This window comes from Leuresthes tenuis, unplaced genomic scaffold (genome assembly GCF_036924035.1).
Source record: "Leuresthes tenuis unplaced genomic scaffold, fLeuTen1.0.hap1 SCAF_12, whole genome shotgun sequence".
Lineage (NCBI taxonomy): Eukaryota > Metazoa > Chordata > Actinopteri > Atheriniformes > Atherinopsidae > Leuresthes > Leuresthes tenuis.
This window is the reverse complement of record NW_027325366.1, coordinates 3,921,346-4,132,276: the sequence shown is the minus strand read 5'-3', so window position 1 is coordinate 4,132,276 and position 210,931 is coordinate 3,921,346. Positions and strand designations below refer to the sequence as shown.

Genomic DNA, 210,931 nt, shown 5'->3' with positions numbered 1-210,931 from the left:
ATACAGCATATTGATAAGCACGTAAAGCACAGCATAACAAACATTGCATTGATCTACACTAAAATGAAACATAAACTCTTTATTCCATGCTTTTGTACTGCTTATAAGTGCTAAATTAAGACAGAGCGTCACTCGTGAGCTCCTGCACGTATCGCTGAAACTGTCACCAATGAATAAGCCCATTTAATGCACAAGGGGCCATATTATGGTGATTCACCAGCAGGCATAACGAGAGACAATATTTCCTTTCGCACCCTCAGTGTGGTTTCTGCAGGGACCAGTAAATCATTAGAGATTTACATCACAGAGCTAACGTCACAGCAGCAATCACAAAAACACACAGACTGCCAACACGAAGAGATGAAAGACTACCTGGAGTAAAATATAGCAAGACTGGGTGCGCAGAAATAAGAATTTATGTCATTTTTCTCCCACAACAGCTCAGACTCTGGTCTTTTGTTTGGCTTGTGTTAACACAGGTCCGACTAGGAGCCTGCGAGCGATGGAGGCGAGTAAGAGAAGAGAGAACGATGATGATGAAGAGAGGCTTGAGGAAGAAAACAATGAGGTGGTTTTTGTTGTGAGCCCTGAAACGCAAGTGGAGAGCTATGAAGAACTAGAGGACCTCGACTCTGAAGATGAAGAGGATGGGGGGGGTGCTGCTCTTATCCTTGCCTGTCATTACAACATGACTGAGGTAAGCTGGGTATGTGTGTGTGCTGTGGGGGATCATTTTGGCATGAGGTTGTGAAGACTAGCTATTATCACACAATGATCACTGAAAAAAGGCACTGGTGAGACAAAACAGTCCTGGCACATGGCATGCAATATTTTCCCCTTCAGTAACAGTAAGATGTGTTTACCTGCATGAGAGAGCCGTGTGTACTAAAGAAGGATCTTTAGCACCTCCTCCACAATCACCTTGGGGAGCCATGTTCAAAATAAACCTACAACTTTGTGAAAACACAGGAGTAAAAACTCTTGTGAATGGAAAGTTATTTAAGTTATTAGATTTAGCAAAGCTTTCATTTCAGTGTGTTGAAAAACAGCACGAAAATTGAAGTGTCCCTTTAAAATCAATCTATCATTTTTCTGTTTGTTCAACAGGTCGTGCAGGGGCTGCTGAGGACTGAGGCTGATCTGACGTTGTGTAACCGCTGCCAGCAGACAGCGCTCCATGTAAGCCCGCCTGAGCTCCAGGAAAAATTGGTGAGGTGGATGTCAAGGCCTCATCTGCCCCCCCAGCCACAGTTTCTGCAGGCTGCCTGGCAGGGAGATCTGCACTCCTTACAGCACCTGCTGGTAAGTCTGTCACACACAAACACCCGTAAACAGTCCCTCTCGAGAGTTCAAGGATTTCCCCGATGAGTAACAGCAACATATCAGGGGTAAAAACAACACTTTCCCATCACTGTTGTTTATGACAAGGATTTATCAATGATAATAAGGAACATGGTTTCTCCAATTCCTCCAAGTGTCAGTGAATATAATTTACATGTATCTCAAACAAACAAACAGCCCTGCTAATTGTATTGTGTCCCTGTGTGGCTTTGCATAACTGGAAATATGATACTTCATCCTCAGGTGCCATTGAAAAACAAGTCACCAACAGCCACAACTGTTTCAGTCATTTGTGAATGAGCTTTTTTCTCTGACAACTGAATGTATTGCTGTAGCACGGGATTTGTTTTAGGAAATAAGATATATGTTCCTCAATGTTTAGGGGTCTCTCCCCGTGATCTCTGTCACGTTCTAAATACTCATAATGAAGACCCTACATGTACAAAGTTTGGAGTGTTTCAAATGTAATATTTCTATTGTCACATCCAGTCACGTCATTCAAATGCATAGCTCTGATCTTATATGATAGTTGTTAGACTGTGCTTAACCTTATCATCAGAATCTCATCTTCCAATTTTTAGTTTTGCTGCGCATGCTAATTTTGAGATGTGTTTCTGACTGGTATTAATCATGTTTGTGAAATGTATGTTTGTTTCTGTTTCCATGTGTTTTACTCAGACGGAGAGCGTGGATGTGAATATTCCAAATAGTGATGGTGTGACCGCTCTGATGCTTGCTATCAGGGATATTGACCTGTTTGAGGGCATGGCAGCGTGGTTACCGTGGGAGCACAGACCTGTGGAGGTGATCAAGGAGCTACTGGGACTCTCTGTGTAAGAAAGCGCAAGTTCATACACCAATAGGAGATATTATGTGCATGCAAAGCAACACAGTATTCTAAATGTGAAGTTGTCACAGATACAAAAGCTGTTTCCTCAACACTTATATCATCTGTCTTTTAATTTTTCAATCAGTGATCTGCAGGCTCGAGACCAAAATGGCTGTTCTGCTCTCCACTATGCCGCTAATATCAATAGCTCTCTGATGGAGAAGATCTTTCAGATTCTGATCAAGGCTCTGAGTCACACAGGTACACACACCCAAACATACTCTGTTTTTCAATCTTCATGGGGTCCCGTCATTAAAAAAATGCATTCCCTAACCTCACCACCTTAACGTTAACTGTCAATAATGAATGTCTAACCCTAACCCTAAACCAAATCATAATTTGATTCTAACCACTAACCCTAAAACCAAGTCTTAACCCAAAATAAAAATCACTTTTCACTCACAGGAACCGCAATTTGGTCCCCACATTTACAGGAGGACTCCATCAGTTTTGGTGCTGTCCGGTTTTGGTCCTGTGACTGTAATATTCCATGCCTTAGCCTCTTACCCTAACTATCACAACTGAATGTTTGACTACAAGACCAACTCAATTCTAGACCTAACCATAAAAGCAAGTTTTGACCCTCAAAAAAATCCTTTAACCATTTTGGTTCATTCAAAAAGCCGTGAGACTCCACAAGTATAGAGAGTGGACTTATGGTTTTTGGAACCTAAAAACACATAAAAACAGGACCACACACATGCTTCAATCCCTTCTGAATGGACAGATTAAGAGTCCATAAATTAGCTTGGTTTGATGATGAAGTTGCAATGCTAAGTACTATTATAACAACAAGCATGCTTCTATGTGAAGAACATGGGTCTCATGCTTTTTGTTGGCTGTACTCAGAGGCACAGGCATCAGCAAAGCTATATCCCACAGTGCAAGTGTTCTCATCATAGCTTGCAGCACCATTGCGTGCTTTTTTTAAATACTTGACAGAAGAAATTAAAGAAAGAGGGGGAGTGAAGAGAGAGGCAAGAAGGTAGCTTGAAAAGATAGACACCAACAGCCAAAAAACAGGTAACCAACTGCTGCATCTGTGGAGAGCAAAGAAAGCACACTGCAGCCGTACACAGGATCGTCAGGAGTACCTGCAGAAACATGAATGAAGAGAAACACACAACAAACAAAGAGCAACAACATCACCAGCAGCAGGTATATGAGGAGGAAAGGCATTGTAGTTACAGGTTATCATTAAAGCCACAAAGTTATGTTGTAACAGTGGCGTGAGCATGTGAGTGAATGAATGCTTGTGCATATGTGTGTCAATTTACATGGCTTTACATGGACTGTCTATAGTAATGGGGGAAGGGGGCCACAACCATACCCCACTCCAGAGATCCGGAGCAGACAAGAAAGGCCCCCGGACTGGGGCAACCAACAACCCCCATGAGGCAATGAAGAGAGAAAACAGGCAGTCTATCACAGAAAAACTATGCTCCAGCCCAGCGGACAGCAGAGGGAGGCCCCAGGTAGGGCCCACAGCCATGGACCAAAGGAGTCAGGGAACTAGGGGTGACGGGCCAGACGTGCCCGAGGACCACCACTTCAACCAACAGAATGGACAAGGAAATACTTATTATTGCTGTCTTCTGGCTGTGAGAAAACTACCAATGTCAAAAGGTCATCCGATCTGCTTTGGAAAAGTGGAGAATATTGTGTTTGGCTTCTTTCGCAATAACAATCATTTGATTTCATTACTCAGACAACAAAGGCTTTTTGTGAGATCGAAGGGGCCCTTTCACCAAATTCTGCTCAATAAATACTGTTTTCCAACACTATTGTGTTCTATCCATCCATTTTATATACCAGTTTAACCTAACACCAGGTCACGGGGGTGCTGGAGCCTGTCCCAGCTGTCATTGGGAAAGAGGCTGGATACACCCTGGACAGGTCGCCAGTTCATCGTAGAGCTCCGTGTTTTTGCTATTTTTTACAGACACATAAGACATGAGATCTGGAAATAAAGCTGTCTAGTGTACAGTAATGGCTAGGTGCTTATCTACTGATGAATTTCTGTATCATTTGTTTTAAGTTTCAAAAAATGGTCAAACAAGTAATCACGCTCACTTTTGACTGTTCTTGGCTTTATGGTTACTGATTAACTGACCAGTTACTTATTACACTTCATGTTTAATGCATAGTTCACACATAGCATATAGGCATTTAAACTAAATCTAAATATTGGCTCTTATTCATGATTTAGTTTTTTTAATAGAAAAACCTCTGCACTTGCAGCAAAGTATAAGAAGAACTATTTAGTGACTGTGACTACTCTGTTAACAATATTCATAAGTTTGTGGGTCAGAGTTTGTGTCAAGAGTGGCATTACAGAAACACAATGACACAGAGAGAAGGGACAACTTACTTCCTATAACCCCCCACACACACACACACACACACACACACAGGGTGCTGGGATTTAGTCCCAAGTCCTAACATGACAAAATGCCAGAAAGACTTCATTTGATTCCTTTAATTCTTAAAAAAAAAAAATTTCTTGCTTCAATTTTCTGTAGATGCTGACACCGTGCCATCCTTGGCTCTTGAGAAACACCAGGATTTGGACTTCAAATTGGGAGAAATAGACATAAAGCAGTATGTTAAGAGTCTTTATCCCACTCAGCTAAGAGTTTTCCCCACAAAGACATCAACTCATCAACAAAGCAATCCACTGCACAGCCACACTGGGGTGAGTGTTGAAAAGCAAAGCACTGCAAAGCAAAGTGCCAAAAATTGCCACTTCTATGTAAAATGTCAAAGCTCCTGTTATTTGTTTGATCTTTGAAAGAAATGCTACCTGTAATCAGAAAAGGCTTATAATTAATAATAGAAATGCTCCTGTGATGCCATCAGCAAATGCTCTGTTTAATAAAGTTTAATTTCTAAACAAGTTTCAGGTCCAAACTTAAATCCACTGTGTGACGAGTATGGTGTGTATGACAGGGTCGTGTAACTTGTGTAAGTGTGTGAGAGCGTGGGGGAGGTGTGTGATGTTCATGGATGACTTCGATGTGGCTGTTACTCTCAGGCAGCCATAATTAACAAACACACAAAGCAGAGTGGCAGTGAGTGGTCATCCAGAAAACAAATATGTGAACCACCCATTGGTTCTGTTATGTGTGTGCGTGTGTGTGTGTGCGAGAGAAGAGGTGAGGTGATGTATGTATATGACACTGGCTGATATACCACCATATTGTGGGTTTCCTTATAGAGGGAGAAGGCAAGCCAGCAGCTGGCTAGCAGAGGGAAAGATCAGGTGGATAACAGGGAAATGCTTCAGTATATGTACATAATACAACCTCCCTGTCACACTCACCCATAATGTGTGAGTGTTTGTTTTCTTGTGACACCAACAAAATCAAACTCAAAAAGTACCACACCAAAGGAGCCTCTCTCCCTTGTTACTGTTGGCATCAATAATGAAATGTCATTATTATTGTACTTGATAGTGTGCATTTGAGTTTTCTTGTAATTTCTGCTTTTTCTGCATTAAGCTCTACAAAATGAGAGCACAAATTGATTCCAATATACAAGACAAAATAAAGAATAATTAACTTGCATAATTTATTACCACACCTCTATTCTTTCCAGGAAGTTCTACAGGCTCCAGGGTGCCGTCCTCAATCTGACTATCCAAGGGACTTCAGCCAAGGTAAGAGCTCTTTCATGGACCACACAAGAGGCCACCTTGAATGCCAACAATTCACAGACAAGCTTAAAATAAGCTGGCATTTTGTGTACATATCCCAAAAATATTTAGATTATCATTTAAATTTTACATTTAAGTGAATATAGCTGGTCATCTCTTTCAGCCAATGAGTTGAAGTGGGGGAAGGATTCAACACTATGTGAAAGATCGTGTGGACATATAGTTTAACAATTAAAAAATCATAAAAATCATCTTTCTTAATCAAATTGTAAGAATTTAGGGATTTTAAAATCTACAATACATTCTATTCAAAGATTTCAACAATTTAAAGAAACCTCTGTGTGCAAAGAGCAATGCTGCTAACCAACACTGAATGGCTAAGGCAGTACTACATTTGGTCACAAACAGATCTAAACTGAAAATGAATAATTTACCTCATAAAACAAACAAAAAAAAGACCCAACAACTCGCCTCTACATATTCTACATGAAAGCTCAAACCCAGGTTCTAAGTTGGCTTACGTGCAGTCAGGACCTACACCCAGTGGATTTGGTATATTATGAAACAAAGAGGGCAAAAGACAAAAGAGGCCCTGAACTGTTGAGCAGCTGAAATGATCAAGCAAGAATTGGAAAATGTTTGGAAGAATGATTCTGAATTTGATCATTTCAGTCACTGAGGCCTTTTGCTGTAGAAACATAATGGTTAACATCCCAAAAAGGCCATGAGATCTCACATCACCTTCTAAAGGGAGGGAGCTGGGGGAGGCGTGACTGGGTGGGAGGGGTTTTCCACATAATACAAACCTCTCAGCTGAGAAACCTGCCTGAACATCTTTCACCTCAGATACAACAGCATTGTCTTTAGGGGAGACTTTCACAGAGGCATTTCTGTGACAGTGAAGTAGAAGAATAAAGAGTCAAAAAGCGGAATAAAAATGCAACTATTAGGTCTTAGTCTTGAGTGGAAAGAATAAGAGTCTCAAGGTGTGAGCAGAGTGGATCAACAACCTTACAAACAGGTAATGCAAATTGGTTCCTCAAATGTTGATTATTACTGTTTTGCTGTTGTATAGAATATGTTGCATATTCTACAGAAAAATGACAGATGCAGTCTCACAACTGGAAGTTTGACTGAGCAAAAAAGTTGATGCTTACATGACTGTTAACTTTCTAGTTTAAGGTGATATATTTGAAATACTTTTTGTTTTCACTGGGATATGTGGACAGCATTATTAGGGCTCCTATCAAATCAGAAATATTGTCTCAGTAACTTAAGTTAAGCTGTCGTCCTGTGAAGAATATAACTGGATTAAGACTATTCAGTGTGTGTTTGTGTGCTTGGAGCAGATAAGAGGATCCCCACCTGTTTCCGAAACGCCATGGAAATACTGAGAGACAGACCATCCAGTCAGGACACAAGGAGGGGCAGCAGGTGGGCATGGAGAAATCTCTATCTTTTTCACAAACTCACACTTTTATATTGAGGCTTTTGTAATGTGTATTAGCGATAAAGAAAAGAAAATGATCACAAGGTGATTGTATTGACAGTGCATCTGTTAGCACATCTGTTCATATGTAACCACAAACATTTTATGTGTGTATAGTTAACACTCCACCCCTATCAACACACTAACACACAGTCTCTTGTATATGCTGTCCACTTCCCCTGAGCTGCTTAGCATATGCCTCTGACTTTTACACTCGCACTAGAAAAGTGGCCTATCCAGTTACACTCACAGACCTGCACGCAGGTGGCTGTCACCGTGTCCAGAGGACAATCTGTTCTACCCAAACAGGTTGGCAACACACAGACAGGAACAGAGAGGGCTTTGGTGAATCAGCCCATTGTCTGTTATGAGCAGCTCTCACGACTGAATCAAGTTCAAGCTCTCGGAGGAAAATAAGTCTTTGAGCTTGTCTCCAATTTCATAGAATCGGCTTCCAGGAATAGGTAGAGATGTTTCTGAATGAGTCTCAATATTGAGTTCAGCACAAGGAAACAAAAGTGACTAAAATTTGTGAATATTTTGGGTTAATATTGTAGCCAAAATGATCATTTTTCAGCTAAGCTCCAACAAACACCACTAACAATCACATTTTTTTTCTATGGCGACTGCATGACTGTGTGTTTTTATCTGTTTAGCAGAGGTTTGTTTCTGCCCAGTTTGTGCAACAACAGAAGACATTTGGGCCTTGCAGATCCTGCTTTATCATCTGGCTTTCTGAGTACCAGGACCCCCTGTCAGCCAGTACCCCCCAGACAAAGGTGCACACGCTGACATCACTTGTTAACAAAGTATTTTTTATGACTTGAGATAATAGACTGAAAGAATTATCAGACCTTTGTTTCACAGTGTGTTTAATATAATAAACTGACAAGAAAGAAGTCTGATTGACTTCTATCCAGATTTCTGAATTACAAGCACCTGAGATGTGCTCAAATAATCTGTTATCAACTATGTCAAAAACAGCTTTATTATATGCATTTAGTTTTCAAATTAATAACATCTGTGACACTTAATAAATGATCAAATACCTGACTGCTCACCACCAAAAAAAGTTTTTTGTTCATACAGGCAATAACATAATGCTAGTACGTTCAAAGAATATGCAACCTCTAGTGTCATGAATGCAACTGCATGTGAAGTGTAAACTTGGAGTCCATCAAGGTGACAGTGGTGTCTGATAAAAAATAATGTGCTTTAGCCCTAACCATGTTTTTTTTTCCTTTTCTTATTTGTCATTCGAAACAAGTAGTTGTTATCATCTTCAATACAACAAAAAGTGCTCAAGTGTCATGTTATTGATAGTGACCCAGAAGTGAATGGTTGTAACTCTGCAATGCATCCCTCTCCATTCCTCTTAAGAGGACTTTGTGACTTTGTTAAATCAAACACATGAGAATTACGTTTTCTCCTTTATGGAAACTGCCCACTCCTGCTGACTGTAGGGGTGGTCAATTGGACACCATTATGAGTTGTATTTAAGGACAGGAACAAACCAACTGTTTCTTTGTTTGGTGGATTTGTTGGTAAATAAATAAAAATTTAAATATTAGCTTTGACTTGGATGTGCCTCCAAAAGACAGAGAACAAGAAGTGAGGTCAACGCCTCCCCACCTTCCAACGATAGGCTGTCTGTGGCAGAGTCCAGCCAGCTCAGCCAATCAGCCCCGAGCATGATGGAACCCCTACTGTGTTCCAACACTGTGATGCAGGCCAGAGCACATATTCAGACACGTATGTATATTTATAGTTTTTTTGTGTGTAGAACTTTGTAATATGTTTTGTTGATGATACTCGTGGATAATTCATTGTTTGCGATATCTTCCTGCTGTCAGGACTGGGCTCTCACAACACTGTGAATCAACAAAAGGTGCGTTTTAACCAAAAATATCCTACATATATATACATAATATCAGCTTCACTGATTCACCTTGTCATACTTTTATTGCTTTTTCTTTTCCTTCATGTGTACATTCTTTTAATGTGTGCAGAAAAACACTTTTCGAGAACAAATGTCATAAATTGCTTCACAAAGACAAAAAAGTGAGAGAGATAAAAACAAAATCATTTATAAAGATCAAATTTGAAAATCAAATAGTATCTGGATTAAAAGAAATAGCAAAAATCTGAACAAACCTTACATTTGAGAAATTTAAAAAAAAATATCCATCCATCCATTAACTTCCACTTCTCTGGGGGTCGGGTTGTGGGGGCAGCAGCTTGAGCAGAGAAGCCCAGACTCCCCTGTCCCCTGGGTCTTACCCAGGGTCTCCTCCCCGAAACACCTCACCAGGGAGGCGTCCAGGGGGCATCCTAACCAGATGCCCGAGCCACCTCATCTGGCTCCTCTCAATGCGGAGGAGCAGCGGTTCTACTCCAAGCCCCTCCTGGATGACTGAGCTTCTCACCCTATCTCTAAGGGAGAGCCCAGACACCGTGCGGAGGAAACCCATTTTGCCCGCTTGTATTCGCGATCTTGTTCTTTCGGTCACTACCCACAACTCGTGACCATAGGTGAGGGTAGGAACGTAGATTGACCAGTAAATAGAGAGCTTCACCTTCTGGCTCAGCTCCTTCTTCACAACGAAGGGTCGGTTGTGAAGAAGAGCCCGCACCGATCCGCCCGTCAATCTCCCGTTCCATTCGTCCCTCACTCGTGAACAAGACCCAGATATACTTGAACTCCTCCACTTGGGGAAGGATCTCATTCCCGAAGGGCATTCCACCCTTTTCCGGTTAAGGACCGTTGTCTCGGATTTGGAGGTGCTGATTCTTATCCCAGCCACTTCACACTCAGTTGCAAATCGCTCCAGTCAGAGCTGAAGGATATGGCCCGGCGACGCTAACAGAACCACATCATCTGCAAAAAGCAGAGACCTGATTCTGAGGTCGCCAAATCGGACACCCTCAAAGCCCTGGCTGTGCCTAGAAATTCTGTCCATAAAAATTATGAACAGAATCTGAAAAAAATTATATTATCATAAAAGGTCAATTTGAGTGTAGTGGAAAGAAATTAACTGAATTATTTAAGACGTATATGTATAATGATCTTCATGTTTAGCTAATTAATAACGCTTGAGATTATATTCCTGAAGAGTAGCAAGTTTCTCTTTACATATGAGACAGTCGTATTTCCACTTAACCCAACAAAGAAATATTGCGATGTACATCGTTCCTGAAACTGTCTATGCTCGTCATCCACTCTTCTCTTAGATTTTGAAAGTGACATACTTTCCCTCCTCCACCTCCTCTTCTTTTTCTTCTTTGTCTCCTGTTTTTAATTTATGTCATCTTCTCTGGAGCTCCACACCGTGCGACTTCTGTGCTCTTCTGGGGCTAGAACTAGGCCAGAAGTAGCCCATGGGCTGGGAGTTTTAGAACCCTGAGTTAGACCAAAAACTGCTGAATAATTGGTTATCTGCCTTTTCACAGGGTCTCTTGCCAGCTTTCCATCCCCAAACACCCAAGCTCTTGGCACCCTTGGATAGCCGGACCAGAGACAGCACAGCTCTTCCGGTGCTCAAGCACGGCGTTCCCCTAAAACCCATTAGTAGGAGCCCCCTTTGCACCAGGACCCAGCTGACCAAAGGCAGGCTGTCGTGGGGCAGCCAGTGCGATGGTCCTTCGGCCACTGTGACTGGCAATGAGGAAAGTGGGTCCAGAAGCAGCAGCCAGAGTTCCACTGACCTGGAGCTTGAGAATGATGACAGGGATATACATGACATTGATTGTGAAGACAGAAATCTGAAGTTCTCTGGGGATGGACCTTTACAGCATTCAAAGGATGTGAAGGCAGATTTGGCTGGGGACTCAAGACTGAATTTTCAAGTTCAGCCAAGGATCAGTCATGTTCCATCAGGCCCGAGATCAAAATATGACAGGGAGGAAGATGCTATCAATCATACACAACAATTTCTCAGCATCGAAAAAGCTAAGACATCCCACTGTGAAGCAATCAATGTGAATTATGCACAAAAAGGAGCCACTGGGACTCCTAAAGATTCTGTCAAAAATAAAACACCCATTACATCAGTGTTTAGTGAAGACAAGAACAATGTGAACTTCACCACAGAATCTGAGACTGATATAAGGCTCAGATTTATATTTGATGCAAACAATGTTCAAGATAATGTTATTTCAAGCTGTGAGGGAGATCACATAAATATGCAGCAACATGTAAAACAGGCGAAGACAACAAACAAATCCTCCTTTAATATTGACACTAAGGTAGACCAGCCAACTGTGTGCACTGCAGTGGATGCAAAGGTAAATGGCAGGACAGTTTTGGGGAAAACTGCAGTCTTTACTGAGGCTCTTAAGAGAGATGAGACAATGTTTAAAGCTTTGAAACCTGAACAAAACAAAGAGAGTAGAACCACCACAAACTGTGAGTTGAGAGCAAATAATCAAACTAACCAGTCTCTCAAAACACTTGCATATAAAAGTCAGAATAACTTAAATGGGAATAAATCCAAAAATAATCTGAAGTGCTCTGCATTTTCTACTCAAGTCAAAGATAAAATCAGGAAAAGCCCTGACCTAAAAATGAGTAGACAAGTAACTGTAGCTAGACTCAAGTTAAAGATTAAATCTGTCAGTGCTGCTCATTTTAACATCACCACCCCTACACCATGTAAGATGATTTGTGATCTCCCAAAGAGCAGCAGAGCACATCCTGACAAGTTGAGCAGCAACAGAGCTCAACAAGACTCAGCACCAAGGGAGCTGAAAAGTGCCCAGCAGATGAAGAAACCATGTTTGAGCGGGAAACCCCCAAGATCTAAATCTGCTGTGGACCTCATCACATACAAAGATATGTTTCAGCAGATACAGAGTGGTGATGAAGGGCCAGCCATCTATGAGATGTTTGCTGGTCCTATGTTTGAAAACCACCGGGTTTCCAGCCCCTGTGAGAAACCTAAAGACAGAGAGTTGCTGTGTGCTCCACCGAGAAAGCCACAACAGGGCCATAAAGTTAAGCACAGGCCATCAAAACCAGCACAGAATAAGTTAAAGAGAAGCCCTGGGGAGAGTTTAGTCGTCTCAGCTAAAAGCAAAGCAAAACCTGTGCCATCTAGAATTAAACCACACCCAATCGCAGTACCAAGAAAGCCCATCTACAGAGTAGACAGTGGTCCTAAATTGGGGACTAAGTTTGTTCTTGCTAACAATGTTGGCATGGGTTCTGGAAGTGCTCAAGATAAAAGTAAAGATCACACATTACTGACCACAGATGAGGCTCTTTCAAGGTATGAGTCTAAAACATTAAAGCCAGGTGACAAAACCCTGACATCACCAACTAATGGAGAGCCTCGTCATGCAAACAACCATGGAATGACTGTAAATACTTCAATAGGAAACTCAACCCAACAAGCTCCCATGTCATTATTACCAACTCCTCAGCAGCCAAAGACCAACATATGGATATCTCCTGCCAGGAGCTGCCACACCATTCTGTCACCAGTTTACCAGAAGTTTCTGGATGAGGCGGGGGATGGGCCGCTTACAGATGACCTGCTGCAATGTCTAGCAGAAGAGCTGATCTCATTGGATGAGAGAGATGTATCAATAGGTCCTGAAGACCCTGAGCACTACAACAAGGAGTTTACCAGAGAAGAGGAACCTTCAGCGGGACAAAAAGTCTTTCCTGAGGTAAACTTTGAAAAGGAAGAGTTTGATATTTCATAACTTCTTTTAAAGACCCATTTTTTTCAAAATGTTCAGAGGAGAGAAAGGTTAAAGGATAGTTTGAAGGGTGGGTAGTTTGTGGATTTGGATATTTTTTTCATATCCTACATATCCAATGTATTTTAATTTTGTCCCCTTAGTAAATGTAGTTAATAGTTGAAGGCCGTATGCACACGATCACCTGTGTCAATATCCTGGTCATTTTACACATCAGTCTTATTAATATTATAGTAAAATACTTATTATAATCTTATTAGAGGTCTTGTTGTATGTGTTGTTGAGGACTACGCATTTGAAACTTTGACTTTTTTTTCTTTACAAAAGTCCAATTTAACTGAGCTTCAAAGACCCAAAATTTTAACAAATTCACTGATTTCCAGTTGATCACTCCATGGTTACTCCCATTGGTCTAGCTTTAACAACTCTCTATGTTTGTTCTATTTTCAATTCAGTGTATTTTATTGCAGGTGGTTCCTAAAGATGGTGGAGCTTCTCTAGATCCTCAGTTGGTTGAAGATCCCGCCATCAAATGGACAAAGGGTGAAGTGCTCGGCAGGGGTGCCTACGGCACAGTACGTGCACACATTTTTCATAGATATTAAAATGAAAGTAAGATAAAATAAATAAGATACTGAAGCAAAAAACTTTTCCATTAATATCTAGAAAGATCTGCTTCTACCAGTTTTACTCCATAGATCTTTTGATGGAACTGCTTTTTGTCACACTGAGTGAAACTGCCCTCTTACCAGGTGTACTGTGGCCTGACTGGCCAGGGCCAGCTAATAGCTGTGAAGCAGGTGTGCCTGGACTCCTCAGAACCTGGTGCTGCAAAGAAAGAGTACAATCGTCTTCAGGAGGAGGTGGAGTTGCTGAAAACCCTTCGACACATCAACATTGTTGGCTTCCTGGGGACTTCACTTTATCACCATGTTGTTTCCATCTTCATGGAGTTCATCCCAGGAGGATCTATCACTAGCATCCTTCACAGGTTGATATAGACCGTATTGACATGAAGTTTCTCTTGAAAAAAGAACTCCCATTTGTGACTAAACTGATAAATGCTCCTTATTGGTGCCTTTAATATACAGTTCTCTACTGTCCTTAGGTTTGGCCCACTGCCAGAGCAAGTCCTTGCTCTGTACACTCATCAGATACTTAAAGGGGTCGCCTACCTTCACTTGAACAGGGTGATTCATCGGGATTTAAAGGGAAACAACATCATGCTCATGCCAACTGGTGTCATCAAGCTCATAGACTTTGGCTGTGCACGACGTCTAAGCTGCCTAAATCACACAGCTTGTAACAGTGGGGAGCTGCTCAAGTCCGTCCACGGAACCCCTTACTGGATGGCACCAGAGGTAACTCAATTATTTTCACTTGGCTTTTATTTGCATTTTTTTCCACTTCTCCACTGACTTTCAAGTTCCCCTTTAATTCTTATTTTTCTCCCGACTTATTCACTGCTTAGGTTATCAACAAGTCAGGATATGGCAGGAAGTCAGATATATGGAGTGTTGGTTGCACAGTCTTTGAAATGGCCACAGGGAAACCGCCACTTGGACACATGGACAAAATGGCTGCCTTGTTCTACATTGGGGCTCAGAAAGGGTTGATGCCATCGATGCCAGATGGGTTCTCAGAGAATGCCAAGGACTTTGTAAAAATCTGCTTGACAAGGTACGCAGTTTATGTTGAAATATTTACTCATTAAAAAACATCTGCTTTCCTACAGTTTTAATTGTAACTTAGAGTCTTCAGTTATTTATTTTCTTATTTATAGACTTAAGTTCCTGAATTTTCATTCATTTTCTCTCAACTCCAGAGACCAGAAACAACGGCCATCAGCTGACCAGTTGCTGAAGCATTCATTCATCCCTAAAAATTAAACAAACACGAACTAGGGAAACACAATGAAAGAAGTTTTGTGGTCAGCAGAAAGGACTTTGTACACTTTGAGCCAATATATGTTTATAAATGAAAGAGGACATTTAATTATTTCAGTCATATTGCCAGTTCTAAACTTGCTCTGTTGTGACCCAACAAGGGCAGCAGTATGATCAGGACAGACAGGTGTACCTGAACTACATCAAAGGTGAGGAAACTGTGTTCACACCATTAAACTGAAATTCTAATAGAAATACTTCAGAAGCACTTTTCACTCATTTCAAATGGTACAATAAAACCTATAAAATGTGAATAGTTAGAATGACTGATACGTACTTTTGGCTTAAATGGTTATGTTCAATCATATACATTTCTAAATGTGCCATTTTAACAGACCTAAATCATAGGTCAGTCCAGTGTAACATGTTCATAAGCTATGTGGTCCATTTTGAATCAGGCAATATTGTTGCAACCTTCTTTTTCATGGAAGTCGCTCAGCAATCAGCACTAAGAAATCATTCATTTGTCATCAAATGTTTTTTTTTTTTTTTACTAAATATTTCTTGGTATGGCTATCATTTATATTTAAAAATCAGTCCAGTCCTACCGTTCCATGGAAAGACATTACAGTATATGTAATAAAATGACAACCAGATATTATACAGTGTCAGGGTAGTGGCAATTCTTAAGTTTATTCATAATATTTAAATGAAAATGGGGAAAAGGAGGTAAAAAGTGGCTTATGATCATTCGTCTACAATTCTGGTTGTTCTGTGCCTAACTGTGAATCCCTAATTGGGTACAAACAATCCAGCATGAGCCTTATTAGGCATTTTGCACACTAAAACAAGTAACCATGTACAGAACAGAGAAAACTGGGTCATGTGTGGATTTTTCAAACAATGTATACTGAAAGTGATAGTAAAGTCATGTCCTGAAGGGTACAAGGGGATGGGGGCTTGCAAATGCCTGATTAGTTTCTGCTTTGAAAACCATGAATAGTACCCTGTTAATGGTTGAATGAATAACACTTAAATGTGTCCTTTGTGGGCTGATGGGCTACAGCCTGATTTAGCATGTTTGATGCACCTCAAAGTAAAGAGGAATACGTAAACTTTTTTTAGCCCACCGCTGCCATCCTATTTTTTTTCTTTTCATTGAGGCACAACCTTTGGCATCCAGCTTAAGGTCTACTTACGAGGTCAAAAAAATATTTTTGGTACAAATTGCATCAATCTGATAACTGTGATAAGTAGGTATTGGATGTGTCAGTTGCAGGGGGAATCGACTGTTATTTCCTGCGCTGGAAATCGACGATCCATCACCATCTACAGCAAAGCTGTAAGAAGCACAAACCACTGGAATGCTGCAATTGTTCACCTGATGATGCCTTACCTACCCATGAACAAAAAAAATCTTATAGGTATCATAGTTATCTTGTTATAGATACAAGCAGCTCCAAACCTGAGTAGTCATGGTATAGTTTTTTCTTTAAACATACAAAAATGTATGTACATTTCTCTCCATTTTCTGTAAACAGCAAGTAAGCGCTCTCCTTTTAAATCCCTTTGATGATTGAAACATGCAAATCAAATGCACAGTATTTAAGTATAAAAAGAAACCCAAGACAAGAAAGTAATTGGGGAGATGAAACTTTACACTTAAAAAAAACCCCGCATCCATCAACAGTTTTAAATGGAATGCCAGCAAACATAAACTTAACTCATCTCCGGGTCGCCACTAACTTCCTCCACAACCACAGAAAAGTGATTCAATTAAATTACTTGTTTAAAAAAAATGTGAAAATGAACAAAGTGCACCTTTCATGCTTTTATGAACTTGTAATACTCAATATCCCATGTGTAGATCTGACATAAGGAAGGGACCTTTCACCTTGATTGAGAAACATCCTCCACCTTCACACTTTCCTAAGCTCAAATGAGGAGAAAAGATAACCAAGCAGCAATTCAACATTAACAAAGACAGGACTGAGTATCATAGCCCCGAAATGTGACAGTCAGGAAGCATAATTATTCATCTTTCTTGTCTCTGAAATCGAGAAGTTCAACAATACTGTTTTTCTTTTTTGCAGATAAGTGTTTCTGCCTTTCAGTAAAGGGTTTATCATCACATAAAGAGTTATTTTCCTAGGGCACTTGACAAGGAGGTGAGCATAGTCTTCAAAGTCTGAGCTGTGGGTAGTTTGTTGCCATTTCCATGTGCTGGCCACGGCTGCAGAACGGTGGACTCAATGTCTCTGCTCTCCCACTTCATGTGGCGATTCACTAGGAGGGAACTGCTGAGAGGTCCGCAGCCCACCTGGGTGTGACAGGAGGGGAGGAGGAGAAACAAGAATAAGGAAGAGGAGGAGAAGGAGGAGGGTGGGGGGATGTTAGCCATAGAGCTGCAAGCCAGATGAGATACACTGCAGTACAGGAGAGGAGCAAGGGGGAAAAGAGGGGGGAGAAAAAGGAGAAGTACCTGCAGCACCAGTGCCACCCTTGGAGATTTTGCTCACTTTGGAGCAAGAGCTGGAGGATGAGGACGAAGGGTGGTGGTTGTGGCTGGTCTCGGGGTACACCCTCTTGCGCGATGAGGATGAAGTCAAAGGGGTGGATGCAGGAAGACCAAGTGTTGTTCCATCCATGCTTACCAGTCCTGGAGGACCACGCAGCAGGCCTAGGCCCACCCCGCCCACTGGGGCCTCTGTGCCTCCCCTCCCGTTGCCACTGTGTGTTTGGGGGTGACTGTGCTTGTGAGGGCGATGGAAGTTGTGCTCCGCTCCACGGTGTTGTTTCTCCTTGCTCACCAGCGGGCTGGAATGTTTGCTCTTGTTGTTGTTGGCAGCCACGCCTTCATCTGATGAGCTGTGGCGATCAGAAGATGAAACTTTTATCTTCATCTTAAGTTCGTCTTTGCTTGGTTGTCCACTTTTCTCCAGCTGTGAACTGGACCCAGGAACTGCCAGACGAAGCTTAAGCGAGCCTTTGTCACGTTTGTCACCATGATGACGTCTATCTTGCCCTGAAGCAGAGGAAGAAGGGCCTTTCAGTTTCATTGGGGAGGCTGTGGTGCTTCCACCGCTGCTGTGGGAGGTTTGGTGGGGCTGTACATGTTTTCTATGATCTACTTGGCTAACAGTGGATGGTGCATAGGTAGAAGAGGATGTCAAATCCCCTCTCATATCGCAGTCCATTGCCCCTGTGTGATGCTCCTGCCTACGCCTCTGCACAGGAACATATGACTCTGCAGAGTGTTTCTCTCTGTATTTATCTAGAGAAAGCTTCTGAGCGGGAGAAGGTTGTGGTGGTGGAGGGTAAACAAGCTGAGGTGGTGGCTGATGCTTCACCATTCCACTTCCACCAACTCCTTTATGTTCTTGTTTGACAAGGTTGATGTCTACCATTTTTTCAGTCCTGTAAGCTGGTGGATGTTGAAGCAAAGAGGAAGTGGAGTTTGGCAAAGAAAGTTTAGATTCTTGGAGAGGGACACCAACAAGTTCTTGTTTAACGCAGGTCGAAGCGTACCCTGCTTGGCTCTGGTTGCCCTGGGGCCATTGACTGTGGCTAGCTGGATTGAATGTGACAGCAATGGTGTCCAGCGACAGAGGTACTCCTCTGGACTGGCCAGGCATGGGCACAGAGAAGGCAGCGCCTGCTTTGGAAAAACTTGGGTTGGATGAGGGGATCCCAGAAATTGAAGCATCACCATGATCCTGAAGCATGGAAGGCCCGGCAAATGAGTTGTCCGTCATTTGGGCGTTTTCACTCTTGGGCTTTTTGGCAGCTTGTGTTGCCTAGAAAGTTAAAAATAAATAAATAAAAATGACACAGTTAATAAAGAATGCCAATGCAAAAGCATTGAGAACACTTATTACAACTATAATTGGAGAAACAAAATGTATACTTGTATATCATTACTCCATACAGCACAATGGGATGACAGCAATGTTGAGAGCCTTATGGCTGAGGCATACTTTATAGAAGTACCGTAATATCACTCAAAGTTTAAACAGGTCATGGAAAGTTGGACTTTTGCACATTGAATTTGTATTTTCATATCTTTTCCGTGCTTTCACTAATACAACGTTATATATCACATATACATCAAAAGGAAAGCACTGTAGTCCACTTTCACTCAAAATGACAAATTTTGTACTTTTTAATTTCTTGCCATAAACAGCTTATTTCTCTGAAGTATTACCGTATTTTCCGCACTATAAGGCGCACCTGATTATAAGGCGCATGCTAAAACATGGTCCGACAGTCGAGGACAATATCGTCGGTCGTTTTTACACTTATAAACTTATAAACTGCACATCGGTCTGCATCACCCAACTCAGACTGAAGAACAGGCACTCACTGGGACATGGGCAAAAGCATTAATGATGACACGATTCAATCGCTAAGTACGATCTGGGATGGCTGGGATCCACCTGACCTTGGATTCACATCGAATGCAAAGCGAGTGACGGAAGTGGCCAGTTGCCATTCATTTCCAATGTACGAGAGCGAAGAGGCGCGTTGTTGGATATTGTTGTGGATTTTTAAAATCCACAAACTGCAAAGGTATCTCAGCCTCCAGTGATTGCATTGGCAGCATTCAAAATATCTTCAAAGGTTTTCTAGTTGTTTGTATACTACGAGGGTTCAAAGTATTTCCACAATGAAAACATTAGAAAAGCAGCTGTATTGAAACAGTGGAGCATGTAAATTACCCTCCAGTTGCGTATCCTTTTTAATCGACTAGGAGTCTTCTCCAGAATCTGCAGAAACTCGTGGGTCAACTCTGAAAGTGCAAGGTATAAATCCTGTCAAACAATTCTGCTCCTGAAGTCTCACAGCTACATTTCGTCTCATTCACATTTAACAAACTTCCCCATTTAGAAAACCTTTAAAAACCTTGCATCAAAGCATAGTGAAACGTGTGATCTCACCGTCGAGCAGCTCCAGAGTGACCGAGCTGTCCACGTATTCCCACCAATGTTTCCCATCAGTAGAAACTGGAATCTCCCAGTTTGACCACTTACAGGCCAAGTGTATGCAGACACAGGCAATCACCGTGGGCTTGTGCTGGAGGCAGAAGGTAGTGAGGTGTAGACTGCAGAGTGTGTGAGGGTATGTGACAGCAATTCAGGCCGAGGGAGGTCAAGATCCAGCCAACATGTGTAGAAAAGAGAAAAAAACAAACAAGAGGGAGCAGACAGATTAAGTATGCTGTTGGCATGAACTGTAAGAATGCAGCATAATTATTTAAATATATTTTATCATGTTGACACAGTGAAGTGGTTTAAAATGTAGCAGCTTTTCATTCAAAACAAAATTAAGTCTATCGTTAAAAACAAACAATGTGTATTCACTGTGACATTAAATGCTGAGATATGAAAAGAGAAGGAAGCAGGAAAGGGGCCGTTTGTAATAGCTAGGTAAATTCTGCCCATTGTAAAACACACCGACCATGAGGCCATCCATGTGACTGTTACATCATTGTACAGTTATCTAACAAAGGGCTGCTCCAACAACAATATCTGTGCAGTTCTCTTTCTGTGTACACTGTTCAAACGGATCTAGAATGATCTTCAAATCAGACAGACAACATAGCAGGGATGGTGTTAGGTGCTGAATTAGGGACATTTTAAAAGTGTGAATTTAACGCTATACAATAGCTAAATAACCGAGGAATAAAAATTTGAGTCAATGTGCAACGTTATTTAGTAAAAAGAGGAACGGCAATAGTAAAGTCAACAATGTCGTTCATAAACAGCACAACAAAGCATTTCATCAACAGAAAGAGCAATGGAACAATCCACGCGTCGATGGCCGAGATACGGACATTTTTACTGTAACACTTAAATATCTCCAAGAACTGGATCCCCATTAGTAAGGAGAACAAAGTTCACCTTTGGTAAAACAGATATCAACTGATGCATTAACCTCAGATGAGCACCAAGATTTTAGTTTTAAGACTCCAGGTTTGTTTTCCCAAGGTCACCAAGACAACAAGTGGAATCTTGAGCTGTGTTACCACTCGTACTACCCAAAAGTTTAAGTCCAAAGAACCTCTTTTTTTTTTATTAAACAAAGAGCCGCTTGTTGACTGTGCTTCCACCAACTAATGACCAACTGTGATATCGCACTTGGGTTTTCTGACACGTAAAGAAGTTGTAAAAGATGTCATGCAATACAACTCCGTTCCAGCAGGTGGCAATACTGATCATTCAGAGGTGTATGGGGGTAAAGGTTTCTCTTGTCCACATTGGAGCCATATTGAATAAAAAATTAATTAATAATTGTTTCAGCGAGTAGCTGTACAATATATAAAGTCAACGTAATGCAACAGTGCTAAGAAAAAAATACAAAAAAGCGGTGAGGTTGGATGGTAATCTTGGACTGAGATAAGCACAACATCTGGAATCTGTTGGTCTGGTTATGGTGCGTTTATACAAAGTTCAGTATTGGGCTGTGTTTGAATTGTCCCCCTGCTCACTCACTATACAATGTTTACTACATATGGGGTAGCCAGTTGCAAATGCATTTTGGACACTACTTGAATGAAGCAGTGTTTCACAATTATATGCCATACATTTACAGTTACAAATCACATGAAACAACACTGTTAGGATACGTACGCACCAAATCTTAAGGACTGACCACAGAAGATTGAGAGAAGGTCTCTCCACAACTCAACATTTTTACACTGTCATATTTATACATTAGCATTTGTATAGCATCTACCTATAGGCAGCAGCTGGAACAAAAGCCTATAGCAGCTAGCATTAGCACACTGTCAGCTCCTTGTTCCAGAGTACAATGCAAGATTAAGTCTGTACTACACTATGTAGTAAATTAAAAGTTTCAGTTTCACTGTTTATCATTAAGAAGAAATGTATCAAAAGAAATGTGGATGTTTGATAAGACATCTGGAGAAATTTAACCTATGTTCCACACAATGCAACCAAATGCTTACTCAGTCCATAGCACACTTTAAAGTGAACAAGTAGACCATTCAAACACAGCCTTGGTCTGTCTAAGATATTTTTAACTATATCTTAGGAGAGTTTGTAAAATACCACCTCCCGAAAAAAAGCGATCAAATGAAGGGTTTGTCTGTTTGTGACAACATTAAGACGCACATCTTATCAGCTACATGACACATTTACAGGCTACAGCCTCGTTATTTATGAATGCCTAACACCATTACCAGCCAGCATGCAGACAATATTAAATTGATTAAATTGCTGAATACTGTAAAATAAATCACTACCACTGCCTTTCACATGTAGTCTATTATAAACAAACCCTTTGAGGACCCAGCTACTAAAAACATTATGGAAATTTTATCCTTGCTTTAGAACTCTAAAAACACTAAACACATGTTAGCCAGTACAGATGACGCTCAGTTGTAAACATACAATTTGGGATTACCCAAAGCAGCGGGTACAGTTGTGCCATGCCATGTCATTACCATTACAAGTGCCTTCGCATTTTTAAGACGAAAATCAAGAAATGTTGATATAGGTGACATTTTAAAAGATTTTGGTCCTGTTCTGAAAGGCTCGAGGTCGGTCGAACAAACACGTTAACGTACTTTTTACGTTAAAAAAAGTGTCGCACAGTGGTATGTACACTCGTTATTTGTCTCCTCTGTCATTGCTTTATGTAATTTGAGAAAAATGGCTCAAAACTCTGCAAGTACTTATATAAAGCTTACATTTTCTCAAAACACATCATTTTCCCTTAAAACTTTCAATTTTACAAGCACGCATTTGTGTTAACGAAAATAGTAGTCGATGGCAAGAGTTGAAATTACTGGTACACAATGAAACAAAATACAACTCAAATGCTTCTTGTTTTTTTTAATTACTTGGCTCAGATGCTCTGAATATTTTTACTGAATACAACTATTGTAGGGAAGAAAACACTGAGTACTTATGTCATGTGACAACTTAAAGAGCCACTGCTATCGTCCATGTCTAATTGTGACCACTTAAAGTAATAAATACGCTCTGTTGAAAGTGATGCACAAATGTTTCTACGTTGGATTGAATAAGTTTGCGGTTGCAGGGTTCCATAAAAGTACCGGTGTACTCATTCAGATATAACAATGTGTAAACTTGCAGTCAGATGAATGGAAGTAATCATGTGTGAAAACGGTTTATGGCTGATAGGTGAAAATAATAAAGGACAAAACAGGAGTGAAACCAAAATCAATTTTACACAGAATAACTACAGAAGTTCAGAGAACTGAACACAACCTGTAAAACCTAAACTTTCCAATTAATCACTTGCTCTGAGGCTGTAATGGAAATGCATGTCATGGCAAGACTACCAACCCTGCGAAAGGTAAAACTAATATTCTGCAGGTCCTTAATGGGTCATAGTTGGGTAGTTCTTGAGCTTTAAAGAGCTAAATGTATGCAAGAATGTTCCAGAGCAAAAAATAAATAAATTCTGCATTAAATCATGAGCAAATATAAGAAAAGCTGAAATATATTTGAGAGAAAAATGAAAACAGAACAATATTAAAAAGAAAACTTTAAAAATTAATCTGCAGTACTTACCGGAGGGACCTCTATGAGAAATGTTTACATCTGTGAAATCTTTAGCTGCTATTCAGGCTACCAGTGTCTTTCTTTTAGAATTATGCACTTTTTCGCAACCGAACAAACATGTGGGTTTTCAAGCGCACCACTACACTTCACATCTTGCATTCAACCCATCTGTGCCAACACATGGTCCCTCGTACAATACACCGCACTGCGACTGGGGCCGGTAACGCTACAAGCCACCATGTCCCGCTACCTCAGAGAAAGGAAGGGGAGCTTAGGGGAGGAGGCAAGCGTCCCAACAACCACCAGCGCAAGTAGGGCCCGTTGGACACTGAAAGGGTACCCTGCATTACAGGAAGCTATGGTGTGCAGTCAAAGTGCAACAAAGGAGGGGCAGGATAACAACCTGTTGGTAGCCATGAAATAGGAAGTCTGTGCCAGATCCTTGCTTGCTGTAAAACAGAGAAAAAAAAGCAGAAAGGATAGAAAATAATTACAAAATTCTTGCAATATAAAATTAAGCTCAACATTTACCATTCTTAAGCTGATTCCCAATGCAACGATCAGGCCAAGACCAAGACTGGGGGAGTAAAATAAAACTTGATAACTAAATCAAATCAGCAAGCAAAGCTGAGGGGCAATTCAAAACTATTGACCCATGGCTTTTAATGTTATCATATAATGAATGTTAATTCACAAACATGCAGTTTGGGAAATAAAAAAATATGACCACTGAAAGCTGCACTGCAGTTCAATCAGATTCTTTGTGTGCATCTGCGACGTGGTCGCATGCTTAATCTGCAGCCAGAACATTAGAAACTATAACAAAACAAAATACTGTTTCTATGATAAATAACAATTAGTTTATAATAAATATCTGATAACCTGCTAAAACGAGTACAATTTGGAAGCTTATTCTATTTGTAATCGTTTTCAAAAACAGTTCTGAGTGCTGATTTAAGAGTACACGGAACACTTTTTAAAAAGAGGACAATGATTTGTAAATTATCTAAATAACATGTCTCATTGCAAATTGTTCAAATACAACTTTATCAAATGTTCAATGCAAACAAATATCTTAAAAAGTAAAGTTGGGGCAGTCCAAATACTGGGAAGGATGAGAGGTACTAAAATTTTAAGAATAAGGTTTTTCCAATGTAAACTAGCTATGAATTGGGGGACATAATTTAGCATGACGTATACAGGCAACATATACTGCTATCCAAAAACCCCCTTTTCAGGGAGGTCTTGTTAATTTTAGAAATACAGCGCTAAATGACACGTTGCATGCATTACAACAATATGGCTCAGAAGCAAAAGATTGCAGAGCCAAATTAAACTGCCCATAGTAAAGATCCACCCCCCACTAAAAACATTTGATCCATTATGAAATGAAAAGAGGCCTTTAACCGATGTGTTGATGGAATCCTACATATGGTAATAATGGCGAAACCTTTACTTTCACAAGTATAGTAATTGCTCTCCTCAGCTCTCAAATACTAACAGAATGTTGTTAAGGTCTCGCTCAGCAGTTATTAGTCCCCATAAAACTAATTTGTTCCTCCAAATTAAACATTTTGAAGTTTTGTCATGATAAAAAAAAAAAAAAAAAAAAAAAAAAAACTTCACTTCTCATACCCTTAAAATGACTTGGCCATAAGACTTTTTTTCTTCATTCAGTGATTGAGGATCTATGTACATGCTAAGATGGGACACTACACGAGCAAAAAAACAGTACCTCCATCACTTAGTTTGTGCCAACTTCTCATAACTCTGACTAATTTCTCGTTTTATTTGTTCTGGCTCTTAAGGCCTAACACCCCAGAGTAGTCAACATTGGTTCTTCAAGTCTTAAAAGGACAAAATAATAAGCAATCAAATTTCCCAGATTCAACATTTGATACGTTGTCTTTGTGCTAATGTTAATTAACTAAAGGCTTCTTTTCTGACACACTAAGCAATAATGGTAGAATCTTCATAAACAATTCAGTCTCAGTCTTGGCCCAATCAGCGGAGGCAAATGTTGTAATTTAAGTTATGTCATACAACAAAGTCAGCAGGAGATCAAAAGGTCAAAGTGTTGTGGTCAGGTAACCATTAAATCAGCAAGGTTTTCACCCCCTCCCCACCCACATCTGAGGTGGGACAAACAAGAGCAGAGGGCACAAAGAGCAAAGAAGGAAGCCTCTACCTCGCACTAGCTGGGAACATTTCACCACATCAGTGTGTGGGTGATCAATAGTAATTTCAAAGCCTGGAACAAAATACATAACAGGTGAGTTCAACACAGACACACTTGGGAGGTGACATGTCATTTTGTAATTAAACGCGGAGACGCAGCCCATTTTAAGCCTCCAAGTCATATTGATTATGAGTAATGGAACTTGGTCAATATAAGAATGTATGGCACAGATTAGGTGCAATCGACTCAACCACTTTCACACTGGGCAGAAATATTTATCAAATTTAGCCAATAGATGTGTCCAAACCACTCTGGCCTTGTAAAACAATGTTGCAACTGTTAAGTGAAAGCAGCATTTACAAGATTCTAGTGAGAAATTCTCTATAGTCAAATCAATACTGTACTGCATGACTAATGTCATGCTTCAAAAGAATGACATGTCACCTTTACATGGCTCATTTCAAATATGACAAAATAGCCATAGCGTAGCTGATAAAACATTTCACATAATAGGCTGTGATAAATAGATTCAACAGTAACCAATGACAAGCCCTTATGTATAACCATTAACCAAGTATTACTTTTACCATTATTATGAACAAAGCTCTCTCTCAAGTCACCACTACTTACCCAGGGTCTGCAGCACTATGGATTCAAGTATCACCAGCTCTTGAGCTTGCTGGAGGTATGCCTGAAGTTTGATAGACAGTCATTACAACACAAATGTAATGAGTCTATTAATCTATACCCTTAGCAACCGATTTAAATTGGCTAAAACTCCAAACAGGCTCACGTCACTATTTATGCCAGCCTTGGTAAAGCCCAGGTGTTTTGTACACACAAACTGCAACCCAAGGCAGTGAATTATAGCCCCTTGAACAGGGCAGCAGAATGCAACTCAGCCAGTTATAGACAGGGAAACCATGGCCACTGAGACAACTGGAAAGAGAAGAGAACATGTGTAACATTACAATATGCATGTGTACCCATACTTACATTACTTTTTGTGTCTAGAGGAGGCTCTTGTGGATTTAGGCAAGCATGTGCAACTTTGATCACATGCTCCAGTTTCCGGGGTTGCTCTTCCACTTTTGCAGCCAAGAACAAGGTGGTTGGAGATATTATCTGTAATATAGAATCAATATTTGAACAGTTACCCAACCAACCTAAAGAGGTGTGTACAACTGGTAATAAATAGGATGAAAGTATATTGCTTTTTTTAAAATCTTAGGATACTTACATTCCTATGGAATTTGGTGAAAGAATGGTGCATATAAAATCTATGCATGTAAACAATTGCAGTATTTATTGTTAATTGAGAGCTAGAAGGATGGTCAAGGGAAATTCTTATTTAGTCTGACGCTAGAAAATTATCCAGAGTGAAGAGTACATTAGGGGTAAATGGTAAGCTATTACATAATACCAAGACACGTGCCACTGAGCGCTGAACAACGTTTCACAGTGGCGAGGGGTCAGCGTGAAGAAAGGTTGACAGCTAAGCCGAAGGTACCAAAATACGTGACTTACGCTCTCTACACGTACATTAAAATATCATATTTGACACTGTATCTAAGCAAGGTCAAATAACCAATATTTGTCTAGTTATCTATTGCAAAACTAAGCAACTCGTTGTTTTACAACGGAATCCAGCAAAACCTGCAAACCCGCCTAATGGCCTTACAGAAGCTAACACTACGCTTAGCTAGCAGGCTTTACCAAAGAACACCCCCAAACATAAAATCATGTCACAGAGATTCCTGCTCCAGATTTTACAATTAAAACAGCATGTTGGCTATCATGAAATACAAGTATTTAAAAAAAAAACCTGAGTGTAGCGTCCTAACCTCAGTGATAGGTTCAGAATTAGCTAACGGGCCCACACTGACGGTTAGCTAGCGCCATATCTCACCAAGCTTGATCAAGAATAAGTTTGTTTACAAAGGATACACGTTTAGCCTCTGACCCATATCTTGGACCAGATTTGCCGCTTGCTGTCGGTAGGACAGTTCCCGGTCTGGTTCTACTCCACATCGGCGGGACGGCGTGTTTTCCAGTTGCTCCCGGGTAAAAAACCATTTCGACGAAGACCCCCGGCACGCCGCCATTACTCTGTAACGTTCACCTCGGCATCGGGAAAGCGGATGTGACGTAGATGTCTCACAGGATAATATGACTTCTTCGACGGTAAATAAAATTTGTAATTGGCAAGTTTTTTAATGTTCTATATCATTATTTAGTTATATTTATATAATTGCATTTCGACAGCATTCATGTACTTAAAAACGAATTTGCAAGAATAAACGTACTGAATAAATGTATACGTATTTCCTCTATAAATCATTAACTTGAGAAGTGACAACCTACAAAAATTATTAACTTATGAACTCAGAAAGAGGCACGTAGCTTTTGCAGTATTTCTCTGCACAAAGTGACTAGCTAGATTTATAACTACGTTAGTCAGAAAAGAGCGTTGAACAGGTCATTTTAAATAGAGCACTTGATTATCTCAGCAGCTCTACTCTTTTTATTATAAAGAAATGTGGATGTTTGATAAGACATCTGGGTAACTCCAACATATGTCATTCAAAAGTGGGACTGTCTGAAAATAAGTACCTATAACACAGAGTCAGTAGTTATTTGTTACAATATTAAGTCAGAGATAATTTCTTTTGGAGGAAGAAAAATTTATTGATAGTTGCAATTCCAATGTTTCGTGAGATGTGCAAGAATAAATTGTTGGTACAAGTTATTTTATTGTCTGAAAAAATAACTCTGGATATTCACAAGTGATATTTAACCACGTTGGGGTGCCAATGAATGTCATCATATTTACATTTTCATTTAAAATGAAAAAACAGAATATAGGGTAAATTACTGGTGTCTGGGGCCTAACAGAGTTGAGGAAACATGGTATTCAATTTACAATATAACAACTGCAACATAACATCTTAGCCAGTATGATTAGAGTATCAGAACAAATGCCTTTCCTGCACACAATATCAGCCTAAAATTTCCCATCTTCAGGCTCCTTCATTGAGCAAATAAGGTTATGCCAATTACAGTGGGAAAAATAATTACTTTTGAACACCAACATAAATAACCTTTGTTGGGTCTATTCTAAAGGGTAATCCAAAGTCATTTGGAATAGCCACTAAAAATAAACATGTTAATACAGCATATGCACTAAATCAGTGGCTGTTACAGCAGTCATTTTCAACTACGATGTCACACAAACTGCTCTTCTTTCAGTCCCAAAAATTCCAGCGCATTTCCAGCAAGCAGTCTTTCCTGCAAGACAAAAGAGAGCACAATTTAAAGAATACAGAAATGGTCATTTGTTGCTTGAAAACAAGCAGAATTAAAGATACATCTTTCCTAATTTTTCCTAGATTGAAATGTAAGGAATAGCTCTGCACTTCCTTTTAAAAAGATATTCCATACTTTAATCTATCCAACTAAGAATGTCATTTCCAACTGTTCATCTGTGGTAGATTTTATTCATGACATCAAAACGATGCCACTGGAACATTTAAGAGCAGTAAAATGTTAATACCTTCAGTGTATCGTCAAACTCATCCATTGACTCAATTTGTAATCCAGGCTGCAGCTCACCTAGTGGGAATGGGTAATCTGTTCCCAGCATCACTTTATCCTAGAAAAGAAATACATACATGTGAGCGGGACAGAGCACACATAAGCAGTACTTTCATAGCGGTGAAAGTGAAAGAGTTCCTGACATCAGTTTAACCATTCTGAAGTGTAATTTTTTTCCAAATGGGAAAATGCCACTTGAATTAACCAAAATACACAGATCTTGTATCAGACTCAAAGTGGTTTTACAGGTGGTTTGGAGGTGTTATTTTCAATTTAACACATTCCAATCTCAAAAATGCCAATGCCCCTCAATGACATCTGACTGTATGAACCTTCTCTAACAGTTTCAAACCCTGATGTGTATGTTGGTGAAATGATTAGTATAAGCTCACTTTTCCAATAACATCAATGAGCAGCTTCAGTGAGATGGGATCATGAACTAATGAGTCGGTGTAGAAAGAACCAAGGTACTTCCGTGGACTGATCTTATTGTCAACTGCACACAGGTCAGGGCGAACTTTATGGCCATGATCAATTCTGCCAACAGTGAATGGGAAAGAGCCACCTGCAACCAGAAGAACAAAGGCAGAACAAGAACATGCAGTAAGAATATTTAGAATTTTGTCTAACTAATAGAGGAGCCTAATAGAGGAGGTTGGTGCTGAGCTCAGGAGACTTCAGTCAGGGAGGGCTGCAGGCCCAAATGGAGTCTGTCCAAGGCTTCTGAGAGACTGTGCTGGTCAACTAGCAGTCCCTCTTCAGAGGCTCTTCAGCATGAGCCTTCAGATGGAAAAAGTCCCGGTGCTGTGTAAAACTTCTGGTCTCATACCGGTGCCCAAATTAGGGCAACCGGTGGAGCTGACTGACAAACCAGACCAGTGGCTTTGACATTTCACATCATGAAGACCTTGGAGAGACTCCTTGTTCGCCGCATGAGATTGCAGGTTGCTGAGGATCTTGACCCCCTCCAGTTTTCCTACCAGAAACACATAGGAGTGGAAGACACGATTCTGTACATGCTGCATCAGGCACATACTTATTTGCATGTGCCTGGTTCATATGTGAGAATCATGTTCTTTGACTTCTCCAGTGCCTTCAGCACCATACGGCCTCCCATACTGAAAGATAAGCTTCTAGATGTGGGTGTGGCCCCCTCCCTGACATCATGGATTATAAACTATCTGACTGCCAGACCACAGTATGTCAGGACAGGGAGATGTGTTTCTGGGACACTAGAGTGCAGTACTGGGGCTTTGCAGGCTACTGATTTGGCTCCTTTTCTTTTCACCCTGTACACATCAGACTTCAGGTACAACTCAGAGTTCTGCCACATACAGAAGTATTCTGATGATACAGCTGTTGTGGCATGTGTGCGCGGTGGACAGGAGAAGGAGTACAGGGACCTTGTGGAGTCCCTCTATGGCTGGACCAAAAAGAACTGTTTGCTCCTGAACACTACCAAGACCAAAGAGCTGGTGGTGGACTTCAGGAGATCTAAAACCCCATAACAGTCAGTCTGCATTGATGGAGGGGAGTTAGAGACTGTTCAGACCTGCAAATACCTGGGGGTGGTGCTGGATGATAAACTGGAGTGGTCTGCCAACATTGAAGCAGTGTACAGGAGGGGCCAGAGCCGTCTCTTCTTCCTGAGACGGCCCAGGTCCTTCAATGTCTGCAGTGATATGATATGCATGTTTTATCACACTATCATTGGGAGTGCACTGTTCTATGCTGTTGTCTGCTGGGGGAGTTGCACTACAGACAAAAACTGTAGGCGCCTGGACAAACTGGTGAAAAAGGCCAATTCTGTTGTAGGCAGAAGGCTAGACCCTCTCAGTGCTGTGGTGGAGCAACGGATGAGGAGGAAATTGTATTCTGTTTTGGATAATAATAGATCCTCTCCACAGCATCCTGGCAGGTCAGAGGAGCAGCTGCAGTGAGAGGCTCATCTCACTGCAGCTGTAGGACTGAGAGGTTCAGGAGGTCCTTTGTCCCCACAGCCATAAGGCTTTTTAATACTGACTACTGACATGTTCTTCTCAAATTTATTTATTTATTTCATAATTTATTATTATTATTATTATTATTATTATTATTATTATTATTATTATTATTATTATTATTATTATTATTATTATTATTATTATTGTGTGTTCTACTTTGCTGTGACTCTACTATAGAGATGAGATTTACAGGTAAAGTATCATCTCTTCTTCACCTCCATGTGCAAAGCAGACTTTCAGCTCAGGAAATCTCTCGAAGATACCTCCAAATATCATTGAGCAAATTGCGATGGTTGTCTCTGATGGCATGCCTTTAGGATGGAAAAGACAGAAGAAAAGTAATATTTCTCTTCACTTTGCAACAAATGTGATGCTTTTGTGATGCTGTGTAAAATGCAAAAATAAAACACAATCCTATGATTTGTAGATCTCATAAACTAATACTCTATTCAGAACTGCCTTTTTTTGAGATGTGTTGTCCTCATCAAAATCAAGATAAGCTAGTATTTTTCATCAAATAGTCAGGTGTCTCACTTTCAACATTTGGTATGTTCTGTTTTGAGTAAAATATTGGTTTATTAGTCTTGCAAATCATTTCATTAGTTTTTATCTATATTTTACACAGCATCCCAACTTTTTAAAAAAATTAGGGTTGGACTAAGTGACAGTAACAATGGAACCTTTAGGCCATAATCAGACATAACATGAAGCTAAAATACCACAGAAATCAACAGAAATGCAGTGATTTGGTTAGAATAACTTAATCAATAATTATAAGTACTGCTGCAATGTTGCTGTCAGTTTGGCTTGTTTTGCATAGCTAATTAATGTCTTCTGTTCTTGCTCCAGCTCTCTCACCCACCAGCCAGGGGAGCCAATACTTAGCCATTCTTCCATCTGTCTGCATGTCCCATGGGTGGACAAATATGGAACATCCTAGCTCCTCTGCTTCCTACATGGAAAACACACAATATTACTATCACTATTTTTCCTTTAATAAAATGAATGATGCCAGATACAAAGGGATGTCATGATAAATGAATACATAAAAATGATTAACTATACAGATAATGTAATTGCTAATACAATTACCAGGATCATAGCATTTTTATTACAGTGTATACTGACATTGTGTTATGTCTCACAGAATAAAAAGGATAGAGTTCGGGGGCGTTGAGGTCCCAGTTGTTGATGTGTGACCCAATCTGCACCCCAGGGAAACCCAGCTCCTTCACACAGCGCCTCATCTCCAGCACAGCCAAGTCAGGGGCCTGCATGGGCAGCGTACCCAGGCCTACAAACCTCTTGGGTTGGCTGCGCACTGTATGTGCCAAATTGTCATTTAAAAAGACACAGAGATCCAGAGTGTCATGAGGTTTGGCCTGTAATTGCAAAATTACATGAAAGTGTGAAAGTGAACTTAAACAGTTGGCACTTCTGTTAAATAAAACTGATAAGCAGCTTTGCATGTAAGTACAGTGAGAAAGAAAGTACACCATCTTTCAATTTCTAAGGTTTTACGTATCTGGATATAATAACAAATCACCTGATCTTTGAAATGTGGAAAATAGAATATCAGATAAATGACAACATACAAAATATTACGCAGTGCAGTTATTTATTTGACAATTAGCAAGACTAAAAGCAGAAGCGTTTTGCATAAAACTAAGTACACTCTTACTGCTTCCATAGGAGTTAAAAGGGTAAGTGCTTGATTAAATGATCATCAGTAAGTGTGAGCACCTCTATAAAAGCAGAAGTTTTGTCAGTGTGTGTTAACACAATGCCAAGGAGGAAAGACATCAGCAATGATCTTAGAGAAGCAGTTGTTGCTGCCCATCAATCTGGGAAGAGTTACAAGGCCAAATGTAAACTATTTAGAGTCCATCATTCTACGGAGAGAGCGATTATTCATCAGTAGAAAACATTCAAGGCAGCTGTCAGTTTTCCCAGGAGTGTACGCCCCAGCAAGTTCACCGCAAGGTCAGACCGTGCAATGCTCAGAGAAGCTGTAAAAACCCCAAGAGCAACATTTCAGACTTTACAGACAAGTTTCATGACAGCACAATTAGAAAAAGACTGAATAAGCTTGTTTGGAAGGGCTGCCAACAGAAAGCCTATTTTCTCTAGAAAGAACATCACAGCACAGCTTAGTTTTGTAAAGTTACATTTGGACAAACCACAAGACTTCTGGAACAATGTCCTTTGGACAAACCAGACCAAAGTGGAGATGTTTGGTCATAATACACAGCAGTGTGGTAAGTACAAACCAAACAGCATATCAGCACAAAAACCTTATACCAACTGTCAAGTACGGTGGTGGAGGGCTGATGATCTGGGCTTGTTCTGCAGCCACAGGACCTGGGCACCTTGCAGTCATTGAATCCACCATGAACTCCTCTGGATACCAAAGTATTCTAGAGTCAAATGTGAGGACATCTGTCCCACAGCTAAAGCTGGGCTGAAACTGGCTCATCAACAGGACAAAGATCCCAAACACAGCAGCAAATCTACAACAGAATTTCTGAAAATCAAAAAATCAAGGTGTTGCAATGGTCCAGTCAGAGTCCATTTCCTGACTGAAATGCTGTTGTGGGACCTAAGGGGAGCTGTGTAAAAACAAATACTCACAAATCTTGATGAACTGAAGTAACATTGTAAAGAAGCGTGGCCAGAATTCCTCCACAATGAAGTAAGAGACTGATAACGTTATACAGAAAACCGTTACTTCACTTTATTGCTGCTACAGGTGGTTCTACAAGCTGTTTAATCATTAGGTGTAGTTTGTCGCACACTGCTTCTATATTTTGGCTTAGATTTTGTTAAATATATATGATAAATAAATAACAATGGAATATAACGTGTCATGTGTTGCTGTTCATCTGAGATTGTATTTACCTAATTTTAAGAGCTGGTAAGGATCAGATTTTTTTACATTTTCTTTTATGATACAGTGAGCACTAACCCAATAACTGAACATCACTGGGACAGTTGAGAGCGCCTGGACTGTGACTCCTGCAAATAATAGATGGAAACATAATGTTTAGGCATCAGTACCACTAAGAGCTGTTTGTGTCAATAATGTCTTTACACACACCGTGTTTATCCATGTCCTGTATGCGTGCATTTGCATCCCAGCAGTTTTCTTGTATCACCCGGAACAACTTCCCGTCCTTCTTCATTGTGGCTTCTCCCTGCAACACAAACATCCGCAACACTCACAGCCCTGACTGAAAAATGAACAGGTTTTGCTGTGTCTTCATGAAAGACCCTGTTTTTTGTGCAGATTTGTTAGCTTTGGTGTGGGACAGACATATCATATCATCTGACTTTTGGGATTTGATCACATTTTAAATTACAACCACATGATGGCAGCAGACAGTTGATTCTTAATAAAAAAAAAACTCACTGTGGCAAATCTGTACTGCTGTTACAAAGACCCCAAGAGATCTTCTTAGTTTTGATAACAACATCAAGACTTAAACAAATATTCATCACCAGTCTCTACATATTTAATTGTATGCAACACTATTATGCATTTAGCTTCATCGTCTCAAACTAAACAGACGGCTGATGCTAAAGGCTTTACTGGGTATATGTCAGCCAGGCTGCACTGTGTTCAGCTGTGCTACGACTGTGTTTAAAGTGAATCACTCGCTGATGCAGGGGCACCCTGCTGAGTTCTGCAGCTGCTCACATGAAGGACCAGCCTGAAAGGTCCACAGGGTCAGGTTCTGCCAGAACAAACCTGCTGTGTGCTGTGAATGTATGCCGCACAAAATTGTTCCTGTAACAGTGTATTAGTCAAAAAAGGAAATCTAATTTGTGGCTTACTTGGCAGTGATGGTGAAGCTGTACAAACCCACCATATCCATATCTCTGAAAGACATGCAATATACAAATTTCATGACACACAGAGTTTCAAAATATGGCATACTTTTAAGCATATACAGTATATTTGTTGTATTTAATTTTGATGCAGGGTCTTTCTGTAAACAAGACAAACAAGGAGTTTGTTTATACATCTTCCAAGAAAAGCTTTGGATTGACTATGAATGTTTGGCTGTCATCCCACATCTGCTCCAACTCCCCAGATCACCACAAGTGAATGCCGTTCGGAGCTGTTGACGCTTTTGCATACAAAATGTAAATTATTTGTGTGAGGAATACAGTTTATAAAGCCCCATCAGCTCTACTGTGTACTTAGCTGATATATCGAGACACTTAAGCTTTCCAAAATTCTAGATGGTTTTTTCAGTCTTCTGTTAGTATGACTGGTGAATCTATATGTCTTCAAAGCCATTTCCAATGTTCATTTAGCTGTTTTTGTGTTCAAATCCTGGTCTGTGACCCTTCGCTACATGTCAAATCTCATTGCACTGCTTATTATGCTGCCCAGCGAATGTTGAATAAAGACCACCAATACTAGGAGAAAAATAATGACTGATTTGACACAAAAGTATTTTAATTACCTACTGAACATTCTGACTTTGTAAAGCATACCTTAAAAGATTACATCAAATTGTTATAAGATATTGGTTGTTCTCAGTTGGCTATGTAAACTATTGCAAACAATATCAAATAGAAAATGCACAGTATAAATGATAAAATGGGGTTTAAATGAAGATGAGCCAAACATAAACCATTATTAAAACCACAAAACAAGGTGAGCTAAAGAGAAGCAATCGTGTACTTTTGATGATTGGATGACAGTGATATTCAGTCAGCTCGGTTACATGCACAGTCGTGTCAAGCTACATTTACAGCAGGGTCATTGAAATGGGACCCCTGGTAATATAAATGCAATGGAGTGGATGTATACTAAGTGCATGTCCAAATAAATATATAAAGATGACTGCTTGAAGAAAACTAGCACATTTTCACAGTCAGTAATGATATGGGGTTGATGTCAGGTAAAGGACTAGGAAAGATGGCATTGGAATTTAAGCTGGCATAAAAGTTAAGAGGAGCTGCTATGCGTAGTGTACTAACAGGGATTTTATTTATTTCTTTTCTTTTAGCTTATGATTCCATAACCTTTTCCTGTACTTGATCTAAAAAAACCCAAAAGAAATTGTTTAGCGTTATTGTCATAATTGTTTAGCTGTTAAATTAAATAGTTTTATTTCATGTTATTTTCCTTCAATTTGAACCAGCTGAATATGTATATGTATTCCATAGTTTTTACCAAAGGCCATAATAAACTTTCCTTTTTGTGTCTGCACTGATGTTTTTAATATTAAACTTGAATTTCTGTTCTAACAAACAGCTTTAATTTTTTGCCAATAAAGCTTAGATATCCTACTCATTTGTAAAAAAGTGGTGAAATATAAAACAAAATTTGGATTTATGTTGGCTGAAAGAAAGTTAGAAAGAAAGTTAGAAAGAGAAAGAAAGAAAGAAAGAAAGAAAGAAAGAAAGAAAGAAAGAAAGAAAGAAAGAAAGAAAGAAAGAAAGAAAGAAAGAAAGAAAGAAAGAAAGAAAGAAAGAAAGAAAGAAAGAAAGAAAGAAAGAAAGAAAGAAAGAAAGAAAGAAAGAAAGAAAGAAAGAAAGAAAGAAAGAAAGAAAGAAAGAAAATTAAGTTCAAAGGATGAGACTGCCGACCAAGTCCACTGTCCAGCACCTAATGTAGGAAATCATTAGCTCAGGCCGACCAACACAGTGATGAAGAGATAAGAGCAGGAACAGATAAACCAAGGCCAGAGCCTATTGATTAAAGTTTAACCATCCATAGACAGCACAGATTTATGGAGTGAGCTGTTAATCTCCTTGCTGACTTCCTGGTGTAAAAGTAGATACATTTTATGATTCCGCCACTTAATTTAAGCTACAGATGTGATACAGATACAAATGTGTTTAGAAAAGAAAAATCTGAGAACTCCAAATGAGATTTTGTCTATAGATCGTGGCAGTCACGCTGGTTGTAAAAACCTTTGTGGTCCTTTATGAGCCTGTTTCTTGCAGTGCTTACCTGTTTCAAGTCGGGCCATTCCTTTGGTAAAATATGACTGTGAATATCAACCTTCATCCTTTATGTTTACTCTCAGGGAGACGTGAAGGTCTGCAGCTCAAGGCAACTCGCAACAACTGTGGGCAAACTCACTCCCGCCCTCAACCAGAAACCAATGACCGATAGGTGAATGGTTGCTGCTGAGACACCCTTGTCATTTATTACCTACTCTAGCTATAAAGCAAGCAAGAAAGCAACACATTAGCATGACTGCACTGTATGTTGGTAAAAACATTTTTTAACAAAGGGATAAATTGGATTTAAATTTCATTTCATGACATCAATTTTAGGCCTATACACAAACGACCATTGTTCTGTGTAAGCCACCTGATGCCAATAGGGTTAAACCCAATATATTTAGCTCTTACAGTGCAAGTTTACAAGTTATTGAGCTCTTTTATGATACATTTTTTTCACTGAGTATGACTAGCCTACGCAAAACCCAACAAAAATTAGGCTCTCTCGCTGATAAATATGTAATCTCATGGTCCAACATCCTTTCACACTACCGCTTACTAAGAAGTTGGTGGTAGTTGGAAATCCTACATTATTAATTCAGCAACTCACATGCTGTTCATCTAGTTGTTGTCAAGTTTGATGACATCATTTCACCAAATTAGTAGATTGATGATGAAAACAATTCAATTCAATTATTCATAGTGTGATGAAAAGGACGTTAATCCTACTGTGTCACAGAGGAACTCATGAGATTGAACTCGCTGATGAACAGTAAAGTTGTGGCTATGAGGTTACTTACAATGGCTTTGTAAAAAAACACCACTGTTAATTAACCAGACTGCGGCTAACACCAGTCCAAAATTATCATTTTAAAATATTCAATTAAATTGTGTTAGCACAGGTCTCGCTACCTGTAACCTGCACCAATCCAATGCCCCAATCTTCAGTTTAAAAAAAAAGAAGAAAAGAAGCAAAAGTGATTTTGACCTACACCAACATTTAATGGATTAATCCTTTGCTCATGTGTCACCTCCCGACCAAGGGTGATAACATGTGGCTTGGTGTTTTTGCTGATCTTGCTGAAAATATGACCACATTCCTCAAACTTGGCTTTCACATTGATGAAGGAATGAATGAATCAATATAGTCCCTGAAAATTCTTCAACAACTTAGGTTCTGTGATGTCAGTGTCATGGGTTATTGACAAAAATGGAAACATACTTGGCTCTTCTACTGGATGCTAAAAGTTTTAGTGTCAAAACTGGAGCACAAGGGGCCTCTTGATTGGCTCTCTGTTCTCCACTTAGCCAGACAGGGGCCAGTATCTTAGTAAATGCAATGTTAAAGTAACTATGCTATAAACTAACTTTTGTGTGTGGTCATTTGAGAGGCCAGCCTCAGTTTCATGATCATCACATCCTGATTACATCAGATTACTGTAGACTTTAGGAAGCTCTGCATCATTCCTCCTCTCCTCTTTGGATGTCAGGTGGATTTCTTGGGGCACCGCTCTCTCATAACCTCAACTAGTACCAATAAAGCTTACACAATAGAAATGGCCCAGAATGGCGTCTCCTTATGTAATGGGCTGGCTTTTGCATTTACTGCTTCGCCATGTTGTACCATGGCAGTTCTGCTGCAGACAGATACTGCAACTGGTGGGCAAGCCTGCACAGGGATATTTGGCAGCACTTGTGCAGCACAGTGACATTTACAACAGCAAGTGCGGGAAAAAGTCCTGCATGCTAATCAACTGTTTGCCTCCTTTCCTGAAAATACAGATTATTCCACAGTGCTGTGAGGCTGACAAATGCTATATCTTAAGTTTTACATTGGACAAAAAAAAAAGAGAAAGAAAGAATAATGAAAACACAGACTTTTACCTTTCATCTGCATTGGGGAAGGAAACAATTAACATTCAGTCCCACATCAAATGATTTTGCACAAGTCGCAGGTGCTTGTCACCTCCAGTTCTGGCCATCAGTAGAGTATATGGATATCTTGATGGACCTGCTTGTTATGCTGAGTGTCTTCAGCCTTAAAACAGTTTACTGATCTCTGCTGAGATGTGTCTAACAGATCCATTTTACAGGTCTACCTTGTGGATGGCTGCTCATCCTCAATCCAGCTATGTAAGACTGACTACTGCAATCCTGGTAATTTAATGAAAAATAACAGATGTAGTCCTGGGAGGACTATATCAGTTATCCAGTTAAGGAGAAGACATTTTCTTGCACAGAAAGTTAACATTCTATAGAGCTTTCTTTTATATTTATCAGTAATAGTTGAGTTAGTTATTCCTAGTAATAGAAATAAAGGACTATTGTTTAATTTAATAGCCAGAATTTTGTTCATTTCCCCACCAATGATCTGTCAGAATTGCTTAACTTTAATACAAGACCAGAAGCAATGTGTAAGAGTACCTGTCTCAGTTTTACATTTTCAGCACTGTGAAGATAAGGTAGGTTTGAATTTTTGCCTTTGGTGAGGCAAGATGTGAGCTCTGTGAAGAATAATAAGCTGAGTCGTTTTGACTCTGTTGCTGTTGCTGTTGCTGTTACATTTCTCCAGGCATCAGTCCAATCACCATCTGTTATTTTACAGTCAAGTTCCCTTTCCTTCAAATGAGTAGATTTCCCTGCACAGTGATATTCAAGAGCTTTGTAGAATATGGTAATAAAAGTCGCTGACATGGTCAAAAAAAGTTGTCTTTCTGTATCTGATACATCTTGCATGGCAGACCAGTAGTGAGGTGTTTCTCCTGATGAAGACCCTAACCTGTGGGTACCAGAAAAAATCCTTCTTTGAAACATTATATTTTTCAATTGTTTGATTAATTGACATAATTTTCAATTAAGTCCTGTAATTTGAGTATTCTTTTGTCAGTCCAGTTTTTAAAGTTGTTATCCATTATTCCCAGCAAGAAACATCTGGGTTATTACAAATTGGAGTAAAAACCGAGGTTATTTGCGACCTGCCTTCTAATTTTCTGATTGTACGCCACCCTGTAGCCATGGCTGTAGTAATTGGATCGTTACAAACAGATTTAAGGGCAGCAGCAGTCTCATTTTTATTCTCACACTCACTTCACCTACACTCAAATATCTTTTATTTACTTTATATTCATTGATTAGTAAGATTGCATTTTTTTAATTTCTTTTTGATTCTATTAATGCTGTTACCAGAATGTTCTGAAGCTTTGAACTGAACTTTTTTTCTAATTGAATGGCACTGGGCCTGTTAGTCATGCAATTCAATGAGAAACGGATTGGTATTTTTCATTTTCATTTTATTCTTTTTAACAGTTAAAATGTAGTTAGAGCCTTACATATTCCAACAAGAAGGGGAGACAATTTATATCCTAATCATAACCAAAGTTAACATGTCTTTCTGATGGATCCTGGCAATCAAGCCATCATAAGCATAAGCTCAACCTATAGCTTCCCCTTCTCTTCTAGATATAGTCTCTTCTTTCTCCAAAATCTTCCATATTGCAACATTCAACTGCAAAACAGTAGTAAAAAACCAAACACACAAAAAAGCAATAAGCAACTACATATATCTGACACTTCACCTCATCAAAGCAAACAAAAAAGAAAGTTTCATTTGGAAATTCAAAAAGTTTATCAGCTGTATTTGTGAACATTACAACTGTTCCTTTACAATGTGATCTCACGACAGATCGTAAAATATATATAATGGATCATAGGAAATTCTGGAGCAATTTCATAAGAAAGACACAAGAAATTGTACAACAGCTACATTTTCCTTGCTAAATTCTCTACTGTGCTATCTCCAGTTGGGCTACCCAAGACATTTTTATTCCAGTGTTCCAGTTTTTTGTGGGTGGTATTAAACCGGTGGTTCAAATCCTGTCCTTCACAGTCTTTTCCACAATCTTTTCTCTTTTCTGGACTACTGATTTAATATTCATTGTGGTTCCCATTAGAGTTGAAACATTTCCTCCTGTAACTCAAAAACTCTATTACAAAAAGTCCCAGATGCTTATAATTTGCTTTGATGCGTTGTGTAATTTACAAAAATATGTTTGAGACCCTTTCAAACAAAGAAAGGGAAAATAGTGTTCCGTGTGTCCATTGTAAAACCAAATTAGCTTACCACAATAGCACACCATTAACGCAACAGCATCTCAGCCAGTTCACATATCAAATCCACTGAGCGGCACAAACACAAGGGAACATTTCATGTTAGCATTTTAACAGAAATCAGTAGGCTTGTTAGCTGAGAAGGACGCCAGCAGAGAACAAAAGGAAGCTGAGGCTTGTGCTCGGTGGTAAATTAAAAAAATGTTTAATCTAAAAATAAAAACAACAACTTGTATTTATCGGAATGAACAGTCATCATCTTAATTTTCTTAATCTCCCTCTGCCCATAAGAGCAGCTTTAGCCTGTAAACTGTTCATGTAAACTAATATTCTCAGTCACATCAAAGTACAACCCATATAAAAACACACACATTGCCAAGGGTAATTTTATCAGACCATTGTAAAATCAAAGACTGCTGGTTAAAGTGTAGTGTTAACTGGTGTTATTTCAGTCTTTATTTTTGATTCCCAGTTTTGTCTGAAAGACAAAAAAAGTAAATAATGGTAGCATATGAATATACAATATATAGTGTATGAAAGCAGAGACAGTATGAGAAAAGCAAACAGATGCCAAGTGCTGACACATCTTAACATTAGGAAGAAAGCAAATTCCTAGTGCCCAACAGTACTGTACTGTTAGTTTTTTTTAAGAAAAATATTGTTTTGGGGGGCTGCATGGTGGTGTGGTGGTTAGCATTGTTGCCTCACAGCAAGAGGGTTCCAGGTTCAACTCCCAGCTGGGGCCTTTCTGTGTGGAGTTTGCATGTTCTCCCCATGTATGCATGGGTTCTCTCCAGCTTCCTCCCACCATCCAAAAACATGCTTCTTAGGTTAATTGGTGCCTCTAAAATTGTCCTTAGGAGTGTGTGGTTGTGTGGCCCTGTGACTGGTGACCTGCCAAGGGCTGACCCCACCTCTCGCCCAATGACAGCTGGGATAGGCTCCAGCCCCCCCAACTGACAGATATGACGGGTATAGAAAATGGATGCTTTTTGGTAATATTGCCCATGCAGGCTTAATTGTGGCTATATGTAAAAGCTTGTTCCTGATGTCAACATGATCATTTGCTGCAGCCCTACTTCCAAATATGTGTGCAACACTATTACACACAGAACAGCCCACAAAAACAACAATTATGTGTGGAAAGACCATCCATCAGCTCCTCATAGATACAAAAAAACAAATGCCCAAACTGAAATTACTGTGAAATAAAAAAAAATGAGGAACTGGAGCCTGTGAACTTGAATCAGTAGTCATTGTTTTTAAATCAAATTATATGCACCCACCATAATATCAGACCTAGGAAACAAACATCTTTTCATGTGTCGTTCCACGATGGTGGAATTATCTACCAAGTGCTACCAGAACAGGAGCGTCCCTGTCTATCTTCAAGAAACTCTTGAAGACCCAGCTCTTCAGAGAGCATCTCTTGTCCTAGCACTTACTCTGTACTTCCCTACCCCCTCTACTGCATTTTATCTTTCTGTACTTTCCTCTATTCTTGCACTCTATCTCTACAATGTCCCCCCTGTCACCTCTGACAGAGTCTGACTAGTGGTTTCCTTCTATGTAGCTTATTGTTAGCTTTGATGTTGGCTGTAATGTTATATCCTCATTTGTAAGTCGCTTTGGATAAAAGCGTCTGCTAAATGCATAAACATAATCAAACACCAAACTATCTCCCAAAACATTTAACAGAAAAAGTTCTTCTTGCCATCTTGTCATTTCCACCAACCACTCCCCAGTGTGTTTTCAGCAACAGATGCACAGCATGACTCATCCATGATGCTACAGGTGTATGTTGTCATCGGCCAGCAGGTTTTAATCCCAGCCATCACTGGCTTCCCACTGCACAGATTCAAAAAATAAATAAGAATTTTTTAAAAAAAAACCTCAAACTATGTCAACTCTTACCACTAGCACACGGTTTTCTGCATAAACTTAAAGAGTTTGGTGTTTAGCTTTCAGCCTCAAGCTTGCCGATTCTGCAGCCCCTCTTCATGCCGGTGACAAGCAATGAGCCACTTTGCAGGGTTTTAATCCCGTCTGTGTGAGCAGCTGGGGGACAGTCATGGAGAGGACAGTGTTAATATACAGCAGTTATACAGATCAGCCCCAACATTGTGACTGACTAATTGACTTATATGGTGTAGGTGAGACAGTAGAAGCGTGGAATTGGCACTTCTCAGCTTACACAAAGACATTGTTCTTAAGTAGTCTTTTCAACACAGCCTGCACAGGTTTCACGTAATCTGTCTCAGATTTGGGGAATATAAGAATGTCATCAGGATAGATGAACACAAACTTATTCAACATGTCTTCAAACACATCATTGACCAGATTCTGAAACTCAGCAGGAACGTTGATGAGACCAAAAAGCATGACCAAATACTTGAAGTGCCTGACCGGTGTGTTGGAGGCAGTCTTCCATTCATCCCCCTCCCGAATACGCATCAGATGATAAGCATCCCTAAGGTCCAATTTGAAGATGGTGGCACCTTGCAGCAGTTCGAAAGCTGATGAGATGAGGGGAAGAGGATGCCAGCTCTTGATTGTGATCTTATTTAAACATTGAAAATTCAATTAAATTTTATTGATATAGCGCCAAATTACAACAAATGTTGTCTGAAGACACTTCAATGACACAATCCAATTAAATTAGAATCAATTTGATTGTAATACAATCATAATCAATTCAAATTAATTAAATTCCAAATTAGTCAAATTCACACATAAAAAGGCAATTAAAAAAATAGCTAAAGACACCAACAGATTGCACTTTAACTTCTCTTTAATCAAATCTCCCGTCCTGAGCCTGATCAGGTGACTGTAGAAAGAAAAAACAGAAAAAAACAGACTCGAGAAGTTTAGCCATCCGCCTCGACCAGCTAGAGTCTGAGAGGACTGGAAAGAGGGGACAACAAACACCATAACACCAGACCAGGGATACCTGCTGAAAAAGAGAAACATAAGTTAATGACAACAATAATGTCATATGTACATGGAGAAAAAAAGAGAACAAAGTGAGGAAAGGTGTATCACGTGAGGTCCCCTAGCAGTCTAGGCCTATATAGCAGCATAACTCCATGGCCACAGGTGTATAAATTCAAGCACCTAGGCATGCAGACTGCTTCTACAAACATCTGTGAAAGAATGGCTCACTCTGAGGAGCTCAGTGAATTCCAGCGTGGTACCATGATAAGATGCTACCTGTGAAACAAGTCCAGTGGTGACATTTCCCCACTACTAAATATTCCACAGTCAGCTGTCAATGGTATTATAATAAAGTGGAAGTGATTGGGAACGACAGCAACTCAGTCATGAAGTGGTAGGCCACATAAAATGATAGACGGGGTCAGCGGCTGCTGAGGCATATAGTGCACAGAGGTCACCAACTTTCTGCAGAGAATTGCTACAGACCTCCAAAGCTCATGTGGCCTTCAGATTAGCTCAAGATCAGTGCATAGAGAGCTTCATGGAATGGGTTTCCATGGCCAAGCAGCTGTATCCAAGCCATACATCACCAAGTGCAATGCAAAGTGTCGGATGCAGTGGCGTAAAGCAAGCCGCCACTGGACTCTAGAGCAGTGGAGATCTTTGGAGTGACAAATCACAATTCTCCATCTGGCAATCTGATGGACAAGTCTAGGTGTGGCGGTTGCCAGGGGAACAGTGTCTGACTGTATTGTGCCAAGTGCAAAGTTTGGTGGAGGGGGGATTATGGTGTGGAGTTATGGTGTATTGTTTTCAGGAGCTGGGCTTGGCCCCTTAGTTCCAGTGAAAGGAACTCTGAATGCTTCGGCATACCAAGAGGTTTAGGACCGTTTCATGCTCCCAACTTTGTGGAAACAGTTTGGGGATGGCCCCTTCCTGTTCTAACATGACTGTTCACCAGTGCACAAAGAGTCCATAAAGACATGGATGAGCCAGTTTGGTGTGGAAGAACCTGACTGGCCAGCACAGAATCCTGACCTCAACCCGATAGAACACCTTTGGGATGAATTAGAGCGGAGACTGTGAGCCAGGCCTTCTGACCTCACAAATGTGCTTCTGGAAGTCAAAAATTCCCATAAACACACTCCTAAACCTTGTGGAAAGCTTGCCCAGAAGAGTTTAAGCTGCTATAGCTGCAAAGGGTGGGCTGACGTCATATTAACCCCTGTGGATTAAGAATGGGATGTCACTTAAGTCCATATGCATGTAAAGGCAGCTGAGCGAATACTTTGGCAATATAGTGTAAGTACAGCTGAGTATCATCAGCATAGCAATAAAAATTTATGCCATGCTGTCTAATGTTACCTCATGGTAACATCCAAGCACAGAACCCTGAGGAACTCCATGACTTACTCTGGTGTGGGAGAAAGATTCTTCATTGACAAGAACAAACTGGAATATAGCAGATGAATATGACTTAAACCAGCCTAATGCAGTTCCTTTAATCACAAAAACATGTTCAAGTCTCTGTAACAGAATGCTGTGATCGATTGTATCAAATTCAGCACTGAGATCCAACAGGACAAGCACAGAAACAAGTCCGCTATCAGAGGCTAAGAGGAGATCATTGGTAACTTTCACCAGTGCTGTTTCTGTGCTATGATGCATTCTGAATCCTGACTGAAACTCTTCAAACAGATTATTTCTATGTAAATGATCACTAAGTTGAGCTGCAACTATTTTTTTTTAAGAACTGTAGACAAAAAAGGGAGATTGGATATAGGTCGATAATTAGCCAACACTTCTGAATCAAGAGTAGGTTTTTTAAGTATAGGTTTAATTACAGCAACCTTAAAAGTCTGAGGTACATATCCTGTCAACAAAGACAGATTGATAATTTTCCAATATGGAAGTATTGATTAAGGGGGAAACATCCTTGAACAGTCTGGTTGGGACTGGATCTGAAATACAAATTGATGGTTTAGAAGAGACCATTGCCGTTGTTAGCTCAGAGAGATCAACTCGGCAGAAGCTGTCTAAATACAAATCAGGTTCTAGAGATACTTCCATGTACTTGATGATATATCAGTGATAATAGTGGGAAGGATTCCATTCATTTTCTCTCTGATAGAAACAATTTTCACTACTGAGAGTTAAAGGAATACATGGCTCAACAGAGCTCGAACTCTTTGTCAGCCTGGCTACAGTGCTTTAAAGAAACCCGAGATTATTCTTATTCTCTTCTATAAATGATGAATAAGCAGTTCTATCTTTACAAAGGACTTTTATATGTTAGAGTATTTTTCTAGACTAATTGAGACTCTTCTAAATTAGAGGAATGCCATTTTCTTTCGAACTTTCTTACAGTCTGCTTTAAAGCATGCAGCTGTGAATTACACCAAGGAGCCAACCTCTGACTGATTACCTTCTGCCAACATTTTTCAATGTTGTATACATTGAAATTGTAGCGCTGTCAACAAGAGTGTCACGTTTTACAGGAGTAAAGTTTAGGTAGTTGCCCTCTATTATTGCACATTTCAGTGAAGAAAATGAAAATGGAGTAAATAAATTTGGTTACAGCATTCTCTGATAGACACTACTATAAATAAATTTCTTCTTAGATGCTTTGTAGTTAAGTCATGTAAACTTGAAAGTTATCAAAAAAATAGTCAGATAAGAGAGGTTTATGTCAGCACAGATTAGCTGTGCTGTGGCTTGGTGTGAAGGGAGGACCTGGATGCAGATATTGGTAAAGAAAAACTTGATTTATTTAAACACAAAAGGTGCGGCTGAGCCGGAATTCCAAAACAACTTAACTTTGAACATGAACCAACTCACAGAACAAAATATAGCTTGAACTATGATAAGAAGACAATGAATTAGAACAATTAAAGACCAACCTGACAAACATGAATGATAGTGGGGATCTGGCAAAGTGCCAGTACTAAATACTGAAGGGAGGTGATGGGTGATGGAGTGCAGCTGAGGGGGAAAGCAAAAGTGATTTGAGAGAACTGATGAGCAAGAGTGACTGAGGGGAAAACATGGAAAAAAACTATTGACTAAACAGAAACCTAAAACATGGAAAAACCTAAAGTCCAAACAAAAATCAAAAACACCAAAACCCACAGACGTGACAGGTTATGAGAGCTGTTCACTCTCAATGCCATAAATCAGCACAAGATCAAGGGTGAAGAGTGAGTAGGTCTGTAAACACTTTGAGAAAAATCTAATATAGAATTAAAGTTAATATATTTAGGCTATCATTTTCAAAAAATCTGCATGAATATTAAAGTCACCCACTACAATGACTTTATCTGTACTCAGCACTAACTGGGATAAAAACTCTGAGAATTCAGACAGTAACTCAGACTAAGGGCCAGGTGGACGATACACAACAACAAGTAGAAGAGGTTTTTGTGATTTCAGAGATTCAAATGAACTCAAACTAATCATGGGTCTAGGACTGATTAGTAACCCTGATCTGAAGATAGCTGCCACTCCTCCTCTGCCTGTGGTTCAAGAAATGTGAAAATTGGAATAGCTAGACAGAGTTGATTCATTAATGGTAACATGGTCCTTCTGCTGCCGCCAGGTTTTTGTAAGACAAAATATATCAATATGACGATTCAAGTCATTCACTAACAAAAACTTTGAAGGAGAGATCTAATATTCAGTAAAATGCATTTAATAGTTTTTTTGTTTTTGTTCAGTAATTTTTTTGTAAATCAAAACAAGGTCTCAATCCACCATCCTTCTTCCCACAAAGAAAAACCCTGCCTCAGTAGGGGAAGAGGAGGCACAGATGTAGACCTGCAGCCAGAGCTTCTTTCAAGTATTTTTGCATTGCTTCTTGTGAGAGAGAATACAAACGTCCACAAGGGAAGTGGTTCCAAGTAGCAGGTCAATTGCACCGTTATGGAGGAAGGTGTGGAGGAAGAGATGTGGCTTTGGTCTTGTTGAAGACTTTGAGATCCAGATAGACTTCAGCTACCTGAGAAAGGTCTGGAAACTTAGTCATAACTGAAGTTAGTGGAGCCGAGACAGAAAAAGTAGCATGAAGACAAGAACTGACACAAGAGAGGCCCCGACTGCATATTTTGCCAGAAGGCCAATCAATGTGAGGGTTGTGTTTCCATAACCAAGTGGCGCCCAGAACCAGCAGAAGATGAGGAGACTTCATGAGGTGTAACATTATTTTTTCCTTTTGATCACCTATGGAGAGATGAACAGGTTTAGAATAGAGTGAACAGGAATGAATGATGTGATTATCCAGCACCTTTACCTGAACTGAATGAAGAAGTGGTTGAAACTGGAGATTGAGACGTTTAGCAAAATCTCCATCTATGAAGTGTGAATCTGACCAGGATAATGATGGATATTTGGATATGAGAAAGTTTGGTACTCATTGGAGTGTAGATGAGGGATTCTGCAGGTGAGTAAATTAATTAGGGAATGCTGGGTAAATTATTTTCAGGGGGAGATGTGGCCAAACTTTGGAGAGACTTGGACATTAGGTAGTTTAATGCAGAGGAAGGACGGGGGAGGAGGAAGATCCAAACAATCCAAATGCGAAATCCTTAATAACAAGTTCAATAAAACAAGCTGGGTCACATACAGGTCCAAGTAGAACTGGGACCCAGAACAGATCAGAAAATCCAGAGATCCAACAGATTGAAAGACAGATCTGAAATCCACAATCCAAAAATCCAATATGCTGGTAAGGAGGAGAACAGGTGAGTGCAGTTGAGGTGGGTGCAGGCTCAGAGTGAGGGGAAAGAAATGGCAGGTGAATGAACCAAGTCAGGCACAGACCAGAGAGCAGAGCCAGAGACCATGGCAGTAGGTCCTCATGCACGTAGGTCCTTGCACCCCAGTCAGGACTTCTGGGGCTATTTTGGAGTGTCTGGTACCAGGACATTAACAGTAGATTCTTTGGACCCCGTGGGTTGTGAGGTGGGATCTTTGTGGACTGGGCAGACTGGTACCTTAGGAGTTTGGAACCCTGCTAAACATCAGATTTTTGCAGTGTTCTTGAAACCTTTTCTAAACATTTTTTCTTTGGGGCCCAGAGCTTTCCAACATGGGGAGGCTGCTACTGTATGAACTTTCCTTATCCCTTCTTAATCAATTTTGGAGATATCAAAAATTACAATTTATGCTGTTACTGATTGAGCAGGTGTCCCATGCACCCGGGGCCCTTTGCTGCGTGTCCTCCCGACTGTCTACCTGCTGTTGAATAAAGTACACTAGCCCTGTAAAGCCTGAATCATGAAATAATTGCCGGAATTTTTTTGAAACTGGAGTGTTGTTGCATGCATTTTTCTCGTGAGTGGCTGGCATGAACCTGTTATAGTACATACGGCCCGGTTGATGTGTTCAGAATAATGAGAAAATGTAAGTACGTGTGCGCTGTCGAGCTCTTTTGTCTCGTGAGTGGCTGGCATGAAGCTGTTATAACACATAAGGCCCGGTTGAGGTGTTCAGAATAATGGGAAAATGTGTAATTATGTAAATTAGTTTACATAAATAAGAAAACAAGACTGTATGTGGCTTTATTGACTGCATAATTCATAAAATGCAATAAAATGACAATTGACAGATAAATTATCTGTTATACCTGATGTATCAAATTTGATACACACATTTTCAGCACGGTTTACTGTAAATTAAGTTATGAAATAATAAGTAGCTTTATATTACATCAATTCATTCATTGTTCCTATTGAAGTTTCAGTAACAATTTGAAAGTTTTTCTCACCTTAACAATTTCGAAATTGGCAAAAATATTCTTGAAAATCACATGTGATCACTGAGCGATGGCGGCCATTATCGAATTCTCTGTTGACGACCCACTGGTGCATGAATTACTGATCCCTAGTGGATTATCTGTGTACTGCATGTGTATGACTATATACATCAGGTTTTTCAGGGAAAAAAAGTCACACTGATGATGCAGAGGTCTCAAAAAATCATGTATCAAATATGATACACACGGCTTTCCAGGGCTAGAGTCCCAATAACTTTTTAAAAACATTTTTTGAAGACATTTTATTTACTGAACCTTGTGGATCTCAAGATTTCAAAAATGTCCCCTCTTCAAATGTGTTTACACAACCCAGTGAACTGAAAAAAGTTCAAATAGTTACATGGCAGAAAATGAAGTATTTGTGCTGACAAGGTGAAATCTGTATTTATTTATTTATTGCCGCCACTGAATGTCCGACCATAGTTGGTAAAAAGCGGGTAAGAAAAGGTGAAAATACCCGACTGTACACAATCAAAAGAGGGAGCGGACTTGTTCTGCAACAAAGTGTGAAAGTCCGACCATGGTTTGTAAAAAGCGGGTAAGAAAAGGTTTGTGTGGCCGAATATACAACATCAAAAGCGGAAGCGGAGGTGTTCGGCTGCAAGAAGGTGACCTCTACATTCTTGCCACTGCAACTTTAACAGTAATGTAGAGCATCTTCAAAATTCAACACAAATCTTTTCTTTGAATGTCTTCTTAGTTAAAAGTTGGAATTATTTCAATGTTATACCCTCCAAATGAGGGGTCAAATACTGACTCCTCAAAATGTGCATGGAACATGTACCCTGTGTCAACCCCTGTAAATTACGCCCGTTTATGGCTGGCGCTCCCAGAACAGCATCTTTGTTGGTCGGCCGCCCAGTGCTGAGTCAGTGTTTGGTACTCATACTCTGGTTAAGGCTCACATAGGCTATATGCTGACAGATGATACAGTCCCACCTGGCTTTCATTTGACCGTTAATGTAACTAGGATACACAGCTGAAAGTCGCTGACCGAGTGCCAGCAGAAACAAGTATCCCAATGATATTCTACTTATCTAATTCTTTTTAGGCTTTTGGTTCGGTGGTTAATTAATATACTGTGACCTCATGTGTCCAATTATACCTTTTACGTGTGTCACCAAAAAACTTTGCTGTTGTAAAAATATAACATATATGCATTGTGCTGCTAATGGCACGGATAATGTTTTGTGTATAAATCGTTGAAAACTTCAAGGGAAACAGGCGTTGGGTAACTCAGGAGTATAAATCCTGCATGATGAGTTTATGTATGGGAATTAGATGCTGAGTTATGAGAGGAGGAGAAAAGAAGAAAGGGGAGGGGGGTAAAAAAAAAAACAACTTGCTGGCACCGCCCGCCACAGTCACAGCAGATCAGATTTATCGCATCGTCGGATCTAATCCAAAATGATCTCTATCTAGTTCTGTTGGACATCGTATCTAAAGTGCACTTGTAGTTTTGACGTCTCACGGAGGGAGGGGCGTCATTATCGATGCTGCGAAGATAAATCCTTTGTCTCCTATCTGCTGTTATCGCCAGCTATCTTTCCTGCCGCCCCCCACCTTCTTCCCCCCCGCCTTCTGCGCAACTGAGTCGACACCGGTGGCTTATAGGACGCGCTTGATGGCTGCTGCACTTAACAAACCGGTGTGAATCCCCCTACTCCCCACCCCATCTTCTTCTCATTCCTCTGAAGCTGAAAACAAAACAAGAGAAGCAACAATGACAGACCAGGTAACCCAAGAGTCCTACCCTGTCCCGGTCCCGACTGTTGTGGATCCCTGCCCCGCCACAGTGCGGAACGGCCAATGCGCCGCGGATGGCTTCACCAACCACCACCAGCAGCAAGCCAAGAGCCCCACCGAGCCCGACTCATTCACCCTGAACCAGGAGATGAAGATTACAGACAATGTGGATGGAGAAGGTAACTTCATATTTGGATAAGAAATTTATTTTAAAAGTTATGAATGTTCATGTGCGTTAGGGTGGAATGCGTGCGTGCGTGTGAGAGAGACGGGTGAGGGGAGATTGGATGGTTATTTTTAACCTGGACGGATATTTTTGGCCTGCTCCTTTGAATAATGCATGATAGTCATACATCAGCAGGATACATATTTAAAGCTGTTCAAAAGTTTAGTTCAAGGCTTAAAAATCAACTTCAGAACCTCAAACTCATTCATTAGTCATTTCTTCCAAATGCACGTATGTAAATTCAGTGGGAATTTATAGTCTTAAATCGTGCAACCAGAGGCCCACAAACTCAGTCTGCATTAAGACTGGATTCTGGTACCAGTCACATGCATGTTTAACAAACCCTTAGGTGTTCATTATCTGTGAAACATTCCACCGTGGACACAAATATAGTCTCAACTGGGCAATAATTCATGAACCTGATGCTTATTTTTTAAATATTTTGTTAAAGTTTGTTAAGAATTTTTCATATTTAGTACATCTGGATTTAAAGGTCAATTGCTAAATCAATTGAATAATGCCTCCTCACTTCACTTACTCTTTCAGAGATACTGAACATGCCTTGTGTAACAGAAATAAACAGGAACTGATTATTGTATTCAGTGTTATGACCGTTAATTTAGTTTGTTTTGGAATATTTTTAGAGTTGGTCTTAAGCCATTTTGTAAAATGTAAAAAAAAATTGTCATTTCTTTGAAAGAAGAGTAGCCTCATCCATCCATCCATCCATCCATCCATCCATCCATCCATCCATCCATCCATTTCCTTTACCCATTTCATCCAGTTCAGTGTTGCACGGAATTGCAGCTTTTTCAACCTGACAATAAACGAGTTAGAGTGCACCTCAGACAGGCTGCCAAAACAACAGTCGCGTGTAGTGTATGCTGAAACCAATCTACCCTGATTTCAGTAGCGTGTAACAGGTGCATTAGTCCACATGCCTAAAAAGTTTCTCAATCAGTGGTTGTTTATGATGATATGGCATTACATCCCTAAGCTGTTACTTTCTGTTGGGCAGCATTCACGGAAGATGAGGGGAACATTGACTTCTGATTATATTTTTAAACATTTTGACCTAACCATGTGTACCATGTAGTTTCACTTTTAACTCTAAGTGTGAATGGTTTGTGTTAGAATTTGTTGCATAAAGGTCTGTAGATTTGCGCCTGCCACCATCCCCTGCTTCCACCTTTTAGGACTCTGCTGTGGTGACGTAAACATTAGCAAGACTTTGAAAGTGGACGTCATCACATATGAACACATAATGAGAAACAGCACATTGATGTGCTAACTAAGCTGCAGCTGTGCAGGGAACAGAGTTTGGAGTTTGTAGAATGGGATTTCTATTCCAATAACTAAGGATTATGCTTGCTGAACAGACCTGATTAAAATAAATATTGGCATTTTGCTTAACATGGTAAATAAACAGCATTGTAATAGTTTGTCAGCCCATCCATCCATTCCAACCTCTCTCCTGATGCAGAATTTTTGCCCTTGAATAAAAATCCCCTTTATTTCTTACTTTCACTATGACTGCCATAATTACTGCAGCCACTAGAGGGTACTGTCACAAGATGCCAATCGATGGGAGGATATTGTACTTTGAGTGTCCGAAGTACACAAGAGTTAGTAATGGTCCCCAGATGGTGTACACAAGGCTTTGTGTGGACTTGAACATACCCTCCAATTTGTGGCCTCGTGGACTTGATTTAACTTTGTTGTAGTGGGTTTGTCTGGAACACCTCATTCTGTGGGCCCCAGTTTATTAAGCATTCATGGAATGCGTCGTCCAAGCAGATTATAATACAACAACAAAACCTATGCTTCAGTGATGCCCAGTTTTGGGTGTGCACTTTTGCAAGGAATAATAACCTTGCCCAACATGTCTGTACAAAAATATATTTCACAAATGAATTCAATAAATTTTTCTCCTTGAAATATATGTTATACCTGTTATATTACTGTGGTGCAAATAACTGGTAGAAAAGTATTGGCCAAGAAACTGAAACAACTGTACATTGAAAGCAGTATTTAAACAAACACAAACCTAAAGATACATACATTTCCACATGGTATGTTTATGATATCCACAAAATGTTAATATTTCATCCTAGTTTCCCCACTGTCTTCATCTCTTTTCAATTTGCACTAAAAACAATTTAGTGGCATCTAACCATTCATTTTGAATAGGTGTACATATCCAAACTTTTTATTAGTCGTGTACATAATCCCCGTCATGATAATGTTAGGAAAAATACCCACAAAACATTGTCTTATCTCTCTTGCTCAGGCATAATATGTGGTAAAGTGAAACTGTTTGTAAAGTCTTTCTTTTTTTTTTTTATCAGGGCTTCAGATTATTCAGGAATAGAAATAATCTCACACTACTCCCAGAGTTATTAGCATTCACTCATAAATGTCTTCTTATGCTTGTATGGGTATTGTGTTATAAAGAATTTGAGCTACATGCCGGATATTCATTAAAAGAAAGCTGTGACAAAGACAAGTGTCAAGACACACGCACACACACAAACCTGTGCTTGAGTCACAGAGAGATGTAGGCAGCAAGGAGATGTTGAACACATGCCTCCTGTCTGTGCTCTGAGACAGGGATCATGTGAGCAGAGTGATTTACCACACTGTCTCACTTCCCCCCTCTGTCACACACAGACACACACTCACACACATACTTGCTGATAAGCTAGTTTAGTATTTAACAAAGTTTATGTCCTCTCAAAGACCACACACTTCTCTGTGGGGGTATCACAATATTATTTGTTCTTTAATGTTTTTGGAGTAGCCTTTATTAAATACCATATGTACAATTTTGATCATTGAGGTTCTGTGTTATGACAGATACAGCTAAAATCATTGATAATATGATCAATGTTCAATTTGTATTCAACTGTTTAACAGAATTATATAATGGCAAATAAAGGGTGTGGTGTTTTAATTTCTTGGTCAGAAAATAATTGAAAATGGAAAAAAAAACTCAGGCTACTTGCATCTTGTTTGTCAGGTTGTTCAGAAAGTTAGATGAAGCGTATGTAATACCAGTGACATAACATATTGTAAAGTTAAAATAATGTACTTTTTTAAAAACTTGGACATTCTAGCTTCATATCCAGCAAATTTGTAGTTGACTTTTGTTTTTCACAAAAAACTGCTTAAATTTTAACAACAAAGTTGGGCCAAGCAGCACATCATTGAAGCTAGTGACGGATCCGAGTGGGTAGTGCAACTTCCCCTGGATGCTCTGTCTGGACTGTCTCTCACTGATTACATCTAAAACATACTAACAGCAGAACATTGCAACAGCAACACATACGCACAAGGTGTCCTTTTGCATCGGGGTCATGACTGACTGGCTGCAGTAATACTTGGCACTGGGAGCTAAGTCTGCCTCAGCAACAAAGTCCTCACTATAAGGTAGGAGGGGTAGGAAAGGGCAACATGATCTCGTGACAGATCATGAAATAGCTACATTGAAGCATGGTAGAAAAGACTGCTGTTTAATATTAAAGACTCATAGCTCTTCCCTACTCAGATACAAATTAAATATCTATTCATCATGTCAACGTCCTTCTTCTCTATTTGTTCCTACACTGTTGCCGTGATGTGTGTTGATAGCATTCTATTGGGAAAAAACTCTTCAACTGTAAGGTGGTCAGAGGGAAGGGATAATGGACAGCACTAATTTGCAGACCTTTTTGAACCATCAGCCCATTTGTGGAAGAGAAGACTTGTTCTATCCATTGTTTTCAACAGTCATTGTACTTTTGTACATCCTTCTCACTCACGATTCCTTACTTTTCTGGAGTGCTCACCCCCATAAATACTTAGAATTAGGCATCAAAAATACATGGTTCCAATTAGAATTAATGTGCATGGTTAGGTCTACATGTTAAAAAATGGTTAGGCAATTACAACATCCTATGTGGCAAAGATCTTCTCATTTTTCTGTTCATAACTCGCTGTTCCTTTCATGTCACATGAATGCTGTCCTACAGAAAACAACAGATTAGAGATATGTCATTTTGCAATTTACAGTGGATTGTGATACTATTACATTTTGGATAAGTGGACAAATGTACATGATTTCTGATGAGGCTGGCCTGCAGTGGAATAAATGATTTTACTTTTGCCTTGGTTAAATTTTGAGACCTAAACAGAGACTGTTCTCCTGTCTAATCTGTGACCATATGGTGTTTGTTCATGCTGGCAGATACAACCAAGATTTACATTCAAATGATGTACGACCTTATATGGTAGTGAGAGAAATTACAAATATGTCTTTTTTGAACTGTCACCTTGACAGTTTTCTAACCTTACCCAAGTAGTTTTGATTTCTAACCCAGACCAAGTGATGGTACTGTCTAAAAGTGACCTGTTAATTACAAAAAATTGTCAAAAGATGCTGTTTAAATGCAACTAAGGCATCCAGTAAAATGGTGTCGATGACGGTGATGTTTCCTTTGTAAAAAGAACGTATTTTTGCCCTGACCATGATTTCTATTTCCCTGTCAAAGTAATGTAATTGCCTAAACTAAAGTAAATGATAAAAGTGTTTTGTAAAGTGTTGTTGTGCCACTGGTGCAAAGAGAGACTGGCCCATTTTAAGTATTACAAGTCTGTATATCTCAGACTTTGCTACTTTAATTCCTCTAAATTCAGTTTTAATCTTTAGCCCTAATACAAACACATTGTCACGTTTTAAGTTTTCTTTTGTCTTGTTTTCAGGTTTTTGTCATGTTTCCAGGTTAATTTCTCGTCATGTTTTTTCCCCTGTCACTTAGTTTCACTCAAGTCACCTGTTTCTGTTCCACAGCTGCACCTCATCACCTGTCACCTTCCCCAGTATTTAGTTTCCAGGTTCACTCATGTCCATTGCAAAATCCTCACTTTACCTTTCATGTTCATTGTCAAGTCACAGTTTTGTCAGGTCAGGTTTTGCCTCTTGGTTTCTCATAGTCTCGGCTTGTCTTTGTTTCATATTCATAGTCTTGTTTATTTATTCGTAGTCTAGTCTTGTTTTGTCTTGTTATTTTTCAAAGTTAAGATTTTTGATACCCGGCTCAGCCGCGTCTTTTGTTCTTTCCCTTCTCGCACTACATACCGTGACACACATTGTAGTTGTACTTTAACTCTGGTTAAAGTGTATGCTGTAATTCTACTAAAATGGTTCATTCATCAGTTGTGTTCTCTCTGTGATAGAATAAAAGCCTTTTACTTATAAATTTGAATCGTCAGCTCTCTGATGCACAGTTGAGTTGGTAAATTATGTCATCTTGTTTTGAAAAAGGAAAGTGCAGTGAACTCATGTTGAATGTTCAACAATGTCTGACTTAGTGCTACTGTAACTCAGGCTAACAATACAGGGTTCAAGTTTGAAGATTCAAGGTTCAAGACTAACTGATGTCAGTTTGAGTAGATTCACAGTCAGAAATTCAAGAAATCCTGCAGGTCAACTAATGTATGACCTTGAGGAAGAGCACAGTATTAGTATTGATTATTTATTCATTCCATTCTGGGGATTTTCAATACAAAATATAGGTATTTTGTATTGAAAATTTGAGAGGGCATAGGAAATAAGTTTTATTAAACCAGACCTGTCTAGAGTAAACTCCATTTATAACCCAATGTCAGCTGGGAGGGTTCCAGCCCCTTTAACCCTGCAAACGGTAAAGTGGGCATATCAAGTCAAACGTATGGAGGAACACTTTTAGCCAAACGTTATATTAATTAGGGTTCAGATTTTCATTTTAAATGTCCCATTTAATGGATGAAGACCCTTTCAGCTGCTATTTTTGAATTGCACATAAACTTCCACTGAATGATACTGGGGTAACTTTCAAATGATGAGCACAGTATTCAAAACACTTAAAAATAGAGGTTCAGAGGTTAAAAGAGTCTTGTTCTCCCCTTCATTATGGCTCCCGTAATCCACTTGTTTTTTGTGGCCACTACAACAGTCACCATGACAAATTACTGGATACAGTGACAGCCAACAGTGCTAAACTCTCTATTGGATGTAAGAGTTCAGGTTCATAAATAATTCATGAATCTGCAGAGCCATCCTCACATTTCACAAGAATGAAAGAGCTGCAGGCAGCTTGAAATCTGGGCTGTGTAGTCTGTGACTTTAAGCAAGGACTTCTCACACACATCAGAAGGGCTGAAAGCCATTTAGAAAAGTGTCTTGTCTGAATTGTTAGACTTAGAGTTATTCTGCTTCAGCACCATAGAGGGTTTTTGCATCTCAACAGTGACTCTGACATGAAGCATTTTTTGAAATATGTAATTTTTTTTAATGGGAATGCTTGACTCATTTATATTTCCTTTTTTTAAGCTTAAACTTTTTTTAATCTATTGGTTTCATTGAAATGGACTACATAATTGTGTGCATTTAGTATTTGTGAGTGTTCATGGTCTGGTGATATAGGTGTACTGTGGCTGCTCATGAAGCTCCATTTGGGTCTATCAAAGTCAGTAAGAAAGAGACTTGAGAAGCTGTTCTTTGATTCTACTTCACCCATGATCTGTAAGCCTCTAGTGGATTTAACAAGGGTTTCCAGGCATTACACAATGTTTTGTCCTCAGTGTAAATGACCTACTCTGTCTGTGTTCTCTTGGTAGCCAATAACAAGAAGAATATATAGAGGATAGTACATCTTAAGGCTTGTTTATGCTCACTTTATGTAAGTTAATGGATATTTAAAATGTTGTCAAGCTTCACTGCACACCTACTCACATGCATGCTTTATGTTGGCATGGTTGTTCAGGCAATACATTCACCAGAGGGCACTGCAGAGTTCAGAGTACACTTTTGAGTTCCGATATCAGTTTATGACAATAGCAAACCTGGCGATGGTGGAAGAGATCATCATAATGCACCGTCACAGAAAAAGAGGCAGCACAGTAGATGGTGGTGGTCAGCCTCTCTTCAAAGAGTTCAGCCATTTCTGTTTTTGTCTTCTTCTTGTTTGTTCATTTTGCAGTTAGTTGCAGTTAGTTGAACTATACTTCTCAACACTGCACCCACGATTTCCTGTGGTACTGCGCCGTTTACTGCGTTTGGGTATGCATCCGCAAGATCTCTGAAAATGTACCATAATATGCACAAAATGAACGTAGAGGACAAATAGAAGGCTCCATCTGTATGCATATTTAATGCTGAGCATAAATGAGCCCTTAAGCAAATTTCAAAACAGTAATACTTGCACATTGATAAATGTCTACTGAGCATCTTGCATCAGATTTATATCTGGTGATTCAAGCACCTCAGCATGCAGACTGCTTCTACAAACATTTGTGAAAGAATGGTTCGCTCACAGGAGCTCAGAATTCCAGCGTGGTACAGTACCACGTGGTACCATCTGTGCAGTACTAAATATTCCACAGTCAACTGTCACTGGTATTATAACAAAGTGGAGGCGACTGGGAATGACAGCAACTCAGCCACGAAGTGGTAGGCCACGTAAAATGACTGAGTGGGGTCAGTGGATGCTGAGGCGCATAGTGCGCAGAGGTCGCAGAGGTCGCCAACTTTCTGCTGAGTTAATCGCTACAGACTTCCAAACTTCATGTGGCCTTCAGATTAGCTCAAGAACAGTGCGTAGAGAGCTTCATGGAATGGGTTTCCATGGTAACTGCATCCAAGCCATACATCACCAAGTGCAATGCAAAGCGTTGGATGCAGTGGTGTAAAGCACGCCGCCACTGGACTCTACAGCAGTGGAGACGCGTTCTCTGGAATGACGAATCACGCTTCTCCATCTGGCAATCTGATGGACAAGTCTGGGTTTGGCGGTTGCCAGGATAACAGTACTTGTCTGACTGCATTGTGCCAAGTGTAAAGTTTGGTGGAGGGGGTTGTGGTGTGGGGTTGTTCTTCAGGAACTGGGCCTGGCCCCTTAGTTCCAGTGAAAGGAACTCTGAATGCTTCAGCATACCAACAGATTTTGGATAATTTCATGCTCCCAACTTTGTGTAAACAGTTTTGGGGATGGTCCCTTCCTGTTCCAACATGACTGTTCACCAGTGCACAAAGCAAGGTCCATAACGACATGGATGATCGAGTTTGGTGTGGAAGAACTTAGCTGGCCTACACAGAGTCCTGACCTCAATCCGATAGAACACCTTTGGGATGAATTAGAGCGGAGACTGCGAGCCAGGCCTTCTGTCCAACATCAGCGTCTGACCTCACAAATGTGCTTCTGAAAGAATGGTCAAATATTCCCATAAACACACTCCTAAACCTTGTGGAAAGCTTGCCCAGAAGAGTTTAAGCTGCTATAACTGTAAAGGGTGGGCTGACGTCATATTAAACCCTATTAATTTCATATGCCTGTAAAGGCAGATGAGCGAATACTTTTGGCAATATAGTATAGCACATACTTACTTTAAGCATTACTTATCACTAGGTGAAAACATCAGTATTAGGGTTGGTGACATCCCCGTTACCTATCAGAAATGAACTGACATGATTGACTGGATGAAGGTAGAAGTGGGTACAGCTCTATCTGGTACTGAAAACTCAAGATTCTTGTTACTTTGCTGTCAGGAACAATTCCTTGATATGATAGGAAGGGTCTTCCCTCTTCAGATCAAGGCACTGTGACGCTGAGCACAAGTTTTTCATCGCAGATACAGCTGAATGCGCAGAACAAGCCCGCTTTAATCTGGTGGTGTCTGTTTTCCAACTGTGAACCTCACAGATTGTTTCACTCATAGTACATAAAGCTAAGCGGTCAAGATAGCTCTGGTAGGCTTAACTTTCCCAAATTTATTACAGGGTAGAGTATATCAAGTAAAAAAAAACTGTACCAACCGGTAGAGCAGGACATGAAAGAGTTAAGCAAATATTACTTATAAAAGTGATATTAGGGTCCTAGATGTAGAGCTTCACAGACCAAAAAAAAAGTATAGAATTGTTTATGTGACAGAGTTTACTTTTGTGTTTCACTGCAGGTCTCCTTGAGAGCAGCATGCGCCTGAAGCCCCATGAGGCACAGAGCTACAGGAAGAAGGCTCTCTGGGTCTCCTGGATCTCCATTGTGGTCACGTTGATATTGGCTGTGGCAGCTTTCAGTAAGCATTTGAAATGCATATTTATAAGATTACAACATGTGTTTTTGGTGCCATAAAGTGACTTTGGTGGATAATTGTGTACAAGAGGATATATCATCTTCCAGTTTACAAAAAGGAAATAATATCATCTATAGCGATGGGAATTGTTAAGAATTTAGCAGTTCCAGTTCCATTATCTATATCGCTTGTCGATTCGGTTCCTTATCGGTTCTCTTATCAATTCTCATCTCGTTTTATATAGTAGTAATGGCTTTGGTTGCAGTAACACTTTGATTTCAAGTATGCACCAACATTTTGGTCCTCTGTCTTTTTACTAGGGCTGTAATCAACCAAAGAAATTCTTGGTCGACTGAAACCCTGAAATTCCGACTAAACATCAACTAATTGGCAGACTCGAGTCTGACGGCTCTGACAGCGTTTTGCTTTACGTACATCTGCGCAATATAATAGCCCGTGATTACCGAAAATATACTGATATCAGAAAGGCAATTCAGGGAAAATAATCTTTTTTAAACATCCCAGATCAAGACAAGTGCAAACGTAACAAAGCTGTGCAGTACTGCATTATGTTTGGATTATAGAGGAGGCTTAATATCCAGCGTGGTCTGTTTGTATCTGAGGGATGCTGCCATTGTTGTGGGCGGGTGCGCCTGCGGTCATAAAACGAATAAATGATTATTAGACTAAAATATTGAAATAGGTTTAACATGATATTAATAGCCTATAAAATTGAAATATTACAGTTTTTAGACGATACACCATGTTTGTAGTCGAGCTGTGATATGCAAACTGTTGTTTGCAAATTTTTCATTCAACTTTCTTCCCACCATCTATTTTGGTAAAATTCTGCCACACTGCTGATGTCTTTGACATGGATGGTAGAGGAGGACTCACTGTAAATGAAACGCTCAAAATAAAAATAAATATTCGGCAAACCACCGGAGGTTAGGGACCAACCAATGTGGACGTTGTTTAATCTACCTGTCTCTAGTGGGTTCGGCTAATCCAAAATAGTGAAAACAGGGGGGTGGGTTCTTTGAAGATAGGCTGTTACCTGTGAAACAGGGGTGCTCTGAAAACACCCCCATTAGCACTTGGTACTTTCCTCCTGATGAAATTAACCATAGACTGTATGAAATTAACACAGAAAAAAATCGACCAATCAGAATTTTGAACCAATCAGAGCGTATCGACCAATAAGTTGACCAGTCGACCAGGACTTTACAACCCTACATTTAAATGTTCCCTGCCTCCATGAAAGGGGTAGCTACAGGTATGCGGGAGCCTGCCTCTGATCCTGCCTCACTCTTACAGTCCTCATCAACTAAATGTTAATATCAGATGGAAATTATTCATACAGTATGTCGCTAACATTATTACAATCAACAGGATCTGGAAGTTTTATCATACAGGGCCTTCAAGTTTTGAATGCAGGCAAGAGTGACATCTCTCCTGCTAAAATTAAAACAGCTCTGCTCAGACTTATGGGAGACGTGCTTGTTTCCTGTCGTTTCCATAGCGATAGGGACATGTCAGAGAAATTTATATTTTACGTTATTTTCAGCGTGAGAAATACAATGTGAGACGAGAGTGCATAACAAAAGACCGAAAAGCGTAACTGTCACGGTCAATGCGTGAGACTTGAGAGCCCTGCTATACCTGGGACTTTTGAGACGGAAGACGCTGTGCTGCAAGCTCCCCCGTGAGAGTTGCCGCCATCGCTTAGCAGCATGTCAAAGACTTTACATTCATGCAAAGTAATTGCATACGGTGTGGTCAAATATTTCAGCATGTTGGAGGTATTTCCCACCTTTGATGTGATCACAGCTCTGCACGTGTTGCAACTGGCCCTAGTATTGTCCTTTTTGGTGAAATATAACCAAACCAAAAATATAGCCAAAATATGAAGCGTGCACATGACGCCATTGTGGAAATGTGTCAGACGTTAGCAGAACCTATAAACGGGATCGTTAGGCAGGCGGATTAACGATTCCACGGAATCGAACTATTGGGAGCCGGTTCTCGATTCCCATCCCTAGTCATCTAAGATTCTGTTGTGGTAATGGGGCAACCATTCAAGAAGTTTTTTCAAGCCTGTCTCATATGATATGAATTATTGAGCTCACAGTTACTACTATGGATCTGACCAACCAACTAACTTAAACATTCAAATAAAACTGTCAAGTTATATATCAGCAGGTTTAAAAATGGTGTTAGAGTGAAGGTGTTTGGGCCAGAAATGCTCTTGAAAAATCCTTGACATTTTTGTAATTGTTTTTTGCATAAAATATTGTTTAGACAGATTGTGCTTGTAGTGTACAAGTATACGTGTTGAAAAAGAGAAATGCTATTGCTTTTATTGGGTTGCATCTCCTGTTCTGTAAACAAGAATCTGGAAGTGTTTGGAAAGTGACAAAACCAGTTACTATAGTTTTGAAAGCATAACATTTTGTAGCTATTGCTTAATAGACTATTTAACAGGTTTAACAGTTCAGGACCTCCTTTGTCGTATTTTTCATTTCATGATGAACTATCTGTTTTTGGTGGGTCACAGGTGTGAACTGCAAGCACATCAGTCTTTTCCCACTTAGTCATGCTTTTGGAATATGTGCTTTTTGTTTTGCTGAAAATAAGGAAAAAAAAATTAAAAAGACGTCTGGATGGCAGCACGTGGTTCCAAAACTTGTGTATATTATTTTGTGCTGTCAATGCCTTCACAGATGTGCAGTTTACCTATACCTTGTGTGCAAACACTAGCACATGTAATCAAAGCTGGTGGCTTTTGAGCTGTGATGATAACAAGACATGTGCTTCCTCAGAGAATGATTTTCAAATAGAATTTCAAGTTATAATTTGTCACACCTCAGTAAAGTTTTCTAAATTTCCTGTTTGCACAACTGTTCCTGTCCTTTGTTTCTCAGCTTCTCTGAAATGTGTTTGTACCATCAACTGAAAATAATGTATATTTATTGAAAACCTAGAATACCATTTCTCTGTAAAATCTTTATTTAAATAGTAGGTTTCAGTGGTTTGCAAATGACTCAATTATTTCTAGATATAGCTTTTTCACTTTTTTGGAAAAGTGGTTCTGTTCACGAGGGTGTGACGAGAGAGCATGTGCTTTGTTTCAACATTGACAAGATGAAGGTCAGCTGCTGGGAAAACTGAATGAATGAATCACGGTAATTCATCTGGTAGGCTGAGCTGTGCTGGAGGCCACTTATGCAGTGCGTCTGCAGTTTAATTAATTTGTTCAGAAGCCATGGTTTGGCTTCTGACATGTAGTAAAACAAAAACATTGTTTATTTATCCAATAATCAGTGTCCTGTCAGCTGTGTGTTAGAATGACTGAAAACTAGTTGAGCAATATGTTGAACTTCATCAGAAAATAAAAAATTTGAAAGAATTGCTCAGACTTCTTGTCCAGAATGTGTCAGAAATCAGCAAGAAACCGCGTGTTTTCCCTTTCCTGTTGAGGCTTTAATCACATGTGACTCATGTGCAAAGACAAACTCTCACAGTAAACTTCCCATGTGCTGGCTGAGACTATTCCTGTCAGTTGTGGTGCAGTAGTTTCAGCTAATTCACAAACCTCCAGACTATCTCATATTTCAGCATGCAATTATATGTGCAATTATTTCCAGTTTGACACAGTCTGATTTGTATACTTTATTACTTGAAAATAAAGTGTGTTATTAGCTTTAAAATAATAAATGATCTATTTCTCTTTTTCAATACCATTTTTAGAGCTTTTGTCAGAGATATCGTCTGATCAGAGAAATGTCTACGACTGCTTAATAATTTCAGTGTAACTCAGTGACCATATGGCTATTGTAACAGAACAGTTACTACACATTTAGTTGTCGTATGATACAGGATGTTGGACATGCATAGTGCAGAAAAGGATGTTGCTTTGTCATCCTGGGTAAGCTTAATGCAGCAAAATCTTTAAAAAGCTTTTGTTTTAGCTGTGATGTGCTGATGTAACACAAGCCTGTTTTTTTAACAGTGCAGTTTTACTTGTCGTGCTTAAACAAAGAGCTTTCCTGTAGACTTTATAAACTACCCCCCGAGCAGCAGGAAATTAAACTGATGAATGTCACACATAAACCAATTAATCATTCAAGATAATTTAGTAGAAATCTATAATAAGTTATGTAATATATATATATATATATATTTCTTAATTTGCATACATTTCCTGGAAAGGAAAAAGATTCAATTAATATTTTTTGTAACATTTTGTTGACACATAAAAGAGCATATTCAGGATGACTTTTCTTAGCTTCCTATGTCAGCAGCCTGACAGAGATTATTTTGACATGTTTTCAGGGCTATGAATGATATATGACGGACCACACAGTGAAACCTGTCAGAGTGTAGACAGGAAAAAGGTGAAGTTTCATGTTTGTAAGTACAACAGAAATGGAAATATCTGTATGAGAAATCCTTCTCTTGATGGAAACTACTATTGATGTGCTGTAATAATTTTAAAAAACGTGAAAAAAGAGGTATCACAGCCTCCAGGTTGATTACTTTCATTAAGATTATTTCTTAAGTTTGATATGAATGTTAGTATGAATTATTACAACTCTCAGTAAATAGCTTTTAGTTTTCTTACTGAAATTCAACTGTTGACTTTGCTTTTTAGTCTTGCGATATGAAACCAGGGAATTGTGTTTTCTTGTGTGTTTGTGAATACTGTTGACAGAATAATACAGTGACCCCTCCCCCCAAAAAAGAAATAATTCATACTGAGGCAGACATATTGAGCCTACTATGACACATAAACTCAAGAAGAAGAGAATGGGGATGGGATGCTGGGAAGTGTAGATGAGCCCAACTCAACTGTCGTCACTGCAGCTCCAAGAGGATGAAACAGGGCACTGGGTTAGGAAATTAAAATATGAATGCAGCGCTTCATCTTGTTTTGCTGCTCAGCTAGAAGAGCTGTGCATTTGAAGCATGAGGAGAGAGAGAGGGATATGAAGGAGAGAATCTTTAAAAGGTACCATTGCACCAGGGGACGAACCAGGACAGGGCAGGATGAGTCCTGGCAGGCAGTCGCAGGGCTTTAGTGGCTGTGATGGCTCAACAGTAAAGAAAAAAAAAACAGCATTCTGTTTCCTCCTGCTTGTGCCCTTGTTTCTCTCTGCCTTTGAGTCTTTCCATCCTTTATGTTTTATCTTTTACATCTTGTCTGCTTATTTCCCTATTCTCTACTGTCTTTACATATTTAATTTATTGTTATTTATTGTCTCTCCTTCTTTACCTCCTTTACTTATTACTCTGCTCTAAGTGTAGTTTGCAAAGTCAAAAGATGATTTTATGGAGCCATTTTGGGGTCATAATGTTTGTTAATTTGAAAACAAATGTTTGAAATTGAGAAAAATGTGTTTTGAAACTTCAAAACATGATGAAGATAATCTTTTGTTCTATATCTGAAAACCCTTTTTGGGTTTAACTGGGTTTTCTTTTCCTATTTCATCTCCTCTATATTCCTTTTTTCTGTCTCTAAGGAAATCTGCAAAGATCCTCAGCTGTTCTATGACTTTTAGCAGTATTTTAACATCATCGTGGGAATGAGGGCTTAAACCAATCCTCCTCCTCTGCTCCACTTTCACTTGTATTGACTCTTAAATGCTTTAGTCATAGATGGCTGCACTATGTTTGCTTGCAACCTTTCTCAAGGAGCGGCTTCTTGTCTTTTGCGGCTTCTATTTCACCTGTGAAAGTGGTAAAAAGGCTTATCAGTGAGGCTTAGAAAGTAAGCAGAGACGAGACAAAAATATACTGTAAGAACAGACATCAATAGATTGGTAATTTGTGCATGTGCTGTGTTGGTGCTACACACTGCTTTGTAGACTCACATCAGTTTTGTTTTTTTTGCTGTTGACAGGCGGGGGGATGACATTCGAATACATTAGAAGAATTTAAAGTTTATTTCAAATTCTTTCCACCTTGACTTAAAGGAAAAGTTACAGCCCTAAAGCACTGAAGCAGTGTTTATAATATAACAAAGCATACAGACACTAGTTATTTAATCCCTACTTCAGAAACTGAACATTGTGAAACCATTGGCAAGAAACAAGGTCCTCCAGGACTGAAATACTTGGGCCAACAGATGTGAAGTATCTGTGGTGTTGTCTGATTAACTAACTTTTCACATTGATTCATAACAATTGTTTAATTGTTGACCAAAATCACATTCACTCTATGATCTTATTTTATCTTATCTTATCTTCACTTTGTTACCATTCATATTGGTCGATCCCACCACAAAAAAACCACAGTTCAAAGTACAGCTGCACATGCTTCAAGGATGTGTTGAGATCAAATGGACCAGGGTGCAACTACGCATTTGATATTTGATCAAACAGAAATAGTGCTCATATTTATTTGCATTTAAGATGGGAAAGTAACATTCAAAAATATGAGGTTAGTCAAAATGCATTTGTGGATTGACTAATGTATAAAGTACTTGGAACTCTGCACACCCAATCTGATCCTCCAAGATACATGTTCATACAAGATGTGAACAAGAGCTACTGTATAACAGTACGCAGATAATGAACAGTTGATTCTAATTTAAACACAAATGTGTCAGATGATTGATTTAATTTATTCTTTTTGAACCACAATTTTGACTTTTTCAGTGAAAAGCAGATACGGTGAGCAGATACCACTCATTTTATATTTTAGTTTTGCTTTTTTGCATTTGTGTATGTACACTGTGGGTCTGCAATTATCTATATAAAGAAGTCCTCATATTAAAATAAAATATTAAAAATTTAAAAATTTAAATTAAAAATATCTTTTTAGTGTTTATTTTTGTAGAAGTCATAATTTAAGGTTTGTGAGACATTTCTTTACTTCATGTAAATGATATCTGCATTGGGTTTATATGATGTATTCATGTTTTGCTTGGCTAAGCAACCACACGAATAACTGTTCCATATTCAAAGATGGGAACAAACTGCACACCAGCAGCGATGATTTTCAGATTACTTTACAGGACTTCCTGGAGCAGGCTGTAGGCCTGCTCTCTAATATGCTGCCACATGATCCATCAGTGTCATTGCCAGAAACGATTGCTGTTTGTGCAAGTAGAAGATTGTGTGAGGAGGGAGAGGAGATGTAGGAATATTTAGATTAATAGAGCTGAGACCAAGATAGACAAGAAGGTAAAAGATAGAAGTGATAGAAAATTGGGAGTAGTGTCTAACAGATCACAAACTGAGTAAAAAGAAGTACAGGATTGAAGCTAAGGGAATACAAAAGAAGAAGAAAAAGTGAAAACTAATGAATGTGTAAAACATAAAGCTTGAGAAAGTAAGTGAGACAACAGAGAGACAGAAATTTGGCTTTTTAGCTTCTCCCTCAGTTTTATATTTATCCTCTCCTCCTCTGTGTCTCCATCGTGTTTATGCCTTTGCTCTTTCCACCATTGCAGTAGAGCTGTAAATACTAATTTAACCCAGATACATAAAATAAAATCCCAACCACAGTTAAAAATAAACTATGATATATTTTTGTAGATATCTAAGTATGCCACAGTTTTTTAGCTGTAGACAGGAGAAGCTGACAAGCAGTTTGTATAACAAGTAGCTGTGTGACTGTGCTTTCACACAAAAATTCTATTTTTGACACGCAGTGAGACGGGTACAATCAAAGGCTTGTTTGACTCTTGGTCCCTCCCGTTACAGGTTAGACTCTAGTTGTCATTCAGACCCTGTTTAGTGATTGAAACTCCATGTTTCACGCTAAATCAAGAGAAGCACTAGATTTTGATTGATATTTGAATATTTAAGATTTGTTTAAAAGAATACTTTGTTTTACTGTCTTTGCCCAGCTGATTTCTTTTTTCATTTGGGTTCCTGCTTTGTTTGCTCTCATCAAAGATCCCGACCCACATGATTGATGGTTTTGTACATTTATATGCATCTCCTTGTCATAATATTTACATCAAGAGGTGCAGCAATTCACCAAGACAGGCAATGGAGGTCCCTGTTAACATGTAAACAGTGCTAGCTTCAAAGATTTTTAGATGATAAGCTCTGCAGGCATGTCATGCATTTCACATGTATGTTATACCTCACACACACTCCAGCTTGACCAATAAATCTGAATATAAACAGCAACTTTGTTTACTTGGAAACTCCACCGGGAATCTTTAAGCTGGTTGAACTTGTGGTGTGAAGGAAGAATTTAGCTCCAGTAATGCTAATAGCATAATTTGGTCGTTGCTTAAGTTTAATTGCTGTTTTAATAATTGCTTTATATCTGGTCTTTAATATTTAGTAACTTATTTGCATGAAAGAGAAATTGATGCTGAACTCAAGGAAAATCATCAGAATTGTATGTGAATAATAAATGCATTTAAGGCACATTTTTTCCGTTGCCTTTAACCCTCTGAGGTCTATGATCAGGCTGACGTGATCAGATCGCATGACGTCATTACGGCTCAGACCCCAGAGGGTTAATGGGATTTTGTTATTAATTAAGTGGGGCTGCGTGCAGTGCTGAGTAGTCATGTCTAACTTTCAATAGGTAGCCGAGCTAAAGCTGATTTTTCCAGTCTAAAAAAATTTCAAACCTAAAATATTTTCAGCGCATTTTGAGCGAATGCTGTTGTGACCACATTTCTAGGTCGAAGTATAGTCCATAGTGCTAAAGGGTGTTGCAACCCAGTTTGATGCAGAGGTTACGGGGTGTACATATCCAGCTATTTTTTAAGGTTTGAGTTGTTTTAGATGGTGAAACATTTTCTCTCCTCTAGCTTATTGGTCTGGAAAGCTTCTGATTTTCCAAACTGACACTGCCACTACAGGTAACAAACTGACAGCTCGTAAGTACTTCATACAACTCCACGTCGAAAAAAAACACAAAAAATGAAGAGGTGATAAAAAAAAAAAGCAAACGAAATATCCCTGTAAGGAACACTTATCAGCAGTTTCTATCACAAGACCAGCACCACCACTGAAGCTTGAATGAGTTCCAGTGTTATCCGAAAAGTATTAAAAACACATCAGTCTTCAGCACTTTTGATTTCATCCAACACATACTGGTGACATGTGCTTGCTATATTTGTTATAAATGTGTTGCTGAAAATTGTTTCTAACAATAGCCTTAAAATATTTACACAATATTTATTGCAAATACTGCATGTTTAAAAAAAAAGACATATATATATGTTTGACCAATTTTGAAGCTCATATATTTTCAGGAGACTCAAGTGAGATTTGAAGTCATATGATACACTGAGAGACACATAGATCCAAGGTTTAGTCTTTTGATGGGATTTATTGAGCCAGGTTATAATGAAGAATGAACATATTTTCCTTTGTCAGATGTCTGTAACTGACAGATGACAGAACAATCATTCCTTGTGTTACAACTTTTAAGGCTGTAGTTAGATGCTGCAGCATTTTCCGTCATTAGCATTTAGTTGCGGTCATTATAGTTGCCTTTCTTCTCATTTGCAGCTTTCATGATCTCTTTCACTAGATCTAATAGTTACATAGCAGTTGAAAAACAAGTGGTGACTCACAGAAGGCAGAGTGTACATAACATAGATGTTTGCATTCAATTGTGCAGTTACTTTCTGTTTTTTTTTTTCTTTTTATATCTGCAGGTCATTAATCATATCTGGACAGTCACTGCAGAAACACAGTCGTACCGATACATCTTCAATCTCCTCCTTCTCTTGCTCCAGTTCTGTTTCTCTCCGTGTTTACTCCCCAAATCCCTCATGCCCACCTACTTTCCCTCCTTGCTTCCTTTTCACCCAGATCTCCTCTGTCTTCCGTGCGGCATGTTCTACCTCCTGTCCTTTCTCCCTCCATCCCTCAAACTCAACCCTACCATCTGTCTGTCAAATTATTGTGTTTTCTGAGTAGAAAACACAATAATTTAATCATTATACCTTTGTTTTCACTTTATTCAATTTTGCTGGCTGCTATTCATGATAAATACCATGTGCTATGCTACAGCTCCAAATAATTTACTGCATCTTGTTGCTTCAAGATATTTTCAACTTTTCCATTGTAGGGCAGGTTTTTCCATTATTGTAAATAATGTAAAATAATTGTAAATAATAATAATTGTATTTATTTAGCCTATCAGTGCCTCTGAAGTACGCAAGAATCAATACATTTATTTATGAATGAATGAATGACAGGGATCTTGTAAGTAATGAAGGTCTCTATGATTACAGCAGTCATCTGAACTAAAAAAGAACAGTCATGGAGAAAAGTGAGTGGAGCTGTCGTACTACCATATAAGTTAAGTTGTCTGTTGTTTGGATTGTTTCCTAAGTTGATGTGGCCACTGTCTATGTATGAGATTCCATTATCGGTTGCAGAAAAAAAGGAAAGATTAGTTAGCTTTTACATAAGGAAGTGGCTAGGTGTTCCTAGATGTTTACGTACTGTAGCACTGTATGGAAAAAGCATACTCCAGCTCCCAGTATCTAGTCTAGTAGAGGACTTTAAATGTACTGATGTTAGGACAGAGCTCGTGTTACCAGGGAGTAAAAATGTGGTAGTTAGTAAGGTGGTTCCAAACCCAATCAAGGGTAGGAAATGGAATCCAAGAATGGCAGCTCAGGAGGCAGAAGCAACTCCTAGGCATACATAGATTGTGGGTAATGTTCAAATAGGCTGGGGCCTAATAAATGAAGGCTCTGCCTACTATTCTACTTTTAGAAACTCTAGGAACAACAAGTAAACTTGCAGTTTGGGAGTGAAGTGCTCTGTTAGGAAAATATCTTACAATGAGGTCTTTAAGATATGATGGAGCTCGGTCATTAAGAGCTTTATATGTGAGGAGAAGAATATTAGATTCTATTCTGAATTTAACAGGGAGCCAATGAAGAGAAGCTAAAACTGGAGAAACATGATCTCTCCTGTTAGTTCTCATCAGAACTCTGGCTGCAGCATTTTGGATCAGCTGGAGGCTTTTCAGAGAATATGTGGGACAGCCCAATAATAAAGAATTACAGAAGTTCAATCTAGAAATAACAAATGCATGGACTAGTTTCTCTGCATCACCCTGAGACAGAATGTTCCTGATTTTGGCAATATTATGAAGGTGAAAGAAGGTAGTCCTAGAAACCAGTTTTATATGTGCGTCAGAAGATAAATTCTGGTCAAAAATAACTCCAAGGTTCCTCACTGTAGAGCTAGAAGTAGGGCTGCAACGGATCAAAAAACTCGTTCGGATCGTTTTGCGGATCAGTCACGGAAAAAAAAAAAGAAAGAGAAGACAAATAAACATAAGTTTAGTCTTTATGTATATTAACACTTTTAAATGATCAAATTAAAATATATAAAATCATCTGAAGGTGCACAAGGCATAATATCTTCTTTTTAACATGATTAATGAAAAACAACTTAAAGTGCAACATAAAAAGGCATATTTCCTTCCTTTAACCGAATTTGGCCTCATGTCTGCACCTATAAACACACCCAAGCGTTTGTGATGGCTTTAACCAAGTCGAATTGTACATCAAGGGGCTGCATAATTGCCGCGGTGATACGCGTGTCAGTGAAACCGGGGTGATGTTGCTTCAAATACGTGGCCATGCTTGATGTGTTTCCACTGTCGTTTGACTTTATTGTGCCACAGTGCCTACACACCGTCATGGTTTTATCCACTAACCTGACTAACTAACTGACTTCAATGACGCAGGGTGTTCAAGCTCCTCCGTTTCTCCGCTCGCCATGACCACGCTGTGAGTGGACTGAACATACGCACTTTTTCTTTTCATAAATCAATCACGTGCGTGCCGAACCGAAGATATTGATCCGAACGGATCACGGATCAATGATGATCCGTTGCACCACAAACTTAGAAGCCAAGGAAATACAGAGTAATTATATAACTAGACAATTTTTCCCTGAAGCGCTCAGGTCCAAAGAGAACAACTTCAGTTTTGTCTGAATTTAAAAGCAGACAGTTCTGAGTCATCCAGGTCTTTATGTCTTTAAGACAGGCTTGTAGTCTAAACAACCTGTTTGTTTAATCTGGTTTCATAGATAAGTACAGCTGAGTATCATCAGCATAGCAATGGAAATTTATGCCATGCTGTCTAATAATGTTATCTAATGGAAGCATGTATAAAGTGAAAAGAATCGGTCCAAGCACAGAACCCTGAGGAACTCCATGACTCACTCTGGTGTGTGAGGAAGATTCTTCATTTACAAGAACAAACTGGAATCTATCAGATAAATATGACTTAAACCAGTCTAATGCAGTTCCTTTAATCCCAATAACATCTTCAAGTCTCTGTAACAGAATGCTGTGATCGATCATATCAAATGCAGCTCTGAGATCCAACAGGCTAAGAGGAGATCATTAGTATCTTTCACCAGTGCTGTTTTTGTGCTATGATGCACTCTGAATCCTGACTGAAACTCTTCAAACAGATTATTTCTATGTAAATGATCACAAAGTTGAGCTGCAACAATTTTTTCAAGAACTTTAGACAAAAAAGGGAGATTGGATATAAATTGATAATTAGCAAACACTTCTGGATCAAGAGTAGTTTTTTTAAGTAAAGGTTTAATTACAGCAACCTTAAAAGTCCGAGGTACATATCCTGTCAACAAAGACAGATTGATGAAATCCAATATGGAAGTGTCAATTAAGGGGAAAACCTCCTTGAACAGTCTGGTTGGGATTTGGTCTAAAATACAAGTTGATGATTTAGAAGAGGCTATTGCTATTGTTAGCTCAGAGATCAACTGGGCAGAAGCCGTCTAAATACAAATCAGGTTCTACAGATACTTCTAAAGCTGCTGCACTTGATGATACATCAGTGATAATAGTGGGAAGGTTTCCATCAATGTTCTCCCTGATAAAAACAATTTTATTGATAAAGAATCTCATGAAATCATCACTGCTGAGAGTTATAGGAATACATGGCTCAACAGAGCTCAGACTCTTTGTCAGCCTGGCAACAGTGCTGAAAAGAAACCTGGGATTATTCTTATCCACTTCTATCAATGATGAATAATAAGCAGTTCTAGCTTTGCGAAGGGCTTTCTTATACGTTAATAAACTATCTTTCCAGACTAATTTAGACTCTTCTAAATTAGAGGAACGCCAGCCAGTGGGTTTACATGATGAGATGAACTCGATTATAGCTATAGTTGAAGCTATAGCTGCTGAATCTGTTAATGTGTCTTGTCCTGCCTCCACCTCTGGCACCCTCTTTACTTTAATTACTCCTACCTGAACCAGGGTTTGAATCCCATTCCTACTTCTCTTTACCTCTTCTATTTCTACCCCCTACCCGAACCAGGGTTTGTATCTCCGCCCCGCTATGACTGGTGTGCAGTTGGTGAGAGTATCTTGTGTTTGTGGAAGAAAAGATGGTTGTTGTGGTGTGAGAAGCAGTGATGGCTGGCATTAGTGGAGTGACTCTGGGATGGATGTGATCGCTGTCTTGCCTCCTGGAGGTGTCATGAGCCCAACTAGACGAGACAGTGATGAAAAGAGGGTCCTACCTGATGACCCCAATGACATGTTGGTCAGCTCTGCTCACTGGTCTATATAGGGATTATAGGGATCAGGAGGTTCTTCATTAGGTACTGAGCAAGTATTAGAAGGTTAATTGTTGAATGTAGGGAATTATTCACTGAGTCTGGCCCATTTTTTGTAGCACAAGTTTCTTGTGTTTACTTTGAATGTAAATGTGTATCTGTTTCTGGATTTCAGCTATTCGTTGTATTTTAAATTTAGTACTAATTTTGCATCAGTCAGTTTGCTGGCTCTCAAACCCCAGCTGGTTGATCAAGAAGGCCATCCTTCATGAGTTTGGTTCTGCCAGAGGTTTTTCCTGTTAAAAGGGAGTTTTTTATGTTTATGGCTATGCATTTGCTTTATCCAAAGCAACTTACAAATGAGAATATAGCAATGCAGCTAACATCAAAGCTGACAATAAACTACATAGAAGGAAAACCACTAGTCAGGCTCTGTCAGAGATGACGGAGGTGACTGTGTAGAAATAGAGTGCAGGCATAGAGGGAGTAAGTGCTGGGGTAGAAGATGCTCTCTGAAGAGCTGGGTCTTCAAGAGTTTCTTGAGGATAGATAGGGACGCTCCTGTTCTGGTAGCGCTCGGTAGGACATTCCACCATCGTGGAACGACACAAGAAAATAACACACGTTCCATTCAGCACTTTGCAGGCTAACACAAAGTATCTTTGAAATGCCTTGAGATGACATTTGTTGTAATTTGGCACTATGTAAATAAAATTTAATTGAATCAAATTGGTATTGGTTTAGTTACGGGAAGGACAAATGTAACCATGTTAAATGTCCATTTACATGGCTATTCTATGATATGCATGTCTAATGTATAATGTATTGCATAATGTATTTTTTTCTTTTGCGTTTGCTCATTTGCATTTATTTTGGTTTGGCTAATTTAGCATACATATTAGTTTTGATGCCAAAGTCTATATAGTATAGAATTAACACAAACAAATGATTTATTCAGCACCACTGAGACAACAATCTAATAAAACCTTAAAGTGAAATGATAATATGCAGTAAGTAATTTAACTTATCATGCACTCATCATTTTGCTCGGGAACAAAAGATTTGCTACCTACTTTATCTGTGACATATATGAAAATGCTTTTTATCTCATAATTAACCACTATAAGCACAAAACAACTAGCAGGAAATTTTAAGACAAGATGCAGAGCTAAGGTTGACCTCAGTTGGGTACCTTATTGCTGACAGTCACTCACTATGATACCTGTCAAGGAAGTTAGCTGTATTAACAGAAGTGGAAATTAATGTGGCATAGATGCATGGCATCTGTGGAGGTAACCATCGACACGGAGGAATCTTCACATTACGAAATACTGAGAAAACAAAGTAGCTAAATTTGTGCAAGTAAGGTGAATTTTTGCTTCACGTTCTAAATGCACCATAACATCCTCCTTTGTTGTCAGCTAAACTGCCAAAGCATGACCTATCAGTGATCTTTGTTCTATGGGAAATTCTTCTTCATATTTTTCTTGTAGAGGGTACATTGCAGGAATTTTCAAACAAATATCGAACAATATATGCATGGAATACAGAAAAAGAAAATCAAAGTGTGAAACTGGCTGCAATCTTTAGACTTGTAAGGATCATAATTACTTGTGTAGAGCAGAGGCAGAGCAAAGAACATGCTTACACTGGACACCTGCACACAAGCAAGCAAGGTCTGTGTTAATGTCTTGATGTATGTAAAGCTTGAGTCGAGAATATGATTACTTAAAAAAAAAAATTGGTATGTTTATGAAGGCTGTCTCACTTATCCTGTTTTTGTTGGTTGTGCACATCCTTGGAAAATAACACTAAATACATGCAAGATACAATATGGAGGTGAGCGCAAGGGGAAGCATGAAAGCAAATCTTCCGGATATGCAATATCCTTGCAAAATCTACAATGCTGCAGCTTCCGTGATCTTAACTTCAATAGAATGTTAAACTCCTTGATTGACATCATGTTCAGCCTTTACATCCTGTGAATCCAGAAGCCCCGTAGTGTAATCCTCAAGTAACATGTTTAGTACATCATCATGTATGTGACACAGAGAGTGGTACCAGACATGAGCGTAAGGTTAAAATAACAAGTATATTTTCTGCCACCTAAGAAAAGACAAAAAAATGTATCCCTTGACTTAGCAACATCTTTCCTAAAATGATGTTTTTGTTTACATCAGTGCTCTTGGTTAATTTCTGCTATTTATGGCTCTTCTCATGACTCCTTTTGTGCAATCCATATATTCAGTTTCTGCAGTAGCTGCTTTTTTATGTACTATGATGATTTCTCAAGGATTTCTCAAGGATCTTCATGTTGAACAAAATGCAGCATTTGCCGCTGTCCATCTTTGTTAGTTGTGGAGATGTAAACATAAATGAGATGGAAATAGATAGAGTAAATTGATATAAGCAGATAATATGTTTTGTATAAAACTTTGTGATTTTTTTAGCACAGTGCATATTTGAACTATTATCACACAGATTGTATTCTGACCTCTTGATTTAATTTTGCACTGAACTTTTTATACTCTCAGTATAATTTCAAGACAGCAGTTCAATTACTGCTATTAAGCTGAGAAGTTCCTCTGGTCCACTTTCAGCTACCAGCTGCTCAAAGTGAAGCCCGTCATTATGTTAAAAGATGTCTACTCAGACTTAATTGCTGTTATCAGATGACCTAGGTTCTTGTAGTGTGTAATTTACCATGAATATATTCTTTCTAAACGTGAATTGAACGCATACAAATTGTAAGATGGGCTGGTCAAACCATAAATAGGCTCGTCATTTCTGCACACAACTGCTGTTATTCCTTCATACCCGTTCAGTGTTTAGTTATTACTCTTTTCATTCTTTGGTTGGTCCTTATTCTTCAAGAATTTGAACTCACACAATGGCAAGCAATGAAGATGCAAATTATAAGCCAGTGGAGCAGGTTGTGGGAACAGACTGGCTGTTTTAGCCTAATACTAATCTTGTTAGGTATAAATCAACTAATTCCTTGTCCATATATTGTGTAGTGAGTTGGATAATGCTCTTTTACAGCCCTTGATTTGACGGCATGTGCTGAAAATGCATTTACCATTCAGCTGCTATTATACAATGAATGGTAAGGGGTCTGTGTGAGCCTCAATGGCATCGCTGTGCAGCACTTTGTAGTATCTTCCTACTGACAGAATGGGGACAAGGGTACTTTGACTTCTCAGGAACAGAGCGGGGTTACGGACATGTCAGCAGCTGCATAGCCTCAACTCTTAGGCTTATTTCTGTTGTTTTACTTCTTGCTCACGTAAGCAACCGTCTGTGTTCTCAGTGTAACTGCTCACATACTTGCATGTATAGTACGCTTGTGACCGGAAGCTGCTGCCGGATAGAAGTACTAAAATGTTAATGGTAAACACTGGGTGAATAGGTTTACATTTTGTTGTATGACGAGAAAATGACAATACAAAACATTAAAATACACTGATCTGAGATGCTGCACTATGGTAAATGGATTTGTACTTGTATAGCGCTTTTCTTGTCCAACTGACCACTCAAAGCGCTTCTAACACTACATGCCACATTCACCCACTCACACAGCACATCTTAGGATGCACATAACTACGTGCTTTCTAATCATTCATACCCTGATGGATACATCAGGAGGCAACATGGGGTTCAGTGTCTTGCCCAAGGACGCTTCGACATGTAGCCCGGGGAAGCCAGAGTCGAACCACTGACCTTCCGATTGGTGGGCAACTGCTCATCCTCCTGAGCAAAGCCGCTCTGGGACACTATGTCCATGGGTGCAGAGCCCAGGGGAATAGGGGGAACAATTTCTGAAAAACATGACTTGTCCCCCAAAAAATACCCTAAATTATTCAAAATTGAAGAAATGTATTTTCAGACTTCACATCCTTTTTTTTCACATTTTTTTCACATTTTTAGATTCACATCTAAGAAGAAATTATTGAAATGGTGGAACAAATAATGTTTGACAAATATATTTCTGACTCTACATTTCATCTCTGGTCTCCTCCACTACAATGCAAATGAATGGGTAGTTTCTTACACAGACGCTGATGACATCAGCAGGCTTTAAAAAAAACAACCCCCCCAATTGTTCTCTCAGCTCTGGAAAGGGGAGGCTAGGGGCCAGGGTTGCCAACGGTCCCTTGAAAAACGGAATCGTCCTGTACTTAACAAAAGCACCCATCCCGTATTGAGCTTTGTCAAATTAAATTCAGTTAAGTTTAATTTATGTGGCGCCAAATCACAACAAATGCTTAAAAGATACAGATCCAATTCAAGCAAATTAGAGTCCAATTCATTGTAATACAATTAGTTCCATACATCGATTTTCTTTACCTGCTTAATCCAATTTAGGGTCCCAGCTGTCATTGGTCAAGAGACAAGGTAAAGACAGGTCACCAGTCCATCACAGGGCCACACAGAGACAAATAACCATCACAATTTAGTATCACTGATTAAGCTAATATTCATGTATTTTGGATGGTGGGAGGAAGCCAGAGTACCTGGAGAGAACCCATGCATACACGGGGAGAACATGCAAACTCCACATAGAAAGGTCCCAGCTGGAATTTGAACCTGGAAGCCTCTTGCTGTGAGGCGACAGTGCTGGCCATCACACCACCGTGCAGACCCACAGTTAAATTCCAATCAAATTAAATTAATTAAATAAAATGATTAAATATAAATTCCAAATCAGTCAAATTCATGCAAAGCTATTTTTTGAAAACTTGTCTAGCTAAGGAAATCAACAGATTTAATCTAAATTTCTGTGGACTGTGGAAAGAAAGGACAGGAAAGAGTGGACAACAAGCACAGTCAGTGGGTTTACATGATGAGATTAACTCGATTATAGCTATAGTTGGGTTATGCTCCTTATCTGAGCAAGGGTAATTATCCTTTGTTACATGGCGGTGAATGAATCGAATCACTGGCACAAAGCATGCAATACCACAGTAGATAAGTGCCGCTGTACCCATTTCAACTATCGCTTAAAGAGACACTTCCAGTTGACGTCTTCACCACCAACAACAAAACTAAGGCATTCGAGAAAGATGGCGAACAAAGAGCAAGATGAAGCTACGTCCCTCTACATTTGTGATGAGCTGGTTATGGCACAAACGCAATGCACAACGGCGAATTCTCCATCGCGTTGTCTGTTTCTTTCTGATGGCGGCGACAACAACAGTAATATCGTCTCCTTCGACTTCCAGGTGACGATCGCGGGAAAAAATCTTGAGCATGCGCAGAACGCTCGATTCGATCCGGTGTTGTCTCCAGGCACGTTAAGTTGGCAATTGGATCAAGTTATCCCAGGGTCTTAATTCGATCGCAAGTAACCTGATCCGATTCGATTTCTTGTCAGATTAAGCTTGTTACATGAGCTGAATAACTCAATCTAATTGTAATTTAGCCATTAAGTAAGACCAGGCCAGGGATACCTGCTGAGAAAGAGAAACACATGTTAATGACAAAAATAATGTTATATGTTCATGGAGAGTAGAGAGAGCAGAGGGATGAGAGGTGCATCATGGGAGGTCCCCCAGCAGTCCAGGCCTATTCAATTCAATTCAATTCAATTTTATTTATATAGCGCCAGATTACAACAATTGTCATCTCAAGGCGCTTAAGTAATATGGTCCAATTCAAGCCAATTGAAATTCAATTAATTGTAATCATAATCCAATTGCAGCATAACTAACATCTGGGATGTGTCAGAGTCACCTGAGCCATCCTTTACTATGAACCTTAAGCCTAATCTTAAAGTTAGAGAGGATGTCTGCCTCCTGGACATATACTGGCAACTGGTTCCACAAGAGAGGGGTCTGATAACTGAAGGCTCTGCCTCCCATCCTACTTTTAGAAACTCTGGGAACAACAAGTAAACCTGCAGTTTGAGAGCAAAGTCCTCTGTTGGGATAATATTGCACAATGAGATCTTTAAGATATGATGGAGCTCGGTCATTAAGAGCTTTTTATGTGAGGAGAAGAATCCTAAATTCTATTCTGAATCTAACAGGGAGCCAATTAAAATATAAAAAGGGAGGAAGCCAGAGTACCCGGAGAGAACCCAGGCATACACAGGGAAAACATGCAAACTCCACACAGAAAGGCCCCAGGCGGGGATCTAACCTGGAACCCTCTCACTGTGAGGCGAGTGGTTCAGTGTTTCTACTTGAGTATAGAGCAAGAGTGCATATCAAAAAGTACCTTACTGATACTTCTCCATGTTGTTGATGTGTTAGTAGGAATCTGGATAGACATTTTTATCAAAAGTTATCAAGTGTTTTATCTGTATTATCTGTATTTGCTTGGCTGTCAAAAACCCTCCATCTGCAGCATAATTATTTTTGTCAGTCCGCACCATTTGACTATTTTTACTCCTCACTGATAAGCCAATGAAGAGAGATGGTACAATGTGATCTGATGAATGCTTTGAAAAAATATGTCTATGTCTGACTGTGACACACTGAGTTCAGGATGTTTTGCGTCATCACACAGTCTGACTGTATACCTATGCTATGTCAAGGTTTAGCGTTTTACAGATGGTGTAAGCAGGTCAGTTCTTACCAAATTACCCCAGAAACAGATTTAGTAAACAGATGTATCCTAGGGGAAACCTAATATTTTGACTTTTTAGACCTATGAACTATACTATGTTGTGTTGTATGAAGATTCTATATTCTCCCCCTGGATCAATGATCTACTTCAAGCAGAGAAGTTAAGGTGTCCCAGGATGTTGTTAGCAAGTGATGGTAAGATGAAGCGATAGATGGACACTTGGATTGCGGCTTTGTCACCAGGATTGAGTGCACTGCACCAGTCTGTTGTGGTGAAGCTGGAGCTGAGCCAAAAGGTGAGGCTTTCCATTCACTGGTCCATCTTCACTCTTACCATCAGCTGTGGTCACAAGATTAGGGAAGAGACTGAAATTGATTTCTTTGGGTGTCTGGATTCAGCCTTAGAAATAGTTTGATGAGCTGGCACATTGGAGGACATCAAAAGTTGATGGGTTAGGGTTAGAGTTGGCTTGGGCGTCTAATTAGGACACCTCAGAGGTTTTTTAGCATGTCCAACATTACTTGGTTAGGGTTAGAGAAAGATTATGGTTGGGTCTAAAATCTGTTGTTTTTGTAATGTGATTGTTATGAATGCAAACAAAACTGGTTATGACAAAACTTTACTTTCTGGTTAGATTTAGGATATTAAATCACTTGGGTAGAGTCACGAAACTACTTGCAAAGAGTTAAAAAACAATCGTGGTTAGGGCTTAAAAATATTCTTTTTCACAATGTGACCGTATTGTCAAGGATGCCATTTTTACCTTCACATGCTGTTCTCACAACCACCAGATGTGACATATTCTTTGAATCTAATTATTTTCTGTATTTGCCTGCATAAACAAATGCCGCATGAGTACATTTTGGGGAGGAGGAGTGTCTATATTCACATAATGTGGATGCTTTCGCAATTTCTAATGTTACAGTGATCATGCTCAGTCAGTGCAACATTTGAGACAACACTACCTTGTCAAAAGGTGAGCTATTAAGAAATGGCACACACGGTGTAAGTGTAGTATCAGAGGTATTTGAATCAAGAAACATGGCAAGAGACAACAGCCTTGTTGTATGGTGATAATTGAGATGGTACGCATCTTAACTTTGTGGATTGCATAAGTAAGTGAGTATGTCCAGACTGTTTAAAATAACATTAGTTTTGCAAGCATTGATCATAAACCAAAACATTTAACACGTCAGTGAGCAGTATGGAGTATGTTGCTGATGGAGAGATTCTTGTGATCACATATGGAACACATTTAAGGTTTTACTTGATGATACAAAATGAAAAAAGCAAAAAAAAGAAGATATGCCTCTTTATATTGCATTTTAAGTCGTTTTTCATTAATTATGTTAAAAAGAAGATATTATGCCTTGTGCACTTTAAGTTGATTTTATATATTTTAATTTAATAATTTAAAAGTGTTAATAAACGAAAAGACAAAACTTATGTTTATTTGTCGTCTTTTTACATTTTTTTTTTGCTGATCCGAGAAACGATCCAAATCATTTTTTTTATCCGTTGCACCCCTAATCACTGGTGTGTAAGTAATCACCTGAATTAGAAAAGGCAAACAAAAGTCAAACCATTTATTTTCTGTTCTGTTTTTTCAATAGCAAACAAAGAGAATTATCATCAATGAAATATCATTTTCAGACGTAGAGGAATTTAGGGGATCAACTGGTTTTCTGAGAAAAATCTTTGCTTCTATTAAAATGTGTGGCAATACATTGATGTAAATGTTGAAATATCTTACTGAGTAAACCAAAACTTTAACCTACTGATCGTGTTTAATAAAAAGAAAGTTATTATAAGTTATAAAAAATGTTATTCGTATCCATCCTCTGGGCACACTGGACATTCATACCAATTTTTATGGTGTAGTAATTGTTGTGGAAACAGTTCAAAGCAACAACTGAAAAAAAATGTTCAGCCTGTGGTGAATTAATAGCTGGGATTATCAAATAGGCATTGATATAGCTAAAATTTTATGTTAATAAATCTAGTGGTCTCCAACATAATGGTGGGGAAACCAAATACCACCATCGGTCTGAACGTCATGCCTCTAGCGTGGTTATAAATATGTCTCCAAGCTGAAACTTATGTCATCATGATCAGAGGAAGTTATTTGCTCAGACTTAACTATAGAAGTTAATGAAAATGAAACTACTTGTTATATCTGCTGTCAACCTTTTCTGCCTTTCTCTTTCCTGCCTCTCACCTTGCAACAGCATTTGTTTTTAAGTAACACTTCACAGCTATTCTTCTCTTCTCTTGTTGCATTTCTGTATGAAAACATATTTAAAAAGGTTCAGGGATGAAATCTTTATCGTAGAACCCTGTTGTTGAGGTAGTAGCTGCTTTTTTGATTCATGAAATAGGAGATCACAACAGAACAGTCAGGAAAACTCCATAAGCCCCCCGCAGCTAGTTTTACTGTGATCAACGGTTAAGTGATGCTTGCAATGGATCATTACCCAGCGGCCTGGGTTTCCTTTTACTGCAATTTATTACCTGTGAACACACTTCTGTATGTGCTGGCCAGGGTAGCCTCAGGGAAAGAACTTGCAGAGCCTAATTCTCCCCTTAGTTCATGAATGTTTTATTGAGCCCTATACTGCTGAGATGATGGAACTTGTAAATAGCATCAGGGAAGCCTACAAGAGGGTGGGGAAGTGAATGCAAGATAGAAAGGGAATGTCAATTATCTTTGTTCCAGGGGATCATTTCCATCACCTCAAATAATTTTTTTAAATGATTTATGATATCATAAGAGGTATGACGGAGAAACCATTGTCGGTATCTCAGTCTTTATCTCTTTGTGTGGGTCTAGTTACAAACAGGGATAGACCTATTAATTATTAGAGTTAGTAACTGGGGAGGGGAAACAACCAGGAGGGTGGGGAAAGAAAGACCATAGTCATAGTCATGGAAAGTATTTAGCCCTTTTTGTATATTCACAGGAGACCTGAAATGTTCTAGAAATGTTCCAGAGCGATGGCATGTGTGCATGCAAATGTCTGCATCATTTGCTTCAGACTTCTTGCAGTGATTTTCCACCCAGTCCCCGAGTTAGATCTCCATAACATCGCCCGTGGGGGGGGTGGGGGGGGGGGGTGGGGGGGGGGGGGTATATAGGTATATACATGCAAATGAAGCAGCTATATTTCAGAACATTTACTACCTCTCTGCTGACCTGTATGCTGCATTCAACTGGCTCCTTATTATTGTAGACACGTGCAAATATGTGTAATTTTGATATCAACACAGCAAGGAGCCTCATCTGCTATTCTCAATGTGCACACTCCTCTGCACTATAGACAGAGGTTCCCCAACACCCCCTCCGTGGCATTTCCAGCCATTAGAGCGCATGTCCAGAAGACAGCCTCATGCTCTTAAACATGTGTATGAACAGAAAATACGGAAAATATCTGATGTTCATTTGAAAATGGCTATAGAGAACAAGAAGATAAAACAGTAATGGACACAGAGAGGGAATGAGATGAGGAAGTGCTGTAGTTCAGTGTTAAAACAATTTACTATAAACTAATTGGTATTAAAACCTGTTTTATCATCAAAAATGTTATTACATTGGTACAGAGAATCCTAAATTAAAATAAAATACACAATAAACATTATTTCAATCTTATTTTGACCAAGCAAGTCAATCAGAGCAAATTATTATTTGCAAAAGGTAAAGTCGAGAGGAAACTGGGTAAGGGGTAAAATAAATATCTGAAGTCAATTTTGGCAGCACACATTCAACTTTAGATCAATTAAAAACAGTTTTGAATGCATGCTGGGCTAAACAAGGCTGTGTAGTGTCCTCAGCAGGTGGAGATGAGGTGTAGTGGGTAGTCTCTAAGAAGTAATTACTAACCAGAAACAAAGCTGGGAGAAGAAGACAAAGAAAACCAGTGTTCTGTTCCAAATATGAGAGAAAAACTGAGAGGTCTTTAGGAGTTCTCTTAAACTTTACCTTGTGTTTCTTTGTTTGCGCATGTGATCAATCATGTGAGTAGCATTTATGTTTTATGTGTCAGAACTGATTTAGCTGCACTTGCAACCCCCACCCCCCACCCCCCAACCCTCAACCTTTGCACTGAAACTGCTCATGTTCAAACGTTTATTAAAAAAGAGAACATATACATTTTTGAGGAATTTGAAGACTTTTTGTTTTTTTTGCCAGTTCCTGTTCCTTTTGAAAAAAAGATTACCACAAAAAAAACATTCTCTTTTCTAAATGTGCATAAGAAACATTGATAGAAACCCAACTAGTTACTCACCACTTACTCAGTCTAGCTCTCCCGAGTGCTCCGAACAGTCAAAACAATGTCTAGTGTCATTGCTGTCAGCAGAAAGAAGAAACACAGTCAGACAGATCGAGGTACGCAAATGACAGGGTGTGGGTGGTTTTCAGAAAAGTAAGCAGCATTTATCTGCAAAGTAGATTTAGTGACGAATCTTCGCATGAGATGAGTGATGCTGCACTTGCTCTAAATGTAAAACCACAGTCCTTTTTAAGACTGTTTTTTTCTCCATCTATCTGGGTCCCCCATGCTGCAGGTTATGTTCATAGCCACACAAGATGAACACAAACACACACTTGCACTTGAAACAAGACACTAATTTGCACTCAATCTTTAGCCACCTCTTGGCGAGACAGCCAAACCTACTTAGATTATGCCTGTGTGTGTGCATTTCTGAGTGTGTGTCTAAAACACATGATCCTGGCTGGTAAATCAGAGGTAGAATGTTCTCTTCCACAATCTCAGTGGTGTTTTATAACAGTGACTCAGGATGTTTTACTGAATAGAAACCCTGAGAACTCATTGTCAGTCTGCACTACAGCAATGTCTGAAATCTTTAATCAATTAGTAAAAAAAGAAAAAAAAGCTACCAATATCTTTACTGTAAATAGCAAACAATATTCACCAGATTTCAGCCTTCTAAGTGTTTACCATCCACCTCAACAAGAAGCAACAATTTGAATCACTGTTCATTAAGCTGTCTATTTGAGCTTACGTGTTTGTGCCTTGCTGACATTGCTTCTGGTGAATAAGGCACGTGGTATTTGTGGTGCATATCAAAGTTTTCATTTTATTAGATATCAATGAGAACTGACAGATTTTTGTTCTAATAATCCTAGGGATCTGTCTCTGTTGGTTTTCTTTGCTTTCTTTACTTTAGACTCAGTTGGTATGTTGCTGCAGATCTGACTATGTGCACTGTTGAGTTTAAGGACCTTCGGGCGAGGAGTTTCTCAAAAAGGCAATAATGCTAAGCCCAACGCTGTCAAACAAATGCACAAACATAAATTAGACTGAAACCGCTCTGTTAATTTTTTATTTCTAAGCGCCAGTATTGATGGACAACCATCAAAATTCCTTTGGATACAGATGGATACATCCATCCAAAGATAAGTGTGGCATAGCACTGAATGTCTCTTTGATCAAAGGAAGGGCCAAATCCATTCAGCCAGAGCAAATAAAATATGAACGCTTACAACTGTCTTTTCCCCAGGCTTAACACAGAAAAATACTAGTTATTTTATACACCCATATGTGGGGTTGGGCCTGCTGAATAATTTTTCTGGGTCACTACCATGTAGTTAGGGTAATTTTTTGTGCAACCCAGCTGCTGGGTTAGTAATAATAGATGTCACAATCCACCTAAGACTCCCAGTACTCAAAATCCATATATTCATACATCTACCTTTATTTCTACTTTCTCGGTTTTGGGCTCCCAAATTTTTCAGGAAGAAGCTCATCATTTGAGGGCTCAAAGGTTTGATGACTGAGTGCTAATTTAATAGAATATGCACGCATAAAGCAACCTACACAGGGGGTAACTTTTGAGGTTGAGGTTAAGGTGATTTGTGTTAGTAATTACTTTTTTGTGCTGATTTATAGCTTTTTAATGATTACTTAAATCACTGTTACAGTTCTTCAGACATGCTGTATCTTGATTATTTTAAGGATGTTTCCTCTGTTAGCTGCAGCAGCACATTGACCAGATCGAGATGATAATGGTCAAGTCTTTCCCAGAATTAAACCATCAGTAATTTTAATGGTGGTTAGTGGTAAGTGGATGCATTTCATGCCATGATCCTGGGACACATTAAATTCTATGGAAGCAAACCATATAGCTTCGATATATCCAATTTGTTTTAAAAGTAAGTTACAATTGTAGTTGATATAAAGTATCATTTGGCTTAAAATTCATTCAAATCTTTCAGTGTAAGGTTAGTCCAGTGTATTATTGGTCCAATTGTTATAGTACTGAGTGGTTCAGTTAAAAACTACCCTGATTGGGTTGTTTTCAAGTCTGAATATGTGGAAGAATAGCTTGATAAAATCCACCTTAAATCAACTTGTGAACAAAACATATATGGTTTTATTGATCGAAAGCAACTCTACTTGTCTCTTTTACATTGATGTGTGATAGCAGTGAATGAATGATGACAATATGAACAAAAAACTCAAAACAGTATCCATGCACTGCTGAGTTCATTTCTGAAATTTTTGCTAAAAGTTTAAATAGTATAGTCTGTAATGGTTAAAAGTGCCACAATTCATTTGTTTTTTTTTCTTCACAGTGCTATTAGAAGTGCAGTTTACAGTTAAACCCTTTAAACACTTATCTATTAATGAAGGCTAGGGGCAAGTTACAGCACAGAATCAGACTGCTGAAAATAGTTGTTTCTGACACACAACTTATTCATTTTTAAGCAAGATCAAACAGTGTATTCAGTGCAGAATGGGTAAAACTCGGCTGTGGCAGCTGAATGCGGGTCAGCTCAAAGTGAAAACACTTCTTGAGATGACAATTGTTGTAATTTGGCGCTATATAAATAGAATTTAATTGAATTCTTTACACAGTTCAGTGATACTGAAATCCTCAAAGGAAGAGTGTTTTCATATAAGGTAACGGAGAGCATGTTTTAAAATCTTTGAGATACAAAAGGAGATGCTTAGTCAGGAAGTTTATGGAGTATTAATTTATTAATTTTTTTTGTCTTTTTGTTTGAACCACACTTGGAAATTGAGAAGTATCCTATTGTAGAGGAATTTTGTTTTTCAAAATCTCCAATCAAAGCATCGAGTAATACAGTCTATTTCTTGGTGCATTGTTACATATCCAGTCCTTTTTTGTTTTTCACCGAAGTTCTAGCTGTAGCTGCTTCAGTGGCTTTTCTCAGCTGCCAAACACCTCAGAATCCAATCCACAACTCAGTGTTTTCATCTGAGAAGCCTATCAGTGCCTTCTGTGCCAGTGTTACAGTGAATTACGATGAAACAAGATGCCTGTTGCCATGGCAGGGCTACACGTCACATTCTGCCTCTAGAAACAAATGATTCCCTACTTTTATGAATCATATAACCAAAATAATTTATTTAAAGACGCAAAAAAAAACTTATATTATCAACGTGTTATAATTACCGTTACATTCAATCTACTATTTATTTTATCATGGGTTTGAGTTTCCTGATCAAATATATGAATATTTACAATCAACATTGAAAATAATGATAATAATCCTCACAGTTACAACTTGTTTCTTATTATAATGATAATATACCTGAGATTTAAGAATTTCCCATTAAAAGCCTGTGCTTTTGAGGTGTTTTCTTGGCACTTCAACATTTTGAGTGACATAATGATTGTTGTTTTGAAGGCTAGAAAAATACGTTTAAGTGACAAAAAAGATAATTTCTGGCATATATGAGTAAATGTTACTCTTCAATCTTGCAAGTCATGAGTTTGGCTTTCGGGTTTTTATGCAACATGACATTGGAAATAGAGAGGCATTGCAGTGGGGAGAAGTTGAAAATGACACTGGTTTTAATGTGGATGAAATGATAAAATACTGACTGTAACGAAGTCATAAGTGTAAATGAATATTTACAGGAGAATCATGTTTTTGACTGAATTAAAACTCTCAGTAGTGTTGCTTATGACTGTGAGACAAAACAAGATAAGAGTTTGCTGCTCTGAACATAATTGATTTAAATGTCTAATATTTACTTCAGCTCTAACATTTTTCACAATGTCTTTTATGAAAACATCACGGAAAGGGGTGATTGATTGGTAAGATGATACATCTGGCCCACAGCTGCCAACATTGTATGTGTGTAAGCGGTGTGTGTAAAATTGTGTGCCTGCAGGTATGAGTTCTCTTTCTGTCTTAGTGTTCCAATTTGATTATGCAGAACAGTCTCAAAAGATTTCATTATTAAACTGCAGGGGAAATGCATTGCAGTCAAAGCTGCACCAGAGACCAACACTGTAAATTTGATTTGGACTGACTTCCTTAAACAAAACTTTCAAATGAACTTCCTCTCTTAACCATCCACACATATACAGAAGGTCACAGTCACGCACATTTGATTGTCCATGAGCAGAGGAATTTTGTTGTAATCAGTTCAATATATGTTGCTTTTCCTTTCACTTTTATTTCTTCATTTCTCAAAAAAAAAAAAAAAGTTCCTCCCTTGAGCTGAGTGTCTTAATCAGCATCATTACAATTATTCTACATATACAACGACTCACAGGGGAATGAATAGAGTTTATTTTTGCTTTTGGAATCCAAACTGTGAACACTTGACAAAAATAACTGCTTATAATAAAGCCAAACCACTGATGTCTTAACTTGAATTGCAGATTTTTTTCGAATAACTTTCACTGTAACCCCCCAAAAATTCACTTTTCTTTTTAATGAAAGACAATATTCTAGTTTTCTTCTAAAAGTGTAGAGTTTGTAATAGATCAAAGACAAAGATTGCAGAGCAAAGACTCTAGAATTATGTCTTAGGTGAGAGCCAAAATTATACCATGCTGTCAAAAGCAAAAAACAAACAAAACCAGTAATCATTAATCAATCATTGATTATAACATTTTCATAGAACAATTAAAACTTTTTAACAAAAGCCATGTTTCTAAGAGGCTGTCATAAATCCAAGATAAAGATAAAAGCCGATATTCAAGAATATCTTTATTGATCGAATTGACCATTTGAGAATGGTTTCATCAATAAAAGCCAAAGCCAGGTTTCTAAAGGGGTTTCACTTATGAGAGACAAAATTCTTTATTTTTGTCAGACATAAAAGCCAATGTTCTATGGTGTTGTTATAGAACAATTTTGTCATAGAGATGCTAGAGTTGTCATAGAACATAGACAAAAATCACAGTTTGTTCAAATAACACAGCCAAGATTTTAGATAACTGTTATAGAACACAGACAAGAGTCAAGAGAGAAAAAAGTCTATACTACAATAGCCAAAAGAATTTTGCAATATAGCAAAGTGAATTTTCAAGAATACTGCTATCGATGAAAACTTGAGACAAGTTTAAAAAAGAAAGTCTTAAATCAAAGAGGAGATTCCAGGGTCATTATTGTCCCTGTCAATACATTGAATGTTTTCATAGAACAAAGTCAGTGTTCTGGAATTTCGTCATAGATCAACACCAAGGTTCTAGAGTGTTCTCAGATTACACAGACAAGGTTAGGAAATGAGAACTAATTTGATGTCTGCCTGTAATACTTACCAAGAAGGGCACTTGGTATCTTTCTTGTTTCATTGGAAGCAGTCTTGTAGTTCAGATTTAGTCATTTTACAAAAAGATGTTTATGTAACTCATTGTAGTTGGTTTTGCTGCTGCAGCACTGAAAAAATGTTCTCGAGGACAAGTGTCAGGGGAAATTTACTGTTGTGATACAGAGAGGAAGACCTTGTACAATTATTGGAAAGAGGGAGAGCGGACATGTAGATAGAATGGTTCAGATTTTGTGTGGAACTCCCTTTGCAGCACTAAAACAGAGAACAATCAAACTTGTGAGCCTAATCTTACACACAAAATAGAGAGAAGAGCTTTGCTGCATGCAAAAAGGTTGCGCAATAATAATAATAATAATATGGCTATCATTGGAGAATAACACCCAGGACTGTTAAGCAGCTAGAATCCCATATCAGGCAATGATAGAACAACATTTAACACAACATCCACACTTTTCTTTGAAACAGTGTTTAGTTTATAAGGAGTTTCTGTATGTCTATGTGTGTGTGGTCTCTTAGTTTGTGGGCTGGTCTTGTCTTACTTCGGACATACTGTGGTCTTGACCCTTTATCTTGTGCCACAGCTGTGTGTCTGCCCTTGTCTGAAAAGGTCAGGTTTACCAATTACATCAGTAGTTGTTACTTCTATACACTGCACAGTGAAACTTTCTCTGTCAAACTTAACCACAGCAGCCTTACGATTTTTGCTAATTAATGCTCACTGTATTCCTGCCCCTGAACACTGGAAGTTTTTAAACATTTCAGAGAGAGTCAATTAGTTAGGTAAACAATAAATAGAGGTGAGAATATTTTATTCTTCTGCCTACAGTGCTGATAGACCCAGTGGAATTACTTCTAACAATATAATTAAGTCAGTTGTTTTTGTAAAAATTAGAAAGGAAAGTATAATGGCTCGTGGCTGCAACGATTCACATAAAACACAAATAACTGATCCATCTAACTTTAAAAGTTCAGTTCTTATTGTTAAGGAATCTTAGAAGAAAATTAACATTAAATCAAATCATTGTAACTAATGATGCAACCAGCACGAATGAGTTGTGAAATAAACACACAACAATCCTTAAAAACTTCTCAACATGTTCCAGAGGGGCTGCGTGTGACAAGGAGGAAGTCTGCAACATCTGCTTCGGACTTCTTGCAGAAAAAATCTGTAAGCACCACAGTAAGAACTGACAAAACTGAGTGAGGTCATTTCATACAAGCGACTGTGTGCACTGATAAGACTTGCTGTCACATACTCTTTCCTCCTGGCCAGTAAGTAGCTGTCCACTGATATTTCAGTGATATTACAGATGTGTCTGTCTACTGTAATTACATGCAGTTCTGGTGTTAACACAAAAACAGTAATTATGGAGAAGTAGGAAGCCCTATCCGCACCCTGTGATAAACACTACAATTTCCCCAGCCTACTTTTTGACTTGAGAGGATATTTTGTCTGCTGCTAATTTCCTCATAGTAAAGATAAATTGTCCTTTTTTTAACAGCATCACAGTAATTATCCCTGCTGGGAGGACACCAAGTAAAAATAAATAATATAAATGTCTTTTACTGAAATATGACCCACTTATGACTTTTTTAGGTTTTGCAGAATTATAATTCCTGATTAATTGCTTTGTATTATCGATTAATTGAGCAATTGTGTCTACCAGAATCACTTGTCTGCTGATATTGACAAAAGACTTCATAAAGCAGAAGACTGCATGAAAGAGAAAGTTTCTTAAACCTCGAAAACATGTCCAAGATGAAGCTCTTTTGTATAGGAAAAATGGTGCGTAGGAAGCATTAGCCTAATCAGCCATAGCTTAATTTGCACACAGACCCTGGTGATTCCCCCATGCCAAGCTGCACACAGATGGTTCCTCCCTCGCTGTGCCCAACGACTTCAGCTCTGCCCTGCTACAAATCAATACTGCTGGGCCGCTGATTGGATGGTTGCTGATGGTTAAGCAAAAGAGTAGGGCAGCCCAGATGGGACAAAGCAATGCAATCTTAGAACTGATATATTAATGTAGAAGGAAGGAGTGAAGGGAGGAGACAGAGGAGAAAAATTAAGAGGTGCAGAGGAAGAGTAGAAGTGTGGAGCGATGACAAATGGTAAAATGACAATGAATTTATTGAGTGGGTGGGAGATGCAAAGATGAGGACCACTGCAGCAAATAGGACAAGCCTGTCAAAGAGCACAAGAAGGTAAAAACCAAAACCAAAACAATGATTTCAGTGGAAAGTCAGGGACTGAAGAGGAGCAGATGTGCCACCCCTTGTGGTCAAAGAGTAAATGCAGGACAGGAAAGAGGGCAGGTTACAAAAATGGAGGAATGCGGGGCAGTGCCAAAGGAACAAGAAGAATCCCAGCTGGATTTTCTGCAGGGTGAACTTAGCCAGTGCGGGCCACAGTGCAGAGTTGAACTGTACGTCCTGAATTATTAAACATAATATTTTGCAGCTGAGCTGGCAGCTTCAGCCTTGTCAGAGTGTATTGACGAAGCAAGGATTGTGTTGGTGTGGTCTGATTGCAATATATCATTATTTCAGGTAATTAATGTTTAGGTTTTTGTTTCTATCACATCATGTGTGTGAGTAAAAATTATTGAGTGTTTCTATTTAAAGTCACCTATTTAGAATGAAAGCAATGTCCTGAGGGCTTTTGTTTCAACTCCCTGCAACCTGCAATTTAAAAGATGCAAACACCTACTCAGGAATTTTTTGTTTGTATGCACAAATACTAACAAGTAAATTGGTGAATAAAATGCCAATAGGTGTATGCATTATTCATGTATTACATGTAGTCATAAGGAGATCCCACAGTGACTCTGCACGAGTACCAAAATCAAAGATATCGCTTTTGTTAGTGGTGATAGATGTGGCTTTAGGTAAATAAACACTCTGCACCTCCAATTTTCTTCATAATTGCACAAGCCTTTACATTTGACATCATCTATATAACTTTGTACTTTTCATGCCTTGGCAACTAAAAATGTGACGCTAATGTTTTTCCTTTGTGGACTAGTCTATTACTTGCTGTGGAACAGAGTTGGATAATGTCTGTTGCAGTTAGAGCTGTTTTTTCTTCCTTTTTCTCCAGTAATTTGTAATGGCAAAGGTAAATGGAAGAGAGTTGATCTAAGGTTATGTCTAGTGTAAAATCAACAGGGAACATAAATTGCTATTCCTGCTGACAAGCAATTTATCTTGGAAATTGAATAACTAGTTTGCCAAGCAAACCAAGCTTGTACCAAGAGTACATATAACTTTTTGAGCATCTTAAAGTTTTGACAGAATTTGGACATTCGACCTATGGAATCTACAGTACATTACAAAAGTGCCCAGCTGGTTAGTTTCTGCTCTGAGAGATGGATAAGCATAAAATTTTGTTTAGTCCAGCCTTAATGGTGCATTATTTCTTCTCCTTGTCAGCTCTCTTTGTCCTCTTCCTGCTGAGATTTTTAATCCCCTCTTCCCTTTTACTTACCTCCTTACCAGATCCTTCTCATCATTGCACTGAAAATGTGTTGCTGTGATTTGAGGAACTCAATCTAACTGCGAGGGGACCACAAAGCTATTCTTCAAATACTTAGAATCCCCTTCCCTCAACTTCAGTACATTATGTGTCCGTTGGGGGGATTTCTTTTTTCCTTTCAGAGTGCGGATGACTCACCTCGATCAGACGGGAAGCTCAGTTTTATAGATTGGCAGTTGATCATTTAATCTCAGCTTGTTTTTCTCTGTCTGTCTTTCCTTCACTTTAATCTCTCACCTTCTGTTTCTGCTGCAGTCTCACCCACGCCGTCTCTCTGTCTGGTTTGTCACTCTGATTGTCCAACCATCTCATCGCCTCTTCCCGGTCTCCCACATTATTCCTTTGCTTCATGTGATGTAATTGAGTTCTGTATCCTCAAATTGAGCTCCTGCCCTTGAGGAACAGAGAGGGGGACATAATTACATTTCAATTTAGTTGTAAATCATTCTTCTGATTTGATATGGCCTTTTTTTACATACAGTCTATAGCAGCACTGGCTTGATGGATAACTGGATGGTAAACAGTCAGTGCAGAAATGGCCTCTCTAGACCCACTGTGCCAGTCAGCAGACAGTTGGACAAAGATTAAACAGATTTATAGATTTAACATTGCAATTTTTCTAGTATTAGCTATATACTGCTAACTTAAACATTAAGTTATTGATCTCTAGAGGAGCACATAACTAATAAAGATTAAACTATTCCATGGCCATTCCACTGACCATGTATTTATGCAAACAATTACTTTCTAACTCTCCAAACTGAGAGAGCTCTGACCAAGATAAGATACTAAGATAAGGTAAGATACTAACTACTCAAATATCCTATACATAAAGAGCAAATTTTCAACATCTGAACAACTTGAACCTCAAAAGTCACTTCTGCATTTGATAGTTACACAAACTCAATCCATTCCGCATGTTCACCCCCTGGTTTTAAAGCCTTGACCTTGTCAGGAAAAACTGGTCCTTGTTCCAACATGGATGTTCTGGAGTTGTGAAAATGCAGAAACAAAGTATAATTTTCTAATATAGGACTGATGCAGTGTAAAAATACACAATTTAGCTCTCACTCAAAGCATTATGAAATTGAGCTGATTTGGTTGGAAAGATTAGTTTCTAACTCTCCAAACTAAAAGCGCTCTGACTGCTGTCTTCTGTGAGTAAGACACAGACAACTCATGTGTCCTATACACAACTCCACTTCAACAGAATGATAATATACCTTTAAAGGTTAGCATATTCTATGGTTTATTTTTTTTAAGTGTGATTTTGTGAGGTACTAATGAGCAGTTACAATGTGCATTTTTATGCCAAGTCACTTTAGTATCAGATGGTTAATCTTAAATTTTTCAACTGTAGAACCTGAGCTTTTTTTGCCTCTAGCTGAGCTGGAGCTAAGCTAGCACAAAATGTGCAATTGCCAGGTAGTGTAAAGATCTGCTGCTTGAATTACACATACAGAAAACAAAAGCCTGCATGCAGTTTACAACAACAACATCACCCCCACGATTCTTTGGCTCCTGTGCAGGATCAGAATGACAGATGGGTAGCCGATCCTGCAGGACCACCCCAGGTGCCCAAACTCCTACTTCAGGTCCTTTTCTGTCTTCACTGTGTTGAAACTTTGCCAGAGGAGTCCAATCTGAGGAAAACGCTAAACAAAAGCATGTTTTGGATGCACATTGTGGGATGTCCCATGTATAATTTGATCTGTACACAGCTCTTCAAGTACAGGATAACAAACAGTTAGTTTTAGGTATACAAGTATCATCAGTGCCTCTATGATGTGTTGGCGATCCTTAACTCCCCCAACGGTTCAAAATCTCATCTGGAGCTTGTATGCAATCTGATGCTGCTTCATCTCTGGTCTGCTTACAATCACAGCCAAGTGTTTCTGTGCAATGGCACTGGTTCCAGTTCTTGTACAAGATAACTCTTTTGCCAAGTCAGAATAGAATAGAATAGAACAAATATCTTATCTATTGCATTGAAAGCTCATTTTATATTTGCTTTTACTCCTCTTCATTTGACACTCCACCCTTTGTCACCTTGTGTCATGTACTTCTCAGATCTCTCCACAATCTCCACTTTCACACCTTTCCTCGTTTTTTCTCAGTTAGCATCTGCCGCTCCTCAGCACTCTTTTTAACATTGCCCCCTTTCTTTACTCATCCTCCTTTATCTCCTGCTGTCTCCTATTTTTCCTTCTTTCCATTTCCAACACCACATCCTCTGCTTTTGCTCTTTGTTTCCCCACTCTTGTTAGCAGCCCGTCATGCATGCTTGCCATCTTGATTAACAAACAACCCAAAGGACGTAACACGGAATAGTGTCTGCTTTCCTTGAGAGAGGCATCGATTTGCTGGCAAGTGGCAACCACGCTGACGGCTGACACATCAAAATGAGCTTGAGAGCAGAAACTGGAAAGAATGACTACAGGGAGAGGAAAACATACCATTTTATATTAGTGTCCTTACAAAATGAAGAATCCAGTCTTTTTTGGTCTGATAGCATTGTATAAAAAATTATAAGAAAAAAAACCACATATAAAGAAAATACACCATCTTTTGATATAAACATAAAAATCATCTAATTCTTACCAGCTCCTAAACTTTGGTAAATACAACCTCAATTGAATAACAATCCATAGCATTACACGTGTCATTATTCAATAAAGAAAAATGAATAATCCAAAATGCAAAAGCAGTATGTGAAAAATTAAGTACACCCCATGATTCAACAGCTAGTAGAACCACCTTCAGCAACAATAACTTGAAATACTGGTTTTCATAATGATAAAATCTCTCTTCTTTACAACATTGCTTTAGTTCATTGGTGTTTGTGCTCATGCGAGTATGTGCAGCTCTTTCTAAGGCACAGCATTTCAGTCAGGTTGAGGTCTGGACTTTGACTGAACCATTGCACACCTCCATTCTTTTTGTTGCAGCTGTGCTTGGCATTATTGTTCTGTATCAAGATCCATTATCTTCCAAGTTTCAGCTGTCGGACAGATGGCCTTACATTTGCCTCCAGAATACTTTGGTATATAGAAGAGTTCATGGTGGACTCAGTGACTTCGCCATGCAGCAAATGATCAGCCCTCCACCAGACCAGACCAGCAAACTGACAAAACTTCTGCTTTTATAGAGGTGCTCACACTTACTGATGATCAGTTAATCAGTGCATTTGATTTTCAGCACCTGGCTGCTACTTATGGAAGCAGTAAGGGTGGACTTTGTCTCACACTTCCTCTGTATTTTGGCTTAGCTTTTGTTAAATAAATGAATAAACTGTACAATATGTCATTGTTAATCTGAAGTTGTATTTACCTAAATACAACTTTTAAGACCTGAAAAAGACCAGATGATATTTTATTTTGTCCTGAAAATAAACATTAGAATTGTCAGATTAGACCTGCTCTTTCAGTGCATCTTTAATTTTATGAAACTACAAAATAGACATTAGAGGAAATAACCACAGGATGGTACTGATGCAGAGGTGCTTTCCAGATGAGATTCAAGCCAGAATACCTCTTCTTTTTCAAGAAATGAAAACATTTTAAACATGTAAAAGACAGCCTGTCTGCTTGCATGTACTCTTGTGTACATGTGTGTCTGCACAAGCTGCTTCATCCTAGTGTTGATGAACATTCTGACATTCTTTCTTCAAAGAGTGTGAGATAAACAATTTATCACACAGTCAGACATTCAGTGTTGGCCTGACTTCCCCCCTGTGAAAGAGTGAATACTTTCATTCTAGTTTACTTTTCTTGTCATGTACTTTCATGTACTCATAATGACATCGTCTTTATTCCTTTTCTTCAATAGAAAGTGTTTCAAGAGGTGTTTTAGTTTCTGGCACAAAACACCATGACTAATGACCACATCTAATTTCCTAGTAATACTGAGTCTGTGTGATAATGAGATACTCTGGAGTAGCTCCGTAAGAAAATCTTGCACATTGTCACAAATCTGACTTGCTTTTTTTCCTGATTGTTGTTCAGCCACATTCAAAGTTGAATTGTTGGAAACTAATTATTTTTCAAGCCAATCATTAAGAGCTAAAGGCGAGCTGCTTAGCTCTTATGCGTGATTTGCTCTTAAGATGGCCACACAGGAATGAGAGTATGAAAACACAAAAGTAGGTTAAACACATGACAAGTTATGGGTGAGCGCTTCTCAGTATCAGAAGCTTTCTTGGAATGTAGTCAGTCACCATGGAGGCTTTTACATGTAAGAGCCAATTATCCTGGTGTTCAACCCCTCGTTGACCAATGCTTGCCGTATGTCCAATCTTAAATCACCCAAGGCTTGAGGAAAAAGGGAAAAGAGTAAATTTTCTTTTTAATTTTGACCAAGTTCTGTTGTTTGTATCTAACTTCTGTATGAGGGGATTACCCTGAACAAGAAAGTATTTGAACAAATCAATGAGCATTGAAAATTAACCACTGGGGAGAGATTTTTGTTCTGCTGGGAAAAGGAAACACCAAAGTTAGACACCAAGAGATAAATGTTTAGTTTTCTTTTTTTTTTAATGACCTCTTTTAGAATCAAATCTTAAGATTTGTAGTGATATGACAAATGACTTATACTGTAGCTACAAATTTGTTAGAAGAGTTGTAAGTTTTACACAGAGCCTGAATTAGACAGTTATGATGAGAGGGGTCAACTTTTTCTTTAGGGGCACAAAGGAATTCAAGATGTGCTGGTGGGTGCTTCACTGAATTGAAGTCTTACCATCTTTACATAATCTTAAATGTTTAATGAAAAGTACAATTAATGTAGTTACTACCCTCCAACATCAATTCCTATGCCTGACTAATGAGACCTAAATTCTACATTAATCATCATAATCAAAATAAATGTGTTAGCTGTTCTCTAAATTGAAAAAAAAATGTTTAACCAAAAAAAATTAATTTCAGACCAAACAACCTGCATTGGTATCAATATGTAAGTAAGGAGAGAATATAATCAGTTTATTGGTTTGGAAACCTAAAGCAGAGGCTTCTATCTTTTCCATTGATGAATAATTCACTGTATGTTGCAATTACTTTGAACAGTGAACAGAACAGTTAATCCTGTGACTTATCTGATACCTGCTATGTCTTCACCTTACCAGCTCTTTTCTCTCACCCTCCTCATCCTCTGCGCAGTTCTTGTGGTCTTCTGTTCTTTCTTCGATCCTACTCACAAGGAGAAAGCAATCACATGCAAAATCTTTTTTTTCATTTTCTCAGTGATGAATAGATTATAACAATATTTTTTTGTCAGTTTATTATATATGTATGCAAACTGTTAATTTGATCTCACCAGCAATTGTGCTTGGTTTATACACTTCATACAGTCTTTATATCCAATCTAATTTATTTCTAAAGCACATTTAAAAACAACAATAATTCACAAAAGTGCTGTGCACTAAAATAATTGAAAAATGAATACAATGAATGAATAAATAAAAGACAGAATAGACATAAAACCCCTGGAGCAAACACAACACCACATGTACAGCTCCTGCTGTATTGAATGCCAGGTAAAACAGATGTGTCTTTAAATGATATTGATTAGAAATAGGTAGTAAAGAGGCCTGCCTAATATGTATTGGCAACATGTTCTACTGTTTTGAGGCCACAACCGCAAAAGCTTGATCCCCCCTAAGCTTCAGCCTCGTTCCTGACCAGCCATACATTCCTTCACACACTCTTAGATCAGTTTATCAACTGCTCTTGATCATTCCTGGAACTAGGCTGAAGCTCAGGGGCATCAGGCTTTTGCGGGCTTCCACCAGCGGTCAGCTCTGACTGTCTGACAGCACATGTGACATCATTCAGCCAGCTGAGGTGTAGCTTTGGGACACCTGGTTTTTAATGGAGCCACCTTGTACAGAGTATTTTTTTATTTATTTATTTTTGCATAAGTTGTGCTCAGTTATGAGTGCAGAGGCATTCATAAGGGGAGGGGTGAAGCGGAGCGGTGACCCCACCCACCAGGAGCAGCACAAGTAGGCCAGAGGACAGCAAGTCCCAGACCCAGCCCCAACCACAGCCAACCAAGTACACCCACACTCCTGAGAGAGAAAAAAAAAACTCCACACACACACGCACAGCACACACATCCACTCATGCTCCTCTGGAGGCTCCCAGCCCCCCCACCGTCGATTCTTCCCCGAGGTGTGGCGGAGTGGGTATGTCTGGGGCCAGCAGCACCCCAGCCACCACAGACCTCCTCCTGACCCCCCTCCCACCCCAGGCAGTGACCAGCCAACAGGGGTGCAAGACCCCTCCCCCCACCCTGGCTCATCTATGTTGACTGTATGAGAAGCTAATGTGTAATTAAAATGGGTGGAGGGCAAACGTGGAAGAATCCTTCTCACTGTTGATGGACAGTTTTTCTCCTGTATTGGCCTTCTGCATCTATAGTAAAAGCATTCACAATCAGTTTGGCTCTGTTTTTTCACTCCTGAGAGGAGAAGAAAAGAGATTCAGAAATGGATGTGGGACTAAGAAACAAAGGGAGACTCAGGTGATGGTCTATAGACACAAAGTAAGCATTTGATGGGCAGTCATGTGTTAGCACCCAATTTGACTGATACTACGGATCTGTATAGGACTACCATTCCTTCTTCACTTTCTTTACTTCCTCCTTTTGTTCCATTTCTTAATTCAGTTCATTTTTTTACTCGGTTTCCTTTTATTATCTTCACTATTTTCCATTTGATGTTGCTTTACCTCACCTGAAGCTGTTTTTCCCCTCATAATGTCAGTCATATTGTAAACCAGAGGGGAAATAGCACTAAAGTATTCATTGAAGCAGGTCAAACTGTATCTGGCACTGTGGCGCAAAGACGTTGAGGCAGAATATAAAAAAAAAGGCTTAAGGGCTATCGTAAGAGATATGATGGAAGAGAAAGAAGGGAAGAGTTCTTGTCAAAGGAAAATCTGACATTGAAGGTCTGAGAGAAAACGGAGGTCAGGGGAAAGGCTAGGAGGAAGAATAAAGAGGAGGGAGATGAAAGCTTTTTGCTTGAGCTCAAACTATCTCCTGGTATCTCCTTACTGCTTGTTGCCATGGTGATTGAACTTCCAATTTGGTGCCCCATGAGAATGTCCTGAAAGAATGAAGATAAACGACTAAACAAACATGGACAAACAGGAAGACAAAGTAACATAGGTGCTCCAGACATGGGGTCAGGTGCATAAATGATGACAATGATGACATGCAAAAAAAAATGTGCACGTGCCTCACAAACTGGTGAATGTTAGAATGTACGCATCTCACGCATTCATGAATTTGTGCACACACAGCCTTGCAGCAATTTCATTTTCATGGGATGAAATAGAAATGGGAAAAAAGTTATCTGTAACATAAAACAATTTTATGAGAATAGTATAAAATTATGATTTGTTTTCTTTTTGTTTGCTTCCTTTTATTTTTTCCGTATACTCTCATATAACTGTGTGTGCTACAGTACAATTAAATTCAATTCAGTCTTATTTATATCATGCCAAATTACAACAAATGTAGTCTCAAGGCACTTCAATAATACAATTCAATTCAAGTAATGAGAGTCCATTGTAATCAAATTGATTACATTCAAAATTAGTCCAATTCATACCTATAGAGCTAATTCAAAAACAATTTCCTTGCTAAGGAAACCAACAGATTGCACCGAAACATATCTTTCCTCCAATCTCCCATCCTGAGCATGCATGAGGTAACTATGGAGAGGAACAACTCCCTTTTAACAAGAAGAAACCTCTGGCAGAACCAGACTCAGGAAGGGTGGCCATCTGCCTCGACCAGATGGGCTTTGAGAGGACCGAAAAAAGGGGGAAAAAACACCATAACACCATTCAAAGGATACCTGCTGAGACAGAGAAACACAAGTTAAGGTCAACAATAATGCTAAATGAACACAATGTCATATAACGAAATAAAAGGGGGAAAAAAGAGATCAAAGTGAGGAAATGTGTGACATCAACAGTCTGGGCCTATAGCAGCTTAACTATTCTTAACTAACTAGTCTGACCAACCAATTGGTTTCATCTGGTTTCATAGATAAGTAGAGCTGAGTATCATACAGATAACTGTGACCGTGCAACACGGTCATGTGTAATGGCTGTGGAGGATTTTACAAATTATTTTTTTATTTTATTTTTTTCATAAATGAGTATTTAGAGATCACGCTGATTTTTTTGGCATAAGATTAGTTCATGTGCTGCTTTCGACCTCCACGGCTCCCAATGTACTGTGAGAGATCTGTGCATCTTCCCAATCAATTCTATGTAAGGCTCTATACTGTGTAGAGCCTATGAATTCATTTGTTGCAAATCTGTTGCCACATGTAGTTCAGATGCCGTCTATGAGTGACCTGATTTACGTCTTTTCATTTGTAGTTCAACAATTTTTCTTTTTCTTTTGACCACTTTTGTTTCTTTTTTTTCATCAAGTAGTTTTTGCTCTGTTCATAATTCCAGAGCTGACACTTCTGAACAAAACAGACTTTGCTTTTCCTACTATTCTGATGAGGGTCTCGGTGTCTCGGTTATTCGTAATGGTTGCATCTTGGTTCTCTGTCAGATCTTTTGACAGTAAAAGTGTAAAAAGTTTTTTTAAGTGACATATAAGGGGGTCTCTACTCAGTACCCAGCACGCTCTATCCAGCCTTCTGTCCTCACCTCTCCACTCCTTTCTCCAGTTTTCCACTCAACTGTTGCTGATATCTCCAGCACCATACAAAAATCCAAATCATCAACCTGATGGCTTGATCCTGTACCTAGCAACCTGGTTGAAGCCTGTCTTTCTTCCCTGTCCTCCTTATTAACCAAGATCATCCAGTCCTCTCTTTCCTCTAGTGTCGTTCCTTCATCTTTCAAAACAGCTGCAATAACTCCAATTCTAAAAAAAAAAAAGAGTAGTTGCAGCCTAGGTCCATTCTCACCTCTCTAACAATAATCTGTTTGAAGTTTCAGTTTGGTTTCTATCCCCTTCATAGCACTGAAACAACCCTGGTAAAAATCACAAATGACCTTTTTATGGCAGCTGATTCTGGACTATTATCCTCATCCTCCTCGATCTCAGTGCAGCATTGAACACAATCTCTCACATCACTCTCCTTGACAGACTTGCTTCACTTGGTTTCAATAGCCTTGCTTGGATTAAGTCATACCTCTCCGACCATACTAAGTTTGTTCAACATAAGTCTCTACCAGCGTTCCCCAGGGCTCTGTCCTGGGCCCCCTCCTCTTCATGATCTACCTCCTACTGCTTGGTCACATCATCCGGAAATGCGGTATTCACTTTCATGGCTATGTGGACAATACCCAGCTCTATCTCTCCTCCAAGCCTCACTACACCCTTCCACCCTCATCCCTTTCTGACTGCCTCACTGGAGTTAATTCCTGGTTCACTCACAACTTTCTCAGACTCTACAGCAATAAAATTGAGGTTCTCCTTGTTGGCTCCAAGCACACTCTGGCCAATTCCCCCAGCTTCTCAATAACAAACGGCAACTCCACAGTCCCTCCCTCTCCCAAAGTTAAGAGTTAAGTTAAGTTTGTAAGGTAACCCTAAGTGTTGTGAAAGGTGCCCATAAATAGAATGTGTTATTATTATTACATCTATTCATGGGTAAAAATGGAGTGAAAAGTAGGTTTGTGCACATTTATGAATTTATATTAATTGAATTTATGAAAGAGAACCAATTGTACACAGTGAAAAGCGTGCATATGCACAGTTCTGCCTTGTAGATACAACAATGTTCCTTTTTCCATTATCCAAACTTTCATGTTATTAGTTGAGATAAGCATTGTTTTTAGTTAGCTGTTTGTAAAGTTTTTGCCATTAAATGTTTAACTTCCTGAACAACAGCCAAATGTGAAAATGTTGTGCTCACCCAAATAACGATTACCTTATTGATCGATTTGTACTCTAGATAAAGTCAGACAAACTTTCCATCCTTTGATTGTGCAGGCCTTATTTTTGTTCCTGGCACAACCTTTTCACCAGGGTTAATGCCCTAATTTGTGGACACATTTGTGAGAAACAGACACGCTTAACTTTCCACCTATGGTGTATAGTCTCATTTTGGTCCCTCACTTCTGTGCATGAGTCAGTTTTAACTGGGTTTAAGTAACTGGCTCTTTATCACTCATGCGGAAAACAATAAAAGCTTACGTTTTTTTAAGAAACATGTTTTACAAATTTGTTCAGGAACATTGGTGGAATTATCATATATTTTTTTTCATTAAACACGCTGTATTATAATCAACATCAAACAAGAAAAAAACAAAACATGATGCCTTGTTTAATTTAGTGACTTTTTCCTCCATTGTGGAGCTTGTATATTTTTCATTGATTTTTTTCATTTATTTTACATGTTGTATCAAATGTGCACATGAGTGTGTGCTGCCATTAAAAGGGGGCAGTGTAAAAGGGAATTGATCCTTGTTGTCCTCTAAATGGCAGAAATCGCTGACGTCACTGTTCTTTGTCTCCACAGCTGTTTCCTTCATGAGACACAGTGCATCAGCCTTTGGATTTGCTGTGAGTTCCAGCTCCCTTTCCTTCCTCATTTCCTGTGATCAATTAATCATAACTGAGTTGTGATTGAGTCTTAGTGACTGAGTCTTAGTGATTTATTAATGAATCCTATCCCCTAAATGTTATTGGTCCCTTTGTCGCCAAGGAAACAGTGCAGAGAAGAGGGCTCAGGGACAGGGCTGAGGTCCAATGTCAAATGCTTATTGTGGTTGCTACACAGATTTGGAAGATCTTGGCACAGGAAATATAAATTCTTATTAGGTCGAATTAGTCAAAGCAAATGATTGAAACTGTAATTGGTTGAAAAAGGTAAGACTTAATAACAGTGAAATGGAAAATAATGTATTGTAGAAAGTCTGATAATCACAATTTGATTGAAATATTCTCATTTGTAATCTGCAATGCCACTTATCACTTTATTAAAGATTCAACTTTAATTAACAAGTGCTTTGCTGTCTATGATGGTTTTAATGAACTTGAGAAAAATAATAAGTGGATAACTCCCTTCAAGGATGTTCAATCATGGAAACTGATATTATGCTGCTTATGCTACCATGCTATTGAAATTCAGTAATTTACTTGAAGTGATTTTTGTGAACCTAAATACCATTTCATGATTCTGCTTTTTTATGCAAAAGATTTACTCAATAAAGCACAAAGTCTCATTTTGTTGATAATTTTTATCACTCAATCACTTTATCATTCAAAATGAGTTTTCTTTGTTTGTCTCAATTAGATTTTAACAGCATTGCAAACTATAAGACATGTTTACTGAAACCTGAAAATATAACATCAGTTATTCTACTTTATTCTAGATAATTTAATTATTGTTCTTGCTGGCTAGTTGAAAGATTTTTAATTTTGTTGTGTCTGCAATTTTCTGATATTTTGATTGCTTTCCTGTCTGCCTTTCTCTCATTGGCTAGTTCGATGCTACGCTGGACGTCATGTCATCAGCCATTGTCCTCTGGCGCTACAGCAATGCGGCAGCTGTGCACTCTGCACACAGGGAGTATATGTGAGTAGAAACCACAGTGGTGCCATTGAATAATTCCTTTTTTGGGATGAACTTGTGTAATCTTACAACTTGGATCGTTCTTCTACCTATGCATGAAAGCAAGATCATCTGCATTTGAGTATATATTCATAGTTTGTAAAGTTTATTTATTTGTCTATTAAGCATTCCTCTTTATAAAAGATTTGTTCTTGGAAACACTCCACTTGTTTTATGTGTCACTTGGTTGATATTTTAACTGAAAAATAAATGTTGTAAAAGTTTTATTCTGTGAGTTGGAATACATAAAAAAAGGTGGAAAAATAGATGTATTGTCACATTTGTTTGGCCACACCAAAATTTATCATGTCACCATAACTGCCAACAGAAACAAAATATCTTTAGATTTTGAAACCCCCAACTAATGGAGTATTGGCACATTTAGTGCTTTTTTTTTAGAGCTCTGGCAAATAAAGACTGGGGAGCTCTTTGAAGGACTGCTTAACTTCAAAGAATTCTCTTTATTGATTTCCCACTTTAAAACAAAAGAGTAAGAACAAGACACAAGTTGATTAAATGCATGTGTGGAAAGGTGCAGTGCAGCTTTCCCAAACTCGAGTACGAATAGAACCATGTGCACGTTTGAAGAGTCCCATTTGGTTTGTTCACGTAAACATGACTAATTTGAATTTAGCTTATGGGGCTTTTGTTGGCCACGATCAAACTGAGAAGCAGTGAACAATGTGCATAATCTTTATATTGTCATGATGTCATCCCACAGTGTGAAAGTTGAACATCATGACATCACAAGAACGTGGGTGGATGTCGAACATTGACATCATCATGTAAGCAGTGTCTCCGTATGGACAAAGGCCTTTTCACTGTTGGTTGAGCCTTATCAGTGAAAAAAAGACGTTAACCAGCTGCTGGTCCTCTGCAGTAATTCACTCATGCAGAACCAAGGTGGATCAGCTGTGCATTGCTGTGTGCTTAGCCACATCAAACAAGCCTCATGTAATCAGTAAAATAACAACAGCGTCGCTGGTTAGAGTGACTGCCGTTTACACATAGCTCCACTTGCCTCTGTTACAACGTCTTTTTCCAGCACAGAAATGTATCAACAGCAGATGAACTTTGACCTCCCCATTCTGCTTCAGAACTTTCACGTATGACACCAATACACAACAAAGGTTCGTCTGTCCAGGCTTGAAAATGTTGTCATGAAACGATTTTTGAGCTTTTATTGTGAAACTGCAATATTATTGTACTGTGAACTAATGTGGCTAAGATACGATTTTCTCATGAGACTGGGTTGGAAATTAATGAGTGAACACAAAATCTAAAAGAAATTATAAACCTGGCTCTTTGGTAGGGGTTCCTAAATCTGAAAATATTAAATTTAGAGAATTATTCAAATTGTCAAGTCATTTTCATATGGGATTACATGCTACACTTTGAAGAACTACAGCATCTGTACATTTGACCTCCTCAACAAGTTAAGTTATGTGGAGCCCATTTGGTGCAGCAGTTTAACAAAGGAAACTCTCTCCCCAAGGATTAATTCTTCAGTAACATTACACAACTAATTTTCACTTTACCAGTTAAAGCTTGTTTTTGAAGGTGTGACATCCTGCCTTGGTAGGTTTTCAATTTTTTCTAATGTAACCTCTTCAAATTAAAAAGACACTGACACACACACCTGGATCTACACAAGCAATCATACACGATTGCATACATAACAGATTTACAAATTATTTAAACATTGTTTTTAAATGAAAAAAAAGTACATAACTGTGGTTTTCTCACGTTTCAAAGAAGATATCATTACAGTGGTAAACATGCTCTCTGTCCCAACATTTTGGAAACATGTTGTTTGCGTCGAAATCTAAATAACTGTATTTCAGAATGAATTTGGCCATTTGTCAGAGAATTGCAACTGCTTTTTTTTTAATGCATACAGTGAAAAACAGAAAAAAAGGAAACTCTTCACTTCACTGCACCTGTCAAGTTACTGTTTCTACTCTGTAGTGAGATAGATGAGAGATGGATGCAGTAATTCAAGCCTGGCAGATATGTAAAAGACAGGCTCTTAAAAGAATCAAGCAATGTAGAAGCAGAGAATAATTACATCTTCAGAGTGCATATGCAGAGACCATCTAGCCCAACATTACATGAATATTTTTACACAATATCCTCCAATATTTTTCCTTGAACCTAGGTTTAGGCTCTGTGAAAGAAGGTTAATCCAGCAGCACACGTATTTTAAATAAACTGTACATACTATGTATATATGTATATGCTCTTGTTTGAAGCTAACCAGAAATGCTTTTCTCTGTTCCTCTCTGTGTGTGCAGAGCATGTGTCATCCTGGGGATTGTGTTTGTTCTCTCCTCGTTGTGTATCCTCGGAAAGGCCATCCACGACCTTGCTACCAAGATGCCTCCAGAAGTGGTAAGACAACACACAGCTCCACACACATAATCCACCCACTGGACTTGATTTATCTTCAGTGATTTGATTCTTCCCTTAAACAGATATTTTTTGTTATCAAATTGGAACCATATCTGTACTAAGGTCAATGTGCATGATATTGTAGACTGATTTAGGGTTATTCTAATGATATAGAAGACAGCTGCCTGAAAAAAGACTCTATTTTGATAATAACAAGTGTAACATTTAAAAAAAACTGTTGGGTATGGATGCATGGTCTGTGTGGATGTTTCTCACCATACCTGCTGTGTGGATTCATGCAGGTGCACCAATGCAGTTCAAAAGGGTTGCGACTAACTGGGTGAGTCCCACTGGGTTGAATGATTAATAGGTCCACTCTCAGCCAGTCACTTCACTGGTCTTATCACTCTGAAACCGTTGATATGAACTGATCAAGTAATGAAAAGACACATCAACTGTCTCTGATGATCAAGAATGTTGACAGTGGGGTTACTTTGGCAAAATTTGGAAAGCGAAAGCCGTACAGGGTATTACACTCTATTATACTGTATGTACAATCTGTTAAACTCTTTTCCTATGATGAATAGTACTCATTTAGACAAGTAAACCTAATTTAAGATGAAGATTTTTGTTATTTACATAAAGGCTACAATATACAAGTCTGCAGTACACAATCACAGTTTTTGTTCATAAGCTCACACTAACTCATTAAATCTAGTTCAGACTACCACACACCAAACTGAAAAAATACTTGACTGACCATTTTCTATGTATAGCGTATACGATGTTGTTGCAAGTCATGTGTTGAACTTGACCAGGTTGTTAAACTGCTGCACCAAATGGGCTCCATATAACTTAACTTGTTGAGGAGGTCCCATGTACAGATGCTGTAGTTCCTCAAAGTGTAGCATGTAATCCCATGTGAAAATGACTTGACAATTTGAATAATTCACTGAATTGAATATTTTCAGACTTAGGAACTCCTACCAAAGAGACAGGTTTATCAGAGATTTTGTGTTGGTAGCAACTTCAGAAATCCAAATATGTCCTCTCACAACGAAATATCCACAAAATATATCCACGCACAGACAAAGCATTTTTTCATTATGTGTCCACTTTCAAATGGTCTCTATTGTCAAACTATTTGGGAAGTGTTCATTACATCCTTTCCAGATCTCTTCTTTGAACCGTCTTGTTTGGATTGTGAATAATTTAATCTTTGCCATCTGTCCATTAACAAGTGAAACCAAGACACATAGAGAACAGTTAGGTTAAGATTCTTTTTATGCAGCTTTAAAGTTTTAGGCTGCTGCTAGTGATTTAGTTCAAGGGTCAAATCCCCCAAATTTCTCCTTTTTTTAAAGTACTGAGTATTGTTTCGAGACACAATACAAAATACACTATATTCATGGCAGTGAAATGTGCAGCCTGTTTGGACATTTAGCAAAATCATGATGTAGATCCTAAATTTAATAACTGTAATTGTCTTCTAAATGCTCAAAAATATATGGCTGTTATATTTATTAGTTCTCCCTCCAAAAAGATAAAGTTTTATTTACAGTTTGGTTGGCCCTACTCTTCTGTACTCTTTCTGGTGTAACGGACGAGTTTGTCTTTTGCTGTGTATGGGTACAATTTTTATATTAGATGTAGGGTGGTGTGGTGTTGTTGTTGGGTGTTGATCTCATTTGTCTTTGTGTCAGTGGAGAGTCATGTGTTAGGTCTCAGAGGATCTTTCTAGAGTCAACAAGAACCTAATACCACTATCTCTCAATCACTTCTTCAGCATTTTTGTCTTGATATTTTGCACACCGAGGTATGCATATGCTGTGGTAATTGATGGCCCTTGGTATACTCAGTAGTGGTGTAGTTAGAGAGCTACAGGCAACTACAGCCTCTTCAAAGAATGAGGTGAATGATTCTCAGAATGTAACTTAGGTCTTATCAGATTGGTTAGGATTTAGTTTAGCAATCCCTGTCTTTTTTGTGTAAAGCACTGTCACAAGCACCTTGCTTTGGCTGAATTTGCAGATGCAGGTGTTTGAGGGATATAAAGGTTTCATCTTTTCTCATTTATCAAACTTCTGTCTCTCACTACCTAATTCATCAACTGATGTCAGTCTTTCACTATTTCTTTTTTCCCCTCTACAACATTACACTCACAAATGTTCTCTATTTTTCCAATAAAAGCTCACCTTATCTGTCTCCTCGAATCTAGTTTTTAATCACGTATAGTTTTCTTCCTGTCTCCACCTATGAGCTTTTGTTGGTGAAAATGCACTTGCTCACGAAAGTCTTCATCAAAGTGCAGTCACAGCTGATTTATCATACCAGAATTTACATGTTTATGTGCTCTGCCTGCATATGTATGTATTTTTGAGTTAGTTTGTGACTGAGTGAGAAATCTGAAATGACAAGTAATAAATGTGAACTATGATGTGTCTCAGTTAATGTCATTGTTAATTGTCATTGTCCAAACTCTGCTGTGGTTTATTTTTTTAGCGATCTTATTGCGCACATAAAAACTGAACAGCCTTGTGATACAGCAGTACAGTGGTGTAAAAAGCTGCTGCCTTGACATATTGGCCTGTGAAATCAAATTGAGTGGACAGAACGTGGAGAAAATCAGAAATCCTGATTCACATCACATTCTCTGACGGGCTGAAGCTAAAAGCTAAAAGTGACTCCTGCTACCTCTTTGTTGGGAGGAAAGCGGGAACAACACAGAGATGCACAATATGCACATACATTACAGTGGTGCAAACTGATTTTTCACTGTTATGAGTTTCTTTATAACTAAGGCAAAAAAGGAATCCCCTCATGTTCCAGTGCTGTTGCTGAAATCATGCATTACATTACAACTGCATGAGGAATGCAGTCTTGTGTCATAACATGAAACCATCACAAAATAGGTGATCAGTTTCAGCAGTCAAAAAATGGCTTGTGGTTTAAAGCTTTAGTCCCTGTGATGGACTGGTGACTTGTCCAGGGTGTACCCAGCCTTTCACAGGATGACGGCTGAAATAGGTTTCAGTCCATCCACCACCCTGAACTGGATTAAGTGGGTATAAAAAATGGATGGATGGATGATTTAGACCAAGGATCGGCAACCCGTATGCGGCTCTTTCATCCTTATGCTGCAGCTCCGCGTGGCTTGGGAAAATAAATGAAAAAGTATCCAATTGAAGTGTATTTTATTTGTGTTAGTTCATTTTTTCATTGTAGTTCTAAATTGGAAGATTATTGTGATCTTGAAAAATTAAAATCTAATTATATTTGATTATTTATATTATTTTTCATCGCTCAAAAGATGCGTCACACTCACTGAAAGCCGGTATATGCTCGTCAAAACACTGTGCATTTATAGAGACCTTCAACCCCAGGTAGGCCAAGTATGGAGAAATGTATAAAAATTCCTGGGAAGATTCATTTGCATTTACCTCTGATGAGAGTTTCAAAATGTGTTCATAACATAGATACAATTTAATTTTCTCTGTAGCACTTTGTGGATTCCGTAAGCAACACACTATAGTTGTTTATACAAAGATAAAAATCTATCAATATCTTCATTTTAAATGTCAAAAAGGATTTGAGGCTCCCAGTGTTTTCTTTTCTGTGGAAACCGGGTCCAAATGGCTCTTTGAGTGGTTGCCGACCCCTGGTTTAGACATTAGAAACTAGGTTAGCCTTAAGAAAGCATCATGGTTTGCATTAAATCAACTAGATTTACTCTTTCTGAGCAGTGTGCTGGTGATCTTTCTGAAAATACATTACATACAAAAATGCATTAATACATTACTTTGAAAGTCATGCTAAATAAAAAAAATTTAAAAACTTTTCATATAATTTCATAAACCCTAATTTCATAAAAACAAGGCCATGTATTGCTTTCACAGAAAAAAAAAAAAAGAAAGCACGCCCTTCAGTTCAGTTCTAAGGATTTACATATCGATACATAACGAAAAGTAATCTGGTCCTTTGTAGGACTTTAACTCCCATGAGGTTAATACAACCTCAAATGATAAAGAACACATGACAAGACTGTCATCATTTTTTGACCAAAAACTAAGACAAAATGCACAGGTAGTGTATGAAAAACTAAGTACACCTCATTATTCAGTAGTGTATAAAACCGCTTTTAACAGCAATGACTTGATGTGACTATTTTCTGTTTGATGTTGTCAATTTTTCTGTGATTTGTGAAGGAATTTTGTCCCACTCTTCTTTACAACATTACTTCAGTTCATCGATGTTCGCGAGCATTTGTTTATGCACAACTTTTGGTAAGGTCCCCCATCAGCATTTCAGTCGAGTTAAGGTCTGGACTTTGCAACAACTTAACTCTTTTCTTTTTCAGCCATTCTGTGCTTGACCCATTTTGGCCAAGCATCAGCTGTCACACAGCAGAAAAGTTCATGGTGGACCCGATGTGCCTGGTTCTCTGGCTGCAAAATGTGCCCAAATAATCAGCCCTCCACCACTGTGCTTGACAGTTGGTATGAGGTTTTTGTGCTGATATGCTGTGTTTGTTGTTTTTCTTTGCCAAATATAGAGCTGTGCATTAAAGATCTCCATTTTGCGACATCTCCAGGTCTGTCACAATCTGCATCTGTTATTTTTCACTTGAGGAAGATCAAGTAAAGACCAGAAAACTTTTGTTATGATCCCCTTCTCCTTCTTCTTCTCTCGGCCGATCCCTTTCTCAGGGGTTGCCACAGTGAGTCGGCAAGTTGATTTGGCAAGTTTTACGCTGGCGCTAGAAATATAATATGTGTATAATATATATAGTGCATAAACTTGTATATGTTGGCGACAAAAATGTCTGAGTCCAAAGCCCCTCCCACCAAAAAAAAACAACACATAGTAACTGAATTTACATTTAATTTTGTTACAATAATTTTGTTATGACATCCAAATTTTGAGTGAAATCTATATTTTAGAAATTGAATCACTGATGTTGATAAATAGAGTTCATCTTTAAGAGAAAAAAAAACAGAAAAGGAGATAAATAAATCAGCAGTTTAATCTGCAGATGGCAGCAGAAAAGACTCTTTCACTTTCTTTGCAAGGAGGACAACAGAGGACAGGGTCAGATAAAGAAAAAACAGACCTTTTCAAGGGCAATGTTGCAGTATGAACACTCACAAACACATGGTGTAACATTACACAATTTTACTTTTGCTGTGTGCTAAGGCTGTGATTTAGCTACTTCCTGGTTTTATTTTTATGTATGTAAATCCTACAGAGAAATACAACTGTTGTCAGATTTCATGGCACTTTTGCTGCACATTTTGTCTCATGCAAATTTGTCGTGAATAGGCTTGACCCAAAGTCTTGTGTGGAAAGTCACAGATGGACAAAGACAACACAACTGTGTAGTACACTGTCCCACTTTCTCTGTTTATCCCTCCCTCCTTCTGGCCTCTGTCTGTCGTTCCCAAATGGGGACCAATTAAATCTGAGAGCTTCATTCTCTTGGGTCAAGTGTGAGCTGTTTTTTTTTTTTTTTTTGCTGAGTTTGTTGGAGACTTATGTTGAAAACACTAGAGCTTTACATCACCTACAGGCATCATCTATATGACCTTGAGCTGATGGACCAAGTAAAGTGGTGCCACTTGTATTAATAATGCTTGAGCTTACAAAACCTGCGTGGGTCAGTCTGTCTGACTGGTAATATTGCTGCCCATTTTACACCTGTACAGAGGCTTCCTCTATGTCTTTATCATGATTTCTCTTTTGCTTTCCTTTAGCATCCTGCCAATCATTCATTTCATCCCACTTACATTGTACAAATACTGTTTCCTTCCCACATATTTTCTCCTCTGTGGCTGTCCCCAGGATGACTTCCTCTACAGTGTGGCTGTTGTGAGTGGGCTCTCTTGTGCTGTGCTGGCTGTGGCCAAATTCATGCTGGGAAGAAAGCTGACAAGTCGGGCACTTATCACTGATGGTAAGATACATACGGACACATGGACATTAACATGTAAATAGAAAATAATGAATAAATCACCTTAAGTCAAATAACTTGACAAACATGGGTGATCTAGAAAATGTTTAGGTTAAGAAATGCTAACTTAAAACAGAACAAAGGGGTAAACCAACAGGAAAGAGCAAAATAATAAAATGATAATATGTGAATCTGTGTCTGTTTCACAAGTGAAGATGCAGAAGGTATTCAGATGATCTACAGCTCATAGCAACGTGCACAGTCAAACAAAAGCATTGCACAAACCTACGCTACATGGCTGGCCTCAGGTCTCGCTCTCCAACACACAGGTCATCACTCCAATAAACCTGAGGTTGCTGTTCTCTGAGGCTGGATTTATTTCTCACAAGACTATACACTGACTGCAGGCAAGACAATAACCCAGTGAGCAACTTTTACACCAGGAGAAATTTTATTTAAAAAAAAAATAAAGGGATCAGCTACTGTTGGGTCAAGTGTCAGATGTGAGCTGATTCTTTAAAAAAAAAAGTGTTAGACTACATCGATACAGTCCTGCAACATCCACTTGTAGCAGAATTGTACGTACGTAGTTTAGCATTTTATATTTTCAGTTTGTTAGTTTTATTAGTTTGTGTTACAGAACGTTTTTCTCTTTTTCTTAAATGAATATTTTATGAGGGCTGCACGGTGGTGTGGTGGTTAGCACCGTCACCTCACAGCAAGAGGGTTCCAGGTTCAATCCCTGCCTGGGGCCTTTCTGTGTGGAGTTTGCATGTTCTCCCCGTGTATGCGTGGGTTCTCTCCAGGTACTCTGGCTTCCTCCCACCATCCAAAAACATGCATGTCAGGTAAACATCATGGTTAAAATGGTGTTAAAATAAATGCTAATGAGAAAAGCGACTCTTACATTACCAGCTCTGGAAAGCAAGCACATTCATATGAGACAGTTTTGGGGCACCCTGTGCATTCAAAAGTGAACCCCAAAACAACCATGAGTATGAGACAAGCTTTGAGTTGTGAGCTTTAGAGATACTTTCAGGTGGACTTAGGTGCATTTAGGAGAACGAGTATGGCCCGCTACTTTCCTTTTTCCCTCCATTTTTATTTTTGCCATGCTTTAATTTTGCGGTAGATATGAGATAACCAAAGTTTTTAGTAGGGCTGGGCAAATATTAAATTCTTTAATCGTGTTAAACGCATGATTTCCTGTGATTAATCATGATTATGTTATATGCAAAATCCAATAATGAATTCAAAAGTAGCATATGACGCACTTTTATTGGAACTGTACAGTCATATGCTCGAAGTACTCCGGTGATGAGACAATTCAACGTTGCAGTGCTTACAAGTAACTTTGGTTCTGTCGACTGCGCCTCTGGAAGAACTTTGTAATGAAAATGGCCATGTAAAAGTTCTGGAACCTTCTCCATGTTTGTTTAGCCCGCTACGTCCGCCATTCTTTTCTTTTCTGACTGTTTCCTGAGAGCGCCGCAGCAGGAAGCAACATACGAGGCTCACATACGATGGACTTTTTCAAAATAAATAAAAGCCGGTGAGCAACAGATGTTTAAACTAAAAATGATAAATAATAAAAACTGCGTTAATGGGAGACAAATAATTGTCGCGATAGTGAATTCATTAGTTAACACAAAAATAACGTGTTAATATGCCCAGCCCTAGTTTTTACCAAACATAAGAAAGGAGAAAAGAAAAAATTCCCATCAGAAAATTATGTCATCAGGTTTGTATACTCAAATAATCACCTACCATTTATGTTCAAATCCATCTGATATGTTTGATAGTATCAGTGAAAGTCTTCTTAAGGGTTATTTTTAGGAGTAAAAAATATGGTATTGAAGCACAGTTTCAGAAAGCAAACTGAAACTCTTTCTGGACTGACTTGTGTTGAACTCCTTTTGTTTTTCAGGGTTTAACTCTCTGGTTGGTGCAGTTATGGGATTTTCAATTCTTGTCAGTGCTGAAGTCTTCAAGCAGCACACCGAAGTCTGGTTTCTTGATGGCACTATCGGAGTTCTAATTGGACTCATCATTTTGGGATACGGGGTCAAGTAAGAGATAACCCAACAGCAAAGTCAAGAAAATACATCTTTTCCAGTAGACTAGATCTGATTCTACTATCGCTAGCTTCACATGTAGAAGTGACAGGCCAGTACAGACAGGGATGACAAGGGCGGGACTGACTGAAGCCAGGCTTCTATGCCTGTTTTTGGTTTGTATTGAGAAGCTGTGACAAAGAAAAGGTTAATGGAAATAGAAAAAATCCCGAGAATTTTCACCATAGCTGAAAAATGTTCTAACTGGTATCTTCACAGATATGATATGACATGCCTTATCTTTCAAGAGATGAAAGTAAGTTATAAGTAAGAGTTATCTCCATTTTCATATTGTGGATGTCCACTGCAATTGTTGTTGCTCTTTTGTCCCTCTCATAGCTTTTTCTACAACAACTTGCAACATAGCCTATACTGGCACCCTGTGTGACACCAAGCAGCTCAGCTTATTGTACCTAAAATCAGTCAGTGGACACATGACTGATTCTCTGTTTTTTTTGCAACCTTTTAAAGACCACTTAAGATTTGCATTGCCAGTGAATGGAAACTTGCCTGTGACTTCTGTACATTTTCATATTTTCTAATGATAGGTTGTTTCTGTTCCCACAGGCTCCTGAAGGACATGGTACCCCGTGTCAGACAGACAAGGAATTACGAACGATTTGAATGAGAGAACCGAATGCTGACCAAATAAGCAATTTTAGACACACCAATCTGCATACCTGGGCACTTCATGCCGTATTCTCTCTAGTCTTTCATACACTCGTAGAGATTTCATTAGCACATTCACGCTCAAGTTCCTATTCATACATATATTTGAATATCCATGCAGATATGCTGTACATACTGTACATAGTTCATTCATACATTCACACACACACACACACGCACATACGTCTGAGAGACCTTGAAAGAGAAAAACATGATTTGAGGCCATCTCCTGGAAAGAACACACCTCAGCTCAAAACATTCTTCTGGTTTTATTCTTCTCTGTTTGTTCTTTAATGTTAAATACAATACCCTGGATGAGCATAAAGACAAAACCAATTAGAAATGCTCAAGAACTGTTTTGGATTTGTTCAGGGGGACGGACACAATGCTGCTGAGAGGACAAAATAATGTCATCAAGTCTTGTTTAAATCAAAGTTCAAGTTAGACTGTGTAGGTTTTCCTTAATTTATTCCCGTTTGTAATTTACTAAAATAGATATTAAACAATTTTGTTAACACTTTACTTTGTCCCAGCATTTAGCTTTTGGCTACCCACTAATTTATTAACTTTTCTGCTAAATATATACATAAGTAAGCACAGATGGTCCTTGTGGAAAAAGAAAACCAAAAAAAGAAGTCTTTACCTGCTTCATCACAACAGTGCAGTATCTGTTGTGTTTATCTGAGAGAGGAGAAGAAGATAGTGGAGAAAGACTGACACATTATGTATATAAGCAGTGCTGAGTCAGCAAACACTGCATCCTTTGAAGGCCTTTTGTGATGCTGAAATTTCACATTAAAAGATCATCAGGAAAAGAAGAGCACATGATACACAAGGACAAACATTCATTATATAATGGTGACAAAACCTGAATGCACAAACCTGAAATGATTTGGCCTGCTTGTATTGCACAGCACATTCTGCCATAGTCTTTTATGTGACATGTCCATGCACAGATTAACATATCTTTCCTCATACTCTGGCCTTTGTTGCTTACAACTGATCATTAAACACTAAAATGCCATTTAAAAATAATGGAGTAATGTTTTTAAAACCATTCTAAACAGCTTTTATAAACAGTTATGTAGTGAGTCATTTGTTGTCTTTTGACTTTTATTTTTTCAACGTGAAGCATATGATGACAAGGTGAAATATCAACAAGCAGTAAGAAATTAATCAAGTATCATAAAAGGACTATAACACTTGCTATGTTCATACTTGTTTTCTCTTGTTTGAATATTGCACTGAATCCAGCAGGGGGGTTTAATGCTTGAAGTCCTATTATTTTAGTCAGAGTTGAGTCATTTAGTCATTTTGATGTTAAAGAAGAAACTTGAAATGAATTTAGGCACAATAAGAAACATAATATAATTTACGGATGCAGTGTTTTCCCTGTGTCACCTCAGCTGCTGATGACCCCATTCTTCTGCATGTTCCCCCATTCTTATCATTCTTACTATGTGCAATGAACAGAATGTAATTACAAAGCACATGCTCTGTAAATATATTTATTACACTGTTTGGGAATAGAAACATGTAGTTAAAGTACATATTGATTAGTGGTGCATATTGTTAAACATGATTGTTCTGTAGTGTGCATATACTGTAAGTGTTTTACGTTTTCCTGTAGATTATTGATCAAATAAAATGACAAGTCTTACTGTAAGTTATATGCACTGTAGGTGAACATTTCTGATTGGGATGTAGGTGTGATCTGACAGCACTGTTCAAGGCTTGGCTGTGTTTTCCAATCGCCCCTATATAACTCTTTCAGAAAATTCCTCCTTCATGTGCTTCAGTTAAATTCAGGGACTTGAACATGAAATTATCCAGAAAACTTTTCAGAGACACTGAGGACTGAGAGGAGTAGCATTGTCATAGTTTCGGTGAATATATTTGCTTTCCAGAAGCATCAAAATGAGCAACTTAAAAATTCAGTTTGTGGAGAATTATAAATAATCCATGTAAATAATGCATAGATGCTGTGCTATGCATGACTTGATAATGAACTCACTGGGTATGACTAAAAATGTAGACTATTTCAAGTAAAGAAAACTAATGTATAAGGCTTGGTTTCTCCTGTGAATGTCAGCCCATAAAACACGTGAGCCCCTTGTGGTTGATAGCATCACTACAACAGTGTTGATTAATGTTGCGGATCCCAAGCAGTCTATAGTTATTCCAATCTGAAGACAAGTAACAAAGCCTTGGGCAGTGGCAAAGAAGAGGCCTGCATCCACTCCACACTGTATCAGCTCTGAGCTGACATAATGGACAAAGTGCAAAAATATTGGTATTATCTTTAGCTCTGTTGTGTGATGAATATGAGTTAGCTGTAAAGTGAAAGTGTGAATGAGCTCACACCATTTTGACTCACCAACAGCACACTGATTTGTAACGTTCCCTCCCGTCCACCTCTTTACTGCATAGAAGACAATCTTTACAGTGACTTTATGGAGCAAAGCACAGTGTTTGCACATGCTTAAACCACCACATAAGGCACAGAACTAACTCAGTATAAATCAGTTATACTGACACGATGCTTTAGTGTAGCTAAGCTGCTCATATGGCAAATGATTGTGGTGGATAAACTGAAAACTATTATGATCCTTACAACAAAATCCTTTCTACCTCTCTTCTTTGTGCTTTATGTTGCTTTCATGCCGCTTCTTTTTCACACATTTATGTTGCAAACAATTACAGCCAACCACGAGGGTGTTTCATTCACTGCTGCAGATTACAGGTACATTGCAACAAATGAATGCCAAAAAATGGAAAATGTGGCTGCCATCACGTGATCATGCACGGTTGCATTTAATTAATATAAAAAGCTACTTTTCCACTTTCTTTTGGTCCATCGCTTAAGAAATAGTTTGGAAAAGGAGTCTATTTCTTCATTTGTGAAGGTCAAATACACAAAACATCTCACCAGTTGGTGTAATATGATATCTGAATTACTTTCATTATTTCATTGAAACAGCTCAGAAATGTGTCAAATTCTGGAGCTTTATATACTGTGTCAAATCACTGAGACAGCTTCAAGCTATTCTGAAGTGATTGTATACATGTCATTCAGGTGTGCTAGTAATGATAATTGAACTTAACCGTTAAGAGCCCAGAAAAGGCATCAGTTCATTCATTCTGCCAAATTTTAAAAAGATATGACAGCAATACTAACCACTTCTCTTTTGCTGCAGGCTTTGCATGGGCTGGTGAAAACCCTTACAGTCTCAGTGGTTGCAAATACATTGCCACACACACACACACACTCACATCAGAAATATGTAACTCAATTTTCAAAAGAATGACTCTGTAACGGATTATGTGTTTGTATGATGATGGCATCAGTTGTGCTACAAATGATGTAAACACTATTTATTTATGTAAAAGAACAATACGGAAATATCTCATTGTCAATGAAAAGAGTTTTATTGATTCAGTGAATAAAGTTTTTTCCTGCTTAATCATCAGAATGTTGAGAGGCATGGATTCTTCTTTTAACAGAATTTACAACCCTCGTGGAAACAAATACTAACTGAGTCGGAAATGTCATTTAACGACCGTAAAAACACTCTCCATAAATCTAACATGTTGTTTCAACTTAAAAATAAGAGTGAAAGGGCTGCCTTAAAATTCTAAGTTAAGTGAAAAAAATAAATTTGTTATCTAGATGAAATGTTCCTTGTTGTGTAAACATCTGGTTTAGTTTGGTTGATTTAGATTTCATAATTGATTTAACTTCTGCTGGTAGTTATAACAAGTTTCAAAAATAAATATGAAAACCAACAATTAATATGCAACCAGTTTACATTTATTTTACACACACTTTGTTAAGAAAACTCAAACTCAAACACACTACTGAAAAAAAAACTTGTGGCTGATGATCACGCTGACCCAAGACCTTTCAGTTTTACTGAAACACCTGCTGCTGAAATCCTCTCACACATAGTGAAATATGTTATATATTATATTATATGAGTGTGTTTCAGTTGTGTGTATGAGAGCATTTCAGTAGTATGTGTGTGAGAAAATAATTTTTCAGTTGTTTATTTGAGTGTTTCAGTAGTATATGTAAGAGCATTTCACGTGTGTGTGTGTGAGGTAATTCTGAATAATGTCCCTGACGGACCCTCATAATAAAAGATGTATAAGCTATGTGTCTGCTTATTTGATAATGTACCACACAGAGAAATTTGCATTTGCAAATACTAGAAAATAGATAACACAATAAGAACTTCACTTGAATACCAGAAAGTTAACACTCGGGCATGAGATGAGTCATCTGAGCACAGTCTCAGATGATTTTCCGCAGGAGTCTGTTTCTTAAACCATGCATAAGTGAGGAACACTGTCCTCAAACAATGTTCATCAGGACCTTCTGAATGACTTCACATAAGAACCATAGTTCCTTTGGATAGTCTATGTTGAGAGAAAAAATAAGGCCCATCAGCAAGGCAATAGCACGTGGGATGTCCTTCAGGTCAGACAGGATCACTGCTTCCTCAAGGACCATGGACGTGTCAATGATGTCTTCTCCATCCTTCACCGTCACAACACCAACTTTCATCCCCTCTGTGAACGTGTCCTCATCATTTGTAGCCTACACAAGAAAGAAAGAAAGCAAAAATATCTTACCATTTTTAATTGTTCTATCATGTATATATGTTGGTATCTATAAGAAAAGAAACAGGGTTACCATTTCAGACATGTTAATACCAATCACCACCCGACTAAAGGGCCATTGAACAAAAAGTTCAATTTACTGATTTAGACCAAACCTGGTGTCAAATGTGAATCAATTTTATCTAAGCTGGACAGATCTTTTCAACTATTTTTGTGGAGGAATGGAGTGCATATTTTTGTCTAACACCTACAGAAAGCACATGTTTTACATATATTTTAGTAGGTATCACTATGCAGGCCCTACAGGCCATTTTAATTTAACTTATTCTTGACCACTGCAATAAAGACACTAAATAATGCTTACCCTGACAGTCTTAAAAAAACAGGAGGGATCCTCCTTGAGAAATTGAGGAAGGCCCAGCAGAAGAGCTGTCCTCTTTCTGTTTGTGGAGCTCTGTTTAAAAAAACAAAACAGTACTTGAACAATAATTAATGGTATTTGTTCCATCTGCTTGTAAACATTTATGCAAGACTTCTCACAAGTAAAAATAAGAGATGAAGACATTTTATGGCATTACATTTTTAAAGTCCAATGTAATACTTTTAAAGACTTTAAGAATCCACTATGTTTATTAGTGTTTTCTAGATTCTTTGGCATCTGAGCAGTCACAAACCCAGCCACCTCCACATTAATAAAGAGGACATAGGCCAAACAAAGAAGTCGAAGTACATATAAAAAAAAAATAAGTTTAAAATTAGCTACTTGACACAATAAAAAGCAGGTTTATATGTCATAACTGACAGCTCAGCTCTGCTCATGACTGAGTCTACCAGCTATATAGGCAAAAACTCACCACCCTAGGTGGGCCCAGGACATGGGATTTTGTGAAACCATGCAGCGGAGGGCTGTCTCCATCTCCTGATTTATATGCTCAGTCTGACCATTAGACTAGGGGTGAAACCCAGAAGACAGAGTGACGGTGGCCCCAAGCAGAGCACAGAATTCCTTCAAAAAAACAGAAGTGAACTGAGGGCCCCGATCAGACACTATATCTACAAGGAGACCATGGAGCCAGAAAACAAGAAGCAGGACCAATTGAGCTCTCTCCTTGGCTGAGGGAAGCTTGGGTAAGGGCCCAAAATAAGCCAGTAAATCGGTACACAACAGTCAGGATAACCATAATACCCTCGGATGGAGGAATGCCAATAACAAAGTCTAGAGTGATGTGAGACCAAGGGCGATGAGGAACAGGGAGTGTCTGCAGGAAACCAGCAGGAGCCAGGCGAGATGACTTGTGTTGACTGCAGGCCAGATAGGCATTGACAAACCCCTGGATGTCCTTGTCAAGAGTGGCCTACCAAAAACGTTGCTGAACCACGTCCTTGGTTCTCTGGATTCCCGGGTGACAAGAAAACTTGGAGGATAGAGCCCACTGGAGGACGTCGGACGGGGGAACAAACAGGCAATCATGGGGAACGCTGTTGGGACCAGGCTGATCCGCCATAGCGGACCTCACTCTCTCCTCAATCTCCCAGGTGAGGGTAGCGACCATGCAAGAGGCAGAAAGGATGGGAACGTGCCCTGGGATTGCATCTCCTGGAACAAGCAAAACAAGGCGTCAGGTTTGATGTTGCAAGTCTGTATGAGAGGGAAAAGTTGAAGCTGGTGAAAAAGAGCGACCACCGGGCTTGTCGGGAGTTGAGTCTCTTGGCTGTGCGCACGTACTCCAAATTCCTGTGGTCAGTCCATACCAAGAAAGGAATCTTGTTGCCCTCCAGCCAGTGACACCACTCCTCCAGGGCCAACTTGACAGCGAGTATAGGCTGAACATGAATGAGGCTGTGTGTTCATGTAAGCTTTGTGAATGTCTGGTGATCTCTGTAGAATTAACCCTGCAATTTGCCTTAAGAAGACGTGAGTTTATAAACCACTCATGGATGGATAGAGAAATTAGGTACGGGTGGGTAGAAAGAGGTCAAGAGGTGAGGAAGTCATCGCTGGGTTCAGATCTGTGAACTCAAGTGATGGTGATTTGTTCAAAGGTGACAATCTTCCTATGAAGCTCAACTCAAGGACAAAATTTAAAAATGGCTGTTTTTTTGACAGCCAACTGGCAAAATGACTTTTGAGTTCTGATTTTATCTGCAACATAAAAAAGCGCCAAATTTGATTGGTCAGTGAGAAGAGAATTGTTTTTAGAATAATCCTTTAAAATAAACAAAACTCTATTGATACTTTTCCTTTGACACAATTGATTCAGTTCTGCTGAAAGAGTGACAAACAAATAATTCTGGTCAGTTCTAGTTGTTTAACTCCACTGGCTTTACAATTGTTATTTTGATTTATTTAAAACCTAAATTTGTAAAGGCAGAAAAACTCAACGTGTGTTCACTGAAACATGATCTTATGTATTTACTTGGCAAGCTCCTCAGCACTGTTAAGGTATTCAAAGAATGCAGGTTCACAAATCCGTCCTGTTTTCTGGCATGCCTGTTTGTAAGAAGTGCCTGCCTCTGCTGTCACTACCTTGAGCATATTCAGAGGCAGGCAGCTCCTTGTGCTTGAACAGGATTCCTCTTGCAAAAAATGGGAACATGAATAGATTAGGAAAAAGAAAAAGTTCTTATCTAATTCGAAGTCTTATCCTCCATATTCCCAACATTTCTAAACTGACCTTTCCAACCTCTCTTTCAATCAGGATATTGATCCTCTGGAGCACAATAACCCTTCACAGGTAAACTCATAGGGCAGGTAGGACTTAATCCGAAATATACACAATTACAAACAATACAAAATACAAAATATTACAATAATACAAGAAAACAGCAAGTTTTCCTTTGCAAGGGGATTCCTATATATTTTCACTTTTCTTTTTGTCAAATGGCTATATGTGATAGCATACTGAGAGGATACTTTGATTGAGTATAGCACTGATAGCTCTCTCCTCATCTGTTTGACTGTACATATCCACCATCCACACTTAGGACTCTCCTATTGCCTCAGCACACTGGTGCTGAGAAGTCACCTAAACAAGCAGGTCAACCATAAAAAGAAACATCTTTGAAAGTGATCAGGAATTCCTATTTTCTATAGACTATTTTCTATGAAACATTTGTTTGACTTAGTGGGTTGCAAATTATATATTTTTTGTGATTGTGTTAGGAAACAACTTCTTTAAAAAATTTTTCAAAAAGATCAAAGCAATGCCTCAGTTCTGAATGAGAACACTGACCTGCTTGCTTTGAAAGAACTGTGAGTTCTGGCTGCTTTGTGGAAGTTCTAACCTGGGGTTCAGGAAAGCAATTGGTAAATAGCAGACAGGTCTACAACAGAAAAAAACCTACAACGGAAAAATAAATAAGTAAATAAATAAATACACTGCTGCCTTTTAAGAGTACATAATTCTCTTAGCAAGATGTACTGTTAAACTTATGCACTTCCTACGCGTCACCACATGGTGCCAGGCCACACCAGCACAAAAAATAATGAATTCTATGCAGCTCTGCCCCCAGAGCTTTAGGAGCATAAAGCACATTTTTTTCTATGAAATATTTTCACCATGACAACTATGAACTGACAGACGTGGTGGAGACACTGGCTCCTATTCAACATTCCAAGAAACAGACTACAAAATGTTATCATCTTGATATGTCATAATATTTCCATAACAGGGTTCAACAAAGTATAGCATTTTAAACCAATTACACGATTCATAAGTCTATTGTGGAGAATAATATGATACTTTTGTTTGAACGTCAGCTAGCCTTGCAAATGACACAGCATGGCTTTAGTGTGTTATTATATATGTGAATGATGTCGGCAGTATTTATATGTAACATAACCCTTTAAATCCTAAACTTGTTTTGGTACATTATTTATTGTTTGTATTCTTTGCTCTTCATTCCCGTTTAGCAGGCACCTGTGCAATTAGGCAGTGTTCATCTATCAATAGAAATAAAAAATACTCAAAATTAGTTATATCTTTGGCAAATTTGATTTGACTGGTTTGTTTTGTTTAGCTGGAAGTGACAAGAAACTAAAAAATGTAAGACATACTTGTTAAGTTATTGATGATAGAGTTGAATCATTTATATTTTTTCCTTTTTTTCCCTAAGTCTCTGTCAAAAAAGGGCATGTCCAAAGCCTTTAACAGTAATTACTTGCTACTGCTGAGATCAAACATTTCTTACAGTTGCTAACAAGCTTTCTCCACTGGGATTTTAGGTGACTTTGTATGCAATCTCCAAGTGTTTGAAGTTGGTAGGTGTCTCTGTCATCATCTTGTGTTTTATTCCTTTCATTGAGTCATGTTGGGATTCAGATCCAGACTCTGGCTGGGCCACTTAAAAAATGGTTTTGGTCTCTGTTAACCACTTATTGACCAATCTCTTCATGTTTCAGATAATTGTCTTGTTAAAAAGTCCAAAGCAGACAAAATAGGCTGCTTTTCTCACATGTCACTTACTTTGAAAAGAGTTTTTCTGATCCACTGGCTGACTAAAAGGCTCAAAGTATTACATTCCTATCAACTTGTTTGCCTGTAGGAATGCAGTTCTTGGGACTGAATGTTTCTCCTTACTTTCAATTGAAATCCTCATCCCCATCTCAATTAATCTCCATCTCTGTGTCATCCAACTGCTGAAATATTTATCATAGTCTACTCTTCTACTACTATTATTTCTGCTTCTCTACTTGGTCCAGGTGACTTTTTTACTTCGTTACCTTAATTAAGTAGAATTTTTGGGTATCTATACTTTACTGGAGTAATTATTTTTCAGCCGACTTTTTACTTCTACTCCTTACATTTTCACGCAATTATCTGTACTTTCTACTCCTTACATTTTCAAAACAGCCTTGTTACTCGTATTTCATTTCGGCCTGAGTTTTTTTCATGTTTTAGTGACATAGTGAATTTGATTGCAATTGGATGAGACATATAAACATCCATTTCCGACACACTATTGGTCGGTACGTGATACATCGCCCCTGCACGTTACAAATTACATCACACGCGAGCAAGCTTCGAAGCAGTGGTTCTATGGAATTGTAGTTTAGGGTCTGAAGCACGTATGAAAGCTTCAGTCTTGCTGAAGTAGTTTAAGTACCTTATGTAGTTTTGAAGCCAGTACTTTTATATTTCTACTTGAGTAAAAAGGTTGAGTTGATACTTCAACTTCTACAGAAGTCTTTTTAAACTCTAGTATCTATACTTCTTCTTGGTTAATGAATGTGAATACTTTTGACACCTATGCAAATATACATTTTTGTAAAAACCAACACACAAGTTACAAATAGGAAATTTGTATTTGTGGAAAGCAAAACACATGCGCAACTCAAGTCATATTTGTAGATCACCCTCTCTGCATTTGTAGTTATTTCTGAGACAAATTTAAGCCCATACAGTAGATGATAGTGCTCAGATTCCATGCTATGTGAAAAAAAACATGGCATTACCACATGGACTAAAGTGTAGACTTTGCTGAGACAGAACAAGGTCAGTGTCTGCTAAAATAATCTGTCTGCCTGTTTAAGCCTTAGTTTGCAATCTTGATAATTAAACATCTAAAAGGTGAAATTATATAATTAAGTTAGTTTACAATCTATAAGCCTTGACTCTGGTTATCATATTAGGCTACTTCTAACTAGAGCCATAATTCAACTTGCTTCTGGTGTTACCTTCCAAAACATTGCCCTCTTGCCATTCACAAGAGCCTGGTGTCACATTTTATGTTTTGATTAATCTTGTGTTCAGGTTATTTGTTATGTTTTCAGGTTCCTCATCATGTTTCCTGGTTAGTTTCTTGTCATGTTTTGCCCGTCATTTAGTCTCACTCAAGTCACCTGTTTTCTGTTTCACAGCTGCACCTCGTCACCAATCACCTCCCCACAGTATATAGTTTCCAGGTTCCCATCACTCATTGCGAAATCCTCACTTAATCTTTAATGCCACAGTCTTGGCTTGTCTTGTCTTGTCAAGTAAGGTTTTGCCACCATAGCCATTGTCTTGTTAATTCATAGTCTTGTTTATTTATCAGCATAGTCTTAGTCTTGTTTAGTTTTTCACAGTTTAAGAATTTTGACAATCCGGTTCAGTCGTGCTTTCTGTTTTTGGAATAAACCTTTTTGAGTTTTGAAGTCTGCATCTGGGTCCTCCCTTCCTCCTACACCATTGCTTTTGATACCTGGTTTTGATAGAACTAAGGTGCTCATTTTCTTCAGAGGTCAGCTGGTGCTCTACCACAAAGCCCAGGAATATCTGGTGTATGAGCTGCTCAGTATAAGATAACAGAAATAAACTAGGACAGATACACTTGAGGAAAAACAAATACTAAATAAATTTTGTATTTAGGAAATAGTGACAACTTTCTAATAAAAATCTTTGTTTACTGAGGCTTTATAGCTATCATTTCTTTATTTAACTGACTGTTCCATGAATCATAAATCAATTAAAATATGTGACTGTTAGCTGTTAGAACTGAAAAAAAAACAATTCTTTTAAATTTTTTTTATTTAACCAGGAAAATCCTCACTGAGATGAAACATCTTTTTCAAGAGTGTCCCAGCCAAGACAGCAGCACATAGATACATTTTTTGTCAACACACATACAAAACGACTGTATAAAATTTGAATCTGAAAATCAGGCAAAACATCTACAAACAGATGTATGTGCCTCCAAGTCATCCAACATTTTTTTTTAAAACCCTCCAATGGGACCATTTAATGAAGTTTCAAGTCTTTATGCAGTTTGTTTCAGGCGAAGGGAGCAGCATACATGAAAGATTTTTTTTCCCCATCTCAATTCTTAACCTCGGTACTGAAAATAAAAAAATCCTGTGAACACGAAGACCATAAGGCCCTGAACTCTTCAGATGGAGGAAGTTCAAGAGGTAAGATGGGAGTAGACCAAGAACAGCCTTGTAAACAAGAATATGCTAGTGTCTTAGCCTATATATTGACATGGAGGACCATCCAACGTGCTGGTATGATAAACAGGGATGGGTGAAAGATTGTAATATTAGTGATGAACCTCAGAGCCCTGTGATACAGAGTATTAAGAACACGTAGACATTGAGACGAGGCATGCATGTATAAAACATCACCATAATCCAAAACTGACAGAAAGGTGGAAACAACCAACCTCTTTTTGGATTCATATAAAAGACAGGATTTAATCCTGAAATAAAAACCCAGCTTCAATTTCAGCATTTTTGCCAGCTTATGAACATGTGGGGTAAAAGAAAGAGATTCATCAATTGACATACCTAAATATCTATAGCATGGTACAGATTCAATGTGTGAACCTTGCAAAGTGACAATTGAAGGCGGGTTCTGCATATTGTCCTTAGCAGTTGAAAAAAGCATGACTTTGTTTTTGTCTGTATTTATTAAAAGTTTTTGCTGGACTGTGTTAAATGTTGTCGATATAAAGGATAAAAAGAAGTGGTCCTAGAACTGACCACTGAGGCACTCCTTTTGTTACTTTAAGATACTCAGAGATAAAACCTTCAGCCTATAGACATTGTGTTTTATGTGAAAGTTAAAAGGGGTTAAAATTAAAAGGTGTTTTTAATGAATCCTGGTCATATAAGAACCAATAACATTTAAACCAGTGACTTTAGACACTGTGAGCTCAAGGGCAAAAATCTCAAATTGTTTAGTAACAGATTTAGACAGCTATATATTTACCTAAAACTTTTTTTTTTTTTTACATAGACTGCAACACCCCCACCTCTCTTAGGGCGGTCAGCTCTGTAGAAAATATAATCATTATATTGATATTACTGACTGTGATGGATTTGCTGAGCCACGTTTCAGACAAAACAACAGTCAGCTTCTGGAGAGTAAGCAGAGATACAGACACCTATACATTTAGATGCAGGAATCCAAGACCAGATGCCAACAGGATCAACAAGATCATCAGGAAGGCTGGCTCTGTCCTGAGGGTCCAGCTGGACTCTTTGTTGGTCGTGTCTGAGTACATATGCATATGCCAGACATGTATGTGGTGCTGTGACGTTGCCATACCAATACACTAAAACCGGAAGAGAAGCCATGGAGCATGCATATAAAGGCATAGACATATAAAGAATCTTTATAATGTATATGTATAAAGGTAGTACAAGCCTGTAGTCCACCATTGTTGTTGTTGTTATGACTGAAAAATACAAGTACAATGGACTTAAAGTTAAAGTTTTATTCTTTATATGTCTATAGTTATGACACATCTAGCGACGGCAACTGAGGTTAATGGTTAGAGAAGCAGGGCTTATACATCTATCGTGTTCTGTTAAATAATTTAGCTTATTTAAACTAACACAGACTTCTACTCAACCAACAGAAAGAAGGCAGATGCCCATAAAACGGGTGGTGGCCCAGCACCGCCATCTCTAACGGAGACAGAGGAGCTGGCCCTAAGCCAGAATATTGGAAGGCCAGTGGCTGAGGGAATCCCTGGAGGGAGCTCATCCACTGAGTCCACCCCCCAAGACACAAGTGCCTTGTAATAGGCCTATAGACAGTAGTCAAGTTGAGGGGGGATGAGGGGGCATCTCCCCTGAAATAAGAATGATCAAAATCATCCCCCCTGTAAAACTGCCACCACTCCCCCATCCATTACTCCCATTTTTACAGTAAATACATAACTTCCAATTATATGATATTATTTCACCATAATGCGTTTTGAGTAAAATGAATAATAAAATCTGTGGGCACAACTGCGCACACAAACATGCAATGACACAACACGATTATTATTTTCAATTGGCTGATGCCTGATGCCAGAAGGAGCGGCATAAGATGCAGCAAGACTGACATCTTGAGGAGTAGTTGCACTGCAATGTCAGCATGAAATGAGTGGCTGGACAACGCAATGTCAGTCAGAATTTTTGAAAAACACCTTTTATTAATCTACAGAAGTCGCCAGACTCGCCACAGGTTGCATGCACAATAATAATAGTTTTCCAAACTAGCCGTGTAGCCTCCAAGCTAGCTGAGATTATCTCACGTCACTCGTGACTCATCAGGCAACAAAAACAAGTGAAATGTTAGCTAAAATTCTGAAATTCAAGGCAGGTGACATTAAAGAGTATCTCCAACAGTCCCTCCAACAGGTTTGTTGTCAAAAGGACATGCCATGTTTGTGAAAAAAGTTGCCTCCTACTGTGCCTAAGGGACTTCCAGAACTTCTAGAAGAACTAGGCTACACCAAAACTCGCCTGCTGACTGAATGAATGAGAAAATCAAATGGCGTGCATGGCTGAAAGGGGGCAGAGATAGAGAGGTCTTGATCCCGACCAGGTTAGGTTCACAGAGTCTATTACTACGGTAACTGACCAAGAGCTTAAGTTATCTCTCTCTCTGAAACAGGCTAGAGTCACCCCTCTTTTTCTGGTTTGAGTTACCTCCCTTTGTGAAACGGAAAACTCAGTTTCCCTCATTTCAGGGTTAGTAAACTCAAAGTTTTCACTAAACCTGCTTTGTGAAATGGATCTCTTGAGTCCCCATTCTGATAACAGCCATCCTCAGTGATGCATGAGGATGATAAGAAACCAAACAGATAAAAGAGCACCAACGGTTCCCTTCCCTGCAATTTTTACCATGTGAAATTAAATTAATTGTTTGTGCTCTGGTTCTTTTTTGTAACCATTCTGTACTATCATCTTCATCTGGCATTTGCATCATACTGTGCACGAGATTTAGGCAGAATTTTGGAAAAAATCTGTATCTCAACAGTCTCTCGGTATATTCAAACTGACTGTGGAAAAAAAGGTTATCAGCAAAAAAAGGGGCCTTGCTGCACATTGTAAAACAATGGTGAAGTTGTGTAAAGATTTTGTTTTCATGACTCATCTCTTTATGAGTAATAAAAAATGTCAAATTATTGCTAAACATTTATGTACTTGCATGTCACAAAATGCTTTTAAAATACCAAATACTCACTTTTATCTTGTCTAAGATGTTTTAAGTACTAGTAATACTATCTGAATTTGTCTAAAACCAATAATATCTGTATAGATCAGGTTTACTTCCACTTCCAGATGCCACGTGTATTAACCTTCCCCAAAAAGCTGGAGAGATACAGAGAGAGAAACCCAAATGAACCCAGAAAAACGTTTAAATTATGGAATGAGTTACAGATGTATTAGATAACTGTAATATCACACTTGTAAATTAACAAAAAAAACAAATAAATAAATAAAAAAGTAAAAATAAAAAAAGGCACGACTTGTGAGTTCTGTACCACATTGAATGGTTTAAAATACAACATTTGTCTTCTCCCATTCATATACCTCTAATATAAAACATGTAGACATTCAATTCAGTTCAGTTCGATTCAACTCAATAATATTTTATCAATTCCCAAAAGAAAAATATAAAGATGTGAACTATAGCACAGAGAGCTACCAAATCCACTGATGGCGGTCTTTGAGATCAGTGGTGTTATTTCTATGGCTTGGCAGCAACTTATCTCTGCAGGCGTTTGCGGTCCATGACAGTGGCACTGCCGTACCACACAGTGATGCAACTGGTCAAAATGCTTTCAATAACGCAGCTGTAAAAATTCCTGAGGATCTCAGCCAACTTGCCAAACTTCCTGAGCCTCCTCAGAAAATACAGCTGCTGTTGAGCCTTCTTCACCCGCTGTGTGATGTTCACTGTCCAGGTGAGGTCCTCGCTGATGTGCATCCAGGTATTTGAAGGTGCTCACCCTCTCCACCGCAAGCTCTTGGATGAAAAGTGGCTGATTAGGTCTCCTCTCCTTCCTCGTGTCCATGAGTATCTCCTTTGTCTTGTCCGTGTTGAGGGTGAGGTTGTTGTCCTCACACCATGACACCAGATTTGCCACCTCCCTCCTGTTGGCTGCTTCGTCTCCACCGGTGATACGTCCTGTCATCCATGAACTTCAGGATGATGTCTTTGTGGCGACACAGTCGTGGTGAAGAAGATTTAGAGGATAGGGCTGAGGACGCATCCCTGTGGGGAGCCCACGTTTGTGATGGTACTGACTGAAGTAATGTTACCGATCCTGACGGACTGGGGCCTGCCAGTCAGAAAGTCCAGGAGCCAGTCACTGAGGGTGGGATTCAGGCCAAGAGCAGACAGTTTATGGTTGAGCTTGTAGGCGATGACCATGTTGAAGGCGGAGTTATAATCAACAAGGAGCATCCTGATGTAGGAGTCTTTGTTTTCTAGGTGGGAGAGGGAGTAGTGGCGGGCAGCAGCAACAGCGTCTGAGGTGATCTGTTGGACCGGTAGGCATACTGCAAGGGGTCCTGGGGGTCCGGCATGGTGCTCTGAATGTAAGCCAGCATCACTCTCTCAAAACACTTCATAATGATTGGAGTGAGTGCTAATGGTCTGTAGTCATTCAGGCAGGTAGGTCGACTCGTCTTGGGGAGGCGGACGATGGATGTGGTCTTGAAGCAGGAAGGGATGATGCTCTGGATGAGGGAGAGGTTGAAGATGGAGGTGAGAACATCTGCCAATTCGTTGGCACATGTTCTGAGGGCCCACTCAGGGATGTTGTCTGCTGCCTTGCAGGGGTTGATCCAGGGGTTTTGAGTACTTGGACTGAGGATATTATTGGTGGAGGAGAGGCAGGGGGTTGGGTGGGCCAGGTGTAGTGACTTCTCCCTGTGATGTCGCTGGTGGTCTCGAAGCGAGTGCAGAAGCTGATGAGATCATCAGGCAGTCTGTCTGAGGAGCTGATGATGCTGGTGGTGTTCCTGTATTCTGTGATCTGCTACAGACCTTGCCACATCCGCCCTGAGTCGGCAGAAGAGTAGAACAAGCCGTCCAGCTTCTCTCTGTACTGCCTCTTGGCCGCTGTGATGGCTCTCCTCAGTCCGTACTTCACAGTTTTGTACTCCGCCTCATTGCCACATTTAAATGCAGTAGAGTGAGCATGCAGCATGTGCCGTTCCTGACTGCTGATCTAGGGCTTTTGGTTGGGGAACTTCACTTGTATGGTAGGCACGATGTTGTGAACGCAAGTGATGATGTACCCAGTAACATAATCTGCATAGTTCTGTGTGCAGACAAAAGAGTCCTCCAGTATGACTGCAGCTTTGAACACATCCCAGTCTGTCTCGGTAAAACAGTCCTGCAGGGTGCTCTCTGTCTCTGGTGTCCAAAGTTTAGCTTGTTTGGTGACAGGGTTTCTGTTTGAGTCTCTGTCTGTAGGCTGGGTACAAGAACAGAGAGATGTGGTCTGAAAGCCTGAGGTGGGGGCGGGGTGCAGCTCTGTATACACTACGTATGTTGCTGTTTACATGATCCAGCGTGTTCTTGTCATGGGTGGGAATATCCCAAGGGTGTAAGTTTTCCCTTAGCTTGGGTAGGGACATGTCCCCCCAACCCACACAGGGAAAAAAAAAAGTAGTCACTGAATTATGCTGGGGGCTGGTCAGCAACCATCACCTCACAGTGAGAGGGTTCCAGGTTCAACTCCCAGCTGGGGCCTTTCTGTGTGGAGTTTGCATGTTCTCCTGATGTATGCGTAGGTTCTCTCGGGGTACTCCGGCTACCTCCCATTGTCCAAAAGCATGCATGTTAGGTTAATTGGTGTCTCTAAAATTGTCCTTGAGTGAGTGTGAGTGTGTGTGATTGTTTGTCTCGTTTGTCTCTGTGTGGCCCTGTGATGGACTGGTGACCTGTCCAGGGTGTACCCTACCTCTCGTCTGTTGACGGCTGGGATAGGCTCGAGCCCTACCATGACCCGACCGATGGATTAAGTGGGAATAGAAAATGGATGGATGAATTATGCTGAACAAGAAAATACTTGATCAATTGAAGCCCTGACAGTCCAGCTGCTCCTTCCTCAACCTGCACTACATCTGTACTGGATTTCTGAGTTTCCTGAATTATTTCAAAATAATGCATCAATGAATAAAATTTATACTTTATATGATAACAATATGCATTACACTTTTCAAATTTATTAGAAAATACCTTTTAATATTACATGAATAGCCAAGCTTTAGGCTTTATGGAACCAACTTTGTTTATAATTCAAAAATAGAGAGAAAAAAAAGAGCTTGTGATAAAAAAATGCTAATGTAAAATAGAGCTAACAGAGGGAATTCTACACACACCTCTACTGGGACGACTTCATCAGCACGCATGGCTGCAGCAAAGCTCATTCACTCCGGTAAGAACGTCCATCTTACTCAAAGTCATTGTTCACATTGTCAAAATTTGATAAATATCCCACCATGTTGTACAAAACTAGCAGTAGCAAACTCCATGTGAAGTTAGCCGACTGTCACAGAGAAAGGAGTAAATAAACTGTACTCCAGGGGGGCGTGTGGATGAAGTCGTCCTAGTAGAGTGCCTGTGTAGAAATCCTTCCGTTAGCTCTCCTATAGCCGCAAGTAGCCACATAACAGCACCTATGAGCTAACAAAGCTATAGTACACGTTCATTCTTCCTAAAGTATTGGTGAAATAAAGACAGATAATGCCTTATTTAGAGGCTGCATCGTCCCTGCCCTGTACACTCCGTTATATGTATATATGCTGATCGCGAGTTTTCTAAATAGCTTCCGAAGGACGCCGACTTTTGCCAAACTGTTCTCGGAGAGTAGACAAACGTATTTCATGCCAGAAATAAGGTCTAGGTTTAAAAAATACCGGAGTTCCCCTTTAAGGTCAGGTATGGAGGCATGGATGAAGATGATGACCCAAAATGTAAAGTGTGGAGACAAGGTGACTCCACTGAACCAGCTCCCCAAGCAGACCACCGCAGAAAGCAGTCTTTACTATTTTTAAGCCTGATTCTTCTGTAACCACATCACCACATTAGAATGCACCGGTATCTGGAATATGATGGATATGGGGGGGGGCCTCATGGACAAGGGGCAATTTCATAAAAACTACAGTCCCAATGGAGGAGGAGAAATGTCCGGGAAGCAGACACCCTTTCCACTTTTAAGATTAGGCTTAAAACTTTCCTTTTTGATAAGCTTATAGTTAGGGATGGCTCAAGTAATCCTGAAACATCCCATAGTTAAGCTGCTATAGGCTTAGACTGCTGGGGGACCTCATCTGTCACACCTTTCCTCACTTTGCTCTCTTTTTCCCCCTGTTTAATTTCTGAAATGATATTATGTACATGTGACATTATTGTGGTTATTAACTTGTGTTTCCCTGTTCCAACAGGTATCCATTGAATGGTGTCCCCCCTTTCCCCCTTTTCTGTCTTCTCAAACCCCAGCTGGTCGAGGCGGATGGCCACCCTTCTTGAGTCTGGTTCTTCCAGAGGTTTCTTCCTGTTAAAAGGGAGTCGTTCCTTTCCACAGTCGCCTCAGGCACGCTCAGGACGGGAGATTGGACTGAAGACAAGTTTTGGTGCAATCTGTTGGTTTCCTTAGCTAGGATATTATCTTTTGAATTGGCTCTATATGAATGAATTGGATTATGATTGCAATGAATTGAATTCCAATTGGCTTGAATTGGACAATATTATTTAAGTGCCTTGAGATGACAATTGTTGTAATTTGGCGCTATATAAATAAAATAAAATTGAATTGAATTGAATTGAGATAGGACTTGAACCAGTTTAAAGCTACCAGGGATTCCCACCCAGTCTTCTAACCTCTGCAATAAGATTGCATGGTCAACTGTGTAAAAGGCAGCACTCAGGTCCAGCAGAACTAACCCAATTATTGCATTTTTAATACCTTGAACTTTGTCATTAAAGAATATTGCAAACTCATGACACTTAGATGTATATTAAAGGGTAGGAACAAGCAATCTATATAGTTGTTTCAGTTGGAGGACTTGTGAATAAAAATATATTTAGGCTATATATTTAATATATTGAGCTTTAGACACCACAGATCCTCTACAGAAGTGTCTAAATTACGTTTGATCTCTCAACTGTGTTGAAGCTACAACAGCTTGAATAAATGCTTAAATTAGTTATTTAAAATTGACAATAATTTATTAATTGCTTCATAGTATGAGACTAGATTCCAAATAGTTTAGTGAAATGATCATTTCAGGGTTATCTTACAGCAGGAAAGTAAAAATGATTTAAAAAATAATCAGTTTATTTATAGTTAGGTTTTGGGTCGAGTCTATCCCAGTTGTCAATGGGCGAGAGGCAGGGTACACCCTGGACAGGTCCATCACAGGGCCACACAGAGGCAAATGAGACACACAACCATCCACACTTACTCCAAGGGACAATTTAGAGTCTATATATATATTTCATCCTAACAACATAGCTACCCCCTTGTTTTTTCCTAAGAAAGGCAAATATATTTTTGATAATTTTTTGATACATGGCTGCAGGTACCAACAACTGCTGCTAACTCATGTCCAGGATGTAAACACATTATTTTAGTCCACAGTGCACTCAGTCACCAAAAACAATGTTTTAAGTCAGAGATCCACAATTAAAACCCATTATTTATGTAGTCGAGGATAGTGGAATGGCAGGTACATGCGCACATTTCTGTTTGAGATTCACAGTGACGAGTGGATTGAGAAATGGGGTGGGGAGAAAGGAAGAGCAACAGTAATTATAACTGGCTTCTTCTGCAGGCCAAGTAGCTGCGCAGATGAAAAGTGACATCATAGAATTTTTTTTTCTCCAGAATAGATCGTTTAACTTGCTATGTAGTTCATGTTAGCACATAGTATTTATGTATACTTATTAGAGGCAGTCACTTTGTGGTGAATAACACAAAGGTAAGTCACAGTTTATCTTCAATGCGCCCTGAGAATGTTCTGGTTTCCCAGCATATTGTATTTGTATGTGCATAGTTGCTGATCATCTTTGATCTATTAGCAGCAACAAAACTATATAGTTGGAATCTCCAGCCAGGAGCACCACTTTCTTTGTTATCTGGTTAAATTCAGACCCGCTGTGCAGTCAATTATACCATTAAAGCAGTGCATTACTGCCTTTAGTGCAATCGATCCAAACAAGTGTTATACTCGAGACACCACAGGAGGTGCTTTCAGCGGCATATTCATCCTGTTGTCTCCTTTTCCGATTCACATCACATCAGGAAAACTGTCAACACTGCATCAGTTTGTCAGATTTCTCTTTTTGATGTGTGTACCACATGGGTATGAGGTGATTTTTATTTATTTATTTATGACTTTTTAGAACAACCAAGTGCAATATTAAGATGTAGAAAAACAACCTAAATGGGAGAAGGTGGAGAGAGCTGGAAATTAGTGATAGTGACATGCTTACCATAGACAATACATAGTGGCCTCAAGGGCAAGAATAGTCAGTTCATAGCTGTAAATTTTGATCGTCATTTAAAAGTGCCCCCAGAACTGCTGACTTTGTGGTATTTAATAATATTGAGTGTGATTATCAGTGACCGGATCATACATCCTTGGGCCAACCATTCGTGAGAGGAAAGGTAGTCTTGGTTATTTCCTGAGCTTCTTAATGCTCCAGAATGTGCACCAGCTAAACTGTGGGCAGAGAAAAGAAGACTGGTGGCTGCATCTATTAATCATCATAACTGGAGCAGTGAAAGTAAACCAAAACAGTGATTAAGTGAATAAAAATAGTCTCCTTCCAGAGTGTGGAATAGCTACGTTAGGCCACAGCGCTGTACGTAGAAGCTTCACAATCAAAGGTTCAAAATTTGTCAAATCACTACTATATCAGAGCTCCAAAGTGCCACATATTTTTTATTTGCTTTCAGTCATGATATTCCTACAATTTGCATTATGTAAATGTAATGTGAAAGATTCATGTTTGCTACTTTTAACATCAACAAAACAAAGGGTGTAGAAAGGGGTGGCCAGTAGTGTTAAATTTGCAAACTGTCATACAACAGATTCCACTTTGAGCCAACATTTTCAAAGGTTCTTACTACATCTCCGTCACTTCTGATTTGTTAGATGTAGGTATTACAAAACATGTATACTATTAAGGTTGGCTGTAAAAAAAAAAAAACAGTACATAGTTATTTATAAATACAGGTTTAGAAATGTTAAAAGACTGTTAATAATAAAGTTAGCTAGCCCGCAGACTCACACTGTAGACCTTTTAAAATTACAACTAAAATCTAACCTCACACGCCGCTGCCATCTGGCTGAAACTCTTTTTCTTTTGTCTCTGTTAGTGTGTGCAAAGGCAAAGCACTCATTGGTCTTTGAGTGACTGAGTGTTGGATAAGCAAACAAAAACCTGTCAGGTTCCTGTCAGGCCCATTCAAAAGCAGAAAGTCACTGGGGTGAGTGTAAGACAACATTAGCGTTCCTGTGAACTCTCCAGGAAGTCAAAAAGAGAATCAGAGAGACCAACTTTTGTTTTTTAAGGTGAGAGCAGAAAAGATGTGCACGGCAATTCTGCACATACTGATTTTGTTGACACTCAACTGTCAGTCTTCTGCTGAAAATAAGAAAGAGATTACAGCTACCTGTCCATGGTACCAGAGGGCCTTTAGAAGCTCTTGCTTTGAGTTTGTTGGCCTGGAGCTCTCTTTTTACAGTGCTCAGCATTGGTGCGAGGAGCGTGGAGGACATCTTGCATTTATCCCCAATAAAGACGCTCAGTATTTCCTTGAGAGACACCTGGACTCTGAAAATGACATGTGGCTTGGACTGGCACCATCTTCCTCTTCAAACCAGCAAAATTCTGGTAATGTTGAAGGTAAGAAGGCATAGAAGTGGACAACTGCACATGCTCATTTCTTTTAAAGCAGATAGACAAAAGTACTGACACCTATTATTTTCTTTGCCTTTTTACATGATTTATACCCTTTTAGTAAATGAAAAATATATATATTACCAAAGTGCATTGACAAATAAGTCAATGTACTTTGGTAATATTTTTCTTATTAACACACATTACTGGAGGTAAAAAATATACTTTCTGAGCTCTAGTTTCTGTCCTCATTTGTTTGCTGAATGTAAATGTTGTGTTTTGGCCGGTTGAATTTCCCACTCATCCAGTACATTAAATATTCTATTTCTTCTATTTCCCTCCAAAAATGAAAAGATGTCTCAGCATTGTTGTTTAGAATTCATCACTTCTTCAGTGATGACAAACTGCTTTAGCCCTGATGCAGGAAAGCAGACCCAAATAATGATATCTCACAGATGCCTCAAGGCTGTTGCTGGAATGCTGCTTTTTTTTATTTTTCTTCAAACATACCTCTCGTGTAGAACCAAAAGGTTCTGCGTTGGTCTAATTTTTTAACAATACATTTTTCTGGTGTGTACACATCATCTACAGAAAACTACAGACTGCCAGCAAAATTATTCAGGGAGTGCGTTTGCTCTCCTCTGATAGCCCTGTCGTGCACAGCACCTGACTGCTTCCAAGAAACTAGATTCCTTTGAGACGTCACAGACAGAAGTCTTGCACTTGAAGTGATCTTCTTTGTTCGACCACTCAAGGGGAGGGTTACTGTGGTCCTAAATTTCTCAGTCTTTCTGACTGTGGATTGATGAAGTCTCAACTTTTTAGAGATGTTTTTCTTTCTTTTTTTTTTACCTTTTCCTAACTAATGAGCTTTGACCATTCTTTCTCTGAAGTCTCCTGTGTGCTTGTTACACTTCCAAAAAACATTTTAAGTTTGTGAAAGTCAGACTCGGCTCACATCTCTGGTTTTTAAATGAAATGGAGCACCCAACTGCCTTCCCACTGATTGAAAACGTTTGATTAACTGTTAATCCTAGAGGCTCACAGACTTTTACCAGCATGTTTGTAATCTGTATCTCGTATATGTTAAACAACCGCTTGTTCCTTCCTTAGGTCTTCTGTCTTGGCTGGATGGTTCACCTGTGACCTATTCAAAGTGGCTGAGCAGCCCACAGCCAGGTGCAGCATGTGCAAACATAGTGAGAAACTCAGGCTTCCAATGGAAGGCCACAGGAAACTGTAACAAAAAAATGCATTTTATCTGCCAATTTGGTATGTATTCTGAGTCAGACGCTAAGCAAAAGCACACAGAAATTCACTTTGAATAACCTCTGAATTGCTTTTATTTTCGTCTCAGCGTCAGGGAGAAGAATTGTGTGTTCAGGTCATAACACCACTCTCCAGTGCAGTTCTGGTCAAATGTTAATCATAGACGGTGGCTTCTATGGACGCAAGAATATTAATTTCTGTCGATCCAGGTTCTCTTCTCTAACGTCCACAAAAGATGAGTGTGGCTGGATTGATGTGGTTGACTCCATTAAAGGTAAAAAAAAATTTAACACTGCAGGCTCAAGAAATTTAATTAATATATTGTTATTAATCTTGTTGTCATCATTTCCATGTGAAGTTACAGTATATTATATCGTAAAGAAAACAAGAGCTTGCTTATTTTATCTGTACAATAATCATCAACCCATGTATTCTGCTGAACTCAGAAGTAGGAAAACAATCATGCCTCAAAAAGGTTCTGATGGAAAAATGATGAAATTCAATCCACCTTGAAATGCAATGTTTGCCAGATAAGACAAAAGAACTCTATGTCTCGCTGTTGACTTTCCTTTGAAAGTACTAATGGCCCATTGGGATATTTTTGAGAAGAAAACACAGATGCATCACCTTTAGGAAGCATATATGTTTTCCATCCATTCAGTTTAAATATTGACTCATGTATTAACTGACAAAAGCAGAGTATCTATTCATTCATTTTCTAAATGTGTTCATATTGAATACATTTAGTCTCACAGTTTACCTGAGCAAAATACATTTGTAAATGACAATAGTAATACAAATGGAAAGCCAGTCAGCAGGGTTGGTCACTCAAATGACCTCATTCAATTTAAATGGTAAATGGACTGTACTTGTATAGTGCTTTTCTAGTCTAACTGACCACTCAAAGAGCTTTAGATTTAGACAATATAAAGAGCAACAAAAGTCTGCATTCAGGATACAGATGGAGCCTCTATTATATGACTTTCAGCCTGGATACTGGAATTTGATTCTACATTTGTAAATAGATAAATGGACTGCACTTATATACTTTACACCACAAGCCGCATTTTCCTATTCACCCACATGTTCATGCAGCACTTCGTAGACCAAGACTAACTTATATACACACTTACACAACAGGTGCAATGTGGGATAAAGCGTCTTACCTAAGAAATGTCTACATATTGACTGTGGAAGCCAGGGATCAAACCACTGACATGTAAACAGCCGCTCTTTCTCCTGAGTCACAACCACCCTTAAATTTGGTATTATTGTATGGTCTCATTGATTGTTTTAAGCAAGCATTTTTTATTTGTTTATGTTATTTGACTAGGTTAAGGATTATTAATGGGTTTTTTCACAGATGCCTTCAAGCTGGCTCAGATGCACTTTTGTTGCTCATCAGTGTCATGTTGTGAGGTGGCCAGGGGAGTCTAACTTGACCCACTGCTGAGATACTATAATACTATGTACAAAATAAACAGATCAGAATCTCTTTATTTGCCAAATGTACAACGTACACAGGAATTTCACCTAGTGTAACAGCGCCACTGAACATTAAATAAAAGTTAACGTAGCAGAGACAAGTAAAAAAGAAGTTGTCTTTGAAAAAAATATATACAATTGAGGTGGGATATGTACAGAATGATATGACCGGAAATATAAACAAGATGGCAGGAATAAATATTGTAGACGAGAAGTGGATATTTATGTGGATGTGCATACAGAAACAAGCAATGGAAGACAGACCAATAAGAATAACAATAAGAATTCCTTTATTCGTCCCACAGTGGGGGAAATTTTTTTAATTAGTGTGTGTGTGTATTAGAAAAGAGAAGGACAATGAATAAATGGCAGCTGTGATCATGTGCCGGTGAAGGTACAAGATGGCGACTCTGACAATGTTCTTAGAGAGTTATGTGCTAGCCAGAGAAGCTACTACAACAATGGTGGACATATAGCCCACATGTTAACTGGAGATTTCTGGGCTCTTAGTCTGTATAAGCAGATTTACCAGCATGTGAAACTGAATAGGAGACATGCTACAGCATGACAGAGAGACGCAGGGCAGGACATTCAAATCCCTGATCCAAACTGTTTCCAGTTGTGGCTAACAAAGACTTGAAATGTTAGTGTACGACTTATGTTAAAGGCATCTTTAATCAAAAGGAGGATGGTTAGGTTGCATGCAAGATCACAACTAACATCAACTTGACTAAAAGTAACCTGTTTAAACATTAACATCACAAAACCGTAGAAAAAGCATCTCAACACTTTCAGGACAAAGGATACCCTAAGCTTAGCTGTGTGGCACTGACGCTAACACCAATGACCAATGTTTGCCGCTGTTACCACAGTCCTTGGAAATGGTTCAGTCTTTGAAGAAAGGGCTTGTCACCTTGGGAATCAAGTCTATGAATAATCAGCTCATGTAAGTCATGTAAACTCATATTATGTACTGTAACTCCACCACATAGTGTAAGTAAGTAAAATTTATTTATATAGCACTTTTCACAGAGGAAAAAACTCACAAAGTGCTTCACATAGCACTGTCAAGGTGTCTAGTTAAAATCATGAAACAGGTACACACACAAATAAAATAAATACAAAGACAAAACCAACAGACAGAAACAGTCAAAATAACACAACGACTCCTTAAAAGCCAGCCTGAACAGGTATATTTTAAGATGTTTTTTAAAAATGTCCACGGTAGCTAAGTCTGTCAGGTCCTGAGGAAGACTATTCCACAGCCTGGGTGCAACAGACTGGAAGGCTCTGTCTCCTCTGGTTATGCACCTGGTTCAAGGCACAACCAGAAGACCCAGGTTGGCAGACCTGAGAGACCTGCTTGGGACATGAGGGCGAAGAAGTTCAGACACGTAATCTGGTGCCTGACCATGAAGCGCTCTAAAAGTTAAAATCAAGACTTTAAAATGAATCCTAAAACTAACCAGAATCCAGTGCAGCGAGGCCAGGACAGGCGTTATAAGGCAACTCTGCCTAGATTTAGTCAACAGCCTGGCCGCAGCATTTTGCACTAACTGCAAACGGTTAATAGCTGCCTTGCTGAGATATGTGAATATGGCGTTGCAGTAGTCCAGCCGAGATAACACAAACACATGAATTATCAATTCTAGCTCGGCCTGCGACACCATGGTTCTCAGTTTGGAAATGTTTCTGAGTTGGAAGAAACAAATGCGAGACAAAGAATGAATGTGTTTGTCAAAGGTCATATGCTGATCAAAGATAATGCCCAAATTTCTCAGGGAGGAACATACATTGGTGCATATAGATCCAACGTAGTCTTTCACAGCAGAAATACAACTGTCTGGCCCAATAATGAGAACCTCAGTTTTTCTGGTATTTAACTGAAGGAAATTGTTGGACAGCCAGACCTTAATAGTTGACAAACAATCATGCAGCACATTCAGACCATCAATTCTGTTGGGGTTAAAAGAAAACTGTAGCTGAATGTCATCAGCGTAGTATTAAGAAGTCATGGCCACTTTACAAATTTCACTGAGACCTCGGGACAGACTGGTGCAATGACATGCTTGTGAATTTGTTCCCTGTCAGCCCTTCCTGTACACACTTCCTATGGGTGGCTGTAGCTCAGGAGGAAGAGCAGTTGCCCACCAATCGGAAGGTCAGTGGTTCGACTCTGGCTTCCCCAGGATACATGTCGAAGCGTCCTTGGGCAAGACACTGAACCCCACGTTGCTCCCCCAGTGTATCATTGGGGGTATGAATGTGAAAGAACGTAGTTATATCTTAAGATGTGCTGTATGAATTTATGTGAGTGGGGTGAATGCGGCATGTAGTGAAGCGCTTTGAGTGGTCAGCTAGACTAGAAAAGCGCTATACAGCGGCCTTGTGGTGGCGTCTCTAAATACTTTTTCATGTGAGTGCAGAAATTGCAACATGAGCGATTAAAATGTATTGTCAAATTTAGAAACACCTGTCTAGCTCTTCTCATGTAATCATCTCACCTGAGCCCAAGAGTAAATTAAATAAATACATAGAAAAGCCTGCCTGTAATTGCAGACCAGCCATCTGAGATTTAAATGTTAATAGATCTTTGATCTGACAAAGTTTGAACCTATCAGTTCATAGGTGCCTGCTAGACATGAAGTGAAATCATACTGCCTAAACCAATGAGAGTGAGAGCAATAATAAAAGAAATGGTAAATATATAATCTGACAAGTTTTTACTTGTAGTAACATATTTATTTTTATTGCTGCAGAAACAGGCTAGTAGCTCTCCACCCACTGACTCATTTTTCTTTATTGAAACATTATGCAGTGATGGGTGATATGCCGGGTCTTTCAGGGGCTCTGCTGGGTCTTACTCCAGGGATCGTTCTGTCTGTCTCACAAATGTCATCAGTAGTCAGGCAGGGTCCTCATTACCATCCACACAACAGAAGTAGCAGCAGCACCAGAAGAATAGTCTGGTATTTTGAAACACACGCAACTTCCTCAAGCATTTTTTAATCCCTCAACTGTTAGACATCCCATTTTAGTTGTTTGTTCCGTAGCATATCATGCCAGTAGAGTTTGAATTGCATTTTTCCCTCATATTGTCAGAAATGTTTGGGTTTTGCTACTGACAAGGATCCTTGTCTCAAAGTCATAGGCCTTAAACAATCATGGGAGACAGTCGTTAGAATGAATAATCTTTATTAAACATGTAGCAAAACAACTTAAAACTGGGGAGAGATCCAGCTGATAAAAAACCCTTCCACCCCCACAGGACAGTTAATATTTCCATGGAATTCATTAAACCATCCTGCTCTCTCAATTTATAACTCTCCCCCTCTCCAGACAGTTCAAACATGCCTGTAAAATACACCAATAGGCCTATTCTAAAGGAAAAACAGTTCACTTAATCGGCAAAGACAACCCACCACCACCACCACCCCCGGGTCTGACTTTGTGTCAGACCCCTCCTCACACCGGAACAACTAACCACCTATCTGACTATCTTCGTCGCCGGCAGCCCTAACTGACTGCGAACGATCCCAAAAGTTGTTGCACTACACTGAATGCAAAAAGCTCTGTCACTGCCCGCCTCTCCTTCCAGTCTTATCCCTTCCCTGTCCCCCCTCTATTTACCCACCCCTGCCATTCATCACTCTACTGTGGGAAAAACCACAATATTTTAAAACTGTATTACTATCAGCCCAAATGTTCATCAGCCCACTGCAAAAAGTCCTGTTAGTACTGATGACCAGCCTGCCTTTGCTGAAACTTTGAGTAAGACTATGTTGAAAACCTTTTATCATGCCATATGCTGACTCATTGTAGGTATTCTAACTCATCTTGTTCTCAGTTTCTCCCTGCTAGACTGCAAGGATTAAAAGCTTGCGCCCTTACCTAAGGACTAAGGCCCAGTCCCCAATTCCCATTTGTTGACTGAGGTGCTGGGAAGGGAGGGGGCATTTTGATGGTTAGAAAATCACTACAATTTAATCCCTAAAAGAACCACATACTCTACATCATAGATTTCAAAATCTTGGCCACAGTGTAATTATATTTGGCCCGCAAGATAATACAAAATGTCTATTACAGCTGGCCCACCAGTAGACAGCGTATGCACTGCTAATACTACAAATTCCAGAATGCTCTGTTGGTGCGTTGGTGCTTAAATCAGGACTCACAAGCGCCCCCGCCTCTGTTGACATTCATTAGCGACCTCCTGCTACCAGTCGCATCGGGCCACCCTTCCTAAAAATGGCCAAACGAAAGGTGGAAAACAGGAGCTTTCTTGACAGGTGGGAAGCAGAATATCTGTTCACAAAAAATATTATTTATTACTATAAATGATAGCCTGTAAAAAAAGGTTACCATTGGCATCTAACTCAGAAGGCTACAATTTAAAAAATTGAATGTGTGTCTTTTATTTGACATGTGATGTCACATATTTATAGTATTAAGCTTTGCTTGTTCCAGATTCACTGTTTAAGCAAAACAGTTTGTTTCCATATACATCTGAAAGAGATGGTGGTGCGAGGCCCAGTGTCTCCCCAGTTTTCGCTATTTTACAGTGTATTTCTTGCTCATCTCGGGTCTGTTTGGTCAAAACAGTTGTGCTTTCACATCCTACTCCAAATATGAGCTTTTGGATATTGGATTGTGTTTCCCAGACACTCTTATCAGCAATCTCCTACTCATCCCTGAGATCTCCAGAACACCACACCGGCTCTGTTTACCCAGCATTTTCCTCGCTAATGTGGGATCTTTGGTGAACAAGATAGACCAGATATGACTACGACTCACCCACAGTAAGAGACTTTTGGATTGTAATGTCATGATTCTCACCAAAACATGGCTATATGGCGGCATTCCGGATAGTGCTATTGAGCTAGCCGGACGCCACGATCATTGAGCGGATAGATCAACTGATGACTCTGGCAAGACCTGAGGCGGAGGTTTGTGCATCTATGTCAACAAAGTTTGGTGTATTAACTCAGTTACTCTTGGAAGTCATTGCTCAGCCAACCTAGAGTTTCTCATGGTTAAGTGTAGACCTTTCTATCTGCCATGGGAATTCACATGCACCATCATCACAGCTACCTATGTTTCACCGGATGCTAATGCCAAGCTTGCAATGAATGAACTTCATTCGGCCATTAGTAAACAATAGATTGATCATCCAGAGTGACTTTGCGAGTGACTTTAATCACTCAAACTTAAAGACTGTGCTCCCCAAATTCCACCGGCACGTTTCCTGACACACCAGAGGAAACAAAACTTTGGACCATGTCTACACAAACATGGCTGCTGCTTACACCGCGACCCCCCTCCCCCACCTTGGACAGTCAGATCACATCTCTTTGTTCTTCACACCAAAATACTCACCCCTCATCAACTGTGTCAGGCCAACAGTGAGGACTATCAAGCGGGGACAGACTCTGTACTTCAGGACAGGTTTCAACACGTGGACTGGAGTATGTTTGCTTCCCAGGCCAACTATGGCTCACACATGGACATTGACATCTATGCCTCCTCTGTTATAGATTACATTGCCACCATCATATATGACGCCACGACAGAGAAGCAGATAACCACATACCCCAACCAGAAGCCATGGATGAACAAGGAATTGTGGCTCCTGCTGAAGGCCCGAAACACTGCCTTCAGAACAGGAGATGCACAGGCCTTAAGCACATCCAGAGCAGACCTGAGGAGGGGCATCAAGAAGGCCAAGCGCTGCTACAAGCTGAAGATAGATGGTCACTTCTCCAACTCTGACCCCAGACTCTTTTGAGGGCAATACTCCTGGCACTGTGCACAGAGCTGTGGCTGGTGTTGGAGCGCAACAGCGAGGAACCACGTGATGACCACACTGGGGTTTCTAGCAACTGGGGCATTCCAGAGGGATCTGGCCAACCAATTGGGATTGTGCCAGTCGACTCTGAGTCGAGCCATGCCAGCCAAGTGGGACGAAATTATCCGCATCTCAGCCAGAGATGGCACTGTGCGTGATGGATGGCTTCTTGGTGAGTGACTTTATTCGTGTAATTGTCCTAACATTATTCCCTGTGATGTGCCTTGAGCATATGCGCCCCCAATTTCTATCCCATCGTCACAGCATCATTGGTTGGTGGTTAAAGTTAGTAACTTGCTGTTTTTTTGCTGGTTAAACTATCTGGTTATAGATCTTTCTAACAAGCCCAAATTGTCTTTGTGTGCAAATGTTAATAACCCTGTGCGTAAAGTGTGAAATGTCTTAATCAGCCTCACCTTTTCCCCGGCACACTTCTGCACTAGCTACTGTATGAACACGTTTGTTGTGAGTTACACAAATACATAGATATTTACCTTGGGGTAATCAGAGTCACTCACATGTTCTCCCACCACTCCTGAGAGAGCAGTGTCACCCATAGTTGTGCTGACCTGCTTGTGTGCGCTTCTCAGACCCCACAGTATTGACAGCCTCGCACAGACTCTTCCACCCACACCTCTTACGTTTGCTGCTGTAGGACAGCATACCAAAAAGCACATTTTTGCGGGCCTCCACTGCAGAAAGTAGCATGGATTGGATTCATGTGTACGTACAGATTCTTACATCGGATATTTTTGTGCGTGGGAAGGCATTTTGGTTTGAGCATACATCATGTTTCAATAGGAAATCCACACAAGTCTTTGTATATGAGGCCACTAGCACCTCCCTCTACAACTGGATCATGGACTCTTTGACCAACAGACCACAGCATGTGAGGTCAGGCCGCACCTGCTCCACCACTGTCACACTCAACACCAGTGTGCCACAAAGCTGTGTGTTGAGTCCTTTCCTCTACTCCCTCTTCACCCACGACTACAGAACTGTACATGGATCCAACTCCATCATCAAGTTTGCAGATGACACCTAAGGGATGGGCATCATCAGCAACAATGAGGCAGCCTACAGGGAAGAGGTACAGCGCCTGGCCACATGGTGCTCAGACAATAACCTACTCCTTAACACCAGAAAAACCAAGGAGCTCATTGTGGACTTCAGTAAGAAGAGAAGAGGCACGCATGATCCCATCCACATCAACGGGATGGCTGTAGAGCAAGTCTCCACCTTCAAGTTTGTGGGGACCCACATCTCGGAGGACCTGCCCTGTACCACCAACACCTCCAGCCTGGTAAATACAGTTCACCAGCTTCCTGAGGACACTGAAGAAGAACCATCCTTCTCTGAGAACTTTTACCACTGTGTGATCGAGAGCATCCTCACCAACTGTGTCACAGTATGGTATTGGGAGCTGCTCTGTTGCAGAACGCAAAAGACTGCAGCAGGTGGTGACAATAAAGTTGAATCTAATGTAATATGAAAAGGTTCATCGTTATATCTGAAGAGAAGGAAAAATTTCCTCAATTTTAGACATTTTTTCAGTAAATATCAAGGATGGCCTGCGACTTTGTCTGAGTTTTTCATTTTGGCCCACTGTGTATTTGAGTTTGACACCCCTGATCTACATGGTAGAATGCAAATCATGTTCTGGCTTTACTTTGGTTTGTTTGTAGAGCATTTCCCCCCAATGTGTATTTTGTTGTATTTACTGTATAAAATACAACAAAACTGTGTACTACCTGTGTCACAACTGGTTTCCATTATTCATTGGCTCAACTGTCATTCATTTTTAATTTACTCCCTCATTATATTTACCCCTTGTTTTCAGTTGTACCTTGTTGGATCATTCCATGTTTTGTTTTTTTCTCATAGCCTTCTTCTCCGCCCACAAATATAATTTTTACCTTTTCCTCAGTTGTGCTCAGTTTTATTAAAAGCTTCAAGACCATCACCAGCCATGCCTCATTCTTCTCTCCTTTAGTCCAGCATTTGGGTCCGCCATTACAAAACCCCTGACACTTAAAAAAAAAATTCAAATATTAAAAATGTATAAAGCAATTTAAAAATTAATAAAGAAATTATTTTGCAACTTTTAAAGAGTTGCAGGGGGGGCGGAGACAAGAGGAGAGGAGAGGGGGACAAAAACATAGCCACCAGACTATACTTAATGTGGAGTACAATGCGGGGCAGGGAAAAAAAAACCTCAGCAACATCAAGAACAGCAAACATTAGCTCACCATCCAACATAGAACTCAAAACATAAACAAACATTTGCTCGCTTCACACATAAAAAGGCAAGACAACTTGAAGGCGTGGGATGGGAGTAAGCCCAGAGAGTTGCTATGTCTGGCTCTCAACCAGTAGCTCAGTTCACAGGATGTCATCGTGATACCACATCGTGAATTTTGCAATACACCAGGGCAATGCCTAATCCAATCAGCAGATAGCCCGTTATCATGGTTCTGAATAGGTAAAGATCCTCAATGTCCTCAATGGAAAGGATCGCCAGGCACACGACTCTCCACTGCTCCCATGAGTCCCTCATGTACACAGTGGCGAATGTTCCATCAGGACAGGTGGGTTCCCCTGGGCCCGAGCTTTTTGTAGCAAAGATTTTGTCAATTGCGTTGAGAGACCAGTTGATCAATTCCATGATTTTAGTTTTCAGAGCAATGCGGAGACAGGCACCGAAATTTGAGACAGGACAGGACAAGACGTGTAGAAAAAGCAGGGAAGATAAGGAAGAGGGCAGATACAGGAAAGAGGAGAAATGCGAGCGCCTTCGTTGAGAGCTGGAAGATGGAGTTGGAATTGGGCCTGAATCCCCACAGGCTAACACACAAAATCATTCAAAAGTTTGGATACACCTACTCAGTCAAATTGAGTGAGTAGGTTTGTCCAAACTTTTGACTGATACTGTATATTTTGTTTGGATGAAATACATAAATCATAGTTTTCTCTCACAAAGACAGCCATGGTCAACCTGTTATACTGACTAACTGGCCATTGTAAACACATTTCTAAACCTGAGTTGCTATGATTATCATTACTAACGCTAATAGCTTATGTTAACACACACATTGACGCATAAATGTATTTAATGTTATAATTTAGTATGAGGGTGTAGTTAGCATTGTCACCTCACAAAAAATTGTTCCTGGTTTGAATGCTGGTTAGGGTCTGTCTGTGTGGAGTTTGGTTGTTCTCTGCATGTATGCATGTTTTCCCTCCAGTGGTGGCTGGCCCATAGAGGGCTCTGCCCCACCAGCTGTTGAAGGGAAACATTTTATTTATTTTTTTTAAATCAATGTTAGTTTTACTTAATAGTGTGTGTGCCTACAAGCAATTTAGATAATTTAAACAACATTTCCACAAACTGACACTCATTAAACAGTGATTTTCTGCTGACAGGAGTCATGTTTCCATCCAAAAGTTATTTGAATCATTGGGAAATGCGCATTAAAAGAATTCGAATCATGTGTGTTTCCATCAAAGGTACGGTCTTTGGTAAACACTACTAACTCGCGTGAGTTTTCCGCAGGTTGGCATGTCAACCAGCCTCTAAACGTTTTACCGGCTTCCCGAACCGCAGTGTATCACCATGGAGAGAGGACTTGAACCTTTATTAAGAATAGGGCAAGTAGCAAGAGCTGTCAGCCCAGTTAGGGTAACCGTAACGCCACAACTTCTTCCTCCGCCCACAGAAACCTTCCGTTGTCAGCCATGTTTGTTGTCTTGTGAGTGACTCGCAAACACCGGAAGAATTTGGGTTGAAAGTGTGTTAGACTTGATGTGAACACAGCTGTTTCCATCCCTTTCGAATCAACCAAAATCCAATGCCAGCGAGCGTAGTTTCATTTGTGTGAATCAGGTGATTTTTATTCGAATTTCCATCACAATTTTCTGATGCGATACTTCTCGATGCACATCTAAACAGGCTGATGGAAACGCACCTAGTATATCATTCTCTCATGGGGCTATCGGCAAATAGCCCCTGATCTACAGCTAAACAGCCAATCCGGTTATGGTTGCTAGGGGGAAATTATGAATAACTTTTCTGTCAACGTCACCAAATTTAACGCTGGTGGGGCGCTGGAGATTTAGCCAGAGGTGTCAAAAGTATTCACATTCATTACCCAAGTAGAAGTATAGATACTAAAGTTTAAAAAGACTTCTATAGAAGTTGAAGTATCAACTCAAGCTTTTTACTCAAGTAGAAGTATAAAAGTACTGGTTTCAAAACTACTTAAAGATTAAAAGTAATGTAAAGAAAAAAAAAAGCATCCATCCATCATCTACCGCTTATCTGGGGGTCGGGTTGTAGGGGCAGCAGCTTTAACAGAGAAACCCAGATGTCCCTGTCCCCGGCCACTTCCTTCAACTCTTCCGGGGGGACCCCGAGGCGTTCCCAGGCCAACCAAGAGACATAGTCTCTCCAACGTGTCCTGGGTCTTCCCCGGGGTCTCCTCCCAGTGGGACGTGCCTGGAACACCTCACCAGGGAGGCGTCCAGGAGGCATCCTAACCAGATGCCCGAGCCACCTCATCTGACTCCTCTCAATGCGGAGGAGCAGCGGTTCTACTCCGAGCCCCTCTCGGATGACTGAGCTTCTCACCCTATCTCTAAGGGAGAGCCCAGACACCCTGCGGAGGAAACCAATTTCGGCCGCTTGTATTCGCGATCTTGTTCTTTCGGTCACTACCCTCAACTCGTGACCATAGGTGAGGATGGGAACGTAGACTGACCAGTAAATAGAGAGCTTCACCTTCTGGCTCAGCTCCTTCTTCACAACGACGGGTCGGTGCAGAGCCCGCAACACTGCAGACGCCGTACTGATCCGCCCGTCAATCTCACGCTCCATTCGTCCCTCACTCGTGAACCAGACCCCGAGATATTTGAACTCCTCCACTTGGGGAAGGATCTCATTCCCGACCCCGAGAGAGCATTCCACCCTCTTCCGGCTGAGAACCATAGCATAGCAAAAAAGCAATCAAATGATATAGGCACCGCACCACAGTGGCCTATAGCGCATTACACGACCTGCCCCCCAAAAACATAATTTTTCTAAAGGCCATAAAGACTATAATGTTATGAAAGCCATTAGCTCGTGTTACTGTGCTGATCTTGCAATACATTTAGAAGGAGTTGTTTTTGGATCCAGCCATTTAAAAAAAAATCTTCCAGGTATGGCCAGGGATGTACAAGAGTTGGCTGGTCTTCCTAGCTACCAGCGTCCTTGCTGGTGCTTGGTTGGGACATATCCAAAATGGAGCAGGTGAGCCTGGCAGGGTGACGCAAGACTGAAGCTTCGATACGTGCGTCAGACCCTAAACTACAATTACATAGAACCACTACTTCGAAATTTGCTTGCGTGTGACATAATTTGTAACGTGCAGGGGCGATGTATCGCATACGGACCAATAGTGTGTCGGAATGGTATATGTTTATACGTCTCATCCAATTGCAATCAAATTCACTCTGTCACTAAAACATTGGCTGTGTCCGAAATCACTCCCTACCAACTACATAATACACTATATAGTGGCCACGCCATTTTGTAGTGGTGTCCGAATGTTTAGGGATTTTTGATGCTCACTATATAGTGCACTCAATATATCCCACAATTCACTGCGAAATGTAGTGAGCATCCGATGGTCACTAACCGGAGCAAGATATCCCATAATGCATTTACAAAAATTCTCTGGGCTGCGCGTAAGGGATGGCAGACAGACATTAAATTAATATTTAAAATGTAGTAATGTAGAAAATGTACATAGATTGTTTAATAAGTAAAGCTTAATTCGCCATTTATTAATGATGGCTAGTACAGCGTGTGACTAAAAGCTGAGTGAATGTGACCATTGTGACTACTGAGATACAACTGGATTAATCAGTTTGTCCAATATTGGGAGACAGGAAATAAAGGAGCTGCCTAAGGTTCAGGAATTTTTGCCAGTAGGGGTTGTAGTTTGACGAAGGGTAGTTTATTATTCAGAGAATTAAAAAAAAGTATATTACTCTAATTAAAAAGGCAGTAAAAAGTAGGCTAACACTCGTCTTGCTAGTCCTACAAGAGCAGCACGTCTTCTCCTTTCACTCTCTCTAACAATTCTAATTCTCCTCCATATCATCATTAATTGAATCATTGTTAAAAGAAACACGGCCAAATTGATAGAAGACAGCATTTTGATATCTGAGTTTTGTAGATACAATAAGTTGTTTTTTTTTCCCCAGTGTAAAACAAACAGCATATAATTAAACATTCCAGTAGATTACACTGTAACTTGCTGTTACTAAAGAGCCAAGAGAACAAAATGTGAAATTATGCTTACAGGGGAACTCTGGTATTTTTAAACCTAGACCTTATTTCTGGCATGAAATACGTTTATCTACTCACCGAGAAGAGTTTGGAGAAAGTCGGCATCCTTCTGAAGCTATTTAGATAACTCGCAATCGGCGTATATCCATATAATGCAGTGAATAGGGCAAAGACGATGCAGCCTCTAAATAAGGCATTATCTATCTTAATTTCACCAATACTTTAAGACGAATGAATGAACAAACGTGTACTATAGCTCTGTTAGCTATAGTACACTATAGTACACATATATGGCTACTTGCAGCTATAGGAGAGCTAACATTTTGTAGGTACCTAGCACTACAAGATCCAAAGACATAACATAAAGCTCCAGCACAACTGACTAGAAACATTCTTGTTAATTCCTTCTCGTTTAACTGCCTGTTACATACATATTCAGCATTTTCCAATATTCTAGTATTTGATTCACATTAAAACTTGAGTTGCATTTAACGTTTGTAATGTTCTCAACACCTCCCCTGTGCAAGTTTTCCGTATTGTTATATTAAAGTGTGGGGTGACTATGAGAATGTATTGGTTTTTGTAGGATTGCTATTTGAGAGGCACATTGTTGTTAAAACTTTTTCCATTCTCCCATAATGTCATCAGAATATGTTGTCTCGTCTGTTTCCCAGCTCATTGTCAAGGAAGACAGGTCTGCCAGATCGCTGAAGTTATGAAGTCATTTGGTGAACTGTGTCCTCCCACCAGGAGCTACCTGGCTGTTCACTACCACTGCAAAGAAGGTAGGTCAATAATATTTGTACACACAGGAGTCACATTTAGAAACCCGGCAGAGAACAGACATGCCTGATTTTCCACTTGTTTATTTTTCTTTCATCCAGTCTGCATCCCTTCTTCCCTTTTTCAAAGGCTAAAGCTTCTAAAGTACCATATAGATCCTCGTTTCAAAATACAAACACACGCACACAAAACAATCTCTTTCATAAAACACAGTCAACTCAGATTTTTTTTGTCACATCAGGGTCTGGCTTTGCTTATTTTATTTGTATCATATGCTGAGGTGGAATAAAACATTTAAAAAAATTATTATTATTTTAATTTTACCTGTAATGTTAAACCTTATTACAGAATACATAAATACAGATGTGCAGTACATACTTTATTACATACACACTAGACTGTTCAATTACAAGATTTATATGTCATCCAACAGCAAAAAACAAGATTTGCAATTTTTTTTTCATTTTTATCTTTCATAGAGAAAAGGTTAGTTACTGCAGTGCCTCCCTGTCACTCAGTCATACACTGGCGAGGCTCTTGAATGTGACAAAGCCATTGTTTATGTTAGTGTTAGGGTCTTTTTTTTCAAAAACAATAAAGCCTGATTGTTTTTTAGTTATTTTCCTTTTGACAGCAGTACCTTTCAGGCTACTATCTGACTTAACATTTTTGCTTCAAAACATAAAAAAACAGTGCAATATTTTACCCAAATAATCATAATATAAATTATACTGGTTATATTACAATACTTGTTGCTCACAAAGGATAAAAATTAAATTTGTATCTAATCATTCTGATGTAACCCCTGCACTGTTTTGAAAATATGTGTAGTTTTGTCATGCATTTTTATTATTTTTAATTTGCTGTACAGTATCATATGGTGTTAGTGTAATTTTTGGTCATCCTCCTCCACCATCAGGGCTCGCACTATCAATGAAAAACATGTCTGCAGTTTCGGATGACGTTATCATCAGAGTAAAGTGGCTTGCGCAGTTGCCTCAGGAAACCCTTGTCTGCATGTTAAATACTGGAGATGGCCATATTTTTCATCTCCACAGTCCAGATGGGTGAGTAGCAAAGTTAATGGACTGACTTTTTATTTTTGTCTCACTATGTGGGTTTATATTAAAATCCAAAACAAAAATCCGTCGAAATTGTACACATGGAAGTGCCGTTACACGTCTCATCCTCAGCATTTCACCCAGACATCCTGAGTAATATCATCCACGAACTGAATGTCCCCAGTCTTCTATTCCCATAGCTCCCACTCACATGAAATTGACAATACTTTATCCCAAAAGGAAATTATATTTATTTACTTGTTTGCGCACCTACAGCCAGCTCATCTGCTTCCCCTTATCCATGAAGCTTCCCCAGTACACATACTGCAGGTTCACTGCATTCCCTGCACAACACTGACCTGTATTCTTCTTTATATTCTGCCCTGAAAATCACTGAATCTGGATGAAATTTATTTTGCAGTATGTTAGGGAATGTTTAGATAGTGACATGTAGCATCCCCCAAAGCTCCAAAGAACACAAGGGTATAAATGTGGATTGATTCTGTCATAGAGAAGCCTGTATTTGGGAGATGGGAAACACAGATCCTATAGTAAATACCCAGATTTACTGTATACAATAACGTGATCATGGTTGACACAGGTTGTTAGCCGACTGACGTTTTTTGTCCAAAACAAATCTACATTACTGATGTCAGTGCCAACCCATTGCCCTTCAGAATTTTTGCCCATTTTTTTGCCAAGATACCTTATTTAAGCAATTAATCTCATACAATATGGAGATAATGGTATTATGCTAATAATTTCACAACTAGAATGGGGACAAGGAGAGGATGATTATGAATTTCAGAGTCAGGAGTGATAGGGTTGAAACCTTAATTGCGTCACCAAAACAGATCCAAAGTTTTAGCAGTTTAGGGGCTCACAAGAAAAAGAATTTCGGGGCCAAAAAATTATTTACCTGTCTTGCAAGCAAAATGGAGTAGCTCTCCTCTCTGGAGTTAACAAGAAGTTTACTAAATATCAACTTTTAGCTTAGAAACTTGAGTTTAACTCCTTATTTGTCACAGCCTGTTATGTTAATGAAATGTGGACTCTGTCCATTGGAGGCTGTTGAAAATGCAACTGGTTTATTAGAAACTGTTCAGAGTCTCTGAAGGAGAAGAGAGGTATGTTATTTCCAGAAAGGGTTCCAAAGATAATCCAGGACTGTGTCCAGAATGATTCTATTTATTTGAATCTTTGGGCTTACTGGTTGGAATCATCAGGGAGGCTTTGAGGAGATCCTCTGGCTGTCCTCATTGGGCCCTGAAGCTGTAGGAGGGCGGGCAGGCAGGTAAGCAGCTGAGGTAATTAATAGAGTCTATTACTGGAGCTGACTTTAACGAAGAAGGCGGGGCGGATGCACAGGTGAGTAAGCCACTTCTTAACCAGCAATGAAGCACAGGAGACCGTTTTTTGTTTTTTTTAGCATGACAGCATTCATTACTCAGAGGAGTGTTGTGAAGTGGCCTGATTATAATGTCGCAGAAGCAGACAATCTGATGGAGACTGGGTGCACAAGCTCGTTCCTAAGAGCTGCTCCAATGATGAGGCTGATGAGCAACATTTGTGACAGTAGGTGAGCTGGATCCCAGACTCCAGGATCCACAGCCTGCCCAACCCATCTTACGGCTCAGAGGAAAAAACACCCCAAAATCATAAACAAATTGTGCAGGACTGTGACATTGTTATTTTGCCTTAGGTTGACCTTAGGTTTTCCACTTGTTTCACAGAAAATTTTAATTATAACTTGTAATTAGAGAATACAATACTTAGTACAGGTTAGGAAGAAAAACATGGCTTTGTTTGTATATATATATATATATATATATATAAATATATATATATACATATATACATATATTCATTTGATATAATCAAATGAGAAGGTGTGTATAGCATCTCATTTAATGTTTTTTCTTTATTTTTATGACTATTTAAATTGTAGATTCTCACTGAAGGCATCAAAACTATAAATGAACACATATGGAACTATGTAGTCTCCTGAAATGGTTTTCACTTCACAGATGTTCCTTGTCAGGGTTCATTCGTGGAATTTATTGCCTTCTTAATGGGGTTGGAACCATCAGTTGTGTTGTGCAGAAGTCAGGTTGGTACATAGCTGACCGCCCTATTTGAAAAACTTTGAATGTGTGTCGCAGAAAACGTGAACGGATGGTCTCTTCATGCATGAAGCATGGAGGAGGAGGTGTGATGGTGTGGGGGTACGTTGCTGGTGACACTGTCGGGAATTTATTCAAAGTTGAAGGCACACTGAACCAGCATGGCTACCACAGCATCCTGCAGTGACATGCCATCAAATCCGGTTTGTGTTTAGTTGGACCATCATTTATTTTTCAACAGGACAATGACCCAAAAGGGCCAACAAGTGCTCAGCATCTTTGGGAACTCCTTCAAGACTGTTGGAAAACCATTTCAGGTGACTACTTCATGAAGCTCATCGAGAGAATGCCACGAGTGTGCAAAGCAGTAAAAAAAGCAAAGGGTGGCTGTTTTGAAAAATCTAAAATCTAAAATCTAAAACGTGGTTTGAGTTATTTCATACTTTTTACATAATTCCAAAAAGAGAGTAAAGTGAAGGAAAGTGTGACAGATGAGGTCCCCCAGCAGTCTGTAGCCTATAACAGCTTAACTATGGGATGTTTCAGGATCACCTGAGCCATCCTTAACTATAGGCTTTATGAAAAAGGAAAGTTTTAAGCCTAATCTTAAAGGTAGAAAGGGTGTCTGCTGGTTCCACAGAGAGGGGCCTGATAACTGAAGGCTCTGCCTCCCATTCTGCTTTTAGAAACTCTGGGAACAACAAGTAAACCTGCAGTTTGGGAGTGAAATGCTCTGTTAGGAAAATACCTTACAATGAGATCTTTAAGATATGATGGAGCTTGGTCATTAAGAGCTTTATATGTGAGGAGAAGAATCTTAAATTCTATTCTGAATTTAACAGGGAGCCCATGAAGAGAAGCTAAAACTGGAGAAACATGATCTCTCCTGTTAGTTCTCATCAGAACTCTGGCTGCAGCATTTTGGATCAGCTGGAGGCTTTTCAGAGAATATGTGGGACAGCCCAATAATAAAGAATAACAGTAGTCCAATCTTGAAGTAACAAATACATGGAGCGGTTTTTCTGCATCACTCTGAGACAGGATGTTGCTAATTTTAACAATATTACAAAGGTGAAAGAAGGCAGTCCTAGAAACCTGTTTTATATGTGAGTCAAATGATAAATTCGGTATGGAAAGGAAATACCATCGAGAGTAACTATATAACTAGACAATTTCTCTCTGAAGCACTCAGGTCCAAAGAGAACAACTTCAGTTTTGTCTGAATTTAGAAGCAGAAAGTTCTGAGTCATCCAGGTCTTTATGTCTTTAAGACAGGCTTGTAGTCTGACCAACCTATTGGTTTCATCTGGTTTAGATAAGTAGATAAGATAGATAAGTACAGCTGAGTATCATCAGCATAGCAAAGGAAATTTATGCCATGTTGTCTAATATTGTTACCTAATGGAAGCATGTGTAAAGTAAAAAGAATTGGTCCAAGCACAGAACCCTTAGGAACTCCATGACTTACTCTGGTGTATGATGACGATTCTTCATTTACAAGAACAAACTGGAATCTATCAGATAAATATGACTTAAACCAGCCTAATGCAGTTCCTTTAATCCCAATAACATGTTCAAGTCTCTGTAACAGAATGCTGTGATCAACTGTATCAAATGCAGCACTGAGATCCAACAGGACAAGTCCGCTATCAGAGGCTAAGAGGAGATCATTGGTAACTTTCACCAGTGCTGTTTTTGTGCTATGATGCACTATGAATCCAAACAGATTATTTCTGTGCAAATGATCACAAAGTTGAGCCGCAACTATTTTTTCAAGAACTTTATACAAAAAAGGGAGATTGGATATAGGTCGATAATTGAAATTGATAATTGACATTGAAAAGCTGTTTTCAGATTATCCATTTATGTTGGTATCTGTCCCAATCAACATCAACATCTGGTAAATCATCAAGGTGTATGACAGATTGTGATGCCCCAGGATACATACAGCATACAGCCATGTTACCTCTCTAAAACCAGTCAATAAAACAATTTCTGGTTTTAACTCTTGATTTAACATTTAGTCTACATGTAGTAAACTGAACACCTCATTTTCTTCCTCTGTGTCTTCTGTCTCTGTATATGATGTAATCTCTGACCACAGAATCAGCTGAGAAAAGTTAGTGTAATAACATAAGCTACACCACATCAGTACAAATGTTTACAAAACGGAGCAGAGGAAAACTTCAAGTTCATATAACTTTTATATTAACTTTTATACTTTTGTATTTATATTACACTTTTTTGTGGCATGTGAGCGTGACAACTTGTTGAATTGCATGAGACTTGAGAGCCGTGCCCCAAGTGTCTGATTTGTTCTTCTCAGCTGCATAGTATATCAAATCCTTATTATTAATTTTTTTCATTTCTTTTATCTATATTTGAATTAGTTGTTTTACACTTTTTTTTTTTTTTTACAAAAAAATTTTGCAGACTTAAAAGCACAAAACCTCACCATTGTAACACTAAAAAATGTTAAGATGCCAATGTAAAAAGTAGCAGAATAGTTCGGTGATTGTGAGTGCCTTTAAAAGATTTATTGTGACAGAGAATTAATTCTAAGATAACTCTAGAATGGTAAATCATGAAAATATAGTACTTTGAGCCAGTTCTCTCATTTATCCATTTGTTTTGGTTCTTTAGCTCTGTGCATTGGCCGCAGACTGCTTGTTACTGCTCATGCTAAATTAGATATGCATCTCTAGCTGCTTACATTAGAACTGATTTCATGTCATGGTCATTACCAGTAACTGAATACATTTGAATTTCATTGTTTTGCTGCAGCTGGTTGAAAAACTGATTTTGGAGTAAGGGACACATTTTGTCAAGTAAATGGCCAAGTAAATGGTGAACAGAATAAGAAGTTATGTAGTTAATAAAATTTAAGTTTAAAATTTTTCTTTTGCCTTTATGGAAACAGTAAGGGTGAATTAAGAGGGATGTGCTCTCAGAATATTGGCTTAAATTCCGGACTATAGAGCACACCTGAATATAAGCCACACCCTCTAATTTTAAAAAGAAAATCCATTTTGTACTTGTAAAGGCAGCACCGGATTATAAGCCGCTTGTGTCCACATTGTAATATGAGATATATACACAGAAAGATGTGACGTGAAGATTTTTAAACTTTTAATTAAATGCGTATGGTAACATAAACAAATACATACTGTAAATGCTTTTTTCCAAACAGTGCCTGTAACACCGGTGGTTTTAATTTTAATACCTATCGGTAACGCACAAATACGTGACGTAAATGTTTTTTTCTCCAACACTGCCTGTGACACCGATGGTTTTAACTTAGATATATTTGGTGTAAATGTTGTTTTTTTTTCGAACACTGCCTGTTTGTTTTCCATGTTGAGGTGAGTACAAATGACCGATTTACAATAATTTAGTAGCGTAAGTGTGTTTGATTTCATTAGAAAACTATTCATTATTTTTATTGGTCTAATGTTATGAGGCAAAATGTTGTTGGCGGCATAAAAAAAAAGAAAAAAACATATATTAGCCGCACCGTATTATAAGTCGTGGTACTCAAAGCCTGGGGAAAAAGTAACGGCTTATAGTCCGGAATTTACGGTAGTTCGTATCATCCATCCCTATCACTCTTAGATCAGTACCTTTTCTAGTTTTGTTTATTTTTTGTTAATAGATTATTTTATTTTGAAGTCACGCTTCTTAATATCATGGCATTCAAAGCACTTCATTCATTCCCACTTGTTTCTATATTTCCTAGGTTGGAGAGCAGCATGGTGTACAAATACACTCATCAAAATACGTTTGTCGTGGCTGTTGAATGCACCAGCAGTAACATTCACATTAAAGCCCAGAAAATTATTACCATTCAACAACCCGTTACAGAGATTGGTGTCATCAAGTGCTATTCTGGAAACATGTCCTTTTGTGAAACCAACTGCAAAGCCCTATATGAAGGCGCATTTCAAATCCAACTGGAAGTAAAAGCAGGTAGGTACAAAGGTGACTTTAATATGGAATATTTCATGTTGCTCAATTTGGCTATTTGAAAGCATTCTGTTTTGATGTGTGTACTTTATTCATTTTTCTTTAGGGACAAATGTGGTCTACAGAATCCAAAGAAGTGATAATTTGTTGGCTGGCATGTCTGCGGTCCAAGGAAACATTCCTTTGAACATCACAGTGACTACAGAAATGGTGCAGGAGCTCGGGCCGGGCTGCCACAACCTCACTCTTTCTGCATTTAACATGATCACTTTCCCTGAGGTGTCTAGAGACCTACAGGTAAATCAGCAACACACATAGGCAGTTACTATCCTCTATCAGTACACACATAACATGATGCATGGCTCTTGGTGTTTTTTTTTATGTGAACTTTCTGATAATCAGTTTAAATGCTGTTTGAGGAGATAAATTGTTTTAAATTAGAAATTAATTTTAACCTTTCAGCTTTTTCATTTAATCAGCCAACTGGTGGCAAACCAGCAAACACAGTGGATATCACCTGTGTTTTTTTCACATCAAGTTTAAAAAGCTGTTGTTTAATACTGATATCTCATTCATCTTATCGGCAATGGGATTATGCTTTTTAGATAACTGAAACATGCTGAGGGCATGTGCCTTTGATCTGAAAATCTCAATGTTTTTTTTCACACATTTTTCAACACATCAACAAGCCTTTTTACTAGTGTTATTAGCTCAGAAAGTCACCCACTCTTCTCTGCATGGATGCAAGTTTTGTGGCACTATTATTTATTGTTTGGAAGTATCTTTGGAGTAAGACCCCAGTGATTATTTTTTAACAATGCGGACAATCTTCTGCTTTGTTCTCGTCTCATCACTTCCGTCTCATAATGTTCACCATGCAAGTTTTAGCAAGTTTTTTTGTTTTTTTCTATAAACCACATTTACGCCCTTTCAGGAAAAATAATCCATGAAGAAGGGAAACTGTCTCGAAGCTAAATCTTCTTTGTCAATATCTACTCATTGTTGAGTTCTTGAGGCAAAATCAGTACACTGTATTACTTAGCAATTAGTTATGAGGCCTGTAATTTAATTCTCAATGACCAACTTGTTGAGTTTTACCTGCAAGGAAATGTGGAAGTAAAAAGTGTATGTTTTGTAATTCTATCTATCCTGCAGGTTTGCATTTTGGAGAAAATAGCTGGGCTTCAAGCCACCTTGCTGAAAGAAAGGGGTGACTGTTTGGAGTCTCCGTATATTACTTTAAGTATCTCTCTTGATCGGGGGGCACCTGTGCTGCTCTTCTTCTCAATGACTGGAGACAATAGCTCATTTTCTGAAACGAAACAAATGAATTCAAAGAGGGGTATTTTTCATATCGGACACCCCAGTCATGGTATGGAAAAGATATGCAAAACCTGAGATATAATGTAAATTTGAAGATTTTACAGATCCTTATGTTATTCTTCTTTTTGTCACAGGATCTAAGCAAGTGAAAGTCAGGGCTTGGAATGCCTTCTCTTCTCTTGAAGTGGTTGTGGATGTATTTGCACTCTGTGGCGAAGATTCAGGCACAAAACTAAATGATGTTAATGAGCATGTGTTGAGCCTGAACAAGAAAACGGTAATTTACTTAACGGTAATTTTATCAGTGAAGGAGGAGTTCTCCCACCAGTTCTTTTAACTTTAGTGGTATTTCACCATAAATACTGTGATATTTTTAATTTCATGTTTTATTTTTTTAGAGAAAGAAACATGGTAGAGTTGTGAGATCGTCATGGGAAATCACTGCAACTCCTTCAAATTCAGTGACTGAAAGAGATCAAATTATTATACTTTCAATAAATGACGTATCCATACTAAGTAACGTCAAAACTTACAAGTGGAAAAGCAGTAAGTCTCATCCTATTCTAACAAGTTAAATTAGATCAAGTTTAAAATGTTTAAAATGTTTCATGGATAGACTGTATACAGAAGATGGGCATACACCTGTTTTTTTAACAAAGTAAATACATTCTTAATAATTTAAGGTCTGAGTCTCAAGTTTTAGGTCTCTTCATTTTATAAACTATGGTCCTTTTTGGAGTAAAGCTGAAAGAAAAAGTAGGGCTCATTTTGATGACAGGTCACATTCAAATAGACTGGTTTGAGGGGTTCTCACTCAGATTCTTTGCCACTTATAATTAGCTCTTTCAGGATGTGACCGACCTGAAGTATGACACCGCAAAGCAAGACTAAGGGAAGTTCGCAAGAGCAAACATGGCGAGGTTAGGTGAACAAGTATGAGTCAGAAGTTTGCAAGATCGAATGAGGTTTGTGCAAGAACTGAGCACTGAACTATTGCCTGAGATTAACAGATTGATAAGTGACTAGCGCCATTCTTTCTGTAGCTGACCCGGGTGATTGCTATCCCACAACAATTTCCATGTTCAGACTTTGACAGCCGCATCTTATAAAAAAATATATCAATTGTCAAATAAAATCAAATTTGAAAGCTTCATGTAAATTAAAAAAATTGTTTTTTTAAAGGACCAGTGTGTAATATTTATGGTGATTTATTAACAGAAATTAAATGTAATACATATGACTATGTTGTTAGTGCTATATAGCCACCCTATGAAACGAGTTCTCAAGTTTTTATTACGTTAGATTTCGCCTTTTTATTTACATATATCGTGGTCTGCTCTACACAAAGGCTTACACGGAAGGACACCACTTGCGTCACCACATTGATTACAGTGGCCTAGAAGTGACAAAGGGTGGCGCAAGTGCAATTCGCCACTACTTTGCAGACGAAGAAGCTGGATGTGATGTTGTAGAAGAAGAGGAAAGAAGGATATGAGGAAGCGGTCGGAACATATTGTGGAAGTTTTAGAAGTTTTTAATTTTGCGAAGTTATTTGAATAGACATGGCAGACCACACTTACTGTTCTGCAAAACAAACCTCTAAAGACCACGAGTCGAAATCAAAGAAACGACAATGGATTACAGACAGAATATGGGGTAAAATGCAAGTAAATATCGGCGTCGCCTTTCCTAAATGGAGGTCGCTGATTGGAGAGAAGGGCTTTAAAAGTGACGGCGAAGTTGCCTCTTTTCTGATGGAAAGGTAATTCAGCTCAGTGTTACTAATGTAAGTGATAAATCTTGTTTGATGGCTGTAGCCCGTGCATGTTATGGAGATCAGCTGATCTGATAAAACAAAAAATTTCTCTGTGGCCCTGTGGAAACTGTTGATTCACGTGAGTTTATGCACTAAAACTACTAAGTAGCTTTGTTAGCTGGACAGAAATTACTCGGTGTCACGTTACCGAAATCATCTTCAATCTTCTCCTCTTCATGTGAGGCAGCGACTGTGTTCGTCCTGCTTCTACCTCACCTCGCCCTGCTTGCTCCAGCAGCTCTGCCTTCTCGTCCTCTCCCTCTCTCTCTTGCCTCTGTCTCCCATTACACTCTGCGAATGATGAGAAAAACGTGTTGCCTGCTAATGCTATCCCTCTATCAGACTAAATACAAACAGCCTTTAGCCTTATGTAGCTAATCTTAGCTTTTATAATCACACAGGTAGCTACCTCGTGTCGCAAGTTATCTTTTTACAGAATATCTAACCAAATGTAACATCTATTTATAATTTATATCTCTAAAAGTTACCTCAAAACCTGATAAGGTGGTTTCACTCAATGGAGAAGACATCGTGACACATTTGAGTGATGGATGTGTTGGATAGTGTGTGATGCAGATTGCAGAATCTGAAGAACAGCGGAACTTACACACTGCCCCTTTAACCTTATTGTGGCTGTAGACACTGAATCCAATTCAGTTCAACAGTTCAACAGTGGAAATGAATGAATAATTATCGTGATGGGTGGAAATTAATCAAAGGTAACTTTAATAGGTTGATATTTTGAGGATACAGATTGCTTTTTAGTCCAATAGTACTTTAAAGAATAAATTAAAACATGCTGCAGTATTTTCTTCAAAATTATCTACTTTATTTAAATTTTCTGAAATTGAGTTATTTTTCCTTATGTATCTCTCATATGAGACCAACCTCCTTCACATCAGCACTGAATGATGACAGTGTAGCAGGAGGAATAGGGCACAATAGGAAATTATAGATATAGCAGTCAAGATTAAAGACACAAAAACATTTCTGTTTTTTTTTTATATTTCATATATTGTTAAACCTTTGTTAACCAGCATCTTGTGAATTCACTTCAGGCCAAATGTAATTATGCAAATACGTTTTGTCTCTCTACCCACAAAGTGTCAGAGTTCTTACAACATACAGACTGTAATGTCCAACAAGATACACATGATTGGACTTAAAGCATTTCATCCCTCTACTGATAAGCAAATATTTTTTATGAAATAGTAAAATGCCTCTCTCAACTTTTGATAGGTTTTCTAAGTCAGTAATATTTATGAGATTTGCAAATCATTGCATTATGTTTTTATTTACATTTTACACAACATCCCAACTTATTTGGAATCGACTTTGTATATTTCTGACTGGGGCGAGTTGCAGGAATGGGGGTCTTTCATTAATAATGTATAATGTATTGTTTACATACAATAGTATGTAAATCAACATAATATAATTTTGAACCTGTATAGAAATCGGATTAAGAGACCTGTTGTTCTCCAACTACAAAAACCTATTTTAAAATTGTTATCAGTCAATGCGGAGGAAAGAAAATAAAAAACAACAGCTTTAACTATTTCATGTAAATATCTAATGTTTAATAATATTTAATAATAATATTTAATGTAATCAGGGTTTGACATTTGTATAAATGTAATTTTATTCCATTTACCATACGTTTTGTGTTAAAACTTACAAAAAAAAGTCCAAAAATGACATAGAATAGAAATAGAACAGAAAAATATTTTATTCATCCCCCAGTGGATGAAATTCAAAATTAGTCAAGTAGCTCAAGAATGTTTTTAAAAATATATATATGTACAATGATTGTATATTAGAACAATAATAGTAATGAATTAATACATTTGAGAAAAGCATGTCAGGAATCACTGTTAAAAAATCTTATGGCTGTGGGGACAAAGAACCTCCTGAACCTCTCAGAGATACTGCAGCTGCTCCTCTGTCCTGCCAGGATGCTGTGGAGAGGATGTCTATTATTCTCCAAAACAGAATATAATTTCCTCCTCATCCGTTGCTCCACCACAGCACTTCTGCCTACCACAGAACTGGCCTTTTTAACCAGTTTGTCCAGGCACCTACAGTTTTTGTCTGTAGTGCAACTCCCCCAGCAGACAACAGCATAGAACAGTGCACTCTCAATGATAGTGTGATAAAACAGGCATATCATATCACTACAGACATTGAATGACCTGGGACCTTCTTCTCAGATTGTGCATGCATTTGAGTTGTTACAGTCTGCCTTTAACGTTGTACAGGACCACCTACAAAATCTCAAATTGGTTTGAAATGCCAACAAATCAAAAATCATGGTTTTCTCAAAAGCTCCTTACTCAAATGAAAATATATCCTTTGTCCAAGGTAACCTAATTGAGATTGTCACCAATTATAAACACTTAGGTTTCCTTCTAGATAGGGAGTTCTCTTTTTAATTACATATTGAAGACGTGGTTAAAAAAACACCTCAGAACGAACGAGTCATTTTTAAACAGAAGTCTTTGAAAATAAAATCATATGACCACCAGTCAGACTTAACAGTTCTCCACAAATCAGTGAATAACTCTGACTTGACTGTCTCCATGTTCTATATTTAGCCTGTGTTTTTAGTATGATTATGTTGATTGTGTATGTGCTGATCAGTTCTTTGACCTTGTCATTGTAACTGAGAATGGAATAAGTTTGCTAAGTCGTATCCATTTGAGTTACAGCACTTGTAAAGCATTTCCTCAATGGGTTTTAACTCAGCTGTTTTACAAAGGGATCATCAATCAAATATATATTTTTATACAAGTTCATGCACTATTCTGACTTTCTATTGATGGTTACAGCGAAGACGGGTAAATGTAAATCCTCCACATCAACACTCGTCATTGAAGAAGAGTGCCTACCAGACCCATTTCACTTTGATAAGTATTCCGTAGAATTGACGTGGCAGGATAAGCAGAAGTCTGAAAATTCCATATGTGTCACTCTCGCTCCAACCTTATACACATCATCTGATACACGGTACTTGAGATCTTTGTGAAAATTAGGTTGTCTAATTCCTCCAGTGGCATTGTCTTGACAGAGAATTAAATAAAAAAAATACAAAAAATAACTAGTTTGACATTAACCAAATGTTTTTTCAATATTTCTTATACTGTAGCCTCAAGTGCACTGAAGCCTGTGACGCAGTAGAGGATCAGAAGCATGCATTGATTAAATTAGAGTGTGATTTAGATAACTGCCCAAAAGTTGTATGGTATATTGAGGACCCAGACGGTGAAGACAAATGGAAAGTAAGTCTGATAAATGTACTCTGACTCTGAATAAGTACCGCACTGACATTCAAAATTTACGTTTATTTATCTATTTAAAGAAAGACACAAAGGAATGCTACGAAGAGGCCGGGAAAATTCCACTAATTGAAAAACAGGATGGTAAGACTGAATATAAAGTGAAACACTCTTTCATTTCCAAGGCCAAGTCCAGGCATCAGGATATCACTGTGGTTGCCATTTCTGGTATGTATATGTTAATTCTTTGGTTTGGTTATCAGAAAAATTATACATTTTTAGGAAAAGTTCTAAGGCAAATAAAAGTTAATGTTATATTAAAAGTTAGTTATGTTCTCTAATTAAAAAAAATAACAAGCCAATTTGGCACAAAGTGTAAGCTATTTGTTTGAGCTAATGCTTTTTGTAATGCCTCTTTCCTTTTTTTTTCACTAAAGACTCTGATAAACCATTTTACATGACATACGTTATAAAGACGTCATCATCAACGAACAACACAGCTTCTACCACCAATAACTCAAAACCAATAAATATAGGCACAACCGAAAATAAAACAGCGGTCTCTGACAATCCCACCGAGACATCCATTGGCACAATTAGTACTGAGAAGGGTGCTACAACTACTGCTGCTGCTGGAGCTACTACACCTACTGCTGCTGATGCTATTTCTCCTACTACAACCGCTACTACTATGGCAACTACACAAGCAACCACGGGGGATTTTGAGAGTCTTTCGTGTATCATATTGCCGTCGAGCGGAACAGTTCTCAATGCTTTCAGTATAACTTGCACTACTGAAGTGCCTTGTTCTAACTGTCAGTATTGTTTTAGGACTGAGGGTAGGTTCTTCCAGGCTGGTAAAGTCTTTTAATAAGAGAGTGATCTATCTAACTTTAATATTTATGGTATTTTTATAAAAAAGTAATTTATTCTGCCAGAAATCTAATGATCAAACTTATTTTCTTTTTTAAACAATACCAGGTCAGCATCTATTTTGCAGTGAAACCAGTAACGTAAAGGCCATATACCTTCCTCTTGGAGACAGCAGTTCTAACAACAACCTATTTATGACAGTAACTGCAAAAAATGGCAGCTTTGTAGTCAACACAACTCTAACTGCAAAGGTAAGTATAGGTTTTCTGATGAGAGAAGACTAAAAAAAAATGCTCTAATTTAATGCTCTAAGTGTAACACCCCCTGGCAGGTTCGGGATTCCACAGCTGGCTCAGATTCAGCCGACAATTTAACTGCAGCAGTACAGAACGCTTTGGCTCAGCTAAAGAAACATGGCCCATTGACTGGACAGTGCATTGGACAAATCATCACCTCTGTGGCCATTATATTAAATGGTCAATCTGATGAAACAAATGAAAACGATAGGCAAAAGGTAACCCCACTGCACAATGTCCAGATTACACAGTTTATGCAAAATTTGTCTTCACTAGGGGCAATCAGCTGGGCTAAGCTACTACCCTGCTAATTAGAGGATAGCCTACTGTGCAACTGAATACAATCAAAAGGGCAAATTACATAAATACATTGCAATGTTTTTGTCTTTAAAAGCTTAGGGAAATGATGCTGGACACAATGATTGATACAATAAATGAAGTTCCAGCCAACACTCCAGAAGAAGCCCAGGTGGTAGCTAGAGGACTTGCAGCTCTTGTTCAGAGAGGCTCTGAACTCAGTTTGTCTGCTCAGGTACTGTATATAACATATTCTGTTATAGAAATGCTGTATGCACTCAAAAACACTGTCAGTAAGTAATAATGTATTGTTGCTGCATCTGCAGAAGTAAGTTTAAACCCTATCATGCAAAGAACAAACAAATAATGGAAAACATGCAGACTGTGCTTTCTGTGCTGAGGAGGAGAGCAAGCTATTAAGAATATTTGTTGCCAAAAACTGCTGCTGAAATAAGAAAGGAATGGGAAAACATTTCACCTTAGGAAAAAATTATAGCAATTGGCTCCCTCAGCTCTAAATGCTTACATTGTGCAATTATTTTTCAAACATTTTTGTTGCAGTTACAAAATTTACATGAGCACATTTTCTTAATTTCTTTATTAACAAAATTTGCAGTTTCTTCATCATATTAAATATGAATTTTAGAATGACATGGAAATGTTTGTATTCTGTTCTTATTGACATTTTAAGATACTTGGTGGGTGTATTGGGGTGTCTTTGGAGTGGTTCACTGCATATCCATCTGAACAAACGTGTTCATGTGGCTGCTTCGTCCACTTCTCTTGCCTTCGTCATCATATATATCATATCATATCTGCTCCCTCGTCCTCACATTTTGAGCACTTTTAAAGACAGATCCTATTACTACTATGCAGATGGTGTAATCGGATGTCATTTTCCTACTGTATATACATTAATCCTTTGCCAGCAATTTTTAAATACGATTCTACATTGCCCGCTCTGGCCCCTGGAATACATTTGACTATGGTCGGCGGTGTCTCTAATGTCACGTTTCTGACTATAGAACTGCCAATTACCAGGGTTTTTTCCTCAGTCGTTTTGTCATTAAGTGAGGGGAAAGAAATGTGGACAGGTTGGTGGTAGGTTGCCTTTAGGGTCATACTTCCTCTTCCTGACCATCACCCAATCAACATGGGGTCCTGGCTGTGTGGGATCTGCTGAATGACAGCTAAGGGGATCAGCTATATTTGGTGATTACGCACTGGCTAATGGGACCTGACTAGCTATCGAGTTGTTTTCAACGGTATGGAGCCGCCATTTTGGACAACCTCACCTCCAAAACTATAAAAAGACAACATTTATTACATGTACAATTATCATCCCTGAGGTCATGTAATCAGAGACTTCTCTGTGCCATACAAGGCTGGAAACTAAAGGAAACAGAGCTTTTGCAACAGTGGCCCCAGACTCTTTAACTCTCTCCCGCTTCCTAAGATCTATGGACTCAGTGATCGCTTTTAAAAAGCAGCTAAAAACTTTTTTTTTTTACTTACTTTTGGCTAACTTTTCATGTTCTACCATTTTACTGTGAAGCACTTTGTAATAATTTTCTGTAAGATGCTTTACAAACACAATGTTCCTTGACTTTACTTACCATTTTACAGAGCATCCAAACATCCCCAGAAATAAGGTTATAAGTGCTGCTTTGACTCTGGTTCATTAATATGATTCCCATCAACAGGTTGCTGCCTCTACATTGTTGAAAAACCTCAGCTCATCTGTCCTGCACATGAATGTGAGCAAAAGTGATGACAACAAGAAAGAAATATTCACTGCAGCCAGCATCATTGTGGAGGCAGTAGGCAATATCCTGTTCTATTCTTCCAATGTGAGTCATTAACTTCAAATTTTAATGTTACATGTGTGTATTCCTGTATCTGCAGCCCTTCAGAACATCTACTGTTTTATTGCTTGTTTTTAGTTGCATTGTCTGACCTTTCTGACAAAATTTAGTCTCCCCAGCTCTGTGTATCATATACAGCCTAATTTTACATCAAAATATATTGCTACATTAGTTTTAGTTTTTTGTTGGCTTCAGGTATTGTAAATACATGGTTAGATTAAAACAAAAACAATTCAAACATTTAACATAGCTGTTCCACACTTGGAAGTAAATAGGCCGGCTAGAATACATCACTTTCTATTTTGCAAAGCTGTTTCTATTTTGCAAAGTTACTTGTCACGCTCCAGTGATGTACTCTTTGAGGGATGCACTCAGAGAGAATATGGTCCTACATCTCAGTAAGATGTCGAAAGGCCATGACCACAGATACCACCAAAATAGTTTCTATTGTCCAAAACACCCCAAAGTCCTGCTGTGTATACCCAATTTTAGACTAGCCTTTTGGTACGTCTGAATTGACTGGTAAATCACTTAGTAATGTTAAAAACGTACCTGTTGTAAAGGTTTTGTGTCGTCTTTTGCAGAAAAACATCTCAGATGTTCTTCTAGGAACTCTTAGCAATACACAAAGTGCACTACTGAAAGTGAAGGAGACCAATGAGGGGCCAACTATAGTCAATCAATCTCTTATTAGTGTGTTTGTCAATAGGTAAGTTTCACTTCATCTAAAAACTGTGACAGAGACTGAAAACAATGGCACAACATTTTGAAAGATGATTACTTGAGTTAATTTAAAAACTACCTTGTCTTGAACATTAAATCTACACTTAGTTCAAACTACCATGAAAACTTCAGATGGAGATACAGGTAACAAACCTGCCCACCACTCCCCTTAAATTTCATTATAATTAAATGCAGAGCATATCTGCCCTGAAAATTGACATTTTTTTTTAGGATTTTTATAAAATATCTACTTGTCTTTGGATGTCTTGGTCAGATAAACACTCTTTAAAGAAAAGTGAAAGGCCAGTGACCATCACACTTACCTTTCTTATTCTTACAAAATCATTTGTATCATCAACAACAGCAAAAACACCATATTTACAAGACCATATGAGCGATTCAATTTTGTCACAAAGGCACTTCTAAAACTAAAGCTATCACAGCAAATTTGTGGATGACATTTAGCTGTAGAGGTAGGCAAACATTTGTTGAGCAATATAGAAAAAGGCTGAGGAGGACAAGAAAAGATAGACTGTCAGTCAAGTTGCTTTTATACCCTACCTTTTAATTAGTACATTTGGGGGTTTTCATTTTATGTGGGTCTGCTTATGTTCTCTCACAGAGTGACACCTGAAAATTTATACAGAGATTCTGTAAGTGTTGCCAACAGTTCCCGCCCCACATTCTCTCTCCCAGAGCTTCCTTCTAGCATGTTTTCTTCAGAGGAATCAGTGGATGTTCGTGTAAGTCAGAGAGGTTGTGTATTTGTTGTGTATTTGTACACCAATGCATGTACTCTACAGATATAAAGCATGTTAAATCAAAGTTTTTCTCAATTTTCTGAAGTGCCTGACTTGTAATAAGGCTTAATCCTGCTTTGCTCTTTGAATATACTGGCAGATGCTGAGTTTAGATAAAAACCCATTTTCTTGGAATGAGAGAGCTAACATCAGTGGCCTAATAGGTGCTCTATCCCTCACAACAAAAAATGGATCCGGTATCCCTGTGGAGAACCTAAGTGAAGACATTGAGGTCAGTGCAGCATCCAAGATTTGTTCTGAACTATGATCACTTGTCCACATCAGAGGAGAGCAGAGACACACATCCTCTTGTACAGAATACAGACTTCTTTCCAAGATTGGTCACTACGTGAAAAAACAAAAACCTAGTCTGACCACATGAAGTGAAAAGTGTATTCAAAGTGTATTTAATTGACCCACCAAATATTGAATCTTTACCATCCTCTCTAGGTAAAGACTGTGTAAGTGAAGGAAATTTAATTTGAAGCGGCGTTTATTCTTTTAATATATTGTTTAAGGCTGTGAGTGCAACATGTACTCAGTCAGCTTTTTGACATCGAAATAGTTTTTGGACTGTATTTGGGTTTAAAAAACTCTACGATTAAAAGGTCTACACAGTTATGAAGTAATCCAAGAATTTTGTGTCACATACAAAAAGGAATTGGAAATAGTTTATACTACTCTTTTACCATTTCTGGATTTTTCAAATACTTTTAGCTTAATTTGTTTTATATAAGTAGGTAAGTAAAATGTATTTATATAGCACCTTTCTTAAATTCACAGAGTCAAGTGATCGCAAGTAAAGTGGTAATTCATTCCACATTCTTGGTCCAACAGCTTGGAAAGATCTGTCTCCCCGGGTCCTAAAGCGAGTGCGAGGGACCATCAATAGATATTTCTCAGAGGATCTCAAGCTACGAGCTGAAGTATAAGGCTGGATCAAATCACAAATGTAGGGAGGAGCCTAAAGTCTATATATAAGGTGTCCGGAAACCACTTGCTGGCAGAACATTCATAGTGACCTTTATTGCTCCTGTAAGTCTCAGGAACTCTACTGCAGGGATAGATGATTATTCATCTTTTGACAACATGTCAGCCCATAGTCTACCATAGTGTTTAACTGGGTTGAGTTCTGGTGACTTTGAAGGACATATGGTAGCATGTGATACATGTTGTTTCATACTCATCAGTGACATTTTGTGCTTCATGATGGGGGACATTATCATGATGGTGTAGCCCACATATATCGGGACAGAACTAGGTCATCAAAGAAAAAAAAGTGATCACCAGAACAAATTTGCAGTGGCCCTTTAATCCACGCACACATTGTATAATTCAGCCTGCAAGAGGTTCATTTCCTTTAATTTGTCAGCCATCTGTTAATTTTCTGTTCTTGGCAGCACAGCAACAACTAAGCACACTTTGTTGTTTTCAATAGTTTAGCTAAAGAAGTATTTCACTTTTTTTTTTACGGCTCAATGAAGAGTACTTTGAGTTTTAAGAGCACTGGAGAATCTTGTTGTGGTTGGCCTTAATTGCCTCTGGTCCATGCGAGTCTCCTCTCATATTATAGATGCAAACTTAAGTATCTTTTGTGTGCTCTAGCCCAGGTGTTTGCTGTTTGGGAGTCATAAATACAAACAATATTTAGAAAAATGAGACAAGGCCGTTTGTTCAGCTCAGATTTGTTGTTTGTAACCACTTAGCATCCTGCAATTATTTGCATATGTTACAACAGATGAGTTAAAAGTATGTTTCTTTATCTAAAGTTGAGATTAGACCATTAAGTAACTAAAAACTGTTTTGAATTGGTGAGCAAAATGTTTGTCAGTATCTGGAAATGCTTTCTGGCTTTTGACCGGGACCACAGATTCTGTTGCCAAGGCCTGCTGGAGAACAAGTGAACACCTCTGTTTTGGACCTGGGAAACTACAGCACCACGATCATAGAAGTTCCCTCAGCCGAAACTACCCTGGTATTAAAGGTAGGTGACCTTGCGGCGAAAAGTGTCCAGATATGCCAGTAGTGTGAGGTTGTACTCAAGCCAAAAGATCACATCTGCATTGAAGCACACTTAGAGAGATATTTTTATGTGTGGGATGTATAATATTTACAATGTTGACCATGTTAATTTTGTATGTTGGCTAAATGCCACTATTAGCATAGAGTGCAGTTAAGGCTGATGGCGTGTTGCATATTGGGATAGGAGCACCATCTCTGGTACGTACACTGTCACCTGAGTATTCTACCATGGCTATCAGGTTATCTTTTCTTTTGCTTAAAAAATGATCAAAATAATCAAATATGATGAGTGGGATGAAGACCAGAAAATACAGAGAAAAGGGACCTTACTAGGAATAACTGATGTGCCAGGGAAAGGAATGTAGATAAGCAACAACAAAGACCCATATGCTGAACCTGTTACTGACCCTGATGAACTTCCTCCATTCAGCTTCAGACACATACTTTGAACCATGCTTTATGACTAATTGGATGGTTTCTGTGACTTTAAATGTTACCAATCTGAAAGGAGCTTAAAAATTGTTTTGCAGTTGAAGGTGAATAGGATTTACACACAAGTGTTTGAAGAAATCTAACTCCCTTGAGAATCAGCATCCGTTTTTGTCCGATTTTAAAACAAAACCGATTATCAAGCTCCATTTTAATAAGTCAGTGGCAGCAGATCTTTTTTTGTTACCTTAATGATTTTTTTTTGCAAATATTGCAAATGCAAATTTAACACGCCCTGATATAAGGTTTTGCATGCATTGTCATAAAAACAATTATCAGACAAAGACTAATTTTAAGCTGATGACAAAACATTAAAAGTGTGGTTATCTGGGGATCCTAAGTGTTTGGTTCAATTTCACATATTTAACCACCAAAATCAGCAGAGATTCCTCTCATTAAGATAATAATATTGTGTGAAATATTTCACTTCTGTCAATGACAGATTGACATTCTCGAACCTATAGCAATACAGCTAACTTGACTAAAAACCTCATTTTATATCAGCTTTGCTATTATGTTCTTACATGATTTTTTTTTTTAATTTGAAACTGTTTTACCATCAGTAACGTCATGATTCACCTATTTGCTCATCACAGTTTTACTTGAAGGAAAAACAAAAACAAAATTTAGGGCATACAGGATACAAATGTGGACAGCAGTCTTATATATGCTTACATTGCTTACACTCTTACTACAAATATGTTGATGTACTTCTTAAAGATGGTGCCCTCCATGGATCCTTTACCCTTTAAAGTGTTCCTCGGCTATATGGATTACCCCACTGAGGCAAATTATGTAGCAATGACACAGATGCCTCTGCAGGGATCCACACAAGGTAATAAATACGTTTGTGTAGTATGGAGATATGATTTTGTTTTTTTCTTTAAAATGTTACAAAAAAATGTTTTGTTCTTTTTTTTATTGTGTGTATGTGTGTGTATGACACAGAGGAGAGATACACATGGCTGCTTGACCCTAAACATTTAAAGGGAAACACTGGATTGCACTATCTTGTGGTGAGGCCTATTGTGGGTCCTGGTGTAAAATCCATCAATGCCAGTTTATCTGTTACCCCCATCATATCCTCATGTAAATTTTGGAATGAATCACAATTGGACTGGAGCGATTCTGGATGCAAAGTAAGTACAGTTATTCAGTCTGCCCCTCATGTGTCGCGCTTTGTCCAAACTTTTATGACAATAAAGGTGGTTCTCTTTAAAGGTTGGTGTGAAGACCTCACATTTAGTCACACAGTGCCTCTGCAACCACCTCACCTTCTTTGGGAGCTCTTTCTTTGTCACTCCCAATCTTGTGGACCCATCACGCACTGCAGAACTATTTGCGACCTTTGCTGAGAATCCAGTGGTTGTGTGCTTTGTCGGCGCGCTCTTTGTTACTTATCTCTTGGTGGTTGTGTGGGCGCGACGAAAAGACATCCAAGACACAGCCAAGGTAAAGTGTCTCTCCAGCACCTTCAATTTGTGAAAACATATCATATAGCTTTCCCAGTGACATTAAGCATTTAGAAAGAAAACATTATCTTGTGGTGTTAAAGCGGAAATTAATTTTACACATTTAAGTCTGTCAACAAGTCATATTGCTCATGGACATATGGAAACAGCAATTAACAAAACTCTCATTTTGACAAGGAGTGATTATACTAAAATGTCCTTGGATTTGGAAAAGAATTTTCCTTCATCTGTAAAAAAAGTTGAGATTCTGGATGAAATGTAGATAAAATCAGAACGATTTGCTGATGTTATGAACCATCATGGGTAAAACCAAAACAGGTAAGCAACACTGAGTTTCAGCTGTGTCCAGTCACACAGATGTTCTGCATCTTTTAATGACATTTTGTACTGTAGATGATGGAATATTGAATGTCTTGACAAATGTATGTTAAGGAACATTTTCTGAAATAGCTCCACAATTTGTAAGTGCAGTTTTTTGCTGATTTCTGAACCTCTGTTCATCTTTACTTCTTCTAATGAGCTCTTTCATGAGTGGGCTTGTTGACTACTCATGGTGCTTTCAAACTACAAGCCTCATACACCCATTCACTCTCTCATACAGCACTTCTTAGATTTACAGTATTACAGGCTACGCAGTGCTTTTTCCCTCCAGCTGTTTCTTCCAACTTTATTGTGATATGTGGCCGTCATCAAATTCAAGATTTTCATGAAACAGTAAAGTCTCCCACTTTCAACATTTGATGTTTTTTTATAATCTATTTCTGAATAGGATTTTGGTTTATAAGATTTGCAAATGATTACATTCTCTTTATGTTTATATTTTATACATCAACCATCTTTTTTGGAATTGGGGTTTTATTAATTTATTTATCTATTTATCTAACACATAATATTTATATATTTTTAATTGAGTCTCTCATTCAATAAATTTAATTATTTCTTGTCGCATAATTCTTATTTTGTATTTTTGTTTTTATGTATTTTTTGCTGACTTGTAAACAGGTGAAGGTGACAGTGTTAGAAGACATTGACCCGATGGACAAGTACTGCTATCTGTTGAGTGTCAGTACTGGGCATCGTATAGGAGCCTCCACTTCCTCTAAGGTCAGAGTTCACATACATTAAACAGACAAATAATGGAATTAGAATAAACATTTTTGTTCTTCTTAAGGAGCTCAGGAAGATCCAGCAGTGCAACCAGGATTCTCCAGGAGGTGCTTGTCTCTCTTTAAAAAACACACACACAAACTCATTAATACTAAATACGTGGGTGGTTGATGGATCTGCAGTGGATTATTGGCAAGTGTAAATCAGCATATAGCAGTGGTAAGAATGCTTATTATGTTCATGCAGTAGACCTGCACAAGAAGAAACTGTGGTACTAGCCATGCAGGTGAGCATTTGCCTAGGATCAAAGTTATGATAATTGATACCCCTAGTGAAGGCTAAAAGATTCAAGATTCAAGAGGTTTTATTTATCCCGAGGGAAAAAGAAGACTGAAAAGTGTTTTCACATAGTATTTTTCTTAGTTTGCTTTGCAAGTAAGAGATAGAACCTAACTGCAATGATAAAGGCTAGATGAGCAGTTAAAGAAAAACCATGTAAGAAAAGAAAATAATATATGTGTATATAAAATATCCACTGCATCTTTGACTGAATTTCTTGTAGACTGATAATTTAATTGCCAACAGCCTTTCCCATAAACTGGCACTTCCTCCACTCTGTTTAACTTTTGTTCCAAGAATATCAAAATACCTACTTTAGCTGGCAAACACAGCAAAACATTAACCAAATGAAGAGATCTGAATTTCCATCAGGGCTGATGAAGAGCTGAAACAAATTCAAAAGGGTGAATATTTAAGTTAAGTATGAAGGTGAAGATGAAGGTTTCAGAAAAACTCTGCTGTTATCAACACATTATGATGTCAGTTGTTCATATGACGGTATTTCGATGTAATTTCAGCTTGTTCTGCTGTTTCAACTTTAAGTAGCAATGTACATATGCAACATTATGATGTCGGTTGTTCATATGACGGTATTTTGATGTAATTTCAGCTTGTTCTCCTGTTTCAACTTTAAGTAGCAATGTACATATGCAACGTCTCATGTGGTGGTTCTGAAACCGCCAGCACAAAAAAACGCTGGCAATAAGAGACATGAGCTCACTCTCTGTCCGGCTCTGTGAGACTTTGCCAGTCAAAAACTGTCCAGTATCTCAGAAAGACGTGACTGTCAGAAACTGGTCAAACACAACCTGCAGGATGCAGTGCACTATTCCTTCATGTTGTCAAAGCTTACAGGCTGGTTCCCAGGGACGTAGTGGTAATCACTGGACTGAACTCCAATTGTTCGTACATTGTAGCTCTGAGAGTAAACACAGAACTTCTGGCAATGGGAAAAAGATTTAAAGGCGTGCTTCAGCAGGTGTACACATATTTTAAAAAATACTTAAAAAGATCCTACTTTTGGTGTTGAACTGTTTCAGGTTGTTATAACTCTTCTGGGTGCAGAGGGAAACAGTGAACGCCACCACCTGACTGATCAAAAGAAATGCGTATTTGAGAGGGGAGCGGTGGATTTGTTCCTGCTAATTACACCATTCTCACTTGGAGAGCTGCAGGGCATCAGACTGTGGCACGACAACTCAGGGAGTCATCCTGCCTGGTAGGAACATTCTGAATTATTAAACACATGCAAATTGCATTGAAAAAGAACATAATCTGCCTAATTAGACACATACAATGTTTACAATACAATAAAAAGAATATGTGAATATAGTATTATTGGCCTGAACTTGCAAAAAGCTTCACATATTAGTTATTGTCAGGATAACATAGTCATCACATATACGTAGACAAGTTGTCAGCTGGAGTGTAACTATGGACATGAATAAATTATTAATAAACACTTTTTTAACAAGTTTAAGTCTTTGTGTATTCTCAGGTTTGTTGGAAATATCATGGTGCAGGATTTACAGACGGAACAGAAATGGCATTTCCTATGCAATTCCTGGTTGGCAATAGACATGGGTGATTGCTGCCTTGATAAAGTCTTTCCTGTTTCAACAGAGATGGATTTGAAGAAGTTCAGGTAAGGTATAAGCATGGCAGTATTTACATACACAAGCACACCACTGAAGTCTAGAGGGTGAATGGAAAACAGAGACTGGGATTTTTCATTTGAATTTGAATGACAAGAACACAAATCAAATGCAAATGAGATGCAATAGCTGGCTAGGATATAATTTTGAATATCAGCAAGTCTAATGTAAGAAAAGTCTTTTTTTTTCTTCTGCACTTACATTGCTATGTATCTGGTAACAAACCCATTTATATACTATTTAAAGTACCCCCTCTGTTAAAAATCTAGGTTTTTCCATGTCTCACAATAGATCTGAGCAAAGCCAACCATCAGTGCAGTAGATAGGCATTTCAGCTTTGAATCTGTCAAGCACCACTCACACTCTTTTAAAAGTGGTCAAACGGCTCACATGTTCCATGTGAAGCATTGGAGGAACCAGTACTAACTACGTGCGGGTAGGTCAAACTACAAGAAGTTAGCACAAGCCAGGTCGAGATGCCTTTTGGTGTATTTTGCTCTTTTTCTGGAGACTGCAGATAACATGTTCTATCTATGACAATAAATGCATGAAACCAGATTTCCCAAGCCTGAATTTCTTCCCCAAAGATGTTAAACTACAAGATTCAGTTTATTTGAAGATATCAAAATACCAGAAAGGACATGGGACATGGCCATTAGCCCAATAAATTTGACCAAAACAGCTGAATTTTAAAACTTACTGTAAAAAATTATGAAGACTGACACTGCTCCAACCATTTATCTGGAGAACACCCTGAGTACAATCAAGCTTGTCAGTCAGTCAGTAAGTTTATTTTTCTAATGTCGCCCGGCTTTTGTTTGGTCAGCCCTCCAGACACCCATGCTGACTTGCAGGCTCCTCTGACTAAATCAACTAGACCCTGACAGAGTTGTCCTTGAGAAAACAGGGACCAAAGCCACAGGGATCATCACTAAACATGCTGACTCACTGGCTCGCAGGTCTCACTGACTCTTTGCCCGGAGCAGGGGAATTGCTGCCTTAGAGTGCAGGAGCTGTTAACAGGAGAAACAGAGAGAAAACACTTAAAAAAAATAAACATTCTTTTATTCTTAACATTTTTAAGAGCACAGATCAGTTTTTAGGCGATTGATAACTGCAGAAATCAGTCATGGATTACACTTTCAAAAATGAAAATAATACAATAAAATCTGTTACTTTCATCCGATTACAGTTGATTATCCAAATATTGAGCATTAACACAAGCTGGTGATTTACTGAGGATTAGTGGATTTTTCTTCACTGTCCGAAGTCAGATAACTTCACATCTCGGCCAAGTCTTTTCTGCAGTACAAAGAGATTAAAAAACAATTCTAAGCCATCACTAATTGAGAGTTTATGAATATTCAAAGTTATTTTATTTCAAATGCTGCTTTTATCTTCCAGTAATTTATTCTTCATGAAGACAACAAAGGATTTCAGTGACGGGCACCTTTGGTACTCTGTGATCAGTCGACCACCCAGTAGCACCTTCACATGTGTACAAAGAGTGTCATGTTGTTTCTCCCTGCTACTCTGTACCATGCTGACCAGTATCATGTTTTATGGGATCCCAACAGACCCGTCTGACCAGGTCATGGACTTGGGTAAACTACATTTTAATTACCGCTCAATGTACTCTACATTAATACTGTGGAAAAAGCCCTTTGTGTTACTGGTCTCACACAGTCTCTCTTTTCAGGTCACTTTGAGTTTACCTGGCAGCAGTTCATGATTGGAGTACAGAGTTCACTAATTATGTTTCCAGTGAATATCCTCATTGTTAGCATCTTCAGAAACACAAATCCTCGGGAGACATCTTGTTGTCAGAGAAAAACAAAGAAAACAAATGACCCCCAGAAGGAAAGCACTTCACAGACAGTTACCCCAAAGATGGCTATCAAATCTGACAATAATGCTAATGCAACGGTAGACACAATCTTTGAGGCAGGTGCTTTCTGTTTTTGTGCAATATGAACCTACATATTCAAATTTTGCACTAAATATTTCTAGTAAGATCTACTTGTGTTGTTTAATTTATATCATATGTAATATAACATTTCATTGTATACGTTAAAGATTAGTTTTCAATATTTATGATAAAGTATTTAAATCTCTAATTAATATGCAACATGTTACAATTTGATTTATTGTATGTAATTTTATAGCTGTAATTAGAAAAACATTTTGTATTTGGCCATTTTGTCTCTTAGGATATAACAAGAATTGCTCATTCACTCTCTAAGATGGCAGCAAGCAACATCCCATGCTCTGAGTTTGAGTCTGGACAAGAATCAGACATAAATGCTATCCTCTATAAAGTGGAAGACTTCATAAAGAAGAATTGCAAAACCAGTGACAAGGCCCTGTCTGAAAACCAGTCTCAGCTACCAGGTGTGCTTTGTTGTATGGGTCAGATGGTAGCAATAAAGTAAGCGGAAGCTCTATCCCTTTTTCTGCTCTACTTGACTGAGGATGATGCTTTTTAAAGAGATAAAAACCAGGGATCTGATGCACTATCAAATATAAATTGGTATATCCACTGTTTAGACAGTGTGGAGAATTAATTTTTGTAGGGGGCTGCCATGAAAAAAAAGCCCTCTGTTCAGGAGAGAAGGATACTACATGAAAATCCAAAAGTTGGTGTGTAATTAAATCAGAAATGGAACCATCCTTACTAAATAACTGACTTCTGGAATAAGCTTACTCTTATTCCACAGGGAAATCATATAAGATATGATGTAAATATGGTTACAATATTTGCAATATTTGCATGCCAGCTCCACCAAAGCAAACTCCACTTTGATGCCAATTTACAGTCCCTTTTTTACTGCATCCTAAATTCATCATCACCCACCTTGATTGTGATTGGTTCAAAGAGATTCAAACAAAGCAGACTTTTTTTTACCCTAAATGTTTTTTTTTTTATCCCACACATTTGTGATTTCATAGACATAAAGGTCCGACGTTGGTTTGGGAAGTCATATCTGTGCAGAAATAAGCAACCTGAACACACCAAAACATCTTTTTCCTAAAGAAGTGTGACAAACAAGTTAGATACAGCTCACCAAGTCTGACCTTTGTGCATTTTTAGAGAGCAGCGGTTATGTGTGTCCTGCATCAGCAGCGGAGGGGATTCAAAAGAACAGCAACAAAACCCAGCACCTGTACCAGCAACTGTGTCACATTGACAAGGAGCTGAGTCAGCTGGGCCCCGCCAGCTTCTCTAATCCTCACAGTTACAGCCAGACCCTTCAGCAAGTCAAGGGCATAAAGAGCTTGCTTGAGGATCAGCTGTTCCCATCCAGCTGCATCGACCTAGATGAACCTATATCTGACAAGTACAAAAGATACTCATTAAAGATAACCACACACTTTTTATATTCAATTAGGTTTTGTAGAAATTGCCAAAGCATTTACACATATCTCATAGCTCTTATTTTCGTTTTTTCTGTGATTTTTCCTTTTATTTTATTTTATTTATCATTGTCTTTTTTCTCAACACAGTCAACAGAGTTTTGAGTGTGTCTCGTAATTGATCGTGCTGTGGTAGATTTCCCTTTAAAATCCCATATGAGCAGCATTTCATTGAATAATAAAAATAAGAAGAATGATAAGAATAAAGGCATTCTTTCACTCTTCAGTCACAGGTCCAGTCCAGCAGATGTCACTGCTACTGATGGTGGTCAGAAAAGACAGGTGTGCCATCATGGGGTGCTACCTTGGTGGTTTATCTTCATTGGCTGGCTTCTGGTGCTTGCAACAAGTCTTGTATCAGGATATTTCACAATGCTCTATGGCTTGAAATTTGGGAAGGAACGCTCTATAAGCTGGTTGGCATCCATGATTGTCTCCTTCTTCCAGAGTGTTCTTCTCATTCAGCCACTGAAGGTGAGAAGATGATTTGCCCTCCACAACATTACAGCATGACCAGTAGATTGACAACATTCTGTTTTTAACCTGTTCTTAAAAGCTTGTTGTCATAGTTGTTTGGTTATGAGTTGTGTTATGATTTTGCTCTGTATAAATGAAACTGAATTGTATTGTGTAAGTGAATTTCATTGTCTTAAAATTTAGACAATATGCTTAATGTGCAGACTTTTAACTTGTAATCTGTACTCATTTATGCATCCTACTACAGGTGGTTTGCCTTGCAGTCTTCTTTGCACTCATAATAAAAAGAGTTGATGAGGAAGATTTAAAAAACGTGGCTTTTGTAAGAGATAACAAAAATCAAGGTAATGTGTAAATACTCCCAAAATGCACTTTGTCTGTCCCAAATGAAAATAACTATTAAAACATATAACGGCACCCTCAGGTGATTTTAAGGCCCAAATAAGCAGACGAGATGTCCGTTATTATGAGCCACCTCCTCCTGCAGACATTAAGAGAATGAAAAGGAACAAGATTATGGAGCAGAAAGCCAGTGCTCTCCTCAGGGAGATTTTAGGTGAGTATGCACTCTTCTTTGATATTACTAAGCTTTTATCTGTGAAGATTTGCAATTTGGCCAGACTGTTAACAATTCAAGGAAATCCATAAGGAGCATTAGGATCATAGAAAAAAGATCCTGATCAGAGTGAGAACACTTTATATGGCTTATTTTTATTTTTTTTTACCAAATTAAATTTTTCCTCTGTTACTGTAATTATATGAGAGCCTGTATGGTATAGCAGAAAGAAAAACAGAAAAATATACGGTTCTTCACCATTCCATTACACATATAGTGTAATGGAATGGTGAAGAAAGATGATCATTTAGTGACACCTGTGAGCTGCTGAGAGGGACAGAGCCAACTAACAAAGACCACTTGGAGCAGTACAGATAGGGGAGTTAGAGTTGAACGGAAAGACTGATTCAGTTTGTGAACATAAATTGCTTCCAAAATGAAAACAGTGTTCTATGTAACTCAAAACTAGTAAGAATTTGAGTTGAATTTTGGCTGAATTTAAGAGGACGTTGCTGCTCAACCCACATGGCTGGAGTAAAAGTGATCCCTTGAGCAGATCAAGATGAAATGGATTTAACTTATTCTTTGACCTGTTTGGATGTAGTACATGACTTCAGTGACAAACTAAATAAGCTAAATTAAGGGTTGTGTTCTCACTTTTGCTTGTTTTTGTCGTGTGTGCTTTAAGATGAGTTGGGTAATCCCTTTAATTTGAATATAGTATATATAGACAAGGTGTGAGGTAACCACTCCCCCCATCTGGTGTCCAACTTTTAAACTTTTAGTAAGGATAGTTTTGTATTAGTTTGTGCATTTGTTTGGCTCAGTGATCATGGTTGGCTTTTATGATTGATGTGAAAATGCTTTTCAGTCTGTTAATGTATTCTTTGATTGCTGATTGCTCTGTTAACAAATGTGATCTGCAATGTGCTATGTGAAAATTTATGTTATATTTTATTTATCCAAAAGTCCAAAAGATAACCCGTACAGTCCACTGTGGCTACACAGCTGCCATAAACAGTGCCACCATCAATTTATGATGAAATTGAAGCACTGGATGTTCAAACCCTTATGTGTTGTGTTTGCAGCCTACATGGGGTTTATGTGGATGTTGCTGCTGTTGGCATATGGCCAGAGAGACCCCAATGCCTTTTTCTTGAACCAACACATTAGGAAAAGCTTCACTAAAGATGTCTCAGACAGCATGAGCCTTCAAGATGTGTTCACTTGGGCCAGCGACTCTCTACTCACAAACCTCTTTGGAAATTATCCAGGTAGATCTTTATCTCAAAATTGTATACCCAAACCATATGTAGAATGCTGCTTTTCTTGTCATTGTAAGCCAGAATTGTTGTGCTTTAAGGTAGACAACTACTTTGTTTCAAGTCATAAAAGCTTATCAAAGTGATTTATTCAGTAAAGCAAAACACTGAAGTAGATTTGTAAAGCTTTGTGTCAAAGCAACTTTTACAGTCTTTTTGCCGTCATATGCCAAAAGTCTGTTGGTGTGAAAGCTATTAACAACCTTGGATGCTGTCCAGAAGAGCTTATTTTTGGCAACTATCCAGTGAAATTTAACAGCATTCAATTCCACATAGTGGCAACAGAATGTTTTTAGGATTTCAAATCTTGTTGAGTTATATTTTTAGTATCACATGGTGGTTTAGCTTTCATTTTGGTTTTATCAAAGTCCTTCAGGTAGGCTCATACCAGATTAAACAATAATTAGTTGTGCCAGATGGTGCCACATCATGTTTTATATGTTGTGACTTGAGCTGTCAGTTTCAGCCATCTGGAAATTTGTAATTGTACCTTTATCTCTCGTTTCCCCTCTGAAATATCAAGGATGTGCTAGTTTCTCTGAATACATTTTATTAAAGTTGTTGCAGGACAAGACAGGCAAGACGTTCCATGCTTTTACGCAGTATGAGCATTCAAGTCTTAGCAAGTAAATCTGTCTGCAGTGTGCAAGCATTAAAGTACAGGGCTTTACAGTGCAGAAAACACGAACTGATCAACCACAACATTAAACCACTTGCAGATAACTGTGCATCTTGCAATGACGCAATGTTGGTCTGGACCTCCTCAGTAATCATAATGTTATGGCTGGATAACAGCTGTGATAACAATGTACATGTAAAATACTGTGACTCAGGATTTATTACTGATGGAAACTCCAAACTGGTGGGTAATGCCCGTCTTCGTCAATTGAGAGCACAGAGGAACTCGTGTCAGATTGCAGACCCCATGCTCACATTAGTGCCAGACTGTCATGCTTCGTATTCATGGGAGGTGGAAGACACGGGCTCCTATGAACCTGGCTGGAATCACACTGTAACAGATAATATTTCTGCAAGCACTTCCAGTCCCTGGAAGTACCAGACACAGGCTCAGCTCAGGGCTCGCCCTGTCTGGGGCAAAATGGTGCTCTACAGGGGAGGAGGCTTTGTGGTGGAGCTTGGCCCGGATTTACCAAATGCAAGCAGGTATGTACAACAGCACACTGGAGTGTTAACGTATGCGCAGAAAATATTTTCTGATCACATTATGCATATTCATCATGTATGTTTTGGCTGGCTCGAGCTTTTACATTTCAACATATGTATAACAGTTAAAATGAGAAAGACAAGCATGGCCAACCTTTGAAATATTCTCATTTTTCATCCACAGCACACTTGAGTATCTTTTCAGAAACAAGTGGCTGGATATGTACACAAGGGCCATCTTTGTCGAGTTTACGGTTTATAATGCAAATGTGAACCTCTTCTGTATTGTCACTCTTTTGATGGAGACCTCCGCAGTAGGTAAGGAGTGCTGTCTTGAAAGATGGCAATTACATCAAATGAACAGCTTTAGGGATAATTTCCTTGAGAATTATATTGGATTTAAATTTGATGTAATTATAATCTGAGCACATTGTGCGAAAGACATCTTTGCCTGTATGTAAATCAAATGTTCTGTCTTATAAGGAGCATTTCAGTTCTACAGTGAGCTGCAGAGTATTCGCCTTTACCAGTCAACAGATGGTCTTTACTTCTTTGTCATGGCTGCTGAGATCATTTACATGCTTTTCGTCCTCTATTACACGGTCCTGCAGGTAAATACTGATATAACTATGTTCCGTTAATAGTTCAATGTGTATTCTGTTTTTTGTCCACAAATCGGTTCAAAGTCCATCATTTAGGCAGAGTTCACTGACACAACGATGGCAGAACCCATTACACAGTCAGTAGGAATTTGTCATGAATGGGTGGGTTGCTGTGGTTGTGTGATGAAAGTTGGACACGGATGCAGATATTTCAAAGTAAAACTTGATTTATTCAAAAGAAACAACACAAAGCACATCTGAGCCGGTATACAAAAACTTGACTATGAAAAATTGACAAAACAAAAACCTGACTAGAACTGTGAAAAAAAAACCTGACATGGAAAACATTGACAAACCTGATACCTTGACTCAAGAGTGACGGTGGGGATCTGGCAGAGTGCATGGGGGAACCTGGAAACTAAATACTGAAGGGAGGTGATTAGTGATGGAGTGCAGATGAGCACAAAACACAGGTGACGTAGATGAACCTAATGACAGGACAAGGGAAACTAATGACTAAACCAAGAACTAAACTAAACATAACAAAACCAACAGATGTGACAGAATTATTAAAACACATGACTTTATGATAATATGCAATTTTCTCACAGTTTATTTTCTCTGTGTCCTGGAAGCATATTAACATTTTCATATTCTGAAACTCTGACAAAATCACAACGTGGCCAATCTTCATCCATCCATCCATTTTCTATACCCGCTTAATCCGTCGGTCAGGTCGCGGGGGGGGTTGGAGCCTATGTGGCCAATCTTATATTTCAATATGTTTTGTGATTGTGTTGTAGTTATGTGTTTTGACAACAGCATTCATTTATTTTGTTCAAATAACTCATTTTAATTACTCCAAAGGATGCACGTAATTATGTCCAATATACAGCATCAAATTGCACTTGTTGTGGATTACTTACTACTGAGTCCTGCCCAGGAGACAAGAACCAGAGGTCCAACTGAAATCCACCCTTTTTAAAGTTGTGTTTGATGGCATGAAAAAAATCATTGTCATCAGGACAGAAACAAAGTTTTATTTTCTGTGACTATTTCAGGTTTGGCAGTTAAACTTGGACATTTTTTGAAGATATTCAAAACTGTACTCACCATTCAGGGGTGCCATTTATTCTGACCAGGTCTATATTTTTTTATTTCATTAACAGCCTTTTTTTCCATGCCACTGATGTGATCTACTGTGCCATGCTGTGGGAAAAATTAAGACAGAGTCAGATTTTAAGTTTAACGACTATTAATCAAATTAAGTAATTTCTCTGCAAATCCAAATGCAGTTTGTAGCTGACTGATAGAAGCTACTAAAACTTGCCCAGCTCTGTTCTATACCAGAAGATATTACAAAAGAAAAGGTATTGTGTTGATGATAGTTTTTTTCTGAATCGAATAGCATTAATCTTCTGTCATTTGCAATTTTTTTGTGTAGTACAATTATGTGACATAACTTAATGATGTTTTTCCACTTTCTTAAGGGCTATTTTTATGCTCATGAGAGTCCACCATTAACTGTAATTTAACTGTAATGAGACAATGGGCTACTATTTTGTGTCCTCCCTCGCTCCAAAGACTGGTTATAAAAGCAAAGAGTAAATGACAAATATAATAAAGGAAATATGTTTAAATACATGCAACCCTGTTGAAGTTCACTGGGCAGTTTTCAAATTGGAGATGAGCAAAACTGCTTTTGTTCAGCATGAAAACAACATATTTCCTCTTGTATTGCTGCCTAGACCTCAACAAATCCATTGGCATCTACACAGTCTGGCTCCTGTTGCATTTCATATGGCAACTTACTCTCATTTCTTTTCCCGAAAGGGTAAGTCACTGAAGCAGCAACGCTGGGTTTACTTTAAAAACAAGTGGAACCTACTGGAGCTGAGTATCATCCTACTGAGCTGGAGCGCCTTGGCTGTCTTTATTGTGAAGACCCTGCTTGGAAATCGTGATATGACCTACTACCAAAAAAACAAAGACCAGTGAGACCATCATACACTGAACTGAACTTATCAATACGTGGTAGGGCTTAAAAATGGTTATAATTCTGCTCCAACTTTTGATAACTAATATCTTTTCTTGCAGATTTGCCAGTTTTTATGAGACAGCCACAGCTGACTTAATGCTCCAGTATCTCATCGCCTTCATCGTCCTTTTTGCTACTGTCAAACTGTGGCACCTCCTAAGACTGAACCCAAAGATGAACATGATCACAGCTGCACTGCAGCGAGCCTGGAGCGACATATCCGGTTTTCTTCTGATCATTGTCATCGTGTTTGTGGCGTACTCCATTGCAGTGAGTATCCTATGGCTTTACTCAGATCCTTCCCTTTCCAAACATTTCTTACCTATTATTAAGATGGTATTACAGTACTGGGAGCAAAAATAAGTTAGCCTCTTCTCTGCAAAATACCCCTGAGACAATTGAAACTAAGGGATGAAGACGTTTAAAATTATTCTGCAAAATAAAGTGTCTTAAGAAAATATTAGTACCCCTTCACTTTTTGTTCCCTTCATTGTATGAATGATTTAATTTGCTTATTGATAAAATGCATATATCTACTCATTAAAAATATAGTCAATAACTGATATAATAATAATAATAATAATAATAATAATAATAATAATAATAATAATAATAATAATAATAATTATTATTATTATTATTATAATAATAATAATAATAATAATAATAGTAAATGTTAAAACACATTTTTTGCAAAGTTGTTAAAAATCAAAACGGAAATATCTCATTTCAGACTCTTAAACAATATTTTACAGAAGCTACTTTGTGGCATTTTAGGTTTTCTTTGGTATGTCTGTACGAGCTTTGAATACTGGAATTTGGGCAGTTTATCTCCTGTTTTCTGCCCGTTCTTCATGGCCAGGTTCTTTCAGATTGGATCGGAGGTGTCTGCGAGCTCCATGTAAAGGTCACTCCACAAAGCCCCTATTGAGGTTTCATATGTCTGTATGTCCTTTGGTGAGGACACTAAAGTCCTCGAATGAAAGTTACAAATGGGCTTGTAACAATTTAAATTCCTATATAATGGATCCATGTAAGGACTGGCTTATGATTACATTCAAATGCATCCAGCATTTATGATAATAGTGAAAACTTGGTCCACAACCATCTAAAATACCATGATTTTCATCAGTACTAAATTGTTTTTCTCTATTGCCAATCCCAGGATAAATGAGCCTTTTATTGTTTCTGCTTGTTTTATGCAGTCTGTTCAAGTGCCAGTGCTGTTTTGTTTTCCCACAATGCACCAAGTGTAATTCTCTTTCTCAATATTTTTCCTCTAAACTTCTCGAAAAACAGTATGACTAATTCCTAAGACTACTCTCACCAAAAATTGTGAAATAAGAATTTGTCACACATCTAATATGCAGTAATTTTACAATCCAGGCTTCAAAATTGTGATATGACAATGTTTTGGTAGTTTTCTGGAAGGTAGCATTGCATCGCACGATGGGAACTGCAAACAATGAGTGGAGTGTTGCTGAAGTGTAAAAGCGATAGAACTGTGGAAAAGATTCTGAACCAGCAATCACTTGCTTGAAGGTCAGGGGGTTAACACTACACACTGACCCCTAAAACTGTATTTTTCTGTTAATGTTGACAACAGCCGACATTGTTACATCGAAAGTCACATCACAACAAGAGTGAAAACGCAGTCAGTAACACAACAGGGGATGTATCTCAGTAAAGAACTGAAGACAGAAGCTATTGTTCAATTTTTGGGAAATTGCTATGTATTTATTTTACGATCTGTCATTGAATTGTGTTGGATTCTTGTATCCTCCTTGTATCCTCCTTTGTATATCACACCCTATATTGCACGTTGATGTGGTTGTGAAGATTTTCTTAATATATCCATGAATGTTGTTATCCTAACTTACAAATTCCTTCTGGTTTAAGATATAAATCATTTAATTCCTCTGCCTTCAAACTGATCTATTCTTGTCCATTCTCCTTCTAGAGCAATGTCATTTATGGCTGGAAGATTTCGTCTTACAAAACATTCACAGACTCTCTTCTGACCATCATTAGTATGCAGATCGGCATCTTTAACTATGATGAGGTGAGTGATCTGATCCAGGTATTGTTTGCGATACAGTGTGTGGGGGGGGCTATCCCAGCTGTCATTGGGCGAGAGGCAGGGTACACTGTGGACAGGTCGCCAGTCCATCACAGGGCCATACAGAAACAAATGACTACACACATGCTCACAGGGACAATTTTAGAGACACCAATTAACCTAACATGGTGGGTGGAAGTCGGCATACCCGGAGAGAACCCACACATACACAGGGAAAACATGCACGATCCACACAGAAAGGCCCCAGCCAGGAATTGAACCTGGAACTCTTTTGCTGTGAGGCGAAACAATTTTAAACCGTGTGGATAGTGTGGGCCAACAAGCACGAGAACAACAACATGGATGCTTATTTTAATGCGACAATGTTTCACTGAAAGAGTACAAGAAACATAGATTGATGAATTAGGCTTTAGGCATGAATTGTGTCTGGGAAATTGTGTGATAATGTTATGGCTCTATCTAGATTCATGTAATGAATAAAGATTTTTATTGATAATTATGTCATTTGTTGTGGTAAGGTTTCATTTAAATTGATTCCCGTTTTCTAGGTGTTGGACAACAACCCCCTGCTTGGTGGATTACTCTTTGGTTCCTGTATTGTGTTCATTACGTTTGTTTTGCTCAACCTATTCATCTCAGTGATTCTCGTAGCACTACACACGGAGCAATTGCATCATAAGGTAATATATCAAAAATACCGTACTTTCTTGTAGTGTCCCTCTTGTATGTGTAATTCTATTGTTTGACCAAACCATATGGGGATCCTGCCACAAAAAAAAAAGATTTGGCCTCAAAAAATCCTTTGGATGTTAACACTGTCAGTCTGTCCTTTTTACATATATATATACATACTTTGAAATATCAGAATAGAGAAGTGTTATCTTACCTGAGTATACCTGTAAATGGACCTCTAAAAGGATTTATAGAGTGCTTCTCTGTGCTTTGCATCCCACGAGTGTAAGCTACATTAACATAATATTCAGCTATTTGATAAAAGTAAAGCAGGCTTCACTACCTCCCCCTAATATTAAGCTGTAGGACACAGCAAGGCTACAAATCATATACAGTTATAATATCTACAGTAACTAAAATCCCATTGGTATCATGACACAGCAGTACAGCTAAAGTAGAAATGTAGACAGTTTGTGAGTCTTAAAGATTGAAGGTTCCCATTTATGTGGCTGACAGTTAATTTAAAGCAGATAAAGCGAAAGGTGTTGTCAAGTCAGGTTAAATAGTGAACAAAGGAAACTATATATGTACACTTTAAACCTGTGAATGTTCCCATTAAAAACATTAGCTTGTTTTCTAAAGCACTATATTGCCACTGCGAAAACTGCATTAGTTTTTCAACAATGGCTATAAAATTGCAATTTGTCTGCAATTCCTTAAGATGGGTGCCTTCTAAAATGTGTAAAGTTAAATACATTGACTGTCTGTACATCAATCTTTTGACTATTTTATTAGGTACATTCAGAAGTTCAGAACTTGCGTTGATTGAAGCAAAATCCTGATTATCTGGTCAAATTTTGGCCAACATTCCATCTCACCAGATTTCTTCTCTTCAACTTCATTCTCCTCCTCAAAGTGAAAGTTGAAGGGCCATTGTTTTAACACAGTGGAGGAGAGCCATTACAGGTAGCAAATGAGCTGTACTCGTACTGTACAAGTTGTCTGTTCGAAGGTGGCAGCCAAATTAAAATCAGATTTTCAAACATTGTTGGTCGCACTTCAAATGTCATGTTAACGGTTTTGCTCCTGTGTGAAACACTTTAGGTCACTTTAATTACATTTGTATTTAGGATTCACACATAATTTGAATATGTATGAAGTGCAGTGCCTATGCCTATTAGGCTCAAATATAGTTTTCTGACATGTCGTGCCATGATAAAAATTCATATTAGAGTTTGTGGGCAAAGCTTGTGAAAAAAGCATCGAATGAAATTGGCAGAAAAAGTCATTTTTCTGCATGATGAACAGTCAGTAGTAAGAGTTTAGTAAGAGTGTAGCTATTAAAATTAAATTACATTAAAAGAAAAAGCTATGTTTATTTAATCTGAGGATTTACTGTCGCTGTGCAGAACTAATCAAACAAAATGTTCGTCCTTCCAGAGTGAGTTTTGTTTTTGTCATAAGAATTTATACCAAGCTTACAACCACCAAGCATTACTTCAGCCACAGTGAAAACAGTTTCAACTGTTCTGCAGCTGATTAATGAAGAGAAAATCCTGCCAGATTCCGCTGAACAGCTGGTCATATGTCAAGTTAACCCACAGAGGTGGAGAATGGTAATGTGACCACAGCAGTTCACACTTGTGGCACATTGAAAGTGATGTGTACATGTTACTGAGTCTGAGCTTGTCAAAGTTTCGTATCAACCATTATCAAGAATTTACATCATTTTAATTTACACGACACCGACAGTTGCCAACAGATGTTTGAGCCTCACATTTTTAATGTGAGGATTGAGTTGATGCCTGTCATGATTTAATTCACAATAAAAACAATTCACAACCCAAGAGTCAATAATGCACTACTTTCTGACAAAATTTAGATCAAATAAATATAGTGCAAGATATTTATCTTGCAGTAAGGACTGACTTATGACCACATCCAAAAGCAAATCAGAATAACAATTAGCAGAATCAAACATCACATCAAAGCCATTTGCACATGGGTCACATACAGGAATGCCTTCAGAGCAGCAAGGAGCTCCAGTCAGTTGGATTTTAATCATCAATTTTAACAGATATACATTCAGACAATGTGGCTTTTATCCCAATTTTTTTGTGTTGACAGTTGTCTAAAGCATAGTCTGTATCATCTATAATCAAAGAGTGCAATCTGCAGTCTTTTTTACCTAGCATGACTTTTTTTAATTCACAAAAGCGCACCACAAAGGCAAAACATTCCCCCATTAAATACAGTAATTAAACTTCGCTCTCATAGTTTCAGATTTTGGTGTGTCAAATTGCATAAAAGGAAATAAATTAGTAAAAAATAAATTAAATCAGTGGTCAGAGGTGCTCCTCAAGCAATTTTGTGCTTAGTAGTGGTCAAGAGTACCTGTTGCATATTTCTTGTTCCTCAGAAAGTGATCTTTTATCTTGTCTTCCCCAGCCCTCAGAGGAGGAGGAGATTGTCGACATAATGCTGAAGAACATCTGCAGTCTATTTGGCATCAGATATAAAAACCAAAAAAGTCACCAGGGGGCCGGATTTTAGTGTCAGCAGTGATTTAGCCCTTAAGAACGACAAAAATGTCTATGATATTTTCTCAGCTGAAGTCAACACTTAAAAATTCTGACAGCTAAGTTGACCCCAAGAGATATAACATAATTCTTTTTTTCATATTTAAATATTTTCATGTCATTATATCCAAAGATTCATTAATGCAAGCTCATAACTCCTCACTTGTTTCTTACTTTGATTTGGAGCATTCTGTGCTGCTTGTTGAATCTTCCACATATCTCAGGTATGTGGAAGAACAAGTTGTTGGGATGAAAAGATTCACAAATACATTGTTTTGCTCCTGACCATGTAACCGAGGATGCACAAAAAAGATTCATATTCCACTATGTCTGTCAGTGAATTGTATATAATTTATTATTTCTTTTTACATCAATCGGTGTACTTAAAAATAGGTGTGGTGTGGATGAACTGAAATAAACATTTGATTCATGAAAACTTTTCAACCTGTCAGTTTGTTTTTTTGGAAATCATATTATGTTGTTGTTGCTGCAGTGTTGCTGGAATCAAAGTAAAAAATAAGAATACATTGTAAAAATAACTACTAATAATAATCTCTTGATTCCAATATGTGATATTATACCAAGATAAAATACAACTATCTTTGTACAGTTTTAAAGTGTAGCATTTTAACTGTTTAATAAGAACTACAGTCAGTTACTTTTTACCCATTATCCCAGGAGAATTCCACTTTCTTTTTTTGTTACCTACGTGACCTTCATTTGTAATGTTTCATTGAGCTGTTCATCCAACTCTTTTTACTTTAGCTGCTCTTTCTGGTTCTTTTTACTGTCTTGTTACAACATATAGTGAAAAACACAATGCCTTTTTGGTCTCTGTTTCAAAAAAAAAACAATGCCATCATTCACCAGTTGAACTTCTAATGTAAATTATAGCTCTCACACAGTCTGCTATACAAGCAGCTGATATACAGCTGCTTGTATATCAGGGACTCAATGCTAAGAGCAACATATTCTGATTTATTGCTTCTGAATTTTTTTTGATACTTCCATTTTCATTTTGCTGAGGAATTTTTGGACCTACTAAAACCTGGTGAATGAAAATTTGAAAAAAGACTTTGTAGCTTCGGAGTCCATGATTAAAAAAAAAAAAGAAGACAGCAGAAGTATAATTAGAATTCAAATTGAGGTCTGACATGAGAGGATTATAAATTTAATTCCAGGCTTAAAAGTGTTCTCGTACTGCACCAGAGTTCATGAAATTTAGATGCAGCTGATAGCTGTACTTTTAGCATGGTCAGTATTTTCCAGAGACTTTTTCCTTTTCTTCCATCAGTCCTTTAATATGCTTGCAATGTCATCTTATGCAGTATTTTTGATGATCTCTGCTGTTCATGTGTCTATATGTATGTTTAATATAACTATTGACAGTTGTAGATGACTCACTCTCCATTACAACATTGGGTATTAATTTGCAATTTGAAAGGATTTGCTGCCACTCAGCCACAGGAACATTACTGAAGTGAGGTCAGATGCAGACCGCCGCCTTACATGTTAATTTCAGCAGTGTTGAACAGGGACCAGGTTGAGGCTCTGTGCAGTCCAATCACGTTCCTCTAAACCAGAGAAAAGAGATCTATTTTTAAAGTGGATCTCTTTTCTTGCACAAGACTATGTTCTGAATCTGAAAAGGAGAAACAGACTTTGTATGTTGTATCAAACAATGACATAAGCATATTAATGTTAGCATTTATGAGACAGTGTAATTAACATTTAACTATGTCTAAATTAAAAAAGAAACAATGACAGTCCAGACAATAGAACTGTTTTGCTTCCACTGCTCCTGATAAACTGTGCTAATGATTCATGTGGATTCCTCTGTGTTTGACTTCTACTTTAGACAAACTATCATCAACCCAAAGATAGACTGTTCACACTCTCAAAATAACACAAGAAATTGGCATTCCACAGAAATGCTTAAATACATGAACCATTATGCACTTGGCGATAGTTGGAGAAATGATAACCCCTATCTAGAGAATATAATTTTTTTTCCACTATCCATCAATCTTCCTCCCGAATCGACCTCTTTATCAGTAATTCACTGTCCCAGCACGTAACAGAAACCAAAATCCATACAGTCACAAGTGATCATGCTCCTATCTCCCACATATTAAACATCCGTTCACATGTTAAGCCTGACAGAAAATGGTAATTCAATACAGCACTTCTTCAGGATACCAGCTTTGACAGTTTCATTAAAAAGAAAAGGAAAAAACAAAGGGGTGGACATCCTTACGATCACTTCCATGGGAAACAAGAAAAAAATGTCATTAGAGGTAAAATAATTTCACATTCAGAAAAGAAAAAGCAACTTCTCATATACACTGCTCAAAAAAAATAAAAGAAATTTTCCAGTTGAAAATCATTATTCACACCTGGGCATGCACCTGATGAGGCGGCGAATGTTCTCCTGAGGGATCTCCTCCCAGACCTAAAGCATCAGTCAACTCCTGGACAGTCTGTGGTGCAACGTGGCGTTGGTGGATGGAACGAGACATGGATGTCTCGATTGGATTCAGGTCTGGGGAACGGGTAGGCCAGTCCATAGCATCAATGCCTTGATCATGCAGGAACTGCTGACACACTTCAGCCACATGAGGTCTTGCATTGTCATGCATCAGAAGGAACCCAGGGCCCACTGCACCAGCATATGCTCTCACAATGGGTCTGAGGATCTCATACTGGTGCCTAATGGCTCCTCCAGGCTCCTCCTGTTCCTTGTTGCACAAAGGAGCGGTCCTGCTGCTGGGTTGTTGCCCTCCTACGGCACCCTCCACGTCTCCTGGTGTACAAGCCTGTTTCCTGGTATCTCCTCCATGCTCTGGACACTGTGCTGAGAGACACAGCAAACCTTCTTGCCACAGCTCTCATTGATGTATCATCCTGGATGAGCTGCTCTACCTGAGCAACTTCTGTGGGTTGTAGACACCGCCTCATGCTACCACTTGGGGTGAGAGCACTGACAAAACGCAAAAGTGACCAAAACATCAGCCAGAAAGGATGAGAACAGAGAAATGGTCTGTGGTCACCCCCTGCAGAACCACACCTTTATAGGGGTTGTCTTGCTAATTGCCTCTAATTTCCACCTGTTGTCTGTTCCATTTGCACAACAGCAGGTGAAACTGATTCACAACCAGTGTTGCTTCCCAACTGGACAGGTTGATTTCACAGAAGTGTGATTGACTTGGAGTTACATCATGTTGTTTAGGTGTTCTCTTTATTAGTTTGAGCAGTGTATATATACAAAGTATATTATACATGTACTATTTATGTAAATGTATATATACGTATGTGTGTATATATACGTGCGTGTGTATTTTTTTTGTATACCTTACAAAAAAAATAATATTTTGCATCATCAAGGTTGTTGGTATGTTATATAAATCCAATGATAAACCCTCCTTAAACATCCATTTAGGCCCCTAAGACAACACAATAGGAAAAACACCAAGGGGGAAAATAATTTTGCAAGCCACTGTAAGAGACACATTTTTCTAACAAAATGTACAGTACATAATATGCACAGGAAGTAACTTTTTTAATGGCAGTAATCTTGTGATGTAATAAAAAAAGAAATATGAGCCAACTGTCATTAGTCATTTTGTGCAGAATCATTCGGGTTGTTACTGTGGTTTTAATGGGAGCCAAGTTGAAATTTATCAGAGGTTCAGTGACTCTGAGTCTGAGGTTGAGTAGTGGGTCGGCAACATCTTTTGTCTGTCTTGATTTTTGTGTACAACCAGCGGAGAAATATTGTCTGAAGATAGGGGGAAACGACTGGCAGAATCTCTTTAAGTGGGGAGATTCTAAGCAGGACAGGATGATGGACATATGATAAACTACATCAGAGGGATTTTGCTTGGACAAAGGGTTGAATTTATAACAAATGCAGAACAAGGCTGGAAATGACAATGCATGCTGAGTAAGATAACTAAGGTAGTTAATGAGTATGAGTACTGTACTGTACTGTAGAAATTAGGCTTCTACAGTACATGAAAGCTGTTTACAGCAAGGAGTTAATCAACATGTCATATGGTTTTAAACACCACAAATAGAACTTTGTTGTTGACAGAGGCAGTGGTCTCATGAACAGCTATCTCAAAGGGGCACTGTTATATTATGCTAATCTGTGGTACACATCACAAGACAATGATCCTTCAGACTGTTGTGTTGAAGTGTGGGTCCAAAAAAATACAAGAGCAAATTAATTAACTTTTTGATTGAATCTAGATCTTATTAAATGTCAACATGTGTCATTGTACATGTATGTACGTAGTCTATATGTGTGTGTGTATATATGTGTTTGTGTATATAAAACAAGGTCAAAATCTAGGATAATAAAAGAGAAACCCAATTATTTCTCCTTTGAGCCAACACTTGGTGATAGTGAGGGAGCAATATCTCACCTTTGAACAAGAACAAACCTCAGACAAGGTTAATTGCCATCTTAACTTAAAAAAGTACTCGACTTAACTATTTGGGGTATATTAAAGTTAAAGCAGGGACAGACTGACATGAAAAAAAACACAGCTCTGAACATTTACTTTATCCTTAAGTAAACCAATCACAACGTGCAAGTTTACAGTCCCAAAATAAACAAGTCCACATTAATTTCTCAATTTTTTACGAGTTCCTCTGAATTACGGAACCTTTTATGTGACATAGCGCTGTGAAGTAATGGAACATTAGCATCTCAGCCATCTGAGCAGATGCATGCACTTCTCAGCATTTATCTACTCTACGAACAACTCTTAAATAAAATGTAAAAATAAAAATGTGGTGTTTTTAGTGCATAGACTACTTTATTTAGTTTATAAGAGTGAATTTGAGACCTGACAGTCGTTTTAGTGAGCTGAAATACTAAATCAGCCTATGTAGGCCTATACTTTGTGTGACTGTTTCAGTGATGAGTGGATGATTTAGTGCAGAAGTCCCCAACCAACAAGTGCTCCAGCAAAACTGAAAAGAGAATAAACTTGGAATAGACATTAGATTAGATTAGCTTTCTGTTTGTGTCACTTCCTCCCCCACCCACTGCTACCAGTTTATGGCAAATTGACATTATGTCTACACCTATGTTTATAGTTCTCTTCTGAAATTAAAAGTTTTATACTTTATTCACCCCAAAGGGAAATTAGATTCTGAACCCCTCTTTCATTTTAGTTTCCCATTTTCTTTTGTGTCTTTCTGTCTGCCGTGGAAATGTTACTGTGTAGTTCTACACATCTGCAACTACCCTAATACAGTAGCATTAGTTGTATATGCAGTAGTTATCCCTGCATGTGGAGCAGAAATCAGCAGAAATCCGATGGCCTCCACCAGAGTGCAAAGCATGTGTTCATTTACATGAACACATTCATGGATAACGCTGCCTAAATACCATTTACTGTAGATTAGCAGCTTACTTTATTCTTTCATGTTGTTAAGCTGAATACAGGCACAAGCAAATATACAACATATTGTATAAGTAATAATTAAACAACTAGATTAATGTTAATTTAATAATTATTTGTTGTGATTACCATCTGGATCTACCTGCTTAATTCAGATAATACTACTTTTTGTCTCAAATGATTAATACAATGATTATCATTTTCCCTTATGTTTTTATTCATTCAGCTATCTGAGACCTTATTTTTCAAAATGTGGGTATTGCAATTCCCATCGTTAAAGGGCACCTCTGGTCCGAAAGGGTTAACAAAATACTCTGAACAGACATTTATAAAATGTTGTCACGAAGGGTTAATTGTGTTCACATTTGGCTGCTATTTAGTTGATAGGAGATCACTTAACAAGTGAGAAAGCAGGCAACTGCAACCTTAATAAATGTAATTTTCTACCCACTTACCAGTAACTACCCATATGAAGGTTGTACTGCTGCCAAGATATCCAAATGACCAGTGTGCCCTTAACATTCAGTCATTCACACATTAGATACTTTTCCATGAAATTTGGATTTGTTTCATTACAACGTGTGCGTAAGTAATGGAAAGAGCCACAGTGCAAGTGCAATATTTGAATATTAGACAGTGCATGAAGTAAGCAATATTATGATAGTCAGTATCTACAGTCCTAATTTTCTTGCAACATTGTGTGTTATTATCATAATTAATTTCAGTATGCCAAGTATGTTGTGGTAGTGTTGCAGTGGATGAAAACAAGTGACATCACTTTACATATGTTTTACCATTAATATTCACATTAATTGAACAAACATGCAGCATTGTGTTAAATAAAATGGCATAGGATTGGAGCAGTTTAATGTTTTTTATATTGTTAGAGAAGCTTCAGCTCAAGAAGATCATTCGTTTAGCTTAGATGCTAACAAAAACTCTGCCTTGCAGCTGATTATCATACATGAAACCATGGAGAGGCAATGTTGGGTTTCAGCATGCTGTTATTTATTCAGTTAACAGTTAATGTCAAATTAACCTACTGCTACTGTGCAAACCTGTTTGTTTATGTGACGGCAGCAATTCACACTTGTGTTGAAAGGGATATATGTATTGAATTACATTCAATTAATTAACATTTTATCAATCAATCAACAGATATTTGTCATATATTATTGTAAAAAAAAAAATCTGAAGAGTTATTGCTTAGGGCAGTAATGAACTCCTGTGTTATTTTGTGCTGCTGCAAGCCTCTGATTGAACACACTTTGTTGTTTGATCACTACAGGCCTTCTCACAAATGCCTTTCAAGCTAGGAAACAAAGGCCCCTGATGGGCACCAGAGCAGTCCCCAGGACAGAGTGCAGTTTGTTGGGGTTTTTTTGTGTCAGAGGCTCGGTTACTGTTGCTTCAGCAGATGACTGAAAGCAGATTGTGCTCTCCACCTCCTCAGGACCTAAGCTTCTTAAAGGAGTAAAGTCTGCTCTGTCTCTTCTTCTATATGTTAGTACATCCGACCTACTAATTCATACATAATACTGACATGGTCATTTTCCATCAGATTAATGGAAAGCATGTGTGAGAGGGGCTATGCAGTTCTCTCTATAAAAAAATAGAAGAAATGATCAGCTATGTAGGGGAGAGTGGCCCTACCCCACTCCAATAAAGCACTAAAGTTTTGCACATTTATTTTATTTATCTCAATGCTCTACCTGCAAAGGAAAACAAAAGTTGATGGTACTCAATTAACTACACAGTCACATCAGTAGTTGTTGTATGTGACCTTTTGTTTGGTTCTGTAATTAACAGAGTTTCTGTCAAAGCAGATGTGCAATATCAGAAAACGGTGATAGTTGTTATCTGCATCCCATCCCTTATTTTGACCCAATCAATAACCAAAGTGATAATGAGATTTTTTTATAGCTACTCCTCTTGCTTGTGAACTGCAAGGTAGCGTGGTGATTAGCACTGATGCCTAACAGCAAGAGGGTTCCTGGTTTGAATCCTGGCTGGGAATTTTTTGTGTGGGTTCTCTCCAGGTTCACCGGCTTCCTCCCACCATCCAAAAATGTCCAGGGCGTACCCTGCTTTTCAGCAGAGATGCAGCATTCTGTGCTGTCGTACTTGAAGTCTGAGTAAAGCAAATACAGAGATTTGCATGAAAACATTTAGATTTGTTAGACAGTTTTTGCTTTAAAGATATCAATAGGTAGAGGACTTGTGAAAGGTTTTTTTGTTTCTGAACTTTCTGTTCAGGATTTTTAAGACAAGTGTAAAATGACAATACTGTGGTGCAGCAATGTATATACATGTATTTATATATATATATGCATTTACATATGTATATACATATATGTATATATATGTATATAATGTATATACATATTATATTACATATATTTTTTTTGTGTGAGTAAAACGTCTGTAGTATTATGGAAATGTAAGTTACATTTTCCAGTTTCATACTCTCAACTGAATAATTTAATCTCAAAGACATGGGATTCCTATACGATTGTGGCAGCTCCAAGTCTGTTCACTACATTATCCTCAGAGATCACAATGTTCTGGGCCAGGCAGTTTTGTCTTCAGTCTCAATAAAAATGTCCCTCTCTCATAGACACCTTATTATTTTTTAGGAATGGAGAGTAAACTTGGAAAGATAACCAAAATTGGTAAGGAATCTGCTAGTCCTAACCCTGATAACAATGTGATTTAAGAAAGAATCCAACATTTTTAAACCACTAGTCAACTGGAATAAGTCTGCCACCTGCACTAATCTTGATTAGTTAGATGGATGGTCCAAAGAAAACAAACAGTGCATCATGAACAGGATATAATTAGGTGGGAAAAAATGGAGTTACTGTGCTGTGTTACTTTTTCTGTGATACTCCCTTTAAATACCACTATAATTCCCAGTATATACAATATAACAAAATATCTCACCAGCCTGTGTTTGAGAATTGCCTCACTGTCTACTAGCAATGGAGCACTTAAGCCACATTCTTGCTTCGAAATTGATGAGCAGCATTTATTAAGAAGCAACTGAGGCAATTAATCTAACTCAAAACAGACTTTGAGAAAGTAGGTTTCCTTCTAGCTGATGTTTCAAACACTGCTTTGACCCATTTTACTTCCTAAATAGCCATCAACATCTATGACCAACATCTGCTGTAATCCATAGCCAACGATAGTCCATGGCCCATAATAATTAACTTAACATGCTCCATATTAGTTTCATATTCTTGCTATGTAGGTGTCTCTGCATCTGTTACCAAACACAACGCTTCTTTTGTGTGGTAATTTGACAGCAAGGTTTCAATCTCTGCAGAGCATGGAAATAAAATGAAATCACCTTGAGAAGTAGGAGATGGCTGTCTGAAAGAAAGTTAGATCACATTTCTGCTACTTCCTTTTTACACCCATGACTGTTCTGAACACAATGTGCAATCCAGTCTGTCATGATCTCTGTCAATTTCCCATTTCTTCAGTCCACACAGCAATAAAGACAGACAAGATTGCATCACTGAATTTTTAACCAAGGACTTTTACGATTTTTTTTACAAAACCAAACTTCGACAGCTCTGGGGGCGAGGGAGGTGTTTCGGTTTGTTTGTTCTTGCACGTAGAAGCCTGAAGGGAGAGTGGAATACAGAAGGACCACAATGTGAGAGGTGATTCATGATGTTTGTGGCCAGTTTGTGAAGGCGGCTCAGGTGGAGGTCTCTTGAGTTCGGAAGAGGAGATCTGTAGGGGTGGCTGTAGCTCAGGAGGAAGAGCAGCACCAATCGGAAGGTGGGTGGTACAGAAACAGAATAAGGAGACACAGACTTTTTCCACTGCTAGTACTCAAACTTCTAATAAAAGAGCACCAAGACAAATTTTACAACGAAATTAAAATTTTGAAATTAAGGTGACGTAATGTCCCCCCAGGTGCTGTATAAAGAAATAAGAATAAACAATGTACAAAATATAAAAAACACAATCCCATTCACAATCCCTTTGACAATCCAATGTACACTCAGTAAAAGTCACAATTAAAAAGATATTGCACATGAAATCAAATTATTGCACATGATATTAAATTATTGCACTGATGTATTGCACATATGAAAAATATAGACATTTATTGCTTTGTTGTTGAGTTATTCAGTGCGATTACAGCTCTTGCACAGACGCTATTCCTTAGTCTGTTAGTGCTGGCCTTCAGTGTTTTGAATTATTGCCAGAGGGTAGCGGTTAAAAAAGTGTCCTGGGTGGGTGTGTCTTTAAGTATTGCCTGAGCCTTCCTCAGGCAACAGGAGTTATATAGTTCCTGTAAAGGGAAGGGGGGGAGCCTTTCTGTGTGCTGCAGTGCAGCTGGAGAACCACACTCAGATACAGTACGTGAGGATGCTTTCTATGGCGCATCGGTAATAGAACACTAGCAGTCTCTGGGAGAGGTGATTGTTCCTTAGAGTCCTAAGGAAATAGAGTCTCTGCTGTACCTTTTTGATGATGGCTCTCCTGTTGGTGCTCCGGGTCAGGTTGTCCTCGAGTTGCACACCCAGGAACCGGAAGTTGGAGACCCTCTCCACACATTCCCCTCCGATGAACAATGGCTGAATGATCTCTTTCCCCCTCCTGCTCTCTATGCACCACACTGTCAGCCGCTCCACTTTGACCCGGTATGCCGACTCGTCCCCACCTGTGATGAGCCCCACCACGGTGGTGTTGTCATCAAACTTTATGATGTTGTTACTGGGGTGAGTGGAGGTGTAGTCATGTGTGTACAGGGGGTAGAGAAGGGGGCTCAACACACAGCCCTGAGGTGAGTCGTTGCTGAGGCTGATGGCTGAGGAGACATGGGGGTCCACCCTCACCCTCTAAGAGCGATCAGTTAGTAAGTCCCTGATCCAGAGGCAGACAGAGTTGGGGATCTCCGACCTTTATGCAAACTGGTAAGGGTCAAAACCGGGGTGAAGGCTGGAGGTGATGTGGGTCCGGACCGGTTTTTTGAAGCACTTCATAATGATGGCTGTTGATTCTTTGGTGACACTAATAGGTGATGTTGGGAAACTGCTCTATTAAATAAATGTGAACACAATTTGTCCTCGGAATGAGTAATGTGCACATTTGAGACACATCAACAATTAACACACCCATGTGTCTGCAATTACACGAGTGGATATAAAAGCATGTGCAATGCATACCATTAAAAACAATGGCTGCTTTAGTGGTATTGGAAGACATTGTAAATGGTGTAATTGGAAGAAAGCATGTGTTCAGAGACTGAGAGGATTTGCTGGCACATGATGACAACTGGCTCATCAGCCATTTTGAGGGCAATCCTCCTGGAACTGTGCGCCGAGCTGCGGCCGGCGTTGGAGCACAACACAGCGAGGAGCCATGCGCTGCTTGTGCCACAGGTGATGTGCACACTGGGGTTAAACTCCAGTGTGCACATCACCAGGGCAACCGGGCCATTCCAGAGGGAGCAGGCCAACCGATTGGGACTGTGCCTGTCAACCCTGAGCCGAGCCATGCCAGCCGAGTGGGACAGAATTATCTGCATCTCAGCAGGTATATCAAATTCCCTCAATGCAGATGAACAGGCCAACATTGAAGCGCAATCTGAAGCGAGCTATTGACTGCACACACAGTGCTATAAAAGCACCATCACATGATGAATTTGTATATCAACTAGGAAACATTTTCATTCCATCAATGTACAGTATGTGTGCATGTGTGTATGTGATGTGCAAATTCTTTGTGGGGGTGGCCTGGTTCAACGCACGATTCATACATTCAGTAACAGAATTGTTGGGAACAGACTACAAGCTGGCACTGTGCACGATGGGTGGCTTCTTGGTGAGTAACTTTATTCGTGTAATTGTCCCAATATTATTCCCCGTGAGGTGGATTGAGCATGTGTGCCCCCAATTTCTATCCCGTCTTCACAGCATCATAATAGGTGGTTAAAGTTAGTAAGTTGCTGTTTTTTCTGGTTAAACAACAGCTTAAGATCTTTCTAACAAGCCCCTGATCATCTGTGTGTGCAAATGTTAATAACCCTGTGCGTAAAGCGTGAAATGTCTTAACCCTCTAAGTGCCATGGTCGACTTAAGTCGACAAGATGGCGTCTCGAATAAAACGGCCCATTGTGGCAAAAATAACATCGTATTTTGTTCCTACTTCTGGTTGGCAGACATGTCACACTTCACCTCTGACGCAAAAAACGTCATCCTTCTATGTGAATGTTTTGCACTACAACAAGTTGAATCAGTATGAGTTCTTCACCAAGCAAATACACCATTGAGCTACAGCAGCAGAGCGATATAGTCAGCATTAGCAAGTATTTTTTTCCAATAATCGCACAATGTCCGCTAAAAAGTTTACCTGAAAAGAAGCGCTGGGTCTTCTATTCGATAATCCTTTTTCTGAAGGGGAAAATCGACCTTCAGAAGATGACAGTCGGCTGTTAGCTCGTCCCGGCGCTATTGGCGCGGCGTTCCCGCGCTGCGTCCCTGCCTCACCAGCAGTCGGACAAAGTGTTTCCCTACACCAAACAGCAGCTTCAGATCCTTTGCCCAGCAATGTTGGTGGTGAGGAAGAACTTTAGTTACTCAACGTATTTTTGTAGATACTACAAAATTACACAAAGTGAGTTTGAAAATAATGATCCAAATATCTGTGGTCCACAGCGCACCCTTAAAACTTATAACTCAAGTACAAAGGTATATAACTCAAGTACAAAGGTACAAAAATATCTGCTTTGTGAGAGAGACATCAGATGTTTCAGGCTTATGTTTCAGTGGGGTCTGGAAGCAGTCATCCTCTGCATGTCAAAGACAGCTGTACATTTTACCCCAATCTTTACAGTGAGACAATTACACAAGCAGTGAGAGAGGTTTTTTTCTCAGAAAACAACACTAGTGTGTCCACAGACATATAGTACAAAGGAAGAATATATAAAAAAGGGCATTTCCTTGTGCCGAGACTGTGGAGTTTGGAGAGCTTCTCATTATTTTAATTAAAAATGATGCAGAGGTGTATTTTGGGATGGATATACAAAAGCTGACTATCACTCTGAGTATCATGTGTACTCTGTGAAAAAAGACTGTGCTATGTTGCTGTGTCTTGAAAGCAGTAACTTGGTGGAGTTTTATCCTTTAACATCCTACATTGTTAATTGACACCAAATGATTCCATTAAAGCACAGCATCTTCTCCAGATAAACACGATCTTGGACACTGATGGGGGTGAGCACATGAATGGTTAAAAAACATTAAATATTGCATGACATTTTTCTCATTATACCAGAAATGACAGACTTTGAGCCAACATTGTTGCGCATTGCCATCAACGAGGTCTTGTCTGACCTTGCTGAGGTATCAAAAGATATATTGGAGGAGACCTTGCAGTCCCTTGGCATCGAGATGGGTAACGATTTTCAGTTTCCTCCAGGAAAGTTATTTGTTGACGGCTTTGAGGCCAGAAAAGTGCTTGCTGCGTGGAAGCTGAGAGGTAAGTACTCCAGCATAGGATGCAGTTAATGCCCATAGAAAGAGAAAAACATTCTCATAATCTGTCTGTGTATGTGTGTGTGTATGTGTGTGTGTGTTTGTGAGTTTGTGTGTGTTTGTCTGTTTTTCTGTTTCTGCAGGCCAAACTCCTGAGATTAGCAGTGCATCTAGTTGTCCCTTGCCAGCACCTCCACCATCGCTGGAGTCTATGTCACCGGGCAGTTCATCTTCAGTGTCCCCCAAAGCTCTGATGCTGACTGGATGGACACGTACCAGGTTCCATGGGACAAATTCCCAGAAGAACTAATTCAGACACTAGAGAGGCGAGAGCCCTCGTCTAAGAAGGGAGCTAGTCCGCATTGTTGTTTCTGATATGATGTGAAGAAGTTCTTCAGTCAGTAAGAGGATCTCAGCAGATATTGCCAAAAAGATGGTGGCAAAGTATCCAACTTCTTTGTAAGACATTGTAGAGGGAGATGTTGTAGGCCCAGGATACCACTCTCTTGTGAAACAACTGCAAAATAGAATAGAAAATGTGAAGAGATCTGCAACACCAAAAATAAGAAAAAGGAGTTGGACAGAAGATTCTGACACAGATGAAGTCCCTTCAGAACAAAGAGCAGCGATCCAGGACACCTATGGGTGTATCATGTGGGATGCAAAATTCCTGCCCCTTGGAGAAACCCTGGTGAGCCAGCAAGAGGAGCGAGAAAAACTGATGCGGATGTCCCAGCTAATCAATGCAAATCTGGAGGAGATCTAGAAGGCTGGGCCTTCAGTGAAGTTGGCATGGGTGTGCATTTCAAGGAGCTCACAGGAATAGCATTTAAGGAAACTTTCATACAGAGTGTGGACTTGAAGGGAAAACAATTCCTGAACTACAAGAGTGCAGTTTGCATGAGCAAGAACAAGAAGTTCCTGCAAGCTGCAACGAGGGTGAAAGTGTTGAGAGGTGCTGAGCTGAGTGGCTGCTCCGAACATGTGAAAGAAATGGCCTATTTTGAGGAAAGGGAAGAGATGATGCTTTCTAATGTGGAGGACACCAGTCTGGCAGGGGAAGTCCAGATGGACAAGCTCCCCTTAAAGGGGAACTCTGGTATTTTTAAACCTAGACCATATTTCTGGCATGAAATACGTTCATCTACTCACCAAGAGCAGTTTGGTGAAAGTCGGAAGATATTTAGATTCCTCAGGATCCATATAACGGAGTGAACAGGGCCATAGATGATGCAGAATGAATGAACGCGTACTATTGCACTGTTAGTTCTTGGCTGCAATGTTGTTGTTATTGGCGGCTATCGGGAGGCTTGCCCGCCGCTGCAGCACAGCTCATTCACTCCAGTAAGGACGTCCATTGTACTCAAAGTTGTCGTTCACGTTGTAAAAATCTGATAAATATCCTGCCATGCTGCACAAAACTTTCAGTAGCAAACTAATGTGAAGTTAGTCGACTGTCACACAGCATGGAGTAAATAAACTGTGCTGCAGCAGCGCGAGTCGATGACATCATCCCAGTAGACGAGTGTGTAGAAAGCCCTCTATAAGCCCCCGATAGCCGCCAATAACAACAACAGAGCAGCTATGAGCTAACAGTGCAAAAGTACGCGTTCATTCATTCATTTGTCTTAAGGTATTGGTAAAATAAAAACAGATAATGCCTTATTTAGAGGCTGTATTGTCTCTGCCCTGTTCTCTCCCGTTATAAGGATATACACGGATCTCGAGGAATCTAAATATCTTCCAAAGGACGCCAACTTTCACCAAACTGTTCTCGGTGAGTAAATAAATGTAAGGTCTAGGTTTAAAAATACCGGAGTTCTCCTTTAACTCCTATCATTATTGTCTGTGGTAAGCTAACTTTGTGTTGGTCTGTTTCTTTTTATGTCTGGATGAATTCACAGTGCTTGTTTTTGTTATTGTGAACCGTATAAATCCCGTGTTTGTCTGTCTGTCTGTGTGAATCAGTCTGTGTGTGTATTGTCTGTCTGTCTGTGCCCGGAAAAGTTTCAGGAGCACAATCATTCATTTCACTTACATTTGTGTGTGATTCCTTCATTTTTAGGGCGATCCTGCTTTACTTCCACACGGTTTATGCCCAGTGTTGACAGAACCATTGTCCCAGAGAGCATCCCCTCCTTTGTGTCATCAATATGTATGATGTTTGGTTGCTATTACAGCTTCAACATCCATTATCTAGCCAAGCTGGCATCCACCCTGAAGTTCCTGCAGAGGTATGTCATTTTGGATTGTTCAGCCAACATTTTCTATGTATTGAACTGTAACAAAAACAACAAAAAAGTTTTTTTTTTAAATTGCTTGATGTGGCATTTTGTTGTTGTTTTGGACGTTACTTTATCATTAATACATTTTGTCTGTTTTTCTTCTGTTTCCCAAGGTGATTTTTCTCCATAATTCCTGAGAAGGGCACAAAACTAGAGAAGAGCAGTACCTCCTGTCTACACTTGAACCCCAGAGTCCTCACCTTGATCCAAGACCTTTCAGATCACGAGTGGTGGGACATCTGAATATGGACTCAAGTAAGCCATGGTTTGTGGTGAT

The 210,931-nt window shown here is 38.8% G+C and overlaps 6 protein-coding genes and 1 long non-coding RNA gene across 12 annotated transcripts; 5 read left to right on the top strand and 2 right to left on the bottom strand.

Moving 5' to 3' along the window:
• Window positions 1-6,712: 6,712 nt before the first annotated feature.
• Window positions 6,713-15,277, top strand: map3k19 (mitogen-activated protein kinase kinase kinase 19). 2 transcript variants are annotated; one of them, XM_072397849.1, is made up of 11 exons: window positions 6,713-6,906; window positions 7,235-7,319; window positions 8,034-8,153; window positions 8,972-9,126; window positions 9,228-9,262; window positions 10,825-13,044; window positions 13,548-13,652; window positions 13,830-14,068; window positions 14,186-14,438; window positions 14,549-14,757; window positions 14,903-15,277. In XM_072397849.1, exons 2-11 carry the CDS (start codon window positions 7,267-7,269, stop codon window positions 14,964-14,966), a joined length of 3,453 nt encoding a protein of 1,150 aa, XP_072253950.1. In that variant the 5' UTR covers window positions 6,713-6,906; window positions 7,235-7,266; the 3' UTR covers window positions 14,967-15,277. The 2 variants fall into 2 exon arrangements, with proteins under 2 accessions (XP_072253950.1, XP_072253949.1); XM_072397848.1 differs by having other exon boundaries at window positions 8,031-8,153.
• A 354-nt stretch (window positions 15,278-15,631) lies between these two features.
• On the bottom strand, window positions 15,632-27,874 carry ccnt2a (cyclin T2a). 4 transcript variants are annotated; one of them, XM_072397858.1, is made up of 10 exons: window positions 27,642-27,847; window positions 26,935-27,016; window positions 26,691-26,819; window positions 26,325-26,385; window positions 25,704-25,766; window positions 23,919-23,964; window positions 19,901-20,064; window positions 19,682-19,752; window positions 17,446-18,760; window positions 15,632-17,283 (listed from the first exon to the last, which is right to left on the bottom strand). In XM_072397858.1, the coding sequence occupies exons 1-10, from the start codon at window positions 27,797-27,799 to the stop codon at window positions 17,213-17,215; spliced, it is 2,160 nt and encodes a 719-aa protein (XP_072253959.1). In that variant the 5' UTR covers window positions 27,800-27,847; the 3' UTR covers window positions 15,632-17,212. The 4 variants fall into 4 exon arrangements, 3 of the variants coding, with proteins under 3 accessions (XP_072253959.1, XP_072253958.1, XP_072253960.1); XM_072397857.1 differs by having other exon boundaries at window positions 15,632-18,760; XR_011918005.1 differs by lacking the exons at window positions 15,632-17,283; window positions 17,446-18,760; window positions 19,682-19,752 and having other exon boundaries at window positions 19,969-20,064; window positions 23,525-23,964; window positions 27,642-27,874.
• Window positions 27,875-28,357: 483 nt separating this feature from the next.
• On the bottom strand, window positions 28,358-37,397 carry acmsd (aminocarboxymuconate semialdehyde decarboxylase). 2 transcript variants are annotated; one of them, XM_072397862.1, is made up of 10 exons: window positions 37,263-37,397; window positions 35,126-35,170; window positions 34,389-34,485; window positions 34,257-34,306; window positions 32,437-32,673; window positions 32,150-32,243; window positions 31,507-31,602; window positions 29,681-29,853; window positions 29,248-29,346; window positions 28,358-28,982 (listed from the first exon to the last, which is right to left on the bottom strand). In XM_072397862.1, the coding sequence occupies exons 1-10, from the start codon at window positions 37,317-37,319 to the stop codon at window positions 28,920-28,922; spliced, it is 1,011 nt and encodes a 336-aa protein (XP_072253963.1). In that variant the 5' UTR covers window positions 37,320-37,397; the 3' UTR covers window positions 28,358-28,919. The 2 variants fall into 2 exon arrangements, with proteins under 2 accessions (XP_072253963.1, XP_072253964.1); XM_072397863.1 differs by lacking the exons at window positions 35,126-35,170; window positions 37,263-37,397 and having other exon boundaries at window positions 32,437-33,815; window positions 34,389-34,438.
• Window positions 37,398-51,475: 14,078 nt separating this feature from the next.
• On the top strand, window positions 51,476-120,548 carry LOC140320082 (transmembrane protein 163a-like). The gene is made up of 8 exons (XM_072397864.1): window positions 51,476-52,033; window positions 61,051-61,170; window positions 104,878-104,921; window positions 105,845-105,936; window positions 108,267-108,363; window positions 114,202-114,313; window positions 116,238-116,379; window positions 116,992-120,548. Exons 1-8 carry the CDS (start codon window positions 51,832-51,834, stop codon window positions 117,050-117,052), a joined length of 870 nt encoding a protein of 289 aa, XP_072253965.1. The 5' UTR covers window positions 51,476-51,831; the 3' UTR covers window positions 117,053-120,548.
• An 18,375-nt stretch (window positions 120,549-138,923) lies between these two features.
• LOC140319884 (polycystin-1-like protein 2) lies at window positions 138,924-162,518 on the top strand. Its single transcript, XM_072397659.1, has 7 exons — window positions 138,924-139,346; window positions 140,454-140,612; window positions 140,698-140,883; window positions 154,945-155,055; window positions 155,973-156,120; window positions 161,974-162,203; window positions 162,307-162,518. The coding sequence occupies exons 1-7, from the start codon at window positions 139,028-139,030 to the stop codon at window positions 162,516-162,518; spliced, it is 1,365 nt and encodes a 454-aa protein (XP_072253760.1). The 5' UTR covers window positions 138,924-139,027.
• An 836-nt stretch (window positions 162,519-163,354) lies between these two features.
• On the top strand, window positions 163,355-164,068 carry LOC140320068 (uncharacterized). The gene is made up of 3 exons (XR_011918003.1): window positions 163,355-163,572; window positions 163,658-163,800; window positions 163,922-164,068. It is a non-coding gene; the product is annotated as an uncharacterized lncRNA (long non-coding RNA).
• Window positions 164,069-169,822: 5,754 nt separating this feature from the next.
• Window positions 169,823-195,511, top strand: LOC140320066 (polycystin-1-like protein 2). The gene is made up of 29 exons (XM_072397839.1): window positions 169,823-170,001; window positions 170,178-170,315; window positions 171,784-171,930; window positions 172,530-172,654; window positions 173,291-173,411; window positions 173,569-173,700; window positions 175,339-175,452; window positions 176,700-176,814; window positions 176,928-177,118; window positions 177,201-177,431; window positions 178,454-178,555; window positions 179,938-180,116; window positions 180,396-180,542; window positions 181,957-182,156; window positions 182,252-182,496; window positions 182,763-182,943; window positions 183,644-183,890; window positions 184,194-184,440; window positions 184,691-184,787; window positions 184,868-184,999; window positions 186,088-186,273; window positions 187,155-187,485; window positions 187,670-187,803; window positions 187,969-188,096; window positions 189,921-190,081; window positions 190,185-190,395; window positions 192,086-192,187; window positions 192,754-192,885; window positions 195,326-195,511. Exons 2-29 carry the CDS (start codon window positions 170,187-170,189, stop codon window positions 195,428-195,430), a joined length of 4,572 nt encoding a protein of 1,523 aa, XP_072253940.1. The 5' UTR covers window positions 169,823-170,001; window positions 170,178-170,186; the 3' UTR covers window positions 195,431-195,511.
• Window positions 195,512-210,931: the final 15,420 nt, after the last annotated feature.

What these genes read in the sequence shown, in the direction of transcription:
- map3k19 (XM_072397848.1), top strand. Translation starts at nt 7,267, where the DNA reads ATGGAAATACTGAGAGACAGACCATCCAGTCAGGACACAAGGAGGGGC. An exon ending in GACAAAAAGTCTTTCCTGAG is followed by an intron (nt 13,045 to 13,547) that starts GTAAACTTTGAA and finishes ATTTTATTGCAG; the next exon opens with GTGGTTCCTAAAGATGGTGG. An exon ending in GTAAAAATCTGCTTGACAAG is followed by an intron (nt 14,758 to 14,902) that starts GTACGCAGTTTA and finishes TCTCAACTCCAG; the next exon opens with AGACCAGAAACAACGGCCAT.
- ccnt2a (XM_072397857.1), bottom strand. Translation starts at nt 27,799, where the DNA reads ATGGCGGCGTGCCGGGGGTCTTCGTCGAAATGGTTTTTTACCCGGGAG. An exon ending in ATGTTCCCAGCTAGTGCGAG is followed by an intron (nt 23,965 to 25,703) that starts GTAGAGGCTTCC and finishes TCTGTTTTACAG; the next exon opens with CAAGCAAGGATCTGGCACAG. An exon ending in AAAGGATACGCAACTGGAGG is followed by an intron (nt 18,761 to 19,681) that starts GTAATTTACATG and finishes TTAACTTTCTAG; the next exon opens with GCAACACAAGCTGCCAAAAA.
- acmsd (XM_072397862.1), bottom strand. Translation starts at nt 37,319, where the DNA reads ATGAAGGTTGATATTCACAGTCATATTTTACCAAAGGAATGGCCCGAC. An exon ending in ACAGGACATGGATAAACACG is followed by an intron (nt 34,307 to 34,388) that starts GTGTGTGTAAAG and finishes TATTATTTGCAG; the next exon opens with GAGTCACAGTCCAGGCGCTC. An exon ending in CAGTGATGTTCAGTTATTGG is followed by an intron (nt 32,674 to 34,256) that starts GTTAGTGCTCAC and finishes TTGCAATTACAG; the next exon opens with GCCAAACCTCATGACACTCT.
- LOC140320082 (XM_072397864.1), top strand. Translation starts at nt 51,832, where the DNA reads ATGACAGACCAGGTAACCCAAGAGTCCTACCCTGTCCCGGTCCCGACT. An exon ending in TCTGCACACAGGGAGTATAT is followed by an intron (nt 105,937 to 108,266) that starts GTGAGTAGAAAC and finishes CTGTGTGTGCAG; the next exon opens with AGCATGTGTCATCCTGGGGA. An exon ending in TCGGGCACTTATCACTGATG is followed by an intron (nt 114,314 to 116,237) that starts GTAAGATACATA and finishes TTTGTTTTTCAG; the next exon opens with GGTTTAACTCTCTGGTTGGT.
- LOC140319884 (XM_072397659.1), top strand. Translation starts at nt 139,028, where the DNA reads ATGTGCACGGCAATTCTGCACATACTGATTTTGTTGACACTCAACTGT. An exon ending in TCACTACCACTGCAAAGAAG is followed by an intron (nt 155,056 to 155,972) that starts GTAGGTCAATAA and finishes CTCCACCATCAG; the next exon opens with GGCTCGCACTATCAATGAAA. An exon ending in CCAACTGGAAGTAAAAGCAG is followed by an intron (nt 162,204 to 162,306) that starts GTAGGTACAAAG and finishes ATTTTTCTTTAG; the next exon opens with GGACAAATGTGGTCTACAGA.
- LOC140320066 (XM_072397839.1), top strand. Translation starts at nt 170,187, where the DNA reads ATGATGCTGGACACAATGATTGATACAATAAATGAAGTTCCAGCCAAC. An exon ending in ACCTAAGTGAAGACATTGAG is followed by an intron (nt 173,701 to 175,338) that starts GTCAGTGCAGCA and finishes CCGGGACCACAG; the next exon opens with ATTCTGTTGCCAAGGCCTGC. An exon ending in TACCAAAAAAACAAAGACCA is followed by an intron (nt 190,082 to 190,184) that starts GTGAGACCATCA and finishes CTTTTCTTGCAG; the next exon opens with ATTTGCCAGTTTTTATGAGA.